General features: G+C 41.6%; 1 protein-coding gene across 3 annotated transcripts; it reads right to left on the bottom strand.

The window, feature by feature from the left end:
• Positions 1–165,393: 165,393 nt before the first annotated feature.
• On the bottom strand, positions 165,394–287,901 carry Chrna7 (cholinergic receptor nicotinic alpha 7 subunit). 3 transcript variants are annotated; one of them, XM_052714421.1, is made up of 10 exons: positions 287,728–287,901; positions 287,391–287,530; positions 236,334–236,378; positions 224,446–224,555; positions 181,198–181,277; positions 177,763–177,930; positions 176,354–176,548; positions 175,339–175,425; positions 174,263–174,372; positions 165,394–169,661 (listed from the first exon to the last, which is right to left on the bottom strand). In XM_052714421.1, the coding sequence occupies exons 1-10, from the start codon at positions 287,780–287,782 to the stop codon at positions 169,140–169,142; spliced, it is 1,512 nt and encodes a 503-aa protein (XP_052570381.1). In that variant the 5' UTR covers positions 287,783–287,901; the 3' UTR covers positions 165,394–169,139. The 3 variants fall into 3 exon arrangements, with proteins under 3 accessions (XP_052570381.1, XP_052570382.1, XP_052570383.1); XM_052714422.1 differs by lacking the exons at positions 287,391–287,530; positions 287,728–287,901 and adding an exon at positions 257,165–257,270; XM_052714423.1 differs by lacking the exons at positions 236,334–236,378; positions 287,391–287,530; positions 287,728–287,901 and adding an exon at positions 183,261–183,322 and having other exon boundaries at positions 224,446–224,462.
• Between the last annotated feature and the right edge of the window lie 457 nt (positions 287,902–288,358).

Genomic DNA, 288,358 nt, shown 5'->3' with positions numbered 1-288,358 from the left:
CCTCCCTCCCTCTCTCTCTTTCTCGCCTATTCCCTGACACACAGGGACACAAAAATTTTGAAGTTAGTCCATTTAATAGCCCTGAAATAGCTTCTAGATGTTCAAGTATTAGAAACAGTCACAAGTGTTTCACTTCTCGTCAGAGCCAGAAATGTATACGTGTAATGTAAAAGGCATGGTAAGAGAAAACAAGATGGAAGCAGACTTCTTATCGATCCAAATTAAAAGTTTGTTATGGGAATTAAAAACGTCAGTCTAGTTACTCTAGTAAACACGTAAGTGATAAGAAAGTGTAACGGCTCTGTTACTGTTAGTACTATGAATAAAGCCAGAAGTTCAAACCAACCATGGCATCCCGACACCAAAGGCCAATCCAGAGTGAGGCCCTAACTCGCACAGTTCAGTGAAGGCAGGAAAAGGCAAAGGAGGTGGAGAGGACAGAAGCCCCTCCCACTGCAAACTGAGTCAAAGCCACAGTGTCCGTGCGAAAGCTGCCAGTTGCCCGGGGCTCTCCAGCCTGCAATCCCCCTCTCCTCTTCTGCATCTCCTCGGTGGCTTCTCCCCTCACAAGGTCATGCCATACACACCGAACCCCGACTTTCAGTGTAATTGTCTGCACTCTCTACCTATGGTGGAAAAGTAAATGCCTGGCTTCGAAACATCAGAGGACAAGACTCTTGGGTGGGCTGATGCAATTGGCAGCACAACAGTGTTCATATACCATTAAGAGAATCCAAGGACCCTTAACAATTCTACTAAATCTACTCAGATAACAGTGCATCTGTTTACAAGATGATTTCATTTATTTCATAAACTTACCATAGCTATCATACCCACCAGAACCCCCTGCCATTGATACTGAAGCAAAACACTCTACTAGAAAAAAAAGATTTTATTTGTAATCCTTAGAAATAAAGTATTTGTTACAGCAAGGTGTGGTCTTGGTTACTTTTCCGAATGCTGTGATAAAATACCTCTAATAAAAGGAGTTTGTTTTTGCTCACAGTCCACGATACTTTCAACCAAGGAGGAGAAGCCCTGGTAGCAGCAGCTGGTCCTTCTGAATTGACAGTCAGGATGCAAAGAAGGATGAACACTGGCACTCAGCTTGTAGTCCCATTTTCATATGGTTAGGACCCAATCCCAGATAATGGTGCCACACTGATTTAGAGTGTCTGTTCCTAACTCAATCAACCTAATACTTACAGTCCTTCCCAGGTGTGCCCAAACCTGCCCCCTAGGTGACTCTAGATCCTGCCCAGTTGGTAATGAAGATTAACCATCATGGGCAGGTACGCTGTTGCTTAGGTACCATGCTCTTGTTCTTGTGATAGACTGTGCTAGACGTAGTATTACTATGACTTGGGAACCAAACGACTCATGCGGCAGCAAGACTTACTAATAGATTTGGTTCACTACAATGGGTCACAGTATCACTGAGGTATACCTAGACTGTCTTTTTGAAAGGTAATTTGTGACTGTTAATCTTCCTTGTTAACTAGACTAGATTTAGAATCCCTTAGGAGATTGATGCACACCCCTGGGTGTGTCTGCCAAAGTGTCTCCTGAGAAGATTTACTAAGAGGAAAGAGAGAGTCACTCTTGACTATTAATGAGATTGTCCCATGGGCTGGAGGTCCAGATGCAATAAAAGAGAGAAACGGCAAACGGCAGGCCAAGACCACCATTCAGTATGAATGGCATTGCCCGATAGGCTGGAGGCCCAGCTGTGATAGAAGAGAGAAGACACAAAAGGCACCCCAGGACTGTATTCTGGTCCACCATAATATGTAGGGGTCTGCTCCACTATGCCCTCCTCATCATGATGGACCAAACCTGAACCTGTGGGCTGAAATAAACTTGTCCTCTTTTCAATTGCTTCTATCAGGAATTGTGGCCACAGTAATAACATATATAACTAATAGGCAACTGTTAGCCTGCTATTTGGGGTCTGAATAGAAATTAAGTGCTTGACCATGGGTACCAAGATTTTATGAGATTCTTACTACAGCCTGTTATCTGATGAACTAAACTATAAAGTGTATCATGTATGAAATAAGATGGATGAAGGCTGACAAGCTTAAATTACAGGAAGCAGTGGACCAAAAGTTCATTACCCTTACCCTTCTACACTGCCTTCTGTCTCCCTTTATTTACTATAACATCGTGGGAAATTCCTTAAGATGTAGTAACAAAAGTCAGGAAATTACAAGCAATGCTTCCTTTTTTTTTGGAATAGATTTTTATTTTTGTTATTAAATTTCATTCCCTTTTTACAAAGATCTGACAAAATGACTGTCCATGAGTTTGTTTAACACGTTGTCTATGGTGACAGTACTACACTCAGCGTTTTTTTCTAACTAATAAACGTATTACATAACCAAGAATATGGCAAGAGGTCCACACACATAGTCTTACTATGTTCACTATTGTCCCGAAGATTTGGCTTCATAGACTCATCAGGCGGCCTTCTGAAAATGAAGTTACAGCTAAAGTCGAGTGGCAGTACCTTCCAGAGCCAGGACAAGGTTTTCCAGAAGTCTGCATTTGCCCTGAATCAGGATCAAATATACGGCTTTGTTCGTCCATAGCTAAGAATGAACTCAAGAATTGAGGAATGAAAATACAAGTGACACCACTCATCCTTACCCTAGTGACCGACTAGCAAAATCATTGCTGGATTAGTGGTATGAATGTTACAGGAGTAACCAATGACCTTCTGGTGGGGTTTAAACCTACTACATGGAGCTCATGCCTAGTACTGTTAACTGGGCCAAAGGCCCATGAATAGCTAGATTGTAGGTCCTAGGGCAGAATCTAATAATATTTTCTTAATGGATACAGAAATAAACTGACTCCTAACTTCCTGTCTTTATACCCATGTAGCAGTGCATCTCTTAACCCTCCTTAGGGAAGTTTCTTTTTGTACTAAATAGCAATACAGAGAGAAACCTACAACTAGTCAGTGTGCACAGAATAAGAGACTGTAGTGTTATCTATCTTTAAATTGGAGTACTATATCACACCACTTGGTCAATAACACGAAAGCACAGGGATCATCACAGAATGGGGAGACATTGTAAGAGTTAAAGACAATGGAGGTCCGCAGAAAAACAATATTTACTGAACATAATATTACCATTGAACACATGACTGCACAACAGCTGAGACGCCATATAGAAGATCTACAGAAGATTAAGCCAGCCAAAATGCCAACAGGGGTGTGGGAGGGGCTCATGAAATTCTATCCCTTGCTAAGGAGATATTGGCAACTGATAGCTGCTGGGAGAGGGAGAGCCAGTTTTCTTCAGAGATCCACGCTCCAGTACACCGATGCACATTGTAGGACTTAGTGAGCGTAACATGGGCAGTTGGGAAGGAATAGTGGTGGCAGGTTCAGGACAGGAAGTTGGCAACAGACAAAGGGCAGGTGGGTTTGGTTAAACTGCATCAATGTGTGCATGAAGCTCTAAAACAATAGATAAAATTCTGTCTTCTACCTATCACCTATCTCTCTACTTATCAACTTTCTGTCTCATTGGTTCCTGCTGTTTCACTTTACAATGATACTAATTAAAAAGACAATCTCAAATAGTTATATTCCAGAAGATTCTACTTATATGATACTACAGGACTAATAAAGCAAGCTCTAGAAAACATATTAGTGGGCATCAGGAATTGAGTGTGAATATAAATGGGTAACAAGATTGCTTTAGGAAGTTATGGAAATAGACTTTCTTTGTCCCAGTTACACAGGAGTTATCTAAATCTACACATACATTAAAACTCAAAATTGATAAAATGATACATAACATAATTGATTATAGTATAATAGTTCACAAAAATGTTTGAGACAGGGTTTTGATATCTTGTCAAGGTCCATCTTCAATCCCCATGCTAGGACAGCCCCCACCCACACTCTTCTGAAGTGGAATGCAGACATGCGCCACCATGCTTAGCGAGAATATTTCTAAAAGGGCACATTTGCACATTTGACAAGCCATAATTTCAAAGCTAAATTGAAATGTTGAAATAAAATGTTGATCTAGCAAGCTAAAATGAGTTATGCCTTAATCTAGATAATGTCACATGGGTTGTGCAGACATTTTTAATTGCAATTTTAAAATATATTTTTCTCTCTTTAGTTACTTTATGATTGGCATGCATTTAGGATATAGCTGTTCATGTACAGAGGAATACCAGATATTCTCTTTTATTTCATAGATGAAGATGAAATTGCAAATGATGAGTGGTGCTTTGAATGGCCTTTGCTGTGTTTACACAAGAGATGCCATTAAGTTATATTTCCTCTATGCACAGTGTACATCATGGAGATTCCTGAAAGCAATTGTGTAAAAGAGTACATTGCTTTGTACCATGATAAACGTTTATTGAAAATGAGACCCAGTCATTTGGAGTAGCACATGCTGGTCAGATATGCTGGAAAATGAGGCCCTGCTGATTGGGTTTGCACAAAGTGGGAGGAAATAATGAGCAGCAGAGTAAGAGCAGAGTGTGGATGCTGGCTGCTATACTCAAATCAGAGTGAACAGACTGAAATTTAGCTAATGTAGCAGAAGCTGTTTATCTATGTATGCATGCAAGTTTGTATCTATCTATCAACTGTCTAACATACATTCACCATCTCTCTTCTTCTACACAGATGGAGCAGTATGATGAATTTTACCAAATGTATAGATTTAAATCACTCCATATCATCAAGATAAAGCTGGCCTGGTTCCATCACCTCCTAAAGCCACCTCAAGTCACCTGCCAGAGTCACACTGTAGATTCCCAACTACTCCTGATCTATTGTACCTAGAAGCACTAAAATCTCTGTTTTGGGTAAATAATTGTAATGGTATTTAATATTAATATTAAAATATAATTTATTGGTGACTCATTCTACAAGCTACTTTTAGATCCTCTTTCAAAGAGAAAATTTCAACATGTTAAAAAAACTAATAAAGTGAAAATTGATATAGAATATCAAGATTAGGAGAAGTAAGAGTAGAGATTAAAAAGTAAGAAAAGAAGATATGGAATATCTGAATTCTGTAGATAAATTCCAATTTTGGTTCTGTGCATTTTTCTTTTATTTTTATGTTTATTTATTTTATCTTATGAGTATGAGTGTGTTGCCTATATGTATGTGTGTACACCATAATTGTGCCTAGTGCTCACATAGGTAAGAAGAGGGTGATGGATACCCTGTAACTGGAGCTACAGAGGTTTGTCAGGCACTGTGTGAGTATTAGGAGCAGAACCCAGGTCCTCTCCAAGAGCAACAAGTGCTCTTAATTGTTGAGCCAACTCCCTAGCCTTTGCTCTGAGTATTCTAACCAGAAAATTAAGATGGATGTTATCCAAATCACCAGGAAAATAAAAATTTTCTTGATTTAGATTATGAAAAGAATTGCATGAACACACACACACACATACACACATACACACACACACACACACACTTACTTTTCTCATTATATGTTATATAATGCTCTTAGATATAAAAAAGATAATGTATGTCTGTATTCATACTATGGAATGCCATAAAACACCCTTTTTAAAAATATACAATTCAGTAGGTTTTTTTCTTATTGTGGACAAAGAAGTAATGTTTATTAATCAACTATTTTGTGCCCAGCATAGGCTAAGTACCTACATCAAAATATTAATAGTTAGTCATAACTATTAAATATTTTTCTAAATTAAAAAAATGAGGAGAAATTAGAAAGTAGCTTAAACACTTGATTGGGGTCATTCAACTGCTAAATATACAATCATGGTTTCAATGTGAGTCTAACTTTACTGATACTATTTTATTGTTTGATAATTTAATACACTCATGCATTTTTATCGAATGCTGTGGGATATCGTTCTGAATGCTGTGAATATGTGTTGCTCTGATTGGTTGATAAGTAAAACACTGATTGGCCAGTAGCCAGGCAGGAAATATAGGTGGGGTAAGCAGATGAGGAGAATTCTGGGATGAGGAAGAGTTGAGTCAGGAGTCGCCAGTCAGACACAGAGGAAGCAAGATGACAAGGGAGAACTGAGAAAGGGTACCAAGCCATGTGGCTAAATAGGTAAGAATTATGTGTTAATTTAAGTGTAAGAGCTAGTCAGTAACAAGCCTGAGCTAATGACCAAGCAGTTATAATTAATACAAGTTTCTGAGTGGATTATTTATAAGCAGGCCAAGGGACTGTGGTGGCCATCAAACCCACATCCACTCCCTCCCTACTATTACTCTACTATCCCCACATCACTTTTCCCTATAAACTTCACATGCTCTTTTTTTTAAACTTTCCTGACTCCATTAAGTGTGCACAAAAGTAGGACAATCTATTGAAGCATGTATACCCTCTCAGGGACTGCATCATTGGAAAAAATTGTATCTCCATCCATCGATAGACAACTGCCAATATATTTCCTCAGATAGAGATAAACAGTAAAACGATATGAGTCTTTCCACCATCTCCGCTAGGGATTTGACTGGCTTAATTCTGCAGGTCTTGTGCATGCAGCCGCAGCTACTATGTGTTCTTGTACACAGTGGCCCTGTCATACCCAGTCTGTCATGTCCAGTCGATACTGTGTCACTTCAGACATTCACTACCTCTGGCTCTTCCAGTTCTTCCACATCTCTTCTGCAGTGGTCCCTGAGCCTTGGGAGAAAAGACATTAATGTAGGTGTTCCATTTAGAGCTGACTCTACAGTCTCATTCTGTGAACACTGACTAATTGTGGCACTCTTTATATATTAATAGTCATCTAGTGCAACAGAAGAATCTCCAATGAGGGTTGAGAGATGCATTAATATATGGGAATAAAGATAAGAACTCAAGGAGTACTTTATTACTATACCCATTAAATAGACCAATAGTTGTAGGCTCTTCAGACACCTCAGTCTGGGTGTAGTAAATGATCTGTTTAGTGTTTCCTTAATTCAGTTTGCAAGTATTTTATTGCAAGTTTTTGTGTCTATGTTTATCAAGGCAATTTCCAATAATTCTGTTTTTATTGGGTCTTTATCTTATATAGATATAAGTGTAATTCTTGTTGGTATAAAATAATTGAAAGTTGGCTTTCCTTCTCTGTTGTGTGGAGTAGTTTGATAAGCAATGGTTTTCATTTTTCTTTGAAGGTACAATAAAATTCTGCATGACAGTTTTTTGGTTTTGGTTTGGGATTGGGGGTTTGGTTTCTCTGTGTAGCCTTGGCTGTCCTGAAACTCACTCTGTAAACCAGGCTGGCTTCAAACTCAGAGATCTGCCTGCCTCTGCCTTAGAATTTTTATTTTATGTGCATTGGTGTTTTGCCTGCATGTATGTCTTGGTAAGGGTCCCAAGTTCCCTGGAACTGGAGTTAGAGACAGTTGTGAGTTGCCGTGCAGATGCTGGGAACCGAACCTGGGTCCTCTGGAGGAGTTGTCAGTGCTCTGAACCAGTGAGACATCTCTCCAGCCCCTTGGCATCACATTTTTAAGATTCATCCAGGGTGTAGCATATTTAAAAATATTATGTTGTGGGGGCAGTTGGGATGATAAGAGGACCAAGGGCATCAAGTATTTTGGGCAAGTGCTCTGCCACTGCAATTATATCCCTGCCCTTCTTTGTGCACTTTTAATGCTGAACAATATTCAGTTGTGTTTATACAGCATGTTTTTAGCTAGTTTTCTCTGAATCAACACAGATTTTTCTCTTCCATTGGCTCTTACAAGTAAAGCAGTTGTTATCATTGATATTCTAATACCTGTTTTTACTTCCTTTAGGTATAAATTCAGATATAGAATCACTGGTTCATATGACAATTATATGTTTAATGTCTTAAAGACCTACCATACCACATTCCAGGCATCATCTGCTTACTTTCCATTTCCACATGCAATTGCCACAAAAGTTCCAATCCCTCTACTTAGTTATTAACATGGCATTTATTTATTGACGTACTATTTTTCGTAATGGTCACTATACTTGGTAGGACATGATGTCTCATTGTGTAAAGGTCAGAGGACAGCTTGTGGGAAAGGTTTCTATCCTTCCACCATGTGGGTTCCAGGGACTGAAAGATCATCAAGCTTGCCAGCAAGCACCTTCCTCAGTAACTCTTCACTGGACCTTCATTGTGATTTCCATTGGCATTTCTTTAATAAGGTGAACATTTTGATGTTGTTTCCCACCTACCTTCCTCTCTCTCTCTCTCTCTCTCTCTCTCTCTCTCTCTCTCTCTCTCTCTCTCTCTCTCCTCTCTCTCTCTCTCTCTCTCTCTCTGTGCATGCATGTGTGCATGTGTGGTAGCTGAAAGTTGATGGCAGGACTCTTTCTTGATGGCTCTTCCATCTTACTAGGGCCAAGTCTCTCAATCGAAATAGAGCTACAGCTGATGCAGCTGGTCTCACCAGAGAGCTTGCTCCAGGAATCCCCCACCTCTGCCTTCTGAGCCTGGAACCATGGACAGACAGACATATCCGCCAGCCAATGTGTGGATTCTGTGAACATGAACATTAGTTCTCCTGCTTGTGCAGCAACAGTTAATGCTGAGACATCTGTCCATTTTTATTTTGTCATCTTTATTTGAACCATTGTCATGGATGTGCAAACTGTGATTGTGATTTGCATTATTCTATGACAAATTATGTTATGCTACTTTTTGTGTGTTTGTTGTCTATTTGCCCATCTCAACTTATTTTATTTTCTTATTTTTAACTTTCTTGATTTTTTTTCAAATTGCACACATGTGTACAATGTTGTTGCTACTTCCATTTCCCAGCCCCTGGCTCCCTATATCCCTCAAATATACCCATATTCCAATTCATGTCTTGCTTGGTTGTTATTTGATACCTAAATCCAGTAAGAGCTGCCCATATGTGAAAGAGCATGGGGTCACTGGAGCATGGGATGCCTACCCTGGCCATATCCTTAATAAAGAACGAGCCTCCTTCACATAGCTACTAACACAGCCAATAGCTTTTCATTATAAAGGGGGCCTGTAAATCATTAATTTTCTGTTTATTTTCACCTGTAAAAGCGCTTTCCTTCCCCCCAATTAATTCAATGAAGATATATCAGTGGTGTCTATGTATAATAAAATTCTGGTACCACCTTGTTTTGATTAGCAGATCTTTGTACTTAGTTTAAGGATTAGGAACTCTGAGTTCTCCAACTTGGTTATTTTTTGATATTTATCTATGAGGTTTATACTTGCCTACTTCCTACCTGTCTTTTGATTTTATAATTCTGTGGCCTACATGTTATTGCCTTGTCTTAAATAAATAGCATTATAAGTTCTTTATCATTTAAATTTATGAATTCTCATAGTTAATAAAGTTTTTTCTGTTCCTTGTAACTTCTTTTGAGATATTTTCATCGAACAAATTGTATCTTTCTATTGAACTCCCACTAGAAAGAACAGAATTGCATTGAAATCCACATTTTCTTCCCTCAGTCAACATGCCTGGCTCAAATTGGATCTTTATAGATTAATTTTGGGGATGAGGCAGGTGGTTCAAGAGGACCCTGAGGAGGAGTATTGGAGAATAAAGAGTTTGTTAGAAGAGTTTGTATTGCCATGAACAGATAGAGGGGCTTCATAAAAAAGCTCAGACCCCAGCACCAGAGACAGACAGACAGACAGATAGAAGGGAATAAGGGCCCACATGGAAGATGAGGTAGCCTTTTCTCATGCCTTTTGAATATGAAAGGAGGTTCCTAACAAGAACTTGCAACACTGCAGTGTCTCCCCTGCTCAACTTTCTGGAGAGGCTACAGTGTGCTCACATGGCCTACCACTACCATGCAGTCGCCTCTCCCCGCCTCTCTCCCCCATGTCAATGGCATTAATAATTCTTCTAATAAACCCCTTAGCCCCGGTAATCATTTCCACTCACTTCCCAAGTGAGATATAGCACCAGCAATTCTGTTAGCATAGAATTCACAGACAATGTCCCAGTAGGGGCCCTGTCAGCATCTGTGAGAGGAAGCCTCGGCAGACTTACAATTATATTTTATAAAAACATAGCTCTCTGCATCCAGATCCCTCAGTAGTTGGATGAGGTTTCTAGCACAACAATTAGGGTGTTTGGCCATCCCATCACCAGAGTAGGTCAGTTCGGGCTGTATCTCGACCACTGCCAGAGATCCATGACTAGGCCCCGGGTGGATCTCTGGGAGTCCAATTAGCGAGAATGAGGAGGGTTTATATGAGCGAGAATTGTTGAGACCAAGGTTGGATAAAGCACAGGGACAAATAGCCAAATGAACGGAAACACATGAACTATGAACCAATGGCTGAGGGGTCCCCACTGGATCAGGCCCTCTGAATGGATGAGACAGTTGATTGGCTTGATCTGTTTGGGAGGCATCCAGGCAGTGGGACCAGATCTTGTGCTCATTGCATGAGTTGGCTGTTTGAAACCTGGGGCCTATGCAGGATTGTTTGGCTCGGCCTGGGAGGAGGGGACTAGACCTACCTGAACTGAGTCTACCAGGTTGACCTCAGTCTGTGGGGAAGGCTTTGCCCTGGAGGAGATGGGAATGGGGGGGGCGTTGGGGGGAAGGTGAGGGGGATGGGAGGGGGGAGAACAAGGGAATCCGTGGCTGATATGTAGAACTGAATTGTATTGCAAAATAAATTAATAAAAAAAAAGAAAAAAAAAACATAGCTCTCTTTCTGTGTGTGTATATGCACGTATGTATCTTGTACATGTGTATACACATGCATATACTCCTATGTATACAGAGCTGTTCTTTATGTAATAGAAGATGAATGCTAGTAGGAAAAGGTAAAGTTAACACTGTCTTTTAAACACACCTGAATGTTTTTCTTGACCAGCTTCCTTTCCCCCTCCATACAGATCTTAGTTACTGCTGCATGTCTCCATTTCAGTGTATCTCATCCTCTTCTGCATGCATTACAGGACAGATCTGATATGAACAGGATCCCAGCTTCTGGCTATCCAATAACGTATGCATTTTCTCTCTACTTCAGAGAAAAACATTTTTGTGAATAAATTTTTAGTTACAGATCATGTTCTTTCCCCACATTGGATGTCTTATCCCACTGCCTGCAGAGCTACATGGTTCCTAACTAGAGATGAACCAATGAGAAGTCCACATATGTGCCAGGGCACTTTTCTCAAGCTGCTGGGCTTAGGCACAGCTTCAGTCCATTAATTTTTCCCTGTGTGTGAGTTACACTTTTTTTGTTTCTTAGCACGCCTCACATCTCTGTTAAAGATTGGAAAATGATGTACTTCCGCAGTCCTGGGAATTAGGCGCCTCTAGAGTTCTCCACTGTTGCTGGTTGGATTTTATTGTTGATGCTAGTGCTGTTTACTTAGTGGCTTTCCTCAACTAATTCTTTTTTCTAATGTGTTTTTGTCATTACTGAATCCTGGGTAATTTGCCTAGTACTTAGCTAATGACAATGAAGAGATTTTCCTAAGTGTCCTGTGGCTCTTTTGTAATCATCATTTTTTTTTTTTGAGATTATAATATATTTCTTCCTTCCCTTTCCTCCCTACAAATTCTCCCATAAGCCCCTCCCTGCTCTTCTTAAATTCATGGCTTCTTTTTTCACTAACTGCTATTGCATGCTTGTATGTATTTATGTATTCCTAAATGCAACCTGTTTGGTGTGTATAATGGTACTTGTATGAATATTTTCTGAACTGACCACTTGGCACTGGACAACCAATTGGTGTGCTCTTGCCTGGGGAAGACCACCTCTCCAGCTCCCAGATGTCTTCAGCTGCCTGTAGTTCTTTGTATAGGGCTGAAGCCTTGTGGGCTTTTCCCTGTCCAGTTTGGCATGTCCGTTGGTATCATCTCATTCTCCTTGTTCAGATCAAATTTGGGCAGACATGTTGGTGAGACTTCACGGGTGCAGCTTCTTCTGATGTTGCTAGGAGATACAATTTCACAGCAAACTCCTTGATCCTCTGGCCCAATCCTAACGCATACATCTACAAAACGTTCCCCTCCTGTCTAAGGCTCAGGGAACACTGCAGGAAGCAGAAATATTGTAAGTGCCTCGTGTTTTTAAGCTTTGGCCAGGGACCCCAACGCACCCGTTTTGTGTTCTGGCAAGCAGTTTACAACGCTGATCTGCCTGTAAGTACAACTTTAGACCTCCAAGCTCACTGATAGGGGAGAGACTTTGACCTTCTATGTCTTCTCTGATACATGCTCACTTACATGGGGTGCTTCTAGGTTCAGAGAAACGGGTCATAAAGCTTTAAAGACCCATAGAAGCATCATCATTTCACAATTTCCTTAATTTTTTTTATTTTTTGAAAAATCTCATTTGACTCAAATTGATATGTATGGAAGTTCCCAGAAAGAACTTGTACCCACAATCCAACCAAACCTTCTGGAAAGCTGATAAACTGATTACAACTTCAATGACTGTGGAATAATTAAAATGTTGCAGGTCCGGGGCCTAATTACAATTTATTTGGGGCTAGCTCCCAAAATAGCCGGTCCTTCTCTGCCTCGTGTTGAAACTAGCATTTTGTAATTAACAGAAAAAAACTTTTTGAAATACATTGACTTAACAACAGCCTAGTTTTCACCAGCAGAAAAGCAAAGAATACCACCAGACAGACATATAACAAAGGTTTCTTCTCTTCGATTCAACCCATCTACTTACTGTTTCCACCAATGTATTTGAAAAGTGCCTGGTTTATGATTTTATTTGTTCTGTTACATTAACAACATCATCAAACTGCTACCCTGTTATAGTATGGATCTATGGTAACCTAAATACGTGTTCCTGGGCCATGGTCATTCATGTTTGGCTTCAGAATAAACAATCTCTTATTCCCTTTTAAGTGGGAGTTGTGTTTTTCCATAGATACAGACAAGTGCCTTGAGTGACTGAAATAATTCTGCACTGATTATCATTCTTTCACAAAAGGTCCAAGGAAAAGGGTAGTCTCGGTGAGTGTGCTCTGAGCTAGGCAAAGTAAAACCAAAACTGTGTGTGGGGTTCACAGGCAGCTTCCAACCAGGTAAAATAATGGCATTTCTCTTAGAATAATGCTTTATGGAGTCTACAATGGTTACTGCGTTCTCTACTGGCTGTTCAGGTCTGACTCAGAACCACTGTAATTGTGGAGCTGGTTTTACTCATGGATTCTACAGAAGTAGCAAGAACTAAATGAAAAGAGGCAAATTAGAATGAACTAACTCACTGTTCTTCAAATTAACTCCTGTTCTTAAATATGCACTGTATACTCTACTCTATAGCTTAACTCGATGTTTTCAGTTCCAAAAGTCTAAGTGCCCTCACCATGTCACGTACCTTGAGTAAATTGTTACACGCTGACCGATCATGAAGCACCCGGTCCCCATGACATTTTCAACACAGATAAAGTGAAGTTTTTATGCCTAAGTTTATCTTATAGTGACATTTCCAGAGGCTACAGCCATTCACTGAAGGGAGAATCAAATCCTTTACCCTTTCCCATCTCTCCATGCTGTAATCTTCAAGAGGCAGCCAATTGTGAAGCCCAAATTTAAATTAGAGAGGATGACTTTCCCTTGAAGGGAGAATATCTACCTGTATTTTGAAAATTTTGTCTACTCAGAGAACACGTCTCCTCCTCCAATTTTTTTTATGTTCGCTTGTCTATTTATGTCATATTTATTCACCTTGTATATGGGATTATAGCTCAGTACCATGTGATCTTGCTACTTAGTCTTTGGCTGTAGTTCCAGTTTGAACAATGAGTACACTTTGGGTTGCAGTGACTCATTGCTGTCATAATGGCATTTTTTTAAAACTTAATGGCTTTCTAACAAAACAAAGTACTCCAGGTTCATCTTTTGCATTCACTATCTCAAATCCCTGCCTGACTCATCCACTTCTCCAACAACCTTTAATATTTTTTTTTTGAAAATGGCAGACCTGGTTTGTATCATTTAGCAATTTTTATTTTCAAAGAAGTGGGTACATAGCACAAGTCATCAGAAATCTCTGACCATTTCCTTGCATGTCCCTCATATTCACAGCTTCCTCCTCCTCCTTGAATACCCTGCTCTGACTGGTGTACTTGTTAATCTATAAATGTACATTGGTGAACTCTTACTGTTCAAAACACACAGCTAACATTAGCTCATGGGATTTTATCATGAGAAGGAATTTAGTTTTGTATGATGCTTTCACTATAGCTATGACATGATTATGTTTTCTTTATTCAATTTATTAATGTGATAAATTGTTTAAAATACTAAAATGGTAGTGTATTAACCACATTTCTTTGAGATGGAAGTTTTTTATAGTTATGGATTCAATTTGCTAAGACTTTTGTAAAAGAATTCTGTATCTAGGTTCATGAGAGGTACTGGTCTATAGATTTCCTTTGCTGCAGTCCTTATGGGTTTTTAGACTACATTAATGCCAGCATCCTAAAATGAGTTGGAAAGTTTCTTCTACTTCTGTTCTGAAAAAGATTATAAAGAATTATTTCATTGGTAGAATTCAGCGGTAAAAATTGGGATCATCTGAAGCTAAGCTTGATGTTACTCTGAAAGGTTTTTTTTGTTTGTTTGTTTGTTTTCTTTTTTGAGACAGGGTTTCTCTGTGCAGCTTTGGTGCCTGTCCTGGAACTCACTCTGTAGACCAGGCTGGCCTCAAACTCGCAGAGATCCGCCTGCCTCTGCCTCACAAGTGCTAAGATTAAAGGCATGTGCCACCACTGCCCGGCACTTTGAAAGGTTTTATTATTAACACAGTTAAACATGAATAAGGAGCTAAGAATTATGGAATATGCCTGTAGCCCTAGGATTTGGGAAGCTGAGGCAGGAGGATTGAGTTCCAAACGATCTTAAATGATTTAGAAAGTCTTTGTCTTGGTTTTCTCAATTATGCATGACATGTTTTCAAACTTAATTCATGCCTTGGAAGAACTAGCTTTTAGTTTTGCTAATTCCTCCATTTTTGTAATAAAATCTTTATGTTTTATTGCCACATAGTCTAATATGTATGATTTTCTTTCCTGTGACCACTTTAGATTTAATTTATATTTCTTTCTCACATTCCCTAAGGCATATCATATTGACGAGAGGAAGTTAATATAGACACTTCTTTCCAACCACTTTAGCTATCTCTGATACATTTTGATAAGTTTATTTATCAATTACTGTTAGGGCAAAATAACTTTTTCAAATATCTTCTGTAGACCCCAGATTTTTTGGAAGTTTCGTCTTTGTTTTGATACAATCTTTTCATGAACAGGACTTGTTTTTTTCTGTTGGGAACCTCATTAGTGATTAGATGTCACATGAGCTCCACAAGCTAATGTGCCCTGATCAATCAGAATGTGAAGCTATTGGGAAGTAGTGACATATTGAAGAAGGGGAGGTAACGTGGAAGGAGATCACTATGGCATGTCCCTTAAAGGGGTATTGAAACCCAGACCCTTTGCTTCCTGGAAAGAATGAAGGGAGCCACTGTGGTCTACTGTGTGCTCTCCACCATGAGACTCTTTCTTGCCACAAATCCAAACTTACCACAAAGTCAACTGACCACTAAGTGAAAGCTGCAAAACCATGAGCAAATATTAGTCTTTCCTCCTGATAAACAGATTATCTTGGCTATTTTGCCACCACAAAGCTAGTTAATACCCTCTGTTACTCTAAACTCTGGATTTAAGTTTCTGATGGCCAGCTTTCCATCACCATGACAAAATACATGAGAACATTACCCAGGGCAATAAGTTCCTCCCACGAGGCCCCAGCCCTTAAGGTTCTACTACTCCCTGTGATGCTGTAGCTACAGACAGACAAGCCCTTAGCAGTTCAGATCCAAACTAAAGCATTCTACATTGGATCCTAAGACCTCATACTTATCTCACAATGTAAAATACATTTAATTCTATCCCAAGAGTCCACAAAGCCTTGGCTGTTCCAGTATCATTAAAAAAATGCAAATCTAAAGTCAGTTATGAAGCCTTCTAGCAGTAACGAGGAAAGCCGTAAGTGTTCAAGAAGAAACAGCTCAGGGTACAGTGGCAGTTTTCTGCGTCCTTTCTGCTGTGGTTGGCACGGCTGCTCTCTTGTGCTAACTTCGCTGCAGCCACGCCGCCCTCCGTGGCCATTTCATATTTCTGATTTTTCTATATTTATTTTCATGGCCTCCCACTGTGCCTTGCAAATGTCTCTGATCCTGCCAACCAATTTGGTCTTCCAGGCTCTCCTTTGAAGTTTTACTTGAAGCCTCTGTAATTTTGTATTCTGTGTATCTGCAGATTCAGCACGTATACTAAAGATTGCAGAACAGGTACCTGATTGAACCATAGTTTCAACGGTCTCTGGGTCCCCTGATAGTTAAACATAAGGAAAGTTTTCCCAGTAGACAAGCTTGATGAGGGTACCCTAGGTCTCTCCTTTGGAACAAAAATCGCCAAAGTAATAAAATTCCTTTATAGCTGTGAACTGGGCTGGGTAAAGTCTCACCACCTGTTGTGATGTCTTCACAGCATCTGTCTCCTTATTCTACCACAGAGTACTTGACTCCTGTTGTTTTGTTTTGTTTTTTCTTTACTAGATACTTAATTCCAATCTTATCATTTTTCACATAGATTCTTGCAAGTGTCTTCTAACGATCCACTCACGTTAACGTGTTCGTTATGTGATATGGAAGTGTCACAAGAGAAGCCTGCTCCTGCTCATTTGTTATTCGCCGCATGGATTTCACTCCATGCACTAATTATTCACTATCTGGAGTATTATTCAGTACAGCACTTGGAACAATACTCATGAGACACTCAACAAATATTTGTTAAATAAATGAATGTTTCCCCAGACCAATATCAACCTCTAACAAATAGGGTAGAGTCTTATTTTGATTAAGCCACATTATCACAGCAGCACACTGTACCCTGATTTTCCTATAAAAGCCATGGTACTCCCCTTGGTCCTTCACATTACAAAGTCCCCAGAGATTGTAACAGGGATATCTTTTTCAGAAAGGCAACTGTCGCCCCTTTCTTTCAGTTCACATGATATAACAATGAAGGGACATAATTATTCCTTAATGTAGATGTACAGAAAAGATCATATTACTTTTCATGATAAAAATCAATAAACTGAAAAATGTGCTTCTTTCTGCATAACGTTCTCTACCAATGATACCTATAAGAAGACCTGGGGTGTTTACTTAAGGTGAGGGATCCCTGCTGTCTGACAGGACTTAAATGGAAGCGCACACAACCTTTCATGGTATGGCCAAGAGTCTTCTTATCCATGCTAGTTTCTGTAGCTGCTGGGGTACTCTGGAGACAACATGCTTGATGAACTTCCTGAATACCAGCTTCATATGAGTGCATGGTCCTAAGTTTATTTCTGTTGCTGAATTTTTCATACTGACAGGCCAGGTCCCATGGATCTGGGCTCTCAAAATTATAGTTCTTTAGAAACACAGATTCTCTAATTTCATGCAGCACATACTAGATATTTTCCTGAAATCCCAGAGTGGCTATATAAGCTTCAACTTGGTTGTGACCTTGAGCAGGAATGGAATCTGTTAATGGGAGAGCTTCCCCAGTTTTGATGCTATCAATATCTGAATCATTCCACAAAGGACTTGGAGGCTCAAGTGGATGCTTACTGATGGCATTTCCCCATCTTATTTTATAGCCTTTTGCAGCAATACCTTCCTGTATTCAAAGGGGCTTCTGCTAACATTGAGCCAGTAATGGTACCACCATCAAAGAAAGTGCCTAGCTCTGGGACATTTATCAGAGTTGTCTTTTTGTAACTTCCTCATGCAATAAAATTGTTCCTACACTGCAGGTAATTATGACCCATTTCCCTCCTCCATTGTCACTTGCTGGTTTAGGGTGATATAACTTCTTACATAGACACTTTCCAGGGATTTCTAACAGCTCTTGTCTCTTCAAATCTCCCATAGCTTCAATCTTTATGAAGTTCTTTCAGAACCACCTACAATGGTTTTTGTTTTTGTTTTTGTTTTTGAGAATGGCCTTCTATTGTGCAATGTCCCAAGATCTCTGAAAACTTCTGGCTTTGTAAGTTTGCTATCTTGTACCCACTGTCTTCCACATTGAGCTTGCAGCATAGGGGTAGGCTTCGAAGAAGCATTGGTCACTTGTAATGTCATCTTTCTCTGTCTCTATTTCCAATTTTTCTGGCAGTTTCATGGGGCTGCCACTTCATGTTGTTCTCAGTAGATTTTAGCAAAGCATTTCCCAATTAATGAAATAATGAAAGTGTGATTAAAGTCTCAATTTCTTATGCACGGCGTAAGTGAACTTGTGTGACTCCATTTAGCTGCTGATAAAATAAATATGAGAGTTATGAGATGAACTTTCTGAGAATCTGGATCTTTGCTACAAAGGATCTCCATTTACCACTGTGAATACAAGTCACTGCAGAAGGGATTAAAAATGGCAAGTAGGATATGTGTCTTCTGGACTAAACCATCATTCTTTAGAAAGATGTTGTGAGCTATGGTTGAATAACCATGAGGGATAATGCATTTTCTGTCTTCCTTCTCTTCTGGAATAAGCCATCATTTGTGGGAAAGGTATTGTGAGCTCTGGTTGAATAACCATGAGGGATAATTCGTTTACTATCTTTTTTCACCCCAAAAGAAGAGTCATACCACACCCCAGACTGACTGCAGAGAATAAGGGAGCATTTAAAACAATCAGTAAACATGACAAATATTCAGATTAGCAATGCTGACACCAAACAGGAACATGACCTTCTTGAAATAGAAAATATAAATAATGTTTATTTAAAGCATTCAACCCTGTAGACCAGAATACACATCATACATTTATTAATAAACATAAAAATGTCTCTTTCATTTGAGGAATTTGACAGCCAATTTTGTCCATCTGAAATTCTATATATCTTATAGATTGCTTCATATAATTTTAAGTCCATGCTCAGGCACATTAGGAGTAGAATAACACAGCAACAAAATTCAAAGCACTGTCATATTTAGGTAAAAAGATAGATATATGTATCAATGATAATAGCATCTAATAATAATATGTCTAATAACATGGCAAGTTTTTTGAAATTATGAAGAAAAGAAAAAATCAACTTTGGAAACAGTTGACAGTTGGTGAACAAAGTTCTTAGTTTTATAATGTAATTACATTGATATTAATCATCTTAGTTTTGTGGAACTTAAACTGACATCTAATGTTTACAGTGTATGTGGCCAAAAGCAAGTTATCCAAATTTCTGTCTTGCTCTGTGTAATCTGGAAATATTATAGTATCTATTCAAAGGAGGGAAAATGAAAAGCACTTAAAAAAAAAGCATTCCTAAACCTCATAGCATAACTTTAGCAAACCTCTAAAGGACCTTGACATGAAATGCTGAGACTTTAGTGAAACTTAAATCCTATTTCTTCTCAAGTCTATGAGGGAGGTCTGAACATACTACCTGTAAATAAGTCAGTATTTATGACCAGAAGAAAAAGAATGTGGACTCTGACTTTTATTTTTATACGGAAAAGTTATAAAGACTTGGGCCAATAAGTCTGCTCACAAAAAAAAAAAAAAAAAAATGAAATTTACCTTATCCCTTGTGGACAGCAATGTGGAAGGGGTGTTTGTCGGATCATAAAGTCTGACAATAAAAGCTATTAGATTTTTAAAAAGTCATCTGAGTCATATTAAACATGCAGCAAATGGCACTTTTACAGGGATACTTTTCAATGGAGAGTAATTTCTTCGTAGTTGTCAAATTTACATCCTGTGCTAAGGCAGAATTTCAAAGGCTATCTGAAAAAGAGCTGTGAATTATATATGAAGTGATCTGTGAAATTTATAAACTGAATCTTGTGTAAACTGGGCATTAACACTGAGTGTTGCCTACCCAGTTTGGAAGAGTGCATGTATCTTGTTATAACACTAACAAACCAAAAACAAAACAAAAGAAAATGACAGACTTATCCTTTTATTTCATTAATTGTATTCTGTACAACATGTAATAAATTAGATTCTGAAATATTTGATATTAGTAACAGTAAGTTAAAGTAATAGGTAGAATCTTTTTTTAAAAAATTTTTGGTTTTTTGAGACAGGGTTTCTCTGTGAAGCAGTCCTGGCTGTCCTGCAACTCAGTCTGTAGACCAGGTTGCCCTCGAACTCATAGAGATCTACCTGCCTCTACCTCTGAGTGCTGTGATTAAAGGTGTGCACCACCACTGTCCACAATAAGTAGGATCTTTATGCCAAATTGAAGAAGAAAATGGTGTAGATTCCAGTTTTAATTCTGTTCTCACTGTGGATGAAGAATGTCTGCTGACTCTTTTGCTGAGTTAAGGATAAATGGCTAATAAACACTTTAAGAAATGTCCAACATCCTTAGCCATTAGGGAAATGCAAACCACAATAACTCTGAGATTCCATCTTATACCTCTCAGAATGGCTAAGGTCAAAACCATAAACTACAACTCATGCTGGAGAGGATGTGGAGAGAGGGGAACACTCCTTCATTACTGGTAAGAGCGCAAACTTGTACAGCCACTTTGGAAATCAATATGGCAGTTTCTTAGAAAATTGGGAATCAATCTACCTCAAGACCCAGCTATACCACTCCTGGACATATACCCAAAGGACGCTCCATCCTATCATAACCACAATTGCTCAACTATGTTCATAACAGCCTAATTCATAGTAGCCAGAAACTGGAAACAATCTAGATGTCCCTCAATTGAAGAATGGATAAAGAAAATGAGGCACATTTACACAATGGAGTATTACTCAGCTGTTAAAAACAATGTCATCATGAAATTTGCAGGCAAATGGATGGAACTTGAAAAAAAAATCATCTTGAGTGAGGTAACCCAGACCCAGAAAGGCAAACATGGTATGTACTCACTTTTAAGTGGATATTAGCTGTAAAGGAAAAAATTATCATGCTACAGTCCACAGACCCAGAGAGGCTAAGTAACAAAGAAGGCTTTAGGGGGGATGCAAGGTTCTCCCTGGGAAGGGGAAATAGAATAGATTTTGCTGGTAGACTGGTGGGGTTGGGAACAGGAGGGATCAACTGGGAGCTGGAAGAAAATACTAGAAAAGATGACTGGAATCCGGGCTCATTTGCTTGCAGGGAGAAGTGGAAACCTAGTGTAATAGAAACTCCATGGAATCTACAAGAGTAACCTTAGCAAAGACCTCTAGTAATGGAAGATATGGAGCCTGAACTGGTCATCTTCTATAACGAGGCAAGGCCTCAAATGGAGGGATTCAGACATCAACCCAGTCACAAAACCTTTGACCTATAGTTTGTCCTGCCTGCAGAGTATTCTGGGACCAGAGACTAGCAGAACTGTCATCATCAAAGGGACCAGAGAGACTTCATCCAGCAACTGGTGGGAGCAGATACAGACTCCCACAGCCAAACATCAGGCAGAGCTTGGATAGTCCTGTGGAGGAGGGAGAGAAAGGATTGAGGGAACCAGAGGGGTCAAGGACACCAGGAGAACACTCTCCACAGAATCAATCGATGGAGCCTCACGGGGGCTCACAGAGATCAGGGAGACTGTAGGTCCCCTGTATGTGTCATGGCTGAGTAGTTTGGTGTTCTTGTGGGATTCTAACAGTGGGAGCGGGGGCAGTTACTGATTCTTTTATCTACTTGTGGGACCCTTTTTTTCCTACTGGGTCTCCTTGTCCAGCCTTGATGTGATGGTATGTGCCTGGTCTTATTGGAGCATACTATGCCGTGTTTGGTTGATGTCCCTGGGAGGCCTGCTCTTTTCTGAGGGGAGATGGAGAGGATGTGGATCTGGGGAGAGCAGAGGTAGGAGTGAGAGACGAGGGGAAATGGAAGGAGGGGAAACTGTGGTCAGGATGTAATATATGAGAACATAATAATAATAATAATAATAATAATAATAATAATAATAATAATAATAATTATTATTATTATTATTATGATAGATGGTAGATAGATAGATAGATAGATAGATAGATAGATAGATAGATAGATAGATAGACAGATAGATAGCCATATGTTGTGAGATGCCCTGGATCAGTAGAGACACTTCCTACAGTTGTGCAAGACCCAGTAAATGGCTCTCTGTCATGTTGCTTTGCCTGTTAGTGTTTATGAGCTAGCACTGTAACTTGCAAATGACTGCAAAGCTAAATGTAATGTTATCCTCATGATTTGCACATCCATAGTTTTTGGATTGCTAACTTTTCTATTAAAATATTTGTCTTTGGCACATAATATGCATATAAAATGTATTTGTAATTAAGCAAAATAAACCTTTTTAGTTCGTTTTAATGCTTTTTCTTTTCATATATTTAAGGTTAAATGATCACCGCATGTTGAAACTATACCAATAGAATATTTCATATCAGTTAAATGAATGCTAGGCTTTTTGTGGCCAATTGATTAAGACTGATGATATTATTTATTGTGACAGCCTATTATACAAACTATGTAGAGTTTAATATTATTTGCTTGTAAAGCATAAGCCAGTATCATCATGTTTTGATGTATTTCCATCATTATAACAAAAATAATTTTGCAATTGAAATCAGTGTTTACGTGTATTTAATTGTTTACCAGAAAACTGTCTCATCCTGTAATGAGAATGTTCAATGCCTATGCTAAATAGTAAAACTTAACATTATTAAAAACACATTTCTCTGAAGGCAATGGCATGTTCATGCTGTAAAATGTGTATATAAAAGAAAAATAGTATTTCTTAGAGTTGTATTTTATCTTGGCCCATTTAAGTAGGCTGGACTGGCATTCTTTGACACTTTTAAGAGTTCATTATAATGATTAACTGTGAAAGAAAAAAGTACCTGGTTCATACTAACTGTGCAATGAATGTTACTTTTAAAAGTATGCTTTTCAATACAGTGTAATTTGTTTTCAGGTGTCAAGTCTCATCTTGTATTATAAAATTAAAATTTCAAAGGATAGCTAAAGAAGAGATGTAAATTGTGTATGAAAATATTTTTAATATTCATTTTCACCTTTGTCAAAAGAATTTTCCAACAATTCCTTTGCCAGTGATATGCATGTGTGCATGAGGGTATGGCTACAGAGAGCAGGAGGGTGTCTTACTGGCAAAGAAGTAAGTCTAATGAGCTGCAAGCAGTCAGGCCTTAATGATAATCAATCAATGGGGAACTTTTTTTGTCCAAAATACCAAGTTTTCTCCTGTCTTAAGAAAGTTGACTTAGAGATATGAAAACAATGAGGCTCACTGTTCCTTCTCCATCTTCTCACTCTTATTTTTCCATCTTTACTGCCATATAGCTGACAAAGATTGAATGCATTCTATGTATATATTGTAACCAGTGGGCACATTTATAGGATGTGAAAAATGATTACCACAATCAAGCTAATCTGCATATATGTTAAATGTGTTGATAAGAAGACTTAAGAACTTCTTGATGAGCAATATTATTATTATTATTAACTATTGCTACCATAATATACTCAACAGCACTTGTATTACCTCAACTGCAGGACATTTGTGGTTTTGAAGTTGCTAAAAATCCCATTTTATATGAATATTATATGCATCTATACATTTCTTTCTATACACATACTTTCTATACATTTATCAGTTGATGGACACAGGTTGTTTCTAAACTTCAGCTATTGTGAATTAATAGTGTAATAAACATGGGCATGTTAATAGGTCCTTATAAAAGTTATTCTATTTCCTTGGAATACATTCTCTAAAAATGATAATTAAGGATTATATGCTAATTCTACCCAACTTCTTTGTAATTAAAATTAAAATAATATAATCATAGCTCAAAATCAGAAATATAAAAATTTAGTTCTATTTTTTCTGTTGCTTTATACAGTTGGAAGTTTTAAAAATACATCTTTATGAATTTTTGCATTTTGATAATATTTACTTGCAAACCTAATTCAAGAACACATAAAATAAGAGCCATGATTATGCTGGCTTTGTTCCAAGAGAAATAAGCTGGTTTTACATACAAAATTGGTCATGTAAATTACCACATAAACAAACTCAGGAAAAGAAATGGCATGATCATCTCAAGAAATGCAGAAAGCCCTTTTGGTAAAAACTAATATCCTTTTAGGATAAAAGTTCTGAAGAAACTAGAAATATAACCAACATTTCTCAACATAATAAAGACAGTATATGACAAACTTGTAATCAATGTCATACTGAATGGAGGAAAAATTAAAGAATTTTATTATAATCAGAATCAAGTTAATGATATCCATTTTATTTATTCTAATTCAATATAGTGCTTAAAGTGTTATGAAGATCTGTAAAATAAAAGGTTATATTGATAAAAGGGATACAAATGGGAAATAAAGAAATAAAGTATCTTTATTTGGATATGATATTTTCTGTATGATGCCTTAAAGACTCTACCAGAAACTCTGAGAAACATTTTCAGCAAAGTGATAGGATACAAAATAATAGCTTCTTATTTTTTTTAAAGATTTACTTATTTATTATTTATATAGTGTTCCGCCAGCATGTTTGCCTGCAGGCCATAAGAGAGCACCAGATCCCATAATAGATGACTAACTCTGAGCCATCATGGTTTTCTGGGAATTGAACTCAGGTCCTCTGGAAGAACAGCCAGTGCTCTCAACCTCTGAGCCATCTCATCAGCCCCAATAGCTTCCTCTTTTTTTTTTTTTTTTTTTTTTTTTTGGTTTTTTGAGACAGGGTTTCTCTGTGTAGCCCTGCCTATCCTGGATCTCATTCTGTAGACCAGGCTGGCCTCAAACTCACAGAGATCCACCTGGCTCTGCCTCCTGAGTGCTGGGATTAAAGGCATGTGCCACTGCCACCCAATAGCTTCTTATAAACAAATAACAAACACATTGTGAAATAAATTAGGAATATAGTCTCATGCAAAACCCTCCCCCTCAAAGAATACCTCAGAGTAAACCAAATCAAAGAACAGAAAGATCTCCGAAATGAAAACTGAAACTAAAAACAAAACAAAACACTGCAGAAGGAAATTTATCAAGAAATTAGACCATGGAATAACTTCCCATGCTCAGAGACTAAAGAACTAACATTGCAAAAATGGTTATGCCTTCCAAAGCAATCTACAAATTTAACTACAATCACCAATGGAAATCCCAATGTCATTCTTCACAGGTATTGAAAAAGTACTTTTAAGCTTCATATGGAAGTACTAAAGACCATAGATATCCAAAGCAAGCTTAAGCATAAGAACAATACTAAAGGGATTACCATATTTTATCTTAAGTTATACTACCAAACCAAAGTGAGTACAGTAGCAAAGTACTGTCACAAAACAGACATGTGAGTCAGTGCGACAGAATTGAGGACCCAGGTATAAATCACACAGGTACAGTCAACTGATTTGGGATGAATGTACTTAAAAACTATTTCTTGGATGAGTTAGTAACTTCACCAGATAGTTCTGGAAAATTTGGACATCCACATGTAGACAAATAAAAGTAGATTCATCTCTCATCCCCTATTCCAAAATAATCACCAATTTTAATCTAAGATCTGAAATTGTTGGAGAAAAAAGTATCAGCATAGTCAAAAGCTTTTGGAAAAGGATGTCAGTCACTCTGGAAATAATGTCAACAAGTATTGGAGTTATCACCATCAAATTATACTGCAGAGCTATAGTAATAAAAACAATCCAGCATGGCATCGACACAAAAACAGTTGTGTTGATCAACTGAATCTAATTGAAGACCCAGATATAAGTCTTCACAGTGATGGACACCTGATTTTTAACAAAGAAATCAAAATACACACCAGAGAAAAGACACTATCTTCAGCAAATATTGCCAATCAACCTGGATGGCTGCTGTAGAAGAATGCAAAGAGATCCATATTTATTACCCTGCACAAAAACTCCAACTAGATCAAGAATCTCAACATAAGAAGATATCTTGAAATTGGTAGAAGAAAATATGGAATAAGTTTGAACTCATTGGTTCAGGAAGGAACTTTCTGAACAGGACACCAATAGCATAGGCATTAAGACCAACAACCAATTACTGGGACTTCATGAAACAAAAAACTTCTGTATGACAAAGGCACCAACCATCATTCAGGTAAAGCAATGGTCTACAGGATAGGAAAAGATCTTGCCAACTATAAATGCGATAGAGGATTTATCTAAAATACACAGAGAACTAAAAATACTGAGTATCAAAATCCAATAACTCAATTTTAAAAATGGAGTACAGAACTAAGCAGGGGGCTCTCAAAAGATGAAAGACAAATGGTTGAGAAACACTTAAAGAAATATTCAACATCCTTAGGCATCAGAGAAATTCAAATTGAACTACTCTGAGATTCCATCCTATACCAACCAAAATGGTCAAGATCAATAAAACAAATGAAAACAGGCTGGTGAAGATGTGGGGAAAGAGGAACTTATTCAATGCTGGTAGGAGTAAAAACTTGTACAGCCACTATAAAAGTGAATCTTCAGGAAGCTGTGAGTCAGCTATGCCATTCTTGATCATGTACACAAAGGACTCTACATTCAACTACAGAGACACTTGCTCATCCTGGTCATTGCTGCTCAATTCACAATAATCAGAAATTGCAAACAGCCAAGATGTCCATTAACTGATGAATGAAAAGGTGGCACATGTAAAATGGAATATTATTTACCCGTTAAGAAAAATTAAATTGCTAGGTGAAGGAACAAATCACCCTTTTAGAGTATTGTCATTAGATGGCAGAAGGTGAGGGCAGGTGTAGATAATAAGGATAGGTGAAGATGGTCAAGGCAGGTGTAGATGGTGACGATGGGTGTTGATGAAGCCTCTCAGGTGTACCAAGGAACAATCGGAGAAGACCATTTTATGGCTAGTGATTACAGAATATTTATGGTAAATGTGCATTTCTCCACACTGGGTCTCTCTCAAAGCCAATAAATAGATGCAGATTATGTAACTTGCAAAGGATGATTATATGTGAAAATAAGGTCACAGACTGGAAAATGAAGCATTAAATTTACAAAAACCTTGTACACAGTAATTTTAAAAACAAAATAAATTTTGATTTTAGTGAAAACAAAATAAAAAGTTGTCTTAGCTCAGTAATGCGAGAAATGGATTTGAAAGAGGACTAGAAATTCACGGTAAGGATATATTGTAGAGCATTATTTTAAGATGCATTAGATTTGTTTGTGCTGTGGAATGTTTGTTTAGGGATACAAAGATGTGTTGCATTCTTTCATGTTGTATTTGTTTAACTCTGTGAAGCTGTGTTACTGTGCTTGTCTAAAACATGTGATGGTTGAATAAAGAGATGAATGGTCAAGAGCAAGGCAGAAGAAAGGAAGGTGGAGCTGGCAGGCAGAGAGAATAAATAGAAGGAGAAATCTGGGAGGAAAGGAAGAAGGAGTGAGAGAAGAAGGAGGATGCAAGGGGCTAGCCACCCAGCTATACAACCAGCAAGAGCTCTTGAGGGTATTGCATAAACTATTACATAGACCAATGCTCCTATTACTCCTTAAGTCATCTATGATCTAACTATACAGTTAGTTGTAATGTATCAGGTGCCTAGGTCACCCTCTAACTGATACTCCATAAAGATCTATAGAATTCTAAATGTCTACAGGATTCTTTCATGTATGAAAACTCTTTGTAATGAATAATGCTTGCCTCTAGAACTACTCCAAGAAAGAGAATCTGCATCTATGGCTAGGTTTATTGGCACAAACAATGGTACTTGGAGAATGCCTGCTTCCAGTAGCTTGTCATATAGAATCTACATAACTTTCTAAGTTGGTGTATGCTGTAAGGTAAACATGGGACAAACTATGGCCTGTAAAGTGCAGAATAGCAAAAGATGAGAAAAAACACCAAAGACTGTCTCTAAATAAATCTAGTCCTTTGCATTGCATATTGCTACACTAACAAGAAGGATTTGGGAATTATGAGACTGGGAAAGACACTGGCACTTGATAATTATTAAATTTCTTACCAGTGCTGTGCTCTCTGTCAGACTTGAAGTGTAGTGTATTCGAGTCAAAAGCACCCTGATATCACAGAGTCAATAAACTCTGTAGATCTTCTTTTCCTATTATCTCAAAGAGGAGCAATATGGGAACTCTAAGACAGTAGGAGAGATTTGGGGAGCAGTGTGAGTAATGACACTCTGGTTTGGAAAGTGTGAGTGAGATGAAATGGTGATTTAAGTTATATTGAAGGAAAGTAAGACATTACCATATTTTAGTGGGGTTGTGAAATGAATGGAAATGGGCCAAATATCAGGGGAAAATATGCTGCATATTACAGAATGGGAGAAAAAAAAAGAATGGGCATGAATTATTGAGTGGTCACTGCAATAGCTTGAACTGAGGAAAACAACCCCACTAAAACACTGCAATGTCTTATTTTCCTTCCATATAACATAAATCACCATCTCTACTCCAATCTACACTTTGCAAACCAGAGTGTCATTACTCACACTGCCCCCCAAATCTCTCCTAACGTCTTAGAGTTCACATATTGCTCCTCTTTGAGATGATCGGGAAAGAAGAGCCACAGAATTTATTGACTGTGATTCCCTAAGTCTAAAGAAGAGCCATGATCTCAAAGAGTACTCCACATATTGAGTCGGGAAGCTAGCAATAGACATTCCTGAACAATCAGTAAGTTATTTGAACTTTCAAATAAGCCAGTCTGATTCTACTACTCAGGTCTTACTGGGATTTGAAATAGAGACTGAAGTATTTCAAGCTTTTCCATGAGCAGTTCCACTTTTGAAAGGCTTTGAGGAGATGAGAATTCCAAGAGAGGTGTTAACCCTGCTGAGAATAAACTGAAAACCATTTGTAGAATTTCTGGCTTCTTTCTGAATATCTGTGGACTGGGTAGCCCAGCATGCTGCACTGAGATTCACAGAAGCCCAGGGAAAGCAGGAAGCAAGACACCAAGAAACTGGTGCAGCCTATGGGGATAAATGCAGATCTTCAGATCCTGGTGGACAAGCATTTGTCAACACATGTACTGCAGGCCCCTGGTGTTGGGGCTCTGGTTCCTGACAAGCTTCAGAGACTGTTGGATATGGGTGTGCCATGAAGACTTACAGCCACATTATTTATCTATGGACTTTTGGATTTTCTTTTTTTTCCATTGGACCAAATGGTTAGGCAAAGGTGTTAATAACCCTAGTCATTCATGCCTAAAATAGTTTGTTCAGATTATACCTTCCTCATTGGAACTGCCAGAGGACTATCAGATCTCGGCAGCTGCACATCTGTGGGACTTAAGAAGCTTTAAAACTGTATCAAAGATGCCCTTTCTCTTAACCATAACTATTAGGATAATCTGGATTTTAACTGTATTTAGCCCCAGCAGTGTCTGGGACCTGGAGAGATGTTATTAGTACCAGTGCATCTCTTTTTTATTTCCCCCTTTGTTTTAATTTTTCTGACACATCCCTGTAGTTGGTTGTTTTTACTCTGTGCTCTTTTAGGGGGTCCACCACTGAGATTCCAAATAAATCACATGGAGGCTTGTTTTTCATTATAAATGCCTGGCCTTAGCTTGGCTTGTTTGTAGCCAGCTTTTTTTAACTTAAATTAGCTGATCTACCTTTTACCTCTGGGCTTTCCCCTTTTTCTATTTCTGTATATCTTTCTTTCTTACTCCATTGCTGGTTGTATAGCTGGGTGGCTAGCCCCTTGCATCCTCCTTCTTCTCTCACTCCTTCTTCCTTTCCTCCCAGATTTCTCCTTCTATTTATTTTCTCTGCCTGCCAGCTCCACCTTCCTTTCTTCTGCCTTGCTCTTGACCATTCATCTCTTTATTCAACCATCACATGTTTTAGACAAGCACAGTAACACAGCTTCACAGAGTTAAACAAATACAACATGAAAGAATGCAACACATCTTTGTATCCCTAAACAAACATTCCACAGCACAAACAAATCTAATGCATCTTAAAATAATGCTCTACAATATATCCTTACCGTGAATTTCTAGTCCTCTTTCAAATCCATTTCTTGCATTACTGAGCTAAGACAACTTTTTATTTTGTTTTCACTAAAATCAAAATTTATTTTGTTTTTAAAATTACTGTGTACAAGGTTTTTGTAAATTTAATGCTTCATTTTCCAGTCTGTGACCTTATTTTCACATATAATCATCCTTTGCAAGTTACATAATCTGCATCTATTTATTGGCTTTGAGAGAGACCCAGTGTGGAGAAATGCACATTTACCATAAATATTCTGTAATCACTAGCCATAAAAATGGTCTTCTCCGATTGTTCCTTGGTACACCTGAGAGGCTTCATCAACACCCATCGTCACCATCTACACCTGCCTTGACCATCTTCACCTATCCTTATTATCTACACCTGCCCTCACCTTCTGCCATCTAATGACAATACTCTAAAAGGGTGATTTGTTCCTTCACCTAGCAATTTAATTTTTCTTAACGGGTAAATAATATTCCATTTTACATGTGCCACCTTTTCTTTCATTCATCAGTTAATGGACATCTTGGCTGTTTGCAATTTCTGATTATTGTGAATTGAGCAGCAATGACCAGGATGAGCAAGTGTCTCTGTAGTTGAATGTAGAGTCCTTTGTGTACATGACCAAGAATGGCATAGCTGACTCACAGCTTCCTGAAGATTCACTTTTATAGTGGCTGTACAAGTTTTTACTCCTACCAGCATTGAATAAGTTCCTCTTTCCCCACATCTTCACCAGCCTGTTTTCATTTGTTTTATTGATCTTGACCATTTTGATTGGTATAGGTAGAAGAAAAAATCAATGCTTCACTAGTACATTTCTCAGAGAAGTGGTAGCAAATCAGAATTGACAGCCTATTGACAATCAGTATTAAGCACAGCTTCATCTAATAAAAAAGAAGAAAATGACTTTTTTGTTGTTGCTTTTGTTTTGTTTGTTTTTCAAGACGGGATTTCTCTGTGTAGGCTTGGCTATGCTAGAACTCACTCTGTAGATCAGGCTGGCCTCGAACTCATTGAGATCTGCCTGGGCTCATCGGAGCTTACAGAGACTGAAAGGACAACCAAGGAGCCTGCATGGGACTGATTTAGGCTCTCTGCACCTATGTTACAGTTGTGTAGTTTGGTCTTTTTGTAGAACTCCGAACAGTAGGAGCAGGGGCTGTCTCTGACTCTGTTGCCTGCTTTGGGGACCCTTTCTGAAGAGAAATGGAGGAGAAGCAGATGAATGTGGGGTAGGGTAGAAGGGACTGAGAAGAGAGGACAGAGAGGAAACTGAGGTCAGGATATAAAGAAATTAAATAAAACAATAATAAGAAAATGCAACACAGGACAGGTGAGGTTTGTCTTGACTAGAAAAAAGGAAAGCCGTATGTGACAATAGAGGGCTAAGGACAGAGAAAGCTCTAGAAGCAGGATCCTGGTTTTAAGGAAACTATGTCTTCTCTCTCCACTCTACTAAGCCCATTCTTTTCCATTTATTATAAAATCTATATTCATATTAAGTAGGAGTTTCCTTTCAATGCTCCTTAAAGCTTCTTCTAGCCTATGAGTTGTATCTTTTGCCCTGCCAATCTTTTTCACTGATGGACGGCAGAGAGAACTCTGAACCAGACTTTAAGGAAAGTGGAAGCTACATTTTTCAAATATGAGCACTTTACCCTACTGTGAGCCCATGTCATTCTGGTCAGACATTTGCATGTGCTTCATTATAATTCCATAAGGCAACACAGTTTTTTAGAACAAAATAAAATTCTTCAGTGCCAAGAGACTCTTCAGCTGGCAGAGAAAGACATGCATTGTTCAGTGCTTTAATTAAAGAGATATTATTTCCAAGTCTTTTTTAAGCTGAAGAAAAGTGATTTGGGGCCAGTTTGAAAGTTATTCATTTATTATATGCCAGAGGTTCATTATTTGTGGGAAATGTTCTGGAAAATTTCTGACTAAGATGAGAAGGGCCACTTCTCTGCTGCTCAAAGTGTCAAACAAAAGGAGGTCTTTATCATAAAGGCTTTTGTCTGCAAAGATTAAAATTCCTCACTGCTGGCTATGATGGCATGGCTCTTCTATAATGTGGAAAAACAGGTCGCATATTCAATTTTATCTCAATGGACTTAGTAATGTCTATTTCCTCTTTATGTTTTGGGAGATTAGGGGGAGACAGAATGAGGAAAACAGCTTGTTAAATGTAGCCATCAAAATACAGATGATGAGTCCCCATGGTTTTCAGGCCCTAAACGAAGTTCTAGAGTTTAGGATCAGAAAAATGACGAAGATGTGCTATTTCACAGAGCTTAGTTAAATGAACCTGATTTTTTTCCCCACAGATAATTGTTTAGCTAAGTAGGTCTACTTGAAATGGGCTTTGTTATGTGAGTTGGTTACAAGCAAAGAAACATGTATTCACATCAGCTAGAGGGGGAGCTGACAGACCAATAGGAAAGCAAATCATGAATTCATTGGGGTTACTTGCTGGAACATAGAAATAAAAGGCAGCCAAATCACCAATAAATTCAGTGCATCACTTCCTAGCACTACTGAAGAGTCAGGCTCCCATTGTTTCCCTACAGCAGGAATAGCTGCACCACTGAAGAGTCCTACCTTCCACTCTGCTGTTGACATTTTATATAATATCATGGACAGGAAGGGCCTTGTGAGCACCTAGGGTGGCTTCCCCAAGAAATGCTAATACATCATCTGGTTTTCCATGAGGGTCTCTTGTGGGTAGTCATTGATCATAGTTGCTCTTCAAAAGGCAGTGGTGCCAACAAAGATGGCTGTATGTGTTTGAAAACATTTCCACAGGATGAGGCCTGAGATTCTGTGCCTTTGTGGTTTAGAAACTTCATTACACAAGTTCACACAAGGATGGGTCTCTGGAAAAAAAAAATGACTCTTGGAAATTGAAGTGATGAGAAACCAATGTTGGAAAAATGCTTACATCATGAGATGTCCATGTTCAGCATGAGAGTTGACCAGGTCATTTAACACTTACCTAGAAAAGAACCTTCATAAATGTCAGATGCTGTAGCAAAAATATTTTCAGATAGGTAGCTAAACTTTCAACTAAGTAAGTAAATTCCTAAGATCACTATTTTGGTGGGAAATATAAACTGGAACTGCAGCACAAGAATGTTCTCTGATGACTTCTTCACCTTTTGGCCAGAGTGAGGGCTTTGAATGTATCTCCCAGAAATTAGACGTGGGCCCATATTAAGCCTGCTGTATAGTTATGTGACACCTTCTATACTCAGTAAGAGGTGGAGGGCATAGATCCTCTGTTTATGCTCTCCTATAGCTTGAGGTCCGGAAGCTAAGACACTGGTAGAAAGCATTTACTGGTTGGTTGTACTACTAGGATATTGCCATGGAAAACAGGCTGTAGGACAGAGATTAGCATTCTTGAAGTTATTAAAGAATGTTCTTGGAATCTACACCCACAAGATAGGGGTGGAAAGGTAAGGCGTGGCAAAGAGAAGGGTCTTGATCTGAGGGTCTTTCAAGGTTGAATGCTCTAGGAGAGGGAAATGACTTTGGGTGTGGAATAATGGCAGAAAGGATCTGGCAGAAAAGCATTGTCTGTCTATAGCACTGCCAACCTCAGGACAAATGGTTTTAATTCTTGAAGAGAAACCATGGTAGATAATACTGTATCTATCCCCCACAAGTGTGTAGTGGTTGTGAGGGGCAGAGCCTCCTCTCACGGTTCCAATCTTAGCAGAGCAAAGATATAAAAAGAGAGTATAGTAGAAGAGGTGCTTACTAATTAATTAATGATTAATTAACAACCATAATAACAATGTAGAGAAGTAGATTCTCTTTACCTGGGCCTCTCCCTGGGAATGTTCAAATGTGCTTTCTGAGTCTGAGGTAGACTTAGCAATTCACATCAAAATTGTACAACATTGAAATGGGGAACAGAATATTCACAGGGAAGAAACTTAGCAAGCAAAACCTTAACCAAAGAACTAAGAATAACAACACCAGCAGAAAGTCATGTATGTGTTATGTAACATTGATACCATATACTATGGGAGGAAAATTACCTCTAGGAACCAATTTCCAGAACTCAGAACTCCAGCCTAATTATATACAAATAAATCACAGAACCACAAATTGGGTGTTTTCAGACAGCAAGAAAATATTGGTGATCCTTAAAACTGCCAAAGTTGCAATAAGAAAGAAGCATTTGAAAGTGTCGTGGAATAAAGAAGACTATAGAAACATTAGAATGAACTGCAATACGAGATCCTGTATCAAATACCAAACAGAAAAAGGACACTGTTATGAAAACGAATGGTGAGCTACAGGGATGGCTCGGCACTTAGGAGCACTTTTTTATTTCTTGCATAGGAGCTGAGTTCAAGTCCCAGTACATACAGAGTGACTCACAACTGTTTTTAACTCCTATTCCAGGGGATCTAATGCCCTCTTCTGACCTCTGTGGGCATCATATATGCATATGGTACACAGATATACATGCACATAAAATTTCCATACACATAAAGCAAAATAAATATAAAAGACACAAAAATGTTAGTACATACATACTTTCTGATTTTTATTTGACAGTAATATATTGGTTTCTTACTTTTTACTTAAAAGAAGCCAGATGTAAAATCTCAATATTATATTTGCAACTTTTCTATAAATCTAAAATTACTCTAAAAGTTAAAAGATTTGTTTTATAAGTAACAAGACTCTTATTTTAATTTATAAGTAAAATCATATGGCCATGATTAAACAAGCCATCTTTGTTTTTATCAATTAATTTATATTTTACTTGACAAATTTTATATGTTTCTGGTGTACCTAACACTGAAGTGTGCATTCATCATGAAGTGACTCAGTCAAGCTGACAAACACGTGGTAGTTTTAAGGAGAATGTCTTCCAAAGGCTCAGATGTTTGAATACTCGGTCCCCAGTTAATGAGACCTTGTTGGAGGAAATACGTCACTGGAGGTGGGCTTTGAGAGTTTAAAGACCCATGCCATTTCAAACTTGCTGTTTCTGCTTTGTACTTGTTTGTAGATGTGATCCCTCAGCTTCCTGCTGCAGCCACCATGCCTACACTCTACCATCCTGGATACTTACTCCTCTAGTAAGCTATTAACCCAAACAAATCCTTCCTTCCATGAGTCTCCTTGCTCATAGTGATTTATCACAGGAATAGAAAAGTAACTAATACAACATGCAATACCTCAAATGCTTCCACTTTGTGGGAGATGAGATCACTGGGGTGAGAACCCATTTAGCAGGAAGGGAGACTTGAGGCTGCGGGTGACAGTCATTCCGGGTACTTGATCTACTCCCATGGGCACATAATGTGCAGTAAATCCCTACCAGTGAGGTACCCATGGCTGCAGCGCAGAAGCTGGCCAGATCTTATGAAATAAGAAGTTTGGTTTAGGTCTCAGCAGACCATTTTTTAACAGTGGGAGACTAGCATTTCACAGGACAGAAATTTCTTCCATCTGAGCCCTAGAGCAAAAGAGATCACAGCCAAGCTGTAGCCAGCATATCATCCAAGTAAGAAAACACATTTCTTGTGAGTCACTGGGAGTTTGCAGCTGTGTGTTCCCACAGGCAATCCCACTAGCACAACACTGCAATCCTGAATGAGTGTACAGTGAATGAATAACTCAGGCTCCTTTACAGTCGGAAAGAACCTCATTCATCATCCCATAGAGCATCTCCCAAACAGTTTCCCAGAGAACCCAAGAAGGCCTATAGAGTACAAGTGAGGACAGGAGCCATATAGAGGATGGGCTGAGCTGTGTCTGACCCAGCAGGAAGTATCCTTGATGACTATTTCTCAGGAGTCACACAAATCTTGATAAGTACCTCTAATCCTAAGAAGCTTGTAGGACAAGACTGGACTCCTCTCTTTCTTACCTATCTCTCACCCAGAAATTACTGAATAAATATAAGTTTTACTCTCAATTCCTATCTTCATCAGTTATAAAATGCAATTTGACATGTCAGAGGTGACTTTTATATTAGTAAAGTTTTCCAAGGTGCCTTTGCTATTCATTAAAAACCATTCTAGTTTCATATAGCTTGGTACTTCATAGATTCTAGGAAAAAAGTAGTTTATCCCACCATTATTTTATTTTACAATATTTAATGTTTTCATCTTAGGTTTTTAACAGACAGTGATTAAACACAGCCACAGTATATACCATAATGCTTTGACATATATACACACTGAATGATTGCCACAATCAAATTACTTAACACACCCTCATGTTCCAAACACTACTTCTATTTTGAATTGTCTTAGGGGATATTCAATCGCACTGTGAAATTCCAGTTTGCATTTGAGTTAATTTAAATAGAATCAGCTTTGAGTCAGCAGGGCTAAGTTATCAGCTAGTTGATAGAAAATAATCATGGAGCATCAGAGGGCATCTGGGAGAGACAGAGAGACACACTGGATGTAGTAGGGAGAGATTTGGAGTGGCGTAGCTTTTTTTGTTTGGTGAAGCAGGACAGGCTCTTCTGGAGATGCCAGCGAGGAGGGAAGGTTAGTGAGGTACTACTCAACCTCTCTGAGGTAGCAGGTGAAAACCTGCTGTGGGTCTCGAGTATTACTTGTAAATAGAATGACAGGGATTTATTTACAGCTACTTTGAGAGGCAGTGGCAAGGTCAGCGCCTTGGGAACAGAATTCCCACCAGGCTGTGCCCTGAGTGGCCGGGCCACTGTCAGAGGAGCAGGCCAGTAACTTTGGAGTCATCATTGCTGGGTGAAATAGCAGTAGATTAAGATGCAGTCACTATGCTGAAGATAAAACAAAAGAGTTGTCCGTCTTAAAATAATCATGCTCCCAGGCAATGCTGATCATCATTTTACTTTCTTCTTCTATGAACAGAACTTTTCCCAACTCTACATAGAAAATCATTCAAGAAGCATCATCCTTTGTTTCAGGGGTTATATTTCACTAGGCAAATTGATCACAGGGTCCACCCATATTGTTGCAGATGGTAAGGATTCATTATTTTACAACTGAATAATAATTTTCCAGATTCATCTTCTGTCAACCAGAACCAGAACTAATATTATGTATTGAATAAAAACTTGGAGGAAGAGAGTGTAGAGAGAGAGACATCTGGAATTGGGAGGCATTTGGGGATGGTGTGGAAGCCTAGTGCAGTGGAAACTTCCTCGAATCTATGAGGGTGACCCTAGTGGAGACCCCTAACAATGGAGGCTACAGAGTCTGAACTGGCAATCTTTTGTAGCCAGGCACGGCTTCCAGTGGTGAGACTGGATTACATTTGGCTGAATTTTTCAAGAGGGTCCCATGGAGATCCCTAAACAACCCAGGATGATGCTTGGACAGAGAGTCACTCTTTGAGAACTGACAGCTGGACCCCTTGGCCGAGTGAACATTGAATGTAGAGAGGTCAAGCTGGAGCCAGCACGGAGCCTTTACCTCTATGTTCTAGTCTCTTTGCTCCAAGAAAGTATTCTGCAGGCTATGGAAAGAGAAACCTAGACAACAACCCAGCCACAAAACCCTGGACCTACAATCTGTCCTGCCGGCAAGATGTGCTGGGGCAATGGCAGCACAGAACTTGTGGGAGGGGCCAACCAAAATCCGGTTTAACTTGAAACCCACACCACAAGAGGGAGCCTATCCCATGCACTTCTTGGATGGTAAAGAATGGGAGGTTGGATAGCCAAGAGACCTAGGGTAACCAAAAACAAGTGGCAAAATTTAAAAAAAAATCAATGAAATGATATTCTGCTATATTCATAGATTGGTGCCTTGTCCAGTCATCATCAGAGTGGTTTCCTCTGCCCACAGATGGGAGCATCCTGATACCACTCATCTCTCTGTCCCTTCACTTCTGTCCTCTGCCCTTGCAACCTCCCCCCAAAACAAAAATTAAAAGTAAAACCCAAAAAACTAAAACCAAACAAACTAGCAAAAAAAATTTTTTAAATCTCAGCAAGAAGTTGTGGTGTGACCCAGTGAGTCACACAGTAAACCCTTTAGTCCATACATCTTTACTTGTAAGTGTTCATTGCAATGAGTCATGGTCTGGTTCAAGGCGTCTGGCTTCTCCTACACCCTTGATACTGGGCCTTCACTGGGACTCCTCTTGGATATCCTATTGTTGTCTTGTGTCATGGAGATCCTGGAGCTTTGGATCTGCAGGTCCAGCCATTTTACATGCTCCAGCAGTTCATAGATGAGATGGTGTTGGGGTGGGCTACCTCATAGTCCTGGTTCTGAGCCAGGATGGTAGCTGAGTTGGTCACCCTGCCAGCTTTCCCTCATCACACCACCCTGGCAAGCTCTCTAGCCTTGGCTAGCTCACCCAATGTAGCAGACAGCAGGGAACAGGGTTAGTTCTCTTGTTCTTACACCCTCGGGTCCAGCTCACCCTCACTCACAGCACCAAGGCCAGCTCTACTGTTTGCCCAGGCAAGATGTAGGGCCCACTCTCCAGATTGCTGCACTTGGTGAGGGGTAGGGCCAGCTCTTCCATTCTCATGCCTCTGAAATTGGCTCTCTCACCTGTTGCCAGTGGCAAGGGTTGGGGGCATATTTCCTTTACCCTTGCCATCCCATGGCATAAGAGAGAGGGGGCAAGGGCAGCTCTCCTGCTCTCACACCCACAGGCCTAGCTCATCTGCACCCCCTCCAACAAGGCCAGCTCTAGTGTGCTGCCCAGGTGAGGTGCTGTGCCATACTCCCATGTGCTATAGCATGACCCTGGGGCCAGCTCTCTCACCTGCCACTGGTGGCAAGGGGCGGGAGAGGGAGGGAATTTTTTCCTCACCCATGCCACCACATGGCAGATGGGGGGGGGGTCAGTCCTTCTGCTCTCATCCCCCCCCTCAACTCACTTGCGCCCAGCCAACAGGGTCAGCTCATCTACCAGGTTAGGTGCAGGGCTTGCTCTCCTGAGTGCGGCTGCCTGTGGGGGACAGTGACAATTCTTCCATTCTCATGACCTCAGGGCCAGCTCTTCCACCCACTACAGACTTTGAGGGGTGGGAGTGGGAGGTCATCTCTCCCTCATACACTCCACTATATGGCAAATGAAATGTGGAGCCAAATCTGCCACGCGCATTTGTGGCGCCAGATCACCTGTGCCTCCGCCAACAGGGTCATCTCTACTATAATGCCTTGGCTAGATTCAGGGTCCACTCTCCTGAGTGCTGCAGTCGATGAGGGGCAGAATCAAGTCTCCCACTGTCTTGACCCCAGAACCAGCTTTTCCCACCTACAGTAGATGACAAGCGATGAGGGCAAAGAGCAAGGTGAGTGTATCTCGCTCCCCATGCCACCATATGACAGACCATGGGGCTAGCTCTTCCACTCGCTAGTATTCAGGGCTGGCTCATTTACTGCTTTCGGTGGTAACAGGAGCCATAGTCACCAACACAGGCTGCAGCTGTCACAGGGCCATGAACCCAGACATGGGCCCTGCAAGCAGCCCAGGCCTGGATGACATCTTCATGGTCATTGTAGCACTATGGGCCGTGGACATCAATACAGATCCCATCTGTGCTTGGACCGTGGATCCAGACATGGTCCTTGGCAGCAGCCCACACTCAGATGTCACTATGGTCCCCGTTGACAGTGCAGGTCACTTAGATCGGCGTGGACCCAACAGCAGTGTGGTTCTTGAACCCCTACATGGCCCCAGGTGTGGGCCCAGATCCCGGGGCACCTGCACTGCCTTCAATGGCTACAGGAGCCTCTGATATAAACCTTTTTTTCATTAGTTCTGTGTACCATCATCTCAGTCTCCAGACTACTAACTTCTGTCCAAACTTACAACTTATTTCTGTGTATTGTTGTTGGAGTTGCTTGGTTTGGGTTGTTTATATTATTATTTGTTATTTTCTTTATTTCATGTTAGTGTTAGAACCTTAGTGGTTTACTCCATTGGATATGGTGGATTCTTTCATAATTCCCCTTTGTTCTTCTATTCTTTTCATGAAAGCTTATTTTCTGTGTTACTGTGATTGTCTTTCTTCCTCCTCTGTGTTTAGGATTCTTAAGTCTTTAGAACTGTGAGCTCAGTAGTCATTAATTGTTTTAGTTCATACTTGTCTTGAAATGTCCTCATTTTCCCAACAATTTTAAAAGACAGTTTTGCCAGATACAGCAATCTTGGTTGACAATTGTTTTAGTTTGGGACTTGAAATTTATCATGCCACGATTTCCTGAATTTTGTACTTGCTGGTGAGAAATCTGGTGTTCCTTTGATGTTTGTGTTTATAGGTGAGTTGGAATTCTTCTTTTATAATGTTTAATAGTTATTTTTGTTGTTGCTTTGATGTCTTGATTAAAAGGTGTCCTAGGGAGAGTCTTCTGTGGTAATTTCTGCTTCGGATTATAAATGCCTCTTACATTTGGATGTCCATTTATTTCTCTAGATTTGGAAATTCACATACACAATTACATTAACCAAATTTTCTATGCTTTAGGTTGTTTGTTTGTTTGTTCATCTCAGTTACATTACTTGGACCCCCACCTTATGGGCTCTTAGACTTTGTCTGTTAATATCTCAGAGTTCTTGAAAGTCTGGGCCATGCTTGTTTTCCTTACATATGTCTGAATGTATTATGACTTTAATCTTGTCCTTCATCTCTGATAGTCTCCCTTCTACTTAGTCTTGTCTTTTCTATTGATTGATTGGTTGATTATTTCATTTCCACAATTTTTGAATGTTACAAAGAATTTCTATTTCTTTGCTGAAATTTTAGCTCCATGTTTGAATGTTTCCCTCCTGTTGCTTATCTCTTCATTCACTTTCTAACATTCTTATCTAGATCTGAATTAATTTCCTTATTTCGTGTATTTGCTTGCTTATATCTGCTATGAGGATGTCATATTTTTAAAGTAGGGTTCTGACATGTTTTTCTAGCATTTTATGTATTTTATTGTCTTTTATTCCAGATATTTAGCAGTTCTGAGGTTTTGAATGTATCATAGTGACTTAATTTCTCATGGAAGAACTGTGCCAACTCACCTACAGTATAAACACATCTCATTTTGATATTTGGTTCTTTGTTGTATTGTTTATGTATCTTTGGGGATGGGTGTGTGCTGTGGGATGGTCTGTATGTCAAATGTGTTGCTGATTGGTCAATGAATAAATCACTGATTGGTCAGTGGCCAGGCAGGAAGTATAGGCGGGACTAACAGAGAGGAGAATTGAGAGAACAGGAAGCTGGGTGGGAGAGACACTGCCAGCCGCCATGATGAGAAACAGCATGTGAAGGTGCCGGTAAGCCACGAGCCATGTGGCAAGGTATAGATTAATGGAAATGGATTAATTTAAGCTGTAAGAACAGTTAGCAGGAAGCCTGCCACGGCCATACAGTTTGTAACTAATATAAGTCTCTGTGTTTACTTGGTCGGGTCTGAGTGGCTGGGGGACTGGCAGGTGAGAGAGATTTGTCCTGACTGTGGGCCAGGCAGGAAAACTCTAGCTACAGGTGTGTTCTACAGCTTCTCTCTCTTTTTCCCACTATTTTTGCTTATTTGATTTATTATATGAGTCTGCTTTCTGTATAGTCTTCACTTGACCTTACCATCTCCACACCAATTTAGAAAGGGAAACAGGCTGTAATAACAAAAACAATGATTTAATAATAAACATTGTATTAAATTACAGTAAAAAGCCCTTTTGTACTTCAATTATATCCCTGATAAATTTTAGGAACAGCAACTCTAAGATACTATTAAGATAAATGTAACTTAAAGACTTTTAAAGCCAAATTGTTAATAATTAAGGAGAGGAAATAGAGAAAAGGGGGAGGTAGAATTGAGTGAGAAAACACATGAATTAGAGTTGTGAAAATAGAAAAAAATATTTTGTGGAAGGAGTGTGGAAAAAGATAGAATAGCCATAAGGTAAATTCAAACAGTATAAAAGAGAAAACACAATAATAAAAATGTAAAAGTGAAAACTAAGAAAAAATAAAATAGGTAACAAATGTTTTAAGAAATATCTCATCAGTCGATGTTTCATGTTGTTAGGATGGGTGTGCTTCCCCTCCTGCAAGCTGTTTCTTACAGATATCTCTAGAGTTGGGAAGAATGCTGCTAGTTCTGATGTAAGATGGTTAACTCTGATGTCTTCCTTGTTTGATTAGTTCCTGGTACAAGCATCAGCTCTCTCCAGGGGGTTCTCAGGCTTCATTGTAGGCTGCAACCCTAAGGCCATCCAACATCCCCTCACACCCACACCTACACCTATATCTACTCAGCATCTTCAACCTCACTAACTTAAATTTTACAACTGTGATTTTCAAAATCTGAAGGGGACAAAACACCTCCACTTGTGTTTAATTCTTTTAGTGTGTGTACTTGTCCCACAAAAACCCTGAATATTCTGCAATGATCCACAGTTCTCACTTGAATATATTCATACCACGAATATGTGCCGGCATCATAGTATACTATCTGCATGCTTGTGGGATCATGTTTGCCTAGTCAATGGAGTGTGCAGGAGGCATGCTCCTCGGTTTTAGAGATTCGGTTGTGCTGATGTTTTCGGCTTTTACCAATAGAACAGTTTGGTAGTAGGGACTGTCTCCAAAATTAAATGACTTTAATATTTTTTTAATTTTTTGAGATTATAATATAATTAAATAATTTGTCCATCCCCTCCCCCCAAATTCTCTCATGTAAGCCATGTTCTCTTTCAAATTCATGACTTCTTTCTGTCTGTGTGTGTGTGTGTGTGTGTGTGTGTGTATGTTTGTGTGTGTGTATTCCTAAATACGTAACTACAACCTGTTCAGTCTGCATAATGTTACTTGTATGTATATATTTTCAGGGCTGACCATTTGCTATTTTGTAACCAATTAATTCTACTCTTCCCTGACAAAGAAAAAAAATAGATAATTTTTAATTTAAAAATTTTCACACAATGTATTTTGATAATGATTATTTCATCTTTCCAAATTCCTCCCAGACATTCTCCATTTCCCTTCCCATGCAACTTTACGTTCTCTCTAAAAAACAAAACATTTTAAAAATGATACTCTGCTTTTCCAAAACTATTGAGGAATTTATTATTTGCCAGTACATATATACCCTTATGGGTAATTTTGTGTAGGTATAAATCAGAATGCAAGAATGTCCTGGGAATGGACAAATACTCTAGCTGTATGAATATCCTACAGAGCAAGAGGCTATTGACACTTCCATTTGGTGCTAATTTTAGTTGTTCTGTGTTGACTGCTCTCTCAGGAGACTTGGTCATGTGAGCTCATCCTGTGTTCATGAGTCATTTTTAGCTTAAATCCCTTTGTATCTCTCAAGCTACCCTCTATAATACAAGCTATTTCATTCTTACCTAATACATTTTGTTCCATGAGTTCCTCATTCTAACCTGTCAATATCATTTGTTTTCAATCTTGTCTCTGTCGTCTTATAACAGGCCCCCAGATCTTAGTAGGCCCCCAGACCTTAGCACAACTGACTTCATGATGGAAGTACCATTCAGGCCATAAAACTTCTGCATATAGACATCACCATCAGCCAAAATGAAAACAAAGACCTAATTCATCAAATCATCTTTCTGGAAAAGTCTCTAAATGTACTAACCTTGTTTTTTGGCTCCTGTAGTTTCAGTTCTGGTTAATTGTTCTTGTTAACCAAAATATGTCGACCCAGGATGTGGAAAAGTAAGCCAACAATACACATTGAAGAAAAGATAGCATCATCAACAAACTGTGCTGTTTGAGTTGGATAGATACATGAAGAAAATTAAAATGAGACCAAGTGTTCAGTTCCCAGAGCCTATGGGTGACATTCTCATTCAGACGTCTGCATTCCATTTCCTGACCCCATAAGTTCATGGCCATATCATACAGCAACAACTCATCTTTAAAAGTCCCTGTAGTCTTCCACTGTATCACTACTGTTTAAAAGTCCAAAGTCCTCCCAAAAAAAAGAAAGAAAGAAAAAACAACAAACAACCACTCAAGGAAAAACAACAAAAAGGGAAAGAATATGATCAAAATATACTGCATGAAATTTTTCGAATAAAAAATTTTTAAACAGCCACAAAATCCAAAGTCTCATTTGTGACTCATGACAATCTCTTAATTGTAAGCCCATGTAAAATTTTTAAATATTACATACTTCCAATATATAATTACACAAATATATATTACCATTTTAAAAGGGAAGAATGGGTACAGCTCTATTTAAATCCATTTCATATATGTATGTATTTTAGGCAGCTTCTAAAGCTGTAAAGAAATACTGACCAGATCCCAGTAGGGTAAAATCTAAATCCCTTAGCTCCATGTCCATTGTCAATGGCTTAGAAGGCCCTGACCTTCCAACTTGGCTGCCTGCATCATACATTTCTCTCTTAGGATGATTTTCGTCCCTGTCTTCAGTTCTCCTTGGTAGATGTTTCACAACCTTGGCATTTCCAATATTCTAGGCTCTCCAATACAACACAGCTCCATTCTAAGGCCTTTCTGGACTTCCTGCCCTCTCAGGCCTTTCATGTATGTCTCCCCTGCTACACAACCATTTGGCCTCAACGGATCTTTGAAACCATGGTAGAAGAATCCATGGACTTTTTCCTCTTGCATCCTTTATGCCTCTAAAATTAGCACCAGAAGGACAACACTACCAGGTTCTGCTGCAGCTGGGGATGGGCCCCAGATAACTTCAAATCAAATTAGCAGCAGAGATTTTATTCAGTTGCTTTCTGGGAACAGGAAAAGCCTTATGCTTTCATTAACAAGTTAGCTGAGTGTGGATTTTCCATTAGGGCATCCTTCTGTTTGTTCCAGTACTCAATAGGAGGCTTCATCTCAATGGCAATAACCACCTTTTCCCTTTCAGCATAACCCTTACCTGCAACATGAAGTTTGGTGGTACTCTTTCTCTTTCATTTTTATATTTATTGGGAATTTTTCACCTAGTTTGGTCATAATCTTCCCCTACCCCAGCACCTCCCAGATACTCCCCATCTCCCTACTCTCATAACTTCATGTCATCAAATCAAAAGGGACAACCACAAAAATCCCAAAAAAACAAAACAAAAAAAATAGCAAACCAAAACAAACTAAAAACACACAAAACCATGGAGTCTGTGTTGAGTTGGCCAACTACCCCTGAGCATTGGGTCTGCCTTTGAGTGTGATTGATGGACCCAGCGTCACTCCATTGGAAGAAACGTATTTTCTCTCTCATAGCAGGTATCAGTTGCGTGCATATTTTTCACTAGGGGTGGAGCTTTGTGTCCATTTCCCCTTTTCAGTTCTGGGATTTTTGTCTGCTTTGAACCTCTGCAGGTCTTATGTGTGCTGCCACAATCTCTCTAAGTTCGTATGTGCATCAGCCCTGTTGTGTACTGAGGACTGTTTACTTGGAACCATCCGCCAACTCTCACACTTACAATCTTCTCATCCATCTCCTACTCACTATAGATCCTTGAGTCTTGAGGGGAAATTTTGAGTAAAGATATCTCTTTTAGTATTGTGCACATTAATGCCTGTCATTCTCATCACATTGTCCATCTATGAGTCTGTGTTAATTACTATCTACTGCAAGAAACTTCTCTGATGAGGGTTGATCAATGCATTGATCTGTGGGTATAACAATATGTCTTTAGGAGAAATTTCATTGCTATGTTTATTTAGCAAGATATTAGTATTAGGTTTTCCCCTAGGCCCATGATCTATCTTGTATTAAGTTCTTGGCCACTTTAGCATTGTCATGTACAGGTTTCATCTCATGAAAGTTCATCTTAAATCCATTTTTTAAAGTGTTTGGTTACTCTCATGCCACTTTTGCACCAGTATATTATGGTGATATTTTATTTGTATTAAAATGTTATTTGTAGGTTAATAAATAAAGTTGCCTGGGGGTCAGAGCTATTAGCAAGCCATAGGAAAGCAGGGCAGTGGTGGTGTACTCTTGTAATCTCAGCACTTGGTAGGCAGAGCTGGGTAAGTCTCTGTGTGTTCAGGGATACAGTCATTATTGGATACACATGCCTTTAATCAATACCAATCATGGAAAACCTGGAGGCCTATACAGACAGGCCGTGAGGAGGCAGTCATGTGGTTGGGTTTACAACCAATGAGAAGGCAGAACAGGAACTCTATATAAAGACTTTAACACAGGGGTAGCTCTGTTCGGAGAGGTAGGACCACCGCAGGGGGAAGGGTAAGGTTTTAGCTCTTAGCTCTGACCTCTTGGCTTTCTTCTTTGCATTGGTTCTGTGTTTCTTATTTAATAAGAAGGTTGGTTACATCTACAGTATATCTTGCAGGCTTGTCAATGTTATAGGTCTCAGAATTTATAGCTGGGTGATATTGATGATTACTTTTCTTCTCTAGTAGCATGCAAAGTACCTTCAAGCACCATGAACACTGGTCAGTTGGGACCTAGTTTCTTTTTGGGCACAAGATGATTTCTTTGTTCAATTGCATGTATAAATGTTGTCTTTGGCAATAGGACCTCACTGTCAGGTTGTGGAGGCAATAAATGTTATTGACAATAGTCTGTAATGTTTGAAGGGATTTATAGGACCCATTTGGCAAAAGGACTCAACAAGATGTAACTAGCCCATTCCTGGTACTGGGGGTTTTACTTAGAAGTATAAGATCACTAGTTTAGTCACTGTCTGTCACATTATATGGACACTCCACTTAAATCCCTTGTGCATGTATGTGCATGTGCATGCATTTGCGTGTGTGTGTGTGTGTGTGTGTGTGTGTGTGTGTGTGTGTGTGTGTGTGTGTATTAGGCTGCTTCTACAGTAGTAGGTTTCCATAGAGTTTCAGGAGGCCTTTAGTGCTAGTTGTCACATATACTTTAGGCATAGAAAATGGAGAAATCAAGCTGGTATTGACGTAGCATCCCCACTGGATAGCTTTCACAGTGCTGGAAGGTGCTAGGCATACTTTCTGTAGGGAAAAGTTGTTGTCAATCTTACCCAGCTGGGAACCTTGTAAACTACAATAACAATTGACCTGGTAAGATGTGTCCACCAAGGAGAGTAACCAACTACTTTGTGATAGGGTTTAAGGCCCACTCCAGAAGTTGAAACTCTTATCTGGAACCCATACCTAAGAATATAATTCATCTACCAAGACATAGACAGTCATTGTCAAACACTTATCCAAAGTCAAAATATAAAAAACACTGTGTCTAAAGGACAGTAACAATGTTTTCTATTTGTCTTGACTTACTCCTAGTGAACCTGAATCTATAAAATTGATATATAGGAAATTCTCAGCAAGTTTGGCCAGAGTATTCCTCTCAGATCACATTAATCTACACTATATGACCACAATGCTTTCAAACAAAGATAGATTGTACTGATAAATCTTTATTGCCTAAAACAAAGAGACATATATTATATTTTTAAAGAGAAACAGTGTATATTTATTCATGGACATATATACCATGTAGAAGAAACTTAGTTAATCTGGGAAGGGTCCCTAACCGGAACATTAGAGCTTTGGCCTCATCTTTTCTTTCTTCATATGTTCTAAGTGCTATGAGATGCAACATCACTCTTCCAAATGTTCCTTCCATAATGTTCTCTCACACTACCATCTACTAAACTACAGATTCAGCCAGATGTAAAAAGAATCCTTGAAACCACGAGGCAGACTAAGTCTTTCCTCCTTTTCTCTTTCAGCACAACCCTTACCTGCAACATACTTATATACTTTCTCTTCTATAAGATTCAGGATTTCAGGTCTTATGTTGAGCACCTTGATACATTGGAGTTTTGTGCAGGGGGAAAGATACAGATAGTTTAGTTCTTTTATTTGCAGCTACCCAGTTTGATCAGTGCTATATGTTGAAGATACCAAATTTTCTCCAGTGTGGGTTTTTTTTTTTTTGCTTCCTTCGCAAAAATCAGGCAGCTATAGGTATGTGGACCTATGTCCAGGTCCTCAATTCTATTTTATTGCTTAGTGTACATTTTTATGCCAGTACCATATTATTTTATTTTTATAGTTCTGTAGTATAATTCAAAATCAGAAATAGTGATACTTACAGCAGTTCTGTTATTGTTCAGATTTTTTTAGTGTGACTTATCCTTGGTAGTTTTGTATTTTTATATAAATTTTTGGGTTATACTTCCAATTTCTGTGGAAAATTTCTGCAAATTTTTAAATAATATTTAATTTTGAGATTATAATATAATTACACCATTTCCACCTTCCCTCTCCTCTCTCTATGCCCTCCCAAATATGCTCCCTTGCTCTCTTCCAAACTCATGACCCCCTGTTCTTTAATTTGTGTGTGTGTGTGTGTGTGTGTGTGTGTGTGTGTGTGTGTGTGTGTGTGTGTGTTGTATATAGTATTGAGTCTGTAGATTGCTTTTGGTAAGATGTACATTTTCAAAATACAAAATGCTAGCCATTCAGATTCAGAGAAGTTCAATTTGTGATTCCTTGATGACTAAAGATGGTGATCACTTATAAAATATTTCTTAGCCATTTATATTACTTCTTCTTCTGATTACTTTGTTCCTTTCAGTACTTCGCTTTTTGATTGGGTTGTTTCCTTGGTGTTGGTTTTAGACTTCCTTATATATTGTAGAGATGAGTCTTCTGTCATATGGTCCCCACTTTCAGTTGGCAAAGATTTTTCCTGTTCTGTGTGCTGTCTGCTCATTCAGTTACTCATTTACTTTGCACTACAGAAGATTTTTAATTTCATCAAGTACCACTAATTCATGGTTGATCTTACTTCTTAGAAAACCAGAGTCATACTTAAAAAGTTCTTACCTGCAGTATACTCTGTAGTCATTCTTCTAGAAGTTTTAGAACTAGCATTGAAATATTTGATGAACGTGAAATTGATCTGTGTGCAAGATGTAAGAGAAGAATTAAGTTTCATTTTTTACATGCAGTTGTCCAGATTTCTCTACAATATTTATTAAAGATGTTGTCTATTCTCCAATGTATGTTTTTGGCATATTTGTCAAAAATCAGGTGGCTTTAGGTTCATGGACTTACATCAGGGCCCTCCATGACCTTTCAAATTGTTATTCTACAGCACTTTAAAAGTTTTCTATTGTACAAGTATTTCTTTTCCTGGGCTACATTAATTCTGATACATTTCATTTTTGAGGTCATTGTGAAAGAGATGAATGAAATGAGGAAGTAAATCTATGATATAAAAATAGAGATAGAACTGTTGAAGAAAACAAAAGTTAAAATTATGTTGGAAATGAAAAACTCAATAAGCTTAATTTAAAAAAAAACTCAAAAAGAAGCCTCATCAATAAAGTAGATCATGTGGGAAACAGAGACTCCAGGGTAGAAGACAAGGAAGGTGAATAAGTTCATTTCATAATGTTCACAATAAATTTACACATAAATGTGAACAGAAAGATGGAAAGTTCTAGGACACCATGACAAGACCTTGCTTCTGGCACAGAAGGAGATGAACACCATAGGGAAGGTGTAGGGAAAGTTTTCAAAAAACTATCCCAAACATAAAAAAAGAGATGCCCATCCAGGAACAAGAGGCCTACAGAACTCCTCATAGACATGGCCAGAAAAGAAAGTTCCCACAAAATATTATAGTTAAAATGTGGAATAAATAAAGGAGATTAAAACTACTAGGGAGAAAAGTCAGGTCAATGATAAAGTCAGGCCCATTAGAATAACAGCTGATTAGTCAATAGAAATGTTTAAAGCCAGAGAGTCTAGAATGATGTATTCCAAGTTTTGAAAGACAGCTATTGACAACCCAGAGGATTACCCCAAAAAAAACTATTAAAATTGAAGAAGAAATAAAAACTCTTCATGACAAGAACAAATTAAAGCACTTTATTACCACTAAACCAGATCTATAAAGGATACTAGAAAGAATACTTCCATCTGAACAGAAGGATAAACGTACTTAAGAGGTCAGAGGGAGCAAATAAACAGTATGAGAATAGCTCATCAATGATGATCCAAGAAAATACTGGAGCAACAACATCAATAACCACTTTATAGTGATTAATACAGGTTGTTCAATAACAGCTATCATTACTAATGCTTTCAGTTCCCCCAAGAAACAGATACAGACTAGCAGATTGGATTAGAAAATAGGATCTATCTTCTTGTTGCTGCCAACAAACACACCTCACCATCAGAAGCAGACATCACCTTACAGTAAAAGGAAAGCAAAAGAGAGTCCAAGCAAATTGAACCAAGGAACAAACAGGTGTAGCTATTCTAATAGCCAACAAAATAGACTTTCAACCAAAACCAGTCAGAAGAGAACAAGGTCACTTCATACTCATTAAAGCAACAATGCACCAAAAATATATTACAGTTCTAACATAGATGCACCAAAAGTGTGAGCACACATTTCACAGAAATTGCTCTTGAATAAAACTAAAGATTAACCCCAACACAGGGATAGTGGGCGACTTCAATACTCCACTCTCATCAAAAGATAGATCATCTGGGCAAAAAACGAATAAGAAACATTGGAGTTAAATGACATCATAAACCAAATAGGCTTAACAGACATCTATAGACATTCCATGGAATGTTTTCTAAAGTTGGCCACATATTAGAACACAAAGCAAGTCTCAGCAAATATAGCACAATTACAATAAATTCATACTTCTATCTGACAACAGTAAAAATAAACTGGATATCAACAGCAATAGAAACTATATTACACAGAATATTACACAGAATCATACAACCTAAACAACACACTACCGAATGAAAATGGGGTAAGAGAAGAAATCAAAAAGGAAATTTAAATGTTTTAGAATTGAATGAAAATGAAAATACAGTTTAGTATACCAAAACCTATGTGACTCAATGAGAACAGTCCTCAGAGGAAAGTTTTCATCACTAAATACCTATTTAAAAATTGAGAGATCTATAATGAATAAAATGGTAATGCACTTGAAAGCTTTGAAAAACAAGAGCAAACAACAACCTAAGACAGGAGACAGGAAGAGATCATCAAAATAAGGGCTAAAATTAACTAAATAGAAATGAAAACAAAGAACAGATAAAAGTAAGAATTCATTCTTTGAAAATATTAACAAGCCAAACTGATCAAAAGACGTAAAAGTTCTCAATTAAAAAATTAGAGATGAAAAGGAGACATTACAACAGATACTGAAGAAATTCAGAGAATCATAAGGATACACACACTTAAATTTTTATTAAGCGTAAATTTCAAAGAAAAGGATGAATTTTTAGGTGTATATGGCCTACCAAAGTTAAATCAAGATGAAGTATATAATTTAAATTGACCCATAAAACCAATGAAATAAAAACAGTATTTAAAAACCTCCCAAGCAAACATACCCAGGGCTATATGAATTCAGCACAAAATTCTACGAGACCTTCAAAGAAAAACGAAGGCAAATAGTCTTCACGCTATTTGTTAATTAAAAATAAATGAATGAGCCGGGTGGTGGTGGCACACAGATCTCTGTGAGTTCGAGGCCAGCCTGGGCTACCAAGTGAGTTCCAGGAAAGGCTCAAAGCTACAAAGAGAAACCCTGTCTTGAAAAACCAAATAAATAAATAAATAAATAAATAAATAAATAAATAAATAAATAAATAAATAAATAATAAGAGTGCAGACTTTTGAGTCAAGTTACTGGGGTATAGGTCAAGCTGTGCTCTACTGGCTATAACTTACAACAGGTCCCTAAATCTCTCTGAGCCTCCTTTCTGGTACTGTGAAAGAGTTTGATGGAAGTAAAGGACATGAGACATGTGTGGAAAGTGTTCATGTAATGGCCTGCTGTTTCTGACTCTGCGTGGAAGGAATCGTTACTCCTCTAAAACCAGCCACAGCTTGATGACTGTTTATGCCCCATTGTGTCTGGCCCAGTGTTTGTAAGTGAGCAGTATGAGAGGCAATGTGTGATTTTATCTCTCTCCACATCTACCCAGCAGTGAAAGGTAACACAAAACCCAAAAGACTGACAGGGTGAATGACAAATGAACTCATTGCGGAAGCTAATGCCTTGCTCTGGCTGCTGAGTATGTGCCACCTTGTTGAACCAATGTACAAAGTGTTCAGATTAGCACCTGACAGTCAGTGTTCAGCAAACACATATTGTTATGATGCCACTCTATGGCCATCACTGATGTTGATACCTATATTTGAAATCTTGGTGCTGCCAACATATTTCTTGACTATTAGTGAATAATGCTTTTAAGGTTTACAGATTCTAGTAGAAGAATTTTGTATTTGGCAAAAGAAGAGCACAGAAAGTCCCACTTTGAACAGCTGGAATTGTATCCAGACACCTACAAGAGACTCATGAGCCAAGTGTTGTGGCACATGTCTGTAATTTCAGCATTCTGGGCTGAAGTAGGAGGATGACAAGCTCAAGGCTAGCCTAGAACACACAGCAAGACCCTGTTTCAAAAACGGAAGACCTACATGTGACTCAGCTCTTCTCTAAGCCCTGGTTTCTTTGCCTGTAAAATGAGGACAAAAAATAAAAACAACAACTGAAAAATTTGGTGAAGGATTAAAAGTTCTGCCTGCCTCTCTCTCCTGCTCTGCCCAGGATTTCTGTTTTTAGCACCCACCCCAGCTAACCCAGCCCTTCCACCTCCATACCCTAAGTCCCTCACCAGTTCTGAGACTCCTGACCATTGATTGTTCCCTGGCAAGAGAAGGTACTCTTACCTTGTTGATTCTGATACTAACAGTGTTAGGAAAAGGCATCCCAAGCAGGAGACTATCCAGAATGCCTGCAGATTTTACTTAGCTCCATTGCTTGGAGGCCACAGAGGTAGCTACAAGCAAACACATTGAGAATTAGTTATGATTTTAAAACAGCCAGTCTCCCCCAACCCATGCCCCTTCTCTGTGTAATTAAAATATCCTATGTTTTCATTCTTGACTGTACTGCATGATCATTTTTTCCATCATCTTGGTTTCTCTGGGTAGCCCTGAAGGGTGATGCTTTGGACCTACACGAGTGAATGTGTCACGGCCCAGGCATCAATGCTCACAGTCAAGTGCAATCATGTGCAACACCCTCATGAAAGTGGCCTTTCAAGTCACTGAAAGAAAAACTAATTAAACAAGTTTAGCATTAATCATTTCTGGAGGGGAACCAAGCCCGGGCAGTCACACCAGTTGGTCTTAATCACAAGCCCCTAATTTAATAACAATCTTCACAGGGAATTGTAACATCATGTGAGGTGGACCTGGCAAGCTTTTTTATCTGGTTCCAGACGGGAAACTTAATTGATTTGTTCAAATTTGCTCAAAGACTTTCAAGGCACAGAGCAAGACCCAGAATCCTGCTGCTTCATCCCTACCAGAGTCCTACCACTGAGCTGGCACCCAGGGACCAGGGAGGGAAAGAGACTACATTGTGTGTGGGAAGGCTCAATACCAGCTAAGAGTTTTTGCTAAAGATTTAAGTAATGTAAAGGATATGAAGCTTCCTTACTGAGTCCTCTGTTTCTCCTTCCTCTCCTTCATCTCGCTTTCTCTCTGGGTGCCAATACAGTTCCCAGGGGTGCCATATGCATTTCACAGTATGAGGGAAGTATTAAAAGCCTGATATCATTCTACTAAATGTCACCACTTTCCCATGCTACTCAGCACCAAAGCATCTTTTGTTTCATCTTTATGGATTTTATAATCCAGTGATATGGATCTATACCGCACGTGTGGGTTTGCTCAAGGGAGTCATTTGAAATCAGTGGTAACTCATGGGACTAGGCCTATGACGTGATGTGAAGAGATAACTCCAGTGCACCATAATGGTGTGCATTGTCTACAACACAAATTACCAAGACAACTTATCGATTTGGCAATCTGCGTAATGTGTATTATTCAGCATTGTAATTTCTAGGAATTATATCTAACTCAATAAGGGTATACACAAGATCTTAGATAATAAATGTAATAAGTACAGTTCAGAACATATACAGATGCTTTCCACAGGTCTTTAGGATAATCAAACTATGCTGCGTCTGAATTAAATTACTCTGTATCCAGGAAAGTGACAGCACAGAGACCTAGTTATGTGAATACGAAAAATTCATTAAAGTTCAGAGCAGATTGCCAAGCAGATTGAATGTCATTATTCTACCTTTGAGAAAACACAGGTGGAGAGAGAGAGGGCCATGGTCAGAAGGACAGATCTCAGTAACGTGATTTTCTTTTTTCTCTTATCCCTACTTTAAGATTATTCCAGGTTTAGTGTTTGTATAATTAAAATGTCACTTATAAAAGTAGAGAGAACACCCACCATTAGTTATTCTTCTCTGAATTTACTTGCTCACAGCTTTGCATAAGACTGAAGGAGACAAGTTGCCTGCAATACCACTTGTCCCTAATTTGCTGTGTGACAGTGTGGTCCAGTGAGTTCTCGGAGTGATATTGGCATCTTGCTGTAGCACTGTCCCACAAACAGAATGGTTTGTTACTGGCCTGGAATGGAGACTTTCATTAAAAACTAAAGTAGGGCAATGTTCTTCCTGACTGTGAGCTCTCTGACAAAGGGGCCATGCACTTCCTCATTTCTGGGCTCCTGTCCTCCTTCCCACCATCACAGGCTCATGGCTGCCTGGTAGAACCCACTCAACAGAAGTCTGTTCTACTAATCCAATCACATTACAGGAGACTGAGTCCTGACCATCTGTCCACTATCCTATAACATTTGCCCCCATTCCAATCAAAGATGGTAGTTCTGACTAACTGGGGGAGCTCCCAGAAAAGAAGGGGTCACCTAAAGTTATATCTAATGATAAATCTTCCCTCTGCCTTATCCATCTCCCCAGCACCACCACCAACTATAACAAATGCTGCTTGTGATTTCTCTTTGTGATTCAGAAAGACAAAACTTGCCAGCAGAAAGAACCAAGGTGCCTCAACAGAGACAAGAGACACTAAAATGGCCATGTCCCCTAACAAAGAGTGACCATTAGAATGTTTAACTTGAAGTTGGAATGGCAATCCATTGGAACAGAATTGTGACATATGAAGGAGAGAAACTCCAGCATTGACTTCTCTGGATATTTAATGCCAAACACTTTTGTGGGTGAGATGTTAGAAGCAGAATGGATTCTTTTCTCTGGAGTTGGCACCATAAAACCAATATAACACATGGCTACCATGAGGGCTTTGTGCATCGCTTTCAGGTGAGTGTAAGGCTGCCGATCAGTCCAAAGAGTGACCCTGACTTAATGCTCATGAGACATGACATTCAAATGTCCTTCACCTTCTTCTCTCAGACTACCAGGAAGTCTTTGATTCTATAAGTATCTATTCATATATTAAATTTCAAGCATGTGGTTGGCTTGGATCTAAAATCTTCACAAATGTATGAGGTTTGGGAGCATGGGAGTATTCATTCTCTTTTTTATTAAAAAAAATTCATGCAATATAATTATGATCATGTTTTCCCCCTCCCCAACTCTTCCCAGATTTTCCCAACCTCCTTACCCAATCACCCAATCAGTTCCATTCTCTTCCTCTTCTTCCCTCTCTCCCTCCTCTCTCTCTCTCTCTCTCTCTCTCTCTCTCTCTCTCTCTCTCTCTCTCTCTCTCTCTCTCTCTCTCTCTCTCTCTCTCCCCCCCCCCTCGAAAAAATAAAAACAGAAACAAAATGAAAATCAAAACACACTAACAAAAAAGGTAAGATTAAAAAATCAAAACAAAACAAAATAAAAAGCTCTCATAAACACACACAAAACATGGAGTCCATTTTGTATTGGGCAACTACTACTGGGCATTAGGTCTGCCCTGGAGTACGGTTGATATATCCAGTGACTCTTCCCAGTGGAGAAAACTGATTTCCCCTATTCAAGCATATGTCAATTGCAAATAATTTCCTGGTTAGGGGTGGGACTTTGTGTCCATTTCCCCTTCTCAGGACTAGGATATCATCTGTTTGCACCTGCACAGGTCTTAGGCTGTCATAGTCTCCAAGAGTTCACATGTGTGTCAATCTTACTGTGCCTGAAAGATGCTGTTTTCCTTGGAATCACCCATCACCTCTGGCTCGTACAGTCTTTCTACCTCCTCTTCTGAAAAGACCACTGAGCCTTGGCAGGGTGGGGGTGGGAGGGGGTGTTAGTGAAGACATCCTATTTAGAACTGAGTACTCCAAAGTCTTTCACTCTCTGTACATCATGCAGTAGTGGGTCTGTGGTACTGTTTTTCTGTTAAAAGAACATAGCAATAAAATGATTCCTAATGACATATTAATATACTCTAAAACCATTACATCACTCAACCCTTATGCAGTAGATGGTAGTTAATACAAATATTTTTTTTCATTCCAACCTATTGCCATGAATGTAGCCTCATGCCTGCCTTGGGAGACAATACCAATCTCATTTTCAGATATGTTTTGCTATTCAGTCACCTCCCATTCAGAATGCTTCAGTCTGCTTATTCCCAGCAGTTTCAAGTTCCAGACTCATGCCCTGTCTTGCACACAGGCCCCAAGCTGAATCACAGATTGAGGCTAGCAACAGCTGGAACAGTTCAAGTGAGAAGAAATTCAAGGATACAGTAATCCAAGTAGCGCATGTGCACACAGTCTGGAGCACTCAGTAGACTCCAGGCAAGTTCCAGGAGGGCTATGAAGCTATATGGCTAGAGCAGCTGTGACCTGGGCCTCAAAGAGGAATGCATTCACAACAGAGGAGCAAGATATTTCATGGAGAAAAATAATCAGGATTTTCACAAAAAGTAGTTTCCAATTGTCTGGGCATGCATAGTCATTGTGAAGGAGAAGTTGTTGGAGCACACCCTCCTGCGCCTGCTGAGGTGGCTCTGGCCTCCTGCCACATGGTCCAATGTGATGATGTTGTGAAGGGAACTGATTTGCAATGTGGAAGAGGAGGAGAAAGTTAAACTTGACTAAAGATAAGTCAAGGATAATTTTTACAGAAATCATCCTAAAATCAATGATAGGATCTAGTATGATCCAATGGGGAAAATGCAATGTAAAATATGGGATGGATAGATTCACCTTTACCATACACCAGAGCTTATATTGGTGGAAGAAGTACAGTATAGTGAGATGGGAAAAGACTGCCTTATCAAAATCTGCCTTTTACAGAGATAGAGACATGGACCCTTTTGTAGAAAAGGGAACTGTATAAAAGCATATTCTTGCAGACATGAAAGAATTGTTTGGGTTTGAATATTGTTGTCCTTAAAGCATTGTATCCATGTCTACTACTTTTTAACTTTGTAACCGCAGGTAGCTGCCAGCTGACATAAGTGCTGCGAGAGCAGGATGTGTCTGGCTCGATATTTAATTAAGCCTGAAAAATGCTGAACTCTATGTCCAGAATAAGGTTATGCAGGGGGTGGGAAGGTGTATTTGGGGAAGCATAAAAGGGAACAATGGGGGCTTTCATAATGATCACGATGTATTCCTTAAACTGCAATATATTTCTTAAAGTCAAAAATAGAAGTCAATAAATGGCTCGAGCTGTTGGGGGCCACTTGAGTGCAATCCACTTGGTGGTCACAAGTCTACCTTGTGCTGACTCCCCTTCCCCACTCAGGACTCGAACCCGAGCCAAGGCTGGACCTCGGCACTTTTGTTTGTGGAAATTCAGATTTCACAGCACCATTTATTGAACAGACCTTTCTTCAGTGCATCTTCCTGGTGCCTTGTTAGAATTTGGTTCACTGTGTTTGGAATTATATCTGGCCTCTTATTCAGTCCATGAGGCTGAGAGTCTGTATTGATGCCAGAATCACAATATTTCAATTCCTGTCACTTATGTGACAGCTCAGAGTTGAGAGATGTGAGTACTGCAACTTGGTTTCTCTTGCTCAGAATTACTTTGATCGTTGCATGTTTGTGGTTGTGTACTGGTTCTTTGAAGAATGCCACTGAAATTCTGATGTGCAAAGTTGGGACTTTGCTCTGGGGAGTATGATTTCTCTCAATCATGAAAGTGAGTCATTTCCCACTGATCAGAATATTAGCTGTGGCTTTTTCATAAGTGGTCTTTAATACATTAAAAACTTTACCTTCATACCCAAACTGTTGAATGTTTTCATCAAAAGGTATCCGACTAGATGTGGTGGCACACATCTGTAATCCCAGCATCCCAAAGGCTGAGCCTGGGTTACATAACAAAACTCAATCTCAAAATAAGAGGCTTTAAATGCTGGTGAATACCTGTTCTGTTCTACTTTTTTCAGTCTTTCAACTTGTTAATGCAACATGTTACATGCTGTATTTACATGTATTGCATGTCTTGCCTTCCAGTAGTAAATCGAGACTTTTGTGCTATTGGAACCAATTTGTTGACTCTTCATCAAGGTTGTGCTCATCAGAGGTGGCAGCCTATTTTCTTCCTTTGTGGTGTCCTTATCTTGGGTATCAAGGGAATGCTGGACCTGTAAAATGAATGAGGAAGTATTCTGTCCTGTGGCCTTTTGGGAAGAATTTAAGAAATATTAATGTTACTGATTTTTTGAGTGTTGATAGAATTTAGCCTTAAAGTGATCTTGTCCAGGGTTTTTCTTTTATGGGGAGATTTTTAATTACTCTTTCACTCTCTATTATTAGTCTGTGTAGTCTTGTGTTTATATGGGGGTGGGGTGGGGGGTTGTGCTTGTTTTCTGCTTTGTTTTGGTTTGGCTTTTGGTTTTTCAAGACAGGGCTTCTCTGTGTAGCCCTGGCTGTCCCAGAGACAGACTGCTCTGTAAACCAGGCTGGCCCCAAACTGAGAGATCCATATGTCTCTGCCTCCCAAGTACTGGGATTAAAGGTGTGTGCCACCACCACCTGGCTCTCAATCTTAGCAGACTGTATTTTCCTGGGATTTATCTGTCTCCTCTAAGTTACTTCATTTACTGGCATACAGTTGTTCAAAATATTCCTTTATGTTTCTTTGTATTTCTGAGATGGCTGCTGTAATCTCAGAAATTTTATTATGATTTCATGCTACCTCACTAGTTAATATAACCAAATTTTCACCAATTCTGCTTATTTCTTTTTTAAAAATCAACTCCAGATTTTGCTGATTCTTTCAATAATTTTTTTTCTATTTGATTTATGTCTCATTTTCCTTCCTTTATCTAATTTGAAGTTTGGATCATTCCTTTTTCAAAATTAGATATTTATTGATCACATACCAAGTATCCTTAACTTAGTGGTGAAAATGCACCACATTAACTTACATAAGTTGTAAATTTTTATTGAACTACATATACAAGTGACACATGAACAAGCACACAAATACTATCAGGCACACTAGGGAAGTTTGAATAGAATTGGTGTGTTCTATCAATGTCAAACTCTCAGCTGGGACATTGTCCTAGAGTTTTCAAAGCATTTATCACTGGGAAACATAAGATGGTCCTGTGTTGCTGCTTATAATTATAGATAAAGCTACACTTATCCCCAATAATAATTTAAATTTAAAGAACAGAATAACATCTAACCATCTATCTGTATAGCTACCTATCTATCTATCATCTATCTACCTATCTACCTATCTATCATCTATCTACCTACCTATCTATCACCTACTACTTATCTATATGCCATTCTTAAAGAAAGACTTGCAACTTTACCTTTGCAGAGGCATGGGAAGTAAATCCTACTTCTCTTAGAAGGATTTATAATTAATCAAAAAATCTCCATAATTTAGTATGCAGTACACATATCTCACCTTTCCACTGCTGGGTGGTAAATGACACACAGTTAACTTTTATATGTTTAACTCAAGACTTTTATAAGCAAGATCTCAATGAAGCTACTCAATAACATTTTGAGTCCAGCTCTTTAACTATTTTACAAGAAAGTAACAGTTAGGGTGGCAAAGTATTCTGTCTCCTTCCACACAGATTTTGAACAATGAAGCCAGACTGAATTGTATCTAGGTATATAGTATGGGGTGGGTGTATGCATGCCATAGCACAATTATAGAGGTCAGAGGACAACCCACAGGAGTTGGCACTCCACTTTGTGAATCCTGGAGATCAAACTCAGGTTTTCAGGCTTTATGAAAACACCTTTACTCACTGAGCCATCTCACTACCCATCCCATTACTAACCGCCTAGATAGGAAGTGTCTGTATTGACCTTTCTCATTTAAAAACAAAACAACATTTTACCACTTTGATAGCATCAGGGAAAGGCAGGATGTTCCTTTCCCTTCTGCACTCCCCACCTTAAAATTCATTCATGCCCTAAGTTTCATTGCTAATGATCCTGTAAATATTAGGCACAGGTCATGCAGTATGTGGACAGCCCCTCTAGAGATTGGGTTCAACGACTCCAATGACTTCTTTGGTCATATTTGGGAAGTTCCAAGGACCAAAAATTCACTTACGTGAAGGTGAGTTTTTCATACTTTCTACCCACAGGCCTTATACCTCTGGAGGGGGAAATTTCAGAACAAGCAGGACACATCCCTGAAAATAGCACTCTGCTTGTACTAAAATCTTCCTCTCCAGAGGTATAAAGCCCATGAGCAGAAACTGGGATGGCTCTCAGGATAGATGCAAAGGCTGGTGTTGCGAGGACAGCTGTGCCCATGGACCTTGGGGAGTCACTGGACTTGGTGCATTGAAAGAAGCTGGCCTCAATCTGAAGGACTTGTCTGGCTTCTCTTAGCAGCTATCACAAAGTGCTCCTTGACTTGACAAGAAGGCAAGAGTAATGTTTGAGGAGGGCTGGGGGAACCACAGACATGACATCCCAAGGAATCCATTGTTTCACATTTGGGGAAATTATTTTCATGGACAAAAATACGCTGAACCAAATCCTTATACTGATGTAGCACTTTGTCCCACAGTTGTCCCATAGGCTCCCACACGACCTGGTCCACAACCATCAACACAGGCAAGCAGACTCAGCATCTAGACAATGGCAAAGAAGCAAATGATTCCACACAGGGCTCCTTTTCAGATCTTAATGTGGCTCCCTGCCTTGATGTGTTTTGTCCAGGGCTGCTTCCTCAGACACAGAGGGGGTTAGGGCAGGACACGGATAGACTGTCTGGTGACTGAAGACATCATCATTCCAGCATTAAACCAGCCATCTCAGCTCGGCACACTCTCCTGCATGCCCTCCATACCTGTCCTGTCTATACCATTTTACTCCAATCTCCATTTTAAATTTGCTTCACTCACCTTATTTTTTTCCTTTGCCTCAATCTACTTTCTTCTTCCCCCATTGACCTTTCTTCTCAACTTTCCGTTTTTCCTGCCTTCCTGTCAGAGTACCCACCACCACCATGATCACAGACATTAACAGGTTTACCCAGCCTAGCCCAACAAAGGCCGGTCCCCACTCCTCCAGATGCATCTATGTCTACCTATGCAGCCCTGCTGTTCGGCAGCAACTTGCTATTGCCCCGGGGAATATTTGGAAATAAATGCATAATTTACTTTCCACATTGAAAAATGAGAGCCTTGTTGGTGCCAAATAATGTAGAGATCCTTAGGTAAACCCCTACTCTGTGGACTGTAACATAAAAAAGCAGATAGGTGGGTAAGTCCCCAGGCAGACATGTCTAGTGTGTCAAGGACAAAGTTGCTCCATTCTCCTCTGCTCTATGCAGCTACAAGCACAGGTTAGCTTCACAGAAAGGCATCAGGTTCCAAAGGACCCAAGTGGCAAGTATTTTTATTTCTGTTCCTCATCATTTGGGGATTACAAAAGTTCCCATCCTCTCCCCCTCCCCACCCGCTTCCTCTCCAAACTATCCTCCAAAACAACTGTCTCAAAGATTTATGTTCCAAGCCTTTAACCATTCCAGACAAGCATAAAACCGGCTGAGCCAATGACATCCCAAGGTCCAGAGTTTCAGGAAACTTCTTACCTGCAGGTATCATCAGTCATATACGCGATCAACAGTAATCATGGAGAAATGGCATTAACCGGGTCCTCCAGGAGCCCTCATTACCCAGACCGTGAGAACATGGGAGAGAGGTGGGCTCAAAGGAAAGCAGGGTGACTCGTGGGCCCTGGTGAAGCCCAGCCATTCTGGCAAGTGTGTAAGCACAGAAGTAGCTGCCAATGGCAGTTCTTGTAGCTGAAAATTTTCTCCTGCCCCCGCCCCCAGCCCTGTGGTCCCAAAGCCACTTATAAAATAAAATCATTCAGAGGTTTAATATTATTACAAACTGTGTGGCCTATGGCAGGCCTCTTGTTAGCTAGCTCTTATATCTTAAATTAACCCATTTCTAGTCATCTGTGTTTTGCCATGTGTTCCCTGGGCTTTATCTGTCTGCTGGCATGCTGCTCTTTGGGCGGCAGTCTAGCGTCACTCTCGCCTCTGCCTTTCTTCTTCCTGTCTCTCTCTTGGATTTCCTGCTGGCTATAACCTGACTGGCCACAGGCCAGAGCAGCTTCTTTATTAACCAATCATAACAACACATGTTCGCAATGTACAGAAAGACATCCCACAGCAGTTTTGTTTTCCTGGGCTCTCTCTTACCAAGCCTTCCCTTATTTCAGTGCAGAAAAAAGATGGTAAGAGTTTTTGAGATTCAATTTCCCTAGTCTTTCAACATCAGGACAGACTGTAGCTGACACCAGAAGGCACCTTCCCATCACAGCTCCCTGGAGCAGCCTCTTATTCCTGGGGACCACCCACTTTCTCTGGCTGGCAAAGTGAGTAGATAGAAGAGAGGCTCAGAACTGTGAAACATCACAACAGGAGTGTGTGGTTGATATATTGTGCACCCCAATAATCTTATCTTGGGGACAGAGAACAGAAGAGCCACTATATTAAATATAGAGGTTAGGCAGTGGTAACACACGCCTTTAATCCTAGCATTCTGGAGACAGAGCTCTGTCTGGCTCTCTGTGAGTTCAAGGCCACACTGGAAACCTCCAAGTATGGTGACACTCACCTTTAATCCCAGCACTTGAGATCTCATGTCTTGTTCAGAAAAGACACATGCCTTTAATCCCAGGAAGTGATGGCAGGAAGCAGAAAGGTATATAAGGCATGAGGACCAGGAACTAGAGGCTTTTTAGCAGCAGTTCAGCTGAGATCCATTCCGGATGAGGACTCAGAGGCTTACAGTTTGAGGAAACAGGATTGGCTGAGAAGTTGACAAGATGAGGTTAGCTGTGGCTTGTTCTGTTTCTCTGGTCTTTCAGAATTTACCCCAATAGCTGGCACTGAGTTTTTTTTTTTAACAAGACCTTTTAAGATTCATGCTACAGGAATGAATTTCATGGTGCTTTCATTCGGTCAGTTGATTATTCTACTTTAATTTTACCTTCTGTTGGAGAAGGTAACCTCAGTTCTGTTACACTCCACTGTTTGTTCTCAGGAAGGATTGCATGCGCTTATGGACTAACGTGAATGGACCCTTCTCCATCTGTAGTATGCTTCCCTGAATCCATCAGGACTCTAGTCTCCATGGAGCAGTGGTTTCTTTGTTCAACCATTAAGTTCTCCTTTTTGATGTATTTGGTAACCAAAATGTCCTCCACATGGCCTTCTTTAAAAACCCTGCCCCAAACTCTCAATCTCTCTATGTTTCCAAGAAAACCAAATGCATCAACAACCTTCAGCAGACACAAAACTTCCGGAAAATGTGATTGGGGTTACAAAAATGAAATTGAAATTTAGCTAATCGGTATTGAAAGATCAGTAACTAACAAAAAAGGAAAAAGAAGAAAAAAGAAAAAGAAGACATGCAATCTTAGTTTTTTAGAGAAAGGCTGAATTCTATGACTAACAGTAGTATTTTATGTCCCCTTTCCTCTTCCACCGCACCTAACTTGGTTAACTTGCCGTAGGCTAATCCAGAAAATTTAGGACCCGTTCACTAGCGCTCACCTGTTCACTGCTGTCCTTCCCCACTCAAATGAAAGATTCAGGGTTTACAAGGCTTACAAAAGTTGCTACTGGCTTCTTAAACTGAGCCACCAAGTGACAGGATGGAAAGCCCAGGAAGGTCCCTGCCTGGGATGACCAGCTCTCACTTTTTAAAGGGGGAGGGAGAGGTGTGTTCCTCTGTCTAACAAAAATATGCACCTCGGCTCTTTCATTTCCTCACTCATGGCTCTGTGCCCAGCAAGCTGGGAAGTTTGCTAGTCTGCCGTCAAGGTCACAGGTATATCTTTCAAGGATCCATATTCCCTCTCTTGCTGAGAGCTTATCCTCTGGCAGCTTAAACCTCACCTCTGTGCATATGACTCTCAAATCAAATTTTTCTTTTCTGCTTCATACTAATCTCTGCTGAGCCATTTCAGGGACTGTATTTTGGAGTCTCTGAAGTATATTCCAGGTGGCAGCAGTAACCAACTCAGCTTGTCATTTCAATTTCTGTTTCCATAGTCACCAGAAAGGTCTACCCAGCCACCCAGCCCATTCTGCCATTGTTAGGTTCCAACACTTGCCCAAAGTGGAGGGAATCATGTTTACTATGGCAGTCCAGAACCCAATCAGTACAGCAGGGGGCTGTGGCCAGTCCCGAGACTTCTACTTGACCCTAGGAATTCATCTGCTCGGTCACTGAACTGCTGGCACCTTGGTCACTACCATTTTTTGTCTAATGATCCTTCCAAATCAGAGTCGCATCTCTACAGCACTTTTCTACAAATTAGAAACAAATCTTGTGGCCTGTTCTGGAAATTACAGACCCTGTTACCCACATGGAGGGTGTGACAGGAGACCTAAGTAGATGCCAGTAAGAAGAGAAAGAGCTGCAGCCTTATGAGGCCAACACACAACCTCCTTCCCTATTTCCACAGGTATTGGCAATCCTGGGGAGTTCCTAGAGGTTCAAGATCCCCTTGACATAGCCACTTGAAGATCTCTTTCTCTGTATGCCTCTGTCTCTCTCTCTGTCTCCCCCCCCAACCCCAATGCCTCCTACGTGCTACACAAGCACTCTTCTACTGAGAAGTATCCCTGCCTTATAACAAAGAAGTGCTAAGCCCTTCGCTGAAACCTGCCAGCACACTGCACTCCTTTCTATTCAGTAGTGATCTGACAAAGCAATTCTGAGATATCTTATATTACACTCCTTCCTATTCAGTAGTGATCTGATAAAGCAATTCTGAGATATCTTACATTAGGTTGCTGGGTAGGGTGGAGAAAAGGAAATGACAAAAGAAACTTACATTGCCAAGAGCTATGGGATAAACTAACAAATATAAAAGAAACTGTTATATATTCCTTTTCCATAGGGAAAAAATGAGATGCTAGGAAAAGATCCCATCTATTTGCAAAATGACCCAATAAAGGAGCCTCAGGACCCTACCTTTAGTTTATTTTTCTAACCCAAGACTCTGGTTTGTGTTGTCAATGTATCAGGGCAGGGCCATTGAGGCTGATATGCACTTTCTTCTCCTCTAAGTTTCATTAACCAATTCTTAGATGCAGGGAATATTTGGTTGATGTCTATCCATGCTACTGGTGGCACAGGGATTTTTGTCCCAAGTTGGGTCTTGTGTTTTGGGCTAACCTTTGAAACAACTCATCAAAATACTTTTCCTTTTAAAATTATCTCTAAGTTTTGATACAGAAAAGCATTGGTTGGACATTTACTTTAGCACAGGTATCTGGCAGACACTGCAGGTACAGTGGTATGAGAGTCAAACATTGTTTCTCTGTCTTCTGAGTACTGAAAACAGTGATAAAATAATCACACAAATAGTTACACTTCTCAGTGGCTTTGAATTAAGGCATTAGGGAATGATGTCTTTCATGACAGTTAGGGTGTTTGGCCATCCAATCGCCAGAGTAGGTCAGCTCAGAGTAGGTCAGCTCAGGCTATAGTGGAGGTATCTTTGTGGATTTCTGGGGGCCTCTCTAGCACTCTGCTTCTTCCTATTCCCATGGGGTCTTCATTTATCATGGTATCTCTTTCCTTGTTCTCCCACTCTATTCCTGATACAGCTGGGACCTTCCGTTCCCCTAAGCTCTCTTTCCCCCGACCCTTGCCCTCCATTACCCCACCCCACCCCCAGTTTGCTCATGTAGATTTCATCCATTTCTCTGTTGTTGGGAGATCCCTGTGTCTTTCTTAGGGTTCTCTTTACTAGGTAGCCTCCCTGGAGTTGTGAGTTGCAGTCTGGTTATCCTTTGCTTTACATCTAGTATCCACTTAAGAGTGAGTACATACCATGTTTGTCTTTCTGAGTCAGGGTTACCTCACTCAGGATGATATTTTCTAGTTTCATCTATTTGCCTACAAACCTCATGATGTCATTGTTTTTCTCAGCTGAGTAGTACTCCATTGTGTATGTGTACCACATTTTATTTATCCATTCTTCAGTTGAGCTCCAGGAGTCCAATTGGCGAGAGAGAAGAGGGATTATATGAGCAAGAGATATTGAGACCATGATTGAACAAAGCACAGGGACAAATAGCCAAACAAGCAGAAACACATTAACTGTGAACCAACAGCTGAGGAGTAATTGGACCAGGCCCTCTGGATAAGTGAGACAGTTGATGAGCTTGAACTGTTTAGGAGGCCCCCAGGCAGTGGGACTGGGACCTGTCCTTGGTGCATGAGCTGGCTTTTTGGAATCTAGGGCCTATGCTGAGACACTTTGCTCAGTCTTGGTGCAGGGAGGAGGGGACTGGACCTGCCTTATCTGCATCTACCAGGCTGGGCTGACTCCCCAGGGGAGACCTTGTCTTGGAGGAGGTGGGAATTGGGGGTGGATTGGGGGGCAAGGCTGGGTGGTGGGAGGACAGGAGAATCCGTGGCTGATATGTAAAATTAAATTAATTATAAAATAAAAATATTTATTAAAAAAAGAAATGATATCTTAAAGAAATGACATTGTAGGAGCTGGGGAGGTGGCTCAACAGCTGAAGGACTTGCTACTAAAGCAATAAGTGTGAGTACTGGAGTTAGGGATCCCAGAACTGACGTAATGCCAGGTATATGTGATAGACCACCTATAATTCCAGTTCTCAGAAGACCGAGACAGGGGAGCTCCAAAGAAAACTATTCTCTAGACTAGTCATATTGGTGAGCTCTGGGTTCAGTTGAGAAAGTCTACCTCAACGAATAAGGTTGCGACTAAACAAGGAAGAGTCCCTGCATCACCCCCAAGCCTCCAAATTCATGCTCACATAGTTGAAACAAGCACCTGTGCCCACACCTATGTGTTCTCCTACACATGGGAACATGTGTACATACAGATATGCATATCACACTTACACACACACACACACACACACACATGCTAATTACCTTGCCAAAAATTCATACGGAAATGTACTACTGTAAAAATTTCCTAAAATACATCTATTCTGATACATTAAAATGGGTCAATGTAAAACTATCCTATAACAGGGCAACAATGCCCCAGTAGACACCAGAAGTTACCTCTCTGGTGATATTTTATTTGTGCTGAAATGTGATTTTATTTGTATGTTAATAAATAAAGTTGCCTAGAGATCAGAGGTCATTAGCGAGCCAGGAACAGAATTCAGGTGGTGGTAGCCCATGCCCTTAATCCAGTCACATGGCAGGCAGAGTCTCTGTGTGGTTAAGGACACAGCCAAGTGTGGTGACCTGAATCTTTAATCCCAGTACCAACCATAGAGACCAGGAGGTCTGTATAGACAGGCAGTGACGAGGAAGTCATGTGGCTGGGCTTAGAGCCAATGAAAAGGCAGAACAGGAAAGCAATAAAACACAAGAAACACAGGAAGAAGGGCTCTCTCTCAGGGGAAGGACGGCAGTGAGTGGTAAGCTAAAGGTAGTCTTGGCTCTTCACTAGTGCTCTGATCTCTTGGGCTTTTAACTCTGTATTTGGCTCTGTGTTTCTTATTTAATAAGACCATTTAGAATTTTATCTACATACCTCTTTTGGCATTAGTGGCCAGTGAGATCCCACAGTCCTCCAAACATTACAAGTTATTGCTAGTTTTTTGTTACCCTCTAGAATTTTTTTAGAAAAACTATTGCTGAAGACACCACATACTTGAGTCATAGAACATGAAGAAATCAACTGGTACTTACCTGGAAGATTTGTCCCTATTGGCTAGTTTTCATAGTTCTAGAAGGAGCTATGCATGCTACCAGAAGAGAAAAATAATCATATATCTTACCCAGCCATGAACTCTGGAGCTACAGTAACAACTCTGGAGCTACAGTAACAACAACCTGGAGTACAGTAAGACATACCTGTTGGTACAATAGTGGAAGAAATGTCAGGGTGATAACCAACCATTTTCTTATTTTATTTAATTCCTGCTCCACAAGCTGAAATCCATACCCGACACCATTACTGGGCCACAAACCTGTGACTAGACAGATTATAGACCATAGGAGAGAATACTGCTATTCTGTTAAACTGACTCATCCATAGTTTGAAGCATCTTTCAACCCTCATCAGACAAGTTTCTGTTTGCAGTAGATTATGATCAATACAGAGACCCACAACTGACTGAGATACAGAGAATTAACGTGCACACACACACACACACACACACACACACACACACACACACATACTCCTTCAGATGCTCAGGGATTTTTGCAGAAGAGGGGCAGAAAGGGTGTAAGAGCCGGAGATGGTGGGTTACTATAAAGAAACTGTAACTTCTGTATATAGAAGAGCAGCTGCACAAATGAACTCACTGTGGTTTGTGATGTCATGTGAAAGACCTGTGCAAGCCCAAGTCAGACCATATCCAAGTACAGAGAGGATAGTTTGGCACTGGGACAAATTTCTATCCCTGGCTGAGGAGCTATTGACAGTTCTTAGTTACTGTGGAGGAACGGTTGGTTTTCTCTAAATGGGTGCCCTCTGATAAGTTGATAATACTGTAGAAAACATCAGGCATCCAACATTCTTTGGGTAACATAAATTGGCCTTAATGGCAATAAAAAAGTACACAAAAAGTTGGGCTAGAAGGCATGGGGAGGTGGACATGGAAAGTTTGGGGAAAGGAGGTGAATACGATGAAAGCATGTGTGAAAATATTGAAGAGCTAATTTCTAAAAAGAAATGAAAAATAGCATTGTAGTTAAAAAAAATTAAAACATAAGTGATGATATAGGTGGCTTCTGGAACTGGGGGGGGGGGTGCTCTCTTCAGCCTGGGATATGCATACATCCTAATAGTGTCCCCAGAGAGGGTTATAAGGGCAGAGGCCCTAAGGAATGGGGAAGTAGCTGAAAATGTCATGAGAAAGACTTTGGAGCAGACATACTTTCTTATTTCCTTAACCTGGTAAAGTTAAGAAGAGCAGCTGATGGGAAGGGAATAGGAATCTCTTAGGTGAGTGATCAGAGTAAACATGGGCTGTATGGAAGTAATGGCAGCAGAGCTGCATAGAGAACAAGGCTCTGAGCCTGAGAACCCAGGGTTTGGGACTTCAGGACACCAGGAATTGAAAGACCCCACAGCACTGGTCAGAGAAAGAGAGGGGAAAACCCTGTGGGGCCAATGAGGAAGGATGGGGGGTAAGCTGAATTATGTTTTCCCTAGTTCCTAATTTCAATATTATGTTTCCCTAATTCCACATTCCAGCATCCAGTTGAATCTTTTGAACTATATATTATTATTGTAGTAAAAAGTTCATTTAGGCCATTGGTTCTCAACATGTGTATCCCAAACCCTTGGAGATAGAATAACGCATTCACAGGGGCCACCTAAGACCATCAGAAAACACAGATATTTACATTATAATTCATAATAGTAGAAAAATTACAAATATGAAGCAATGAAAAAAGTAATTTTATGGTTGGGGGGTCACCACAACATGAGGAACTATATTATAGGGTTGCAACATTAGGAAGATTGAGAACCACTGATTTAAACACAAAAATTAAAGCATAGCAAAAAGATATGAAGACCAAGATCAGCAGCTTTTCCACTGGGCTTCTGGGATGTCTGTGGGAAGACAGCCCTACCTGCTGATTCTCATGTTTCTCTCGATCTTTCTGTTCCTTGCTTCTTGATTTAGACAGGCTGTATTACACCTCACTTTTCTTTGCCAACCTCTCACAATTTTTCAAAATTTCAGTGAGTTTGACTTCTGTCTTATAGCTCTTTTTATGGGTTCTGTGAACCTGTGTTTCTGATTGCATCAATTGGACAGGCTCTCATTTCTCTTATCTGAGAAAAAGTAATTCTCACTACCCTTCTCTTCTACTTCTAGTTTCTGGAGCTAACACACAGCTTTTAGAGTTACCATGTTTGAACAATAGCTCTCCTGTGCCTTAAGCTGGAGTCTCTTGTGTTTGCTCTTGTTAAAGTAAACTAAAATAAAGGCCAAGGCTGAAGAATCCCTGAGCGGACAAAGCCAGTGTGTCTACAGAGGTGATTTTAATAAGATCACTGGGTTTGCAAATAAGTAAAACTTAACTAGAGTTATTTCTTATAAATTCCCACATGAAAGGAAAGAGAACAAAAGCTTAACCAATCAAAATCAGCCAGTGAACTTATATAACAGGGACTTCTCAACAAGATAGACCCAAAAACCACTGTATCACTGTACCCAATAGAATGCTGTCATTTCTCCAGATTCCTTCCTTATGGTCTCCTGCCAAAGCCTTCCTCAATGAAACTCTTCATCCTCTTCTGAGTTAAAGCCTAATGCATGAATTATTGTGCATTCAAGTAAATTATTTGAATCTTATTATGACTCAATTTAATTTCTTACTGTCTAGACCCTGGCTGAAATTTAAGATGTGATATTCACTGTACTAGGATGATATGAATGGCTATGTCTGTAAACACAAGTGTAGCAAACTTTCATGCATGGGGAAGGAACTAGGATTCTTAAATGAACAGATCTAAAGGTTAAATGTCAAAATTTAAATCAAATGAAGTATCAAAAATGGTGCAGACAATCCAGTATTTTCAAGCATGCATTAGCAAATATTTTCTCCAAAGGGTCAAGTAATTAATATTTAAGCTTTCAGGATATAGGGCCTCTGTTGAAGCTGTATCACACTAAAACTGGTCTATAAACAGATGGCCAACCTCTAATCTAAAGTACTGGTTCATCACTTTAGCAAGTATTAGAACCCCTTGAAGATCTTGCTGAATTTAGACTTCCTGGTGCCCTTCCATAACTATCACTTAGTTGGTCTGTTGTCCTAAGTGTTTGCATTTCTGTCCAGTTCCCTGGTGGTGCTGATGCTGTTGAGTGTATGGTACATGCATGTTGCTTAGAGTAAAGCATGACCCTCTACACACTTGTAATTTCCTGTCATTCCTGTTATTTTTAACTAGTCATCTGATTTCAATCTATCACTAACATATTCAACATCTTATCTCTATGATTCTTTCATATGTTTTCTTTCTTTTCCTAATTTCAGTTGAGGAGATGGACACTTGCTATATTGTCAAAGTTGGCTTTGAACTCTTAGGGTAAAGTGACATTACTTTAGCCTCTTGAGTAGCTGAGCCTAAGGGCACACACTATGGCCTTGATTCTTTTGTTGTTGTTGTTGTTTGTTTGTTTGTTTGTTTGTTTTTCAAGACAGGGCTTCTCTGTGTAGCCCCAACTGTTCTGGAACTTGCTTTGTAGACCAAACTGGTCTTAAACTCAGAGATCTACCTGACTCTGCCTCCTTAGTCCTGGGATTAAAGACATACAGCATCATTGTCCTGCACCACATTAGTTCTTGCTTCTTGGAGTCTGCAGGTAATCTACTCATCTTTCCATTATCTAAATTCAGGCAATGATTCCAAGATGTAGGATGGTCTGGTAACAAAGGAGTTCACTGGTCACTGCAGGTGTCAATTCCAGGAAGCTTTAGACAGATGGGATAAGGATGCTCCATATGCTGTGGCAGTACATATAACACAATAGTGGCAGAACCCACCAATTCAACAGTAACTTTGTGCTATACATTACAGACTCAAAGACTTACAAATTAGATAACCATATGTTCCTGTGACTAGCAGATTAATGAAGGTATTTATAAGGACTACCCAAAAAGGGAAGACAGAATCATAGCTTGTAGGCTGGGAAAGAAAATTACCAGTAATTCTCCTAACAGCCATGGCAAATAACCATTTAAAATACCATTGTTAAGAGTTTTTATTAAAGTTATGTGATGTAAATGATTAGACCATTGAGAATTATTCCTTTTCTACCACTTCTCCCCTCTCTGGATAAGGGGATAGGATCGAGAATTCAGCCAGTCTTCAATCATGAAGCTGTCTAGAGGCTGTGTCCTGCCAAGAGTCACCTCATTAAACTTGGGTCTCAAGTACAATTTGCTATAGCTTGGATCTTGGATTTTCCTCAAAGGCCACTACTTACAGTTAGTAGGACCTTTAAGAGATAGTCCAGTGGGAACTCTTTAGGTCATGGGGAGTGTGAACCTAGTCCTCTCAGTGGTCCTGTTTTGTTCTCCACACTCTGACCCTGAGTTTGGCCATGTGATCTGGCAACTTAGCTTGTCAATCATGGACTGAAATCTTTGAACTTATGAACTGAGTTGATTTTTGTCTCAGGCCTTAATATAATGATGGAGGTGACTAACACAGATTGAAAGGGGGTTTTATGTTAACACAGCTGAAGCACAAGAAAAAGACCCTAAAATCAACAACATGAAGATGATAGAGGTCCTCAAAGAAGATATGAATAAATTCCTTAACAAAATCCAGGAAAAACAAACAAAAAGGGAAGAAAATGAATAAATCCCTTAAAGAAGTCCAAGGAAACACAAACAAACAGTTGAAGGAAACTAATATAACTGTTCAAGACCTTAAAATGTAAATAGAGTCAACAAAGAACAAAACTGAGAGAATTGCGGAAATGAAAGTTTTGGAATTCTAATAGGAGCTACAGAGGAAAGTTTCACCAACAGAATAAAAGACATGGAAGAAGGACTCTCAGGCACTGAAGATATGATAGGAGAAGAGATACACTAGTCAAAAAATGTTAAAACTAAAGAACTCCTGACACGAAACATCCAGGAAATTTGGGACACAATAAAAGGACCAAATCTAAGAATAACAATAGAGGAAGGAGAAGAATTCCAGCTCAAAGACCCAGAGAATACTTTCAACAAAATCATAGAAGAAAATGTACCTAGCCTAAAGAAGGTGCCTATCAAGATACAAGAAACGTCCAGAACACCAGATATATTGGACCAGAAAAGAAAGTTCACCTACCACATAATAATCAAAACACTAAACATATATAACAAAGAAAGAACATTAAAAGCTGCAAAGGAAAAGGATCAAGAAAGATATAAAGGCAGACTTACAAGAATTACATCTGACTTCTCAATGGAGACTCTAAAATCCATAAGGGCCTACCTAGACAGATGTGCTGTAGACTCCAAAAGACCACAGATGCCAGCCCAGACTACTATACCCAGCAAAACTGTCAATCCATACATGGAGAAAATAAGATATTCCATGATAAAGTTAAATTTAAACAATATCTATCTACAAATCCAGCCCTAAAGAAGGTGCTAGGGGGAAAATTTCAACCTAAGGAGATTAAGTATACCCGTGAAAATAGGGGAAATAAATAATCTCACACCAGTAAAATCAAAAGAAGAGAACCATAGACACATTTACACACATACAAAGTCACACACACAACACCACCACTACCAACAACAACAAAATAACAAGAATCGACAATTATTGATCATTGATCTCTTTCAATATCAGCGGTCTCAATTCCCCAATAAAGAGCACAACTAACACAAGGGACATGAAAACAGGACCCCATCCTGTTTTGCTGCATCCCGGAAACACACCTCAAAATCAAAGACAGACGTTACCTCAGGGTAAAGGGTTTTAAAATAATATACCAAAAAATGGACAAAAAAAGCTGATGTAGCCATTTTAATATGTAACAAAATAGACTTCAAGCCAAAGCTGATAAGAAGAAGTAGGGAAGGACACTACATACTCATCAAAGGGAAAATCTACCAAGATGACATTTCAATTCTTAACATCCATGCCCCAAACATAGGAGCACTCAAGTCTGTAAAAGAAACACAACTACAGCTTAAATCACATGTTCACCCTCACAAATTGATAGTGGGAGAAATCAATACCCCACTCTCACCAACAGACAGGTCATCCAGACAAAACCTAAACAGATAAATACTGGAGCTAACAGACATTATAAACTAAAAGCACCTAACAGATACTTATAAAACATTCCACCCAAACACAAATGGATATATATTCTTCTCTCCACCATTCCACCTCGCTTTCCTCAAAATTGACCACATACTCAAACACAAAAGAAGTCTCAAGATACATGAAAATTTAAATATCTCCCTGTATCTTATCAGACCATCACAGATTAAAGCTGGTTATCAACCACAGTAGAAATAACAGAAAGCTTACAAATACATGGAAACTGAACAGCTCTCTATTGAATGAAAAATGGGTCAAGACAGAAATAAAGAAATTAAAGACTTTCTAGAATTCAATGAAACTGAAAACACAGCATTCCAAACTTATGGGACAAAATAAAAGCAATGTTAATAAGAAAGTTCATAGCACTAAGTGCCAACCTTAAAAAAAAAAAATTGGAGAGCTCTCACACCAGCACCTTAAGAGCACACCTGAAAGTTCTAGAACAAAAAGAAATAATCATACCCAAGAGGAGTAGATGGAAAGAAATAATCAAACTGAGGGCTGAAATCAATAAATAGAAACAAAGAAAACAATACAACACAGAATCAATGAAACAAAAAGTTGGTTCTTTGAGAAAATCAACAAGATAGACAAACCCTTATGCAAACTAACTAAAAGGTGGAGAAAGAATATCCAAATTAGCAAAATCAAAAATTAAATGGAAAACTTAACACTAGACAGAAAAAAAATTCAAGAGAATCATAGGACATGCTTTAAAAACCTTTCCAATAAATTAGAAAATGTAAAATAAAAATAATTTTCTCAATAGGTACCACTAACCAAAATTAAATCAAAAGTTCATAATAACAATTTAAATACACCTATAACTCCTAGTGAAATAGAAGCAGTCATTAAAAGTCTGCAAACCAAAAAACCCCAGGACCAAACAGTTTTAGCAACTTTCAAAAAAGAGTTAATACCAATGCTCACCAAATTAGTCCACAAAATAGAAACAGAAGAAACGTTACCCAGTTCATTTTATGAGGCCATGGTTACCCTGATACCCAAATCATATAAAGACTCAACAAAAAAAAAAGAGAATTATAGACCAATTTACCTTAGGAGCATAGATACAAAAATATTCAATAAAATACTTGCAAGCTGAGTCCAAGAACACATCAAAAAGATCACCCACCACAATTAAGAAGGCTGCATTCCAGAGATGCAGGGGTGCTTCAATATATGAAAATCAGTAAAGGTAGTCTACCAAATAAACAAACTGAAAGAAAAAAAACTGCATGATCATCTCATTAGATGCACAAAAGGTCATTGCAAAATCCAACACCCCTTGGTAGTAAAAGTCTTAGAGAGATAAGGATACAAGGGACAAAATAAACATAATAAAGACAATTTATAGCAAACTGACAGCCAACATCAAATTAAATGGAGAGAAACTCAAAGTGATTCCACTAAAATTGAGAACAAGACAAGGTTAACCACTCTCTCCATATCTATTCAACATAGAACTTGAAGTTCTAGCTAGAACAATAAGACAACTGAAGGAGATCAAGGGATACAAATTGGAAAGGAAGAAGTCAAAGTATCACTCTTTGCAGATGACCTGATAGAATATGTAAGTGTTCCTAAAAATCCCACCAGGGAACTCCTACACCCAATTATAGCTGGAGAGCTTCTCTCCAGGTCCTATCAAGCCCCTGCAGTCCCACAACCCACGTATAAAATAATCACTCAGATGCTTGTATTACTTATAAACTGTATGGCCGTGGCAGGCTTCTTGTTATCTACTTCTTCTATCTTAAATTAATCCATTTCTATTAATCTTTAAGTTGTCACGTGGCTCATGGCTCATCAGTACCTTACATCTCGCTTGTCATGGCGGCGGCTCCAGGCAGTCTCCCCTTTCCCTTCCTGTTTCCTCAATTCTCCTCTCTGTTAGTCCTGCCTATACTTCCTGTCTGGCTACTGGCCAATCAGTGTTTTATTTATTAACCAATCAGAGCAACACATTTGCCATACAGAACATCCCACAGCACCCAATAAACACTTTCTTTTTTTTTTTTTTTTTTTTTTTTGGTTTTTCGAGACAGGGTTTCTCTGTAGCTTTGCGCCTTTCCTGGAACTCGCTTTGGAGACCAGGCTGGCCTCGAACTCACAGAGATCCGCCTGGCTCTGCCTCCCGAGTGCTGGGATTAAAGGCGTGCGCCACCACCGCCCAGCAGCAATAAACACTTTCAACAAAGTAGCTAGACACAAGATTAACTCAAGAAAAAAATCAGTAGCCCTCCTATGTACAAATGACAAATAGACCGAGAAAGAAATTAGGGAAACACCACCTTCACAACAGCCTCAAACTATAGAAAATATAAGTGAAAGGGTGGTGTGATAAAAACTTCAAATCTTTGAAGAAAGAAAGTGAAGAATATATCAGAAGATGGAAAGGTCTTCCATGCTCACAGATCGGTAGGATTAACATAGTAAAAATGGCCATTTTACCAAAAGCAATGCAATTCAATGCAATCTCCAATGAAATTCCAACACAATTCCTCTTTTTATTTTTTTTCTCTCACACATTACATCTGAACCACAGCCTTCCCTCCCTCCTCTCCTCCACCACCACCACCACCACCACATCCCCTCTGCCCTAGATGTACTCCTCCTCCTTTCTCCCCTGAAAAGGGCAGGTCTTCTAGGGATAGCCAAACAAGGCATATCAAGTTATAATAAAACTAGGTATGTCCCCTCATACTAAAGCTGGATGAGGAAACCCAGCAGCAGGAGGAAAAGGGTCCCAAAAACAGGCACAAAAAAATAAAAAATAATTTTAAAAAAGTCAGAGATAGTTCCTGTTCTCACTGTTAGTAATACCACAGGATCCCCAAGCTACACCATCATAACATATATGTAGAGGACAAAGGTCAGATCCATACAGACTCCCTGATTGTGGGTACAGTATCTGTGAGCCCCTATGAGCCCTGGTTTGTTGCTCTTGTAGGTCATTTTCTTGTGGTGTCTTGACTGCTCTGCTCCTACAATCCCCTCCTCACTCTTTCTCCATCCAGTGATTTGCTGTAGTTCTCTACATCTGTTCCCATCAGTTGCTGGGCAAAGCCTCTCTGATGACAATTATGCTAGGCACCAATCTGGTTACAGAAGATAGCCAGATGGTCAGTTCAGGGTCCATATCCATCCATTAGCAGGAGTCTTTGCCAGGGTTGCCCTTGTGGATTCCTGGAAGTTTCCATTGCATTACGTTTCTACCTTGCCCCCCAAAATGATACCCAATTCCAGCTGTCTCTCCCAGTACTCTTTCCCTCCACCACTACCACCCCACCTAATCCCTCCTGCTCCCATCCTCATCTGGCCCCAGTCCACCAGTAAATTCTATTTCCTCTTCCCAGAGAGATCCATACATTCCCCCTTGAGCCATCCTTGTTACCTAGCCTCTCTGGGTCTGTGGATTGTAGCATGGTTATCCTTTACTTTACAGCTAGTTTCCACTTATAAGTGAGTATATACCATGTATGACTTTCTGTGTCTGTGTTACCTCACTCAGAATAATTTTTTCTAGTTCCATTCATTTGCCTGCAAATTTCATGATTTTTTTGTTTGTGAAAGTTGAGTAATACTCCATTTTGTAAATGTGCCTTGTGTTTTTTTTTTTTAATCCAATCTTCAATTAAGGGACATTTAGGTTATTTCCAGTTTCTGGCTTTTACAAATAAAGTTGATATGAACATAGTTGAGCAAGTGTCCTTTTGGTATGATGGAGCATTCTGTAGGAGCCAACACAGTTCTTTACAGACCTTGAAAGGACAATTCTCAACTTGATATGAAAAACAACAACAACAACAACAAGAATAGACAAGAAAAGAACTGCTGGAGGGTTCATCATCCCTGACTTCCATTTGTACTATTGAGCTATAGTAATAAAAACTGCATAGTATTGGCATTAAAAACAGGCATGTTGATCCATGGAATCAATTTGAAGACCCAGACATAAATCAACTCTTGATTTTTGATAAACAAGCCAGAAATATGTACTGGAAAAAAGAGATCACCTTCAACAAATGGTGCTAGTCAAACTAGATGCCTGCATGTAGAAGAATGCAGATAGATCCATGTTTATCACCCTGCACAAAACTCAAGTCAAGTGATTCAAAGACCTCAACGTAAAACCAAATACACTGAACCTGATAGAAGAGAAAGTGAGGAAAAGTCTTGAGCTCACTGGTGCAGGAGACTACTTCCTGAACAGAGTACTAAGATCAACAATTAATAAATGGTGCCTCATGAAACTGAAAAGCTCTGCAAGACAAGGGATATCATCAATAGAAAAAATCAGCAGCCTAAAGAATGGAAAAGATTTTTACCAACTCCACTTATGATAGAGGACTAATATCCAAAATACATTAAAAAAAACCTCAAGAAATTTGGTATCTAAAAACCTAATAACACAACCGAAAAATGGAGTACAGATCTAAACAGAAAATTTTCCATAGAGAAAACACAAATGGCTGAGAAACATCTAAAGAAATGTTCAATATCTTTAGCCATCAGGAAAATGCAGATCAAAACTACTTTGAGAGTCTATCTTATACCGGTCAGAATGGCTATGATCAATAACACAAGTGACAGCTCATGCTGGTGAGGATGTAGAGCAAGGAGAACACCCATCCATTTCTGGTGGGAGTGCAAAACTGTACAGCCTCTTTGGAAATCAGTGTAATAGTTCCTTGGAAAGATGGGAATGGATCTACCTCAAGATCCAGGTATACCATTTCTGGGCATATACAAAGGATGTTCCATCCTATCACAAGAATACTTGCTTAATTATGGCTTTATTCATAATAACCAGAAACTGGAAACACCCTAGATGCCCCTCAACAGAAGAATGGATAGAGAAAAGGTGGTACATTTACACAGTGGAGTATTGTTCAGCTGTTTAAAAAAAATTATATCATGAAAATTTCAGGCAAATGGATGAAATAATTAAAAAAAATCATTCTGAGTAAGATAACCCAAACCCAAAAAGATAAATATGGTATATGGTCACTTATAAGTGGATATTAGCTGTTAAGTAATGATAACAAAGCTGCAATCTGTAGACCCAGAGAGGTTAGTTAAAGAGGAGTGTGCTAGGGGAGACACATGGATCTCCCTGGGGTAGGGGGGATAGAATAGGTTTTAAGGGCAGATAAGGAGATCAGGTTAGGGGGAGATGAGTTGGAGGTAGAGAGTATGGGGAAAACTGGAATGGGGGGGGGCTTTGCCGGGAGGTGTGGACCCTAGTGCAGTAGAAACATCCCAGAATCTATGATGGTGATCCTAATGAGGACTCCTAGTAAGGGGGAACATGGAGTCCTAACTGGCCATCTCTCATTGCCAGGTGAGGCTTCCAGTGGTGGGACTGAGTTACATTCAATTCAGTTGTTGACCAAGGGGGGGCCCATGGAACTCCCCAAACCACCAAGGCTGTTGGTAAGATAGAGGGTAAACTGACAGAGGAGCCCCATTGCCTCGAGCAACACCCACAAACTCACTGAACATTGAGAGGTCTAGCTGGTGCCTAAATGGAGCCTTCACCCCTTTGTTCTAGTCTCTTTGGTGAGGGAAGGTATTCTGCAGGCTACCAAAAGAGAAACATGAAAACCAAACAAACCACAAAACCTTTGACTTACAATTTGTCCTGTGCAAAATATATTAGGGCAACGGTGCCACAGAACTTATGGGGTTATTCAACCAATGTCTGAGTTGACTGAAGGCTTACTCCACAAGAAGGAATGTATATCCAACATTGCTTGAGTAACCAAAAACCAGATACTGTATACCCCAGAGACATAGTTAAAAAAAATAAATAAATAAAATGACTCCTAATGATATTCTGCAAAGCTCATAGATCAGTGCATTATCCAGTCATCATCAAGGAAGCTTCCTCAAGCAGCAAACAGGAACAGAAGCAGAGTCCCACAACCAGACGTTATGCAGAGATACAGTCTAAATGGGATGTCTCCATCAAATCCCTCCCGTCAGAACTCAGGGAACTCTGTGTAAGAGGAGGCAGAAGGAGTGTAAGAGACAGAGGGGATGGAGGACACCAGGAGAACAATGCCCTCTGAATAAACTAAGTAAGGCGCATGTGAGCTTACAGAGACTGAAGCAGCAAGGACAGGGCCTAAGTCGGTTACACCAGGCCCTCTGTGTATATATTATAGCTATTAGCTTAGTGTATTATGGGACTTCAGAGTGTGTGAACAAGTGAACCTCTGATTCTTGTGCCTGCTCTTGGGATTCTTTTCCTCCTGTTGGGTTGATGTGTCCAACTGTTTTCTGCTGCATCTTATTATATTTTATTTGTCACATTTGCTTGTGTCTTGGATGTCTGTTGTTTTCTAATGAGACAGAAAGGGAGCAGATCTGGAGGGGAACAGAGATGGGGGAAACAGGGAGGAGAGGAGGAGAGGAAACTATAATCAGGATATATTTTATGAGAACAGAATCTATTTTCAATAAAAGGAAAAGAACAACAAACAAAGATCAAATATGTATTTTTCCTATATTATACAACATAGTAACCAATACACCTGTCTCTCAGTATGTGCAGTATCACAGGGATGGGGAGGCTGACGCACTATTACATGACTATAGTGATCAAGGCAGTATCATATTGGGAAAAAGATGCAAATATGGGTGGAATCAAATACAGAACCCCAAAATGAAGTCATCTGAGTAAGCTCAACAACTGTGACAATGTGACAAGGCAGTTGAAAGAACAATCTATTCATTAGAAGTCCTGAAACAATTTGGAAAGATAAAAGCAAAGGGAAACCAAAGAAAACTAAGAATGGCAGTAGCATAAGGACATTGACCTAAACCTTACAACTTATGTAAGAGCTGGCTCATAATCTCAAAGTGGATCATGGACATAAATACAAAGCTTTAAAAAAGAACAAAGATACAGGAGGAAATTTTCTGAATACACTAGTAGGCAAAGGGTTTTAAAGACTTAGTGCTAAAACCCATGATTCACAATGAGAGAAACTGACAAATTGGACCTCATCAAAATTTGTTTTCAGAGGAAAACCCATAGGAAACAAGTCAAGAGCTTAGAAGGAAACACTTGCAAACAACATACCAACAAATGAATTATATCCAGATTGTAAAAAGAACTTTCAAGACTCAAAAGTTATGACACCGTCCAATGAGAAAATGAGCAAGATCCGTTTGCTGAGCAACATCTGCAGACAGCAAGCAAACACATCAGAAGATGTTCTACACTATTAGTAGTTAGGAAGATGCAAATTAAAGTCACAAGAGAACATCAGTACACACCTATCAGAACAACTGCAATCAACAAGAACCATAATAAAAAACAGTGGTGACCCAAATTCTGGCAAGGTCACCTACACTGTGGTAGAAATGTGATTTGGCACAATGGGTGCAGGCACTCTGGAATAAACACACACAGAGATGAAGATTTTATTTATATATATATATATATATATATATATATATGTATGTATGTATATATGTGTGTGTGTGTGTGTGTATGTGTGTGTGTGTGTGTATACCATAAAATTGTATATAAAATCTGAATAAGATCTGTGAACTACATCTATACCAATCTCCTGCTTGTGATACACTGTCCTACTGTGCAGGGAATAGACTTGCTGGAGGTTTATGGAACCACTCCATATTATTTTTTAAGGTAATAATACCTAGAAATATGAATTTATTATTATATTGGAATAGCAATAAGAAATATGTAAAAATTCATCATATTCTGGTTCCAGTCCATTACTAAAATTAGAGACTCACTCAAAAGTTGTCTCTGGCCTCATTCTTGGAAATAGTGTGTGATAAACATCTATGTACAAGTGCTTTTGTGAGGTGTTAACTCAAAGCCCTTCAGGTTTATACCCAGAAGTGGTAACATGGCTCACATGGTAGACCTATTTTTTAATTTTTTTTCAGGAACCTCATACTGAATTCCCTAGTACTTGGACTAATTTACATTTGTCCAGCATTCCCCCTTGTCCACATCTTCACCAGCATTTACTTTTATATTTCTTAATGACTGCTATTCTACTGAGAAGATGTAGAGTCCCAATTTAGTTTTGATTTGCATTTCCCTGATGCCTAGTGAGGTTAAACATCCTTTTTATATGCTTATTGCCCATTTGTATTTTATCTTCTGAGAACTGCTTGTTCATTTATTTAGCCCATTTGTTGATAGAGTTGTTTAATTTCTTGTTCAATTTTATGAGTTCTTTGTGTATTCTATACATCAATCAGATAAGTAGCTAGCAAGGAGCTTCCATTCTGAAGGCTGTTTCTTTACTCAGACATTTCCTTTGGTATACAAAAGCTTTTTAATTTAATGAAGTTATGTTTAGTGTCTGTCACTCATTATATCCTGAGTGACTGGAGTCCCTTCAGAGAGACCTCACCTGTGACTGGTATCTTGAAGTGTTTTCCCTACCTTAAAGGGTATGTTTTTCTACTGTTTGAGAAATTTGTACACACATATATTGTTTTTGATCAGGGCCATCTCTCAATGGCGAATCTCCAAATCCACCTCAGGTCTTATATTGAGGTATTTTATTTGGACTTGATTTTTATGCAGAGTAGGAGATGGAGAATGAGTATCATTCCTCTATATATGGACATCATCTTTCCCAGCACCATTTGTTGACGAATGCTATCTTTTCTCCAATATGTATTTCTTAGGTATCTTTGTGAAAAATCAGGTGCTTGTAGCTATGCAGGTTTACATCTATGTCACAGTTATGGTTACTATTGTTGTAATGAAATACCATGACCATAGCAACTTGGGAAAGCGAGGATTATTTCAGTTTACACTTCCATATCACTGTTCTTCATTAAAGGAAGTCAGGATAGGAACTCAAACAGGGCAGGAACCTGGAGACAGGAGCTAATGCAAAGGCCATGGAGGAGTGATGCTTCCTGGCTTTCTCTTCATGGCTTTCTCAGCCTGCTTCCTTATAGAACCTAGGACCACCATCCCAGGGATGGGACCATCCACAATGGGCAGGACACTTCCTCATCAATCACTAATTATGAAAATGCTCTAAGAGGCATTTCCTCAATTGAGGTTACCTCCCCCTGATCTGATCTGGATCTACCTCTAGGTCTTGTGTTCTAGTGACTTTGTATATGTTTTTATGTCAACACCATTCTGCTTTCACCACTAGGCCTTTGTAGTATAAACTTGAAATCAGACATGCTGGTACTGCCAGCATTATTCTTTTGTACAGAATTGGTTTTGATTTAATCAAGGAATTTGATTTAATCAAACAGAGAAATGGGTAAAGAAATATATACACACTTAAATTTTTTGAGGTAACTGAATAAATTTGAATATAAATATATTGGATGATATTAAGGAATTACCATCATCTTTTATTTTCTTAGTTTTCATAATAGGACTGGCCTTTAGAAGAATGATATTTGAGGGCCACATATGGTGGACTTCTTAATGAGGAAGTTACATAGTATCTACCATACTCAAATCTATCATACTACCTTCTCAAAAAGAATGGAAAGGACAGAAATGGACCAGGAAGAACCCTACAGCCGTGCCTCTGCATGTCCCCAGCATATGTGAGGCTTTCTGAACAGAAGTGCAAAGGAACCACAGCAGGATGTGACCAAGTGCCTGTCCTCGTGCAAGGGCCCCTTTTCACGCAACTGTGACCACAACTCTAAGAACTGTAAGTGTGATGGAGCTTCCATTAGGATTATCCGAGGAAGAATCATCCCAGGGAACTGGCTTGGCTTCCTCTGAGAATCAAGAAAGTGCAGCAGAAGTTTAATTTTTAAAAAAAGTGTCTTTCTTGAGAAGAATGCAGAGACTCCACAATGAACTCATTTCTGGATTTGATATAGAATGCATTCAATAAATTGAACTCTTCTCCTAATGACTAAATACACTCATTTTTTGTCATAAAAAGAGGTTAGTGGTTTAAGTGACTCTGGTGAGATCCTTTAAATATTATGAATCTCAATCCTTCTATATAAAATATGGATTTAAAGAACAAATTATTGCCCCTTAGCTTCACATTGAATTTTTAATGAGCATCACCGGTCTATGTGCAACCTGCTTGTGATGCAGAAAGGGAAAAACCAGACCAGGCAGAAATGACAGCTTAACTATTAAAAGCCTGAATTTAATATACCTTATAAATAAGCCTAAGAGGAACTTAAAGATCCTAACAGAGCCTGCTAGGCCATGGAGGTACATTACCATCAGGGCATGCTAGGCCATGGAGGTACATTACCATCAGAGCATGCTAGGACATGGAGGTACATTACCATCAGAGCCTGCTAGGCCATGGAGGTACATTACCATCAGGGCATGCTAGGCCATGGAGGTGCATTACCATCAGAACATGCTAGGACATGGAGGTACACATTACCGTCAGTTGTTTGATATGTGTCATATACATGTATTGAATTATCAAGCCATACTGTGGTTATATTGTGTTTCCCAATATATTGTGCACCCTAATAAACTTATCTGGGGTCAGAGGACAGAACAGCCACTAGATATAGAGGCCAGAAAATGGTGGCACACACACACCTTTAATCCTAGCATTCCAGAGGAAGAGATCCATCTGGATCTCTGTGAGTTCAAGGCCACAATGGAAACAGCCAGGCATGGTGACAAATGCCTTTAATTCCGGGAAGTGATGGCAGGAAGCAGAAAGGTATATAAGGTGTGAGGACCAGGAACTAGAGCCCAGTGAAGGTTTTAGGCTTTTAGTAGCAGTTTAGCTGGGATCCATTTGGATGAGGACACAGCAGCTTCCAGTCTGAGGAAACAGGATCAGCTGAGGAATTGGCAAGGTGAGGTGGCTGTGGCTTGTTCTGCTTCTCTGATCTTCCAGCATTCACCCCAATACCTGGCTTCAGGCTTGATTTTATTAATAAGACCTTTTAAGATTCATGTTACACCATACCACATACATTCACACAAATATATGTTGGTCAGATCCTTTGACTATTTAAGGGTATGGAAATGTTAACCACCCTGATCTATACATCATTATATATATATATATATATATATATATATATATATATATACACACACACACACACACACACACCCATATATGTATGTATGTATCTAAAATTATGACACTGTACCCCATAAACTTTTTTATCATTAAATTTTAAATGTAAATTAATTAATAATTAAGTTTCCTGATGCTACTGTCATGCTTAAGAATGCTGATGAAACATTTTCAAAGAGTCAGAAATTGAGGACTGGGCGGCGTCAAGTCGGCTTCCGGAAACCTGAAAGCCACAGAGCCACACAGCAGGAACGGAATCGAAGGCGGGACAGATGCTATGTGAATATTATTCTTTGAGTTTGTCTGACAGCTTACACTCTGTACTGAAAACTTTGAATAGAGTGAGAATATTAATTTTACTTTCCTTTTTGAAATAGAGAAAAGTGAAAATCTTTCCGAAACTGATGGGTAACTTCAGTTCAGCGTGAAAGAATTTAAGGGCGGAGATGATGAGGGGATGCAGAAAATCCCAGTGGTGTGGGGTGCTCTGTCAGCCAGAAACAAACAAACAAAAAAACCAAGGCTTTCTTGGAGCATGGCCAAGTCACTCACACTACACAGTCTGGTGTTCCTGACGTGGTTTTCCTTGGTGAATCTGTTCCTGTTTGTACTGACTGGAGTCTCCACAGCTGAGGCTAGCCTGATCTCTTCAGATCTGCACCTGATCAACAGACCAATCACAAATTAAAAGAGTAGTTCAAACTTCTTTTTATAAATAATCCCCTTTGTGCTCCCCATGTCTCTAACTTTTTACAACATAACCAGCCATTGGTATAAGAGAACTCTACTGACATTTGATTTCCAGGGGAAAGTAATTCCCCAGTTAAGAATCCATGGATTCTGCTTTCTTTCCCTTTCCCAGGCTTTTAGATTAGTCCAGTTAGCCAAATTAGGTCAGTAGCGATGGAACTCATGTGATTAAATGGTTTTATATTGGAAGAAGTAAATACACTAAGTTATTTTATTTTTTCAATTAAAGACTGTAAGGCTGATTAAGTTTCAAAATGTTTCTTAATTATCATATTTTAAGTACACAAAATAATGAGTTTCATAATTTTGAATGTATGTGTATAATATTCTGTAATGGCATTCACAATGACTACAGATTTGTTTCAGAGCAGCAGGGGAAAAAAATCTGTAAGGAGAGAGATTGCACAACTGTAACCACACTACAACCATACTTACTGCTGGTGCAGCCTCATTGCATATGGTTCCATTTATCTGACTTTGTTCACTTGAGTTTGTGAAGAATGATTCCTCCACCATCACATGACAAGAAATAATTTCTAGAAAAGCAAATGTGTGTATGTGTGTGCATTTACAAGCACAGCCATCCTTTTAAAGCCTTTGTCCTGCATTTGTGTCTGGGTATTACAAAAACAAGAATAATCCTATAGTAAGTATAAGTGAAAAGGAGGCTGGTGAGCTTGATGGTCTTGATAAAACTAAACCCAAATTAACTCACAGAAAACAGAGAAAGAAACTACTGCATAATTTACCAGCACCTGGAATATCATTCTATCAAATCATTAGAAAAGTCAAGTGTCTCAAGCACTTTGCTTCTTCCTATTCTCATGTGGTCTTCATTTACCATGGTCTCCTATTCCTTGTTCTCCCTCTCTGTTGTTGATCCAGCTGGGATCTCCCGCTCCCCCAAGCTCTCTTTCCCTCGACCCTCGCCCTTCATTACCCCCACTCACGTCCAGGCTGTTCATGTAGATCTCATCCATTTCTCCGTCATTGGGCGATCCCTGTGTCTTTCTTGGGGTCCTGTTTACCAGGTAGCCTCCCAGGTGTTGTGAGTAACAGTCCAGTCATCCTTGATCCACATCTAGTATCCTCCTATGAGTGAGTACATACCATGTTTGTCTTTCTGAGTCTGGGTTACCTCACTCAGGATGATTTTTTCTAGATCCGTCCATTTGCCTGCAAACCTCATGATGTCATTGTTTTTCTCTGCTGAGTAGTATTCCATTGTGTATATGTACCACATTTTATTTATCCATTCTTCAGTTGAAGGACATCTAGGTTGTTTCCGTGTTCTGGCTATTACGAACAATGCTGATATGAACATAGCTGAGCAAGTACCCTTATGGTATTATTGAGCATTCCTTGGGTATATGCCCAAGAGTGGTATAGCTGGATCTTGGGGGAGATTGATTCCCAATTTTCTAAGAAAGCACCACAGAAGTCCACAAAGATGCCCCCACAATAGACTGCTGGCAATGGTCAAGAGACAGCCCAAACTGACCTACTCTGGTGATGGGATGGCCAAACACCGATTGTTGTGCTAGAAACCCCATCCAATGACTGAGGGAACTGGATGCAGAGATCCACGGCCAGGCCCCAGGTGGAGCTCCGGGAGTCCAATTGGCGAGAAAGAGGAGGGTTTATATGAGCGAGAATTGTTGAGACCAAGGTTGGATAAAGCACAGGGACAAATAGCCAAATGAATGGAAACACGTGAACTATGAACCAATGGCTGAGGGGCCCCCAAATGGATCAGGCCCTCTGAATAGGTGAGACAGTTGATTGGCTTGATCTGTTTGGGAGGCATCCAGGCAGTGGGACTGGGTCCTGTGCTCAGTGCATGAGTTAGCTGTTTGAAACCTGGGGCTTATGCAGGATCACTTGGCTCAGCCTGGGAGGAGGGGATTGGACCTGCCTGGACTGAGTCTACCAGGTTGATCTCAATCCTCGGGGGAGTCTTTGCCCTGGAGGAGGTGGGAATGGGGGTGGGCTGGGGGGAAGGTGAGGGGGGTGGGATGAGGGAGAACAAGGGAATCCGTGACTGATATGTAGAATTAAATGATATTGTAAAATAAAATTAAATTAAATTAAAAAAAAAAGAAAAGTCAAGTGTAAAAAGTGTCATGTACAGAAGCCATATCAAAACAAATTACCTCAGAGAGAGAGGGAGGAAAAACACACACCCTTTTGAAAAGGAAGTCACTAAGTTTATTTTTAAAACTGTGTCTCCAGTGAACCGCCAACCAGAGAATGTACATGAGACTGACCTGGGCCCTCTGCACACGTATTGCAGTTATGTAGCTTGGTCTTCTTGTGGGACTCCTGGCAAAGGGAGCTGGGGGTGCGGTGGGAGTGCTGTCTCTGACTCTGTTGTCTTTGGCCTGCTCTTAAGACCCTTTCCTCCTGTGGGCTGCCTCAGTCGGACTTAATAGGACAGGAGGTGCCAAGTCTCGCTGCTGATATACTTGGAAGGCCTGCACTTTTCTGAAGGCAAAGGACAGGGAGTGGATGTGGGGAGGGAGTTTGGAGGGAGGGACTGGAAGGAGAGGAGGGAGGGGAAACTGTAATTGGGCTGGGGAGAACTAATTAATTGATTAATTAAAAAAATTTTTAAAGTGTGTCTCCAAACTAAAGGAGAAATAGCTGTCAACGTTAGTCTCGGATATGGACACTTCCAAAGATTACAGCTACTATGATTCCCTTATCACAGGGGTGCATTCCAAGGTCTATGTGCAGGCGTGCGTGCGTGCGTGCGTGCGTGCGTGCGTGCGTGCGTGCATGTGTGCTTTCAATTATAAATCATGTACAGTAAGAAAAAAACAATGATAATGAAATGAGGGAGTTGTAACAATATCCTATAATAATAAAAGTTTCAGAATTTTGGGATGTTTATGTCTGGAATTCTCTATTTAAGAGTTTTGAACTGTGGTCTTCTGTAACCGAAACTGAAAGCAAAGCTACTGAGAACGGGGGGGGGGGGGGGGGGGGGGGGGGGGGGGGGGGGGGCAAGTGACCCTATAAAAATAATTGCATCATAAGAGCTTTTCATCAAAATGCAGGCATCATTCCTACTACATAAAAACCTAAAGAGAACAAAAAAGGGAAAAATTTTAAATGCCTCATGAGGACAATTTCCCCCAACCAGGACAGCTTTCCTGTTCCCATAGAGGAGGGTTCTATGCTCACCTGAGTTATCCCCACGAGCTGATGGCTGAAGTGAGCCACTTGTCCTTGTTCCAGACCTCCATGGGATGCATGTGGACAAAGCTAAAGAATGTTTGATGACCATACTAGAGCAAAACACTGAAAATTTTAAGTAAAGCACATTTTATCTGGTAATTGATAGATGGTAGAATACCCATGCGATCTTGATAACATCCAACAATCCACCAATAACCAATAACTATCATACTTCACAACTTCTTAGCCTGAATCTTTTTTAAAAGAACAGCCATATAATCCTTGTAACATTAAGTCTTAATACCAAACCAAAGCTTAAGCCAGCTCTGCTCTTGCCTTATTTTTTAAATAAATAAATAAATAAATTTGTTTGTTTGTTTGTTTTACATCCTGGCTGAAGTTTCCCCTTCCTCTTCTCCTCCCAGTCCCTCCCTCCCACCCATCCCTCTGTTCCCACCCCCCAATACACTCTCCCTCCTTTTCTGTTTAGGAAAGGGCAAGTGTCCCAAGAGTATCTACAAAACATGGCATATCAAGCTGCAGTAAGACTATAAGCACCTCCTCATATATTGAGGCTGGGCAAGGCTACCCAGCATGAGGACCAGGGTCCCAAAAGCCAGGAAAAGAGTTGGAGACAGGCCCTGTTCCCACTGTTAGGAGTCCTGCAAGAGGACCAAGCTACACAACTGTAACATACATGCAGAGTGCCTAGGTCAGTCCCTACCAGGCAGGTTCCCTGGTTGTCAGTTCAGTTTCTGTCAGTTCCTATGAGCCTGAGTTAGTTGATTCTGTGGGTTTTCTTGTGGAGTCCTTGACCCCTCTGTCATCTACAATCCTTTCTCCCCCTCTTCTGCAGGATTCCCCAAACTCCTCCTAATGTTTGACTGTGGGTCTGCATCTGTTTCCATCATTTGTTGGATGGAGCCTCTCTGATGACAATTGGGTTAGACACCAATCTGGTCAAACAGAAGATGGCCAGTTCAGGCTATGTATCTGCTATTGCTAGGAGTCTTAGGGGCCATCCTTGTAGATTCCTGGATGATTGCCTCACACCAGGTTTCTACCTGACCCCAAAATGTGCCTCTCCCTTTCCAGTAGTCTCTTTCAGTACTCTCCTCCTCTACTCTTCCCAACCTGATCACTCATGTTCTTATCCCCACCCTCCCTCAGTTCACTCACGAAATCCCTTCTATTTCCCCTACCCAGGGTGATCCGGTCATCCCTGCATAAACCCTCCTTGTTACCTAGCCTCTCTGGGTCTGCAGATTTTAACATGTAACATGGTTATCTTTTATTTTACAGCTAATATCCAATTATGAGTGAGTAAATACCATGTTTGTCTTTCTCTATCTGGGTTACCTAAATGATTTTTTTCTAGTTTCATCCATTTGCCTTCACATTTCCTGGTGCCCTTGTTTTTAACAGCCAAGTAATATTCTATTGTGTGAATATACCACATTTTCTTTATCCATTCCTCAGTTGAGGGGCATCTAGGTATTTTTAGGTTCTGGCTATTACAAATAAAGTTGGTATGAACATACTTGAGCAAGTATCCTTGTGATATGTTTGGGCATCCTTTGGGTATATGCCCAAGAGTGATATAGCTGGGTCTTGTGGTAGATTGATTCCCAGTTTTCTAAGAAACTGCCATGCTGATTTCCAAAGTGGCTGTACAAGTTTGCACTACCACCAGCAATGGAGGAGTGTTCATCTTGCTCCACATCCTCTCCAGCATGAGCTATTGCTTGTGTTTTTGATCTTAGCCATTCTGACAGCTGTAAGATGGAATCTCAGAGTCATTTTGACTTGCATTTCCCTCATGGCTAAGGATGTTGAACATCTCCTTAAGTGTTTCTCGGCCATTTGAGATTCTTCTGTTGAGAATTCCCTGTTTAGATCTGTACCCCATTTTTTAATTGAATTACCTGGTTTGTTGATATCTAGTTTCCTGACTTCTTTATATATTTTGGAAGTCAGCTTTCTGTTGGATGTGGGGTTAGTGAAGATCTTTATCCATCCTGTATAAGCCTACAAATTTAAGCCAAGCCATAGAAAGCCATGCTAAAGCGCTTTCTCTCTCTCTCTCTCTCTCTCTCTCTCTCTCTCTCTCTCTCTCTCTCTCTGTGTGTGTGTGTGTGTGTGTGTGTGTGTGTGTGTGTGTGTGTGTGTTGTGTGTGTGTGTGTGTGTGTGTGTGTGTGTATCTATGCATGTGTAGACTCCTGACAGGATGAAGATTTTAATAAAGAACAAGGCTAGAATGCATGACATTATGGGGAGCTTTTTATGACCTCATGTTATATATGACAAATTTGATTAACATTCTCCTTCAAGCTGAGCAATTGATTCTCATGGTCCAAATGGTGAATCTGTTTTTAACAAATGATTGAATTTAACTGTGAGTCTACTCATTAAAATGTAATATTGCAGCTATCAATGAAAGAATATATTATAAAAATTTCAGTTAGTATATGAGAAATAACATGTTTTTATTTGTGCTGTAAAGAAAAAAATAACTTTGCTGTCAATTCTGGACTTTCTATTAAAACCTTTTTACAACTTTGCTTTTAAAGTGTCTTATGAGAGCTGAGGGTACAGCTGAGTTATACAGTGTTTGCATAGCATGCAAAAGGCCCTGGATGAATCCCCATTACCACCAAATTACTGAACATCTTATAAAAATGTTTACAAATTATATAATTAGCTTAATAATCTTTTCACAAAAGAAGAATACTTGCTCAGAGGCCAAACGGAACTCTGTAAGTGGAGAGGTGATAAGTAGTATTGCGTAACTATGAGGATAGATGTGGAGAGATGTGTGCTTAGGAAATTTTGTCATTGTCTGATCATCACGGAGTATACAGACACAAACTTAATGGTATAGCCTGTGATGTTCCCAGAGCATGTGGTATATACTATCACATAAATATCCCCTGGTTGACCAAAACTTTGTTCTATGTCCATGTTCTAGAATTTTATTCAGAAGGACCACAGTTTACTGGGCTCTGCCTTGCTAAGTTCTGCCAATCTGGAGGTTTCTTCAACTGGGGCTTTCTGTCAGTCATCACAACAAAATAGACTCAAGCATAGCATCCAGGGTGAGCCCATTAAAAGCCACAGCCTTAGTGCTTACTCACCTGAAATGTACTGACTCCAGGTCCTGGAGCCTGGAGCTCCACAATCAATGCCAACATGATTGTTTTTTTCTGTCGTGGTGAGGGGGGCCCTGTAACAGGCCTGTGTGTCTTGTGGTGGCTCTCCCCTCTCTGACAATCATCAGCTGTGTCTCCTCCACACAGTGCACCTCTGCTTCAAACTTTTCTTTGGTAAGGAAGCAATAATTTTCAAATCTATCCATTTTCATGCAAGTCTCATGATTTCCTTTTTCTTTAGAGATGAATAAAATTCCATTCTGCCTATGTATCAGGTTTTCCTTATCTTTTTATCTGTTGATAGTCATCAAGCCTGATTCCATTTTTCTTGCCGTTGTGAATTGAGAATTACAAAAACAAATTATGTCTGAAAACCCCATACTGAAACATAATATTCTGTATGTTAATTAAACCATGAAAAGATACCATCGGGGCTTGCCTTACTTATCTCATTTTAATGTCTACTGAAGATGAGGGATGTAATGTATGAATGAGAAGACATGATTTAGTTCATAGTGCCTCAGCTTCCCATTCAGGGTGAGAAGTATGAATGAACTACCCACACAGACTATGAAGAACCAGTGTCAAGAGGTGCCCGTCCAGTCATGGACTTGGTTTTCCATGTTTGTAGTTTCTTATGCAGTATTGTATGCCTGAACATTACACTATCAGCAATAAAATTCATGGGGGACTTCTACTACCCAGGAGCTATGGCTAGAAATCTCAGGAATGAGCCTTCAAGTGTGCAGCTGTTCTCAGTGTCTCTTACTCTGAAAATAAGTCCCTAACCATCCTCCTTGGTCAAGATGAGTGAGCTCTGCCTTTCTCTCTGCCTTGTAACCACAGGCAATAAGGGGCCAAGCTCTGCTTTCTGGGCAATTAGTATATAAGAGACTGGGTTCTGAGTTCTTCCTCATAAGGAAATTGGTTCTTTCCTGTTCACAATCCAATGGTGTTTCCACATTGTAGATGAGAAGTCTAAGTTGTAGAGAAATAAAATGGTTTGTCCAGTATTTGTGTGTAGGCATCACATCTAGTACACCTTTTCCCTTATTATAAATGTAATGCTACTTGCGACAAAAACAGACAAGTTGAAACACAAAGTCTTAAGCCTTCAGGTTGAGGGCCAAGAGAAGTAATTTAAAAGGTGCTGAGTTGCACAGTAGCATTTATCCGTAAGACCCAAGAGGTGGGAACCACCAAAGGGCCCATCAGTGGATAAATGGATGAGCAAAATGTGGACATACAGGCAACAGGATAATAATCCGTCTCACAGATGAAGAAACTTCTGACACAGCCTGCAGTATGCATGAACATTGAAGACACTGTGCTCTGTGAAATAAGCCAGTCACAGAAGGACACATACTGTATGTTTTCACTCTGTGAGGCCCCTAAAGTAGTTAAGTTCATTGATATAGACAGGGAAATAATGGTGGCTAGGGCCTGAGGTTGGAGGAGATGGGAAAACACAGAATGTTATTATTTAGTCAGTATAGTGTTTCAACTTAAAAGTGTTTTGTAGATAGGCTATGCAACAATATGAATTTATTTTATAACTCCAAATGTTGGGCATAGAAACTGTTAAAAGTTATAAAATTTTATTATATACATTTAACAAAATGAGAAAGCACTGGAAAGAAAAAAAAGGTGAAAGAAAAGAAAAAAAGAAAGAGGAGGCATTGACCTCAATCCACATAGTCAACAATTTTGAAACACGGTTTATTCGCAATGATAGAAAACAAAATGTTCCAGTCACTCAGAAAGCAAAAGAGGGAAGTCTGAACTTTCAGGGGAAGAAATGACCTTGTAAAAGCATAACATTTAGCTGTTTATATTGTCAGGGGAACAAAAGTGGTAATAAATTCATTTCCTTAAAAGGAATATTCCAGGCCTTGTTAGTGGATTTCAGCTTCCCCGATGAAAAATTTGTTTAACCAGCAGTGCAAGGTGTTGGCTCTGGAACTCCTCAATAAAGGCAAGTTTGTCTTTGTATCAGCTTTGAATAGTGAGTCTAGGGGTGTAGTGGGTAGCCATTCCAGCTTTGATCTGGAAGTTCCAACCCCCATTGAGGCTTCGATAACTGTCACGCCTACAAGGCGGGGCCAAGAGAGGATCCTGAAGACCTGAGATCCAGATGCACTGCCTCTCTTGGTTCCTGGACCCTGGACACTGGAGGAAGACGGAGCAGAGTTCTCCAGAGAACACCACCGGACTGCGCTACATCTTTCCCAGACCTTACAACCTACCTATCCCTTCATTTGTAAGTTACGCCACTAAATAAACCTCCCTTTTAACTATGTGAAGTGGCCTTAATAATTTCACCAATATCTGGTGCCCAACATGGAGCACGAACCCATGACCCTGAGATTAAGAGTCTCATGCTCTACCGACCAAGCTAGCCGGGCTGGGCTGGGCAGCCACCAGGAATATGAATATGCAAATAAGCAAGGAAGCATCCTCCAAGTCTGCTGGCACAGTGAAGAAAGCACAGTAAGTATGTAGCAAGTCCTCAATAGGCTGCCTGTCCCTGGCCAAATCAGGAGGCCCTGGGTGTTCACCTCCTGTTTGCTCCCTGCCTGTTGCTGCTTTCCCCCCACCCCTGCATCTCTCATCCACATCATCACAGGTGTTTTTTCCCCCTGCATCTTTCATGCACATCATCACAGGTGTTTTTCCTCCCTGAATCTCTCATGCATATCATCACAGGTGCCCCCCCCCCATCTCTCATGCACATCATCACAGGTGCTTTTCCTCGCTGCATCTCTCATCTCTCATGCACATCATCACATCGCCAAGTTTTTTCTGGCTGATTGCTCCCGCTTTTAGTTCTGCAACTTTTCATTCTTGTTTACTCTCTCTCTTTAATATGCTTTTAATTAAACTATAATTACATCACTTTCCCCCTTCCCTTTCTTCCTTCCAGCCATCTCAAATCCCCTCCCTCCAATTCCATCCATGTCATCCCCACTCTCAAATCAATAGCCCCATTTTCTTTAATATTGTTATGTGCATGTATGGGCATAGATATATAAATACAGCCTGCCGAGTCCTTTTATTGCTTGTGTGTATATAGTTTTCAGACTAACCACATTGTATTGTTGCTGATTGAGAATTCCATACATGCATATAATATATTTTGAGCAAATTGGTCCACACTCCCTCCCCTACAACTCCTCTCATACCACCACTACTTTCTCTCCTGCCTCATGTGCTCTCTCTTCAATCCACTTAGGCAACTTAGCACTGCCAGCGACTTTTCAACCCTTCTGCCATTTGCAATCAGAGTGATTGTTATTTTTAAGTCATTCAAATGACACTATGCATCTGTTTAAACTCTTTCAGCTGTCCTCATTCCCTGAAGAAAACAACTGAAACCCAAAGAAGCATGAAGGAGTCTGTTCCCTGCCCATTCATCTGGTTGCCACCCTGGCACAATCTCAACAGCATGCATAGACTGTAAGCTCCTCCCCCAATTCTTGGCAAACATTGCTGTAGCAGCCCAAATCTCACCGCTCCAGGCTTCTCTACCTGGTCACTTCCAGCTTAGGTTCAAGTCTCCCTTCAGCACAGGGTTTCCTTAGAAGGGTTTCAGGAGCTCCATAAGAAGTGTTCCTGCCCTTAGTAGCAGTAAGTTCCTCTAATGACCTTAGTTCTGGAAGTTGGTTTATTGGTTGTGTTGTGATTTACAGTGTCTTGCTATGAAAGGAAAGCCCCAGGAGGATTAGCCAATGCCTTTATCTTTGTCTTTGTACCAACTTTTCCATGAGATTCAGTAACCATTGAGGATTAGCCAATGCCTTTATCTTTGTCTTTGTACCAACTTTTCCATGAGATTCAGTAACCATTGAACCTGAAATACATTGTGCCAAGGGTGTTTACCTCTCAGGGTTCACAATGTGCCTTTGCTTCTTCAGTGTCTAAGAGGATCAAATCTGACTCATCCTTCCAGGTATGTTCGAGAAAGCTACCATGGTTACACAGGCTGTATGTGGTCATGTGGATTTGGCTCTAGGCTACAGTTTCTTTTGTGCTAAAATGAGGAATTCACTGCAAGAACAAATACTAACTTGCTTATTTGCTTTAAGAATGGCTCTTAAAACATTAAAAACATTGAAATTTCTGGGGATAGTTATTTTGGCACTCATTTCTCTAAAATAACTGAATTATTAAAAATCAAGTGATGCATAGGAGACAGAAGCAAATTTAGATTCAATATATGGAAGAGACACAATGCAGAGATTAGCTGGTGGCTAGCACGGGAGGATAATCCAAGACCTCCCAGTTTCCTTGTTGCAGGAGACCTTGAAAGCCTGTGGTAAATGTGTGAGTTCACGCTATTAAATTTTTTTATTAGACTTTCAGCCTTGTGTATCTCCTGCAAAAAACATGTATCCCATAAAAATGATCTCTGGTTCTTTTCAGCTGGTTTGATACAATCTTCCTCAATGTTGCTTATATTTAATCCCTTTGTCATACTTATGCCCAAGAAGCAAGCAAAATAATGCAAAGCAAGCCATATTCTAAATGAAAGGCTGTAAAGGGTAAAATGATTGAGATTCTGGGTCTTCTTTTAAAAACAAGCAAAGCAGAGTGGACTTCACATTACATGGCATGCATTTGAAGCCTTTTATTTCTAAACTTTACAAAGCAATAGGAAATTCATTAAATTTTATAGCTAGACAAAAAGGTAACAGCGTTTGTGGATGTAATTAGGCTTTAATTTAAATGTGGAAGGGAGTTTGTGCTCATTATAGGAAACAAATGAACAACAACAAATCACCCAGTGGATGCATCATCCATGTGACATTAGAGATGGTGGACATGAGAATATGCCCAACACTTTGTCTATATACTGCAATAAGTACGGGCTTAGTGCAAATTCTTATGAAAAAAATCTTATAAAAGTTTGGATAGCAATGTTCATTCTATTAATAATATTCAGAAATATTCCCTGTCCCCATCGTGTCTATATAAAAAATGGAAAGAAACATTGTGGTTCATCAGTTAAATTATTCACTTTTGATGGGAAAACACCAAATTTGATTGTCCTCTTGACTCTGCTCTGACTAAGCTGCTTTCTAGGCTCTAATTCTTGTTTCTCTCCCACCATGGCACTTTCCTCTCATCTCTGTCATCTTCCTGCCTAGTTAGGCAGGCTCAGCAGAGCATTTGAAAGACTGGGGTGGTCTCCCAGTGAAGGCTCTCAGAATCTGCATAGATAAGGACTGTTGAACCAGGCTCTTCAACATAGCCTAGAGTTTCCCAAGGGAGATGATATTAAAATAGAAAGGTTGGCTTAGTATTTGTGATTCTAATCTTATTCTATCTCCATTCCTTATAAAGAAAACTCAAAGGTGAGAGAAGAAACAAAATGCACACAGTCTCACACATAGATGTACAAATAGATAGTGGTTCCTATCTTACACTTTGACGTAATGACTTTTAAATCTGTACATGTACCCATACATACATACATACATACACACACACACACACACACACACACACACACACACACACACACACACACGCATACACACACTCACCACCAGTAATGATAACCACATCCAAAGCATAAAACAAGAGACATCTGCACTGAATATAAAACAGGAAAATAGCAATAAAATCAAATGTTTATTTATTTATTTACTTACTTACTTGCTTGGATACTTACTTTTATGCAAGGCTTATGCTATCCTTGAACTCCTGGGCTCAAGTGATCTTCTTACTTCAGTCTCCAAAGTAAAGGAGAAGCGTGTGACAAGTGGTTCTGGTGTTGCAGGGCAGCTCAGCTGGTATCTCTGGGCAGCAAGAGCTTCTCCTCTAAAGGAGGATCCATGGTTTGCTCATCTGCTCCAGACACAGCTGCTTCCATGACAAGAGAAGGCCACATGTCCACAGAAGCCACATGGAGAGACACAGAAGATCTTGAGGAGTCCTTAGAACACAAATAGTGGAGATCATTGGAAGACTTTTAGAAACAACCCAAATTAAAGCATTAGACTGTCTTCCCTGATCTACTTGCTATCACACTACACCTTCCCTTCCCTGATATTGGCTCAGTGGCTGCTTACTATCTCTCTTCAAAGAGAAGTCACACAATATCAACAGCCTGGGCTTACAGAGAAAGACAGCCATCCACCAATCATCTGACTACGTCCACACACAGCTGACATACACATATGCATAAATCTTTACAATAAATAAGTATATAAATGATGTTGGAGAAAAGAACAAGATGGCATTTCCCAGGGGAGCCCAGAATCTTCAGCTCTGATAGTTCTGCGCAGTATCTTCATGTACTTTGCTCATGTTCACCCACATTACCTTCTGTTGCTCTTCATCCAACTCTCCTTCCTTTCCCCCTTATATGTTCATATAAGATAGGTCAGATAGGAAGATAGACAGACAAAGAGACAGACATACAGATACCACATATAAAAGACATATTTATACCCTGGTTTTAAAATAAGAAATTGATTAGACTTTTTTATGTGAGAAATCATAAAATGTACTAAGTGATTTTAAAGAAGATTTAAGTAAATATATAACCATATACAATTTTCTTAGATTAAAAAAGGAAGTAGTTATATACCAATTGCTCCCTGATTAATCTGTAATAGAGATCTAGTTAAAATGTCAATAAAGTTTTTCTTTTCATTTCCTTTGAAACCAGACAGTTCTGTCCTAGATTTTAAAGAGAAAAAAAACATAAAAGAAAGGAAATGATGGATATGAAGGCTAATAAGAGTAGAAAGCACATTCAGTCATTAAAATATAACATTTAAGTGTTTGCTGATTAAAAGACTGTGGGACAAGCATATAAATTAAAAAATCAACAAAATAGAAAGAAAAATCCATAAATAGTCCACATTGTATGTAAGCACTCAGACAATGATGATGGCATTTCAAAGCATTGAAATAAATGGGTTTTTCAATATTTGTCATTGACAATTTTTATATATCTAGAAAAAAATAATTTGGACCCTTAGTTTACATGGCACACAAAATAAATCCTAAATAATCTGTCTCTAATCTTTTAAGACAACACAAAAATAATAGAAAAGCAAGGATATTTTTCATCAGGAAATAGAATGAGAAAAGAATTTTATATTGTTATACTATATGAAGGAATAAAATCATCGATTAAATCATCTGCATGAATATGATGGATTCTATCTGCAAATATAATAAAATTGAAAAGACATGAAAAACATGTACAAATATTTGCTCCTTATAAAAAAAATAAGTGGCTAACTACTTAAATGCATGAGACCAAAAAATAAATGTTCAATAAAAATGAGCAAAAGAAAAGCACTGTGGTACAAAAGGAAACAACAAGTGAGCCTTGTCACTATTAAAGATGTTGATTATAAGCAATGATAAGATTGTACTTACTGAGTATGACAAGCAGTTGAAGGCACAGAACCTGGCTCTTGGCTCTTGGTTCCTGGCTCCTTGCAGTACAGTTTGTTAAAACCCAACAAGGAACAAAAAGACTCTATCTATCGAGGACTATGGGGGTCCAGCCCCTCGATAGTCCCAGGGTCTGGGAAAAATCTACAATCAGCTGATAATTGATCTTTGATGAAAAGAAATGATTTTCTTTTATGTACACAAAACTCCTTAGTCCATACACTTTATTATTCTGTGTCAGTTTTTCCTCTACACAGCTTCTATTCTGCTCTCATGCCTAGCTCCTTTCTTGCTTGATTTCTCCCTACATTAATCTGCTGTCCCCTCTACGTTCTATTTTCATTCTCTCATCTTAGTTCTGCCCCATCTAGGTTCTCATCCATCTAGTTCTTTCCCATCTTAGCTCCTCTCTCATCTCCTTCTTTCTATCTTGTTCTTCCCCATTTTGTTCTTCCCCACCTGGCTCTTCCTCATCTTCCATCTTGTTCCTCTAGTACTCTCTGTTCGCCCTTCAATCTAGCTCTTCCCCATCTCAGCTTGTACCTCTCAAGTTCTTACCCATCTAGTTTTCCCATCCTTTTTTCTCTTCTCTGTCTCCTTATTCTCTCAGTTCTCTCTAAGTCTCTCTGGAATCCAGTTATAAACCCAAGCAATAGCAATCCTCTGGCCTAGTAAAGTCACCAGGCTTGAGTTCTATAGGGTCATAAAGGTAGGTAAGAATTTTCCTCAGGCAGTGATTGTCAGGCTTCCAAGGTCAAATGGAGGGGTAATAAGAATCACATAGAGGGGCAGTAATTGTTAATTATCATTTGCAACCCAAAAGGGAAGTGACTAATGAATTAACTAATGGCTAAATTTGGGTAATATCTAAGAAGAGGGATCCTATGTGCTCAGCTATAATCTTAAACGTGATTGGTAGAAAATGTTTAAAATCTATAAGTTGCTAGGTCAATGGGAGAAAATAAAACTGTCTTATTTTTTCCTGTGGCTCCTATCTGTCCAAGCTATCTGCCGCTTTTCTGCAGGGTGGGGGAAAGTGTGCTCGGTCCCTAGGCAACCTGTGTACAGCTAGATGCCTCTGGTGATACTTAAAGGGAGATCTGGAACTAGAGGTAAGATTTGGGAAAGGAGGAAGTTAAGCTTAATTGGCACATCCATCAGGCCTTCTCAAACAGGTAGCCTGGATGCTTAAGTCTGTTCTTAGAGAGTACAGAGGTGTCTCTGATAAGGTACTTTCCTCCATCTGGGGATAGACCTGGCCGGATGCTGCCAATGATGATAATTACAGGGAGGCTTAAACTGGGGTTCTGGCTGAGCAGTGCTGTCAGCGCAGAAGGTTATCTAAATATTCCTAGAAGTGGTTAGGTAAGGAGTTAGAGGTCTATAAAGTTAGTAAGGCTGTAAGAAAGGAGGATCTGACCTAGGCGATGTCTCCTTGTGGAATTTACCTTAAATCAGGAGACTAGCATGTGGACTGTTATTACTGTTAGTCCTTGAAAGTGGCTAAGGGAGATATTTGATTTTAGAGGAAGCCTTTCCTGAGGCTGTTCTCCAAATACCTTGAATGTGTATGTCCAGAGAGTGATCAGTCCACACTGTTAGCCCTTCTTAGGGAAAAATCAATTGGGAAAACTATGAAGGCACACATGATTTTCATAACAGAATACAGCTGATATGTGACAAACCAAATAACACCAAACATTCCTTGGAATTTAGCTTCCTCTGAAAGAATTCCTTGATCCCTTCAGGTAGTGACTTGGCCATAACCAGATGAGTTCTTATGATATATTCCTGCAACCCTCAGCATCTATCTAAGCAAGCATTAATGTTCACAAACTCTGCCCAAAATATGTATGTTTGATAAACTCACATCTGAATCAGTCAATTGCGACAATGACTGTTCGTTACAGCCTTGTTTATAACAGCAGTGCAGGCAGTCCCTGACTTACAAATGCATGACTTAATGATTTTCTTCCTTATCATGATGCAAAAACAGCATATATTTAGTGTATATGTGTGTGTGTGTGTGTGTGTGTGTGTGTGTGTGTGTGTGTGTGTGTATAGTTTTAATGAACTTTTCTCATCTGTGCTGATGGTGAGCCCTTCAAGAGTTGAAGACCACCTAACAAAAAACCCAGTACCACTCAGGAGTAACCCTCTTTTGAGCTGTTGGCCAGAGCTGTCCAAGAGACTCACCAAACATACAGCCTATTGAAGTTGCCCTTGGTTGCCCTCCAAGAGGTAGAAAGTAAATCATTATTTTACTAAAGACACCATACACTTCAGAAACAAGGCCCAGAGACCCCTGAGCTGACTCTGATTGAATGCCTCTTCCCTGAGAACTAGTTTTCATGGTACCAGAACATGTCATGCAAGCTTCCAAAGGTGGGAGACAACCAACAGCTCTACCCAGCTATGATACCTGTGAACCACATCAATGACCAGCACAGCACAATGACCCTAAGGGTGCAACAGTGGCATGCATACATTGGTGGTATCAGTGGCATGCATACATTGGTGGTATCAGTGGCATGCATAATTGGACTTAGGATCTGCTCAACAAGAGGGTGGCCATGCCTGGTACTAGAAACCTAGCTACTTACTCAGGGCTAGTATGGTGATATTGTGCACCCTATTAAACTTATCTGGGGTCAGAGAACAGAACAGCCACTAGATATAGAGGCCAGAAAATGGTGGCACACACACCTTTAATCCTAGCATTCCAAAGGCAGAGATTCGTCCAGATCTCTGTGAGTTTAAAGCTACACTGGAAACAGCCAGGCATGGTGGCAAGAAGCAGAAAGGTATATAAGGCTATTAGGCGTGAGGACCAGGAACTAGAGCCTGGTTAAGCTTTTAGGCTTTTAGCAGCAGTTCAGCTGAGATTCATTCGGATGAGGACACAGAGGCTTCCAATTTGAGGAAACAGGATCGGCTGAGAAGTTGGCCAGCTGAGGTTAGCTGTGACCTGTTCTGTGTCTCTGATCTGTCAGCGTTCACCCCAATACCTGGCTCTGAGTATGTTTTTATTAATAAGACCACCTTCTAACAATTCGTGCTACAGGGTAGTAAAGTCATGTTATTCGATGAGACTCTGCAACCACTAACTTACTAAAGCAGAATAATGCCTAACAACTATCTATAAACACTTGTCCTTATATCTACAGATAAGTGTAGTCTTCATTCCTTATCAAGGAAACTTCTCTTTGCAACAGATGAAGATCACTGCATAAAACCACATCCAATCAAAATTCAGAGTTGTGGAGCCCAGTCTCCATAGGTACATCAACAAACACTCCCACACCTAACTTTCAAGGAACATTGCAGGAGAGTAAGTAGAAAGATTGTAAAAGCCATAGCTGGGTAGGAGTTTGCTGTGAGATTGTGTCTTCTAGGAATGTTGGAGCTACACCCATGCAGTGTCACTTGACTGTCCAAATGTGAGTGATCAAGGATTACCTCAACAAACATGCTAAACTGGACAAGGGAAAGCCCACAAGGCCTCAACCTTACACAAAGAATTATAGGCAACTGAGGAAAGCTGGGAATGCACATAATTTAAAATAAAATGAAAATCTAAAAATTAAAAAATATATACTTGAAATTTTGAATTTTGGTTCTTTGAAAGTTGATGCTGTACTTCAATGTCAAGACAAACTACAGCTCCCAATCAGCCAAAAGATCCAGAGCTACAGTGTACTATGTGATTAGCATTTTTTAGATACTATACTTTCTGTTTTTGTATTCCATAACATCTTCAAAACTTCTATGTGTGATATGTATGAACTAAAGTTCCCTGAAAATAAGCCACACCCCTCACCAAGCTTTCTACAAAGACAGTGGAGAAATTGCAATGTTACCGATCCAAAGCCAAATTTCATTGGGCTACCTTAGCCCTCTAAATACCTATTCATTTTCACCACTGTGTGTGATCCAGCAACCTTGTGACTATCAGGTGAAACCTTTCGGGATGGATTAATTTAATAGACCACTACTTTCCCCAAACCCAAAGCTCAGACTGTCCTCATCTTCACAGTGATTTCCTGCTTTGCTCTAACTTGCCTACCTGATGTTTTCACCAATGCAGTTAGTTGAAAGTGTTTTGATTAATAATGTTCTTCTGTTGCTGCAAAAATTTCATAAAATTGTTACCTTGTTGGAACATGGAGCTGTGGTAACCTCTATTTTCCCAGGCCATGGTTACATGTCTCCTTTGAAATGAGAGCTGTGTTCTTTACATTAACATGTGTGCAAAAAGATAGGCAATAGTTTATTATACAACAGGTTTTATGTTAGAAGATTTTGCCTGACTATAGGCTAGTGTGGGTGATCATGTATAATGTGGGCAAGGTTGATGATGCTCTAAACAAATATTTGACATAATATTTTTTAATTGTGATAGGTTTCTTAGGATATAACCCCATTTTCAACTGGGAAAACACTTTATATCACCGTTAGAGAGCTAGGACTTAAATTGTAGTGGATTCATGCAATTTAATGCTGTTAGGAAATATTCTGTGTATGCTGAAGTCTCATCATTCCTGATCTCAAGTTATACTACAAAGCTATAGTAATAAAAATGGCATGTTATTGACATAAAAACAGACACATTGATCAATGAAATCGAATAGAAGACCCAGACATAAACCTACATATCTATAGACACCTGATTTTTTATAAAGAAGCCAGAAATACACACCAGAAAAAAAGAGCTTCTTCAAAAAAAATGGTGCTGGTTAAACTGTATGGCTGCACATGGAAGAGTAAATAGATCCATACCTATCACCCTGCACAAAACTCAACTCCAAATGGATCAGTGAGCTCAACCTATAACCAAGTACACTGAACCTGACAGAAGAGAAAGTAGGGAACAGCCTTGAACACATTGGCACAGGAGACAACTTTTTAACAGAACACTGATAGCATGGGCACTAAGATCAACAGTTAAGAAATGGAACCTCATGAAGCTGAAAAGCTTCTGTAAGGCAAAGGACACCATCATTTGAACAAAGCAGCAGCCTACAGACTGGGAATAGATTTTTACCAATTTCATATCTGATAGAGGGCTAACATCCAAAATATATAAAGAACTCTAAAATTTTATATCAAAAATGAAATAACCCAATTTAAAAAATGGGGTACAGATCTAAACAGAAAATTTTCCATTAGGGTGACTCAAATTGCTGAGAAACATCTAAAGAAATGTTCAACATCCTTAGCCATGAGGGAAATGCAAATCAAACTGCTGCAGGCCGAAGGAATATATCATAAGAATTCAGCCGGTTATGGCCAAGTCACTACCTGGAGGAATCAGGGAATTCCTCCAGAGGAAGCCAAATCCCAAGGAGTTTTTGGTGTTACTTGACTTGTTATATATCAGCTGTCTTCTGTAATGAAAATCATGTGTGCCTTCATAGTTTTACCAATTGACTTTTCCCTAAGAAGGGCTAACAGTGTGGACTGATCACTCTCTGGACATACACATTCCAGGTATTTGGAGAACAGCCTCAGGAAAGGCTTTCTCTGGAATCAGATATCTCCCTTGGCCAGTTTCAAGGACTAGCAGTAATAACAGTCCACATGCAAGTCTCCTGATTTAAGGTAAATTCCACAAGGAGACACCACCTAGGTCAGGTGGACATTAAGTAATAGCTTTACACAATTCAACTCGGACCCCCCTTTCTTACAGCCTTACTAACTTTATAGACCTCTAACTCCTTACCTAACCACTTCTAGGAATATTTAGATAACCTTCTGCGCTGACAGCACTGCTCAGCCAGAACCCCAGTTTAAGCCTCCCTGTAATTATCATCATTAACAGCATCCAGCCAGGTCCATCCCCAGTTGGAGGAAAGCAACTTATCAGAGATACCTCTGTACTCTCTAAGAACAGACATAAGCATCCAGGCTACCTGTTTGAGAAGGCCTGGTGGATGTGCCAATTAAGCCTTATTTCCTCTTTTCCCAAACCTTACCTCCAGTTCCAGATCTCCCTTTAACTATCACCAGAGGCATCTAGCTGTACACAGGTTGCCTAGCGACTGAGCACACTTTCCCCCACCCTGCAGAAAAACGGCAGATAGCTTGGACAGATAGGAGCCACAGGGAAAAAAAAGACAGTTTTATTTTCTCCTATTGACCTAGCAACTTATAGATTCTTAACATTTTCTACCAATCACGTTTAAGATTATAGTTGAGCACATAAGAGCCCTCTTCTTAGATATTACCTGAATTCAGCCTTTAGTTAATTCATTTCCCTATTCGTCACTTCCCTTTGGGGTTGCAAATGATAATTAACGGTTGTTGCCTCTCAATGTGATTCTTATCACCCCTCCGTTTGACCCTGGAAGCCTGGCTTTATATACTAGGACTTCCAGGACATGGAGAGACAGAGAAGAGAAAAGAGAATGAAAGAACTAGATGGGTAAGAACTTGAGAGGAACAAACTGAGATGGGGAAGAACTAGATTGAAGGGCTAAAAGAGAGGACTAGAGGAATGAGATGGAAGATGAGGAAGAGCCAGATGGGGAAGAACAAGATGAGGAAGAGCCAGATGAGAGAGAAGGAGACGGGAGAGGAGCTGATAGGGGAAAGAACTAGATAGATGAGAACCTAGAAGGGACAGAACTAGATAAAGGAATTAAGATAGAACCTAGAGGGGACAGTAGATAAATATAGAGAAATCAGGCAAGAGAGGAGCTAGATATGAGAGCAGAATAGAAGCTGTGTAGAGAGAGAACTATCACAGAATAATAAAGTGTATGAACTAAGGAGTTTCGTGAACATAGATTCATTTCTTCTCATCAAACATTAATTATCAGCTGGTTGTAGATTCTTCCCGGACCCTGGGAGGAGACTATTGAGGGGCTGGACCCCCGTAGTCCCCGATATAAAACTACTTTAAGATTCCATCTTAGACCTGTCATAATGACTAAGTTCAATAACACAAATGATAGCTCATGCTGGTTAGGATGTGGAGCAAAAGGATCATTCCTCTACTGCTGATGGGAGTGCAAACTTGAACAGCCACTATGGAAATCAGTACGGTGGTTCCTCAGAAAACTGGGAATGAATCTACCTCAACATCCACTCTTGGAATTATTTCCAAAGGACACTTCATCCTACCCAGGGACACTTGCTCAATCATGTTCAATAATGCTCTATCCATAAAAGCTAGAAATTAAAAACAACCTAGATGTCCCTCAATAGAAGAATAGATAAAGAAATGTGGTACATTTACACAATGGAGTACTACTTGGCTCTTTTAAAAAATGGCAACATAAAATTTTCAGACAAATGGATGGGACTAGAAAAAAAAATCATCCTGAGTGAGGTAACTCAGATCCAGAAAGATAAACATGGTTTGTGTTCATTTGTATCTGAATATTAGCCATTAAAATAAATGATAGCCAAGCTACAATTCATAGACTCAAAGAGGTTAGACATAGAGGAAGGGACTGAGGAGGGAGGGGCCCATGGATATCTCTAGGAGACAGAAATAGAATAGATTTTATGGTTGGACTGGAGGGGGTGTACAAGAATGGGAAGCTTAGGTGGGAAGGGGCAGAGAAGATAGGATTGAGGGAGGGAGTGAGGGGAGAGACTGCTAGAAGAGCATTTGAAGAAAATTTGAGGGGCAGTATGGAACCCTAGTGCAATGGAAACTTGCTATAACATACAAAGTTGATCCTAGTGAAGTCTCCAAAAATGAGGAAGACAGAACTCTTACAGGTCACCTCTTGTCACCAAATGAATCTTCCAGTACCAGGAGTGGGTTTCATCCAATTGAGTTGTTGGCTAAAGAGATCCCATGAAAATCCCTAAACAACCTAAGCTGTTGCCAAGACAATAGTTTGTTCTCCACAAACTAACAGCAAGACCCCGTTGCTGAAGACAATACACCCATACAACTCATTGAACATGGAGAGGTCAAGCTGGTACCTACATAGAACCTGCAACCCCATGTTCTACTGTCTATGACATGGAAAGGTACTTTGCAGACTACTAAAAGAGAAAAGTAAACACCAACCCTACCACAAAACCTTTGATCTACATTCTGTCCTGCCTGCAAAATACATTAGGGCAATAGCAGCATGAATCTTGGGGGAGTAACCAACTGATATCCAATGTAACTTAAGGCCCACTACAAGTGTTAGAATCCATACCAGACACTGTTTGGGTGACCAAGAACTGGAGTCTAAATAGTCTAGGGACCTAGTGTAAAACCAAATACTACTGGTCTGAAAAAAAAATGTAACAATAAAATGAGTCCTAATGATAATCTGCTATACATATAAATCAGTGCCTTATTTAGCCATCATCAGAGAAGTTTCCTCCTGCAGCAGATGGGAACAAATGCAGACATTCACATCAAGAAAATACACACAGAGAGAGACTCTGGAACCCATACTTCTAAATGGGATGTCTCCATCAAATCTCTCCCCTCACAGCTCAGGGAACCCCACAGAAGAGGAGGCAGAAGGAGTGGGAGAGACAGAGGAGACTGAGGACACCAGGAAAACAGGGACCTCTAAAACAACTGAGCAAAGCTCATATGAACTCACAGAGACTGAAGCAGCAAGCACAGGGCTTACACAGGTCTGCACCAGGTCCTTGGCATATATACTATCCCTAAAAGTGCAATGCTGACACTGACATCTTGGCAGAAACCAACAACTAATTGGATGTAGGACCTGGTCAAGAGGAAGGCAATAATGCCTAGGAATGGAACCAAGCCAAGTATTCAGGGCTAGTGTGATTGTGGATTTTAGAGAGGAACCTATTATATTACTAAACCAGTAAAATTCCTAACTCCATTATAAATATTTATTCTTAAGTTCACAGATAGTGTAGCTCTCATCCTTCATCAAAAAAGCTTTTCTTTGCAACAGACAGACTATTACAGAGAGCCACAGCTGGTTAAAATGCAAAGAGACTCTGACCATAGTATTCCCAATCCTAACTGGTTTATCTACAACACTAGCCACACCTAGGGCTCAGGGCAGAAGGCAGAAGAGGGGTGCAAAGATTATAAGAATCAGAGGACCAGGAAGTTTGCTGCAAAATTATGACTTCTGGAAATTCCAGGGAAGCTACACTCATGATACATCCACAGTGTAGCTGCCAAATAAGACCTGAGCAGTGGCAACACCAATGGATATGCTACTGTATAAAGAGGAAATCTCAGAGCTGCTCCCTTAGACAAAGAACTATAGACAACTAATGACTGCTGAGAGAGGAAAAAATAGTTTTCCTTAGAGAAGTACCCCTGATTAGTTATCCAATACTAAGCAGTCAGCCCTGAAATCAATTATATGTGTACATATATATGCATAAATATATATGCAACACTAAGCACACTCAGCAGGTTATATTGATATATTTATGCATGTGTGTATAACAATAAAAATTAAGGAAAAATAATATGAATTTGAGGAGTGTGGGGGTGTAATATAGGAGTTTGAGGAAGACAAGGGAGGTGAGAAATGGTTTAATTATTGTGAAGTACGTGGGTTCTATAAGTTGGATGTCAAATGTTTCTCACATATCTGAAAGGTAGCACTATTGGGGAATATTGGAGCCTTCAGAAGATGGAACCTGGTGGGAGGTCTTTATGCTATTAATTGTGGAACCAAAAAAAAAAACCAATAGTTTTCTAGTCCTTTCTCTCTTTCTCTCTCTCTCTCTCTCTCTCTCTCTCTCTCTCTCTCTCTCTCTCTCTCTCTCTCTCTCTCTCTGGCTTTCTTTTTTTTTAGTTTTATAATTAATTTAATTTTACATATCAGCCATGGATTCCCCTGTCCTCCCTCCTCCCATCCCCCCTCACTCCCCCTAATCCACCCCCCATTCCCATATCCTCCAGGGCAAGGACTCCCCTGGGGATTCAGCTCAGCCTGGTAGATTCAGGCAGGTCCAGTCCCCTCCTCCCTTCACCCAGGCTGAGCAAAGTGTCCCAGCATAGGCTTTCTTGATATAAGGTGAACAGTTTCTACCATGCACTCCTGATTTTTTTAACTGCAAAAACAAAAGGTTTTGATTAGGAGAAAACACAAATAAAATTTCTTAGAATATGCAAGCATGCAAATCATGGAAAAGTTGATACAATTAACTGATAACTGTGTGGTATATGGTCCATGTTGAAGGATGCTTCCTCACAGTGGCCTTATTTGGAGGTGGTAGAGACTTTAGGAGTTGGGTACTGGTGGAAGGTCTTCAGCTCATTGAAGGCCTATCTTCAAAGGGGACATAGGGAACACTAGTCCCTTTCTCCTCTTTTATCCCTGATGTGAGGTGAGTGACTTTGCTTTATAATGTGCTTCTACTATAGTGTCTTGCCTTGCCATAGACCCCAAATGGGGCTAGTTGATCACGGATTGAAACTTCTGAAGCCATGAAACCAAATAAATCTCTTATCCTTATGAGTTAATTTATATTGGGTATTGATGACAGTTGAGTTAATTTATATTGAGTACTTATGACAGTAATCGGAAGTTAATAACAGTTTGAAATGATGGCTACTGGACTGGAAGGCATAAAGCTTTACGAGCAACCATACATCAGTGAGCACCATGTGGCCTTAAGTTCTAACCATGAGTTATCCTGTCCATGCTAGAGATGCTTCCCAGGCTGTGGGAAGGTGTTGCCTCGCCCATAACTCCTTATCAGCTAGACCAGCTGTTCCTCACCCAGTTCACTCTAATGAATTTTACTTTTCTGCCATTCATGAGGTTATTCAAAAAAAGCAAATCATACCTTTTCATAGTAACAAGAGAGCTTCAATCCTTGTTAATTAAACCCTGTTTGCTTGTGGTAGTGTATTCTGTCCCCAAGTGCAAACCTTGGTAGTCCTTTGTGAAACAAAGTGCCCTCCTCCCCTGGACTGTAAGCATATGCGGCTTAAACACTGTCTGGACCCTGTATTCATCTCTTAACCTTTTTACAGGAGGGAGCTCTGTTCCTCAGTGATGAGTGAATCAGGTGGCCAGATTGGTTACTTCATTTCTAAACAGACAATTATTAAGAGATGTGATCTATGGCCAAAAAATGTGTCTGGTTTAATGACTACTTCTGAGTCCATTTGAGAAAAGTATAAATTCTAAAGTGGTTCAATGATATAGTCTATAAATGTTAAGTAAGTTTAGTTGATTGATGGATTGCATATATATCTTCTTGGCCCTTTTTAATCTTTAAACCGTTCCATACCCATGATCCTTTTCCTTATTATGAAATCTGCCTTTTAAAATTATTTTTACGTAGCCCAGAATGGCCTTAAATTTTCTAGATAGCCAAAGATGGGGCCCTGATGTTCTTCCTGCCTCAGCTTCTCAAATGCTAGGATTGCAGGTCTTCACCACCTACTGTACCCAGCCTGCTTTGTATTAAAAAAGCAACCCAGGGAGTATTGTGAAGTATGTGGGTTCTGTAAGTTGGATATCAAATGCCTTCTCACATATCTGAAAGGTAGCACTATTGGGGAATATTGGAATCCAGAATGTGGAACCTGGTGGGAGGCCTTTATGTTATTAATCCTGGTATCAAAGAAGACTTTGGTTTCTAGCCACATCCTTCTCTTTCTTTGGCTTCCTAAATATGAGGAGAACACTTGTGTTCTACCATGTACTCCTGTCATATTGTGCTACTTTGCCACAGGCCCAAAGCAATAACACCAATGGATCATGAACCAAAATGTCTAAAAGTATGAGCTAAAACATACTTTTCTCTTTAATAAATTGATTATTACAGATGTTTGCTATAGTGTCAGAAGAATGCCTAACACAGTGAGGCAAGCTGCTTGGAAGCAAGCGAGGGTCACTGAGACTCTACGTTCTAATGGGTCTTCTTTGACAATAGATTCAGTCTTTTAGCCCTCAGTAGAAATGGCCTCTTGATCCTCATCTCAGGTGATTCATGAGACAGGAGTCACAGAAGAAATACTTGGTTTTCCTCAGAATCCACTTCCCACTATCCCTGTAGTAGATGTTTAACTTTGAGAAAGTTCCAAAAGTCCTCAAAAGATGAAGTGATTCAAGAAAATCTGGCAGAACTAGTCGGGGTTTCTAATTTATAGAAGATCTAGGTAATGTGCTAGAGAATTGTCATTCGGGTGTCAACCTATGGGCAAAGTCATATAACACTCCATCAGGCTATATTGATTTAAATAGGCCCACTAACCAGTGATTTTTATGTTTGATGTGATGCTGGGGATTAGAGAGAGCCCTAACAACCTGGTGAATTTGATGTAACAAAACCCCAAACCTGCGCTTGGTTTAACATTGGTATTTGAAGGCTTACAGAGACTTGGATATCTTTTTATTTTATTTTAGAGATTTTAATATAATTACATTTCTCCCTTCCCTCCCTCCAAAACCTCCAATATATGCCTCCCCACTCATCTTCAAATTCATGACCTCTTTTTTCACTAATTTATATTGTATGCATATGTGTATATATGTATGTACATTCCTAATTATAATCTGTCCAGTCCATATAATGTTACTTGGATGTATGTTTCCAGGGGTAACCATTTACAGAAGAGGAGGTAAAAAGATTGTGAAAGCCAGAGGATCAGGGAATTTGCTGTGGGTTTATGTCTCCTAGTAAAATCAGAAACTACACACATAAAGTCTCACTACCACGACTGTTCAAATGTGAGCTGAACAAAGGTAACACCAATGAACAAGCCAAAGTGGATAGGAAAAGTCCCACAGGCCTCAACACTACACAAAGAACTACAGCCAGCTGAGGAAAGTTAGGGATTGGAGACTTCTCCAGGGAAGAAAACATGGATTGGTTGCTAAGAGACTGGGAAACTGGAATGAGTTCATTTTTCAGCACTTGCATGCTCTGGGCTCATCCAGAAGACACTCCTTTCATTATGATTATAAAACATAAATTTGCAAGGGGAGCTCCAGTCCCACAGAAATGCTTTGTGTTTGCATGTTTTTAATTTTTAATGTGATTTTAATTTAAATATTATTATATATTATATATTATTATATTATTAAATATTATTAATATTACATCACATTCCCTCTTCCCTTTCCTCTCTCCAACCTCTACCATGTCCCCCACCCACTTTCAAGTTGGTAGTATCTTTTTCTTTGATTATTTGTGTGTGTGTGTGTGTGTGTGTGTGTGTGTGTGTGTGTGTGCACGTGTGTGCACAAATACAACCTACTGAGTCCATTTTTGTTGATGGTATCTATATGGTTTCATGACTTACCATTTTTCATTGATCAATCAATAAGGTTAGTCATCCCTGGGGAAGACTAATTTTCTTTCTCTCAGAAGTCATTAGTTGTCTGTAATTCTTTGTCTAGGGGTAAGATCCTGTGAAATTACCACCCTTTCATGTTGACAAGTCCATTGATATTATCATTGTTCCAGTCTTATTTATGCTACCATTTCTAGGAAAGGTTGTTTAACAGAAGTCTTCCTGGTGTTCTGGCTCTAACAATATTCCGAGGTGCTCTTTCACAATATTCCCTAAGCTATAGGTACAGGAGCTGTGATGAAGTGTTATCCCCTGAAGCATGTTCCCCACAATCTGTTCATTGCTGCATGTGCCTCATATGACAAAGCCTCAAGGAATCATAATATTCTATACTTACCTAAAATCATACACCATATATACTTATTGTTATTCCATATATATAATACACATATGTGAAAGCTATGTCACTTGAGCTGACAATGCTCCCTACAAGAACCATAGACTAACAAAAATCCTATTACCAGTCACAGGAAGCCTTATTTTGAATGGTTAATTAGGGTAGTCCAAGTGATTCCCAAAACAATATAGATTATTAATGCGACCCTTTGATGTCTTTCAGGGGTTGAGGGTGGGCCTCTATTGCTGGAGACAGTACATGCTCAGGACACAGAACTCTGATGATTTGAGCTAGATCTGACCTGGAATCCTCTTTCCTCTAGCTTAGCCCCCATTGCTCCAGAAAACACTATGAAAGCTGCTAAGTGGGTGTGCTGTCTAGCTCTATGTCAACTTGACACAACCTAGAATTATCTGAAAGAACTTCCTTCGATAATATATTATGATGTGGAAATGTAAGCCAGAAAAACCTTTTCCTTTCTGACTTGCCATTAGTAGTGGCATTTCATCACAGCAACAGAAGCCCTAACTCTGACAGTGGGGGGAAGCAATTAACAATCCTACCCAGCTACAAGACCTATGAACTAAACAATTACCAGCATAGTAAAAACTGCATAAAAGTGCAATAAGTGACACAATTTGGTGGTACTCAACAGCTGTTTCATTGGCCCACTCAACTAAAGAGAAATAGTACTGAAGACCTAGCCAGCTTGTGAGGTCATGGGCCTTAGAAAAGACTCTACTGCTGCCATTCTTCTAGACCAGTGGAATTCCCAATTGCATTCTAAATATTATCTTCATACCCAAAGACAAGCATGACCATCAGCCCTCATTAAGGGCTCTTTACAGTGTTCCACTGTAGCTGGAGTTTTCTCCAGTCTTGCCCAGGCCCGTAGCTACTCAGACCCAAATAGACACACAGATGCTTATATTATTTAAACTGTTTGGCCTAATGGCTCAGGCTTCTTGCTATCTAGTTCTTATATCTTAAATTAACCCATTTCTATAAATCTATACCTTGCCACATGGCTCATGGCTTACCAGTATCTTACATCATGCTTCTCATGGTGGCTGCTGGCAGCATCTCCTCCTCAGCCCTCCTGTTCCCAGCATTCTCCTCTCTCTTTGTCCCACCTATACTTCCTGCCTGGCTACTGGCCAATCAGCACTGTATTTATTAACCAATCAGAGCAACACATTCACAGCATACAGAACAACCTTCAGCATTCCACTTTTTATGAGCCAATTTTTATGGAAATTATAGCCACTGAATGCAAAGCTAAGTGTGTTGGGAGTGGTGGGATCCCATGGTGCAGGAGCCAAGTGGCACAAATGAACCACCGAAAACAAGGTGAGCATGTAGGTGCCATACTGGACATTAGTAACAATAAGAGTAGTCTAACTCGAAGATCTGCACCAGTGACTAGTTGTTCACAGGTGTTTAGAACTGAAAGTCGGGAAGCCTACCAAAGTCTTACTTCAAATGTATAAGCAAAGGAATTCTAGGTCTGGTGAATAAAAACCTAACAAGTCTAAGACTTGAATCATTGATTAACAATCTCTTAAAGGGGAGGCTAGGTCTCCTTTGTGAAGGACCTGAAGATAAGGCTAAAATTTTTCAGTTAATCTTTCTCCCATCCTTCACCAAAATCATCTATGGACTTTTATAGGGTGAGTGTGCACTGAAAAAACAACTGAGCATTTTAAGGCTAGTGGGCATTGACTTTTGACACTATGACACAATAAATATCACTGGACTTCTGAGGGTGAATGGATGACTGGAGTTTTAACTCAACTCGCAGTGGATCCTGAGAATCTCATAAGCCATCCTATGTTCTATCCTGTACTAGAATGCATCAGTGTTGAGTAAATTACTGGCAGGATCCTAACATTGGTCCCATGGTCTGTGGAGTGAGGGTTCCTATTGAGAAAAGGGCCAAGAAGAAGGCAACATAATTGTGGTGATTCCCCTGCAGGCTTCACAGCAGGCAGAGAACAAACAATCAGGATGAGGTAAAAAGGAAACTCACTCAGCCTGATTTTATTGTAACTGGTGCTGAACCAGAACTCCTAGAGTCTGGCCTAGATCGTTTTCTTTAGCCATATTTAAGCACAGCACAATTTTGGATACAAAAGTAGTCAGGTAAGAATTAACTCAGTCCCGTGAGTACACAGCTTAAGACATATTTACATTGCAGGTCTTTACAAAGTACATACAGCTTCATCTGTAAAAAGCGCTTTCTTGCTGACTTAGAAACAAAGCTCAAGATAAGGAAGGGTCTAGGGAGAATAATGACCATGGGAGTCAGGATTGGCCTGGCCATAAGATTACATAGAAGTCACTTAGGCTGTTGTAAAGTACAAGTAGCATCACTTACAAGAATGGGTTTTATGGCCTAAAAGCAATGCTCAAGATTTAGGAGGAGCCAGGTGGCGGTGGCACATGCCTTTAATCCCAGCACTCGGGAGGCAGAACCAGGGGGATCTCTGTGAGTTCGAGGCTAGCCTGGTCTACAAAGCGAGATCCAGGACAGGCACCAAAAATCTACACAGAGAAAACCTGTCTCAAAACATCCCCCCCGCCCAAAAAAAAGTAAGATTTAGGAGGAAAGGGTCTGAGATAAGTAGATAGAAAAATTTTGTAAGATATGGGCAGCCCATATCTCATCAGAGAGCATAGGATCACCAGGCTGTAAGCTATATCATCCCTGGCATTCCAGGAAGAGCAGCTGTGTACCTCATTCCACTGAAGAGGTAAGCTGTGTGTTTAAAATGTCTTGACTTCCTCAGTGCTTATCTTTGTGCATAAGGCCTTTTTGCCCTCTATACATAATTTTTTGTGCACCCCAAAAGTAAAACTAAAACATAAATCATTCATTCCTGGAGGGATTTCAGAGGTCTATGCCAAAAAAGAACTTGAAGGTAAGGAGAAGATGAACATCCTCATTTAATGATGCTGTTTATTTGGCCTGTGCAGAAGACTGGAAGATTTGAAGGATAGGAGCAGATTATCATAAGCTTAATCAAGTGTTAATTGTAATTTTAGCTACTTTGCCAGATGTGGTTTCATTGCTTAATCAAATTAACATAGTCCCTGTAGTTGAAATGGTGCTAATAGCCTGGCAAATGCCTTTTTTCCCTCCTCTGTTAGAGACACGCAAAGGAAGTTATTTTCTTCCACTAATGCAACATGAATACCTACCTCTAGGGCATGTTGACTCTCTGGCTCTGTCATAATTCAGTTCCAAAGAACTTACCATGTTTCCTTCCACAGGGACATTACGTTGATGATACTCTGTTATCTAAGGATTGAGAAACAGGCAACACTCTAGACTTATTCTAGACAATTAACTGCTAGGGAGTGAAATATGAATCTGATTAAAGTTTACAGGTATCTTGGAAGCAAGAGTGCCAGCATGTTGAGATATTCCAAGATAACCAATAACTGGTTGCACCTGGATTCTATATAACCAACTCCTGTTGGGCCTCGTTGGAGTTTGGAAGCAACACATTCTTTGTTTAGGTGTATTACTCTGTTCCAGCTCCTGATGGGCTGGTTTTAATAGGACCCAAGAGAGGAAGATACAATGGATTCAAGGTGCTCTGCTAGTGGGACTTCTGATCCAATAAATTCAGTGATATTTGGGATCCTGGAGCCAGACAGGATGCTGTTTAGAGCCTTTGATGTCCACTACAGGTGAACCTCAGGTGTTTCCTTAGCATTTTGAGCAAAGTCCTCCAATCATCTCTGGATAAATATTACCCATTTAAGAACTAGCTTTTAGCAAGCCAGTGGGCTCTTGTAAAAGCTGAATATTTAACCATAGGCACCAAGGATCTACACAGCCTGAGCTAGCCACTACAAATGTCATGTTCTCCTATATTCTAAGCAGCGTTACATGCACACAGCAATACTCCATTACTCAGTGGAAGTGCTAAATGCAGGAGCAGACTCTGGAGGCAGAGCTGAGGTCCACTAAGAAGTGGACGAAGAACTCATGCTCCCTCTCTTATGTGCTATCTTCTTTCCCCCAGATAGCACGTCAGCCACATAGAGAATTCTTATAACTAATCAAAGAAGAAGGGACACCTCACACCTGGTTCAGAGTTGGTCCTGGGCAATGTGTTGACAGCATCCCAAAGATGGTGGGTGCAGAACTACAAGCCACTCACTCAGAAAACTCAAGCTCAGTCATAAAGGGAAATCTTCCCAGTTTGCAGAAATTCCAACAGGACAGTGGCTTATATGCTTGACCTGCAAGGAGAAATGGCCACAACTTGTGATTATATAAAAATTTGTGTGCTTTAGCCAATGATTGGGCTGCATGGTAAGAAAGTAAGAAATATGGCTACAAGATCTGTAGCATGGAAAAGGTGTGGTGAATAGACTTCTTGGAGGGGGAAAAGAATGATGAGGGTATTTGTGCCCCCATGCCAGTATCCACCAAAATGTGACCTTGATGGAGGAGTTCTTTAGTAATCTAGTAGATAGGATATTTATTTTCTGGGGATATAATCAGTACTTCCAGTTGCTCCTGTGATTCCCAGAAGACAGAGGTGGACGTTGCATATGGACTCAGCAACAAGTATTTCTGGCCACCAACCTACCTGATTGTGGTTGCATGCTGGTGACTGAGACTGACACTGAAGTCTCAAGACAGCATCATTACTCAGAATAACTGGTCTGCTACCCGATGCAAGTTAGTTACATTATACTGTTCCCATCATGAAAATGGCGGCAATCTGTTCTTACAGGTTGGTACAGGTACTCACTCTGCATATGAATTTGCCTTTGCTGCATGCAATGCTTCAGCCAAAACGCCAATCCATGAACGTTCGAACAACAGGGCTTATCTACCGCCACAGTGTCTCACACAACATTGGTTCTGAACAAGGAACCCACTTCACAGCAAATGAAGTGCATCTACGGGCTTAGGCTAATAGAATTCGCTGATCTTGCCATGATTCCTGCCGTCACGAAGTTGCTGGTAGAGAGAACAATAGCATGGATTTCTGAGAGTGCAGTTACAGTATGAATGATGACAATGCCTACAGGGCTAGGGCAAAGCTCTAAGCAGGGGTTGCATACTCTTGAGTCAGCTCTAGTACACAGTATTGCTTCTCCCATAACTGGGATTCACAGGTCCAGACATGAAGGAGTAGAAATGGCAGCTGCATGGTTTACTATGACACCAAGTGGCCTGTCTATTCCCTCAGCCTGTGTTCTGTTTGTCTATTGCCTTCAGCCAGGAGGCTCTCCAGTCATGCTTGGAACTGAAAAGTAAGACTACCACCTTGCCATCTGGAACTTATCATGCCTCAGAATCAACCAGCATGGTAGTCACTATACTGCCTGATTCTGAATTCTAAGGAAAATTAGACTTCTGCTCCGTAATGGAGATAAGGGAGAGCATATCTAGAACATATGAGACTCTTATCTTAGTTTCTTTTTCTGTTGTTGTTATGAATTGTTCTAACAAAAAGAACTTAAGAGAGAAAGGGGTTATTCTTGGTTACTTCATATTTAATTCCTTTTTCTTGGGGCTGTCTGTGGATCTCTTTCCTGAAATGGGTGGAGCCTTTTCGGAAGCCACCCTTCCTTGGACTTTACTTTGTGACAATGAGCTGCATTAGAAGCATGAGTATGTGAAAAGGCAATAATGCTTTGCATATGTTTGGGGGAGGGGTGCTCAGGGAACCCGCCAACCAACCCGATGCCACTGACCTTGCCTCTCAGAGCTGCCATCAGGGTAGCTTGACTACCTCACACCTACTTCTTTACCTTGCTCTGTGTGCCCAGCTTTGTTCCTTTAACCCTAAGCTTTCTTTCCGTCCCAGCACCTGTTTTCACGGTAACGTGTGTGACGAAGATGTAATGTCCACCACGTTTGCTTTTCTCTTATTGCCTAGGCTAAGCTAACTACTGCCTCACTCGGTATTTGGTCTTAGGGTACTCTGGGTATTTCTGAGGAGATGCTTGGGGAAGAGATAAAGATTTTAATCAGTAGAGTAAAACACATCACCCTCTGGAATGTAGGTGGGCCTCGTCCATTGATCTAAATGCTGAAATGGAAGAAAAGGCTTGGCATTCTCTACAAGACCGTTTTTTGGACGTCTGTCTTTACCATCCCTTCTCTTGGGTCTATTTTGTGATCCATATTGCAGATTATAACTCAGTAGTCTTCATAACTACATGTACCAATTTCTTTTGATCACATACACATACACACACACACACACACATACACACACACACACACACACACACACACACACACACACACACCACACCACACAATATAGTGTGATGTCAATATTGTCAAACTTGAGAGGATCTAGAGTCACCTAGGTGACAAGCCTCTGGGCATGCCTGTGAGGGATTGTCTGGATTACATAAACTGAGGTGAAAAGATCTATCATTACCTCGGGCAGAACCATTCCATAGGCTGGGTCCTGGACCAAATTAAAAGAGAAAGAACACACATTCATCACTCTCTGCTTCCTGACAGAAGGTGTAATGTGACAGATGCTCCATGCTCCTACCACCATGCCTTCCCCACCATGATGGACTTGTAACATCAAATTGTGATCCAAAAATTAACCTTTTCTCCCTTAAATTGATTTTGTCAAGGTATTTTAGCACAGTAACAAGAAAAAAATACAGGTGACAGAAGATGATTGATAGAAAGAAGATAGATAGATAGATAGATAGATAGATAGATAGATAGATAGATAGATAGACAGATAGGCAGATAGACAGAAAGATAGATTAGATAGATAGATAGATAGATAGATAGATAGATAGATAGATAGATAGATGATAGATAGATAGACAGAAAGATAGATAGATAGATAGATAGATAGATAGATAGATAGATAGATGATAGATAAATAAATAGAAAGAAATGATAGGGATGGATGGATAGATAGATAGATAGATAGATAGATAGATAGATAGATAGATATAGATAGATAGATAGATGGATAGATGATATGCAGAAAGACAGGCAGATCTGTTCTAGGGAGAACCTCAATTATCTCAGTACAATCTCAATATTGCAATATAACACTAAATTTAAAAAAGCAGTTCCCTTAGACTTCTGGTAGTATCTTTGGGTATCATTCCTAGAAATTGAGTCCAAGTGTGTTCAAACATCAAACACTTCAATACTTGATGCAAAGTCCTTCTGTCTTTAAATTAGTTAGTTGTGACTAATTTATCAATAAACAAGCCTGTGCTGACATGAAGAAGGGTTATTAAAGAAGGTTGAGATTAGTTCATATTCTCCAATATACAATATGTGAAAGGAATTGTATTTCACATGTAATAATTTTTAAAAAGTAAGAAAATAAGACTAAAACCACATGTGTGAATATGTATGTTGTGTGCACAGGATGTATGTGTATGTGTGTGCATGCATGCATGTTTCTAATTGTTCATTCTTTCCTGTGTACTGTTTTATACATTATAATTATATATTTTAATAGCATTCATTGTTACTATTTTTTCTTGAAGAAGTCATATTCTAGAGAAATTACAAATGAGTGAGTCAATGAATTTTATTTTTCCTCTATTCATTCCTATTGCTCTTTGTTTGAAAAGATTAAGAGTGTGGTAATGTGGTGAGTCTAACAATGAGCACCACCATTAGTCATGCCATGGATACAGACACTGATCTGAGAAATACAGAGAAAAACTTTATTTTTAAGTGCACATTGTTAATCAAGCACAGAAACCAGAATATTTAATGAAAAAGTAAAGATCCATTTCAATGAGGAAAAGGTGTGGTTTTATACGTGCAGCCAATAATCTTCTACTCCCTAGCTCTTCAGGGGCCCTGCAGACTACACATGCCTCCATGATATGACTTGCTAAAGGTATTCAAGTAGCTGTGTAGAAAACATGGATTTTATTTTCAAAAATTGTGTTTGTAGATTTTTCAGTTGTCTGGAAACTTCTTGAGAGATAGATGCCATAGAAACTGACAGCTGCCTTTTCCCCTCAGCTAAAGTGACACTGATGTAACTAAAGAGATAAGCAGGCAAACCAGAGGCCCAAGGAGGAGATGGGTAAGGAGGCATACTCTTGAAGAAATAAAGCCTTTGAGGGGTCCCAAATATAAAGCAAAACCAAGGGTAATTCCAACCCAGGAATGGACCTATTCATAGAAAGGACTGGGAGGACTCTATGTGTGCACCTCTGGCATTCTTTAAGCATAGAGCTAGATCCATGCGAGCTAAGACTAAATTCCAGGTAGCTTCTCCCGGAAATGACTGGTATCCCTGTTTGGTGATGACTTGAGAAGCAGCTTGAAGAAATGAATGGACAAAGACATAAAAGATAGATAGGAATTAAATGGATAAATGGCTGGAGTGTTCTTATCAGTAATCACTTTAAATGTAAGTAGATTAAACTCACCAATTAAATGATAGAGACTGGCAAAAAAAATTTTTTAATAGCCCAAAGAGGTTCTGTATAAAACCCTCACTTTTGATATAGATATAAAATAGTAGAAATTGTTTACTCAATGCAAATAGCTCTTTCAAATGTAACCAGTGAAGCGAGGGTGACTCTGTGATCATCAGGAAGATAGCCTTTCAGTGAAAATTCATTATAGGAGCCAAAGTTTATATCAAACACTGATAAGTGGATCAATATATCAAGGAAATATGATGGTTACAAACACATACATAGCAAATGAAAGAACCCTAAAATCCTAAAATGTTACAAAACTCAAGAAAGAAATCATTCTACAAAAGCAGGGTCTGAACCGGTTTTCTAGAACAACAGAAACATCCTATCATGAGTCTGAACTCTAGAAGCCAAAAATCAAGATGCCAACAGGACAGGCCCTGCCCTAATGTGGGGGATTTAACAAGGCAACTCCACGTAGTTAAAAGGAGGTTTATTTTGGGGTAACTTACAGCCAGTAAAGGGGTTGGTTACAGGATCTGGGAGAGGTGAGGTGCAGTCCAGTGGGATTCTCTGGAGAACTCTGACTGGGTCTGCCATCCAGCCTCCAGGATCACGAAGAGCCAAGAGGGCCGACACATCTGGGTCTTGGGTCTTAAGGGCTCCTGTCTTGGCCACGTCCCAGGGGCAGGTCCTAGGTGGGCATGGCAGTTACCTGCTGCCTCACTGGGGCGGTGCTTCAAGGTCAAAGCTTGAACAGCTACCCACTACACTGCCCACAGCTCTAGAATGCATTTTCCCCTGCCTCTTTGCTGTAGTTAAAGGGCTGGCCTCTGGTAACACTATTAGGAAGTGGTAAAACATTTGAAAGGTGCAGCCCAGGAGAGGTCTTTGGGGCCATTCCCTTCAAGAGGAAGACTGTGATGACAATGACCTGCCCCTGCCCTTTTCTATGTCCTGACTTTGATCTAGGCAGTTCTACTCAGTCATACTCTCCTGTCATGGTGTTCTGCCTGAGAACAGGCTCCAAAGCTACAAGGCCAGGCAATCATGGGTTGGAACATCTAAAATGTGAGTAAAAAAATAAGTTCTTTCTCTTGACAAGTCGAGACTATCTTGGATATTTTTATGGTGATGAAAAGCTAAGCCACTATTCCACATTTGAAGTTTTCCCAGCAATTCCTCCCTTGCTTGGTTTGTGGCATCATGACTCCAACACTACTCCCATCTTTACATCCTTCTCTCTCTTGTGTGTTTATGTTTAGAAACACAGTCTAGGAATGGAATTATGTGAGACCTCCGAGTGCTTGTGAGAACACTCCAAGAGAACAAGAGTCTTGTGGCCTCAGTTTCTTCAAAGCGTGGAAATGTTCTTGGAGTGTGTTTTCTTGCTTCTTCCCAGGGATAGCAGATAGGAGTGAGTTTACTGCCAATGACTTACTCGTTATTTCTTTCTGGTGTTATTCAATTAAATGTTTAAACAGTCCTTTATATGCCTCTATGGAAAAACATGATTTGCCATGTGTGGTTTATCCATGCGGTTGTATACAGCTCGAACTCATGACGACTTTATTCATGGGACCTTTCTGAACCCTCAGAGTATAAATTGTCTGAGGTGCTGAACAAAGTTGGCTGTTGCATGAGACTTTAGCCTGTCTCATTTATCAGCTCCATTCCCCCAGGTCCTCCTGCCTCTAGAGTTGTGACAGGTATGTCTTCACATCTCTTGCTCCTTTCAAAGATACCGGTCTTTGGATCATGTATAACCTCATCTCAGTTTGGTCGCGTCTGCAGAATCTCTACTCTCAAACAAAGCCACACTCAGAGGTACTGAATTAGGACTTTGGTATATCATTTTTTTATACTATAATAGTTTTGAGATTATAATACAATTACATCATGCTTCCCTTCCTTCCTCCAAACCATCCCATCTGCTGCTCCTTGCTCTCTTTCGAATTCATGGCCTGTTTTTCATTAATTGCTATTAAATGCATATATATGTATATATACAGATAGTACATTCCTAAATATAACCTGCTTAGTCTGTATAATATTACTCATATGCATGTTTTCAGGGCAGACCATTTGGTATTGAATAAGTGACTGGTGTATTATTCCCTGGGGAAGACTATTTCTCCCACTCTCAGAATTCCTTAGTTGCCTGTAGTTCTTTGTGTAGGGTTAAGGCCTCATGGGCTTCCCCCTGTCCACTTTAGCATGTCTATTGGAGTCATCCTTATTCAGCTCGTGTTTAGGCCGTCATGTTGGCAAGATATTATGGGTGCAGCTTCTGATATTACTCAGAGACACAATCTCACAATGAACTCCCTGATCCTCTTGGCTCTTACAATCTGTCTGCCCCCTCTTCTGAAATATTCCCTGAGACTTAGGTGTGAGGGTTTTTTTGGGGGGGATATTTTGTAAATGCATCCATTGGGACTAGCTCTGCAACTCTGCGTTTTGATCAGTTGTGGTTTTCTTGTCTGTAGCAAAAAGAAGCTTCTTGGATGAAGGCAAGGATTATATTTATCTGTGGATATAAGAACAAATGTCTAGATTGTTGTTAGGAATATATCTTTTGGCACACAATTCAACTAATAATTGAGGCACCAAGCATATAAAATACAGTAGAAACCTGCTACAGACAAGATGTATACATACTTAGGGTGTGTTTTAAAGCACATACACAAGAGATAAATTAAAAAGTAGAGTGGGGAGAGAGGTGGAGAGATGGCTTAGTGGCTCAGAGCACTGACTGCTCTTCCAGAGGTTCTGAGTTCAATTCCCAGCAACTGCATGGTGACTTACAACCATCTATAATGGTATCCAATGCTGTCTCCTGGTATACAGGTGTACATGCAGACAAAGCATTCACACATAAAATGCATAAAACAAAAAAAACCTTTAAAAAGTAGAGTGGGATATATAGTAAAAACACATTTATCTAATTGCAGGTACAAATGCAGAGAAACCTACATATTTTTACTCTGATATATGTCTTAATGAATCCCTACTTCATTAAATTGGGACCTGGGCTAGGAGGATAGCATGGAGTTGGGAATGTGGATAAAGTGTGTGAAAAGAAAGAAGCGGGGATCAGATTAATGAGAGGCTTTGATCTAATGCATAATAAATGTCCTTTGCCTCTATAGTGCCAATAATAACAAAACATACGAGCATGCTAGCAAATAAATTTAGCATTTGTTATGTGTCAAGTACTGAGCCAGCATAGACAGGCATATTAAGTAGGGATTTAGCAATGCTTAGTAGCATTCCAGCTTCAAAGTAAGGAAACTTAGGCTAAAGAGGGGAAAGTAAGTTAGCCTATGCTGGAGCACACAGCTGTGTGAGCAAGGATTGGACCAGATGGTGTAGGACTAGAACCCCTGATCTCAGCCATTGCACTGAACTGAGAAAGCCATCTCTGTGTGTGTGTGTGTGTGTGTGTGTGTGTGTGTGTGTGTGTGTGTGTGTGTGTGTGAGCAATGTCTAACTACTCGAACAAAGCCATTATTAGCAATTTTACTTTTGTTTAATCTGCCACATGATATGCTAGAATACTGACATATGATCCAACACAAATTCATAGAAATACTGAAAATTTAAATTAAAGCCATCTCTAATGGAAATCTCTGGAAAACAGTTCAAGGAAAAACAACTGATAGCAGGAGATTTTTGTTTTGCTTTTTATTTTTGTGTTTGTCAGTTTCTTAAAATTGTGTGAAAATTCTAAATATCAAGCTTTTCTTTGGTTTTGAAAGTAGCTAAGTTATAGCTTGTTGATACCCTGTACTATATATAGACTTACTGTCATCCCAAGTCCCTTTGGATATGGATCATGTTTTTCTTGATTCTATATTCTCATATGTAAATCTTTATTTGTTGCTTGTCACTTAATAATTACAGAAAGGATCCAGTTAGGGGCCCCAGTTTACCTTATAGAAAATACCGGTTTCCTCCTACATGGACTTGCAAGCATAGAATGAGGAGCCTGGATATCTTCACAGAAAGAAGGGACATTTGGATTGTTTCACTCCCTGGAGCACAGGCTTGTACAAGACACAGCATTTTCTTTGTCCCCAGATACATAGACTGCTGAGTCATCAAAGCACACTGTGGATAATACCAAAATTGCTTCAGGGGGCTTTCTCCGTGGGTGCAAGTTTCTCTGGTGACCCAGTACCATATTAATAAAATGTTAAACCCCAAGTCGTCCAGTCAATAAATAATGCAGGCCAAAACCACTAAATATTATGCCTCTGGGGGCTCTTTCATTGAAATTCAATGATTCGACACTATTCCAAGGAAGTTCTGCCACATTCAGCATTCTTTCCGAGGAATTTGCCAGCCTGAATACCAAGGTCCTTAAAGGCTGTCACCCTTCTTCAGCTCCTAAGTGATGGGGCTACAAGGCTGGTTCTCAGGGAACTGCAATTGTGCCCTGGCTCCAAACGCTGGCTGGTTCTTTTCCACTCTGCTTCCAAGTCCCGGGAGGGAGGGACTCAGATAAGCCCTTTTGCCCTTATTCACCTCCACCACAAAGCTCAAAGGCAGAACTGGGGGACCTCTGAACAGGCTGAGCCAAGCTGGTTTCTGCTGCTGGCAGACTCTGCAGAGGATTAGTTTGGAAGGTGCCATTTTCAAAATTGAATCCGGTTCCCGTTCTGGAATTCCTGCTTCTCAAACAAACACATAAAAATCGTCCATCAGGAAGAAGAGTTTTGCTTTCATCGGCAGCTCTTCTTGTCCTCCCTTCCAAAAAGGGTAAGACACATCTGGAGAGATCATTTTAAAAAGCAAGATAGATCACACAGCCAACAGCACCCTTGGAGCAACGCTCATGGAATCGAAAGGATGTTTTAGGGAAAGCAGTCGGGCGTGCAGAGGGGCCTGTTGGCATCTTGGCAACTCTCTACATCTTGGGAGCAAGGAAGGGATTCCAGAGCAGTTCACACACTGCAGGCAGGTTGAGTTCCTAAAAATCTGTATGTTGGTCTGTGTGCTGCCTTCTCTGCTCCAGCAGCCATCAGAGATTTATCAAAATTCTACTACATGCACTAAGGACTGGTAGCACTGGGTTTTACAAACAAGTCTATGTTAGATCCTGAGCCTTCCTGTTTTAGTTCAGAACTTTAGAATACTTTGGCTTCTAACTGGTGACTTGCTTACCTGTGAAAGAAGGCCAGGGTACTCTCTGCACCTGGATGTTGTTAAGGGATTCGAACAAAAGATTGAGTAATTGCACATAATTGTAAACATCAGGGAAATTTTATCTACCAGTACTACCTTCTCGGCCTTTATTATGTTAGGTATTCCATACTTTTAGTTTTTCATGCTACTAGGGGCATGGTCTCAGAGAAGCCAATTCAAAGACTCATTGTGGGTAGAAACGTTATAGAAAATGATAGCTAAAGGTGAATAAAAGATAAATAAATAAAAAGGAAAAGAAATATAACTAGCCCTAGGTATCCTGAAGGAGAAGGTCTATTGTAGATAAAAGGAAGACACAGAGGCAGGAACATCTGGGAGAGTCCAGAGTGGACATGACCAGACTGAGCTGTGCCATGTTGAGGAGGGGGCTGTGGAGAGGGAGCGAGTGGAACCAAGTGCAGCAGCTAAGAGGCCCAAAGCTACAGAGATAGAAAGGAGCCAAAATGGAATACATGGGCAAGAGCCTATGCGGGAAGGGCAGCCCAGCCCCTGGGTTGGAGAGTTCAGAGTAGCGGGTGGGTTATGCCAGCCAGGAGGGACTTGTAACTGGTAGAGACTGTGAGCTGCTGGGAGACAGTGGAGGCCAGGTTCACTTTGAAACTCCTTGAGATTGTCGGAAGGGAGCAAAGTCAGTGTGCGTGTGGTGTTTAAAAGAGTTACTGGTCTATTAATTTATAAAAACAGTAAAGCATTTTAGTATAGTGTTTTTCCTGAGATAGAGGTTGAGCATACATCACACAAAAGTCCTTCTCAGACACGGAGGGGAACAAAATGTCCTTTAGACGTGTTTGTAAAGTGTGTGAGACTCTGCTAGTTATCAGCCAAAAAGAAAAGGAGATTAAGTTTCTTTGTTCCTTGAGACTGGAGGAAGTCGCATCTGCCCACCTGCTGTTCTTCACAGCAGGTAGAACGGGTTACAGTCAGTTGATGGTACCACCTGACAGGTGACAATCAAGGGGAGGCCCACGTGACTCCAGGAGCTCAAGGTGTTTATTTTGCAAAATCACAAACAGGCTCCCATCGCCCTAGACTGAGAGATGGAATGGTCAGCAGGCTTGAAAGTCTCATCTACCTCCAGCTGCCTCAAGAGGTTCCCTGCCTTTCCTATGAGCAGTTCAACTTCACTGAGGTTTGCATATTTTATCTTTTCTTATTTTCTCTTAGGGATTTTGAGAAGCATGTTGCAGTGAAAGAAAAATAAGTCTGAACATTCAATGATGTCTGTGTCTCCCCATTAGCCAGGCTTTACATTTGTCGTTGGGGTGTATACTTGATGCTTATAATCCTAATTAGGCATCTAAAGGCTGTAATAGGTGATAGGGTGGCACTTAAGGGCTATCTATATACACCATCCTGGAAGGGCACTCCCCGTGTGAACTTACTGAAAGGTCTTCAGACACGGTAGGTGGGCTGACTTTAATAGGAAAGTCTCAGAAAAAAAAAATTGTGGTTCACAATTTCCCAGTTTCCCATCAGCATCTAACAGTAAGTGTTAGGATGTCATTCAAAGCACAGCTACGGCTTAACTCACTCTAGATTGCCTGGCAATTCTGAGAGTCTAACTTACACTGGAATCATGCGAGATACTCAAGCAAATTCCAGGGTTGGCTTACAGCAGCCCAACCTCCTTTGCTGCTGCATGAAAACAACTGTGTTTAGTGGCACCCACTGCAGAGGCTGAGTCTCCTCTGGTCATGTCCTGCGGCTGCTCTTCTAGAGAGTGCACAAGACTACCACATCCCTCATCCCTTCAGCCTTGGAGTCACTACCGAGAATGTCAGAGCGACACCAGAGGCCCTATTCCTATCAATGCTGGTATTTCTTCCCCAGAACCACAGCTGATAATTGAATCATAATGCCACTCCTGTGGGTTTTTGAAATCCCATTTTTCACTCAGCATTGCATTCAGAGTGAAGGGCATACCAAATCAAGCCTAAATCCTCACATCAGATGTAATAACAGTCACATGCTCTGCCTTTTATGCATATTTTTCACTCTTAAGAGAGGCAGGAGGGCACAGCTCTGAGGAATGAGTTCAAATGCTATTACGGTTCATGCTCATTTTTCAACTTTAAAAGGACAGGTGTCTAAACACTACTTTCTGGATAGAAATAAGGGTCTGTTTTAATCTTCATAGATTTCTTGACAGTAACTAGAAAGTCTGCAGGCATGCATACTCATTATTAGGCATTTACTGGTGCCTTTTGGCTTCAGCTCCACCTGGGTATGTTTGGATTAGCAAAGGCTGTTTGGTAGGACAAGGCACATCTGTCCAGGAACTATCTCAGAGGGCCTGAAGTTTCATCAGTCCCTGACTTATGGCTGTGTTGGGAACCTGTCTGCAGCTGAAACACCAGTGAGTTGATTGAAAAGCATTGGCTGAATGGGACGGGGTCTTTGTGAGGGCTGAAAGGGCAAAGCTGGTGAACTTACTTGTCCACTCTGAAGAACCACACTTAATGTTTTCCGGAAGGCTCGAGGCATCGAGCTATTAAAGTCCAATGATTTAATAGGTTTTCCCACCTGCAGCATCAATGGTAATTACAGGAATTAGCTCAAATGCACTACTGCTTAAGTTCAGTGCGGAAATACTTTGTCTTCCAGGAGGACACCTCTCTCCTCACATCGCTGTACTTCTGTGATAATTAAAAACAGGAAAAATATAACCAGGAGTGGTGGTACATTCCTGCAATCCCAGCAGTCAGGGACCCAGACAGAAGGGTTTCTAGCTTAATGCTTACCAGAGCTACATAGCAATACCTTTCTGGAAAACAAACAAACAAACAAAAACAACCTGATTAAAATGTGTTATATCTGAGCCATTTTAAGCGGAAATATGTTAACACATATATAGATATTTATGGATTCTTATCTCAGATGTCTACAACTGACCCTGTGTATTGGTGGGTTCCAAATCTGGATCCACCAACTGCAGATGAAAACTATTAGAAAAGAAGGAAATGGAAAGTCTCGGGTCTCTTCCAAAAGCACTAATAAGGACTCCTCCCTGACCATCTGGTCTGTTCTCCGAATTCCCACATCCTCAGGCTATCACGTTAGAGACTTAGATTCAGCATATGAAGCCTGGCCACTGGGTACATACAGATAGTCACCACTCAGCAAGTCCCCAGATCTTTGTTTAGCCAGCTGCACAGATTTACCAAATAAAAAAACAGAGATCACTTTGATTTAAGTATCAGTTGAAGTGAAAATTGGAATATGGCTTATGACATGTGAAATTGTTAAAAAATTGTATTTGATGCAAATCAAAACAACTCTGAGATATCACCTTACGCCTGACAGAATGGCTAAGATCAAAAACACTGAAGACACCTTATGCTGGAGAGGATGTGGAGCTAGGGGAACTCTCCTCCACTGCTGGTGGGAATGCAAGCTTGTACAACCACTTTGGAAATCAATATGGTGCTTTCTTAGAAAATTGGGAATCCATCTCCCCCAAGATCCAGCTATACCACTCTTGGGCATATACCCAAGGAATGCTCAACCACACCACAAGAGCACTTTTTCAGCTATGTTCATATCAGCATTGTTTGTAATAGCCAGAACATGGAAACAACCTAGATGCCCTTCAACTGAAGAATGGATAAACAAAATGTGGTACATATACACAATGGAATACTACTCAGCAGAGAAAAACAATGACATGATGAGGTTTGCAGACAAATGGATGGATCTAGAAAAAATCATCCTGAGTGAGGTAACCCAGACTCAGAAAGACAAACATGGTATGTACTCACTCATAGGAGGATACTAGATGTGGAAGAAGGATGACTGGACTGCTACTCACATCACCAGGGAGGCTACCTGGAAAACAGGACCCCAAGAAAGACACGGGGATCGCCCAATGACGGAGAAATGGATGAGATCTACATGAACAACCTGGATGTGAGTGGGGGTAATGAAGGGCGAGGGTCGAGGGAAAGAGAGCTTGGGGGAGCGGGAGATCCCAGCTGGATCAAGAACAGAGAGGGAGAACAAGGAATAGGAGACCATGGTAAATGAAGACCACATGAGAATAGGAAGAAGCAAAGTGCTAGAGAGGCCCACAGAAATCCACAAAGATACCCCCACAACAGACTGCTGGCAATGGTCGAGAGACAGCCCAAACTGACCTACTCTGGTGATGGGATGGCCAAACACCCTAATTGTTGTGCTAGAAACCCCATCCAACTACTGAGGGATCTGGATGCAGAGATCCATGACTAGGCCCCGGGTGGATCTCTGGGAGTCCAATTAGCAAAAATGAGGAGGGTTTATATGAGCGAGAATTGTTGAGACCAAGGTTGGATAAAGCACAGACAAATAGTCAAACAAATGGAAACACATGAACTATGAACCAATGGCTGAGGGGTCACCAACTGGATCAGGCCCTCTGAATAGGTGAGACAGTTGATTGGCTTCATCTGTTTGGGAGGCATCCAGGCAGTGGGACCAGGTCCTGTGCTCATTGCATGAGTCAGGTGTTTGAAACCTGGGGCCTATGCAGGATTGCTTGGCTCGGCCTGGGAGGAGAGGACTGGACCTACCAGGTTGATCTCAGTCCGCAGGGGAGGCTTTGCCCTGGAGGAGGTGGGAATGGGGGGTGGGCTGGGGGGAAGGTGAGGGGGGCCGGAGGGGGGAGAACAAGGGAATCCGTGGCTGATATGTAGAACTGAATTGTATTGCAAAATAAAAATAAAAATTTAAAAAAAAATTGTATTTGAATCGTACAAGGTTTGGGGAGAAATTATATTACCAAAGAAACCTTACACATAAGAAAACCCAAAACTGTGCAATAAATCCCAGATTGGTACCACCTGGATAATTGGTATGAAAACTCTAGGCAAAATCAGTTTGCACCAATGGAGTGACACTAGGTGTTTCAATCACACTCAGGTCTCATGCTCAGGAGTAGTTGGCCAGCACAAAATGGACTCCATGTTTTTGTATGTGTAAGCTTTCTGGTTTGGTATTTTTTCATCTTTTTGTTTTGTTTTGTTTGACTTTGGGTTGTTTTTGTTTGTTAGAGAGAGAGAGAAGGTAAAGTTGGGTTGGTATGGAGGTAGGGAGAATTTGGGAGGAGTTGAGGGGAGTGATCAAAATACATTGTATGAAATATTTAAAAAATAATTTTAAAAAGTCGTAAAACTTTTGTACATTTACCACCCCCAAATGATAATTTTTAATACCCTCTTCATCTTTAGCCATGAAAGGAAATGGAGGGCGGAAAAGAGGGAGATTTCACACAGCTCTGACCACTTTTCAGACCACCTTGTAGGAGAGACTGGAACAGAGACAATGATGTGACAGGGATGGACAGGACCTCACCTGGACCAAGACTGCTCAGTTAGGATTACCTCTTGCCATAGAATTTAAACCAGAACAGGCAACTGGGGTGATGACTCAGTGAACACGGTACCTGCTGTGCAAACGTGAGGAGCAGAGTTGGCATTCCCAGCAGTGCGCATGGAAGCCTGCCTCTGATTCGGACTCTTGGACGCAGAGTAAAAGGACCCATTAGATTAGCCATGCTGGTGAGCTCTGAGCTCAGCAAGAGACCAGGATGCAATGTATAGGGTTGAGATCAATAGAGGAAGACTCCCATTGTCAAACTTGGGCCCACATGCACACAAGCATATATATATATATATATATATATATATATATATATATATATATATATATATATGAACACATATACATACTTGTATACTACATACACATACAGATGCAAAACATTCTCAACTAAATTTTCTGTCAAGACCCTGAAGATAGACTTGGGGTCCCTGGACTTCTCTGTTATTCTTCCCAGTAGTCACATTGAGTAAACCTCCTTTCCCTACTTTCCTCTGCTACTTGATTCTTTCATTGGCCTACTGAGGATGAGCGGCCAGTCCCACCATGTTTGTAAAGTCCAGGCATGAGCCTAATGATGTGGGTATCAAAAGAGAGCCAAGGGCCACTCAGAAATGAGTATAAAGAAGGAAATTCTCCGGAGCGCAGATCTGATGAATATTCAATGTCCTGTCCAATTGAACCCACCAACAGCTATGAACGGAGTGCTTGCGGGGCTCCCTGGCACAGCCTGCTGCTCAGCTTCTTCTGAAGAGGGCTTCTAACTGGGATCATTCTGCCATGGCATGGAGTTCAAGCTTAATGATGGGGGTCCAGGTTCAGTCAATGCAGAAGAAAGGGTACCTTGTTATAATGTGAAATAGTGCACTAAGAGTGATAGGGCATTTGGAAATCAGCAGGAGGGTCTGGGACTGTCACCCCTGCATACCCCTACCACATGCCTGACCATTTGGCATCACATAAATCACTGGTGACAGGAACATTCCCAAGAAATCATCATCTTTGCTTGGAGATTTGCAGAAAATCCCATCATGACTGGATGATAAGGATCAAATATACATCATCTGGACTACCAGCTGTGGGAAGATGTGAGCCAGCCTAGGAACACCATCAGATATCACATTAAGAAAAATATAAATAAAACCTAAATCAGAGGCTGGGGAAATGGATCCGCAGTAAAATGCTTGTCATGCAAGCATGGGGATCTGATCCCCAGCCTCTTCCCCCGCACACACACCAAAAAAAGAAAAAAAAAGCAGACCTAGTACCTCTAACCTCTAACCCTAGTATTTGGGAGGCAGAGGCAGGGTGATAGATCACTGAGGCTTGCTGGCCAGCCAAGCTAGCTGAATTGGTGAGCTCAAGGTTCAGTGAGAGACTCTGTATAAAAAAATGAGATAGAAAATGATTGAGGGAGAGAATTGGCATCTGCCTTGGACTTCTACCTGTACATGCACACATATGTGTATACCTGTACAAACACACACACATATGCACACACATGCATACGCACGTGCACACGCACACTTACACAATATGCACACACACACACACACACACACACACACACACACACACACACACGCTCACACACCCTTTGCTTCTAGGTCCTTGGGCTTTGCAACAAGAGTGCCTTATTTTCTTGACCAGTTGGATTTTTGAAGTTAAGATCCTTGCCTCAATGCCTACCCCTTAGCTGGAAATGAGGCAAGCAGCAGGACCTTGTCCCAGAACAATTTGGGCTTATCCTTTGGGAAATAGTTTGAATGAAGGCCACATGCAAGGGAAAGGCTGCAGGGACATTTTTATGTCAAGAAAGGTCAATTTTGACAACATCTCTAACTGCTTAAAAATCATAGCTCCTTCAGAAAATGGAGCTTCAGGATTTTCTGTATTTGTTTCTCCCCATTATGCTTTCTAAATGGTTATCTGGGGTAAGCATTTCCTAAATGTTCATAGTAAACAAGATCACCGTATGGTCAACTATTTCTCTGGAACTTACGCAGAGATGATGCTGCATTACTTTTGAAAATAACAGCTTTGTCTCTTTCCACTATTTATACTTGTAGTCTTTTATTGTTAGCAATATTTCCAGTGCTAACAATCCAACCCCACCCAAGGAAATGTGCCCTCAATAGAACCTGTTCCCACAAAAGCCCAGACTCTAGATTTCATAAACTATAAATCAGTTATGTTCATAAAACTAAAAGAAATCACCTGTAAAGAATAAGAAGGAGCTATGAGAAGCCTACCCAAACAAATAGAGAGTATTATTTCAAAATAACAAAATAATCTATGAAATAAAAATGGGATGAAAAATTCAATAAGTGACAGCAAATATCATGGGGCAGGAGACAGAATCCATTAACTGAAGATAGGCAAGCTGAAATTATTCAGTCTGAGGCACAGAAAGATGAAGCTTCAGTAAAGATAAAAACAGCTAGACCAAAAAAAAGCAGCAAGGAAACAGACGATGTGCAATATCTACCACCCAAGCTGACCTCCCACTCATTTGCTATATCCTAGTATTACAAGGAAATGAAGCAGAAATTTGGTAACAGTAAAACCTGTGGAACTCACAGCTACATTGTAGAAGTCAACGTAATCACAAATAATGGCTGAAACACTTCGTTACAGGAAAATTAAGAAATACTTTAGGTTCTGAAGCACTCTTAATGAAGTCTAAGTCTGAATCCCAAGAATGCCTGTGAAATCTGGACATGCAGCAAGAGTGTCAGTAATACCAGTGGTCCTACAGAGATGGGCACTGGAGACAGCAGAATCCCTGAAGCTTCCAGTGCTAGCTACGCTGGCTGGTGTGTGCACAGAGAAGCAAAAAAGAGAAACCCATCACTAACAAGGCAGGAGCAAAGAAATACACCTGAACTTCTTCCCTGACTTCATAAGCATGCCATGACAGGCATGTGCCTGCATCCACATATACACATTCAAACGTTTATTTTAAGAAATATTTTAAAATTAATGGCCACAGAGGAAGAGAAACCTATTTTCTTCAGTGGTGTAACTGTTGGTAAGGCACCCCTATGCTCTGGCAAATACCCCTTCACCCAGGATACTAAAAGAAACCCTGAAAATGCAACGGGGTCACTCATAAAGAAAGGAAGAAAAATCATGAAAATAGTAAAGAGAATGGCTGGGAAGAAGGGAGTGATGGGAATGGGAAGGGAGAAGGGGAGGGTAATGGGCATGGATATGATAAAATAACATATTGCACACAAAAATATCATAATGAAACCCATTATGTAAGTAACATATGTCAATAACAGAAGAGATAACTTAAAAACAAAAACATAGTAAAACAGAATCTAAGTGTAGCTAGAGTTTTCCTGCCTGGCCCACAGTCAGGACAAATCTCTATCACCCGCCAGTCCCGCAGCCGCTCAGACCCAACCAAGTAAACACAGAGACTTATATTGCTTACAAACTGAATGGCTGTGGCAGGCTTCTTGCTAACTGTTCTTATAGCCTAAATTAATCCATTTCCATAAATCTATACCTTGCCACGTGGCTCGTGGCTTACCGGCATCTTCACATGATGCTTGTCATGGCAGCAACTGGCAGTGACTCCTTCTGCCTTCCTGTTCTTTCTTTTCTCCTCTCTGTTAGTCCCGCCTATACTTCCTGCCTAGCCACTGGCCAATCAGTGTTTTATTTATTGACCAATCAGAGCAATTTGACATACAGACCATCCCACAGCATCTAAGTGATGATATAACTGAAGAAGTGCTTGTGAGGAAACCTAAAATGTAAGTGAATACATTTTTTAAAAAATTGATAGTGATCAATAATGAACACATCAAACATTTTTCCTTATCACCCCCAAAATTTGCTGTCAGTCCTTGGTGTTTTCAGGTGTCCCACAGAGAACATGGGTTTATGATTACATGTCCCTTCTACTTAACACTGAATAAAAAATTTTAGCACCACCATAGTGTTATATAAATATACATTTTCCATATACTACTTTGAATAGCTAGGAAATCAAAGATAAAGGGTATTGCCAACAAGCCTGCCTTCGCAGGGGCTGCCGGGACAATGAACAACTGTACAGGGATCTTTAGGAATCTGTCACACAGGTGGATACCAGTGTAGCTACATATTCTGGGTTGTCTACTGATTCACAAACTGCTAGTATTTGTAGGGCCCTAGGCATTCTGCATTTTTAAAATCTAAAATAAAGCCAGTGATTAGAAAAATCTATGATCTTCGCCTGTAGGGAATATAGCACCGTGGTAGAGCATTTGTCTAACATGTGCGAGGCCTTGTGTTAGTTTCCCAGCCTGAAAAAGAAAGAAAACTTAAGAGGCGGTGTCTCCTCAGTTCCTTCTCCCTGGAAGCAGTGGGTGTTGCAGTAAGTGATTAGCATTCAAAAGGTCTCCTTTTCGGGAGCAGAGGAAAACAGCAAAACTCCACTTTCCCTCAGAGGACTTGGGAAATTCAGCTTTCCTCACAGAAGGCAGGGTACTGTAGAGCAGTTTTGAGCCCTCTGATGGCTGAGGTCAGCATGTCATCTATAGCAAAGCTCATGGGACCAGCACTGCCCAGCTGTGTGACAAGTGAAGTTAGAGGATTTCTTTGGTTTACTTCAGTCACAGTAATGACAGGGGTCTTTTCTTTTAAATAGATTTAGTACGAACAATTCTGATGTTTCATCAGAAAGTATTGCCTTGGCTTCTGTTTTTCAGAATTCTATTATGAAGTTGAGAAAGTTTAACTTCTAGCTTTTACTATTTTGGTTGTGCTTTTTAAAAATCATTGAATTTTATATTAATTCATTGAGTTTTTATTTATCTTAAATAGAGCCTTCACCTCTATGTTCCATTCTAAAGGATACTTTGCAGCCTACTAAGAGAAATGAAACACTAACCTAGTCACAAACCCTTTGATCTACAGTCGTGTCCTGTCTGCAAGATATGCTAGGGCAAAGATGGCACAAAGCTTGTGGGAGAAATCAACCAATGTCTGACTTGACTGAAGGCCTGCTCCATGAGATGGAACCCATATCCTACACTGCTTGGGTGACTAAGAACCTGAGACCAGATCGCCCAGGGGCCCAGGGACCTAGGATAAAACGAAATACTATATATATATTTAATAAAATGACTTCTAATGACATTCTGCTATATTTATAGATCAGTGCCTTGCTTAGCCATCATCAAAGACACTTCTTCCTGCAGCAGATGGGAACAAATACATAGCCCCACAAGCAGACATTATACAGAGACTGAGAGACCTTGGAACACTCAGCTCTAAACGGCATGTCTACACCAAATCCTTCCCCTCAGAGATCAGGGAACCCTGCAGAAGAGGAGGCAAAAGAATATAAGAGCCAGAAGGGATGGAGGACACTGAGGAAACAAGGCCCTCCAAATCAACTGGATCAAAGCTCGCTCATATGAACTCACAGAGACTGAAGCAGTAGGCACAGGGCCTGCATAGGTCTGCCCCAGTTCTGAATATTTATTATGGCTTCCAGTTTAGTGTTTTTGGGACTCCTGAGTAAGTAAATGAATGGATCTCTGATTCTCGGGCCTTCTCTTGGGCTCTTTTCCTTCTGTTTCTTTGTCTTGTCCAACTTCAATGATAGTTTTTGTTTTATTGTTTTTTATTTTATCATTATCTCTTAGAAGTCTGTTTCCTAATGAGAGACAGAAAGGGCGTGGATCTGGATGGGAGGGTGAGGAGAAATTGGGAGGAGTGAGGGAGGAGAAACCATAATCATATCATGTCATTAAAAATACATTTTTAATAAAAGTTTTTTTTTTTAAAAAAGACAAGGCTTTGCAATATACATAAAGGCTAAGAACCATAGCTATGAAAACTTTCCTAGGGGTGGGAATGTGGTATTTAATTTTTGAGCCTCCATGCATCAGGGAGATTGGTCAATGTCTTTAGTTTCCTGTCAGTCTTGCCAAGTTTGAGAGAGTTTTACAACAGTTCTGGTGGGACAATGTAAGTTGTTTCCCAGCTGCTACAACTGGTACTACACAAGGACAATCCAGTCCTCAAGGTAAGGCCACTGAAACATATTTGAGTGACTCCGGACCTGGTGTCATTCTTAGGGATTTTTATCCCTTTTAATATCTTTTCAACTTTGAAAAACTCATAACTCAACAATTTGGACTCTACCTCATGTTGAAACTGGTAATTTATATTTTCCTTGAATTTTTTCTATTTTTATCTATATTTCAAACATGTTGGTATACTTTTAAATTGCTTGTTACATTTTAAATATGCTCCAGAAGCAATTAGACTAGCCTTCTTTTTGTAACTATGTTCACAGTGATGTTACATAATAACATTTTTACTTAATAGATGCTCTTTTTAGCACATGGAACTGAATGTTGACTAGCTAATCATTTTCTATTAAAGTTTTTCTCAGCCGGGCGGTGGTGGTGCACACCTTTATTCCCGGCACTCAGGAGGCAGAGGCAGGCAGATCTTTGCGAGTTTGAGGCCAGCCTGAGCTGCAGAGTGAGTTTTAGGAAAGGTGCAAAGCTCTACAGAGAAACTCTGTCTAGAAAAAAGAAAAAAAAAATTATCTCATTTTTTTTCTCCTTAGGTTCCTTTCATTTTCTCTCAGTAAGCTTTTCAGTTATGCAAAATTTTCAATTGTCCCCTCCACATTTCCTTCTCCCCATCATCTTCCTCTCCAAACTCCGAGATGACTACATTCTCCCTCCATATCACTGTTGCCATTCTTACTCCCCATCTCTCTATCCTCTGTGACCTGTGTGACTTTCTCACGGCTGCTCTCTAATTCACTGACTCTGTTACTGTCCCTCCAATCTCCTATCGCTGCAGCCACTGGGCGCACTGATCATTACTTTCTTCCTTAGTCAGCTTTTCATAATATTGCTCTGTACTCGCCTTTGAGTACCTCTCTCTGCTTCTGAGTTTGTGCTCTAGAAGTTCAGAATGTTCTTTCCCTGCTTCGTAAGATAAGCTTTGGTCTCCTTCCAGTCAATCTTTTTCGGATGTTCTCACTTGGCTTCATGTGTTTTTACTTTGACACATTGAACTTGTTTACTGTGCTGTCGAGTTTTGTGTCAACTTGACACACTCTATAGTCATCTGAGAGGAGGGAATTTTTTTAATTATTCATTTTTTTCATTTATTTTACATACTGACCACAGTTTCCCCTCCCGCCTCTTCTCCCGTTCCCCCCCCCCCCCCCCCCCCCCCCCGCCCCGGACTCCATCCACTCCTGAGAGAAGGAAAACTTGATTGAGAAAATACTTCTAAATTATCAGATGTAGGCAAACCTCTGGGGCATTTTCTTAATTAGTGATTGACGGGGGAAAGGCCCAGCCCATTGGGGGTGATGCCATGTCTGGCTGGTGGTCCTGGGTTCTATAAGAAAGCAGGCTGAACAAGCCATGGGGAGCAAACCAGTAAGCAGCACTCCTCCATGGCAAACAAAGGTTTCCTAGTAAGATCTGAGCTTGCTTTACCCAGCAGGGCTGCATTAGAGGATTGCTTGACCATGTGTGTGGTTACCAGGTGATTGGAAAGGTCTGCACTTGGCTGTGCTAGGGGAAGGTCTTTTGCTTCACTCCTTGGCATTCCTATAAAAGGCCCTTTAGAAGAAACAGGAGGGGCGGGTAGGTATTGATCCAGGCCCTCCTGAGCCTATCATGTGTTTTTATCTGTTTCTCTCCCTCTATCTTTCTATCTAAATATTTCTCCCTCCTCCCTCCTCAAGAGCACCCTGGGGAAAATGTGGGAGCAGGCCTCCCACAGAGAAATGGGTAGACACGCCCTCCCCCCAGCTTCTGCATTAGTTCCTCCCTCCTGGTTCCTGCCTGTCTGGGTTCCTGCCCTGACTTCTTTCAAAGATGGACTATGAAGTGTAAGTGTAAGCCAAATAAACTGTTTCCCGTTTCCTCCTCAACTTGCTTTCGGTTGTGGTGTTTCATCACAACAATGATAACCCTAACTAAGGCATTTACTAAAATTTTTGAAAAAATGTGTACTGATTCCTGCCCTCTGTAGAAAATCCCAGCCTTGGTTTTGACAGACAGGTTAAAGTATATAAACCAAAATGTGTGATGGTTTAATTTAGAACATCAATATTTGATATGGAAACCAACCTCACTGACATCAGTGCCAACTCATTTCACCCACCATAATTTTTGGAAAGCTTTTTTTGTTTTGTTTTGTTTTTTACTGTGCATGTAATTAGCAAACATGCTGTCGATAATTTTAATCCTTTTGGATATATGTCCTGAAGACAATAGACTTCATCTATCTGATGTCTCTGTCCTTGTCCCATGGGTTGAATACTAATGAATGCTCTTATGTGTGTATGTTTCTGAATCACTTGGAAATTTAGTTGTGATTTCCTCTTTAACTTTATAGTTATTACGAAGGCTATACTTGTTAAGGGAGATAAAACATTTTGTTTTTTGTCACTTTTTGTTTTGAATTGCTAATGCAATAGTTTTAGCAAAGGAAATATAGGTAGCATTATATTTGTTTTGAGGGGTGTACAGAAATTTTCTCTCTGCCAGACACATAACTAATTTTGGAGAGTATGTGGAAAAAAGTAGTTTCAAAACTATGTGGACTCAGGAAAAGAAGTCTTTAAATGCTTTAAACCAGGGTCTTTCCTGGCTCCCTAGAGGCTCAGCTTCCTAGATCTAGACAGTGAGGTCTGTCCTAACCAACTAACTTAAATAGCAGGACTTCTTTCCAGGGACGTCCTGTGCTGTCCCACTGGAACACTGTGAGACCTAAAGGAACCTCACCTCTTCCTCTTCTCTGTACATTCATTTCAAGACTGTCTTGACGTCCATTGCGGTGGCACTGGTGGCGGAGCTGGTCCTTGCTTGGCTGGATCACTGATGAGGCTACCTTTCACGAGGGTGGCGGGGCAGGGGGGTACCAAGTGAGGGGAAGGAGCAAGAGAGAAGGTGTACTTTCAGGAAAGGAAGTTTTTGTTTAAGGATAGTGTGAAGCATTGGTCCCACACCCAGGAGGCTCAGGGAGGAGGATCACTTGCGGACAAGGTGAGCATCCAAGACTCCTGTTTCAAAATGCATTATTTTTTACCATCTAAAGGATGATGGACTAGTCAGCTTCCCATCACCATATGAGATACTCCATTTATGAAGAGCTCAGATTTGGGATGGGGTAGGGGCTCATAGTTTTGAAGGGGTTTTTATAATTCTATAGTCCATTGCTTGCTTTCATGCCCATGGCAGGACAATGTTTCATGGCCAGATGTGTGGTGGTGCAAAACTGCTCACTGGAAGGTCAAATAATGGAAGACAAAAAGCCAGGATACCATTATCCTCTTCAAGAGCATACCCTAGAAAGCTAAAACCTTCCCACTAGTCCCTACCTCTTAAAGGGCCTGCCACACTTCAACAGTGCCACTCTGGGCATGAAGTCTTTAGCACTTGAGACTTTGAGGGCATCTAAGCTCTAAATTATGGCTGATAGAATGGGTGTGTCACAATTCTCAGGCTGAGCAGCTACATCATCACACCAAAGGAAACCTAATTTTTACCCATTCTCTAAATCTGTCCATAGCCCATTTAGTTTCCTAAACACTGAGAAATAATTCACTCTGCATAGTTTTGTATGCTTTTCCACATAACTTTTCTATTCCCTGGAATTAGCCAGTTGTGATCACTTCACCACAAAACCAAGGGCTCTCTGGCCTGTCAGCCGGCACAGTGTGGCACTGCATGCCGAGAATACTCAAATACCAATTTTATTCATACTTGTGAGGGAATTGAGAATAAGGGGCTATGGCCAGCAAGTGAGGCAGTGTCAGGCTGGACACAAAGTTTTAGAGTGGTACTGGACGATGATTCCCAAGTTTTTTTTTAAATATATTTTGTATTTTATTTATATTTTTATTAATATATAATATATATTTGAAGTTAAAATATAATTATATATCTACCCCTTTCCCATTCTTCCCTCCAAACCCTCTCATGTACACCCTTGCTTTCTCTCAAATTCATGGCTTCTTTTTCTTTAATTGCTGATGTATATATACTTTGAAGTTTAGAAATACAACCTTCCTGCTCAGTCCACACCACTCACTTGTATGTATAGGATTTCAGGCCTGACCACCTGGGATTGGACAACCAGCTGAGGGGTTCTACCCTGGGGAAGACTTCTCCCGCTCAACAACATGGCTGCTTCACAACTTTTAATTATAAATTCTCTATAAGGAAGCCTGGAGACTCTTAATGTTTCTTTTCAACTTTAAGTTGTGCTTTGTCTTAGATCATTTTCTAAAATTGGGTAGCCCACAGATTAATTTATTTTCTTGTCACTTTCCCATTAGAAGGTTCAATTCATTTCTGTTCTCATTACCAACACACAGTGGCTTGTCCAAAATTACCTTCACCCAAATTCCACATGGATGAACTTACAGCATTTTAATAAGATGGCTATTTGCTTTGGGAAGAATTTATAATAGATGGAATAAATCTCCTTGCTTTTGAAGTAATACTCCACTATACCGGCAGGCATGTGCACACAGTCATGATGATGGTGAGGCTGGTTTAAATGGAAAATGCCAGTATGTCCTTTGTGCATGGCCAAAAGAAAAAAAAAAAAAACACCACAATTCCTTCTTTAAAAGTTTAGTGCTAAAGTTATTATGTAGCATTTTATGAGAAGATAAAGTGTTCCTTTTCTTCATATATCCTCCATAAACTGCTGAGTTATCAAAGTGCTCCATAAAAAATGCAAGCCACTTGCCCATCATTAACAGACACAACTGCTAAGTGGACAGAAAATTCAATGAAGCCCTTTTATGAAGATCACAAGGCACACACTTAGCACAACTTGCTGACCCTGCCATGAAAAATTACTATCTCCTGAAACCCCAGCTAGGTCCTTTAACTTTGGAAAATGAAGAGTTGAGTTTTTAATGGGAGGCCCTGCACACTGGATAAAACTCTGACTCTACTTGAGAACTGATCTGTAGAGAAACATTTGTCTCTAACATTCAGAGCACAGTCTTCCAATAACGACATCCTGGGCAAGGATTCTGAGCTCTTTTATGAAATCTGCTTGTAATGATGCCAAATTAAATGCTAAGCCAGATCCAATAACGGTCATATCGTTATTCATGCTATGTCATGAATCATTGTTCATGCATCTTGTCTCTACAATGAGGAAGAGGTCACTCAGGCATATTCACCTTGCATTGGTGCCACAGTGTTGAGTTAGGGAATGCAGCCTAGGGTATCACCTTGCTGACTTTATAAATCTAATCAAGGCAACTGCCTACAGAACAGGTGTGGTGAAGTCCATCAAACGTTCAGGTATCCTGTCTGATGTTTTCTCCGAGAGCCCAAACTGAGGTCCAATTTTTTGTTCCTAATTTTCTAAGCAATAACAACTGCATGCCTACACTAATATCTGTAGTGAATGTATGGCTCTGGGTAGTGCCCACGAATCCCCCTCTTAGGATACTCTTCAGCAGTCAGGTGGTGCTGTGTTCTGGAATGTGGAGTCCCTTTCATTAGGTTCTCCGGAATACTTGCTGGTTCTTCCCAAATGGTGCACAAGTTGGACTCTAGCAACTCCAAATGTTTCACTCCTTCCACAATGTGTGGTCGAACTTTGACTTTTTCTTTCACTCCATCATAGCTCAAACTGTCAAAACGTTTGTGCCTGACCAATTTGCCAGAAGATGTTAAGCATTATGTGCCATTTTCTAATGATATGACTCACCTTTATCAGCCTCCACAGGACTCAAATATGCTCCCCTGGGGGAGGGGAATAAAAAGTAATGTACTTTCTAGGGAAATTTTATTATCCCTTTCATCCAGATGCCCTTCTTTTCTGACCAACTATATCAGAATAAGCTTTGGGGCATGTTAAAAAGCTGGATGGTGTGCCTCATTCCCAGATCTACCCAATTACAATTTTGGAGAATGAGGCTTAGGGATTTTTACTTTTATAAGCTTCCAGATGGTCCTGTGCACAGTCCAGCCTGAGAATCACCCAGGGTAGATTTTATCTAATGCTCCTTTCTGCCCTGATGTTGTGAGAATATTACTGGTGCACATCACAGAGGAACATCCAGAAGGCCACTCGCAGCTGCTGCCACCTCACAAACCACGGCAAAACTGTGCACAGAGAATGCTGGACATGATGGAACTCCTGAGGACTGGAAATAACAGATATGGATTCAAATTCAGTTTCACCTCTGGATCTGCAGTCTTATATCAATGGGCTAATTGCTAGAGTATCTGTTTTATTTTTATCTTCAAAGTCAGAATAAAACTGTTGCTTCCAAGATTACAGGGAGATCAAGAAAATTGATGATTCTATAGGAGTTTGTGCCTAGTCATATCCCCCTAACATTGAAATAATTTAATCAAGGCCAACTGCTTTCCCATTTTTCTATTTGTAAAATGATGTGAAGGTTACTTCTGGGTTGTGAGTTGTTGTGACGATCATGCCGGATTGGGGAGAGAGACTATGTATAGACACATTGTGAGGAGCATGGACTCCAAATCCCTGTACCTGCCTTGGAAGAGGCACAGATTCAATCTGAGAACAGGGTCTTGAGGCTTCTTGCAAATGCTATTAAGCTATTCACTTCAAGTTGAGGTGATTATCCTGGATTATGTAGAAGGACCCTTGTTGTGTGACTGTATTGTTTCCTGGAGAAGTGTGAATAAATGTTTACTCACTTCAGTAGGACATTGACAATAGGCCACACAATGACTCCATTACAGGGGCATGAGTGAGGGGTTACACCTAAGAGTGTGAGTGACCTGAAGACAGCTACAGAAGAGCCCACTCCAACATGAGTGACAACTCATGAGATGTATCCCTGGAGCTTTTTGCACAATGTGCATACAACTCTACCAAAGAGTCTCTATTCTCCAGCAATTGTTCAGTGCTTTATGGGGAGAGGCCTTGTAATTTTTTGGAACTTTATGAGCTTCTGTGGGTCATGACCCATCTGGAGGTCATATATCAGATAGCCTGCATATCAGACATGTACGTTACAATTCAAAACTGTAGCAAAATTACCGTTATGAAGTAGCAACAAAATAATTTTACGGTTGGGGGTCACCACAACATGAGGAGCAATATTAAAGGGTTACAGCTTTAGGAAGGAACCACTGCTCTAGCACTGTAAGAGCCAGCCAGCAGGGAGGGAGTTCCCAGGTCAGTCCCAGCCTGATTTTTCATGTCCCTTAGTGTGCAGAGTCTTCAACAAGAGTATCTTCATCTGCTATCAAACAAGCACTAGTGCTGGCAGCGTGCCACTGGTTTGTAGGGCCTTAGGGGCCTCTCTAGCCAAAGTTCCATAAGGAAGTAACTCACCCCTCAGCACTGGGATTTTTATTCAATAACCTTACAGCTTCTTGGAATGCCCTTTTCAATCCAAGATGTCTTTAAAACAAAATAAAACTCTTCAGCTGCTGTTCTTACTGTTCTTCCAGCTGCTTTTCAAAACTAGTAAGTTGCGCAAGGGCTGACATTACATAATAAGACATATGTAATATATAATAAATACATGCATTACATAATAAAACCTGTAGTTTTATTTTATATCTCTTTGCTCTTTTGGGGGGCCTGCCATGCAGCTCCCAAGTAAACACACACACCACAGAGGCTTATTCTTACTTATGAATGCCCAGCCTTAGCTTGTTTCTAGTCAGCTTTTCTTAAATTATCCCATCTATCTTTTGCCTCTGGGCTTTTACCATTCTCTGTTTCTGGATACCTTTCTTCTTACTCTGCGTCTTGCTCTGTGGTTGGGTGGCTGAGTGGGTGGCCCCTGAAGCCCTTTCCTCCTCCTCCTCCTCTTCTCGCTCTTCGATCTTTTCCTTCCCAGATTTCTCCTCCTATTTATTCTCTCTGCCTGCCAGCCCTGCCTATCCTTTCTCCTGCCTTGCTATTGGCCATTCAGCTCTTTATTAGATCAATCAGATGTTTTAGACAGGCAACATAACACAGCTTCACAGAGTTAAACAAATGCATCACAGAAGAATGCAACACATCTTTGTATCATTAAAACAAATGTTCCACAGCATAAACAAATGTAACGTATCTTAAAATAATATTGTATAACAAAAACCTTTTTTTTCCAAAGGCAGGATCTCTGAATGCCTACTACCATTTTTTTTCCAAGTAGGTGACAATCCATCTTGGGAGTTAGCAGCTAAATCCATTTTAAAAATAGTAAGATACAATATAACGTGAAAATAACCTCTTCTATCAATGGTTTCTTCAAAATAATAAAGCTAGTGTAATGGTGGGGATGGATGGTACACCTTATTTAACTTCTCATACTCTATAATATTCTGCATGAACCATCCTACTTCTTTTCACTGGGACTCCATAGTTGGATCACCATACAGCTCCTTGACTCCAACTGGCTTTGTGGTATGAGTTAAGGGTGATATGAGAGCAGGGCTGGAGCTAACTTCTGGGTCTGTTAGGATCCAGGGTCACATCACAACTTCCACCTCTCTGTTGGTCATGCCTAGCTGCTGAAAGAATCTTGAGCTGTGTGAATAGTCTCCATCTACAATATATTTTCTTACAAGGTAGAAATGCACACATAATCTGAGGGGAAGAGCTGGTCACTCCTAGGACAAAACATTTTTGCATGCCCTGTTTTATCATTTATGTCTTTTGTGAATAGTTACTCAAGCTTTAAAGCCTTCTAAAAGCTCACTAGCACAGGATTTGACTTTCTGTCAATTTTACCTTAGGAACTTCAGTATTGCACAAATCTTTTCATTTGTTTTGGAGTGACCTGAATAGACCTCTTTGACCAATTTCCCCTCTTCTAATCCCCTCTTGAGTGCTTTAGCTGCTTACAAAACTGATTTATGTGTAAGTCTAAATCATTCAGATCTGCCAGAGCCTCTCCTACCCTGTAAAGGTGGCATGCCAACATGAAGTTCTGCAAAGTCACTCAAGCCCCATATCAGGTTCCAGGTCACTATTAAATTGGTTTTGTTGTTGTTCTGTTTTTTGTTTTTTGACCTGTGTATTTAGTCTTATTGGGCCAAGTAAGATGGGCAACAAACACCATCTCTCCTATGTCCAATTATTTCAGTAATGCCTTTCCTTTCTCTGTTGTCTTCCAGGCCCTGCTAACCAAGGGAATCTCAATTAGCAATAACAATGTATTGCTGTGGGATATCTTTCTGTATGCTGTGAATATGTGTTGCTCTGATTGGTTGATAAATAAAGCTGCATTGGCCTATGGTAGGGCAGGATGAATCCAGGTGGAAAAATCCAAGAGAGATAATGAAAGGAGAGGAGAGGGAGATGCCAGCCCACTGCCTAAGGGACAACATGTCGGCAGACTGGTAACACCACAGCCATGTGGCAACATATAGATTAATAGGAATATGTTAATTTAAGATGAAAGAGTTAGCTAACAAGAAACCTGACCCATAGGCCATACAGTTTGTAAATAATATAAGCCTTTGTGTGTTTACTTGGGACCAAGTGGCCATGGGAAATGGGTGAGAGAGATTGGTCCTGACCGCAGGGCCAGGCAGGACCAGAGAAACTTCCAGCTACCTACTGGATTGTGTGAGCCAGCCAGTCAGGGGTTGGTTTCCCTCATGTTGATTCAGATTATACAACCTTTGTCTCAAGCAGGGATGAGTAGTTACATTATTCAGATTCTCTGTTTCCATGGCTCCCAAACAGACCACATCTTCTCCCATGTCCCCACAACCTCACAAACCAGATTGTCAAGAGCTTTCCCAATACTTGTTTTGAAAAATCTTTCCCTATTCAAGCAATGATTTCCTTATTAAGGCTCCCATCTGCATGGTGAACATGGATTTTCCCCCCTTCCTCTATATTAGAGGTCAAGCCTATCACTTCTATCTTGCTGTATCCATCTTCTACTGTCCAATTCTCCCCATGAGTTCCAAGTTTTGTATACAATTTGTATTTCCACCCCCCTTTATCCTTCCATCTATTAAAAAAGGACAAGCCAACATCTCCATCTCTTCTTTGTATACATTTCCTGACAAATCAAAGACTGATGAGGGTAACATCTGCATATTTTCTTCTTGGTCTAATTCCTCCCTTACAAGGGTAAGTTGTTTTTGGACATATAGCTCACCCCTATTACACACCTCCAGCTAAAGCCACACAACTGCTTACAATTCTGTCCCATATGTGCTATTTTCAGAGACTGTGATATATTCTCTAGTCCATCAGCCATTTTGAGGGAATCCTTATGTACACATGACAGATTCTATTTATCAATGAGATGTACCACCTCATGCCATATAAAGGCAAATGGCCACTTTAGCTATCTTCCTCAAATGCACTCCACCTTCAGACAGTTCAGCCTTCATTGCGTATCTATCAGTCATACCACGGTGTTGGAAATCTCTGCTCTGGCCCCACTCCTCCCTCTCCAGACCCTGCACCTCCGAAAGCCCACCAAGGGTCAGCTCCTCCCCTGGAGCTTCTCAAAGACCATACCTATGGGGTATTTAAGACCTCCTCCTTGGGAGCAGTCTCGTGGTTTCCCCTCTTCCCCTGAGACCACTCAGGAATGTTTTGCTCAGATAAAACCTAGTCTTATTAATTCGGCCAGATCTGACTTACTGCATTGGTGGAGTTATACACTACCGGAGGATATTTTAAACACAACCCTTTATCACATGGGGGAGAGTAGCTACCCCACTGAAGCTCCACTCTGAGCTGGATCAGCTCTGGTCACATTTCTCATCACTCGTTACAATGGCTGTGCAACTGCTCCTCTTCAAAGACCCTTGCTTCAGTTGGTCCCTGTCCAGGCACCAATTGGATTGCACGCATTTTCATTGGAAGATGTAAAGAAACATCTAGTCACTCAAGACAGGGCACCAAAGGAAAGACCAAAGAAAGACTTCCACCCAAGTGTAGTTTGGTAAATGGTGCTACTTAGAGAAGTGTAAGTGAAGGCTTACTTAGAGAGGCAGATGTGGCTTGAAGGCAGTTACATCACTGAAAAGCTTACCCCACCACAGGTGACTCAGGAAAGCTGCACCCATGGAATTCCCTCCCCAATTTACAGCCATCTTCACCAAACAATTTCTTTCCCCCCATCAATTATTCATGGCATTATCTAGAGGGGACTCCTGAGTCTTGTAAGTTTCATAAACTTCATGGGACTCTTAAGTTTAATTAACTTACTCAGGCTTATGAACTTCTCTTCCCCCTAGGGAGGGAATGTTTTAATTTGGAGGAAATAGCTACACAACACTCTAGAGGAAAGCATGATTAGATTTCTGAGAGACGGAGAGGGACTATACACCAGTCCCCCACTGGCCTCAGTTTTGCCTTCCAAGATTGTAGTTACCCGCAGTGAACTACCATCTATAAATATTAAGTAAGGAAAGATCCCTTACTCATATTTTAAAAATCATATGCCAGCTGGGTATCATGGTGAGCTCTAACATCACCCTGCTCCATCACACCTGGGACCTATGAGATTCTTATCCAGCACATCTACGCCATGGATGCTGTCTGCTGGCTGGTCATTCAGCAGTTGTCACACCATTATAGCATTTGTATACAGGGTTACATACTACCTGCACTCACTAGCTATCTTGGAACACACCCACCCCTAGCATCTAAGGTAGGAGCTACATCCAGATAGGAAACAAGCTGGGGAGGATAAGGTGATGGGATGTCAGAGGAGGCCACGAACCAAGTAATGCAGATGGCGTCCAGAAGATGAAACGGGATCCACAACAGATCCTCCCTTAGAGGCTCCAGAAGGAACCAGAACTTTCAATATGGTTTTTCTTCTCTTAAGACTCATTTCATATACTGACCACCATAGCTATCAGGGAATACATTTCTATTACAGAATACATCTCTATTAAATTTACGGGAGGTGGAGGAAGGAGAAAGGAAGAGAAGGAGTTCAAAGCCAGACCCACCTACACAGTGAATCCAAGGCCAGCCTGGCCTACATGAGATCCTGTCTTAAAAAGCACACCAAGCTCTCCTCACCCCTGGCCAAATAAAAGAGGAAAGAAATAAAAGGGAAGCTTGTATGGCTTGACTGATGGTACTTAACTGAAATTCAAATGATCATTTGAACTAATACATGTTCACTCCACCAGTATTTACTAGGTTAAGTACTCACTTGGCCAGCCTCAATACCAGACTACACACCTGCAGTTGTAGGTAGAAGCAACTTGGTTCAACTGACCAGTATACAGCCAAGCCTACAGACCTACCATTCCAGGCAATTGCCTGGAACTACACTTAAGAAATTAGTAAGTTCTTGGGGTCTATCATAAAGGAATTCCATGTCACATATAGTGTTCTTAAGTTCTCTTTCAGCCATTCCTAAAATTCCTATTTCACAAGCAGGATGCCTAACCTCTCCTACCTCCACCCACTTGTATAGCATCCAGGAACGGCATGCAGAAAGGAAACTAAGGCTTCTTCAGCTTAGAACATCACTTCCACCTGCCTAGTTTTTAATTGTTTTTCTCTATGATCATCCCACTATGAGCAAATGACACAAGCTACCCACAGAAATGCAAATTTCACATGCACAACCCTTTATTCTCTCTAGCACTAATATGGCATACTCAATATTTGTTCTATCTTATAGCTCAGGACCCCATAGTTCCCTTCTCACCATCTACGAAAACTAGAAAAGATTGTACTCCAATGCATAAAGTCAAATGAAGTGGAGATTGTTTGAGGATTGTTTGCTCAGTTGTGGAATCTTTGAGAGCAAAATGGTCCAGTGAAACTGTTACAGAGTTAATGTCCCCTGGGAAAAGTCCATAGACTCAGTCCAATTATAATTAAAATATTTATTGATTACCGCTAGCAGGACAATAATCTCTGGGCTAAACTTGAGATCCCTGTGAGAAGGCAGGATGAGGAAAGGATTTTTAAAGGTGAAAACCACAAGAAGACCTTGAGCATCTGCACAAGCAAGTCAAGAGCTGTTTTGCTATTGCCAAGATTAGGTAGTCAAGGCAACCTGAATGTCTGAATAAACAGGTTACAGAAGCCAAAAAAAAAAAAAAAGCTGTTAGTCATAACATAACGAGTAGATGACCATGGCAGTACATTTCTGGATAGGGGGTCACTGAGTCAGGGTTACTTGGAGCTTATCTCCCAGAGACTGGAGTCAAAGACAAATGGCTAGTGGGTACCAAGATGGATGCCTAGCATAAAATGGAGTTTTGTTAGCTATCACAATACAAAGAATAAGTGTTCCATGTTTGGCTATGTCTTCTTTATGCTCACACTCAGGGAAGTGGAGGAGGGCTTTGCAGACCAGAGCATGTCTCCTGAAGCTTCCTTAACTCCACCATCAACTGTAGATACAGTAGCACATAGACTATAGCTTACAGGCTCCAACAGATCCACAAATGTTCCCTGATTTTGAATTCCCTCTTAGCATCATTTTAATGTTTCAGTAACCAGAGACTTCAAATCAGTTTTATTTACTGTTTGTTCTTTATGTCAATATGTGAGTTCACAATTTTTATGGAATTCTATAAATAGACTGGTGGTGAACATTATACTTCTTTTGTTTTCTAAAAAAAAAAATGTTCTTTGGTAAGAATAATTGAAAGTCAGAGGGTGCCTGTCTGAGGACTTTAAATAACTGGGTAGCTCTCACTTATCACTGGTAGAATCGTATGATGAATGAATAAAAGAAGTGTATTAACTCTCGTAAGATTGGTCCTTTGTCAACGGTTAGATAGACATTACAAAAAGATGCAAGTATCGTCTTAGCTTAGAAGTTAAAATCCCGAGTGTCCCAGAATCCTAGGGTTCAAATGCCAAGGTTCTGTCCTCAGGTTATGCTATCAGAGAGTTTGTGGGTAGATGAAGATGGACTATGCAAACAATTTTACACAGTCCTCAAGAACTCACGGATATTAGCCTATTGTAACACATGAAGATGTTGTAACTGAAGATGCCTATGTTAAACAAATTGAGACACAAAAAACTTTACTCAGTGCACACAAGGGGAAACCATGTGGTGTTTCAGTAAGAGTGGTAAAGTTCACTATGGGTCTTGGGATTGTGCCTGGTGACGTGTGGGAAGGTGTAATGCGGACAGCATATTAAAGATTGCTTCACACCTGGAAAGCTCGAGCCAATGTCTGGAGGTAAGAGTCTAGACACATATTTCCAGACTAATACAGCAGGTTTCCTTCTTGACTGCAATATTATCTAAAGGTTCATTCAGGTCTTTGACCATGAACTTAAAGTTATTAGTCTATTTACATACCGATATAATTTATCAGTGTATCTGTGCCCCCTACCCCAACTCTTCACTCATGCCTCAAGTGACCTAAGGACTGAGGACTGCTCTCTTGGAACATGGCAACTTCCCTGCCTAGGATCTGTAGGTGTAAATCTTGAACTTGTTTCCTACAGTGGTTGGCTGGATTTTCTCAGAACTCTAGGCAGAATGACAGGTAGGGTTCCCAATACCAGAGCAATGGTCAGGCACGATAAACCAAGCAAAGTTCTGGTAAAAGCTACCAAATGCCTGGCCGGCAAATTATTTCCTGCTAGAGGACTCCAGTGTGTCAGTCATTTAGGCATCTGACTGTCCATTATGAATCCCGTGAAAGATGGCATATGCCTCCATCTGGCTCCCCTTGTGGCCTGTTATAGTGGTGTTTCAGCTCTCATAGAAGAACCCCAATTCAGTTGTGAGCTCTAAGGACTGGGAGGTACTGGGAAGTAAAGCTTTGCCCTGGGTTAGATGCTTTCAGAAACAGGGAATGCCATGCTAAACTACCTCAATTCCTCTCTTCTGAAGGAGGGCAGAGCAGATAGAGACAGCAGGATCTCAGTAATGAAGAAGAAGCCCTGATACATGTGAGAAGGGTGGGAAGGGATGGGTCAGTTTGTGATTGGGATAATATTCTGCTCTCTCTGACTTTAGGCTAATAACAGAGATCTTGTTTTGATCCATCCTAGGCATCCAATGGCCCTTCTGACGTTTATGTTCTGTGAAATTGTTTATGTCCATCAGGAAAGAAACGAAGGCCAGCTGGGAGCAGGAACTGGCTTCTGCATGTCAAAGGATGCTTTTTTTCTTTTCTTAACAAAGTTCAAGGCTGTGGTTATTATTTAACAAGGACGCTTGTTGAATCGTGCTTTACCATGGTCTTTTCTTTAGAAACACAGGGAAAGAATTAACTTGGAAGGTGATGTTTCAAATCACAGGATGCATAAAGAAAATGTAACAGGCAGGGTCTGTGTTAAAGGCATCAAATCTTGTGGTATTCAAATGTGCACTGGACGTGCTGAAACCATGATGCCGAATTCCATGAGACCAGAGGATGAAAGTCAGCTGAACTCAGCGTTTGCATCCCTAGGCTTCCTGGCCCGGAAACTATGTGAGCAGCCAACTCACATTCCCACCATCATCATTTCACTACCATGGTGAACTCTACCCACTGTGAACTCAAATAAGGAATTCCTCCCTTAAGTGGATCAGAGTAAGCAGAAGAGCAACTAGTATAGGAACCCCATGATGATACCAGGGCAGTCTGGGCCACCTGTAAGTGGGTATATCTAGAGCCCCACACATTCCTTCCTCAAGGGCAGGGGCTTTCCTGCTCAAACCAAGAGACCCCCATTGACTAGGGTTCCTTCACCTTTTATACAGTCAGAGAAACCTCTTCAACAGGCTGCCTGAGCACCACCACCACCACCCAACCCCAAGAAGAGACTCTCTGGGCCAGGCTAGTCTAGGAACACAATGGAAGAGACTGTAGAATCCTCTGGGACACAAGATAAATTGAACAGGAGAAAACAGCCGCTCAAAGACTGGGGATCAGACTCTTATTGGAACAGGACTGTAAGTAGCAGCCTGGACCAAAGCTAAGTCATTGGCTGCTGCTAAAATAAAAGACTTAAGTGGGGTCCAGAGTCTCCCGACGTGTCAGACAGAATGTCTAAACCATAACTGAAATTCCCTCACTGTGCCAGAAAACAGGAAAACCACAGCTTGAATGAAAAAGGTAATCAGTTGTTGTCAACACAGATGAATCAGATGTTGGAATTATCTTAAGAAGACTTTAAAGTAGCTTAAAAAAAAAGCTTCAGCAACTAAGATTCTCAAGCTAAATGCATTGTAGAGACTCAGGCTTCACTTTGCCTTCCAAGGCCAGCAGCTCTTTCCTGTTGCTGGTGGTGCCTCTGTCATGGCTGGGAGAGGACTTTCTCACATGGCTGCTTTCGGCCTGTTCAAATGTTCTTTGTAGGAAAGCCTCAATGTTCACATTACTGGAGTGCTCCTGATGCCTGTCCATACTCACTACGAGGGGGTCAGGATTCACAGCATATTTTGGGGGGAAGAAGAAGGAAGTTTTCTTTATAATGGTTCCCTGTAAAAATCATCTTGACATTTTTCTTCAGGGGTCTTCCTGTCTTGAGCTTTGAGTGTAAGTTGTTTATTTACCACCCAAGTCTTCCTGGTTGCAATTCTCTATCCCATACCTGACCTCCAAGTCTCATGCCTATGTGATCTCTAAAATTAAGGAGAATTGGGGCTGGAGAGATGGTTCAGTGGGCAAGAATATTTGCTGTGCAAGCTTGAGGACCTTAGTTCAAACCCCCAGCACCCGTATAAAGGCCAGTAATGGCTGTGTACACTTGTAAGCCCAACATTTGAGAGTCTAAGACAGGCAGATCCTGGGAGATTGCTTGCCAGCCAGGCTAGCCAAAATAGTGAGCTTGGAGTTCAGTAAGACTTGGTCTCAAGAGAATAAGGCAGAAAAGTATAGAGGAAGACACTTGGTAGATTGTCTCATCTGCCCTCTGCATGTACACAGACAGGTACAGGTACTTACACATTCAGGTTCATGCATCACACACACACACACACACACACACACACACACACACACACACACATACACTGAGAGAGAGAGAGAGAGAGAGAGAGAGAGAGAGACAGACAGACAGACAGACAGACAGAGACAGAGACAGAGAGAGACAGAGAGAGACAGAGACAGAGAGACACAGAGACAGAGAAACAGAGAGACAGAGAAAGACAGAGAGACAGAGAGAGAGGGAGAATTAAGGAGGAGCTCTTCTGATACCATACTCATTCAGCTTCCCAGCATGGTGCTTAGCAAATCCCTTCTATGAAAAGAGAGGAAATAACTGAATTCCATTTTTTTTGGTCAATACTCTAAAGACAAATTTAGTTCCACTTCTGCACTGCTTAGAGCCTTCAGAGGCTCCCTGCTGCTTTCAGGGAGGCAGCAGGAAATTGCAACAACACCCCAGCTCTTTCTCCACAAGGCAGCCCCACTCCTTCCCTCTGGGTAACTGGTAAGACTGTGTGGTAGCTGGTGGCTGCCTCCAGGGGACTTGTCTGACAGCATCACCTCTGCTCCTCTGTTCCAGGCCACCTACCACCTTGTCACACTCATCTCTTCTCACTTGTCAGCATGTCCTGTTGCTAGTTCACTGAACTTTCCACCCAACTTCCAGCTCCACCTGGTATATCTCTCCCTCTTCTTTTATCACAGGCATTCAGACATATTTCATTCTGTGAATCGTCTCGGCTGCTATTCATGTGTGATAGCTAATGACCCTGCCAGCTTCCTCAAAGGCATTGCCAAAAGTCCTGTATTTTTTAATGCATGCTTCCCGGCATTAGCATTCTGAAAAACTATCTCCAAGGAAAAGGCAGCTGACAACATCTCTCTAAACTCTCCCCCTTTCACTCAAGATTGCATTGCTGGATGTCATCGTCATAGCAAGAGGAGTTGGTTACACTGGAGAAAGGAAGTCTGTGTTTGGGGAAGGCTTTAAAAACAAGACATTCATGTCTGCAACGTAGGGGTGCTAAGGTTGGCTCATGTGCCACACTGGCTGCTTACCTTTCTTGTGCACTCTGTTCCATTCTAGGCTGTCCTCTAGAATCTCACGGTTACTATCCATCATTTGCTTTTTTAAAGGTGGGGAAATTGAGGTTTGGATAAAGTGATCTCGTACTGGTGGTCAGTTAGCTGGAGCAGAACTGGGTGGGGTGAAGCCAACTCCCCAGGGCGGTCATTTGTAACCACTGCAGTCCAGGTACTACAGTGTGCAAGGAACAAAGATCGCAAGCCAGAGAAGTCTCTTAAACAAGCTTTCTTTATCGCGGTCCACCCATGTTGTAAAGCCTTAATACAGCCCTAAAACATTCCCCAGGAGTTATGACTGTAAAGCCTTCATGCCATCCATCTCAGAAGATCCCTTTGTCTGTGCCTCCAATGAAAAGCTGTTTTAGAGACCAACAGTATCCCCAAAACCATGGCATCTAAGAGCTAACTGTTAGAGAAAAATGATTTTAGACAAAAAAAAATTTCGGTTTCAGCTCCTCCAGATTTTACCAATTAGTGACTAGAATGGTACGAAGAGCAAAGCTAAGGCAGACAAATTATCTCTACAGTTCGTTCCTTCGGTCCCGCAGAGCCAAAGTCGAGATACCTCTCACCGGTCCCCGCTATTTCCAAAGAAATGGAGAGAAATATCTGCGGAGTAAACAGAAGCAGCACTCGGACACTTGTAGTCCAGCTCCAACACAACTGCGGTGTGAAACCACAATGGCACCAAGTGCTGACCTGTCTGGTTTGGGGTGAGCCACTGATAAGCACTGTGACTGCCCAGTGCTGGCTCCCATGCTGCGGAGTTCTGCCCCAGAAAGAGCTCATTCTAACTGTTCTAGCTAAAGTGTTCCCATGACTGTGTCTGACAGAGGAGACAGCAGATGCTTTAGTTCTAGCTGTCAATGAATTTTATAAGGAAGTCTACCAAGACTGGGTGGTTTCAACCACAGTGACTTATTTTTCCATAGGTCTGACCGTAGTCTAAGATCAGCATGCTAACAGAGTATGGCCTCTTCTGAGACCTTGCTCCTGCTCCTTGGTGGCCTGTGACCTCATGTGTGGTCTTTTCTCTGAGTGTATATGTCCGTCCTCATCTCTTCTTTTAAGGAGACCAGTCAGATTGGATTAGACCTACGACTATTGCCCAAGTTCAACTTGATTAATTCTTATAAGTTCCTATCTTCAAATAAGATTACCTGGAGTAGTAGGGTTTGGAACCTCAGCCTATGGATTTCTAGGAAAGTGATTCAGCTCATCACAGTAGCCAACATGATTTAAGCGAGCATTTGGGAACTCAGTCTGTGCGGGGTTTTTTTGTAGTTGTTGTTTCTGTTTTGTTTGTTTGTTTTGGCTTTTAAAATGTGTATTCGTGTTTTGCCTGCATGTGTGTCTGTGTGAGAGTCAGATCTTGGAGTTACAGTTGTTAGCTGCCATGTAGGTGCTAGGAATTGAACACAGGTCCCCTGGAGGAGCAGGCAGTGCTCTCAACCACTGAGCCATCTCCCCAGCCCAGTCTTGTGTTTTCAATAATGTCTAACTCTATGGTCTCTACATTTTGAGCTATGGGTTGATCTCAGCCCATGGATCATGACTTTCCCTGTCCATGTATTTCTAGACACAGAAAAATCTTAAGGAGTTCAGGAAACATCCTGCTTCCCACTACCACATCAGCAGCAACCCCTGACTATAACATATCCCCCGCTTTTCCCCCAAACAGACAAGGGAGAAAACCTCTGCCTCCTTGCTCAACAGTCCATTGCCTCATGGGTGCAAATACTTGTGACAGATGCCTGAATATTTCCAGTTTTTGAGATGGTTCTTTCACTAATTCTCTTTAAGGCCAAACCCTAAGAACCCAAATGTGGTAGATATTTTGAGCTTTTCTGTTCATCAAAACATTTCTTAAAGTCTGGAAACAGACGCCATCAATGAGCTCTAATGGCTTCTGTGTAACTTGCAAATTCTGAATCTACTTCAAAAGATAGAACTGCCTCTTTCTATGAAAGGGTAAGAAAGTGTGGGAGTCTGTGGGAGAGCAGCTCCAAACTGCTCCCACCTTTCGAAGGGTTCTTGGATGGAGGAGAGAGGAATGAGGAAATATTAGGTAGAAAGATAGACCTAGATGACGAGGAGAAAGACAGAGACACAGGATAGCTTTGGGAGGGCCTGGGTCAATACCCACTTGCCCAGAGGTTTACTCAAAAGGGGTTTTTATAATATGCCAAAGGGAGAGGCAAAAGACCTCCCCCTTGCAAGATCAAAGCACACCGTACAGTCAAGTATAGACCCTTCCAAACACCTGGTAAACACACCCCTAGCCAAATCATCTCTTTATACAGCCCTGCTGGGTTAAAGCAAGCCCAGATTCTCTGACCTTGAGTAAGGCCTTAATAGGTAACCTCTGTGGGCTCCCACATGAAAGAGAGACAAATGAAAGGAAAAAAGAAAAGGTGAGCACAAATCTTGACTGTTGCATTTATCAGAAAGTACTTACTATTGCTAAGTACTTTATTGAATATATAATCAAGGGCTTTATGGAGGCGTGAGTAGAGGAGAGGGACATGGCTGTAATGTGGGAAAGGATAAAACCTCAAGTTGCACAATCAAAATGCTGCAGCCAAGAAAGACAGGTGAATGGTGTGGGCTGAAACTCACAGCCTCTTCCTTAGTGTGACCTTACCCCACCCTACATATGCCTTCAAACCAAATGCAGAAGGCCCCCACCTCTTGAAAACTCTGTGATAGTACAACGGTAAATATAAATTCAGAAAAACAACAACAATAACAACAACAAACTACTTTGAATTTTAAATTTTGTTTGTTTCCCAGGCTGGTAATTCTCCCTGCAATGCATTCTCTTTGTGCTGGGTAGTCATGGGCAACTTTTAGGGCATGTGCTGCTTAACTGTGGTGTTGCTAGGTTAAGTATATTCAAGGTTCTAGACACTAAGGATATTTTCAGCCTACAGTTGGCTGATGGAGATGTCACATGTCATCCATCACAACTTGAGAAACAGCTATACTCAAATCCTATTCCCCGATCCACACTGCCAATTTGAAGTCAGGCTGATTAAAAAGTTGTGACTTAGGGCAAAAGAGTCAAGAAAGCCAATGAGTTAAAATGCCTTCATGACTCCAGAGAACCCATCAGACAACAGAAAGCTTCTAGAGCTCTGTGTCTCATGGGCATCACTTCTGAGTACAACCAACACACATATGAGTTACCTACCACCACCAGCTGCCAGTCCCCACAGCCAAATGAAATGGACATTCTTTGCCCCGACTGGAGATGAACGAAAGGATAAGAGTTGGAAAACTGTTTGTGAAAGAAAGCTTAAACTGAGAGAGCTGAAAAACCAGCCTTGCCCGATGAAAGACAGCAGAGTTCAATGCTGAAATGGGAGGAAGGACCAACAATGCAAGTCTCTTCACAAGGCGATGATTAAGACATCATGGGCACTTAACAGACCACCAACTGCTGCAGCCTTGGGCAGAAAATCCCAGGACCTAAGAACTGCAGGCTGACTTTCCTCTCAAAACCTCACAAAGGGGCAAAAATAAAACAAGGCGATTACAAGCCAATTGGGGCCTCAGTGCAAGAATAATTAAGAGAATTCAGAAAGAAGGCGCAGAGCTGCCTTTTCAGAAGAAATAGATGGATCCCTGCAGAGCTTTCTAGGTCAAACAAAAGCAAGATGAAACTAAGCAACAAGGCAGCCTGCCCCGGCCAGCAGGGTGTCAACGGGGGCGACCCACCTGCAGGAGAGAATGAAAGGGACAGGGAGACATGAAGGAAGACAGCAAGACAGGGTTCTGATCAAGCTGCAAATTTTATTCTCCTCAGCAAGGCTTATAAAGCATGGGAGGGGGAGGGGGCAGGAAGGAGGGAAGGGATGCAGGACGTGCAGCTGAGGGGAGATGTGAAGGTCGTGAGGCTGCAGGATGTTGTGCTAGGTGATAAGGTCACTGGTCAGGGCCCATTGTTCTGTTGCTATGCTACCTGACCTACCTGACCGAGGAATGTTCTTTATCTTTGAGGGCATCTGGTTTAGGGCCTGTGGCTTGTTCTCTGGCCTAGCTAGTACTTTTCCATGGTTCATGTTTGGTCCCTGACAGCAGCCATGTTAAGGAAGACTCGGAGACATGAGTAAAAACAGTGAGTGCAGCCCGGGGAAAGCAAAGACTCCATTTGCAAATATGGCTGAGCAAGCAGATGGAAAAATGTCCAATATGGCACCTGAGAATCTAATGAGAAACTGAGTTGGAGAAAGAAAAAACAAAAGCAGGGATGCAATGGAAGGTGAACTGCAGAACTTTGAACAAATGAAGAGCATCAGCGACCACCATTTCACCACAGACTTGATAAATGAAAGCATGAAAACCTGAAACTGAGGGGAACGGAGTTGACAGTGCCAAGAAAACAAGTTAGCAGCAGAGGGAAAGTTCCAGATTTCCAAGGCGATAGACATGAATAAGACCTAATTATACATAGGACCCAAAATGAGAAAAGAGAGGGAAATACATTTTGCATATATTTACATAGTTTATGCGATGAAAGGAAATGAACTTTCAGAAGGTAAATATAACTTGTGAAATTGTAAAAGCAACAAAGATAATTACATCATCACAATTGATGAAAAGAGATTACATGCAAAATGAATTAATTTCCACATTCTCATCTACATCTCTCAATTTGCCCTAAAATGGCAGGCATGTGATTCTGTTGTGAATTGAGAATATCCAAGTATATAATGTAAATTATGCAAGAAAACTACAGAAGGATGAGAAGCAATGAAACAGCTAATAATACGCTAGGGTTTGAGATTAAAAAGTAAAAAGTAACAGAGATTATAATTGTGATACATTATGGATAGATTCAATTTTATGGAAAACTATCTCGGCAACCTCTGTAACACACACAAAAAAACCAAATATTCCATTTTTACCAAAAGGATGACACGTGTGCCAAAAGAACAAAAACAGAAATTCCAAAACAGGATCCAAAAGACAATCATTTCAGAAACTAAAAAAGATATTAACGTATATATCATTTCTATTAAAAGGTAAACATAGATTCTATATATTCCAGATAAACATAAAATATTCTTCTAATGCCTTAGAAGAATAAAAATAAAATCTGCTGCAAAGTTGTAACAAATATAATAACTATGACCCCAGCTCCTCACACTGGGCTACCGAAGGGAAGGTTTTGACTTCGTCATTACCTGGCAGGTGAGTGAGGAGCAGCATTTGTTCTAATTTGGTCATTAGCCACGCTCCTGGCAGAGCCCCTAATCCTGTGATGCTCTAGGGGAGAGGTGTGAACACAGTGGCTCTTGATGGGCTCCTGGGTAAGGACAAGTTGCCAGAATGACCAAGCCATGATCAGACACTACAGACTCTCACCTCATCTGTCTGGGAAGAAGAGGAGCTGGAGGTGGGCCATTCCTAGGTAGCAAAACTTCCCATCAATTTTCCTGAATGGTAGACCCTCAGAGTTCTGGGTTGCTGACCACAGGGATGTGATAAGGGGATGGTACTCAGAGCTGCATGCAACCCCTATCACTGTATCCCAGCAGCCCACATCTTACCTGTGTATTTGGCTCATCTGGACTTGGGTACCTTTTAATCACATGGAAAGGCAGCTAAAATATGCCCTTGAGTTTTCCTAAATAATGATCAGACTTTAAAAAGGCCTTACAGAACCTCTATTTTGTCGTTAAATCTGACAAAGTTGTGGGTAAGTTGGAGTTACCACTTTTTTTTCCCCAAGGGATAGGATATATCTATAAGTTTGAGCCCTATGAAGTCTGCCCTACTTTGGCAGTGAGTGTCAGGAATAAGTTAAATTAATAGAACACCCAGCAGATGTTGGAAAATCAGTTGTTGTGGAAAAGCTCTGAGAAATATCATGTGAGTACACAGAAGAAACTGTTTGCTGCTTCCACAAGCAGGTAAGGACTTGCCAGGCAGCCACTAAGAAAAGGCAGCTGTGGGCTTGCTTTTAAAAATAATCTCATAAGAATTTAAGATAAAGATTTTAAATACAACCAAGGTAAAAGTACTATATATCAAAACATACAGCTGGCTGTTACAATTTTGATTATGACAAAGCTCAGGTCATCATATAATGAACAAGAATATAGAGAACCAAGAAACCTGGTGGTGTAAACTCATAACACCAGCATTCGGAAGGCTGAGATGGGAGGAACATGCATTCAAGGCTAGCACAGACAGTGTAGCAAAGCCCCATCTCAACATAATTAAAACAGCAACAACAAAACAAACAAACAAAAAACCCCAAGGAAATAAAGACCCACAGGCATCCACTGACTGACTTAAACACCCACCACAGTTTCCAAGAAACTATGACATGAATGAGTCCCAAAGACAGGATGCAAAAAAAGCAGTTGGTCTCCAGGAGATGAACTCTGTAATGACATTCACACAACGTTCATGAAATAGCCAATTCATGCAGACAGAAGGCAGAGTTGTGGCTTTCAGGAAATGAGGCAGATGAAATGGGACCTAGTGTGGATGGTGAGAAGTTCCAGGCTTGCAAGATGAAAAGTGATGGGACTAGAGGGTCATGATGGCTTCACATGACATGAATGAGCTGACACCAGTGAACTGTGCACTTAGAAATGGTTATGATGGTCATTTTCAAGTTATATGTTATTTTACCAAGGTATAAGCACATCTAAATGTTTTTGAAAGAAAAGGAAACCAAAATATTAAAAAAAACAAGAACAGCAGACAAAGTAGCCACAAACTTATGAGGAGCAAAAAAGTAAAATTAGGAGGGTCAGAAAAGATGGCTTGGTCAGTAAAAAGCTGGTCACACAAGCATGGGGACCTAGCCTTTATCTCCAGAGCTGGCTGCACCTGAAGTTTCAGAGCAGGCAGGTGGACACACATCCCTGGGGCAGTCTAGGTTAACTGGTAAACCTCAGCTTCCATGATAGATATCTCAAAAAGTAAAGCTAAGAGTGACTGAGGAAATTACCCACCACCAATCTTGGACTCCACATTCTTGATCATACACATGGACACACACACACACACACACACACACACACACACACACACACATCAAACGAAATTCAAGAAAGACACATGATCTTAAATGATAAAGAAGAGAGGCAAGAAATGGTGACGACCTGGGCAGAACTGTACTGTTTCATATTCTTATGACTCCCAAAGTGGACTATACTGACAAGGTGGGGTAGGCACAGTCTCGTAGAGTCTGAACTTGCAGACAGCCAGGACTTTGGGGCTCCTTTTCCAACTCATGAGATACTATATCAGAAGGCCAAAAAGTTGAAAAAGGTAATTAACAATGGGGCCACAGTGGTACGTCAGGAGAGGACTGGGAAGCAGGGAAGCATTTGAATATGAAAGAACAAGAGAATGTAAGATCCTCAAGGAAGGATTACATCTTGAGACTTGTAGAACCCCACCCTAGACATGCTGTGGTGGAAGTGTCTGAAGATCTTCCTTCCTGCTGTTCTTGGGATGGGATGGGCACCTGGTACATTCCCACTGTCTTGCTGGTTTGCCTCAGTGGCTCCCAGCATTCAGTGATGACTGGAATTCACATGTTGGACCCTTGAATAGGGAACAGGGATGGAGAAGACTGCACCTCCAGCAATTGGGTGACTCACACAGCCCTGTTGTACCGATGGTTGTTTTGTTGTTGTTTTGGCCAACTTGACAAAAGCTAGCTTCATCTGTGAGGAGGGAACTCCATTGCGAGAGTGCCTCCATCAAATCAAATTGGCCTCCAGATAATTCTGTGGGGCATTGTCTTGACAAATGACTGATGTGGGATGGCCCCATCCACTGTTGGTGATACCACCGCTGGGCAGGAGGTCCTGAGTGGTATAAAAAGCAGGCTGGACCAGCCATCGCAGCAAGCCATTAAGCTGCATTCCGCCCTTCTGCTTCAGATCCCAGTTCCTGCACTGACCTCTCTGATGGACTAGGGTGTGGAAGTGCAAACCAAATAAACCCTTTCCTCCCAGATAAACGCCAGGATAAAAAGCAAACTAGGATACCTGTCTTCTGCTGCGACTAGCAAGCACTGGCTCATCCCAGGGGCACATAGGACCCAGCAGCCAGGTCCCCAAAGTGATGTCTAAGGATCTGTGTCCAAATGTGTGTGTGTGTGTGTGTGTGTGTGTGTGTGTGTGTGTGTGTGTGCATGCATGTGTGTCCATTAAGCACAAGAGAAGAAATACGCACAATTAAAAGTGAAAAAAGTCACCACAAATACCAAGAAAGTCAGAAACCCTAAAGCTTATGTTGAAAACGATGCAACTACATTTAAAAATTGATGTGATTAATTTTAAAATAAAATATGCAATTAAAATCTTCTGTGGTGATATATGCCTATGATCTAGCACACAGAAGCTGAAACAGGAGAATTCTGAGTTCCAGACTAGCTTGGGAGTTAGCTCTTCTCTAGAAAAGATACAGAAAGAGCTCTTGTCTAGAAAACCCAGAAATAGACACAGACAGACACACAGACACACAGTGGGATACGGAAAAAGCTCCTTTATATAGAAAACACACACACATACACACACACACACACACACACACACACAGATACAGAAAGAACTGTCTAGAAGACGAAGACACACACACACAGACACACACACACACACACACACACACACACACACACACACACACACACACACACTGGGTTACAGAAAGAACTCCTGTCTAGAAAACAAAGACACAGACATACAGACACACACACAAAAGAAAACCCACATATACAGCTAAAATGGACACCAAATGTTCCAGAAGAGCTAATCTGTTTGATGTGAGAAATCGGAAACATGGGCAGCTCTCAGGCAGTTCTAAAACCAATTAGAATCTCCCCCAGTGACTTCAGGACTATTTTCAGGACCTTCCATGCATATGAAAGCACGAGAATGCTCAAGTCCTCCCGTGAAGTGGTGTGATATTTGGATATGACCCACACACGCCCTCTCATTTATATTGTAACATCTATAGGTTATTTATAATATAAATGATATGTACTTGCTATATTGCATTAACAAAGGAAAAACAAGAAGGCTGCATATGTTCAGTAAAGATGTGACTTTTGAATACTTTTCATCCACAGTTGATTGAATCCAAATGGTACACAAAAACAAACTATAAATGAATTAATCTTAATTATGAACATTGACAGCCAAAATCATTAGACAATGTAGCCATCACCTCAGGAATATATTATAATATCACCTTAATTATTTTGTTAATGAAACCTTCTGCTGGATAGATTGAAATTTCTGGTCCTTTCTATGGATACTGGGAGGGCTTTGACAGAAAGATACTATCCCAATTTTTTCCAGAGAGCAGTAATAGTTGAGAGAATACACAGATAATTTTTATTATGATGAAGAAAATACAATGTCTTCATACAAGTAAAACTGTGAGTCATTAAAATATCCATCAACATTAAGAACAAGATAAGTATGCAAACAAGCCAATTATTGTTCTCAAGTGCAACTGGATAGAAAAGAAAACAAAGATATTGGGAAGGATGAGTTAAAAGAAAACCTTAGAAACAAAATGGCACAATTATGGTGACAATTAACATTAACATACAAACTCAAACTACTTTCCTACACATTCAGCTAGAAAACAAAATTAATGCCACCAAACTGAAGATGGTAACCAATTGGTAAGTTATGAAGAAATAAACAGCAAGAAATTGGTAGGAATTTTCTCAACAGTCCTACTGACTACACAAAATTAGATCTGAATACAAGCTGACATTGTGGAGTTTCCAAACAGGAAGACCTGCTATGTGAATCCGTTGTGACCCCAGTTAGATGTTTAAGACACAGAGAATAAAAGGAAGGGAGCAGAAGAGAGAATCCACATGAAAATATTAATACTAATAGGAATAAAGCTTTGGAAATCAACAGCATCGAGGCAGATTAATCAACAAAACAGAACAGCACTTCAAGAAAGTCAATTTACACGGAAGGCGACAATCTGAACAGAGTGAAGAGTCCCATTATATTACAGAAATGCTTTATTATACGCCTGGTGTATCAGTGACCACCCTCAGAGAAGAGCAACTAGGTTTAGTTATAAAGGTGAACAAATGAACATATTGTTTAGAAAGAAAATATGAGTCAATTTATTTGTAAACTCAACATGGGGAAGACCACCTAGAGGGCAGTCTTATGTTCTACAGAAGAAAACATGAATAAACTAGCAACATAGAGTTTTAAACTTTCTATATGTCAATAAATATGCAATCAATAAACAGCATCAGAAACAAATGCCAAATAAAAATTAAAAGAATAAAAAACTGAAATTTGTATAAAAGATAGAAATATAAAATTGAAATTACCAAAATATATTTGAAAAATTCAACCTTTCTCATGGTAAAATGAACTAAAATCAGAATATTGTTGCCTTATCATTTTTACCAGTCAGATTGGGAAAGGAAAAACTAAATATGAAAATATTTAACACCAGAAAGCTGACAGTCTGGCCCTTGAACTGTCCTATGGGTGGGGCTATCCAGTTCACAGAGGACCATCTGGAAATATTTATCAAAAGTCTAAATGCACATAGTCTTACATCCAGTTTTTCCATTCCTAAACTGGCATTTATACCAAGATACAGTCACAAAAATATGGCAAAGTATGCACCAAAATGCTAACTACACACTTGTGTATAAAAATAAAACCTGGAAATAGTGTAGCTACGTGCTCACCAGTAAAAGGCTAAGCCAACAAATTGTAAGCCACCAAATGGAGTGGAACGCTAAGCAGCTAGTAAGAGGAATGAGGTAGACCTTTAGATGTCATTACGGAAAACTCTCTAGGACAAAACACTAGATGCAAAGCACCTTTCAAGCATGAGTTCAAGGAAAGCAACAACAACGTCCCTCCAAGCTCTCCTCCCTCTCTCCGTCCCCATCTTTCCTTTCTTCTTCTCTAAAACTGTTCCTAGGAGGAAATGGGAGCAAGGGGGAGACAATTTTGAACCATATACATCTTCTAACTATTAGCACAGCTAGACTTTACCATTATTTTTATAATGGCAATAATTACTCAGATAGTCAAAGCAAAGGCTAGGATTCAATTTTTAACTAACAGTAGGACACAAAGCCTGGTCTTTAGGTATCAAAGCACACCTATTTGTTTCCAGTTACTTTAATAAAAAAAAATAACACCAGCAAAAAAAAAATATTGTGCATGATTTGTTGATACTGGATGTAAAAGATGCATGCTGGGAATGACCCTGCTCTAGATGGTGAGTGCCAAAATCAACGAAGTCTCCAGATTTGTCCAAATCACTTTATACTATGTCCTTTCTTCAGACACTCACACACATACACACACACACACACACACACACACACACACACACACACACACACACACAGAGGCTACCACCAAGCCTTCATCTTCCTGCAGTAAAATTAGTAGCTAGGAAAAAGTGGGTTTTGTTGTTGTTGTTGTTGTTCGAGTTCTGAGAAATCTAATCTTCCCTCATGATTCCATCTCTGGAGTCAGAAGATTAAATTTTTTGGGGACCTCAGACACTTGGTATAGTTTTAAGCTTCAAGAAAATGGACAACATAATTGAACAGGGTTTTTCTTAGTGAAGAATCCTCAGACCCCATTAACAAATAAGACGTGAAATGGAAACAGACCACTATGAGTTACACAGCTAGACCTTAACTCAGAAGAGAAAAACATACAAACAACACCCCCTCATCTATCTCCAGTGAATCCATGCACTGACCCTGAGTCAGCTTTGCACCTGAAGCCATGGGAAGGTAGCTCCCCGGAGGCCAAATCCTGATGCCAGCAACATCACCTTGCTCCAGCTCCTGCCACACAGTAGCCCAGAGGGAAAGCCACGGGATATATTCATTTGGTGATGTGCAGTTATACAGATGCACAAACTTCTAAGACCAGTGAAGTCTGACTTGCAGAACAACTAAGAAACACTGTAGTGGGTAGCTCTCCCAGTTTTGACCTTGAAACACTGCCCCTAGAGTGATAGCAGGTAACTGCCATATCTGCCTGTGAACTGCCCCTGGGGCGTGGCTGAGAGGGAGCCCCTTAAGACTCAAGGTGTATATGCTTGCCCCTTCTGGATACCTCGTAGTCCTGGAAGCTGGATGGGAAACCAAGACAAAGTCCTCCACTGGATGGTACCTCATCTCTCCCGGATCCTGTAACCAACCCCTGTTGGCTTTAAGTTACCCCAGAAATAAACCTCTCTTGATTACCAGATAAATTATGTGGAACTGCCTCATTAATTACAGTTATAACTCTTATCTAAAAAACACACATCAAATGGTTTAGCGAAGCATCATCTACTCCCTTGTTAACACTCAGAACTCTATTTGCCCTTCAGCTTTTGCACAGTAAAACAGAATCAGGTAATCCCTCAGGACATGGGCACAGCATGAAGCTTGATATGTACAGGGACCACAGCTTCCAAAAGCTTTTGGCAAAGGCTAGTCCTAGTTTAGAACTGACACAACCAGTGTGCTAATTTCAGTACAGAGCTACAGGAACCAGCTTGCTGAAAACATCATTTAGAAGGCCAACTTTCTCTGTAGTAAAAAGTTGGTCATTAATAAAGAAAAAGAGGTAAGTTAAATCACAAAAAAACTCTGCAGAGAATTGAATTTGTGTTGCCTTCCTTTCACAAGGAAGTTGTCGAAATGGACCCAGTGAGTGCTGCTCAGCATTGGTTTCAGCCTGGGTCTGTGCATGGCACAGGCAGATAGTAAACTCTTATTTGAGCCCGTAACAAGGGGCATGCAGGCATGCAACACCAACTGGACAGGCCTCTACCGGCCAACAACAGCCACTGAGATATACCCTGCAGGGCTGTCCAGAGGGGGCAAATGACCACTTAGTAACCCTGCTGAAGGCAAGAATATGCCAATGGTAATTGTGAGAAGAAAAAACAGAAGGGTGCTGATATCTTTTTAGTTAAAGTAACCAGGAAACTAAGTCTCAAGACTGACAGCTACACGGATACTTCAGAGTTGTTATATGGGGTTAGGACCCCAAGTCTCACCCTCCAGATACTTTCCCTATCAGTACATTTCCTAGGTGGTGATATCACGCAAAGTCTTTGGAGACAGCCTCCACAAAGTTTGGGGCTGACATGAGGATGCCAATGGTGCAGATGATGGTAAAGACCGAAAAGGCCATGAGGCACAAGCGGTCCACCACGCAGGCTGCAAACTTCCACTCACTGCAGACCACTTCACTCTCATCCTGGCAGCGGAAGCGGTTGGCGATGTAGCGGACCTCCTCCAGGATCTTGGCCAGGTCGGGGTCCCCATCAGAAGGGTGTGCACCATGCAGGAGATGCTCATCGTGTGTTGGGGAGCAGGCCAAACGACCACACACGACCCCAGAGTCCGGAGTTGGGGCACAGTGCATGCCCTCCAGGCCTCGGAAGCCGATGTAGAGCAGGTTACCATTGCTGGTGGGTGGCCCGGCACCTGCGCTCAGCTCCACACTGGCCAGGCTGCAGCGGCGGCGAGCCTTGTGCTGACAGGCTGGCCGCACCTTGTCCTCCCCAGGCCTCTTCATGCGCAGGAACCATGCACACCAGTTCAGAAGAATGATCCTGGTCTGCAAAGACAGCAACAGGATGTCAAGAGCTGCCCAGAGTTGTATAGTAGCTGAGCCTCACAGCAAGGCGACCACACAATGGGAGCCTGCTTTACAGATCTTGGGGAGATTGGGCTTCTCTGTCTTCTCAGCGAATGTATACAGCAAATCAGTGAGGAAACCTTGCAAGAATGAAGTCAAATGTGAGGTGAGAATATGACCTATGTACGTTTAGCACTGTGGGAACAAACTGAAGGTCCCCTGGGATGGACATATTACACCCTCTATGAGAGGAAAAAGGCAGTTAGCTCGGTAAGAATGCCTGAGATGTGTGTAGCAGGGAAAATCATTTTCTTTTCCGAACTTTCCTTTTTGACTCCCAGGGACTCTAATTCCCTGGCTCCAATCCAGACTAGGAGATGCCAGGAAGGTCACTACAAGCTAAGCGAGGCTCTGTAATACGTCTGTAGACACAGCGTGGACTCCCAGCTTGGAGTACCTTCAGGTTGTTACTTCAAATATCCACATCTTTTGTGAGACTCCATATCTTTGCAAAGTGGGTTTGAAAAACTGTGTCAAAATTATCAAGAGAATCAACAAGAAACAGACATGAGGGTGATAGTCTCTAATCTGTTCCCAGGAGTTGAGAGGATGTGCCTGTGCTTCCATGGATGCCAAACTGTGAAGGCAAAGGCATGTGATAATTTGTTTTAAGCTCTGTAAATGGGCTGCTGGGCCTGAAAGTCCTATGAAAAAAAAAAAAACAGCTAAGCTATTAATATGGAAGAAAGCATAGGCCCTTCTAAGCCAGCTCATTAGGCTCTGATGATGAGCAAATAAGACCAGGTTTGGGGCAGTATATGGAAAGGCAGAGACAGGTGTTAGCACACTTCTATGACCAGTCCAGGCCATGGAGGCCCTCTGACAGCAACACCCTCTGCTGGTGTGCACATGTGAGTGCACAAGTGGGTGGGTATGAGGGATGCCTTAAAAAAAAAACTTTTTATAAATTGTTTTTAAAAGGCTGAGGTCATAGTTGGGTATTAGAGTTTATCAACCTGGCCCTTCGAGTTTTATAAATGGGCAGTGTTAGAGGTTCCGTGTTTTGGGACAGCTGGACAAAGAAGAAGATTCTTGAAGACAGTTCCAGCATGTAAACAGTGGGCCTTTTTCTAAAACACCTAGATGCACACCTCATGTTCATCTTGACTTCTGATCACAGGAGAACCTCCCACCTATAGAGGAGGTTGTAAGTCGTGACGTGCACGTCTGCAGTGCTTGCTTTCTTGAGAGTCATTTTCATGGCATCTTATCAAAAATGCAAACATGAGGTCTGTAGACAGTGAGAAGTGCAAGAAATGTCGAGCTTAGGTTCCCCACAGCTGGGAAGCCTTTCCCAGCCTTATCTTCCAGTGTGGCAGACTGCATCAGGGAAAATCTTGGCTGTAAGGACTTTTCAAAATTAGGGAAAAGCAGAGGACCGCAGCTACCTTCTCATGAGGCTGAACATGGAGCTCAGTCATCTGGAGTCATGAAATGAGAAGAAATCCCCTATTTTACAGATCAACTGAGACTCAGAGAAGATACTGAATTGGCTCAAGGCCACCTCCTTTACTGTGCTTAGACTGATGCAAGGCTCACCTAACATCCAGGCTTCTCTTCAGAACTCCTATGACTTAGCCCACCCCTCTTCCAGAAGACCCCTGAAGGCCTGTGCTAGATCTCAAAGGAGGGACAAACTCTAAGTGGATCTGAACTCCGAGGCAGCTGTGCACACAAGAGCTGAGCAGGGCTGGTCACCTTTCCTGCCACAAGGGGGTCCATACGTTCTCTGAGATGCATCTGCAACTAGTATGATCTATGTCGCCAAGTCTATTTTGAGTTCCATGGCCTGAATCATTAGCTTTCAAGGATATCACATCTCCAAAGCTGGAATTAGCCTCTCGGTACTTATCAAACCGTGCCCATGACCTCTTCTGTTAGCCTACGGTTTTGTTGTGACTTGTGCAAATGTCACATAATACCACTGCACCCGGGAGTTATCCTCTTCACAACAGCAACAGATCATAATAAGAGTCCCTCGGAGACTGTTTATGTTTCAAAGACACAAGGAATGAATGAAAAATGTTGCATGCTTTATAAAATGAGAGAAAATACACACTTATGTTTTACTTGCAGTCATTTGGTTTTAACAACCTTTTATTCTGAGAGGCCTGTGATAGACAAATGCTCTTAATTAAGATTCTGGGAGAATAAAGTGGTACCAGTTTACTAAAAATGGTTTTGTGTCTCTGTGTGTCAGTTCCTTTATCTTCACACCAGCCAAAATACTCAAAGAAATAAGAATGAGTGTATTTTTCTTTGTGTTAGCATAAACACTAGAGGAAATACAAGGAATTTATTAAAATGGTTGTTGTGGAATATTATTTTGACTGGGCAAAGATGCATTACATTTGTTTATGCTGCGGGACATTAACTGTGTAAAGGTGTGTTACATTTGTTTCACACATACATTTATGCTGTATTTGTTTAATTATGTAAAGATGTGTTGCATTTGTTTCACCTCGCCTGCCTAAGCCACCTGATTGGTCTAATAAAAAGCTGAATGGCCAATAGGTAGGTAGGAGAGGGATAGGTAGGGCTGGCGGGCAGACAGAATAAATAAGAGGAGAAATCTAGGCTCCAAATGAATGAGAGACAAGAGGAGAGAATGAGGGAGAAAGAGAGAAATATCCAGGGCCAGGCAGCCAGGCAGCTGCCAGACAGACAGACACAGAAGCAGCAGGAAAAGCAGGACATACAGAAAGAAAAGTAAAAAGCCCCAAGGCAAGAGGTAGAAAAAGAGAAACAGGTCAATTTAAGTTAAAAAGAGCTAGCCAGAAATGAGCCTAAGCTAGGCTGAGCATTCAAAACTAATATAAGTCTGTGTGTCATGATTTGGGAGCTGGTTGGTGGCCTAAAAGAAAAAGCCTGATACAATGGTTGTCAGTATTGGTGGTGACAAAGGACTGGAGTGAAATGGGAGGCAAACTTTCTTTTGTATGATGTTGCTTTTACTCTTGCTTTTGAAACAGGTAATGTGAAATGTGTTTCAAATGGATGGATAGGCAGAAAGACATATAAGTCAAACCAAACTTAGTTTGCCCTGTAGTGTATCAGGATGCTAACAAAGAAGAGAATACAGGTGAATGTGTCTCAGCTTTATAACAGAAGCGATGACTTCTAAAACAAGCTTCATGGACTGCAGTCAAGGCATTTGAGACATAACCATTGAGGCTAAGTACATACTCCAGCTGCTACTGTGAACTTTATCTGGGATTTATTATATGTTTAAGGGCAAGTAGAGTCTGAGAGGAACTAATACTTTTACAAGGCCACTGGAAAATAAAAGTACCCTTTCCTAAGGTAGGCCACTATAAGGCATTGCACAATGGCTGTCTTCAGAAGGCTCGATGCCATCTGTTGTGCTGGGGATGCATTTTGACATGTGGGTGATTCCCAGGTTTCCTTCTGGACTTGAGCAGTACTGAATGGGTCTCCAGATAGGCTCCTTTTGGGATGGAGAGGGCTGCTCTGCTTATCCTCAGACAGGAAGACAAGGGTATCTGCAAGGTTCACTAGTGATGTTGGGTCAGGGCAGCTCTCCTCTACCTTGGGTTTCATTCGGGAAAGGTGTAAGACAGTCTAGGCTCAGAGTGAGCCTAGTCAAGGTCTCTGTACCAGCCAAGAGCAGAGCTTCAGATACTGGTCCTGAAATGCTATGCAAGGTGAGAATCAGCAGACAATAGTGCCAGTCTGATGTTTGCAGGCACAGGGAAGTGATGATGTGACCTGGGCTGAGACCTCATCCATTGCCTTTTGCTCTCTGTCCATTACCCACTGGGAACCATTCATCTTATGTCATAGGTTTGGGGTTAGACTGTAAACCTCTAGGTATTGATTGGATAGAAACTTGGCCCTTTGCGACGCTGGTTTCTGGCCCTATTAATTCTAGTAAGCACACATTGAAAAACCTTTAGGAAAACAAAACCTGAATGTGCATTGAACAAGTACAGATATCTCTCTTTTATCATTCTCTAAACCATGCTGCATAAGAACTACAGCTATGGCATTTACATATCAGTAGGTCTGTAAGTCATCTGGAGATGACTTACATCTGCAGTACACTGGAAGGTGTGTACAGGTTCTGTGCAAGTGCAACACCATTTCTACAAGGGGCTTGGGCACTTTCAGATGTCCCTGTTGTCAAGGGTTCTAGAACCAGGTGCCCTGCAGATACCGAGAAACACTCATGCCGGTTCTCATTCTTTTCACTGCTCAGTCTGCTGGGAAGCTCCAGCCATGTTGCTTCATGGCCACTCTCCTAGTTCTTCCAACTGCTACCCAGTACCCCTCTGTGGACATATGGGAGGGGAGCTTTTAAAGCACAATGCTAGCAGGACCCACAAGCAGCCAATGTGGAGTCCCGATCTGGGATGTCAGTACAAAACACTGCCACCTCCACTGCACCATCCTCAAAGATACAGAGGGGTGAAATCTCTTTGGGGGCGCCAGACAATAGGAAACCGAGAGAGGATCCCCTTTCAGGGAGAGCTGTGACTCTACAGGGGCACAGGACGTACCCACTTGGGCATTTTGCCGCCATCAGGGTCATGATGGTGATATCGCAGCACGATCACTGTCACCACCACAGACAGGCCCACGATGATCATGGTGCTGGCGAAGTACTGTGCTGTAGAGAGAACAGAGGCAGCGTGAAACCTGGGGCCCCAGCAGCACCTACTGGGGTGATGCTCTCCTATCAGGGCCTCCTGAGTGGTCATACTGAAAAACAGGCTGTAGCCTAATATCCACACTTCTGGTGGAAAAGGGACAGTTGAGACCTCAAAGACTTCACTCTCTACCACAAAACAGAAGTGACTCTCCCAATGAAGCTAAACAGTCTCTGATGGCGTACAGTTCCCATCCCCATGACACACTGGACTAGGAACAGAGCCCCGGCTGCAGCAGTGAGAATCGGAAACTAACCTGGTCACAGCATTCTTCACACAACCTCATTTGTTTCCATCTTGGAAACTATGAAAATATGGGGTCTTCCTACTTCTGTCACTTATCCCTGCTCAGAAACACCTAACCTAGACAAAACAGCTGTTCCACTTCCATTTCTCTAAACACTTATTCAATAAATAGACACTGAATGATCTCAGTATATTCATGAGGAGCTAAGAATTAAAATATGTGCTTTAGTCAAAAACAAAATAATCCAGGTAAAATAATGAATGTCAGATTGTAAAGTCTTGGGCTCTAGAGCAGAAAGTATGAGTGGTTGGAACACAGGAGGAAGGGACATTCCAGCCCACACATGCCACCCACTCCCACCCCAGATGGGTCATGCTATGTTCCTCTGGCTAGTCTTGAACTCCTGAACTTTGTAATCCTTCTGCCTTAGCATCACAAATACTGAGACTACAGGTACGTATCACCACACATGGCCTTTCTTCAGTTTAAAGGCAAGCCACAAATTTGGACATTTTTTTCCTCCTGCTTGGGCCTAGGTATTGGCCATGGTGTTTTCCAATAGTTACAGCAAGTCATGTCTCCACAGCAGAGGACGGGGGAGGGGGGGCAGAATAAATCTCTAGGACCTCCTCCATGCACCTGCTGGGAAGTCCGAGGCACACTTGAGTCCTTGCCTTACCTATCAAGGGCACAGAATCAGATGTTGCAGGCATGATCTCAGCCACAAGCAGCATGAAGACAGTCAGGGAAAGCAAGACTGTTATTCCTGAAACAGAAACAGGAGGAGTTCCTTAAGCAGAACAGACAACATGGCTGAAACTACACCCCACAGGAGCTCAAGACGGTAGTGTCAAACCGTAGGCTGCTGGGGCTACACCCTGAGTCCCGTGCTTTCTGTACATACAGCCATATGCATTTTCCTGGGTACAGTTCCCGTCACCTGCCAGAGCCCAAAGGACCCTCTAACGGAGACAAGTTTAGGAACCACAATTTGAGAGAGTCAACCAGCATGATTACTTCTCAGGGTCTTTACTGCATTAGAACTAAGAAGCAGTTTCACACAGCAGGATCAGGAAACCATGTGGCCAGAAGATTCGGTTTCATTCAGGTCTTGACTTTGCAGCTTAATTGGCTGTGTGACCTTGGGTAAGCTATTTAATATTCTAAGCCTTATGCTAAGAAGATAGAAGGCTTGTGAAAGCTTTCTTCAACACACTAGATATGTGTTTATTTAGCAATTTTGTGGTATAAGCAGCTCATTTTACCCCCACTTTTTATGTCTTCACAGGGGAAGCAATTACGAGGAATTCCATCCCTATTGTAATGTGTACGATAATGTACAAATGCAAGCTGATATTAAGCTAATGTGTCTCCCATCTATAGTGGAGGCTGGCCACTGAGGAGCAAAGTGGGTGGCAGTGAGCAAGAAAAGAAACATAGCCCATCAGGATAGAACTGATCTGGTTCCAAGCTGTATTCTGTCTTCTTCACAATATCATGGAATCCCTGGACCCTGCCAATGCTCAAGAAGACTCTGTCTCCCGAAGAGACCGAAGAAGAGAAGAAACCAGGAGTTTCTGATGTGGTGAGTCTGATCCTGGCACAGGGGTCCATGTATGGTAGGTCACAAGGAACTCCTGCAAGGTCGACAGTGTCCTGCAGAGCTTGCCTCAGGGAAGGACTTGGACACTTACCAAGGGAGATTTTCTCCCCAGAGTCTGCAGGGAGCAAGAATACCAGCAGAGCTAGGGCCGAGATGAGCACACAGGGGATGAGCAGATTGAGACCATAGTAGAGCGTCCTGCGGCGCATGGTTACTGTGTAGGTGACATCTGGGTATGGCTCTTTGCAGCATTCGTAGAACTTCTCATTCCTCTTGCCAGGGATTCCTACATGGGGGGAGGGGGCAGAAGGAGGAGGAGGTCATCAGAAGACACAATTGACTTTTGTTGCTAAGTGTGTATGACACAGGAGCACAGCCCTAAAAGTGGGTGATGGGTGTTTGAACAAAGCTTTACAGGTATGCTATAGCTATTTAAAGGTATCTCAGTGATATTCAAGAAAACTGGTAGATATTCTTTTGATGCATTAGAAGTACTTATACCTGGTCAATTTTACAGCATTACAAACGTAATTACAAACAAGTGCCACGTAATGGTGTTTCTGTCAAAGATGGAAGAAATGTATAACGGTGAGTCAATAACATTGTATCACTTACGGATTCTGTAGCTGGCTTACTTTGTATAGTATAAGTGCATTCTATGATGTTCACATAATAAAAATGCATAATAACACTTTTCCAAATGTATAGTAAGTGACTCATAATTGGTTTGGATTTAAAATGATATAATATAGGTTAAAAAAAATAAGTCAAAATGGCTAGCTACAGAAAGAAAAAAAATCAAACTATTTTTCTAAGACTTAGAGGTTTGCTGACAGGGCATAAAATTGCTATGCAGGTATCATGTCAGGAAGTGTGTGTGCCAGAAGGAACAGTTTCTCAGAATCTCACATTACCTTTAGAAGATTAAGAATGCAAGAGTGACCAGTTTGCTCCCTGACAGTCCAATAGACTTAGGAATTTACAATCACCCTGGTTTACACCTTTTTCAAACTACCTGAATCGCATTGTGTATCCTTGCACCCCATTCAAAACTGTCATATGCACTTTTTGATTTAAAATCCAAAGTCCACCCCCTCTCAGCAGAGTACTGACTTGACGTCTAGATGAACTGTGTCTCCCAAAGTAAAATATTGTTCTGTGCTCAAACACTGCTGTTGTACTTCTGGCTGAACCCCACTTGTGATTTTCTTCATTTACACCATCAACTGCAATGTGCAGTTCAAACATGCTATAGGGTTCGAATGGATCCCACAAACTCTCCACTAGCACTGCTGGTTTAACGGGCCCTGCCACAGCTGTTTGCTGCACCCACTAATTGATTTCTGCTTCTCATTCTGAGCTCTCAGGACATGATGGAAAAGGCTGTCAAGTGCAGTCAATGAAAGGAACAGTAGAAAAATCCCCACGTTTTTCAGCTCACACAGGTAGACGGCACCTCTTTTCTGGGATACAAGGTCTGTGGTCTTTTGCTGGCCTTACCCATGAGATCCCATTCTCCATTGGGGATGTAGCTGCTGATATCTGCCTCCTGCATCTGCAAGTCCAGGGACCACCCTCCATAGGACCAGGACCCAAACTTCAGCTTGCACTGCTGCACATCAAAAGGGAACCAGCGCACATCAATGTAGCAGGAGCTCTTGAATATGCCTAGGGGAGCATGGGGAATGATCAGAGGATTGAAGTGGAGCTACTGCACCAGGCCCAGAACACACAGCAGTTCCCACAGGCTGCTCCCCTCCACACACACACCCTGAAATCTTGCTAGACCTATTCGGAACAAACCGAGGTGCTTCCCCCCGACCCCCCACCATTTTTCCTTTTGCAAAAACTCCTAGAGAAGCACAACCAAAGCATCACTGCCTTTTCAAGTTAAAACATAACTATAGCCTCTGTTATGGAAGGCTTTTCCCAGGAAACTTTGTGCAAATAATTAATTATATACTTTATTTGCCGGGAATACATTCAGGCTCTAAGCAATATGAGAAAAAGAAAGGATGTAGGAAATCTCAGAGAAGCTGATAAAAATGATGAAGGAGTTAGAGAATTGGAAATGGGCAGGGAGAGGCCGGTTTTGTTTGTTTGTTTGTAACAAATTAAGAAAACTTCTAGTTATATGAAAATATATGTTGAGTGTAATTCTAACCTGTTCAGTTTCCACAGCAAGAATGGAATAACATGCAAAATTAAAAAGACAGAGTTTGGATACAAAGGAACATTCCACTGAACGATGGTGGAATTCCCAGAAATGGATTTCCCAGAAGGCCATGGTGAGGAGACACATACATCCACTCCAGACTTCTGTGGCCTGTGCTCTTGCCTGCCCACAGGAGCCTGGAGTGTCCTGGAAGGCAATAATGGCTGAAGTGCTCCAGTGCTAGCGGAGCAAGGGCAACACATCTCACATTTCTTCTGCTGAATTAAAGACTGAATGGAGGAAGGAATTGAAGCGCTTTCCACAGGTACACTCCACTGCACATCCATGCTGAGAAAACATAATAAACCGACCCTTACAAGTCCTTTAAATGTGACTTACAATCCCAGATACTTGGGGAGATGAAGATGACAAGTTCAAGGCTATCCCAGGCAACTTAGTGATATCCTATCTCAAAATAAAAAGGTAGAAAGGCAGCCAGGGATACAGCTCAGCAGTAGAGTGCCTACTTAGCATGTATGAGGCTCGAAATCCAACAACAATACTGTACTGTGTATGTGTGCATGTATATATAGTCATACACACACACACACACACACACACACACACACACACACACACACACATGCACAAACACACACAGGACTTACAGAATTACTTCAGCTGCCCACAGGAGCCTGAAAGTCACCACTGGCATCCCCTTACCATTAGTGGACTAAATTTCCCCTGCTGGAGACCGACTCTGGACAGCTGTGTCTTGAATTTTGTGTGACCTTCCTTACTTTATCAAACCTTGCAAAAAACAGGTTCCTGGCCTAACCTCGGGCTGTACAACTTCCTGGAGTACATGCTAATCAGCCAGCTGCAGGGGCCTGGGACCAAAGCGACCTCACCCTTCCTTAGGAATTTTCCATTCTTCTCTCCTTTTGCTTCCCCTGCTCCCCCTCCCTGCCTGAAGCCCTGCTTATAAGCCTCAATACCCAGTCAATAAACGAGACCTTGACATGACTCAGACTGACTCTGTCTTCCCTTATGCGCCTGGTCTCCTTTCTCTCTCGCCCCCATTGATCTTTCAGGAGGTGCCTCCTCGGGTCTCCCCAATAACCTGGCCCGCGGGACGGGTCATACCCCTAATCCAACTACAGTGTATTTGATTCCATTTCTATGACAAGACCCAAGAAAGAGACAGAAAGGATTCAAAGGTTGTCTGAGGCTTGCAGCAAGATCAGTTAACTGCCAACAGGCAAGGGATGATGGGGACATTCTAAAACTCAATTGTAGTGATCTTCTGAGAATTTACTGAAACTCAAGGAGTCAGACACTATAAATGTATAATATGCAAATTCTACCTCGGTCTGCCTGTTAAAAATAAATACATGAAGCTGGTGGAGAGATGGTTCAGTGGCTAAGAACACAGGTTGCTTTTCCAAAGGACCCAGGTTTGATTCCCAGCACTCACATGGTGGCTCACAACTACCCATTACTTCACTGAGAGTGTGCTGGAAGGCATCACCCAGCCCCCTCTGCAAGGGGCCTGTAGTGTGGAGGAAGGGCTGGAGTCTGCAAGCAGATGATTTAAGACAGAAAGTCTGAGAAGCAACACTTCTTTAATCAATATAAACATCAGTGAGAGGGATATGTCTCTGCTAGATTCAATCACTTATTCATTCATGTATTGACACACAGCCACCTGCAGTTGAGGAGTGATGGATTGCAAGGTGAGCAAACAGAGATTCTGTCTACAGAATTGTTATCATCTGCTAACAGGAAGAGTGTTGTAAACAATAGGCAAAGCCAGCATCGCCATGTGCTGTGAGATAAGGGCGGGCTGAACGCTAGAGAAGGGTGTGGTGTGTGTGTGTGTGTGTGTGTGTGTGTGTGTGTGTGTGTGTGTGTGTTATGAGAAGTTGGATATTCAAGGGCTGCATATGTTGGGAGTGTGTTAGTGTGTTCTAAGTGTAGTGGCAACAGTGTGGCAGTGGCAGTGAGGAAGGTATGATTCTTGAAAATATGTTAACAAATCTTCTGAATGATAAAGTGAAAAGAATTAATACCCATATCCTAAAACACACCTTGAATGTGTCTCAAGGGCATAAAGCTGTAGTTTCCCAGGCTGTGTGGATTGCTCAATGAGCTGCCTGGGATCCTGTGAGTCCCACAGTAATGACAGGCAGGGAAACAGATCAACCCCCATGAAGCCATTTACCACCAGGAGGTTAAGAAGAAGAAAAGTTGGGGAACAAGCCACCAGAAGGTGCTCCCTTGAAGCTGGGTCTTGCATCTACCTTGTGAGCAATCTTGAGTTCCTGAACACAGAATGTCCACTACCTTCCCAGCACCGCAGTACCTGCCAACTTACTGTGCCAACTGGGAAGAGATGAAGAGAAAAGGCCTGCCCATCGTGCTGATGGGCAGAAAGAAGAGCTGAAAATTACTCCACAAAGGAGACTAGACTGTGAGTTAATATTAATAAGAACATAAGACAGACCCTGGCAAAGACCCTCTGAATGTGATCTCAACATCAGAGATGACACCAGAGTGAGTTGAAGAGACGTGTGAGAGTTCTGATGGGAAGGGCAGGATGGGAAGAGACAACATGGATTCAGTCCTCCCTCAGGAGGGCAATCCTTGAGACACTAATCCTCCCTCAGGAGGGCAGTCCTTGGGATACCTGTCCCTCCTCAGGAGGGCAGTCCTTGGGACTGATACATATACTTGCTTAAATTTTCTCACTGGATGAAGACCAAGGAAGAAGATCTTACCTGGAGGAAGATACTGGCAATGCCCAGATGCGTTCACCAAGACGTTGGTGTGGAATGTGGCATCAAACCGTTCATCAGCACTAGAAACAGGAAAAGGATTCATGAGCCAGAACCTCCAGGCAGTGGGTTTCTTACTATCCTTAGATTTGTTGTGCTTATGAGTCACAGAGTGGCAGCTTCTTGAAGGGTTCCTCTTATAACTGGACAATCTCACACTTGCCTGGGAGAGCCATTTCCTACAAATTGTGATGTCCTGGTTTTCTTTCTGTTGTTGTGATTAAGCAACTTAGAAAACACAGACTCACAATTCTAGGTTACAGGAAAGTTAAGGCAATAACTTGAAGCATCGCCTGCAGAGTCAAGGGCAGGGGTAATAAACAAATAGACCCCCCATTTTCTTTCTCTCCCAGCTACCGTTTTCTCTGTCACCCTGCTCAGGACTCCCTGCCATTCCTGAGGAGACATAAACTAATACCTACTCATCCCAGATAAGGGACCAAGGGCAGACCAAAGTAAGGATACCACCAAAGTCCAACTTTATTGGGGGCTAATTACAGGAATATAAGTCAGGGGTTACTTACAAGGGCAGAAATGACTCAAAATATTGCATCATCAAAGTCTACCCCAGAGTGGGTGAGAACTCAGAAAAGCTGGAAACATGGCATATACTACATCATCTGCAGTGAGCTGAAGAGTTTAAATAGTGTCCTTTCCCACTAGCTCAGTGAGTCTGAGACTCTTCCAGGCTTCCTTGCTAGTCTTTGCTCTTCCAGGCAGCCCAGATTATCTCTGCTTCTTCCAGGTAGCTTGGCCGGTCTCTGTTTCTTCCAGGCAGTTCAGCTGGTCTAAGCCTCTTCCAGGCAGCCCAGGTTGTCTGGGAGTGCCTCTCAGCAGTCCTTACTGCTTATATATGCTTGGAAGAGAAAGGATCTAGTATACTTAGTCAGTTTTAGGGACTTCCTAAAGCCCTTGAATCTCTTTCCTGAGCTCACCAGATTCCATGCAGGATGGAATGTTGTGTATTAGAACATCTCGTGTCTCAGTGAGTGTCCCTCTAAGACACAGGGTTTTACTTCTGAGGAGACTGCTATACAACACCTGCCTAGGGAATGGTACTGCCTGCGGTGGGCTGAGTCTTCCTAAATCAATTAGCAATCAAGACACCCCTCCTCCATGCACACCAACATGGCCATGGGCCAACATGATCTACACAATTCCTTGAAAGGTGAGTCTAGGTTGTGTCAAGTTGACAAGTGACTAACGAGTACAGATGTTTTCTATCATGTGTCCAATACAAAGCTCCTATCCAACATGAAACCTAAAGGCAAGAGATGAGAAGTGTGACATACCCACAGGAGACCTCATGAAGCAGGGAATTTACCTGTGACCAAAACTCTAGTTCCAATCTCTAGAATGGGGCTCACACTTGATTAGTGTTAACAGATGCTGTTTGAATGACTAAAAGCATAGGTGCGGGGTCTGGGTACCAGCAGGGCCCCAGAGATTCTAGACAACAATGATGATAAGGTGGTAGATGGCAAATTAAGTGTTTTACATGAATGCACCCCAGCTTTATCCCCTATGTTTAAACTTCCTACAGAAAGAAGTTATGACTGAAATAAAGGAAACACAAGCACACCAGAAAGATAAAGCAACTGTTAAAACTAACAGCTTGTGCTAACCATCTCTTACATTTTCTACATTCTGATGTTCTGAGATCTCAGACCTCGAGGGCCCTGCTGGGGCTTCCCTCTTGGGATCAGGCAGTTCCTAGAGAGATGCCAAGTGTACCAGTTTCTTTACTGTTGCTATGATAAACACTACAACTAGCAGTAACACAGGGAGGAAAGGGTTTCTTTGGTTTGTAGGATACAGTCTATCAACAAGGGAAGCCAAAGCAGGAATCTAGAGGCAGAGATTGTAGGAGAGGCTTACTCCCTTGACCTTCTCTGCTTGCTTTCTTATACAAATACCTGCCCAAGAGTAGTGTATTTATTACTATTGCTGTGATGAAACACCATGACCAAAAGCAACTTGAGGAAGAAAGTGTTAATTTCACTCACAGTTCCATGTAACAGCTCATCATCAGAAGTAGTGAGGGAAGGAACTCATGCAGGGCAGGAACCTGGAGGCAAGAACTGATTTAGATGCCATCAAGGAGTGCTGCTTACTGGCTTGCTTCCCCTGGCATGCTCAGCCTGCTTTCATATGGATCCCTCAACCACCAGCACAATAATGGCTCCACCCACAATGGGCTGGGTCCTCCCCCATCAGTCACTAATTAAGAAAATGCCCTATAGGCTTGCCTACAACCTGTTCTTATGGAGGCATTTGCTAAATCAAGGCTTCCTCCTCTCTGATGACTATCTGTGTCTTGTTGACATAAGACTAGCCAGTACAGGTAGTGTAGTCCACAGTGGGCTGGGCCCTCACACATCAATCAATATCCAAGAAAATATCACATAGATACATCTATAGGCCAACCTGATGGGGTTAATTTCTCAACTGAGGTTCTTTCCTTCTTCCAGGCGATTCTGCGTGCGCGCACACACACGCGTGCGCGCGCGCGCGCGCGCGCGCACACACACACACACACACACACACACACACACACACACACACACACACCTCTAAATAAATAGAAAACCCAGGCATCCAGTCACCTCGCTAGCCAGAGTTCCTCTCACTTTGACAACCAAGGGCCCACCTAGGGCTGCCCATGTGGACAGCTCCTCAGGCAGTCTGTTCTGCATCCAGGGTCCCTCAGATGAAACCTCAAGAGTCACAAGGCACCAATGATCCATCTTCCCTGGGAACCACACAATCATGGGTCAATATTTTAAAACAAAAACAAATGTAAACGATGGAAAATTACTTCCTAAAAAGAGGAGTATCCTCCCCAAATTCAAGAATATATTACAATTAGGAAAACAAAAAGCGACATAGAGACTAGAGCTGTGCTTGATGAAATAAGTTCCAATAAACAGTGGGCGGTTCCACTGGTAAGCGTCAGGGAGGACGGCAGAACAGAAATGATGCACGCCCCAAAGGACAAGCCAGCGGAGCCCACATCACTGACAGGAGCTCCACTGGAAGACAGCAGCCAGAGTGGGAGGGAGGGGACCGCCAAGAAGAAAGGACACAAAGGAATTCTCTAAGCAGAAGGAAACCGTTCAAGTGTGAAGGCAGAGAGACGTATTTACAAGAACATGAAGGCCGCAGAGAGCTAGAGTCCCACACACCTGTCCTCGGGCAGCGTTAGAAAAATATTAGAAAAAGAGAGAGGGGGGAGAGAAAGACAGAGAAAGAGATAGAGAGAGGGGAAGAGGGAGGGAAGGAGGGAGAGAGAGAGGGAGAGAGACAGAGAAAAAGAGACAGAGAGAGGGAGATAGAAAGAGAGAGGAAGGGAGAGAGAAGAAGGGGGAGAGGAGAGACAGGAGAGAGGGTAGAGGAGAGGGGAGGGGTGGGGAGGGGAGGGGAGAGGAGAGAGAGGAGAGAGAAAAGGGAGGGGAGAGGGGAGGGGGGAGGGGGAGAGGGGAGAGAGGGAGGGAGGGAGGGAGGGAGGGAGAGAGAGAGAGAGTTATACACTCAACTGGGAAGGGAGAACAGGGCCACTATGATGTGTGATGCAGATTGCTAGAACCTGGTGCTAAACTGGAGAGGGCCTCTCTTGGATTGGCATGAGATGGGAATCAGACAGAAGAAAGTGTGTTTTGGAACACAGACTTTTGATTTTGTTTCATTTTGTTTGACGGCAGTGTTTTGCTGTGTAGTCTAGCCTAGCCACAAACTCGGAATCCTCCTGCCTCAGTCGTCTTGCAAGTGCAGAGACTGCAGCTGTGCACCACACCTGGCCAACATCATGGATCTCATTAGAGGCATATTTTTAAAAACCTCCTAAGAGGCAGTTCTGTTACTGCCACGCCCACTCTTCTCTGTGCAGTGTGCTCAGAGAACCTCTTATTCTTCTTTCATTTTTCAATCTTACAGCAAGCAGGAAATAAAGGACAGAAACTCAAAGGGGAAAATGTTCAAGGATGTCAAGATACAGATACAAAACAAAACTATGATGAAGTTTAAAGGGAGGGAGGGAAGCAATTCATCGTGGATGGGTAGGACAGTTACAAACACATCTACTGCCTCACACCCAACTCCACAGGGAGAGAAAGTGGGGAAACACTTGGCTACATCTTCACATGACTGTCACTGAGCCATATTATAGTGACTGGAGGGGACTCACTGACGTCACGGCTTCCACTCCAACCCAGGACAGTACTGTGACTTTCCAACTGGTTCTCTGGAACCCTGAGATGCTGGGGAGATAATCCAGAATCTCAGGAAAGGGCTTATTTTCTTTTTATTGTCTATGAAAATGGATATAAAAATCAGCCCACACTCAAATGACAAGATCTGAAGTCTCAGCGCTTCAAAGCGTTCACGTGGTTCCTTTTCCTCCTTTCCAAGTGAAAAATGTACGAGGATTTTTTCCTCCCCTGAACGCACACACGTCTGAACCTCTTACACAAGTTATCACATAAGACTTCAGCTCGGCATTGCCCTTTTAAGAAGTACACGTTTGTACTTACAATTTCTCACAGGGAACCCGTGTTCCCACCAATGCTGGTGATCCACAACCTCCACAGAAAGTGTCAGATGAGTACTGAAGCCGAGTATTTTTATATTAAGTTTGGCGTTTTTCTTCTGATTTTTATATTTATAATAAATACCACCATGGGCATCTGTAATATCCATGATTCAATTATGGAAAAAAAAAACAGTCCCTAAAAGCTTTTCCTTCAAGTATTTTGATCAATCTGACTGAAGAGCTCTCAAGACCACAAGAGAAATGGGCTACACACAAGATAAAACGCTGTTGCCATTAGCAACAGCAAACCTGGATGACTAGGTGACTTGTGAATGTGGTTCATCCAAACAGGCATCGAGATGGACTGGACTGTAACACTGCAGCTGCTATCCAAACAGACCCTTGTGTTCAGAGTAGCCGTTTCACGGTTCTGTTCCACAGACAAATTGATTTCATCAATATATAATACAAAAGTAAACCTGTGCAATAGATTTGTGCTAATACCACTTATCTGTTCTGACCATTAAGGCTAGATAAAAGACAGATTTGGAAAGAAAAAGGGCCTGTTGCAACGCACTGAGTTTAAAAAATAGCTCTCCCTCAGAAAGTCGAGTATCCAAAGCCCGTCACAGACCTCTGTGGCTCTGAATCTGTACAGGTGACCACGTGGCCCAGCCCTGTGCCAGCAGAGCTGCCCTACAGACACCAGAACATAGCAACTGCTGTGCAGGAATCTTCAGCCTCAAAGCTATGAATACTGTCAATACTGGGGCCAGGGCAGGACAGTCTCCAGAGTTCCACTTCACTCTTTCCTCTGCTTTTGTGTGTATCTGAGGTTTGTGTATAGTTTGAAAATGGTATAATCTACCTTTTCTTCCTCAATGACTGGAAGACACAATGCATGTGCATAGTTCTTGAGGATATCAGATTTGGCCCTCTAGTCCCATCAAGAGCCGTTTTTCCAGGCTGCCTCAACTCTCCACCAGCCAAAGAGGACATGGTCTGCACATGGTATGAGGAGAACACTGAACTCCATCCCCACCTCTACCAAATAAAGGACAATGAGGGGACTTGAACTCAGATATTTAGATTAGGGTTCTCTGTCTTGGTCAGGTGAATTGGGCAGAGCTCTGCAGGTGAAAATGAGGTATCCATGTCCCCGGAAGCGGACATCATTGCATTACATACCCAGGGTAAATGGAACATCGAAGCTTGGGAAACTGGACCATACAGTGTGTTTAAGTCTAGCACCCAAGCAGTTAAAGGGTCTTGGAAGCAAACTGGGGGTGACCATGAGATTCTACACTTTGCTTTCACAAATTCATAGAAATATAAGAAAGGAGATCTGCAGAACTCGGCTAGACAATATAGGACTTATGGATCTTATAGGACTTATCTCCCTTCTGCACACCCCTGAGATCTGACAGAGTGCCTGGTTCTGCACCCAAAGAGAATCTTGTCCCAGCCACTTCAGCTCTCCCTATAGCATGGACATCTACTGCAGAGCATGAGAGACCATTGCTATGCCAGGAAGGTGAAAAGTGACCATGCCATCCATACAGGAGGAATCACTGGCCTGAGAAAAACAATGAGGTAGCTAATCTCTAGGAAGATCAGCCAGACCAACACCATGCAGGCAAGTATTCACCAAATTGAAACTGTATCTAAGAACTAATGAAGAATTTTAAAAGGCATCCAGCGGTACTGTCCTGCTGCATAGAGGGTATATAGACACAGATACTGATGTGTAAAATTCATCACACGAGTTAGGGGAGACTCCTCATAAATGAAGTCTCATGAGAAATCAGCCCATTCCCTCTGAGCTCTGAGTACCAAAAAAAAAAAAAAAAAAAAAAAGAGATGGAAGTATGATTTATCTAAAAACAACCACCACCACAACAAAAACATCACAAAAGGAGGCAATCCATCTGTCTCAGAACACAGCAGGTTTAAGGCACTATTTATTTCAAATTTCTTAAGAAAGACAAAAAGTAGTTGCCAATAACAAGGTAAGATATAAAGTTGAGCTTTCATGATATAAAACAGGTCCAGATTCAGAGCAAAACAGATAAACTGTATTCAATGACTTTTACACAGTCTATACCTAAATATCTTGCATAGATATTCTGTTTTAGTTCTATTTTTTTCTAAATGTGAAGGGTCTTCAATCAGCTATTCATGCAGTCTATCATATCCCATGACCAGAAATATTTGCAAGTCACCAAATTTTCATGGTCATTTCTACCTACCAGAGATCTCAGGAGATATAACTGAAATACAGGGAGGAAACTTCCAGAATAGAGCACTCAAGAAAGATAATAAAACTGTGGCTACAATGTGCAGAGGGGTTTCAGAAGGAAAGGAAATGGGGGTTGGTGTAGATCAGAGGCTACAAAGTAACAGCTAGGCAGGGTGAATAACTAAATAGACAACATGAAGTTTAAAAATAATAAAAGTTTCTCTGTTTGGGAATTCCTATTAGATGAGTGGAGTTGGCTGTCCCCAAACTCCCCCATACAAACAGGATGAAGTAGCTATAGAAGATGATGGGCATATCATTTATTTCATTCCAGTGATCTTTTTACATTTATATCTCAGCTGATATTGTTTTATACCTTAAATACAAAGAATGCAACTTATTTTAGAGTATCCCTTCTTTTCCAATCACATATTAAATTCAATATGATACCATGCATGTTTCTGTAATAATTACAACTGGATTTAACATTGGATAGTTCTAAAAGTGCTCTAAATAACACAGGATGATGCTATCCAGCATCAACAATGCTTCTGCATTTCTGACTGAGTTCAGGTGAATATCATCAGCTTGAGGAAAGTGTTTACACATAGCAGGGCATGCCCCTCAAATTGGTTCTTTGTGTTTAGAATTCTCTTACCTATTTAGGCTTTTGATCCACATTGTAAATTGCAGGATCTATCTGTCCAGTCACATAAAGATCCTGTTGGAACTTTAGTTGTAATAACATTAAATTTTGTTTGAGAATATTTTATTTCTTCATGGCATTGTATTTTCTAGGCACACATTGATGCAACTAGACATTTAGGAAGGTCTTTTTCAGTGTACATTGATAATGTTTAACACCTACAGACGCTGGCCATGGAAACTGTCATGCTACATTTTCTAACTGTCTGTTGTAAGAGAATGGAAATGTATTCCATATTGTTCATTGTTTTTCCCCTTGTTGTGGAATATTAGTTTAAGATGTGTTACATTCATTTATGCTGTGGAACATTTGTTTAATGATGCAAAGATGTGTTGCATTCTTTTATGTTGTATTTGTTTAACTCTGTAAAGCTGTGTTACTTTGCCTGCCTAAAATACCTGACTGGTTTAATAAAGAGCTGAATGGCCAATAGCCAGGCAGGAGAGAGAAATAGGCAGGGCTAGCAGGCAGAGAGAATAGGAGGAGAAATCTAGGGAAAGGAGGAGGCGCAAGAAAAGGAGAAGAAGAGAAGGATGCCAGGGGCTAGCCACCCAACAACACAGCCAGACATGCAGTAACAAGGGAAGAAAGATATACAGAATAAAGAAAAGTAAAAAGCCCAGAGGCAAAACATAGTTAAAGAGAAACAGCATAATTTAATTTAGAAAAGCTGGCTACAAACAAGCCAAGCTAAGGCCGGGCACTCATAAGTAAGAATAAGTCTGCATGTATTTATTTGGCAGCTGAGTGGCAGGCCCCCAAAGAGTAAAAAGAGCCATCTACACCCCTGATGTAATATATTTTGTGTAGATAGATTCTCTGGGAAAAGTACAGTCAATGTACTTTATCCTTTTTGAGTCTTTTATGCTTTCTTATTATTTAAAATTATGTGATTTCTAAGAATTTTTTTTACATGGCACTAAGTAACAGTTTTATTCTGTTCCACATACCATAGTTACTGACAATTACGGAGTATTTTCATAGTCCTCCAGTGGACACCAGAAACAGCTGATGGCACTAACTATGTGTGTTTTTTACACATATACATACCTTTACTGAAGTTTGATTTATAAATTAGGCATAGTGAGATTACTAATAGTTAAGAGATTTAGGCATTATACATGCCTGTAACCCCAGGACTTCGGGACCTGAAGAAGTAGTATCATGAATTTAAAGAAAGCTTGGACGATCAGCAAGATCTTACCTCCAAAACAATGATTGGATTTAGTGGGGAAACATTTTAATTAAAATTTAAGTATTTATGTTTGTAAGTATTATTTTATACTAGAGGGAACTTTATTGTAATTTTTTAAAAAGCGGATTGATTAAAAGGATGAAAAGGTAAATCAGTCTGAAGACAATATCTGCGAAAGAGCTAACCGGATAAAACAAGTTACCATGCCATAGAAAGAACACCTAAAATTCAACAATGTGGAAACAACTCCACTGAACAGATGAGGTCAGACAGTTTAACAGACATATCATCAAAGAGAAAAATAGCAATGAGCATATGAAAGAGGTTCGCTACAGTAGAGTCTGGGAAGTGCAAACTGACCCACACACCACTACACACCTTTCAGAAGGGCCGCGATCCAGAAGGATGACAACGGCAAATGTCTAAGGATGTGGAAGAGCAAAGACCTCCCTCCCGTCATTCTCTGCTGCTGGGAACACAGAACAGTAAGTTGCTTGGGAAGAGTCTGGCAGTTTCTTACCCAACTAAACATACCTTTATCAATAAATCTAACAATTGGCTTCTGGAGTTTACCCAAAGGAGTGGAAAACTGTATCTACAAAATTATGCAACTGTTGAGATCGGCTTTACTCACAGCTGCCAAAGTTTGGAAGGGATGGCTATGCTTCATTAGGCGAGTGGGTAAACTGTGGTATATCCAGACTATGGAAGTTTATTCAGTGGCAAAATGAAATAAGATACCAAGAAATGAGAAGATTGGGATATATCAAATATGCATGTTACTAAGGGAAAGAAGCCAATCAGAAAGGTTACATACTGTATGGGTCCAATTCTGACTTTCTGGAAAGGGCCAGGGGTTGGAGGCAGAAGATGAACAGGTTAGACACAGAAGGCATTCATGGGCAATGAATATGCTGCCAGTCAGTGGGCTTAGGGTTCAAATATTAGAGTCTCTCTACAGGGCTTGTATATCAGGGCCTTAGAATTTAGTCAGTGTTGGGGTTCTCAGCCTGAGTTCTGAGACCATGGCACTGAAGATGTGGTGATGTCCTGCAACTCCTGACTACCAGTGTCTATAGGTTCTCTTCTCTGGTTCTTTACAGCCGTTTCTCGATAGTTCAACTCATGCAACCCTCTTTTTGTTCCCTTCTTCTTCCTGTATGGGACATTCTTGAACTGCTCTGTTTCTTCCAATATCAGAAACCTTTCACACCCCAATGGCCACTAAGAAAACTTGGCTGTCTTCCTCCTCTGAGAACATACTTGGAAGCTAGGGTGAGAGTTGAGGGACGTGGCAATGCTCGGGAGTGAGTGTACCGTGAGGCACAGTCTGGATGACTAAGGCATGGGACACCCAGGCAGGACAGATGGTTGACAACCCACTGCCGTGTTTCAGTGTGGGTCAGCTGCAGCCAGGCCACCACTGTTCCACTGCGGCTTCTGCTACCGTGCTGCCCCAGCCACACTCTGCTGCTCCTTTCTTCGACTTGCCAGCTCAGCCTGTACCCTTGGAAGTATACAGAAGGCAATTCAAATGAAGCCTTTTAGTGGACATAAAGCTACATCACCACTGGAGCCAGGACAGATGAGTGTCTAGAGTCAACTCCCTGAGCCCAAGAAGCCTGCTTAGGTAGCAGAGGTATTTGAACAAATCACAGACACTTGTTTGGGCTAATCATGGTCTTGCCACAGTCACAGACACTTCGTGCTTTGAGACAATCACAGCCTTACTTAGTACTAATCATACCTCTCTATCTCGGGGGATGTGCTCTCCTTTTGTCCTCCCTGGGCAAGGTGGAATGGTTGTAGAGTTCTCTAGAGCTCATCAAAGTTTATGACAGTAAAAAGTCTGGGTCAAACCATTTCAAATAGCCCTGACTGCACCTGAACCTGAAGAACCAGGGTAATCAGCCACAACCTTCACAGTTATCTCATGGAGTCCACTGAGACAGCTGATGATGGCATGTCCCGAGTCTAGCAGACTGTTAAATGAACATTTCAGTATTTTTACTCAAGACAGCTGGTAAAGCCAGACAGGTGCTACTTAGGGTGTCAAATTACCTTTGTTCTCAACATCTTTGATTAATTACAGGAAAATGAACATCAGGAATGATTACAATATAAACACAAAGAACACATGAACACTAGCACTGATTTTAACAGAGTCCAACAGTGCTTTACAACACTTACACTTAGCCAGTACCCCAGTGAAAGGTCCCCCACCTTCTTCTTCTGTCTGAAATGTTCTCTGTAGAATAATGGTAGAAACGTGACATTGGCTATTTATTTGAATGCACAGTATGTACAACTCCAAGAGTGAACAGTAATGTACACTATGGACTCTGGGTGATAATGAAATGTCAACGTCAGTCCATCAATTAAAACAAAGGGATTACATTGATGGACAAATGATATGAGGTGGGTGCTGTACATGTGGCTGTGGGGGCAGGCAAGGGAGCCACAATTGTTAAATTCCCCTAAAAATAAAATACAGGGCTGGGGATATGGCTAACATGTAAATTCTGCAGGCCATGGATTCAATCCAAGGCAGCATAAAATAAATTCTTTATATATATTTAAAAGTCAATGTGATTTTTTTATCCATATTTCTACTTTTGTAAGTTCATATTCTTTAAATGCTAAATCTATTGGCACAAATGTATCTACAACGTTGTCAGTGGGTTTTAAATATCTGTCTACAGCCACAAACTCCGACGCTAGTGACCACATGCAACACCTTCTTTACTTTTGAAACTATTCCCCAAGGTGTGTCTATTAGTCCTTGTCAAAAACCAGTATTAGAGATGTGTATTCTATTTTTCTTATTTAACGAATTTCTAGTCTTTATTATTCCTTCCTTTTCTCTTAAAACTATCAATATCTTCTTGAGATTGGTATTTAAGTCACGAATTTTCCCTTTAAACCATTTCTAAGTATTGGAAGATACCTGCTTCTACGTATTTTCATGGGAAACAAACTTATGAACGATTTTTACAGTGTCTGCTGGGGTAGGAACTTCTTTGGATACTTGCTTTTTGTAGCACATCTTTTCTGCTTTGGCTTCCACCTCCTGCATGTGCATGCTTTGGTTCTTCCTCTTAGCTTACAGATTTTTCTTCTTTAGTTATTGCTGAGAGATTTCTGTCGAGTTCTTATTGCTGTTATTATTACTTTTTTAACACACTGACTAACCCATGTAGTTTTCACTGATTAGCTGTGATGGACTGTTTCTACTATCCAATGTTATGACTGACTTCTCCACTCACTGGATTTCCTCCTTTCTCTAGCCTCTTGCATTTTCCTTGTCCCTTCCCCTCTTACTACCTGTATGGTGGATAAATATACAACTCTTACGTTTCTGCCCGAAGTATTCAATCATCTTTAAATTGTGTATTTAACTAAAACTGGTGTCTTTTTTTTTTAAATCTATCTTACTAAATCCTATGGTCTTCCTGGGCAGCTGGATGAGCATTTTACTCCATGCACTGTATGGACACTGCCCATTACACCACTCTTCTCCAATATTTTAATTCCACTTCTGCGTTTTTGGCTGCTGGTGGTCTCTAACCCCCAGCCTTGTATATACTAAGCAGATATTCTATCTCTGAGCTATTCTTCCACCCTTTGTTTTTAATATAAACTTACCTTTATTATCTTATACATTCAGAGTTGTTAATATTAAGATAACCGCTCACCCATAGACCTGAATTTTGAAACTACTTACTTTGCTCACTCTTCTCATACCTCACTCCTAAATCTACCTTCTGGTCACTTCTTTGATGTCAGTGTGCATCCCGCATGGTCAATTTCTTCAGTCTTTGTTTCCCTGGAAATATCTAATTTCACCTTCAGTGTGGAGCATGGTTTAGCTTGGGACAGAATTCTAGGTTGACAATTATTTTCTTTTAATGTTTGAAAGGATTATGATAGTTTGGGGCACCTAATGTTGCCTTTTAAAAGCTCTGCCATTTAGCTAGCTTTTGGGAACCTGTTCCCCATGATGGATTACCTTGCCCAGCCTTTATGCAAGGGGGGGAGCTCGGTCCTACCTCGATGTGCCCTGCCATGCTTTGTTCAAGCCCATGGGAGGCCTGCCCCTTTCTGAATGGAGACTGAAGAGGAGTGGATGGGGAGGGAGGGAAAACTGTGGTCAGTATGTAAAATAAATGAAAAAAAAATGTTCGTTTAAAAAAAAAAGGCTCTGAGTTCTTTTTTCTCTATCTTTTTCCAGAGCCTCCTTTGGCTTCAGCATTCTGCAGCTTTGTTTGCTCGGCATCTCCTTGGCTCCTTTCTTATTACACATCTCTCCTCAGACTCACATCTCCTGAACCTGAGGATTTATGTTTTAGACTGATGTTATTAAATTCTCAGCAATTCTTTTGGATCATGTCTTCTGGACAGAAAGCACGGTTTCAGTGGGAAACTCCCCTCCCCCCACAGCACACACCATGTTGACGGCCTGAGCTATTCTGCAGCTGTTTGTAGACTGCAAGCAATTGACAGATGTAGAAAACGAGCTTTCTGGAAACGGCTTAATTGGTAGAGCTTTGACTCCCTGCCCATTGTAGATAAACAATTTTAGTGTTCATTTCCAAATCCTTTATGCCATGTAAGTCTGTACTGGTTTGGCTTTTCCATTGAACTGTCCAAAACATCTGCCTTTCCCCATGTGACTTAATACATTCTGAAACATGTTCACTTTTCTATCTGTATGAAAGTTGGACCTTCACCAGTTTTCTAAAGACAATTTTTAATGCCTTCCCTTCATTCTTTCTTTACTGCTCCCCACAATGCTAAGCCAGGCTATATGGAAACATCTGCTGATTAGGCAAAGTTAGGAGCCCTGTCTCTCTTGGTAAGAACTCAGTCTTCCAGACCTATTTTATTGTGACCTTGGACATACTGTGCACATTTTAAATCCACAGTTCACCTAATCTAAAATTAATGGTGCCTTACTCTCAAGGGCTACTTAGGCATAGGCAGCATCTGTGAGAACCTCCACAGAGATACCAGGAGTGCTGATGCCACATCATTGCCAATTACTGTTTACCGTTCTTCCTGCTTCCCTCTGACTCATGCAGGAAATTGCTTCTGCTCCATCAAGTGCATCTCACCTGGCATCCCAGGCCAACGCTGAGTTTTCTAATTTGACTACTTCTCATTTCTACTCATTCTACTTGATTCTTGCTTTTCAAATGCTATGTAGCTCTTTTCTTGTGTTTCCAACTCTTAATTGTGTTTAATTACGTCCCTTTTACTGTGTTTGTAAATGCTTACTCAAAGTGATCTGATTCTTTATTTTGTAATTATAACTTAACGAGTTCATTTTCAGCAGTTTTTAAAACTGTCTTAATCCCCAATGTCTTTCTGTATAACTTTTTTTTCAGTAACATACAAGCCATCAAGCTGGCTCAGAGAGTAAAGTTAACTTTGCACCAAATGTGAAAACCTGAGTTGATCTTGGACACCCACACGGTAGCAGGAGGGAACATCAAGTTGTTTTAATGTCGCCATGTGCTGTGGTGTATGTTTGCACATGAATGCCCACATGTGCACCCCACACACACAAACACACACCAATTAAAATTGTAATAAAAATAAGAAGATTAAGCTTAAGAGACACAGACCCAGTACTGGCGGAGGTAAGCAAGGAAGGAGAGAAATGAGTGGCGTCTGTGGCTCCCTCACAGCTTCTCCGCACAGGCACCTGAGCATCGCACAGAGCACCACACTGACCATTACAGCAGCCTGAGCCATTCATTAGTCAGAAAAGTTCATGACTCAAATGCTGTCTCACTACCTCCATGCTGACACGGGGCACAAAAGCTTACTGGTTGGCACAGGGGGTCTAATACTGAATTTCTGTAATTACTGCCATTCTGTGGGGATCCCATGTGACTGGCCCAAAGGACTGCTCTCCAAGTTCTTCAGAGCCCCTCAGATCCTACTTGTCACGCTGTTGAAGGTAGACTTAGGCTTTCCTGTGTGATGTTAATACAAAACAAAACTCGACATGCACCAAAGAGCACCTCATTTCCATTACAAACTCATGGGAAACAGACCACTTCCAGCACAGCCTAAAACAATCAAGCTTTCTTTCCGTCTTCCTTTGCTATAGATTGGACTTCCCTCATCCTCACTTCCTAGTGAGCAGTCTTTGGATCTCAGCCTCCTGGGTTCCACACACCTCATTAGGTGTGAGAGAGCATGCATAGGCTAGCCTCCTGCCTTGGTGGGTAATTTAGCTTTGTGACCTGCAACTGTTGACTGAATAATTCAGGACAGAGTATTGGAGGAAGAGCTGAGCTTAACCTCACTAGCCTGTTCTTAGCTTTCACATTCCTTGTAACACAGAGTTCCACTTATCCCACAGAATTCTATGTGAAGGAGTTCATGAGATAATAAAAATAATTTTCAATTCCTAAATCATGTGATCCAGTGTGGTCTATCAGGCCTTGGGAAAAGAGGAGAAAAGAAAAGTTGGCCAGTTCAAAAGAAAATATTATGATTAATGTTATTATTTATGCATGCTAAGACTCATTGCTGTGAAATTCACCTGCATGCATTGCTGCTGCCCTAGGCCAGCCTGCTCCCCAGCAATGGGGCTGAAAGGGTACCTATGCAAACTAAGATCTTCCTAAACAATTTGGGGCACAAAGTTCATGCTGAGGTTTGCTAGTGACTGACTGGAAAGTAACTGGTCTAATTCACTGTTGTTTAGAGATAGGATCTTGTTAAATAGCCTACACATAGCCTACACTGGCCTATCACTGCTCTATCACTTAGGTGTATGGATTAGAGATGTGAGCCACCACATCTGGCCCAGTATAATTTTTTTTAAGAATCTTTTTTTTTTTTAGTAAAGAAACTGACCAATATTAATCTGAATAAATTCCAAATAAACTAAGTATATGCTTTGAGAAAAATAGGAGCACTATGACAACACAAAAGAAAACCTAAGGGATTTATAAGGTTCCAATGGTGATGGGCTGTTTAGGTTAGATGAAGTCGCCTAACTGGTAGGACTGACAGCCATATGAAACAGGGACAGAACAAAGGTGGTTCCAGCCTAAGTGCCTACCTGCTCTTTTGTGGGTGCGCAGGCATGTGCAAGCATCCCCACCGCTCTCTTACCCTCTCCTCTTTGATGGATACTGAGAGGAAGGGGCTGCCTGTACAGCAGAGAAGGCTCTCATTTTGTAGCCAAACAAACTTGATCTTGGACTTCCCAGAGTCCTTCAGGACTCTAAAGGAAAATAAAAAAAAAATCCGTTGTTTAAAGACAGAAAGGCTATGGTGTCTTCTTGTGGCAGCCCCGATTGCCTATACATCATTAGTCCTTCTAAGCTGGACAAATAACTGCACATAACACATAAAGCAGGAGGACAGTGAAAGATGTGGAGAAAAAGAGTGACAGACAACCATCTGTGCCGGGAAGAATGGCACCAGGCTAATGTCCCAGGCTTTTCTATTTGTCTCACATACTCTAAAGTATGTTCCACAGAGGCCTGTATCACAGATATAGGAGAAGTCAAAAACAACTCCCAAGAATTCTCATTCTTTCTAGGAAAAGGACACATAGACAGTAGTCTGCCCCTGAAAAATGCAGAAACCAAGTCCCTTCATCACAGGTCCAGTGAAGGTCTTCTGCCCTTTGATTTTCTCAGGTGAAAAGGAGACATCTTTCCTATATGTGGTTAAGATGATGCTAGAAAAGGCCAAGTCAGGGTACAGGGCTTAGTTTTCACCCAGCAGTAATAAGCTTCCCTCTGCAGTGGCAGTGGAGGACACAGGGAACTGGGACTTCTCTGCCCCTCCTTCAGTAACAAGAGCCCTTGTCTTTCTGGTATTAGTGGGAGCTGCCTAAGAAGCCAGGACACGACCTCTGCCTGGCAACAAGAGTGGATACCTCCTTCCTCTACTTAGGGTATCACCAATTCATGCCCAAAGTGTCCAGTGTCCCTTTTGTCTATTGGGTAAAACCTTTGGAACAAGTTAAATTCTATAAATGTCTACAATCTTGACTATTAAGAATGTCACCACAGAGGATCTGGGACCTACAGCGAGAATTCTCTACTACACTGTAACCCATCTACCTGATGTCACTGCCAATGCATAAATGCCTTGACTTACGACTTTCATTTTCTGACTATAAAAGTTCATGTAACTAATTCTACAGTGGAACATGTCATTCAGGGAAACATCCATCCAGAATTCTTCTGGCCATGGTAGCTCATGTTTGAATAAACTTTCTCTTCTTCCATTAAAAAAAAAAAATCATCAGCCATACCAAAAACCTAAGACATTCTTAACTCCAAGAAGAAAAGTGGTATATGCTGAGACTGAGATGGCACATCCTAGAATTCTGGACTTCTCTCATATGGCTTTTAAAAATCACTCCCATAATAATGTGCCAGAGAGCAATGAGGAATGTCCCTGAAACAAAGCAGAAAGGAGAAGTTCTCAGGAGGAAATAGTAGATAAAAGAGAAGCTAAGTGTAAAATTGGGAGTGAAAAATACAATAACTGGGGTTAGAAACACACAGTGGGGGGCTCAGGAGCAGAGCAGGGAGAGCCACAGAACAAATGGGTGTCCTGAAGGTGGATGGACATAAGGTCAAGGAGAAGAGTATCTGAGAAAATGAGAATAAAGCTTTCGGTGCATGAAAGATGGTAACAGAAGATCTAGTAGTATCTGTGTCCAGAGAGTCTCAGAAACAAAAAGATGGGAAAGAAAATGAGAGTGAAAATTGTTTGAAAAGGCGATGGCTAAAAACGTTCTCAAATTAAGCAAAAGACATAAATCTACAGAGTTAAGAGGCTGAGTAAAACCTAAGTTGAACCCAAAGAAAACCAGGCCAACACTCATCATGATCAAACACCTGAAAACGGGATGAAAAGGGGAATCTTAGAGCAGCGGCAGGTAAAGCATAGAAGGAGAACACCAAACAAAATGCTAGACTTTATCAGAGATGAGAGAGCAGGTGCATGAATGTGCCTCAAGTGCTTAGAGCAAACGACTGTCAGCGCAGGACTCTGTCCCTGGAGACACTGTTCTGTAATAATGAAAAAACTCAGAGACTAAGTGAGCTGATAACCAGGGAAACCACTTTGGGGGAAAATGCCCCAAGGAAGTTCTTGAAAACAGAAAATAAAGAAGGTAACATTTTTATATCTGAACCAGTAAAAACATATAAATACCATCATACCACAAAACTCAATCTATATGTAGCAGTTAATACCCCAAACCACCTTAGGACAGGTAAACAGATATTCTCAAAACATTATACAAACAAATTCTCATTTTTTTTTCTAAAAAGTGTTTAGGCTAACCCATAGGAAGGCAGGGAAGATGAAACGGTGGAATAAAATACATACAAAGCAAAAATGACTACAGGACCATCAGGCAGAGTAGACCTTAGAGCAAAGAAAAGTGAGAGAGAGAGAGAGAGATGTAAATCTACCTAGTGATAAAAGCTCAATCCGTCAAGAAGACACAGCAATCAAAACTGTGTTTCCCAAGAAGGAAGCTGTGAAACCTAAACTGTGTTTGCAGGCTTCAACACTTCTCCTAGTGAGAGAGGTCAAGACAACTAAGCCGGGCACCAGTGGAGGATGCACAGGGACATTGCCCACCAACAGGATTTAATTTGAATTTTCAAAACTGACTACCACAACAGGGAAAATTACATTTTTTTTTCTGCCAGAACCTTTAAGCACTGAACAGGACAGACATATCCTGAGCCACAAGAGAGACCTCAGTAAATTTCAAAGAAGTGAAGCATCAAAGTGTGGTACTTGTTCATAGCGGACTCAAACCAAATGTGAGTTATAGGAAGACAACATGAAAGTTTTCACACCTGTGGAAATGAAACACCAATTTCTAATCCATGACCCAAAGAGAAAGCAGCAAGGAAACTCAAAAAACCCCACAAAGAACTGAAAGAAACTAAAATGGCGTCACAACAGGAACTAGGGAGAGCGCTCAGTTGGTGAAGAGCTTGCTACTCAAGCATGAGGACTCAGTTTTGATCAACAGTACTTGTGTTAAAAAAAAAAGTTAGACATGGTGTCACAGGCTTAGAATCCCAGTGCTGGGGAGACAGGGGCCAGCAAGATCCCTGGGGTGTGTTGGCCGGGAGCACCTAAATAATGACACCGAAGTTTGTTCTCTAGCTTCCACGGGCATGAACACGCACTTGTGAACACACACAGAAAAAAATATGACCTTCTGGGAAAGTGGCAAGAAGACTATTACTAAAGTCCATGTTCCCATTGAGAGAGAGAGGTTGCAAGCCACACCCTCTGCTCACACATTGAGACTCCAGGAGCAAAGAGAGGAGCCTGGTAACAAGAAGGAAGGAGAAGTGAAGAGCGCAGATCCCTACAACTGGGAAGAGCAGGAATGATAGTGAAAACCAACTCAACAGAAATCAGCTTCCTGGGAAGATCAATGAAGTTGACAAACCAAAAAAAAAAAAAATGATTCTGGGTGTACCCTACACACCTACAGACTAGATATCAAAAGGAGGTCACGGGGTGGGGGGCCTGCAAACCTCCCCACACATTAACCACATACATGAAACACGTTTATTCCTTCAAATCCATATATCTCTCAAACTCTCTTAAACTTAGCCAATGGATATGGGTAACCCGAAGAGCTCTGAAACAATCAAACAGTTGATCCTTTAAAAAAATTCCTAAAACCAAATATCTAGATTCTGGTAGTTGCCCAGGAGAATTCTTTCAAATATTTAAAGAAAAGTTGGTAGAAATTCTACTCTCTTCCAGAAAACAAAAGAGGGAAGAATTACCAATTCAATACATCTTAAGATGCCAGTATTACTCTGACATCCAAACCACACAAAGACTGTACAGAAAGAAGAAAATAAAACAAAAGCCCCAAACTAAAGCATCTACCCTACCTCATGCAATCAGATAAAAATCCTAACAGAAGATCAGCACATACAGCTCAGTAGCAGCCATGAAGAAGCACACACAATAGGTATAGTTTGTTCAATGAGTAAAAACTGGCTCAATGGTTGTAATTTTATCAATAAAATCTGCCATATTAGCAAGCTAACAAAGGGAAAGTATATGATCATATCAATTCATACAGGATATACAAGTGATGGTTTTTAATAATCCATATGTAATAAAAATGTTCAGAAAACTAAAATATAGGGAGCTGTCTCTGCTTAATGAAAAACAAAATGCTACAGCTAGCAGCCTACTTAATTGTGAAAGACTGAACGTATGTTCCTATGATCTAGAACAAGAGGGTGTTGACACCTTTTGGACATAATACTGAAGGTACTAGCCAGGGAAGTAAAGAAAATAAAAGGCATGGATATGAGATAGAAACAGAACTGTTTCTGTTACCGGAATCCCTGTCCAAAAATAAAACCCTCTTAGAACTGGTGAAAGCATTAAGATCATTAGACACAATGCCAGCATGCAAAAATGTGTGCCTATGTGCAAGCAATACACTTAAGAAACAGAAAACATGGAGCCTGGGTGGCTGTGCCCAAAGAAGCTTTAATAAACAAACCTAACACAATGTAGAAAGCCTGGGGCACAAGATGCTGGTGAAAGAAATCATGTAAGACTTAAATAACCACCTTGATCACAGATGGGAAGACAACACAGTGAAAATGTGGATGCCCTTCAAAATGATATGTAAATTTTTCCAAGTTTTCTATCAAAATCCCAGCAGGGTTTATTTTTAGACACTTTTGGGAATTTATATATAGAGAGAGATTAAAGAACTAAAATATCTGAAGAAATTCTAGAATGAAATGGAGAGAGACATTATACTGGTATGTATTAGTCAGGGTTCTCAAGGAACAGAACTTACAGAATGACTGTCTCTCTCTGTATATATGCATATGTATGTATGTATGTATGTATGTGCACACAGACACATACATAGTTTATTAGAATGGAATACTGGCTGTGGTGCAGCTAGTCCAACAATGGCTGCCTATAAACGGAAGGTCCAAGAATCTAGGAGTTGTTTAGTCCATGAGGCTGGATGTCTCAGCTGGTCTTCTGTATATGCTGGGATCCCTAAGAAGTGGGCTCTAATGCCAGTGAAGGAATGGACTTTGTGAGCAAGAGTGAAGGTTAGCAAGAAAAGAAGGAGAGAGAGAGAACTTCCTTCTTCCATGTCTTTTTTTTTTTTTTTTTTTTGAGACAGGGTTTCTCTGTGTAGCTTTGTGCCTTTCCTGGATCTCGCTCTGTAGACCAGGCTGGCCTCGAACTCACAAAGATCCGCCTGCCTCTGCCTCCCGAGTGCTGGGATTAAAGGCGTGCGCCGCCACCACCCGGCTCTTCCATGTCTTTTATACAGGCTCCCAGCAGAAGGTTTTGTCCAGATTGAAGGTGGATCTTCCCACCTCAAATATGTGGATTAAAGATTTATCCTCTCACCTCAAAGATCCAGATTAGAAGTGGGTCTTCCCACTTCAATTGATATTATGAAGAAAGTATCCCTCACAAGTGTGTCCAGTCATTTGGGTTTTAGTTAATTCCAGGCACAGTCAAGTTGACAACCGAGACCAGCCATCACAGGGTACTAAGTTTTACTGAGGAACTAAAGAAAATACGACACTGTAGCATCAGCAGCAGGAAAGACATATTGACAGATAGCGCGGAACTGAAAATCCAGGAATAGAGCCAGCAAACATGCTCAGCTGTTCCTGCCAAAGTGTGAAGCCCTTTAGAGAGGAAGTGCAGACTGTTGTGTTACGGAACTAGCACAAACTCATAGGTGAGAAGATAAACACTGCTCGATGCCACGCTCATTCTGTGATAACATTATGGACAACAGACTTACATGTCCAACTTCTAAGTATAAAGGGTTTGGGAGGTGAAATAAACCTAGGTGTGAATCTTTGGGGCTTAAAGTTAGGGGAACAGTCTTAAAGCATGACACTAAAAACACAGTCCAGCAAAGTCTGATATACTAGACTTTATTAAAATCAAACAAAACACATTTTTACTCCATGAAAGAACCTGCTAAGAATGAAAAGATAAGCCATCAGAGGACAACATCACATACACAACAAAAGCCTCACATCTGGAATATGTAAAAATTAACTTTAATACAAAACCCTCAGTAATCTAATTAGAGAACAAACCATAGACAAGACCGAGATTTGATCAGGCTGATATATGGACAACACACACCACCCTTAGCCTCCAGAGGAAAGCAAATTAGAACACAGTGAGACATACAATCACTCCACACCCATCACAATGGCTAATATGGAAAACAAAGAGAACAAGTCCTGGTCAGGAGGCAGAGAAACCCCCAACGCCCGCCCCCCCCCTGTTTCCTGTGGAAAGGTACAGGAAATAGCTGCTTTAGAAAGAAAGAAGCCATCTAGCTACTACACAGCCTACCAAGTGCTTATGTGTCCAAAGACATGGAAATTTATGTTCACATACACACACACACACACACACACACACACACACACACACACACACACACACACAAAGTCTGTGTAAGAATGTTCACAGTAGCTATATCTGTAATAGAAACTGTAAATCTCCCAAGTAAATGTTTGAGCAAACTGTGATCCACCCACACTGAGAATCTCCACTCAGCCAATCTGAGAAGATGGGAGAGCCACCTAAGTCCATGAACACGATATCCCTGAAAAGTCACAGACATGGGGGGGGGGAGCTGATGAGTGCTTTACAGGGTTAGGGCAGGGTCTTGGGGATGTAATTATAAGAGAAGGATGACAGACCTCTGCAGGGATGGGAGAATTCTTAACTGCAGTGACAGTTACATGGGCTCACATATGCAACAGCAATGCCTAGAATTAAACAAATGTATATAACACAGGTAAGGTGGCACACACATGCAATCCCAGCACAGAGGCAGGAGAATTGATGTCAGTTTGAGGACAGAGGAGTATATATAACAAGTTCCAGACTCGCTGAGGTTATATAGCAAGACTCTGTTTCAAATCAACAAAAAGAAAAATGAAAGAAATCCATGTATACAAACCCAGGAAATCTGAATAGCCCTGTGAGTTGTAACGCTATCTGGATTTGATACAGTATTTGGGTTAAATAAATGTTATTATTGAGGGGCTGGAAAGACAACTCTGAGGTTAAGAGTGCATACTGTTCTCGCAGAGGACCAGTTTCACTTCTGGATGACTCACAACCACCTATAACTCCAGTTCTAGGGGATCCAACACACTCTTCTGACTTCCATGGGCATATGCATAAACCCACATGAACACTCATGCATATGCACAATTAAAAGGAAAAAAAAGAAATCTTTAAAATAACATTATTATTGAGGAAAATTAGATGTGATTCCTTGTACCTTTCCCTCAATTTCTTATGATCTGTAATTATTTCAAAATTTTTAAAGGTTTTACAGCTACCAAGCACCCAACAATGGAGACTTAGCATACAACTCAATAGAATATTAATGTTTATGTTTAATGTTACCATTAAAACAATAGTGTATGAAAGCATGAAAAGCATTTCTGAGGACTGAGGAATGCTTTTATCATAACCACATGGAATGGACTAAGTAGATGGACTGAAGGAAGATATATAAAATAGAAAGAAGCTCAGAAAGTAAACAATTTATATTTCCCATGACCCTAATGATAGATCTACAACACACCTTCACGGTTGTGCATGTCCAGCAGACCTAGACACTTCCACCTAGCCAGTTCCAGGTCAAAATAGCCATTTCTGGGCCAAGGCGTCTCAAAAGCGTGACCAGGACCCCGTGGCGTTGCATGGTTGTGTAAGAGCGCGCAACGCAACCATGTGATCTGTACGCATGTGTGGAGTAGCCACATGGACCTTTGTATGCATGCGCCACCCAGCCTTTATAAGCCGGCGCCATATTCCCGGCTTCCTTCTTCTTTCTTCTCCACACACGTGTCTCTTCTGAAGGCCTGAGCACTTGTCTATCTCTTGTATCTTAATAAAACTCTTGTTAGTGGATTCTGTCATGTTTCGTGACATTTCCTCACAGGGTAAGAGTGCCGCTAAATAACTAACACCTAAGCCCTCATGTTCTGAAATCTAACATTCTCTTTGTTTTACTCTAAATCTGAAGATCATTGACATATGAGGTCAACAAAGCCACCATACAGGGAACAACAACATCCAATGGCAGGGCAGAAAGCACAACCTTCAAAGCCAGATGGCACAGGTGTAAGGATTCTGTCCTTAATTACGTCATCAGCCTGTGACAGCGTCCCAGCCTAAAAAGCGGGTGGGCCCTCTGTGTGGCCCCCTTTTCTTTCCACTCTCTCCTTCCGTCTGTCTCCTCTCTCTCTCTCTCTCTCTCTCTCTCTCTCTCTCTCTCTCTCTCTCTCTCTCTCTCTCTCTCTTTCCCTCCCCCTCTCCCAATAAAGCTCTAAAAGGTAACCATGGCTTGTGCTTCTTCTGATCAGCACTCTCCTCCACTGGCATGGCCGCTGTGGGCAGCAGCCAGCCACAAGCAGCGCCGATTTAACCAACAACAGGTGTCCAGTAGGTCAACAGACAGTGGACAGAGAGCATAGGGTTGGTTCTTAATCTCGTAAGAAGTGTCAGCTTCAAGGAGAATCCACACCATGTTCTGCCTCCTAAGAACATCAGAAGAACTGCCAGAGGCACAACACACCTCTCCTATTAACTAAAGATGTGCGTGGAATCCTGCAATGGCTCATTAGAGTCAAGTATTGATACATCCATGGGAGAAATGAGTAGCACAGCCAGTGTAAGACAAAAGCATCAAGATGGTTAAATTCAAGGTCCTGCTCCTTCTTCTCCACAAGCCCTGTGGTGAGAGCACTATTCATCATTCAGCTGGTTTCCCAGGGACAGCAGGAGGGAGACAAGATTGTAAATGAGGTTAGTGCATGGGCTGAAATTCACAGCTTTCAGCCACCCAATTCCTCCTAACTTCCACCTAATTAAAGGAATGCAAGCTGATATTCATGCTCAGCAGGGCAGTCTCTCTCACAATTGGATCCAGGAGGACCACTTTCAGGTGGCAGATTACTGAACTTCACATTTCACACCTGTAATATCAGACCCCATATGACACAGAGCAATCTCTGGTTGTTAAACATTCAGGAGCTTCTTAGAGATATGAGAACATGAGGCAGAAGTCAAAGAGTTGCAGGCTCCTTAAAACAAGGTAATGTGAGGATCAAAAACAAGAATTCTGGAGCACACTAGGATTTTCAAAGCCAGTCTGAGATCTCCTCTTAATTCACTCGGTGTACAAAGACCGCAGAGGGGCCTTGGTGAGTGTGTCCTACCTGGTACCACAGTAATGTAGTGGTTTCTAGAACCTTGATCCTCAAACCCTCACGCAGCAATCCTGCTGCAACATCCAGCTGTTTCCCAGCACACACTGGACTCAGGAGCGGAGTGTGGGAAAGAGCACACATCTGCTCCGGCACTGTTTCACTCCGCTGAGTCCCCAGTTTGTAGCCTCCTAAAATGATCTGCAGAATGGACACCAGATTCTCCCCCTCCACATTTTATGGTTATCAGCACTAATGTAAGCGAGGCACATTCTATCTCAACTCACCGAGCATTCCTTGACAGCTAACTCAGCTGTTAACTCACCCACACTTGAATCTTGTATCAGTCCAAGTTCATCAACTGAGTAATTACCTGGAAGTAATAACATCATTGGCTCAGACTCATAATATTGAAATCTCTTAACTTTCTCCCTCGGTGCTCTGGCTTGGGTCTCCATCACAGAGGTAAGCGTGGGAATGTAGCTATTACCTACGCTATTCGGAGACCTCCAGCGGACACAACCAAAAGAATATATCATGAATACAGGGACTTAAAGGTCTGTTTACAGGATCAGAGGGTGGATGTTCCTGTGAGCTGGGGGAAACCAAAAGAGGCTCAAACAAAGCAGAGATGGCAGAATAACAGGTACAAGGATGCTTCCTCAGTCTGAGGCTGAGGCCCAGAAGCTCCCTTGAGGGCCTCTGGTGAGCCTACATTCAAAGGCTGGTGGATCTGCAGTCTGATTGGTGCTCCAGAGAATGGTGGCGATTATCACTCACCCTATGCAACTGTGGGAGCTTCTGTTCTTCTGTCCTTCTTTCCATCCAGTCACAGCCTATCAAGTGCCACTCACATGCAGAGCAAACCTTCCCCTCCGTTCTCCAATCCACTTCCCCACTATCTCTGGAAACCAGCACATCAAGGCATTTCTCAATCCAGTCAAGCATACAGGTGAACTGACCAGCACACTGCTGAAGTTGGTTTGGAGTTGCTGTGCAGAAAACCAAACTCTGGTTGGCTCAAACCACAGTTTCTTAAACATTTTCCATTTGTGACTCTTTCCCATCAGTTTTACACAACTCTGGGTAGAGAGGCATATAAAATATGTATATGAATCACATATCTACTGACTTAAAAATCATAGTTTTGTTTTATGCTTTGTGACAGGGTCTCACGTAGCCCAAGCTTGTAGCCCAATCCTTGGACTCACTATCTAGCTGAGCATGGCCTTGAACTCCTGAAACCCCTACCTCTTTAGCCCGGGTGCTGGGATTACAGGGTGTGTCCATCATGCCCGGCAACTAAAAATGTATTGTAAAATAATTATTTAGAGTTTAAACATTTATTACAGATGAAAATATATTGGCATACTAATGAAACAAATACATTGGCTTATTTTTAATTATTTAACTAAAATATTTAATTATTAAATCTTGGCAGAACATTCAGTACTACAGGTCATGGAGAATTTTCAGTTGATTGATATTTCGATTTTATAATCATAAATGTTGAGAATGCCACCTCACAAAAATGGTACAACTCTAGCAGAAGTATGTTTAGGGTCACTTCAGAAATTTCTTGGACATTCCATCCTAATCCCTAGCCAAAATTCATTTAACAATTTTTTTATGAACCCAAGTCAGCAACTCAAACAGCAATTTTAAAAATCAACCATTCTAACACAATATAATTCAAGTTATACAAATTTGATACATGTTATGAAATGACAATAGGAAAATATCTGTTTTATATAATTAAGTTGCTGTTTCTGTAAGAGTAGAAAAGTTGTGTGGTTTTAAAAATCCACAGGTGACAGTACACAATGGTCTTGAATCTGAGCTGAGGTGTTTCAGGCATGATTTCATCAGCACCAGGTGATGTGACAGCATGTATAGTGTCTGTGTGTGCTGTGTTCTGGGCCAGGCTGCAGTGAAGCTGTGCAGTGTGTGCTGTGTGTTCTGGGCCAGGCTGCAGTGAAGCTGTGCAGTGTGTGCAGTGTGTTCTGAACCAGGCTGCAGGTGAAGCTGTGCAGTGTGTTCTGAATTAGGCTGCAGTGAAGCTGTGCAGTGTGTTCTGAACCAGGCTGCAATGAAGCTGTGCAGTGTGTGCACTGTGTTCTGAATCAGGCTGCAGTGAAGCTGTGCAGTGTGTGCTGTGTGTTCTGAACCAGGCTGCAGTGAAGCTGTGCAGTGTGTACAGTGTGTTCTGAACCAGGCTGCAGGTGAAGCTGTGCAGTGTGTGCTGTGTGTTCTGAACCAGGCTGCAGTGAAGCTGTGCAGTGTATGCAGTGTGTTCTGAACCAGGCTGCAGGTGGAGCTGTGCAGTGTGTACAGTGTGTTCTGAACCAGGCTGCAGGTGGAGCTGTGCAGTGTGTGTTGTGTGTTCTGAACCAGGCTGCAGTGAAGCTGTGCAGTGTGTGCAGTGTGTTCTGAACCAGGCTGCAATGAAGCTGTGCAGTGTGTGCAGTGTGTTCTGAACCAGGCTGCAGTGAAGCAGTGATGGAACACAGGCTAGCACTGAGAAACACCACAGACTCACTGTGCAATTTACATTTCAATTAATTTTTAGTTGTTCAGAAGCTCTTTAACTGTTGCCAGTTTTTCAAAATGTCTATCTACATCAGTTATGTAACCCAATCAGGTTCATGACATGCAGTTTAAGGAGCTGAAACTTAAAAATAAAGGTTTATCTCCAGCAGTTCTGAAGGCTGAGAATAAAAGATGAAGAAACCAGCAGACCCAGTACCAGAAGTACCCACTCCAAGGTTTGCAGAGGCATGTCTTCTCACTGTATCTGCCAGAGAGGAGAGGAAGCACAGCCCTGCATATCTCTTCTCATACAGGCCCCAAGGCCATTTATGAGGGCCCCACCCAATGACCTCATTGCCTCCCAAACCCCAAACCCTGACACCACTATCTTGGGGGTTGGGATTTCAATACAAGACTGGGTCAGAAGCACAAACATACAGTTCAGACATGTCACCCCTGTCTAAGACGTGGATCCATCTGACATTTCAAGTGTAGGCTGTATTTGCTATGTCCCTGTATACAGCACTTAGCCAGTGGTGAGTACTGCCGTTTAGTCTTAGTGGGACTTGAAGGTAAATACTGCTTTCTTAAGTGTTTCAAGTGTGCTTAAAATAACTTTCAGCATTTGGGTACAGATCCCTCTTTATATATTTTAATTCTGTCTTATCTGACAACTCACCTTTCCTGAGACTGGTTTTCACCAGTTTCACCTTGGTGATGAATTAGTATGGACTGCTTGGCCTTTGAAGACACATGACTAGGTCACTGTGTTTTCTCAACAGAATTTCTCTTAAGCAGCATGAAATATCTATCATGTCTTCTCATGCACTTTGTCTTTAACCCCTATTTGTCAAATAAGAATATTAAATTCAGCTTTCTTTTATTTTACACATGACTTTCAAATGCCTCTATTTTCAATCATAGGATCACCTTGATTAAAATCCACCTTTGGTTGATATCTGATAGTTTGATTTTGATTGGTGTTACGGCCCAATTTTGTCTAAGGGAAAATTATTCAAGGCTACTTGTAGTTAGCGGCTTTTTACTAATGGCTGCTTTCCTATTATTTGTCCTTTTGCCATACTCCCTTGAATGTTGGGAGAAAGAAACTTTCCATTGCCCCTGGAGGTTCAGTATCGGAGGCCTGTGGGCTGAAGTAACGAAGACAGATTAGCAGGAGCAAACAGATTCTTATTCATAGATGCATGAGCACACAGGAAAATGTGACTTTCCAAATAACCCAAGCTGAGCGGCGATTCAGCAAGCTGCAAGGGGAAGAAAAGGCTTCCATGGAAGAACACGTGAGTTTACAGATGAGAGGAGCAAACAGAGTTGGTGATGTCTGTTTATGCAGCTCCAAGTGACCTTCCCTGACTTCTTCATAGACACCAAAACTTCACTGGAAAGGGATCTAGGAAGCTTGCTCCCAAAGGCTTGCGCCTTCAGCCACAGAGGAGGTTCACAAAGGCTTTCTGTACCAGTTGAATGTCAGGTAGATTTAGCTTAAAATCATCTTTAGGGCCAGGGCAAAGCTCAGGGGTACAGCACGTGCCCAGACTAAGGAAGGCCCTGAGATCCATCACCAGCACCACCCAAAACAAAAACAACAATAATAACAACAAAATCAGTCGCCTTCAATTACTTCTGTGGTCCAAGTAGATTGAGGTATTTAGACTTCATTTTGCTCTTCCTGCATTTTTTGCTGTTCTTTAACATCCAATGGTCTGAAAAGCACAACACTGCCTCTGCTCCTCACACAGCTACTCCAGCACTAAACACAGATATCAACCTGTACATTTCTCACTTGCACATCTAACTAGGACCTGTCTATCATACAAAAATCAGAGAAGCTCATCTGTAAACTTCCACTGTTACCTGTTATTTCCTAATCTCTTGCTGACCTAAAGCTCTAAGTCAATATTTGCACTTAAATATATGTCAGGCATTTAGATTTCATTATGACTCAGTGTTCTCTTTGCTAACATCTGCTCATAGTATATGTAGTATGGTTTTGTGAATGAAAGTTTCCCAAAAGACCACCACACCTTTCAGTGAATCTTCAGCAAGGCTGGTTAACCAACTGGAATTTCCATGACTGTGTAGAGTTTGAAATGCTCCAGATTCAGAGCCAAATTCTACTGGGCTATCTTCAGTCCTTTTAATGGCCATTTATTGCCCTCCTCTATAACTGAGCTAACATCTTATTAAACTAACATCACTAATCTAACATTACATCCATTGGAATGCATGAACAGACTCCTAGCTTCCAATCAACCAAGAAACTAAGAATGCTGTCAGGCTGGGCGGTGGTGGTGCACGCCTTTAATCCCAGCACTCGGGAGGCAGAGGCAGGCGGATCTCTGTGAGTTCGAGGCCAGCCTGGGCTACAGAGTGAGTTCCAGGAAAGGCGCCAAAGCTACAGAGAAACCCTGTCTTGAAAAACAAAAACAAACAAAAAAAGAATGCTGTCAGATAATGTCGGAGGCCTATGACAGAGTTTCCCTGGTCTGTGTTAACCCACCCATCTAGTATTCCACTAATGTATGTAAAAGATGCCTTGATTTATAACTTGGCTCTGTCCTATGACTATAAAAACCTTATGAAACTGTTACTACCTTGGAACATGAACTTTGGGGTAATCTAAACTTGTGTTCCCAGGCTACGGTCATTCATATTTGGCTCCAGGGCAAATGATCTTATGATCTTTGAAGCAAAAGTTGTCTTTAGATATTTATCTTCTTCGAAACTCACATCAAAATTTAATTTAGTTACCATTATAGCAATATTAGCAACAGAAAAAGGTGGGACTGTGTGTGTTCATGTGTGCGTGTGTGTGTGTGTGTGCGTGTGCGTGTGCGTGTGTGTGTGTGTGTGTGTGTACACGTGTGTATCCATATACATGGAGAGACCAGAGAACAACTTAAGTGTTGTTCCTTAGGTACCACCCACTATTTTGGAGAGACTAAGTCTCTCACTGACATAGAACTTGGAAAGTAGCTAGGCTGGCTTGCCAGAGCACTCCAGGGATCTGCCTGTCTCTGCTCCCCAGTGCTGAGATTACAACCACACGCAACTACACACAGACTTTCTTGTGGGTTGTGGGAATTGAACTCAGGTCCTCACGTTTGTAAAGCAACAACTGTATCTACTGAGCTATCTCCTCAGCCTCCAGACTGGACTTCTAAGAGTTTAGGTTAAGAGACCTCAATCCCCATGAAAGCATAAGTGCCACTCTTACCAGAAGAGTGGACTCAACACTGGGAGCATCTCACTGCCCCTTGAATGCCCACTCTCCTCCTCCTCCTCCTCCTCCTCCTCCTCCTCCTCCTCCTCCTCCTCCTCCTCTTCCTCCTCCTCCTCCTCCTCCTCCTTCTCCTCCTCCTCTTCCTCTTCCTCCTCCTCCTCCTCCTCCTCCTCTTCCTCCTCCTTCTCCTCCTCCTCTTCCTCCTCCTCTTCCTCCTCCTCCTCCTCTTCCTCCTCCTCCTCCTCCTCCTCCTCCTCCTCCTCCTCCTCCTCTTTCTCCTCATCCTGATTCCCTCTTCCTTCTCTCCCTCTTGTACTCAGGAGTTTATTCCTATTCTCTGTAAGTTCTTTGAGGTATTTGTTCATGCAGTCTTTAAATTCCTTGAATTAGTTGGTCATTTTATGATTATTCTTTTAAATTCGGTGTCCTGAGGTTCTTCCAAGTCATTCTCATTGGAGAACATTTCTATGGGGCTAGCGGGTTTAGGGGCCCATATTGTCTTGGCCTTACACAGTGTTTGTGTTTTTGCAATGGAATGTAGGCATTTTGTTGGTTAAGTGTTTAATGCAAGATTCTATCCTGCCTCTGTTGAATAAAGTGTGATTTTGTTTGTGTTTCTGCCCAAGTTTGATTAATTTCAAAGCAGGTACCAAGAGTTGGTAGGACAGTCTTTCAGCTACTCAGGGTTGATTTATGACTGGAGGGATGAAGTAACATGATTCCAATTCAACGATAACCAAGACAGCACATAGGTCTTCTTGGTGTGTAAACTGTGCTACTTGTACTATGTCTGAGAATGTGAGGCTACTGAGAGATAGCAGCACCTGGGGCACTCACAAGGCTGCACAACTACCCAAGCTGTTATCTAGAGCTAGGCCCAGAGATTGAGGGCAGCACAGAAGGCCGGCATCTAGAAAATTCACCAGGCTGGCCCAGTGAACAGGAAGGGCAACTCCACTTGAACCAGGCTTGGAGACTAGGGACAAAAAAGGACATACATTCTACTTAGTAGCTTATGAAAATTTCTCCAAAACAGACCACACCCTGGACACAACCTCAACAATAAAATTGAAAAGAAGTAACTCTGTGCACCCTATCTCACAACAATGCAGAAGACCATTAAAAATCAACAGCAGAAGACTCTCCAGGAACAACATGAACTCATGAAAATTATTACTGAATGATGAATGAGTCAAAAAAAATGAGAAAGAAATTTTAAAAGATCCTGGAACTAAATGAAAATGGAAACAATACAACAAAACCTTTGGGACGCATTAAAAGCAGTCCCAATAGGGGAAGTTCTAGATTTAAGCACACACATTAAAAACCAGAGAGAACAAATAAAGACTTAGTGATATGACACAAGAATTTGGAAAAACAGAAACAAAACAATCCCAAATCAGGTCAACAGGAAGAAGTAAAAATCAGAGCAGAAATGAATGAAGTAGAAACAACAACAACAACAAAATACAGAGTATTAACAAATCTAAAAGCCAGTTTACGATAAACAAGATCAATAGATCTTTAGCGCAGTTAACGAAACAAACAAACAAAAACAAAACAAGAACAAAAACAAAAAAGACTCATTAACAGAATCAGGGAAACACACAACAGACACCACATACATTCAGAACACTATAAGGTAATAATTTAAAAACCTATATCCCTTTAAAAAACCTAAATAAATGGATAAATTTATAAATTCATCTCAACTACCAAAATTAATGAAGAAGAGATTAACAACCTATAGAGACCCATAACAGATAAGGGACTGAAACAGTAATGGAGTTTTCTGACAACCCCCCCCCCAAAAAAAAAAAAAAAACAAAAACCACCGCCAACAACAAAAAAAAACACCCAGGCCCAGATGGATTCACAGCAGAATCCTACCAGAATTCCAAAGAAAGTCTACAACAAATAATTTTTAAATTACTCCAAAAAAAATGGAAACTGAAGGAAAACTTCCAAACCTCTTTTATGAAGCCAGTATTTGATATATATTTGGTATCTAATTAGGTAACAACACAACAAAAAAAGGAAATGACAGCCTAATATCTATGATGAATACAGATGTAAAAATTACTGATAAAATACTTGCAAATCAAGTATTTATTAAGAAGATCATCCACCATGATCAAGTTGGCTTTATCCTAGGGATTGCAAGTATGGTTTAACATATATAGGTCAATAAATTTAATACGTCATATAAATAGACTTAAAGCAAAAATTACATGATCATCTCAATAGATAAAGAAAAAAACCTTTGATATAATCTAGTATGGCTTCATGATAAAGTCCAAGACTGGGAGGAACATATCTCAATGTAATAAAAGGTACATTTGAAAAACCCACAGCCAACATCATTCTAACAGAAAAAAATAAAGCAATCCCACTGAAATTCGGAATGAGACAGGGCTGTGTCCACTACCCTGACTCCCATCCAATATAGTGACTGAAGTCCTACCTAGACTACTAAGACCATAGAATAAAATTAAAGAGATAAAGATAGGAAAAGAGAAAGTTAAATTATCCCTACTGGGATATTAAATTATATCCATAGGTGATATTAAAATCTTCTAGAAAATCATAATCAGGATATATTATGTGAGAAAAACTCCATTTTCAATAAAAATTTAAAAAAAACTTCTAGAAATGATCAACACTTTAAGCAAAGTATAAAATACAAAACCAATATTTGTTCTAAATATGAATAACAAGCATACTGAGAAAATGGAAACACTCCCACTCATGACAGACACACAGACACACACACACAGACACACACAGACACACACACACACACACACACACACACACACACACACACACACAGGAAAAAGCCTAACCAAGAAGGGAAAAGACGTTTATAATACTCTGAGGAAAGAGCATGAGGAAGAAAGAAGATGGAAGCCCCCCCCCCTTATTTATGCATGAGGAGAATTCACATTGTGAAAACAATCATCCTATCAAAAGACGTTTATAGATTAAGTGCAATGCCAATCAGAACCCCATCACAGAGATAGAAAAAAAGCCTAAAATACATATTTTCATAGAAAGCGTTTATTACATTGAGGCATATTCCCTTCAGTCCTACATGCTCTGGGACTTTTATGATGAGACATCCTAAAATTCATAATGAAACACAAGGGACCTGCGATAGCCAAAGCAATCCCAGGCAGAAAGAATCACTAGAAGGATTACCCTATCAGATTTCAAGTTATATTTCAGAGCTATGGAAATACAAACAGTATGGTACTGACACAAAAACAGATTTATAGTCCAATGGAACATAACAGAAGACCCAAACGTGAGTACATTTAGCTACAGCCAGCTGGTATTTGACAGAGATGAAAAAAACGCATCTTGAACAAGCTGAATGTCTACACACAGAAGAATGAAATTAGACACATACCTACCACCCTACACAAACCAACTCCAAATACATCAAAGACCTCAGTGTGAAACCTGAAATGGCGGAAAGTGAAAGAAGAAAACAGGCAGTACACTACATGATAGAGGTGTAGGAAAGGACTTCTAAATAGGACTCCATTTGCCTATAAATTCTGGCCAACAATTATCAAATAGAACCTCATAAAACTAAAAACAAAGTTCTTTACAGGTAAGGAAACAATTGATGGAGTAAAGAAGCCTGCACATTGTGAGAGAATATTTGTTGGTCATACATGGAATGCAATAATATCCAGAATATACAAAGAACTCAAAAATCAAAGCATCAAGGAAATAATTAACACATTCAAAAAATGGGTTATGGAGCTGAACAGAGAGTTCTCAGTAGAAAAAAATTAAAAAATGACTAAGAAATAACTTTGAAAGTGCTTAACATTGCTAGCAATCAGAGAATTGCAAATAAAACTACTCTGAGATTTCATCTTCCCCAGTCAGAATGGCTAATGTTAAGAATTGTTTTCTTAACATTAACAGCAAATGCGGCCAAGGGTATAGGAAGGAGGGAACCCTCGTTTATTGTTGGTAGGACTGCAAATTGGTCCATACTACTGAAATCAGTGTGGCTAATTCTGAAAAGACCTAAAAGGAGATCGACCATATGACACAGCTATATGACTCCTTGGCATATGCCCAAAGGACTCAATATCCTACTCTAGAGATACCTGCTCAGCTACATCTGTTGTCTCTCTGGTCACAATAGCTAGGAAATATAAAATATCTAAATGTGTGAAACACCCCATGGGACATATCAGCTTGGACCCCTTCTGATTATGTAGCTAAGGTCCCAAGGTGGGGTAAGCCTGTCCCTCTGAAGCCGCAACCCTGTGGTCCAAAGCTCTCTATATTCTCCTTCCATGTGGGCAACTGATGCACAGATAGCTTACTGAGAGGCAGTGGGAATGTGCACAAACTCCCACAGCAGGGAATTCTGCTCAGACTCTCACAGGGTAATCGGAGCTTGTCACTCCAAGTTCCATCACAGGAAGGCTCCTCGTTCACCAGAGATTGGGTCAAAAATAAGGTAGGCATCAGATACTGTGCAAGACTCATTACGAAGTGACAGTTGTGGAAATCCCACAGCAGCTCAGGAACAGACTAGAGCCCCTTCTCCAGACAGAGAAGAACGCTGAACACAGTGCAGGCAGTGGCAGTGTGGAAATGTCACAGCAGCTCAGGAAGAGAGAAACAGTCGGCTCCTAGAATGAGAGGAAGGCTGAGGCAGGCAGGACTGCCCAGGGAAGGTGTCAGACAGCTCGGAGGGAGGAAAGAGCACACATTACTCTTTTTACTTCCAATTTTGACTTGATACATCATAACCATACACATCTATTATATAATATGCATTATATAATGTTTAAAGCAAAGTATGCATTATTATCATCTCAATTTTTTTTTTTACATTGTGGTTAGAACATCTGTAATCCTTTCTTCCAAGTTTCTTGAAATGCACACCCCTCTGCTATAGTTTTGATATCACTATCACCCCCAAATTCTTCATGATATTAATGGGAAGAGGCAGACATTTTTAAGAGGTGGGTCCTACAGGAAGGTTTTAGATACAATGACCTGCCCTTAAGGAGGACTGTGGGACCCCAGTGTATCTGTGCTGTTCTTTATGTTCTCACCATGATGTATGCCACCATAGGTTCAATGCAGTGAGGTCAACTGATCACGGATTAAAACCTCCAATCTCACGAGCCACAATAAACCTGTCCTCTTTTTATGTTGTGTGGATATGTGTAGCGGTGTGAATGAGAATGACTCCCATACATATATTTGAATGCTTGGTCCCCAGCTGGTAGAACTATTTGGGAAGGATTAGGAGGTATGGCCCTGTTGGAGGAGGAAGTATGTTACTGGTGGCTGACCACCAGTGGTTCATAAAAGCAAACATTCCCAGTTAGCTTTCTCTTTCTACTTTGTGGTTGTGTCTCAAGATGTGAACTCTCAGCTACCGCTCCAGTGCCAGGCCTGCCTGTCTGCTGTCATGCTCCCTGCCATGATGGTCATGGAGGCAAACCCCCAAATAAACGTTTTCTTCTATAAGCTGCCTTGGTCATAGTATCTTATCACAGTAATAGAAAAGCAACTAAGACAGTTTGTTACAATGACAAAAATATAAGGAAACATATATTATTATAACCAATACTCATCCTACTATGCAACTTCATTCATACAAATTTGAAACCTAGGAGTTCTAAAAATACATGCACTTTACAGGCAGGACCAGGGATACAAACAGTAGTAAACTAGATGGTACACTATCAAAGAGCTAGCTGTGTGACTCTAGAAAAGGCACCAAGCATCTCTGCACACCAGTGACCTCCCTTGAGGAGTAAGGATGAGCATGCCAACTTCATAGTCTAGGAAGAAAAAACTCCCTGGCATCAAGCAAGTGCCCAGTAGACTGGACTCGGCTCCAGTGTGTTAAAGTAGCAAGTCAAGACAGTAACCTGAGCTCAGCTGACACCACAGAAACTTTTGCAGAGGGTGCGAAATAGGGCAGGCAGTGCTAAAAGTCTGCTACTCTGGCGTACACAGCAGCTTCCAGGCAGTCTACATTAGCTGGGGTCACAGGGGCAAGCGACAATGCCACTGACACACCTTTTTCTCCAAGTTATTGAGAGGCCAGAGAAGCCACACGGGCTCACTGCCATGAGCAAGGTACGTTCAGTCTGGACAAGGTCACCTGATGGCTACCAGTTGGGAGCAAGATAGAAGGAAACTATGAAAAAGTCCTTGTAAATTATTCAGAGCAAAGGAGAAATGAAACAGAAATTCTATGAAAAAGATTAGCCTCTCCCATTCCACTCACAGAGTCAGGACCCTGACCCACATCCACCTACCAGACAGAATCCATCAGCTTTCCCACGGACTACACTCATTTACTTTGCTATCAGTTTTCCTCCTTCTCCATCCTGTCCCTAACTCTCTCTCCAGTTGCTGACCTTATCTTACCACCCAATTCTGTTGGCCACATGGGTCCCTTCTATTCCTAGAATGGATCCAGAGGACATGTTCTTGTCTCAGGGCCATAAAAATAGATAAAAACTTTAAGTGACAATTCTTGCACAAATATAAATGGGACATTTGTCAAGGATGACATTTAAGTCATTCACTGACAAGGGAACAGCAAGGTATTAAAAACAATTCTGATGCGCATCCAGAAAGGAGACTCATGCACAGTCATCCAGGAAAGTTCACTTGACCTCTGAAAAGAGGAATTCACCCAGGAGACAGAATCCATTTGCTTTCCCATGGACTATACTCATTGACTTTGCTATTGGTTTTTCAGAACTTCCAGAGTTAATAGTATTCAGACAGCAACATGCATAGCCTACTACAGAAGCAGACAGCCAGCTGGTGCAGGGAACACACTAAGCCAAGCTGTCAGTGGACCCTGGGTGTCTCGGCCTCCGTTATGTATCTCTCACAAACACTCCGGACAGCCCTTTGCCCTCCTTGACACCATAGGACCTGCTGCTCTGTGAAACTCTCTACCCTGCCTCTGACTCCAGTCCCACTGTCTCTGTCCCTGCTCTTTTTCTGGGAGTACCTACAATCTGTCACATGCTCTCCACCATTCTCTAAGGGACAGGGACATGATCTGGTCTGACAAGGCTGCATCTTTGGTTCATCACACAATGTATAGTGGTAGTGTGGGGCCTTCACTCAGGATTGGTTGAATGTGTCAACAAATGAAAAACAGACATTATCAGCAGCCAGGGGAAGCTGTGGTGGGCCTTTTGGAAGATGAGTCTGGAGATGCTAACATAGATGGCTAGCTCCCTTCACTTCTGTAAAACATACCATCGCTTCCCACTCACACGGTTTAGAAAGAGCATCCCCATGAGATGGGAACATTTGAAAATGCAGATACTCCAGCAACATAATGTTAACTCCTCCTTCTCAAAAGTCACAGTGGCAAAACTGCTCTTCAGGAGATGTCTGCTGCATCCTAGAACTGTCCTGGTAACTTCTGAGACATGCCCTCGGCCCACGAGCGTCAGCCCTGACTGGAGGAGGGCTTTGTGCACTAATGGGCCAACCTCAGTTCTATTTCCAAATACCATGAGTAGAAGTGTTGATTCGCATAACACTAAGTGGTCACTCCCTGAGATCCCATTTCACTTATGAACCTGTGTGGAACCTCTGTGAACACACTCCAGCCCATGGTGGAACAGGAACCACCTACTAAGATGTGGACCTAGGCTTTCAGTTCTTCCTCTACCTCCCTTCCTTTTGCCTGCCTGAGAACACCCAGCCCATCGCACATCCTAAGAAGCCTCCTTACCACACACACAATGCTTCCCTCCGCTGCTGTCGTCCCCACTGGAGGCCGAATTTGGGTCTATAGCCATGTTGGACCTTGAGGGTGGAGTTGGGAAAACAACATTGACAAGGTCCTGGCAGCTGCCTCTCTGTCTTCGAGAGGCTTTCGAGTCCGTGTACAGGGCAAGCTAGCCAGAGGTTCCAGGGAGCGAGTAGCTTCGTACAAACCTCAGCCCCAGCTTCCCCAGAACCATGTGAGATGGCCACACAGCACTTCCTAGTGAGCATGGCCCAGCTGCCCCAGTGCTGTCTGCTTTCCCCATCCTTTCCCATCACACTCCCCCTCCGGCCCAGCACTTCTTGGTATCACTCCCCAAATAAACCACACGCACTGACATTCCAATCTTGAGTTCATTTTAGAAGAACCTCAGACTCTCCACAGGGGAAAACATTTTGTTCCAACGGTGTGTCGCTCGTTATCTCCATCAGGAGCCTTAACAGGCTGGAGCACACAGACACGTCTCCACAGGTTTGCCATCAACCAAGGGGTCACAGGGACATGGAAAGAAAGATAACTTGCCTACAGATGTGCAAACAGAGCTCCACACAATCAATGAAAGAGATGTCTGACCACCAGTGCTGTCCTCAAAATCAGAGCTGACAAACACATCTTTAAATACATTCATCAAATGTTTCTCATTACCACAAACATGTTCTCTTACTAGGCAATTAAAAAAATTAAAAAAGATTCCCAGGGAGGCTAAGGCGGTTGTTTGCTGTTGCATGGGGCAGGGGCCACCTCTATGTCACCATACAGAATTCTCTTTTGTAAGATGACTTACTGACACCAGAAAGGCATTTCACTCTATCCAAAAAGGGGGAACTGTGACAAGCCACCTATAATTGCCACTCATTTTGAGCTAGATTGTGTTCAGAAAAATCCTTGAACGGACGGCTCCAAACGAAGCAGAATAAAGCAGAATAAAGTGACGGAGAAACGACTGGAACCAGCACCAGGCAGGGCTCTTATTAACGCCCATCCTCTCCTCACAGCAGTCCCACTGGCTGGCAGCACAGCACTGGTTCCCATCCATCAAGAAAACGCGCATCAGTCCATTCTAGCAATGGTGCAGAGGTATCTGCTTTGCAGCGACCCAGCCTCTTAAAGCACAGACACATGATCTCAAAACCATAGTGTTATACACCTGGACTCTTGACACCAAACTGGAACCAAAAATCAGCCATGGTTGTGAGGCATCTCCAGATGTCCCCATGTTAGCTCAAAGAATGGTGGCATTTTAACCTCTTTCTTTGGGAAGCCGTTACACCTTCATCCATACATGAACGGACCACAGTATATCTATGGGCCCAACATAATATTCTTAGTGCCTGAAACAGACAGAAAGTATTAAGCTTACCGCTTTCAAAATCTCCCATCATAAAATACCAAAAGGTCAAGGTTTTACTGAAGACAAGCCTGTGCTTGCTATCTCTGCTGTTGATTTTTTGACTCTCTCATGATTTTTTTTGGGGGGGGTTGATAATGTGATTTCTTTCCTTTGTTTCTCCTTTGCTCTTCTTTTTTATAGTGTATATATCTATGTATGATGACGCACATGCCACATTACACACGTGAAGACAAAAGGCGATTTCTGAAGAACAGTCAAGGGAAGTGAAGTCAGTCCACTTCTCTTGGGCATGCAGGAAAGGCAGGCAGATGGCAGACTCGGGAGAAGAGCTATCATACACCAAAAAACGAAAATGGGTAAAACTCGGAAAGTTTTACTGAAGATCTGGTGTCAAAAGGATAAGAAGAGGCTGAGCCAGTTTGCTCGGGGCAGTAGAATGGAGTGGGTGACTGTTCCGGAACTTCTCTGTCCAGTCCCCACTTCTTAGAGTACCCCCACCATCAAGCTGAGACACCTAGACTCGTGAAAAAGGACAGAGGAATAAAGCCAAGGTGGCATGGTCTTCAGCCCAGCCTCCGTCCAGAGCCATGGCTGTCATCCCTGCCAGCTGCCCAGGCTAAGTGTGTGTCCTTCATCCCCAGTGACCACAGTCTGCCAATGTCACATGGAGCAGACACCCAAGCAGATGGGTCTGGTCAGGCCCAAGTATCACAAAGAATAATAGAGTAAAATTCTGAGATTTTTCAAGCCATTCGGTTTGGGGTAGTTTGTTTTGTGGCGCTAGGTAAATGACACAAGTCTATGGCTGGCTTAAACAAAAGCCTCTGTAATCTGTGCATCTTACATTCTGCTTGTGTGGGTAAAAAAGCCAGAGAGCTAGCAGCTGACTCATCATGGAACTTGTACATCCCACTGCGTGAGTTACTTTTGTGTTGCAGTGACCAAAAGACCTGACAGAAACATCTTAAGGGAGGAGCTATTTCTTTCAGCTCACAGTCTCAGAAGGTTCAGTTCCTGGCTGTTTGGGGCTATGAGACTGAACAGAACATCACGAGTTCAGGGTCCTCTGGTAGAGGGCAGTTGTTCATGTTACAGGGGACCAGTAAGCAAAGACAGTAGGCAGGAAGTGACAAGAGATACTATACCCTGAAGGACCCCCTCCCAGAGACATATTTCTTCCAGTTAGGCTCACTTCTCCAAGTCTCCAGAATTTCCCATAACAGTACCACCAGCTGTAGAGCAAGCTTTCAACATATGAGTCTGTGTTAGACATTTCAGATTCAAACAATAATATTAACTGCTTAGAAAAAATGAAAGCAGAAATTGTGGTGGCCCCTCTGAACTCCACGAGGGACACTGATGATATGATCAACAGTCATATGGAAAAAAGAACAGGGAAGCTTCTAAAGTGTGTCATCCAAGCAGAATTCTAGACTATGGTTTGTGTTCTGAAGGGAAGCCTGGTGCCATATGTCAGGTGGAAGCTGCTCTATCTGTGCTCCTTGAAATTAATTCTATAGACTAATTAGTAACTCTCCATTAGCCAGAAGATTGGGATCACCAAACATGTCATGATTTAGAGTTAACAGTCTTATACACAGCCATAAAACCATCTCTCATTGCCCCATTATTGAAATTCTACTACATTAAAAAACATACTCATACTTTTCAGATAAAACTCATCAGAACTACGAAACAGTTTTAATTGATAGATAACATCATCATCCTCCCACTTATAAACACACAACTGCCACTGAATGTTGGTACTGAATATCCTCCCTTTGCAGAGGGCCCCACTAGGGATGCCGCATGCATTACAGAAATTTCCTTACAAACTCTCAATTGTTTTTCCACACATTTTTACCTTGAAATTCTAAACTCTAGTACCTGGAAATGTGACTGTATTTAGAGGCAGACCCAGAAAAACATCAACTAAAAAGTAAGATGGGGTGTTGCATGCTTGTAATCCCAGCATTTAAAAAGTAGAAGCAGAAGGTTACAGGTTCTAGGACAGTCTTCACATACAGCAAGAACCCAACACACACACACACACACACACACACAAAAGAAGTCAAGCCTGGCTACACTTTCTGCTCAGTCATTTATCCTTTAGAACCATTAGCACACAAATGTCTGCTGATTAAGCAGTGGCCTTAAAAAATGGTGCCGTTCCACAGCAGACCTGGAATATCAGTGCAGTCTCCAGGAAATGGATGACCTCAGCTGCTTCACCCACTCAATAAAGGACCACTCAGTCTGACCTCGGACATCCCACAAGGTCAGTTATCTGAACCTTAAGAAGCAGACAGTGGCACAAATGAGGAGGTGGTTTTCTTCTAGAGGCACATTCAGTCATTCAAGGGAAAGCCAGAAACAATGAAATTTGTGAATACAAGAAACTGAACCTGGATGTCCAGGCTCCTGGAAGTAGCAAATACAAGTAGAATATATCAGCTGCCCAGGCAATTCTCTGAGGGATCACTGATCAGTGGTGGACGATCAGTGTCCTGAGTCAGGATTACCTGGGGTCCTCTCTTTACCCGGACAGAAGCAAAGGTGCAAGATCTTTAGGATCCTCCCCCCTCCCCTTTGCATGACATCATACTGGCCATCCTGTTTAGAACAGAGATGTTCAAAGTTCTCTTACTGAGCCACACAGCTGTGACAAGGAATTTCACTGCTTCTAGAACTTACGCCTGCCTAGAAACTTGCTTTTGGGTCATCTGGGCTGCAAATCACATTGCCTTGAATTACAAATGAATCCTTTAAATTTTTGCCCGCAAGATAAAAACATGACTGCCATCAACATCATCCTGCTCTTACGGATCTTCCTCAGCCTGTGCACATGCTTCTGTGAGAAGCATGCTCTGCAGGAACTCAGTCAAAGTGCAGCAGATAGCTAGTGCACAATGGGGAACAAGTCAGACAGGTCTAAACTGTAGTCTGCAGTGCGCATGCTGTTTGGCACCTTCCGCTGTGGATTGTAATGGCTGTCATTCAGATACAAAGGTACTGCTTTAAGAATGCTTTACATTCCTGTAAATAAGAGAACAATCTTACGCATCTATAGTACAGTCCCTTGGACCGGCACCTCTGGCAGCAGGTGGGACAACCTGAATTTACATGCAAATACAGCAAAAACCAGCAGAGGGACAGAGCAGCCTCCCAGAGACCTGCCCACTTGGAAAGTCTCACAAGGAGCAATGGCTCCAAATTAAAGATAACACAGCCAGCTTTTCTGTAAAATGCTCAAATATGCTTTATTGCTCCATGCATGCAAGGGAAGATCATTTCCCATCTGTCAGATGCGCTTACCTGTTATAGAGGAGAATGTCTGGTTTCCAAATCTGGCCATCTGGGAAACGAACATTCTTCACTCCCGGGTACTCGGACATGTTCCACTGCAAATAGTGATCTGTCCAAGACTGACAAAGATGGAGCATTAGCAGTATGCTGTCCCCGGCTTACTTCTACTTCTCGTGAGAAATTACTAGGAAAGTTCAAAGCCAAGAGTTCAGACATTATTCTACAACTGAGCTGGTATCTATAAAGTGTAAGGAAACCGAGAATTAAATAATCCCTTCTAAAATGATCTAGAATAGCATAAAAATCACATTTGGGGACCTGCTGTCACCATGACCACATTCAGATGGTGGCATTAAAGCTAATTCCGACTCACTGCACACCCCTAGGCTTAGGCTTCTCCTCCTTCGGTAGACGGGTTGCTTCTAGCCAAATGAACAATGGTTCTGCTTTCAAAGTTTTCCCGAAAGGGCATTTTGAAAAAAAATAAATTCACTTATTCCAACTGGAAACAAAACCAAGCTATAGAAAAGTCAACCATTTGTTTCCATAAAAGCAGAACCTCTCAGAACTTCTGAGGGCACACTTAAACATGATTTCTGACTTTGTCTTATGGACAGTTCTTTATTAATTAAATTATTTATATTACATCTCAACTGCATCCTCTCCTCCAACTCCCACCCCCCTCCTCCCCTCCACTCTCCCCAAGCCACCCCTCCCCTGTAATCGCTCAGAAAGGGGCAGGCCTCCTATGGGCTTCAGCAAAGCATGGCATATCAAGCTGCCATAAGACCAAGCACCCTCCCCTGTATTGAGGCTGGGCAAGGCACTCCAGTATGAAGAATAGATTCCCAAGTGCCAGCCAAAGCATCAGGGACAGCCCCTGTTCCCACATATAGACCAAGCAACACAACTGTCACATATATGCAGAGGGCCTAGGTCAGTCCCACGCAGGTTCCTTTGTTGTCAGTTTAGACTCTGAGTTCCCATGAGCCAGGCTAGTGGTTTCTGTGGGTTTTCCTGCAATGTTCCCGACCCCCCTGTTTCCTACAATCCCTGCCCAAGTGCAGCCTAATGTTTGGCCGTGGGTCTCTGAATCTGCCTTCATCAGTCACTGGATGAAGGCTCTCTGATGACAACCAAGATAGTCACCAATCTGATCACAAGGGATGGCCAGTTCAGGCTATATGCATCCATTCCTGCCAGGAGTCTTAGCTGGGGTCATCCTTGTAGACTCCTGGAAGTTTCCCTTGGGCTTCTACTGGACTGCATAAAATCCTTCTAGTCATCTCTCTCAGCATGGACAGTGCTTTTGATACTACAAGCTGATACCTCAAACTCTGGGCCTCAGCAGTAGAACACAGACACAGGGATGAGAACCCAGGAACGTTCATAAGTACAGCAACTTGGGGCCAGGCCCTACGGAGTCATCTCTACCCCCAGGAAGGCCCACAATCCTTGCTCCAATAACCAGGTACCTCCAGCCATTCCCAGGGCCAAGACTGCAGAGATACCACAGCAGAGTCTCCTACTACTGACAGGCTGCCAGCCTTGCCCCATTAGGTCTCAGGGCTGGCAGTAAAGGACCCACCAACTCTGTATGTGTCTCTGCTGACATTCGTGTGGCAAGATCCAGACTTTCCAGGATTTAGGAAGGTGTTATACCTCCACTGAGAACCAGAGTGCCCCCCATAATCAAACACATTCTCATTTGTGCCCTGAAACTTAGCCAAATTATTTATGCTAAGACACATATAAATGCTTCGGTTGTATAGCAATCTCCATTTGATTTCTGACCACGTGTTCTGTATAACATTATAAAACAATATTTAAGCCAAAGGAACCAGATTGTCAGAGCTACTAGACTTGGAATACACAGATGAGCATTGTGGGTCTAGAGCTATTTATTATGGCCATGAAGATCCATGGACAGGTCTCAAAGGTCTAACCATCCTCTGGAGGACAGGCAGTGTTCTACAGTCTACTTCAGAACTGGAATAATTTGATGTCAGAGAATAGGGGCTTTAACAACTAGGGACACCTCAGCAAACAAGGATGTTACATTAACTCAGCATGCAGCAGCATCACTGGGACATTAACACCTCTCCTGCAGGGGCCCACAGTTGATGAGATTTATGGGGAGTGGAACACCGAGGAAGTTCTGGCCTGGTTCAAGTGGTCTGCTGGGAGCTCCTGGAGAGCAGCCAAACCATGTTTGTAACAGCCTGCTCCATCTGGATGTGCTTGGCTCTATGTTCCCCTTCATTTCTCTCTGCTGCTTTGGTATCAACACACTTCCATCTTCTACTTCACCCTGGGATGCTGCTCTGAGTTAATCATAGTGACCATTATTGTGACCACGGGGGCAAGAGTTCCAAGAACTTCCCTTAAAGGCATGCTGCCATGACAGACAAGGACCCATCTCCTAAGCCTGATGGCATGATGACTGGAGGAGTTGGGAAGTGAGGGGATGGGATCACCTAGTTGTTCAAACTTAAGACCACTTACAGGGACCAGGTCAGAGTTGCCTCACACCTCCCATCTTGCCCCACATCCCTTGGCTTCTGAGCATACCCAGCTGCAGGTACTCCCCAGTCTTGTGGCAGGTGATATCACTGCTATTTTGTTTGCTCAGCACTGTTTGTGTGCCTCCTAGCTCACCACAATCCAAGCATGTCAATGTGATGATAGAAAAAAGCTCTGACAGCTCTGTATTTAAGTTGGTCACTGAGTCAAGACTCAATTGTATCATCAGACCTCAAGTAAATGAATCTTTGGGCTGTCTCGGGGCTGGTTCTGCAAAAGTTCTCTCTGTACTACAAGCCTTCCACCATAGCAACACAGAACAGATGCAGTCTCTGAAGGTGATGATCTGTGCATGCTACTCTCCCTGATGTCAAAACCAACCTGACCTACCGGCCAGTGAGGGGGAATGGCTGCAAGAACAGATCTGGGCTGTGAGAGACTTGCTGGGAGAACGTAGGGGCTGAATTATCTTCTAGGGTAAAATGAGACCACTCCTGCAGCATCAGGGCAAAATCATGGGGTCCTCATAGACAAGCAACAAATGATGGCTTTAGAAAATGAGGCTTTCATTTTACAGAATACTACAGGACACAGGGCTACAGTATCTCCAATGTCTGAGATACAAACAGTGGTATAAGAAGCATGGGAGATGTGGGAGGCATGCTAGCACAACATAGGAGTTGAAAAATGAACCTTAAGCTGCCTATTGGGGGCTTCCTAGGGAAAAAATGTGGAATGAGGTCCTTGCAGTCTGGTTCTAGCAGGAATGGATGTGTGTTCCCAAAGCATTTTCTGCCACTCAGGTTTTGGGCCTGTGGGGATAGGAGGAGCCCAAGGCGTATTTCTCTATGGATAGCACCTGGCAACCTTTCAACATGGCAGCTCCTGAGAAACCACATGAATGAACCAAAGACAGCAAGCCCCAGAATGAAAAGTGTGTGGGTTGTACAGTGGCAGAGGGAAGGGGAGGTGGGAATGCAGGATGCACCTCTGTGGCAACAACTCCTTACCCGACTCTGACGCCTCAGCCCTCTATGGGCCTGTCTTGAGTTTGCAGGGAACTTTTATTTAAATGTGTGTCTAAAGATGGCATGAAAACAGGGCTGGACAGAGCCAGGCAGGTGAAATATCCTCACTTGCAGTTCTTGGTCAAGGGAGACCAAGACATGCCCAAATCAATATAGATTATTGACGGTGCTCTTGATTGCTTCCCAGAACTTGAAGGTAAAATGCAGTTCTGAAGATACCACCCACTTTAGTTGGATATAGGACTTAGAGGAATCAAGCTAGAGCCAACCTGGAAGCCTCCTCTTTGAGGACTAGCTCTCATAGTATATGAAGGTGCTATGCTAGCAGCCAAGGAAGAAAAGCAATCAGTAGTCCCGCCCCGCTATAAAGGCTGGGAACCACAATAATAACCAGCAAGGCAAGATAGCCCCCACTGGTAAAACAGTGACACTTAAGATATAAGAGTAACCAAGAGCTCTACAATTAGACTAAAGGCCCATTCAAGAGGAGGAAGTCCATGCCTGGTACTGTAAATCCAGCCAGCAACGCATGGCTAGTGAGGTCACGGACCCTCAAGAAGAGGGTCCTACCCTCTTGTCTAAACTGCTATACTTTCTAACTGCATTCTAAATACTTCTTCTCATACTCACAGATAAGTATAGATCTCATCCCTCATCAAAGAAGCTTCTTTGTGAAGCACACAGAGACCATCACGGAAACCCACAACTAGCCCAAATGCAGAAAACAACTGGTGCTGGTATTTCTAACCGCAACTGATAACACCTACGGCACCATCCCTAAGGCTCAGGGAACATCACAGAACATGGGGCAGGAATATTTACACCACTCACTGTCATGCCAACACAGATGGGGGAAATTCCAGGGAAGTGTTTATCTAATTACTCTTTATCAATAAAAGTCAGGAGTCAGATATTGGGGTAAGAACCCGAGTAAACAGAGAAATGGCAGCCCAATCCTGCTTGAGAGAGAGACAGCCAGTCTTCTCCAGGGACCAGCCCCCTGACAGGCTCTCCTTTTTTTTTTTTGGTTTTTCGAGACAGGGTTTCTCTCTGTGTAGCTTTGCGCCTTTCCTGGAAATCACTTGGTAGTCCAGGCTGGCCTCGAACTCACAGAGATCCGCCTGGCTCTGCCTCCCGAGTGCTGGGATTAAAGGCGTGCGCCACCACCGCCAGGCCAGGTTCTCTAACCACCAGTGTCTGCCCTAAACACACATATACAGATGAGCAACAATAAAGGGACCCACCAAGTTTCCTTTGTTCTCTCTCTTCCTCCCTCTCTCAACCTCCCTGGGTCTGTGTGTGTGTGTGTGTGTGTGTGTGTGTGTGTGTGTGTGTGTGTGTGTGTGTGTATGTGTGTAATAACTAAAATATAAGAAAAAGATCAATAATTTCAAGAAGAGTGGGAGAGGACACAGGAGATGTTAGAGAAGGAAGGACTGGAAATGATATAAATATATAATACCAATGCATGAAATTCTCAAAAAATATATTTTTTTAGAAATAAAATAGTTTTGTTTCCTTTAAAAATACATTGCAATAAAATGAGAAATACATTTGGTTTTCTTTGCATAGAGCACCTCAAACTCTTGTAACTGAGTGACAGAAATATCTTTTGCTAAAGGGGTCCATCTGAGCTTATGCTAAAATAGCAGCTTTGGGGTCCCCACAGTCTCAGGAAGGAAGCTGGACTCCATGAAGGCAAACTGCCTGATCAGTGAGTGGGAATGTTCAACCCCATCCCCTCCTCCAGTCCGGAATTAGGAGGTGGGGTTAGGGATGGAGGGAGACAAACTTCCAAACAAAGAGCAGTGAAGTTTCAGGTGAGTGTGCTCACCAGGGGCACAGAAGTGTGGCATGTCCAGAGAGGCAGGGGAATACCAAACTCAACACCGGCCCTAGTGCCTCTTGCATGCCAGCTTCTGAGTTTCATCCTTAGGAACAAACATAAGTAAATGTGTACCTCAAAGAGCTGGCCATCTTAGGAAGGTACTGAATCCACGGCTGTAGAAACCCTGAAGTCAGAGTCAGTGCAATGAGTACAGGGCACCACGTCTGCAGGGTACCACATTTGCAATGTGTTTCTGAAGTAGGAACAGCCTTGTGGGACACAGTCCTTGAGCTTGAGGATTCAGATATTACCTCAAGGTGGACAATGTCAGAACTGAATTAAATGGATATCCAGCTGAGTTAGAGAATTGCTGTTGGTATTAAAAATTACATCACATAATTGGTGTCAGAAAACATCACCCAATTTGGGGGAAAATTCTTCTGATGAAGTATTTTGATCTCAAAGGAAGAACATGAGTCCCTTCTACCCTTTCCTGATAACATTTTTTTTTTGTCTCTGTGATGCTCAATGTCACCCACTCTGTCCCAGCTGCAGTCCAGCGCTGAGCAGCCCACTGGTGGCTAATGTGTAAACACAATGTGTGGTATTTCTGCTCCACAGATAATAAATGCAGAAAATTAAAAGGGAAGCAGTTTAGAACTAATTATGGTTTACAATCTAATATTCTGTGATGTGAAGGCTATTATTACTATAATTAGAATTAGGAGTCTAAAAATAGAGAGTAAGTACAGAAAGATGGGGAAATCTGAAGGCAAAATGGTTGATATTCCAGAGAAGAGGGGGAGGATTATAAAAAGCAAATGCAGGAATCTGGAAGGTTCCAGCATTTCTACAGAAGCTGAAATGCCCTCTGTCATATCTCCTCACGAATTAGATCCAAGCTGTCTAACAGTCTCCCAAAAGCGAAATCTCTGCAGGAGGAATCTACAAGCAGCTTCCTCCCAGGCTAGGAAGAGACTCAGATCAGCGACTCTGGATTCTTTAGGCTGTTGGAATAATCGCAATCATGTGAAATGAAAGATGCCTGGGGACCGGGATAACAAAATCTGCAAGGGGTAGGTCAAGAAGAATTCCATTTTTAAAAAAACTTTAGTGACTCTGCCATTTTGACTGGATTGAAAAATCTATAATTTGCAGAAAATTAACTTCAGAGTTGAAACACCCTGGAGAGAAGATTATGTGGATCAGATTTCAGAACAGAACTTAGTGAAATGAAGCTTCAGGAACTAAAACCCAATGCTGAAAACCATTTCCTGACTATCCGTCTTCTGTCTCACTAAGGCAGCCCTCACTCCTGCCCTGCCAGCTCTCCTGGGAACTCTGGGCCTGCTACCTTCAGGATCAAGCTTCATTCTTGAACATGTCCAAGTAGGTCAGGCCAAGCGGGTGAGTGGCCAGGGAACACAGAAATAAGAATCAATGGATGGCTGTTATCAATTGTCCCAAAGAAGCTCCCATGCCTGCCCTTGGTGACACGCAAGGCCCCAGTGTCCATCCTGCAACTAGGACTTAATCAAAGCAATGCCAGGTTGAGGCAAGGGTACACAGACATGGGTTTTCGTTTCTTAACTGTTTATATTTGTTTTACACCCGAGATTCTTGGGGAGCCTTGAAAACGCTGTGGAGAGGCACTGTCATAGCCCTCTACCGTCTGTGGTGCCACTTTCCAGATCACTGTCATCACCCAGTCTCCTAAGGGCACAAGCTGCCTAGGAAGAGGTTTACCTGGGTAGGCTTCACTGATACAGGGACACACAGTAGTGCCAGCATTGCCCATCTTCCCTTTAGAAGAGTTGGGCCTCTCTGCCTTCCATTTTGATAAAGCAGGACTGTTCCCATCTGTGACCTCCACTGTATACCTACCCATTCTTACAATATTCTGGGGAAACATTTGGACTTGCTATGATGACCATTAAATAAACATCAATCGACACACAACTGCACTTATTTATATGTACAGTGTGCTAACACACTACATGTATATAATGTACAATGATCAAATCAGGGTAATTAGCATCCCATCTCTTCAAACATTTATCATCTCTCAGTGCTAAACCTTTTCTTTAAATGAGTTAATTACACAGCCTGATTATAAATGGCTGAAAGAGGAAATGTGGCTAATACATTTCTAAGTGCTCTCCCGTGGCTGTGGTCAATGCCTTCCACAGAGTAGGCTCTCCCAGTGGTGAGTTCAATAGATAAATGGGATTTTAAAAGTGAAACTCTATACATTTCTGCAAATGCAGCTCTTAATTAGAACTAAGCTGTGCTTCAAAGAGAAATCTGAAGGTCTCTAGTGATAGCCTTCAGAGAGCAGGTGTTTATTTATGGAATATCTGAACTCAGTACCGTAATAGTCCTGCTGTAATTTCCCTGGAAACCAGCTCGCTTTAAAATCACATGCCATGTGTGAGACATTACTGGAAAGCAATGAAGTTTTGAGGGCCAGGGAGGTGGGCATAGGTACAGATAACTGTCCATCTGTCCATGGCACATCTTTCTCTCTGTAGACTGGCATGGTGGGGTATAATTCCAGCACTTGGGGAACTAAAACAGGAGAATCACCTCAAGTTCAATGCCACCCTTAGCTACACAGCAAGCACCTAGCCAACCATGGCCACAGAGAAAGATATGTTGAAAGATATGTAGAGGGGGGGAGGATGGGGAGGATGGGTTAGGGAGGGAGGGAGGGAGGGAGGGAGGGAGGGAGAGAGAGGAAGGGAGGGAGGGAGGAAAGAAGGCAGGAAGGAAGGAAGGAAGGAAGGAAGGAAGGAAGGAAGGAAGGAAGGAAGGAAGGAAGGAAGGAAGGTAGGTAGATAGGAAGGAAGGAAGGAAGGAAGGAAGGAAGGAAGGAAGGAAGGAAGGTAGGAAGGAAGGAAGGAAGGAAGGTGTCAACAGCTATTTTGTTCCTCACAGGTCCCAGGGAAACAGCCATCATCTCCAAGAGTTGCCAGAACTTAACTAACACACAGCATCCCATTGTGATATAGGAGGAGTTGACTTTATTTTGGATCAACTTAGTCCCCCTGCCCCGGGTTAATGTAGAATTTTGGGTTTGTTCATTCCTTCAACAAAGGTTATTCAGTGACTACTGCCAGTCAAGGCAGTGAGCTAGGATCTGGAGGAACATACAGTGGGGCTCAACCCCAGCACATGAGAGCTGCTAGTCAGCGGCAAAGGAGAGACCTGAATGCAAGGAGCAAGTGGACAAGTGGGCACCAGATACGTCAGAGGGTGAGAAGTTTATTAGAGGAAAGGAGCAGCAAAGAGAATAAACTGGGGGCTGGAGCACAGCTCAGCAGCAGGACATGTGTCCACCACGCTCTTCTGTTCACAACAGTGAAAAGTGGTGGGGGAGGGTCGATAAACATCGTAGACTGAATACAGCCTGGGAAGAAGCAGCATCTCAGGAGGTGGTGTTTGGGAAGACAACAGAAGAGAGCAAGGGAACCCAGCAAGTGGCTTTCTAGGTAGGGAGAGCCGTGCATGCAAAATCCCAGAAGGTCATCAGTGAGCAACAGGTGTGGATGCCATCAAGGCAGTGGGAGCAGATGAAGGAAGAAGAGCTCAGAAGGAATGTAAGAGAAGACACAAGCCGGGAAGGTAACCTCACCAGCTTCAGCTCTTAGCTCATCCAAACAGCCCAGAGCCCCGGAAGGGGCGGGATCTGGGTCTGGAGGTATTCATTTCCATTTAGGTCACTCGGCTTCTGTGCTGAGAATAGGCACAACTAGGGGAGAAAGGGAGATGAATAGGCTGGCTGGCTGTAAGACTACACTGATGGAGGTGAGAAAGGCAGCCACAACAGGGGAAGCCATGAGCTGGTGGACGACGGTTAGATGCAGGATCGGTTTTGAAAGCTGAGCTACCAGAAGTTTTTCAACACGAAAGGCTCAGGGTGATACTGGGATCTCTGGCCTGAGAGGATGTGCTGCCATTTGGCCAGAGTAAGATGACTGTGAAGAGGGGAGGGATGAGTGTCCTGGAGGATGCAGCTGGCATTCCTAGACATCACGAATCCCGGCCTACACAGAGGAGGCCAGGAGAGGGGCACCCCTGGGCATGTGGTTGTTTTAACGCCTGCAGGGGACTGTCTCCAAAGCTCCACACTATTACTAGATAGGGAGAGCCCTCAGTGAGAGGGCTCTTCTGTAGCTGAGTGCACCTCCAGCACCCGTTTTAACCTCTCAACTACACATGGATTCCTTAGAAACCTCACCTGCCAAGGGCCAGCTCTGCTCCACTGCTACTTCTCCTGCCGCTACACTACAAGAAAGACAGGCTCAAGCACTGGGCCGAGCTCAGGGAGTCTTGCTGAAGAGAGGAGGAGGGATCATATGACCAAGGGGGGCGGGGAGGGTCAAGCTCATGACAGGGAAACCCACAGAGACAGCTGACCCAGGTCATGGGAGATCAAGGTCTCTAGACCGACAGCTAGGGAGCCTGGATGGGACCGACCTAAACCCTCTGTATGTGGGTGATAGTTGTGTAGCTTGGTTTGTTTGTGGCCCCTAGTAGTGGGACCAAGATCTGTCCCTGGCGCATGAGCCGGCTTTTTGGGACCTATTCCCTATGAAGGGATGCCTTGTTCAGGCTTGATGCAGCGGGAGGAGCTTGGTCCTGCCTCAACTTCATATGCCATGCTTTGTTGACTCCCATGGGAGGCCTTACCCTTTCTGAGGAGTGGATGGGAGGTGGGGGTAGCAAGGAGGTTGGGGGAAGGAATCGGATGAGAGGAGGGAGGGGAAACTGTGGTTGGTATATAAAATAAATTAAAAAAAAATTTTTTTTAAAAGGAAAGACAGGCTTCCTTCAAATTACCCAATTCCTACTTTTATACAACTGACTCAAGAACCATGCATGGGGCCAACCCACAGCATTGGTGCATATTAATTATCAGTAGAATACAACATTATTCTTGGCAAATAACCCGGCAAGTTCAAGGAACTAAGAAACATGGCTACACAAAGCCTGATCATTTCCAACTCTGTAGGTTCCTTCATCTGTAATAAAGCAGTGACAGAACCAAGGGCCACAACTTCATTGGTTGCCCATTTCTAAAAATAAAAGTCACCTGTGGATGCATAAGTCAATTTAAAACCAAGTGTCATGTTTGACAAACAAGAATTTCCAATTAGAACTTTGTAATCCATCTCACTCTGGTGAATTATATACCAATAGTAGCATCCTTAAATCAATTCAGAAGAATTTTTTTTAATGTATTATGGCCTACAGGAATGATGCTACAGAAATATTTACATGTGAGAGAAATCCAAGTAGAGTACTTAATGAAGGAGTTTCAAATACAAAACTGTGCAATCGGACAAAATCCTAATTAAAAAGAAGTACTAGAAATGCAAGTGTACAAATAGGCATGGTGATGCTTGCCTGTATTCCCAGAGCCTGAGATGGTAAAGCAGGAGAACTGGGAGTTCAAAGCCAGCCTGAACCACACAGCAAGGCCATGTCTTAAAAAGAAAGAAAAGAGAAAAAAAACAAAGTGAAAAGAAAGAAGCTAAAAGAGAAGGAGGAAGATAAGAAAAGAAAGAGGGAGAAGAGAAGCAAGAAATGAAGATACAAAGAGGAAAGGAGACCGTGTAAAATATACGAGAGACAGGGATCTGTGTTTATAAGAATTACATGTGCATAGAATCACAGTGGCATGAAGATTCCACCTAAAATAGAGGCCAACACTCTTAAACTCAGATTCTAATATTTACAATTTGATGGAACTTATATTTTACAGTTAAATAATTTAGATTAGAAATATGCATGTCAAATTAAAAATTCAAGGATAAAATAAAAGTTGAATATCCTTTTTCTAAAATGCTAGCACCAAGGTGTTTGGGGGCTCAGGAGATTGGGGATTTTGGAGCAGTTTGCATAGATTTTGCTAGATGAGCATATCCAATCTGAAAATCCCAAAGATTCAGAATCTGAAACATTCTGAGTGTCACTTTGGCAATCAAAATGTTTTGTGCTTCAGAGTATTTTCTGACTGTGGACTTCCGAATCACTGTATTCGATTCTCAGTATCCTTTCAAGACCGTCTTGGGACTCTAGAGTATGGACTGTGAACACCCTGGCTAAGGATCCCTCAGCCTCCTTCAAACACGCAGTTCTGGAGAATTCAGACAATGGGAGAGGTACTTATGAGCTAGGGAGCAGCTACAACACAGGCCATGGGTCTCTAGGCGTGGCCCTGCATCTGTTTATCTCTGGCATGGAATGTTTTGGAATGCCCTAGAATCATGCAGCAGTAGAATACAAGCAAGCACAGAGTCCTGCTGCTGCCAGTCTTACATCCTTGGTCCCATCCCATCAGACAGGACAATCTGCATGCAGTCCTCCAGCATTCTCAGTTGGCTGGAGGGTGGGGGTGGGGTCAAGCACCAGCCTCAACTCTCTTCAGAACTTCTTTCCATGCAATTAGAGCACATGCACATGGGGCAGGAACAGGTAGGCCCATGGCAAGGGCTGCCTCTGCCTGAACTTACCATTTGCAGCCAAATGTTGGTGGTTAAAACTTGGTTCTTCTCATCCTTAAAAAATAAAAAGAAAAGGGTGACATAAATATGGCTTATGTGCTTCACAAAAGGAGCCATGAACAATGATTCATATACAAATCTGACATTGGGGATCAGTGCTGTGTGTGGAAATTAGAATGCACCAGGCACTTCCAAATCTATGCCAGCAGCCTTTCCCCAGAGTCAAGCTTTTCTATTTATTCTGAAGTAATACACATTTATTACAGAGCACTTACAAAGGACAGCAAAATATAAAGAAGAAAATTAAAATCAGGCCATCCCACCATCAGAAATGATGCCAGCTAAGTCCTTGGCAATTTATCTTTTTACACTCCCCCAGGAAGAGGTGTGATCGCAGGGAGCTCCCGCCTCATATTAAGGATCTGAATGGGCCATCAGTCTGCTTTGTCTCTGCATGGGTCTGGGCTTTCCTCTTTGTCTATCTAGCAGGCAACATGTCAGACCCTTGAAGCTTCTAATGTAAATATAAGCAAGGTGAGTAAACAAAGGACCAGGAAGGTAGGGCAACCTTATAAGTAGGCTCAATAATGCTTCTATCTTTCTGATTTCAAAGTCCATTTCTCCATTTCCAAAATAGAATCCAGATGAGAATCAAGTCCACATACCAGCCCCCCTCCCCCCCCCCCCCCCGCACCCCACCCCCACCCCCCGAGTTTGGGAGAGTACAACTACCATGGTTTGGTTCAGACACCGAGCACCTCCTAGATTTGGGTCTTGGGTCTTAAGTCTCCCCCGAAATGCTAAAGGCACCATCTCTATCTTGGCATCACTGGGAGATGGTAGAGCCTTTAGAAGATGGGTCAAATGGGAGGTTCTCAAGTGAAGAGGAGCATGTACTTTCCAGATGCACTAAGATGCCAGCCCTTCTTCCTCTTCCCTTTGCCTTGCTGGCCATGAGTGAGCAGTTTTCCTCTACCACAGGCTTCCACCATGATGTGCTGCCTCACTACAAGCCAAAAGCAATGGGACCAACTTCTTACCGACTGGGACCTTAAAAACTGGGAGCCAACCCTTCTTATTTTTGTAAGTTCACTATTTCAGGTATTTATTCTGGTGCCAGAAAGCTGACTGGCACATCATCTACAGGAGTCTCACAGAATCCTTCCAACGGGCTTGCCAACAGCCCTTTTTCAAAGCTGGCCACGCCCAGCTGTGTCAGCAAAATACAAGTGCAAGGGGGATGCTCCATGAGAGCCACCTGGCACACAAGTGATGCATATACACACATGCAAACAGAGCATCCTTAACATAAGGAAAAAATTCCCATTAAAAATGTGCAAGGAGACCAGTTATGCCGAGAATGCTGTCAGTCAGTTTGGAATCCTCAATTCTAGCCTAAAGGACTTTGAAAGTTAGCAATCAATACCCTCCAGGGAAAGTATTCATGAAGACCTGCCAAGTAGTAGACCCTTTAACTCTTGTATCAGTAGCTGCCTGGCTTAGTTCACTGACAAAGACTCACCAAGAACTGACCCCTGGCAAAAAGCACAGGCCACATCCCAGTCAGCGGCCAGGAGTGCACATGAGAACTGGATGCTGCCCCTAGTGGAAACGTAGCCCACATATAAAGAATTAGCAAGACTTCGATACATAGATGTTCCTGTGCTTAGATGTTCGTCCACTGGGCACCTATGAAGGTGTGATGAGCAACTATGAGAGAGAAGACTGGGTTGTCGGTGGAGGGGCATGGGGTGAAGCACCAGAGGATCCCAAGCCAGGATGAGTCCAAAAGAAATGCAGTTTGATCAAAGCAAGAAATACTTTTCTAAACTAAAATGTGCTGCAGTGTTTGGTGGTGAACATTTGCAAGTTAACATGTCCCATGTTCTATGGGGAGCAAATGTTTCCCCGGTAGAGTTACATACACTTTAATTGTGGTAGTACTCCCATTCCTGATCAAATCCCAACATCACCGGGAAGCACTGCTAAGTTCTTCCGGATGTGTATCTGTTGCCTCAAGTTATTAGGCAGCTGTTGTTACTAATGGACTTAGAGTTAGCAAGAGTTCCATTCAGGTCCCTTTTCTTCCTTTAATTGCGTTTGTGCCTGCCTCTCCTGAGAGAGGCTTCTGCGGTTTGGGAGCTCAATTACTACCAATCTAATTAAAAGCCTTTCTTCTTTCCAAAGTCTGGACAGAAACCTCATTAGAGTGACACTAGATTTCCTTGCCGCGTAGCAGCATGGGACCAAAGCACAGCGCTTCAAACTGTAATCAACAAGCAGCAGCCAGCCACCACCTGGCAGCACAGCGATGCCAGACAGAAAGGCCCACGCCAGACTGCAAAGGAAGTCCGGGACCAGGCAGGCTGCTGCCACTCTCCATTTGGATCTCCTCTTCTCCTGTCACCATTGGTCAGGTGAGAAGGTCTCCCTTTCCTTCCCAACACAGTATGCAGCTCCTGCCCATACAGGCACGCGTGTGCACACCCACACGTATATCATCTGTCAGTTTGCTTCCACGGGGGGTTTCTGACTCCACAGAGGGTCAAAACACAAGTCCATAGTGCATCACTCAAGGCTTTTCTATAAGTTATGGTCCAGCCGAGTTTGTACTCTTTCAGCAAATACTGGTGGAGTACTCCCACTATAATCGGCACACTGGACTGAAGTGCACAGTGGTCAGTTATCATTGCTCCTGAGGTGGGACTAGGGTCCCATGTGTAAGAATGGCACACTTGTGCACATGGTTACGACTCACTGCCTCTGCTTTGACATGCTAGGATCTCTCAACACCACAGTAGCTGGGTTCCCTCATGTCTACCATGTAGACCCCAGCCATGACCCTTTGTTCTTTGACCCCTGCTGACAGCCCTGCCTGCCAAGGTACCGGACGATCCGGTGTCCACGCTTTCCTCACCTGATAGTACACGATGGACAACATCAGCAGACCTCAGACTCCTGGAAAGTGGGGTTCTGAGCTAACCGAACCCCAGCCTCACAGAGGTCTTGTGGGAAGGTACCATAAGTGAGGCTGTAGAACTCTGCAAGACCATGAGCTGCTTATAGGCAAACCCATCTCCTCTCCCTGAAAAGCTGCTCGGAAATTAGGACTGAAGTACTGTCTCTATCCCTCCGCCCAGGCCACTGTTCCCCAGTTCCACTCAAGGCTAGCCTTCCTACCCTGCTTCCTGACACAGCCTTGTGCACAGCGGGCCCCAGGTACACCACCAGTCCTGAATTTGCTTCCTTGCCTCATGGCTGCACATTTCCATGTTTACCAGAGGGAAGAGGAGACTGAGCTTCAGTGTTTTGAGACTCTGCATATGGCACTCCATGTCCCTCTGGTCTCCAGCAGAAGGATGCTCAGGCAGGACAATGCCCACATGGATGTCATTCCCATTGCCAAGACCTACACTGGGATGACAGCCAGTTCCGCATGCCTTCTCTTCCACATAAGTATCCTCCACAGACACCAACCCACCAGCCTACCATGCGCATATGAACTCATTTAAACACCCATCATCAGTGGGTGCAGCAGCCAATTTACTTCCCTCACAGCTTGGACACCACCTTGTCCACACACTGCGATTCCTTCAGGGGAGAAGAATGCTACTTCCCTGGTTAAGGGAGGGTGTAGTACTCTGAAAAGAGCATGCCACGGGTACCCCACAAGCAACACAGTCTCCGGGTCTAGGTCTGTTATAACATACACTATACACCAGCTGGCTGTGGTAGCACTTAATTTGTTCTGGGATTACAATTGTGGAAGCAGATTTCAGGAGCTCAAGATGATATTCAGCTATGTAGCAAGTTCGAGGCCAGCCTGATTTACTTAAGACTCTGCCTCAAAAATAAATAAAGCAAAACATAACAAAAACAAAATAAAAGTTCAGAAGCAACAACACTGCTGAACACTGAAATATGGACTTTGAAAAAATCATAAGCCTAGATGAGTGGTGGTGGCTCACGCCTTTAATCCCAGCACTCGGGAGGCAGAGGCAGGCAGATCTCTGTGAGTTCGAGGCCAGCCTAGTCTACAAAAGTAAGTTCCAGGACACCAGGACTGTTACACAAAGAAAGAAACCTTGTCTCAAAAACCAAAAAGAAAGAAATCAAGGAAAGAAAGAAAGAAAGGAAAGAAAAGAAAGAAGAAAAGAAAAGAAAACATCACAAGCCATGAGGCTGACAAACAGCAAGTATTGTTTCTCAGTTTGGAGTTTGGATGTGTGAGGTCAATATACTGGAGTGGTAGATGTGGTGTAGCTGGTGAGGGCTTCAGATTCATGGATGGGTTTCTTCAAGCTGCCATCTGGCTCTTACCGCCATGAGAGGCTCAGCAACACAGTGGCACACAGTCTATCTCAGCTCCCACCTGTAACAGTAACAGCTACCATGAAGGCCTCCTGAAGCTAGTGAGGAGCAGTGCCACCTAGTCTGAGAGACTGCAAAGCTGCCACCTGACCGAGCTCTCCTGTGAGACACAAGATGAAGGGTCCCAGCCCAGCATGAGCTCCCCACTGTCAGCCGACTTGCCCCCCATAATTCTATTTTAACCTGAGCACATCAGTGAAGAGCATCCTTTGATTTGTGTGACACATTTTTTAAAAAATCAATCTTAAATGATGGTGCCCCTAATGTAGATTGTAACTGTTCTGATGATGATGCCGACTGTGCAGTCTCCCATTTCTGCAGCCATCATTCTTCTGGAAGTTATGGGGAGACGATACTCAACAGTATTTTACAAAACTCGGAGAAAAGCCATGTATCAACCCTGTCTAAATCCTTGTTTCAGAAAAGATATAAATTCACATTTGGTTAGCACTCTTATAGTCTATAACAAACATGACTTACTTTATCTATTTTCAACCATGTTTTAGCTGTGACGATCCAACAAAGCTAGCTATTATTTTAAGTAACTTATAATGCATAGGTGGGCTCCCAAATTTCATTTTCTATAACTGTTTGTTTTGAATGCTTTTCTATGAGCACATACTACCCTATGATCAAGCGAAGAGAATGCACACACGTGTCAACTGTGGAACTATCAGCAAACCTCTGGCCTCGGATCACACAGTTAAAGGCAGAGGATGAGCTGCACACACTACTAATCCCATCACGGTGTAGGCTGACACAAAGGATCAAGAGTTGGAGAGCAGCTTAGCCTACAGATTTAAGACCCTGTCTGTTAGCATTTAGACATGACCTGGTTCACCCCTTGGAGACCTGACAGGATGCACTTGCTAACACTCAGGCAAATACCTAGATAGCCCAGGTCCTACGGCCACAGTCTGTGCACATGCACTGCGTGGATGTGTAGTCTCTATATGCATGCACTAAATCCCCTTATTAAAGGCAAACTCCCTCTCCCCTTCTTCTTTCTCTTCCCAGGAGGCTGCATCTGCATCTCCTCTCTTCCCCGGTTCCGTTTCCATCTCCTCATCCTTTCTCTTCCTCTCTTATTCCTCCTCTTCTCAGCTCTTATCTCCAGGAGTGCACTCTGTGTCTCCCCCCCAATAAATTCTCGTGTGGCATGTCTTTCCAGGGCCCCTTGGCTCCAACACGCCAAAGTTGCCTTCCACTGTTTTGATAACATCTGGTGCTTTGATAACACTGTCTAAAGAAACTTAAGCTGAGATGCAACTCATCTCTCTCTTTGACAAGATCTAGGTGTTCTGAACTAAAATATCTTCCTGACCCCACGTAGTCACAGTGAACACATTGATTATGATACCAACAAAAAAAAAAAAAAAAAAAAGCTTTCTCTTGACACTTGACACCTGTTGCCGACAGAAGATCTCAGAGAGCAATCTGGGATGCCTTTAGAGCAATAGTTCTCAACCTGTGGGTCGTGACCCCCTTTGCCAAACTTCTATCTACAACAATATTTACATTAAGATTCATAACTGTAGCAAAACTGCAGTTACAAAGTAGCAACAAAAATATATTTCTGCCTGGAGGTCACCACAACATGAGGAACTGTATTAGGGTGGCAGCATTGGGAAGGTCGAGAACTACTGCTCTAGAGGCTCAGTGAGGTTAATCATGATGTTACTTCCTTCTTTCCCCTTTGCTTATGAGCAATGGACGGAGTTCTACTGAGGCTACATGTTACAGGTAGGTGATTGGCCTGAGGCTGAATGCAGACATACATAAGAGTCACCTACTAAACCAACTGCTAGGGAAAGGTTTGCAAAACTATAAAACAGTAGTAACTCATCTCACTCAAAGTGTTACATTTTGGAAAAGAACAGTAGTTTTTTTTTCTGGAAATAATATTTAACCTAAAAGGGTTATCATTATAAATGAATAGACTTTACATAGTTTTTGCATATATATATTTAAAATTTTTCAACCTTGTAAATACTGAAAGCTTTAACACATACACATAAAACCTGGGATCCTCAAAGCCTTTAAGAGAGTAAAGGGGTCCTTAAGCATCAAAGATTGATGTCCACTGCAACAGGTTTGGCATTCTCAACACCCTCTGGTTCCCACCTCAGAGGCCCAGCCTCTTCTGGGCACAGAGACAGCTCCTTCTTTAGTCTCAGTCTAGACTGTTCAAGGCTTGCCCTGGAATGATGGGAAAAGTCTGACTATCACAGGCCAACCTGGTCTCTTCCACTCACTGCCTATGCAGGCGCCAGAGGCTGCCGAACTCTGTCATGACTGTTTCCTTATCTGCAACCCCAGCAGTGACAATGTAAGAATTCAGTAAGTCACCCAAAGTGTCTAGAACACAAAGCCACAAAGCGGTTCACCACAGTTCAGTGACCAGTGGGACCATGGCTAGCACAATGGAGCTCAAAACCTTAGAAGTGGCCAAATCGGTAGCACTTCCTCTACCTGCAGAGGCCCGTGTTTGGGGTTGTTTTACTCTTGCTAAAGACAAGGCCTAGAAACTAAGTGCCTAGTGGTCCCATTTCATTCTCAGAACTGGTTGACAGTTACTCTGTGACACATGAATCCACAGATGTCTTTTTTTTTCCCCCAAGGAGTGTAGTGGAATGTCTTGAGTCTTGCCTACTAGCTCTTTATTCAGGGGGAGAGCTTCACGAAAGATCTTCCCCAGTGGAAACAGCACATGCGTGTACAAATTTCTGACAGTGTGGTTACATCCTGAGAAGTAAAAAGGCCTCATTATCCTGCAGTCTTTAACTCAGAACACAGTCCCCACTGAGGCAGACTACAGCCCTTGAGAAACTACTGCAACAACAGCTTCTTGAGTGATTCTGAATTCTTTGATTCTATTTTTAACTACCAGAGCCAACTGTGCATTGCTCGAGAGCACTGTTTTTAGGAGTGATGCAGAAGAAAAGGCTTAAGGGATTTTTAAAAATCAAAGCAGAATATAACAGAGATTTTTTTTTTTTAACCATTCCCTGCTGGTCAGTGTTCAATTCCTTGCTGACATCATCCACCCCAGAAAAACAGAAAAGCAAACTGGAGACCTAGTCAATCAGGCTGACTCCTTCAAGCCGGATAACTGCAAATATGCAGAGGCAGGTGTCTCCTGAGCTTAGGTCCTTGAGCCAGGCAATGACAGTGGACTGTCATTTCCCCCACCGTGAATCTCACTCACAATACTGAAAGGGGACAAGACACACAGCCAAGAAAGTGCTCCCACTCACTGCCTGCATGCCCAAAGATGCCCTTGAGTCCAATGAATTCAAGGGTACACTTCCAAATGCATGCACCGGCTCCCTTCATTAAGAGAAGGCATTTCCATTCTCCCACAAGAAATAAACCCTGGCAGGTAGACTGTGGAAGCAGAACCCAACAGAAAGAAGAGAAGCCTTAGAGTTATCAAAGCAGGGGCAGTGGGGATGAACAGGAGGGAGAAGTTAGAAAGAGAAATTCAGCTCAGACATTCTGAAGAGGGAGCAAGGGTTTGTATACCTCTATGCTTAAAACATCCACCCTCCTTAACCAGCACTGGGCATCTCTGCACTGTTCCCAACAAACACGTGTCCCAAGTGGAAAGCAAAGACCTGCCAGTGAGTCGGAGGACCCTTGCGCCTGCACCGGAAGCCTCAGATAACAGAGATTCAGACAGCATCAGTGTGAGGCCTGTGGCTTTTCCCAGCTCACTCTCATGTAATCCATCAAAGATCTGACATTGCAGAGGCAGGAATCCCAACAGACAAAAAAATAAATGGGAAAAGAATGAAGTGTGTGAACAGAAGTTAGGAGCAGAATTTCCTTATCCATTTGCTCAGTATCTTTCGAACATTATACTTACTTACTAAGCAGTACTGGGGTCGAACCCAGGGCTCCCTCACATTAACAGATGTTCTAATACCAAGTGTTAGAAAAGCCCTCTGATTTAAATTTTGTTTTGAGCTCAAGTCTGTTGTTGTTTCTTTTTGTTCTTTCGTGGGGCCTGCCACCCAGCTCCCAAATAAATCACAGAGGCTTATTCTCAATTATAAATGTCCGGCCTTAGCTTGGCTTAGTTTCTTACCAGCTTTCCTTAAATTATCCGTCTACCTTTTGCCTCTGGGCTTTTCCCATTCTCTTACTTGTGTAAATCTTACTCTTACTCTGTGGCTGGCTGTGTAGCTGGGTGGCTGACCCCTGATGTCCTCCTCCTTTTCTTGTTCCTTCCTTTCACCCCTCCATCTCTTTCCTCTCGTCCCTTGATTTTCCTTCTATATATTCTCTCTGCCTGCCAGGCCCGCCTATCCTTTCTCCTGCCTCATCATCGGCAGTTCAGTTCTTTATTAGACCATCCAATGTTTTACACAGGCACAGTAACACAGCTTCACAGAGTTAAGCAAATGCAATAGGAAAAGGAAAAAAAGGAAAGTAACACACCTGAAAATAATATTCTACAACACAAGTCTTCCTAAGCCACTGGTTACACCCTCACTCCTTAGCCTAGGCAGGTCTTGAACTTATGGTCCTACCGCCTGTTTCCTTGAGTAGCTGGGATTACACGGGACACTATGAGATGAGGCTTAAATTAATTGATACATTAAAAAACATCATAAAATCACACATAAAGTATGAAGCGCCTGCGATGTTTCTCTACATTATATATGTATACATCATGTAATGTTTAAGCCACATTGAACATGCCCAGCACCTCAAGCTTTTATGAGTTCTTAGTGAAACCATGCAAATGCTTTACTTGTGGCTTTCTGCAATGCACAGTGCAATATCTAGAGCCAGCCGGATGCACAATGCCACATCAGATCATCTGATTCCACCTCAGTGGCCACTGCCCAACCTCTTCCCTTGTCCCTTCCTCCAGAAGCAAGACTGAGAAGGAGCAACTTCACCTGCTTTTTATTATTTGATGTTTAATATTTCTACAAATAATATATATTCATTAGTTTAATAAACCAAGAAAAAATGAACCAAGGCACAAATAAGAAAAAGAATGACCAAAAAAAAAAAAGAATTCATAGCTATTATAGCATTAAAAATAAATTTATGAACAAGGATAAGACATAAGAAAATGAAAATCAAAACAAGTGGCAAACTATGTTCACATTCATAAACATAGTATGATTATGATTGAAGAAGTGAAGAACTAAATAAACAATCCTTGGAAAGGGTTTAACCTCAAAATGAAAAGGAAGGCTAACAGTCAGCTACACACAGCTAATAAACGAAGTCAGGAAAAAAAACAGTCTAGAAAAGGTCCAAGCAAGAGGCCCAAGCACACTTCTCAGTTCTTATTATAAAATTCAATAAAGTCTTGGGTTAAATATGATTTAAAAATCGAGATAACAAGATAATGGAAAGAAAAGAGAAGGAAATCTGCAGACCTAAATAAATAATCTGAGAGCCCAAATAACACTACCACATCGGTAATAAGTTAGAAACAGAAAGGGACAAAACAGACAGCTAAAAAACTGAGTTACCAGCATGAGGTAATCACAATTTGTGTAGATGCAAAATGGAGATTAAGTCAATTAGGCAAGAAGCCTGAGACAGAGATGAAACCAAGAAGACACTCTGGGTTGGCTCAGAGAGGACAGCACCTGGAGGGGAGTGGAATGTTCCAAGATGGTAAATAGAGCATCTGCTCAGAGTCCAGCTAAACAGCAGGCTCCAGAAGCTAAGTACCAGCAGGCCTGCTACACAGGATCTACCAAGGAGATAAAAGAAAATGACTATCTGAAAGCAAATCTAAGCTCACCAGAAAGAAAAAGCAATCTCAACAACAAACTTAAAGAGAATATTTTTTTCAACGTAATATTTTTATTGATTATTTGGGAATTTCATACAATGTACCTCAGTCACACTTGCTTCTCATTCCTCCTAGGTCCACCCTCCCACCCTTATGCTCTCTCCCCCAAAGAAAAAATACACCCAGTCCAATTCGTGCTGCCCATATACTCGCTGGAGCATGGCCAAACTCCCAGTGGCCAGCCCCTTATAGAGAACTGAGTCCTTCCCCACCCCATGCCACAAGCCATCAGCTGTGAAGAACTGCAACTGTTTCTTTAAAAGAGTTTGACAAGTGTGTGAACTGATATTATAGTGGGTTACAGAGGCAGGAGAGCCATGCAACCCCAGGGTGAACTTGGAGGTGCCTATGTGAAAAAAAGAACAAGACTCTTCTACCAAACCTCCACTCCACATGCATCCTCTTTACCAAACCTCCACTCCACATGCATCTCTTTCCCAAACCTCCCCTCCACATGCATCCTCCTCAGGGTTCTAGAAGAACCCACTGGGAGAACAAAAATGAATTTTGTCATTTTCAGCCTGGACACAAAGCAACAAACAGGATGGACTATCATCCTCCTAAAAATATGGTCTCCCTTCGGTCACAGAGTTCAAACTTAAACAGTCCTTAGTGCTGAGAACTCTATCAGCCATGGAAGGAGCATGCAGGTAGCTCTAAACTACTAAAGCTATGAAGAATCAACAGAATAAACAAATGACCAAACAGAAGAAACAAAAATTAATGATGCTTAGAAACATAAATAAAATATCCTTGAGTTCGAAATAAAAAATATACTAGGTGAAAAATTATATTTGATTAAGTGATTAAAATGATTCAAAAAAAATTAAGATAAGCATATCATAATGACAGTAAATGTCCTTTATAAGTAAGGGAAAGAATGTCAAATCAGTGGAATACACCTCCACAAATTCAGACCAGAGAAGTAGGAGAGGGTACCGCTGAATAAGTACAATTAATACAATTAAATGCTTTGTGATATAAAAATATAAAAGAATAAAATGTGTGAAGGAAAGGGCATACTTGAAAAAAAAACATTTTCCAACATGAGAAATTTAGTAATTAAAATAAAAACTCAGTGCATGTGCTGGTCAGTTTTGTCAACTTGAACCAAGCTATACTCATCTGAGAAATCGCAATTGAGAAATTTCCTCCACAGGCTATGCCTGTGGGCAAGTCTTTCGTACATTTGCTTGATTAATGATTGACGTGGGAGTGCCCAGGTCACTGTGCCACCACTGGGCAGGTGGTCCTGGGTGCTACAAGAAAGTGGCTGAGCAAGACAGTAAGCAGCATTCCCCCATGGCCTCTGCTTCAGTTCCTGCCTCGAGCACCCGCCCTGACTTCCATCAATGACGGAGTATGACCTGAGAACTATACACTGAATTAAACCCTCTCCTCCCCAAGTTGCTTTTGGTCATAGTGTTTTATCACACCAACAGAAACCCTAATAACAGATAGACTGGAAAACAGATTAGAAAAGACAGAAAAGATAATCAGTACGTAGAAGACAACTGGGATAGAATGACTTGCTGAGAATGAGATAGAAAACATGCTTTAAAAGACAGACTGAAAAGATTCAATACACATCCACAAAAACAAAAACAAAAAACAAAAGAAAAGCGGAAGAAACGTCAAAGAAGGAGAGCTGAGAGATTTCCAAAACTGGACAATGAATCCTCAGATTAAGAAAGCACAATATCCTCAAAAGGAAATGAATGAATTAAAGCCTAATAAAGTGCATTTCTTTTCTGTTCCAGCATGCAACGACTTTACCATCAATCACTCCCATACTTCAAAGAAAAACACCAAGCAGACTGAAAAATCAATGCCTTTTGTCAAGACACAGGAGGCACTAAGGTTACACGGTAAAGGGTGACACAAAAATCTGGATGTCAGCAAATACTAAAGCATAGCCTAGAGTCCTGAACTTGTATCAGTGCTTAAACGGGAATTTGAAAATCACTGTAAACTGAGTGTGAACTTGAACAAGAGTAAGGGTTCTGTAGACCACAGACACCAGATGCCCTACAGTTTCACTGCTTTTATCTCTAGGAACTGGGCCATGCTGTCTTGGTAAATGTGCAAGATTCCTCTATGACTCCTCAAAGCAAATGAAAAGAAACTTTGGGAACAGATGCAAGAGCGTTCCCATAAGAAAAGCCTCTGCTCCTGACAGAGCCTTGTCAGTCATTCCTGCCCTCTCTAACATTGTAGCAGTTCTGCCTCTCTGGATGACGAGAAAGGCTACAGACCAATGGAGACACCTGTGAAGGTCACAACTCATAGGGGAGCCCAGGAAAAGACTGACATTAAACCTAGGACATCTGCCCTAGCCTCTACAATGTCACCATACTCTAGCTCCAGCATAAACAGTAACCATGGTAGGCTACAGCAAGAAGTTTCAGTTCTCTCAGAAAGGCTTAAGTGTGTGTGTGTGGGTGGAGAGGAGTTAGGACTGTAGCTAGGTTGGTAGAGAGCCATCCTGGCACACACCAAGTCCAGAGGTGGAGCTCCAGCATGGTACAGTCCAGGTGTGGCAGCACATGCTTGTGATCCTGGAGCAGTTGGGAGGTAGAGACAAGAAAATCAGATAGGAATCATTCATCATCTACTATACGGTCAAGTTTGAGCTCAAGCCAGCCTGGGCTACCTGACACTCTGCAAAAACAAACAACAACAAATGGGAGAGGACAGTGGTGAGAAACAGGAAAAGCTGAGAGGACCAATAGCAACAGAAACCCTCTATGATTTCATGGGGGAATTCTTACGGCCACTTGGAAAAGCAGTTGAGCACTTGTTAGGAATCTAACCTAATGTCCCACCATTTGAATTCTTAGGCACTTACTCAAAAACATTTACCTACAAAAAAACCCCCGCATATGGTAGATGGGGGTGGGGCTGGGAGGAGAGGAAGGAAGGGAAATTGTGATGAGTCTGTAAAAACAAAAAAAAACCCACAAAAATGAAAAACAACTGTGTTGTATGATATTCTGTTTGTGTTCTGACAAATAAAACTTGCCTGGAGATCAGAGGGTCGAGCTAGCCACTAGTTAACCATAGAGGTCAAGCAGTGGTGGCATACACCTTTAATCCCAGCACTTGGGAGGAGGAAGAAGGAAGATCAGGAGTTCTAGGCCACCCTTGGCTACAGGCGATTGAACCAGTCTAAAAGAGAAACAGAGCTGGGTGGTGGTGGTGTATGCCTTTAATGCCAGCACTTGGGAGGTGGAGACAAGAATATAAGGTGGGTGGAGACAGGATTTGTCCCCCATTTGGTCTGAGGATTCACAGAGGTAAGAAGTTTCTAGTGGCTGCTGCTCTGCTTCTCTTTCAGCTTTCACCCTGATATCTAACTCCCCGTTTTTATTAATAAGACAATTAGGATAGCGCTTCACACCTGCATATGAATGTCTATGGCAGTTTTATAATTAGGAAAATCAGTATGTAACCAAGGAGTCCTTTAACAGATGAATAGATAGATGGAAGCAAACTATGTCATACAGTGGGTTATTGAGGGTTAAAATGAATGAGCCATCAAGCTACGAAGGTTATAAAAGAAACAACTCCATCTTGATAAGGGAAAGAAGCCAGTTGAGAAAGCTAGAGTGCTTGGTTCCAATTACAAGACAGTGTGCAAAAGGCAAAAGGCGTAGGTTGTAAACAGTTGGGTCAGTATGGGGGTGGGTAGGGATGAACAGGTAGAGTATGGGGATTCCATATGAAACTGTAATGGTGAGTACAAGACAAATAGCATTGGTCAACATTCATAGACCTTTATAGCACAAAATAACCCCAAATGTACACAGAGCGTGTAGAAAGCACTGAGAAATGAGGAGGTCCAGTACCGAATGCAAACTATGACCAAAGGTTCCAAACACATGGCAAAAATAAAGGATTTTGACCCTTAAACTTCATGGGGTCTCAAAAATTCCAAAAACACTGTGCTCTGGCTGATGAAACTGTTCCCAGACAGAGGAGATGGTCTGAAAATTATTTCTGAACCCACCCTACAGTTATGGGCGACATGATGGGAGCCTGATATCTTAATGCTGGAGTAAGAAGAAATTAGGACAATGTATGTTATAATGAATCAGAAGGGAAATGTGAATACACATTTAGTGTAATGAAGGCACAGATGTTAGCTATAGAATCACTCAGTTATGTGCATATATAAATATACGTGAGCTATACATACAGGTACTCACAAGTGTGTACAAATATAAATATACAGGAGTTATGCACATTGGTGTCTTTTCTCTGTCAGCTTAGAAAGTCTAGAAATGAAATCTCAGTAGCATCCTATCACCTGGATTTAATTGTTTTTTAATCATTATCCAATAGAAAGAGATAGCCAATTTGAGTAATTGACAAGCATTACCTATAATGAACCTGGAGCATTGTGCAAAGCCAGAAAGTGAGAAAAATAAGCAGAAAGTATAAGTGATATGACACTAATGGTAGTGTGTGGAAGGGACACAAAGCACCTATAACCATAAGCTACAATTTGAACAAAATAAATATGGATTACAATCAAGCATACAAAAGCAGTATCATTGTCTACATTGACTTAAATGGATGATTTAATAAATGAATACCTGAGATGATACAACAGATAAATCTCCTGTGCAGCCAAAGTCCGAATGATTATATAACTATTCTGCCTCTAAGGTGGTGGAACATATTCCTTAATTGAGGGCTTTGAGGGCTTTCTCAATTGAGAAAAACCAGGCTTTTTCTTTTGGGTCATCAACCAGCTCCCAAATCATGACACAGAGACTTCTTATTAGTTTTGAATGCTTGGCCTTAGCTTAGCTCTATTTCTGGCTAGCTCTTTTAACTTAAATACCGGTTTCTCTTCATCTACCTTTTGCCTTGGGGCATTTTATCTTTTCTTACTTTTTTGCTGTCTCTGTGTCTGTCTGACTGACAGCTTCTTGGATTCTTGCCCCAGGCATGTCTCTCATTCTCTCCTCCTTCTTCTCTTCTTCTCTTCCTTTTTTTGAGCCTAGATTTCTCCTATTTATTCTCTCTGCCTGGCAGCCCTGCCTATCCTTCTCCTGCCTAGCTATCGACCACTCAGCTTCTTCTTAGACCAATCAGGTCCCTTAGGTAGGCAAGGTGAAACAGATGCAACATATCTTTACATAATTAAAAAAAATGCAGCACAAACAAATGTAACACATCTTTGCCTAGTTAAGATAATAGTCTACAGCAGAGGGGGGTTTTGCATGTGACTTTGTTCCAAAGAATACGGTATGAAAAGTAGGGGAAAGAGTAAGTTTAGAGTGGAAACATGAAAATGCAATGCTTGCCACATGATAACAGGTATCTATCAGTGGGCTCTATGGATAGCATGTGTCCTTTTTCCTACTTATCTTTTAAATTATTTCTTTAATTTTATATTATAATTCCATCATTTCCTTAGTCCTTTTCCTCCTTCCAAACCCTCCCATATGCACTTCCTTACTTTATTTCAAACTCAGTGTGTCTTTTTTCACTATGTTTTGTTACCTATACATAATATACATATATACATATATTCCTAAATACATAAATGCAACCTGCTCAGTGTATATAATGTTACTTGTATGTGTTTTCAGGGCTGACCATTTGGTATTGGATAACCGATTAATGTGTACTTCCCCAAGGAAGGCTATTTCTCCTGCTCACAACATTGCCTAGCTGTCTTAGTTCTTTGTTTAGGGTTGAGGCCTCTGGGCTCCCCTCCATTCCTCCCACCCACAACCCCATCCACATTAACATGTCTACTGTTGTCTTTGTTTATATCACAAATGTGTCCTTTAAGGACATGACAATAACACTTTTTCTCTATGGCTTGTCTCACTCGGTCACAGGATTCCAGTCTCACCTTGATCAAAATGTCCAACAATTCCCAATGGAGACACACTTCAAAATGCCTTCCCAGCACTCCTCAAACATGTCAAGTTCACTGAAAACAAAGCCTGAGAAAGTGTAAAAATGAAAAGGAGCCTATAAAGCTCTGATGACTGAGAATAAGGGGGGGGGGGGCCCTAGATCGGTGCTGGGAAGTAAAGTAAATTCAACTTATTAAATGCAAATAAAAACCTAAGAAAACAAAACAAAGGATGGAAGTTAGACTAAAATAACCTATCTAAAAATAAATTAAATAACCTATCTATTCATATTCATTAATTGTAATAAAATGTATCATACTAATGTAAGATAATAATAGGAAACAATTAGGGCTATAAGAGGCATCTTTGAAAGTTTTCTATAAATATAATCCTGACCATATTTAACAACAACCACAACACACACACACACACACACACACACACACACACACACACACACACACACAACAGGGTTAGTGACATGCACTCTCAGAATTGACAAGGTGGAGACAGGTAGATAAAGGGAGTTCAATGGTTGGACAGACTACCAGACTTAGAGAGTTCCAGACCGCTGAGAGACTCGGTCTTCAAAATAAAGGGGGCAGTGTGGAAGGCAATCCTGAGAATCAAATAACAGTCAAGCCATCCTCTGGCCTTCACATGTGCGTACATGAGCGCACACACACACACACACACACACACACACACACACACACACCTCTCCCTCCCCATCCCCTGGCCACTGTGATAGTTTAAATGAGAAATGTCCCCCTTAGGCTCATGTATTTGAACATCAGATCCCCAGGTGGTGACACTATGCAGGAGATGGAGCCTTGCTTGCTTAAGGAAGCATATCACTGGGGCAGGCTTTAGATCTATAGCCTCACCCTACTTCCTATTCTCTTGCTCTGCTTCCTGTATGGATTAAGGATGTGACCAGCTAGCTTTCTGCTTCTGTTGTTATTATCCCTTCCCCACCATGATGGACTATCTCTCTGGAACCATAAGCCAAAATAAACCCTTTCTTCAAAAGAAGAAAGGAAAGACAGCAACAAAAATAAATAAATCACACTGTAGTAAAGCTGTAACATAAAAAGACACTATCCGCCGGGCAGTGGTGGCGCACGCCTTTAATCCCAGCACTCGGGAGGCAGAGGCACGCGGATCTCTGTGAGTTCGAGGCCAGCCTGGGCTACCAAGTGAGTCCCAGGAAAGGCGCAAAGCTACACAGAGAAACCCTGTCTCGAAAAACCAAAAAAAAAAAAAAAAAAAAAAGACACTATCCTAAAAGCACAAAGTCATGGTTATCCCCAAGGGAATGCAGTATAATAACTGACCAGAGAGCAGATGGGAACTCAACAGCTTCCCCAGTCAAGGAAAGGACACTTACAAACTATGGAAAGTAACCATAGAACTCAACTGTGAAATTTTTGTCCACACAAATGGTTAACCAAGAGTCAAATCAAAATAAAGGCCATTTCAGAGAAACAAGGAATTCTTTTAAAACTGACACCACCTCACCAAAGGGATGAATTTCTGGAAGAAGCAGAGTTTTAAAATAATGGGTTATAAAATCCTCATTCTATATAATAGAAACTCTGAATAGGATTTGTAAACTTTTTTCTGTTGATTTTTATGTATGTTTATGGATAATCTCAGTTGTACTGATTAGCCTCTAAATAAATATCCCAACAAAATTAAGAAGCTTGGGCAGGCATGTTGGTGAGATTTTGTGTCCAGGGAAGAGTACCAATACCAAATGGTCAGAAACACTACACAGACTGAGCAGGTTGTATGTATGTATTTGGGAATACACACACATATAAAACAACAATTAATGAAAGAGGGCACGAATTTGAAAGAGAGTGAAGAGGAGTATACAGGAAGGTTTGGAGGGAGGAGAGGGGAGTGAGAAATAATATAATCTCAAAAAACTTGAAAAATTAAAATGCCATTCAACTTCAAGAAATATACTAATGAAAAAGTAATTTTCCCAAGTTCTTACTCTGAGAAAATTCCTCCCAGAGTCCTGGGAAAGACACTACTTAGGGCATGGGGTATCTGAGGGAAAGGAATCTATGTGCACTATGCTCTCTTGTTCATTAACTTTATTCCTCTATGACAAAATTCTATCTATATGGCTTCAGCTCTGTCCTCATATTCAGCTCCTCTCTGTGCCCAGTTTTCCTGTCCTCATAGTTTTAGTAAGCTCCTATGCTTTTGACCTGATCTTCATCCTCTGTTCCTTCGTCCTCCATCTATCCTTCCTGGCTCCTTACTCCTGGCCCTGATAAACTCTACAAGAGATCTGCTTTACCTTTTACAGAATCTCTGTCTTCCTCTCTTCTCTCTGGCCACTCAGTTCTGTGTCTGCCTCTGGAATTCCGCTCCAGTCCTTACTGCACCTGGTTATGCAAAAAACCCTATGGTCCTCAGTCAATTGCTCTGGAATGCCACTAGGTTTGAAGGCAAAGGATGGTCTGAGCTTCATTTGCACAAGAAGCAAAGCTATGCATCTACAGCCTGCTTGTCTCCTAGGCTGGGGGGGGGGGGATTTAGTTACCCAGAAGTTCAGCAGGTCTGAAAAGTTTAGCTGTTTGTGAATATGATCTGGGAGTATTTGAGCATGCAAGAATTTCATAGCAGAAGACAGCTGAAATATTAAGGCTGTATAACACCAAATATTCCGTGATAAATGGATTCCCATTTGATGGACCCTTGGCCGGTCAAAGTATAGCTTTTATACACAGCTGAATCTTTATAATATATTCTTGTGGACTGCAAGAATTCCTGTTTTTTTGTATAGTAAAAAAGGGATGTTTAATTCTCTCTAGGGTAATGGATGATGTGGATAAATATTAAGTTTGGAGATGACTAGAAAAAATGAAAAATAACTATTGATATATGATCAATATTTGTATCAATAATATATTTATAATCTTTAAAATGTATTTACAATCAATAATCTATATAGATGGCAAGCTGAGAATTAGTTTAACCATCTAATAGGTGTATTAGAATATAATTAGAATATCTCTGTCCCAAGAAGGCGGCAGAGGAATAACATAAAAATCTATCATTAGCTAGTATATCATAATATGGTCAAATGTGTTTAAATACTATGATTCTGACTTATCAAAGAGAAATGATTAGTTTGGAACATTGACTCTATTTATTAATCTCTGGTAGTAGTATAAATTTGGCTAAACTGTATTTTAAGGAGGTATAGTTAGAAAAATTACCTGAATTAGTCATGCACATCTGTGGGAACAAGGCTGCAGCTGAAGCTTACCTAATATAAATTTGTAATCAATGCAATATTAAACTATAACGATGAAAAGACAGTAATAACCTCAGGGTATATATAATAAGACTTACATATAGAACAATTGTGAAAACTACATGAGGGAATATCTAATAGTACATACATTTCAGGACCATGAGCAAAATTTATACAATTAATAACAGAACATTTTTTAAGGGCAGTCCAGCCCCTGGGCTGGAGAGTTCAGTTCAAAAAGAAGGGTAAGTAACAAAGGGGTTGTAGAAATCTCTCATGGTTACTTACTGCTGAGATGGGGGCGAAGCTGAGGGTCTGAAAGCCGGAATGTAGTGGAAACCCAGGAAGCACAGGCTTTGTCAGAAACACTATACAGACTGAGCAGGTTGTATTTATATATTTAGGAAGACACATACATGTATGAAACAACAATTAATGAAAGAAGGGGCCATGAATTTGAAAGAGAGGGAAGAGGAGAAGGTTTGGAGGGAGAAAAGGGGAGGGAAAAATAATATAATAATAATATAATCTCAAAAAACTTGAAAAATTAAAATGTCATTCAACTTCAAGATATATACGATTAGTTTTCAAGTGGAAATGTGAAAAACGTACTTTTTGAATGGATCAATTATGGTGAATAAGCCTCTTTGTATAGCAATGAAACATAAAGAAAATACATGAAATCTCAGGACTTCTAATAATCCATCTCAGAGTATGAACAATAGAGTCTGAAGAACATTACGTGGGATAAAGAGCACAAATGGGGGCTTTGTACCAGAACCAACATTGATGTTTCGACAAAACTTAAAGGTAGAAAACTATGTTTTCAGATGCCTCTAACAGCTACACAGAGATAGCACTAACACACAGGCATGTTTTAACAACTAGACAGAAAAGTAAGGTTCATTTTGGTAATATAAGGGTCTATCACCTGTCAGTGACCCGACTCTATGTTATTCTGGACTTTTCAATCAATATGAAGAGCAAAATAGAAATACTACCCTCTCCTAAGTATTTCAGAAAAGAAAAAAAAAAGGATAAAGATAAATATTGAAAAGAATCAAAACCATAGGGGCTGGGCTACATGGCAGCTCAGTGCAAAACTGCTTGCTTAGCATACTCCTGGATCTCAGTTTGATCCCCAACACTACCAAAATATGGCAAAGGAGGGCTGGACAGCAGGGCTACTGTAGAGGGACTGGAACAAATTGGCTGCTCAGAGGAGAGAGAGGCCTGGCTACAGGCCTGGCAGTTGGCATGGGAGTAGACCAGGCAACTGTTGTCATCAATGGCACTGAATTCAAAGTAGCCAATGGAGTTCCCCCAGAGCAGTTGGCCCAACACATCTCTATTTCAGGCTGCTATGGAACAGAGTGCTCACACAGTTGACCCAGGTCTCTTGCTCCAGAAAGTAAGACACCTGGCAGAGAGGCAGGAGTACAGACCAACCTTGGATCCACAAAGAGACAGATCCGGTCCTTACCCAGCAGAGCTCTGCTCGTGGCCTCAAGGGCATGCTCCAAAGGATTACGTTCTCGTGCATTTGAAGTTCAGACAGCCATCAGTCCTGATCTCCAAAGCAGCACAGCAGAAGAGACTGCCTGCCAGGCTGGAGTCACTGTGACAGAGGTACAACCCCTGTGATGGGCACTGTTAGCTGTGAGAAAGCAACAGAAGTCCTTCTTAACAGCTCTTCATTGGCACTGTTAGCATGAGGAGCAGTCACCTAAATCCCAGAAAACCTAATTAAACTTGCAGCTTCCTTATGTATTTATAATTCCTTTTCCCCCTGAATATCAATAAATAATGCCTTCTCCACAGACATTTGGGCTCCAGTATTTCTTACAGACTTGCAGAAAGCTACTAAATGACTGTGCCCAGAAATACCCTAGTGATTCATTTTAACTAATCACTGCAGAGTTTTGTCTCTAGGAGAAACCACACCCATCTCTGTGCTGCAGACCCAAATTCTACTTCCCTTCCAGCCTGGAGCACACCCAGGTGTCCTCAGAAGCAGGCACTAAGAAAACCAAATTCCACTTATTCACAGCGTCTTTTCTTCTGAGTCTTTCTTACAATGAAGTGTCAGGCCAGGAAGCACATGCACCAATTACCAGGGAAAATGTTCCCATTACACGGTCAGGGACAGAATGACTTTGGCACTTCTCATAACTTAGGTGATTAAGCAATTTGCATACATTTCCAAAAGGAAGAAAAACCTTTCCAAATGACCTTTGGGGATATATTAGCTTCCTGATACGTCAGGAAAGTATGTTTCCAGTCAGTCTAAATCTTGAAGTAGTCAGGGAGAAGGTGCTGAGCAGAGAGGAGGCCACATTTAAATCTATACAAGAGTCCCTGCTCAGTTTCTAGCCTCCGTCTCTGCATATGCATCCCATCCTGCCACGTGGGGGCTAAAATAGATTTACATCTATTTCTATATTCGTTGTAACCTAGAAAAATAACCTGTTTTCTTTCAGTTTGACTAAGCACTGCCTCTGTCCTATTAGAGTCTATATTTGGGTTATTACAGATGATCAAGATAGGAAGTAGGAGATTCCCAGGGAAGGGAGAGTCCCTGGCATTTAATGATCTAGCCCAGGAAGTCTCATCCAACTACAATTACCACATTATTCTCCAACCTTTCACGACCTACCAAAGAACATGAACGTTCCAACCTTCCTGCCTTCCATCCTGTGCCACAGCACTCACTGGTCTCTAGAGGGACTTCCTAAGCCACTGACTAAGTCTGTTCTGTCCCAAGTTTGAGTCACTGTGGACCCCCAAAGACCCCAACACCGAAGCTCCATCTGAAAGGCAGATGAAACAGGAAAGGATAATAAGACACCAGGAAACCAACTGTCTCCTTATATGCTTCCAAACCAAACACAACAGGAACAGAACAGAAAACTGCAACCAAGGAAGACACCAATGAAAAGAAACAGTGATTCCAAGGCTGTGCGAGCCTGTGGCTGCTTCAGGGAGGAGAGAAGGTACAGTAAGACCTCCTGAAACACTCAAATGAGGCAAAAGTAACTGTCACTCAGTGCCTTGCCCTCTCTCCTTTCACTGGGTCAATCCTGGTATCAAATATATAAATAATGGCTACAACTGTCAAGTGTGTTTCCACATACCGGGTCTCCTCCCTCTGTTGGGTACCAGCTCACAGTTGCCCCTACAGCTGCTGCTGTTCCTATGCATAATAGGAAATAACACTGAGAAAATAGAAGAATGATTGGCTTGCCTAATTGTGGGTCATTTCTTTACATCTGTAGTTATACATAGATGAGAATATGCAAATAATCAACTTACATTCAAAACAGTATTTATAATAAGACTCAGGCTGATGAGGGTGAAACTGCATTCCCCACACTGAGTCAATGTGTAAAAACTAGCACATATTTCCCTCAGTGCAATCTAAGGTTAGATATCTTCATGTAAAGAGTTTAAAAACAAACAACAACAAACCATTAACTTTGAGACCATCAATTCTACATCTAAAAAAACTACACTAACTTTTAAGTCACTAAAACACAGAAACCAAAAATCCTAACTACGACGCTATAATGCTAGCAGTATTATCAACAAGCTACATTCCCATTAAAAAAATGTTCTAGACCCACAAGATGAAATGTTATATAACTGTTAGCTTATTTTCAGGAGGAGCCCATAACATTAAAAATAAAATGAAGAATGGTGTTAGGCATCACAGAAAATTATGTCTGTAGTGCCTCACTGCTTAAACCTGTTAGAACCCATTCTGCGGTTTCTGTATTCCATCCCCATCCTCCGCAATCACGGAGAATAAGATCTGAGCTTTCTTGTAACATCTTCCCTCACATCTAACCTGAATTTCTAAACATTACAGGAGTGGTCTTTTTTTGTGGTGTTTTGTTGTTGTTGTTGTTTTAGCAATAAGCAACCTAAATAGATGGGCCTATCAGAAGAATAGAAGAGCGGAGTAAAGCATGAGTGAATTTGCACACAGAAGAAATGCAAGAGATGAAATATACTGAAAAAAGACCAACAACAAAACAAAAATCCTCAAGGGTCATATGATACCCTAGCCACAAGGAGAAGATGGTGGAACTGACAAGGGCCAGGGTCCCAACATTCTCAGCCCAAGAGCTGTATGTAGCACCAGCTGCTACAGGCAGTGAGCCCCCTACCCAAGCCCTTCAGGATCTGTGACACTAGCAGGCACTTCCAACAGCTGATACTCTCAGAAGCTAGAAGCTGAGGATTACCAAGTGCTTAGGCTGCTGCTGGTTAAAATCTAGGATCCTATGCCTCCAACCAAACCACAGGCTCTGGTTTCCAAAGCCTAGAACAATGAGACTCCTACACTCTAGGCTTGAGGCTAGCTATAAGCCACTAAAAGTCTGCCAGTGTAGTCCCATAGCCTTGAACGCTTCAATGACCTGAGACTGGTGGTCTGTATTTGGGTGCAAACAGCCCCAGCTAGTTGCTCCTTAGCATGGTCATGAATGACAGCTCCAGCAGTATAACAAAATACAAACAATCCCAAAGAAGACAATGCACTTATTGTTCTCATTTACCTAGCTATCTCAATTAAAGTACTTATCACTTCAATGTGGGTTAATAGTTGCCTATTTAAAATAATTACTTTTAAAAACAGCTTTAGTGAACTGTAATTTTATAAAGCAGTAAGGTTTAAACGTATAAGTTAAGTATAGTATAGACTCATGAAACTATTACTATGTAGTGGGTAGCCATTCCAGCTTTGACCTGGAAGTTTCAACCCCCATTGAGGCTTCGGTAATGGTCACGCCGGACGCTGAAGACTCGGATGTGTGGGCTCTCTTGGTTCCTGGACCCTGGATGCTGGAGCTAGACCAAGCAGAGTTCTCCAGAGAACACCGCCAGACTGCGCTATACCTTTCCCAGACCCTGTAGCCTATTCCTTCACTTGTAAGTTACCCCACAAAATAAACCTCCCTTTTAACTACGTGGAGTGGCCTTAATAATTTCACCAATAATTACTATGCTCTAGAATGTAGATTTCCATCAGGGTAGATATTTCCTTCAGGCTGGACCAGACCATAATTGTCATGATGCAGCACAGATGTGATGACTCAGTGATCACCCTCACAGGATGGGGACCATTAATATTCCCTCCTGGAGGAAGACAAGGGTCACATGACACTTAAGAGACTTCCAGAGTTCCTCAGGAGGCCCTCGCTTCTCACAGATAATGCAAAGTGAACGAATGACCTGTATGTCATCTTCTGAAAAGAACCCCAATAAACTCAGAGGATTTAAGAGTGATCCTTTCATTCGTCTGTCTGTATCTTGAGAGCACAGACATTTCCATGTATCTCCCAAGAAAAGGCAAGGGTCATCGACAATAGACATTCTTTGATCTGATTTATTCCTATTGATACATTTCATCATTGGCTAACTGGATTTTCAGTGTTGGCTTTTTAAGAGTTCTCCATATATTCTAGACACGAGTCCTTTGTCAGATAAGTTAACTGCAAATAGTTTTTCCTTATTTGTAGGATTGCTTTTATGCCTCTGAAGAGAGTCTTCCTCCCAAAAATACTTACATAAGGTCTTATAAGGTCTAGCTTATCAAGGTTTTTTTTCTTGTTTGGGGACTTTTAATCTAGCAAAAGCCCTGAAGATTGCCCACAATTTTCTTCAAAGGGTTTATAGTTTCACATGTTACATTGAAGTTTATAATCCAGTTTGAGTTAATATTTGTATAAAATATGAGGCTTATGTTAAAATTCATTTTTTTTATTTTAAGCCTGCGATCCAATAGCAGAAGTCTGTCTGAAACACGATCCTTTCTTCATGAGCTCCACTTTGTAACTCTGTCAAATGAGCTGGCTCTCCTTTCACGGGTCTTCTTCCAGATCCTAAATGCTGCTCATTAACCCACACACTGACCCCATCTCAAGTACCACACACCCCAGATCTATTGAAATCTGCCCTCACATTCTTTTTCAAAACTGTCTTAGTTCTTCTCTCTCATTTTCAATACAGATTTTGAATACTCACATCTATAAGTATCTTACAAGGATTTTGATATAAATTACACTAATTGAAGGACTATCAACATACTTAGTATGTATAAGGAGAATAAACTCTAGCAGATATTTGGCAAACTTTGGGGGAATCCTTATACAAACCATCATGTCTTCTGCAAACAGTCACGGCTTTACTTCCTCCTTTCCTCTTTATGGGCTCCACCTCCCCTCCTCCTGCCCCCTCCTCCCCCACCCCCACCCCCGCTGTGCAGCCCAGAACTGTAACATCCAGTAGAAGGCTGAAGAGCAGTCATGAGAAGAGCTAACCACCTCATTTCTTAGTTTAGGAGGAAATCATCTAACTACTAAATGTGACACTGCATTAAGCTCTTTATAGCTGTTCTTCATTAACTGAGGAAGTATATTCTGTTTGCATTTTTTAAGGTTTTTTTTTTTAACGGAGAGTTAAACTTTGTCAATTTTTAGCAGCAATTATAACTGTGTGATTAGTACATATTGATTAGTTCTCAAACGTTAAAGTACCTCAAATCTCTAGGATAAATCCTGCCTGGCTGTGGCAGGTAATTCTTTTTATGTAATCCTGAATTCTCTTTGCTACCGTTTCTTAAGGATACTGTAGTCAATATTCATGAGAGATATTCATCTCTCCTTCGTTAGGTCACACGGAATGCTCTCGTTACAGACTCCATCTTTCGGTTTCTGTATGTAAAGAGTTTACTCCACCACTATGTGCCACCCCTGTCCCAAGCAAATGGGACAATTGGTCTTGCATCTCCAGAACCATGAGCCAAAACACACCTCTGCTTACTTCATAAGTAGGCTACATTAGGTATTCTGTTATAGTAGCACTAAGCTGCCTAAATTACATTAAATTAAATTATCCTTTTTCACTTGTTTTTAGTTTGCGTCTACCATGGCTGGAGAGGAAACTTTGCAAAATTTCAGTTACTTTAAATGTGCTGAGTTTATAACTCAAGTCATGGTATCTCTTGGTGCATTTTCCATTTATTTTAAATATATGTACTGTTGTTCTTGAGTGGAGCCTTATGTACGTGTTGATTACATCCTGTTGACTGACAGTGATTACTCTGTCTCCTTGCTGACTTTCTGTGAGAAAGAAGCATCGGCATTTGCCGCGATCACTACAGATGTTTCATTTTGTCCATTTTCCCCCATGTGCTTTAAGTTCTATTGTTTGGTTCATACAAGTTTAGGATTGCTGGGTGTTCTCTGTGGTCTGACACATTTACAATTTCACACCAGCCCCTTTGACTCTGGCAATGTAATCTGTTATGGAGGATACTTCATATCTATATTCCCATATCGGATGTTTGCTTAAAGTTTTCATGCTGTACTTTTTTCTATCATTTTAATTTTATCTTGCCTATATTGCTACATTTTATATAAGTACCCAATGGCTCATAATTGGGTCATTGTTTCCTTTTTAGGAGACTTTATTTTCAGAGTATTTTTTTCTTTCAGAGCAAACTTAAGTGAAAGGTACAGAGAGTTCCTATACACCTTTTTCTTTACCCACAGATAGGCGATGTAATACTAACACTACCCAGAGTGCTGTAATTTTCACAGAAACTGAAGAGGACATGGAACTTTTACCCAGAGTCCATAGGTGGCATTAGCATTCTTTCCTAGTTGTCTAGGTATTCGGGAATATACGTGACAACACGTATCCACTCTCAGTGTTTAAAGAGTTGCTTTATTGCCCTGAAAGTTCTCTGGAATCCCTTGGCTCATCTCTGCCTCCCCCACAGCTGGCCACCACAGATCTATAAGATTGATACACACACCTCTAAAGAGGTCCAGGGCAGGGGTTGGTGGTTTAAAAAAAAAATGGTCCAAATGATTAGAGGGCTGGAGCTCTCATTACAGCTCTGGGGAGAAGTTAGGCGCTGGAAACTGTGTTCAATCAATTTAATTAACCATGACTGCAGAATGAAACTCCAATAAATTTTCTAGATGAAGCCTGGGGAGCCCCCTGGGTGGGAAGCCCAGAGTTCCAGGCTCCAGAGACAGAAGCTTCTGAAGAGGATTTAGTAGGCTTTCTCTAGCTCTTTTTCATCTGGATGCCCACCAGCTTCCTTTATAGTAAAATGATGATCTTACAAATGAGACACTTCTGAATCTCAGGAGCTTTTAAGTGAATTATCAAAACTGAGGAGTCATGGGAAGGCCCAAATTAAATATGATGTCAGCTGGGCAGAGGTGTGTGTGACGAGACCCCACTGTGGCTCATGTCTAAACTCAGGTCGGTCCAGGTGCGGGCTCTGTCCCTTGGCTCTGACGCTAACTCTGGGTAGTGTCAGAGCTGAACGACTGAAGCGCACCCACTTGGCGTCGGAACCGCTGACAGAGCAAGAGCAAGAGAGTCTTGGGGTGACAGCTGTGGGGCAGGCTCAGGAATCAATACCATTTGCCTTTAAGTAGAGGACAAAAAGCATCACAAGATGGCTCTAACAATACAGGATATGGAACTCCACATGCCTCTAGATGTGAGGGGAGAAAACCCCACTTCTACTGGAGTTTGGGCAGGAAATGGTGATTACAAGAAAAATCCATAATCAGGAACAAACAGTGAAATTCTAAGGAAAAAATGTAATTATTGTCTATTCCATGGGTCAGAGGTGAATAGGGACTTCATAGATTTTAACATACATACATATACATACACACACACACACACACACACACACACACACACACACACACACACACATTTATATATATATATATATAATGTTGTAGACTGTCCAAAACGCTTCTTTGAGGAACTATGGGAAGAGACAAACAAGTTTGATTATTATGTGTTCCAAGAAGAGGAGCGTATGGAGAATTGAATCCTCTCATCTCATCTAGGTCTTCTGGCTAACATCTAGCACCAAATTAAATCTTCATCTTCATTACTGGGAAGGCCTCACTCAGATGCTGAACATAAGTCTAAAGCAATCAGTGGTGACGCAAGCACATTGTTTTCTTTATGGATGTAAATCTCAGAGAAACCGCTAAATAGGTTGGAGCCAGCTACCTAAGAGAAATGTAATGGAGGCAGAGATACAGAAAACCTCAGGTTTGCCTTCCAGTTTTTAAAATGTGAACAAGAATTATTTAATAAAAACAAGGTCCCCCCAAAGAAGTGTCACCAACCATGTGGTGTTATTATCAGCATTTTACAGAATAGGACACAGGGCTTTGTTGGCATTTCAGAGCCCACAGAATCACAAAGGTCTCCGTCTATTTTTAATTTAAAAAATATGAGATAAGATCTCACCATGTAGCCCTACCTGGCCTGAAACACCTTGCATGGACCAAGCTAGCCTCAACTTCAGACATTTTCCTTGCTCTACCTCCCAATTGCTGAGATTAAAGGAGTGTGTCCCTATACCTGGCTTACTCTCACCTCATTTTTAAATGATATTCTGAGTATTTCAGATCTTTGGTTTCTCTCTGAATCATCCCTGTAGATGCTTATAAATTAATATTTTAATATCACAGTTGATTCTGACAAGAAAACATCTTTTGAACAAGACCTTGAGCAATCCCAACAGTCCTCCCCAAGCAAGGCAGGAACCTGGACTTGCTCCCTCCCTCTTTTTGGCTGCCACTGCTGGCTTCCTCCCAGGTCCTGGTTAGATGGACAGTCCCAGCTGGATGTACTAGTGGAGGCTGTCTTTCACCTCTCCATGTATGGTGACTCCACCATGATGAGCATATGCATGTGGGCTTTAGTATCCAATCAGCAATCAAAGGAGACACAGGACTGCTCATCCAACTGGTTGTACAGAGATGTGCAGAATGAAAATTGGAGCTTTGGCTTTCTGGCCCCGCCTCCCTCTACTTCTGCACTTCCTTGATGATGTGGATTCTATTCTGCCTGTGTCCTTCTGGAGAAAGCTCCTCCTCTACTCTCCCGGATGAGTCTGAGGTTGTGTTTTTTTTTTTCTCCTGCCTGGTATACTGGAAGTGAAGGATTCATGGAATCTTTTACCTCTAAGTATCCATGTCTTCAACTCCAGGAAAAAACAAAACAAACAACAACAAAACAAACAAACAAAACCCTTCATATTCATTCATACTTTCAATCAACAGAATCTCCAGATGTACTTAATCACTGTTTCCCAATATAACTTCCCACCCAGGAGCCCCTCCAGGAAGGTAAGCCTGGATACAAGGTGAAATAGTGAGCCTGGAGATAATTCATTGAATATTTTATGTCCAAAATGCAGATGCTGGCAGGGGTCCTGTAGACCGCCATGACAGACTCAGAAGCCAACTCCATGGCAGTGTGAGCACCAGAAAGAACAGCAGAGGCAGTGGAATCATCATGACAAAGGAACAGAGAAAAGATCCCTAGGACAGAAGGAAGACAATGAGATTTGGATTCAAGTCCCCAAATGTCCCCAAATGTAAAGCAGGCAGGACAGCCAAACTAGTGTGATGACATCTCACATGATCCTCCAAGGGACACAAACGAGCGAAAGTGCATTGCAAATTCCAGGTTAGATTCAGAGATGATGTCACTGTACGGCTGTTTTCAAATGTGGACAGTGAAAATACACTCAGAGTCATACAACCAAAGCCAGCCATATGTCAGGCACAGGAATCAAACCCTTTCCAAGTTTTCCAGAAGAATCAGTGATAATACCAAAGGCATTTCTCATTTCCTCCCCGAGTGGCATTTCTGAAAAGCCATTTTCTGAGACCAGCCAAAGCTACACAATGCTTCCCACCTTGCGCTTCATTCCCTCTCTGGGTATAAGTTCCAGGCACTTTGAGGGACTTCTTCCCAAACCAGTATCTTTAATGATATCTGTGAAAATCCAAGAAGCCAGCAGAGCCTGTGTGCTGCTACGACCATGGCCAGCTGCTTCTCGCCTATGCAAAACACTACTGGATGGGAAGGCTTCCCATCATGAATATTCCTTCCCATTTTATACTTTAATCTACTGCCCATAATTTTCCCTGTCAGAAACAATGAAGGTGCCATCTGCACACTGCTGTTTTAATGTATGCCTGATGGTTGTTGTCAAAGGACTGTCCTGGGTCACTGTCACTGCATCAATTGTTCAATGCACAAAACAAGCTGGAGAGTCCAAATCATCCTGTCATGCTCAGGGGGGGGAGGAGAAGAGGGGAGGGGGAGGAGAGGAGGAGGGGAGGAGAGGGGGAGGGGAGGAGGAGAGGAGGAGAGGGGGAGGGGAGGAGGAGGGGAGGAGGGGGGAGGGGAGGAGGAGAGGTGAGGAGAAGGGAAGGAGGGGAGGAGAGGAAGGGAAGAGAGGAGGGGAGGAGAGGAGGGAAGGGGAGGAGGGGAGGAGGGAAGGAGAGGAGAAGGAGATGAGGGGAGGGGAGGAGGAGAGGGGAGGAGGGGAGGGGAGGAGGGAAGGGGAGGAGGGGAGGGGAGGAGGGAAGGGGAGGAGGGGAGGGGAGGAGGGAAGGGGAGGAGGGGAGGGGAGGAGGGGAGGAGGGAAGGAGAGGAGAAGGAGATGAGGGGAGGGGAGGAGGAGGGGAGGAGGAGGGGAGGAGGAGGGGAGGGATTGCCCACAGCCTGTGTCATCTTCCACTGTGAGATGTTCAGCCTATGAGGGAAGGGCCTGGGACTGGCTCTACTCAGCTGGAATTCTAAACACCCAGTCCATAATAATACCATGCCTTTTACCAAAGTCCGTAAAAATCTTTCAACAGATAAGTTATGAATATCAAGTCAAAGCTTTTCAAGTTAACCACACCAAACCTTATTTCCTATCAAAGACTTGCCTTATAATCTTTGAAATTAATTAGAGATTAAAAGTTTTGATGGCCAAGAGACTATGAAAATTTGTTTTGATTTCCTTCTGAGTCAGTTCATAAACGCACATATACACACACACACAAAAAAAAAACAGAAAACAAAAAAACCAAGAAAATCCATTTCAATCTTATTCATGAGCCACCAACCTTCATTATGGATACTACTTATAGGTCACTTTACTGCTCTAAATAGCACCAGCACACACACACAACAAATAAACAAACAAACAAATAAATAAATAAATAATAAATGCAGTTAAATATATGTGTATGTGCATATATATACACATATACATACACATATACATATACATATATATGTGTGTGTATATATATGAGCCAAACAGTGAAACAGATATAACAATGGGAAATAGATGATGTTTCCCAGTAGCTGTCTGTTGGGAATGGACAGCAAGTGAACCTCTTAGGACAGGAGCCAAGCTCTCTCTCATAAGCCCCTCTTTCCTGTTAGCTCTCAAAATAATGGGTGCCATTTCAATGCCTTTGAATATTAAAAGGTGCCAGAGCCAAAGATTTTTCTCCATATCATACACTCCTCAATAATTGGAATGTCCATTTGAGTACAGTCATCATGAAATGTGATGCCCAAGTGTGACCTCAAATAATCACCCGACACTTTACCTTTAATTACTCTTGAAAATACAAACTATTCATGAGCCAAGGTTTCCATACAACTATTTAAAAGTGATATAAACTATACAGAAAACCATTTTAAGGTAGATTACAAAGATAAGAAAGGTTTTAAAAACATCTTGTAAGGGAAAATATCAAATTGGCTCTAGGGGAGAACCTGTGCTTTGCGGTCTCAATCCCTGGCATGAATTCCCTGTGACAAAAGAAAATGTCCCCACGAACTTGAGTAAGAAAGCGGCTAAAAGCAAGACGCAACGTGCCTAAGCAGACGAGAAGGACTTATGAACCATAGTACATTTAGGAATTTCTGTTTACCAAAAGATACTGCTATTCAGTGTACCGAAAGAACATTTTAGAAAGTAAGACCACATCCAGCATTTGAAGTGGTACTAAAGCATACCGAGTGGCTTCTGTTTGAATGTCCTCTCCAAACATCACGCTGAAATTGCCTTTGGAGGCTGAGAAATGGCTCAGTCAGTAAAGTGTTGCATAACTCAAACAAAAAGATGGGGAGGGAGGAGGGGAGGAGGGGGGAAGTAGAGAAAGCAAGAGAGAGAGAGAGAGAGAGAGAGAGAGAGAGAGAGAGAGAGAGAGAGAGAGAGAAAGGTATATGTGTAGAGATACAGATTTGTAATCCCAGTGCTAGGGAGGCAGGGCCACACAGCCTTGTCAACTTGGTGAGTTCTAGGCTAACGAGATATTCAGCCTCCAGGAAATAAAAAATGTGATCAGGTTCTAAGGAAGACACCTGAAGTTACCATCTGGCCTCCACAAGCACGTGTGTGTGCACGGATGCACACGAACACGCGTACATGAGGGCTCCACCTCAGTAATGGACTCATGTCTTAACTGAAGGAGTTCATCTTCATCCCATTCTCTTCCTCTTTCTCTCCTTGTTCGAGGCCATGCGAGGCCTTCCGTGTCACAGACACAAAACGGGACAGGACACTGTCTAGCCTCTAGAAGTCAATTTCTACTCTAATGAACCAGCTACATTCACGTATTCTCTTCCGGCAGCACAAAATAAAGACAGTAAAGTTACAAATTCGTAGTATAAAAATTCATACATGTGAGCTTTAAACAAAGCAACAGAAGAAAACATCAAAATATGAATAGATGCCTTGCAAAAAAAAATAGATCTGAACAAAAATTTTTCAAAAATTAAATGGTCTCATGTTATTAGTAGTCAAGGTACTGCTAATTAAAACCCCAGGAAATATTATTCCACACTCACCAGAATGACAAATTTATTTACTTTTAGTACTGAGGCATGGACTCAGGGCCTTAAGCATGCCTTAAGCATGCCAGGCAGGGGCTTTACCATCGGCCTACATTCCAAATCCCAGGATGTTACACTGAAAAGACTGAAGACACCAAGTGTTTGAGCACGTCCAGCCACTATAACTCTCCTAAAATGTCAGGCAACGTCTGAAACAGCTAGAGACTTGCTACTCTCCAGCAGAGCAAGCCGACCTCCATGAATGGACCATACAGAAATGCAAGCCTTGTGCACAACAGTCACTGTGGAGATCAGCCCTTTTAGGCTGTGGGATCTGATAGTAACCTAGCAGTCGTTAGTGCCAAAGCTGAAGTGACTGTCACACAATCATCTGACAATCATCTGGTGACGGAGGCAAGACCGAAGATTCCGATGAGACAGCTGCAGGACAGGCCCAGGAAACAATCAATTTGCTTTCAAGTGAGAGGACAGGAATCATCAAAAGATGGTTCTAAGAACACCAAAGAGAGAGTTCCACGTGCATCTCAACATGAGAGGGGAAACTGTACTTCTACTGGGGAGACGGAGATGAAGGAGCAACTGTACCACAGGAAGGACCACAGCACTAACTCTAGGGAAAATAAATACAACCACTGCCTACTCCATGACTCAGAAGTGGACAGGACACCATAGACTTTAAAATAAATACCGCATATCAAATTCAAGCAAAACTGATTATGTAATTTCTTGGGGACATGTGGGAGGGTAAAGGAAGTGTGGTAGCTGTGTGGCAGAGAGCTGGGGAGAAATTTGAGAATTAAATCTTCTTTAAATCTTGAGCATCACTCTAACCGAGAGTGACAATATAAGCATTGTGCAGATGATGCAGATGTAAATCTCGAAGAAACAGCTGAAAGAATATTCATGGCAGTATTCTTTATAACAGAAAATCTACTGACACTCTAGGTATCTATCAATATAATATGAAATCTTGTTATGGCTGTACAATAAAAATGAGTGAAGTGAAGTTACAGGCAACAGCTTTGGTGACTCACAAAAGTAAATTGAACAAAAGCAGCCATATATGAGGAAACAGATACTGTTAAAGCTCCACAGAGAGGGATTAGGTGGTAGACAGGAGCACACTGGCTTTAAGCCCTGGTACTGAGGAGAATAAAAATAAAAGAAGTCCCAGAGGCAGGAAAGATTAAAACCTGGTATCTGAAATTAGGTTAGCAGGTTTTTTTGTCCTGGAGGATGGGATGACTGGGCTGGGAGGCAGGACCTTAGGTGAGTCCCTTTGTGGCAATTCACTGGCTGGATTCTGGTATTGCCACACACTTGTGCATACCAACTGCAATACAATGCAAAGTGTTCAAACAGGATTAAGGGCTAACTTCCAAAATGAAATCTAAGCCTCCATGAGCTAGCTGGTTGATGAAGTTACTCCAAATATCAACAAAATGCCTTTATGGAATAGCAAACTGTGTTTTCTGACTAGTGATTGAAATTGCAGATTTTATCAAGCCAACATTAATCAAATACACTCTGACGATCAGTGAGCAGTCTTGGCTTAATCTGTTGAATTAAAATCACCAAACATTATTTATTTAAAATGATATTAGAGTAGATATGCTACACTAGAAACTCTTTATATAATCTAAAACCTGAAACCAACTGGAAAGCTACCCTGTGTTTACCTTCTCTCTAAAAACAAAGTGAGTTCTTCCTTCACACGCCCTCCCTGTGGAATGGAGATACCATTTCTTCTGCTCAAGGAAGAATCTTTACAGTTTGCTTTCAGTGATCCAAAAGTCAATGCCCACGCCTAGCATCTCTCACAGGTGGCTTTCTTTAGCCATGACAAGTGCAATTCCCTCCTGCCTGCCCCCTGCAGCTGAGACAGGTCAGCAGCCATACCTACAGACTGACAGACCTGTGCTCAGCCCCACTCAGAGCCTTGTCCCTCGCCCAGTCTCCCCTGTTCATTTTTAACCCACTCTCTTGGATTTTATATAACCTTGTATTTAATTTCTGATAGTTTTAATTAACTATTTTTGCCTGCCAGGTGCTATGATCCCAGGTTTCTGTTCTAACTTCAATGTATCAATGCATGCCGAGGGCAAAAGTAAGGGAAATATGTCACTGTCACATACACACACACACACACACACACACACACACACACACACACACACACCCCACATATGCACACATCACTTTACAATACTTTGAGTGTTACGTTTGCTAAAATAGCTGATGCTGACTGTGACGAATGAAATCACTGACACGCACAGCATGACAATGGCTATTGAAAAACACCAAATGGGAGCTAGGGTAATCCCCAACACCAACTGCATGGAACAAAATGACTTTTGTCTTATCTGTAAACACTACCTAATCCTGATGTTTAAGTTAAATACACAGTAGAGAAGAGATTTTATCACTGTTTGGCCATGACAGGACCATTTCTCTTTCTTTAACAGCATGTCAGGAATGAAACAGAGAGCCAAAGCTCTGGGAAACGTACTGAGTGGCCTTGAGAGTTATCATTTGTAAGAAAGACTCCTGCAAGATAACCGCCCATAATACCCAGCAACAATGATGAGACAATTTTGGAAGTTTTTATTCCTAGACCCATAAACAGGTTTGAGAGGGGGGAAAAATTCTACCATAATAAATTTGGGTTGATTATAAAGGAGCATTGTAAATAGGACTTAACGGTGGACAATGGTCAGCTAGATGGACACCAGCTACTGAGTAAAAACAACTGGAAAAGCTGGAAGAAAAGCAATCACATGCTTGAAGGCACCAGGGAACTGTCAGGGCAGTGAGGGGTCACAGACACGCTGAAACAGGGCGGGGGACCCCAGGGAACAACAGCCTGCTTTTCTAGGATCACATGGTGTGTCCTTCAAAGAATGCCTATGAGACTACACATTTGAGGGCACCCGGAAGGAGGAACTGGGACAAAACAGGAGCTCCAGCTCAGGGAAGCAAAGGAAGATCCTTGTCAACTCTTGGGAATTCCAGCCCAGACTGTATGAGCAAGAAGCACTTCCAGGGGTTAGAGAGGGGCCGTTGCTTTCCACAGCTTCTGAATGGATGGGGAGAAGGTTGGCTGCTGATGTCCGTGTGCTGGCAGCTGAGCAGAGGAAAGTGGAAGCCAGAACTGAGAATGTGTTCACATGCCCTTCAGATAATACCTATAATTTCTACATACATTTTCTAGAACAAACAAGAAAACCACCTGGCTTAGAAGACTGTACACCGTGTTACTGAAAAGAAAAAACCCAAGAAAACCAGCAGTAGAAACAGTGTGCCTCAAACACCAGAGCCTTTGACTGGAGGCTGCAAATGATTCTCTGGTTTTAGTTTTATTTTTTTATGTGTATGGGTGTTTTGCATGTTTGTTTGTCTGTGCACCACATATGTGCCTGATGCCCATGGAGGTCAAAAGAGGGTATTAGATTCCGTGAAACTGGAGTTATAATTTTGAGGCACTGCTGGGAATTGAACTCTGGTCCTCCAGAAGACTCTTAACTACTGAGCCCCTCGACTATTCTAGCCCCCATGAATGACTCTTACTAACATAGGATTTTAAGAGAAACATGCAATGGACAAACTGTAAGAAAAACCAAAAGAAATTTTCTTGAAAGTGAAATCAATAGATGAGAAAAACAACCAGACAGAAAGGATCTGTGACTGAACATGAGTCACCAGCGGGCAGCTGTAAGGAAGCCTGGAGAGACAGAGTCATGCAAAATACAGGAAAAACCAGAGTTGGGAGCACAGTACAGTCGCTCAGTCTCAGCATTCCTGACACCTTGGTCCAGGTACATCCTGGCTGCACCCAGTAAATTTTCCACACTTGAAGACATTTAGTAGCTTCCTTGGTCCGGTCCCAGTAAATGTCAGTAGCACCATATGGCAACCAAAAATGCTTCAAGATGTGACTGGTCATCCCCTAGGTGATACAATTGTTCCTAGAAAGGATGCACTCGTAATACATAGGGTAACAGTGTTTCAAACACACAATTGCAATCCCAAAAGGAGTAAGGGGAAAACAGAGCAGAAACCACACTTGGCATGTGTGGCATTTCAACATTTATGAAAGAAACCATGTAACAGAAGCATAGCCCTATTTTGAGCTCAGGGTTGTCCAGGAGACCCCCAAAACATACAGGCTTTTGCTATTGCCCTTGGTTGTCTCTTAGAGTGGAAGGGTTTCCTATTGCTGAAGACACCAGTGCCCAGAGACCCCCCACCACCACCCTGAGCTGGAACAAACCTGAATACTTCATCCCTGAAGACAAGCTTTCATGGTACCAGAGTGCACCATGCAAGCTTCCAAAGGAAGGAAGCAACTAATGATCCCACCCAGCAATGACCCACAACATAAAACAACATGGCATGATAACCCTAAGGGTGCAGTGGTGGCACATTCACCTTGGACGTGACCAACAGCTCTTTAATTGGACTTTAGATCCACTCAACAAGAGGGAAATCATGCCCGATACCGGAAGCCTAGCCAACTACCCAGGGCCAGTGAAGTCATGGATCTTAGAGAAGCACCTACAATCACCACTTTACTAAAACCAGCATAATCACTAACTACACTCTAAACATTTGTCCTTACACCCACAGATAAATGTAGTTCTCCCCACTCATCAAGGAAACTTCTCTTTTAACAGATGGAGACCACTACAGAAAACCACAGCCAATCAAAATGTAGAGTGTTGATTCTGGCGCCAACGGATACATCATCAAACAACTCCTGCACCTACGGCTAAGGGTACACTGTAGAAGGGAGGGAGAAAAGACTGTAAGAGCCAGAGGATCAGGAAGACTGTTGTGAGCCTGTGTCTCGTAGAAATGTCAGAAGCTACACCTGTAAAGTCTCACCAACATCACCGCCCAAAGGTAAGCTGAGCAAAGACAATACCCAGAGACATGCCAAAGTGGATGTGGGGAAGCCTAGGAGACCTCAACCTACACAAAGAACTGCAGGTAACTAAGGAATACTGAGGGTGGGAGAAATGGTCTTCCCCAGGGAAGAGCACGGCAATTGGTTATACAATACCAAATGGTCAGCCCCGAAAACATGCACACAAGTATCATTATTCAGACTGAGCGGTGTATATTTAGAGGGGTGTGTGTGTGTGTGTGTGTGTGTGTGTGTGTGTGTGTGTGTGTGTTCAGGAAAAAGAAGACAAGACAAGCACAAATCTAGAAATGGCATAAAATCGCTTACAACAAACAACAACAAAGCCTTTAAGAGTGCCCAGAGGAAAATAAGAACAAAGCACCTCAAAGGGTGAACATGACACTTAGGAAAAGCAGTGGCAAGCAGAAACAATGGGGTAAGAGTTTTAAAATGAGAAATGGGCTGGTAGGACGGTTCAGTGGATAAAGGCACTTGCCACCATGCCTAACAACCTGAGCTCAATCCCTGGGACCCACCTGGCAGAAGGAGAAACCCAACTCTTGCAACTTGTCCCCTGACTTCAACACGTTTGCAGCCACACACATAAACCTACACGTGTGGACATGCACGTACACAATAAATAATTGTAACAAAAATTTTCTAACAAAAAAAAAATGTGGCACATACATTACTAACCCAGATTTTGAACCATTATTTGAAGATGAAATCATTATGAATATATGTGGAGACAGAGAAATCATAGATTTTTGCCACTTCTAGAGCTTTTTGGTACACAAAGGAGTACCAAAGAGGAGAAGGTAATGGGAAGTCAAGGATACGGGGAGGAACAAAAGCAGCAGAAATGTAAATGGATGAGCAGATTCAAAAGACTATGTCAGAGGAGACTGGACACAATCAGTGGTAAGACGGGAAGGGTTCAAGGGAGAGTAACAGGGAGAGGCGGAAGGGAGGAAGGGGGAGGGGAAATCATTAACTCAATTTCAATTAAAAACATTTTTTTTTTTTTTTTTTTGGTTTTTCGAGACAGGGTTTCTCTGTGTAGCTTTGCGCCTTTCCTGGAACTCGCTTTGGAGACCAGGCTGGCCTCGAACTCACAGAGATCCACCTGGCTCTGCCTCCCGAGTGCTGGGATTAAAGGCGTGCGCCACCACCACCCGGCAATTAAAAACATTTTTAAAGGATATGTCAGCGCAGACAATTATAATCTTAAGTTTCAAAATACAGTGAGAAACAAAATGCATGGCATTCAAAGCACGTACGTACATTGAGAACGTGAGATTGAAGTCCACGTGGAAAAGTGTGCTAACATCTGCACACTGCACGGAAAGAGCTATGACCTTCATTAGGATGTCATTAGTCAAGGATTCCTGCTGCAGTCTGTAGGTCACGGGAAGAAAGAGATGTCTGACTAACAAACTGGGGGGAAAATGAGAAAGGAGAGAGAAGCGAACAGAGGAGCCCCAGCAAACACTGAAAAACTGACTTCAAGCCAGCTGCTGAGGAACCAAAGACAAGGGTGGTAAATAAACACCACAGAACCAGCCCCACTGCGCATTTCATAAAAGAGACGCCACAATCATTCCAGTAAAACTATTTTAAATTCTTTCTGAACTTACCAAAGGGAAGAGGGCTAGATATGCAGTGACTCAAGAGTTACATAACAGTGGCCAAACAACAGTCTCTACTACTTGGCCTACGGGCATCCCTTTAAAATTAATGCTGCTTAATATTGATCAAGGCACCATAAATGGTGTCTTAGTACTTTAATTTTTAAGTATTTCTCTCCAGACCTATAAAAATGAAGAGAAGACGAAATAAACCACGCCAGAATGTCTTAAGCAATGGTGATTTGGATAATTTCTCCCCCTCAACTCGGTCTTTGTTAAAATTTGATTTGGCTTGCTCTACAAAGCATATCTTTCTTTTGTAATTTTAAGAAATGTCACTTATAGAAACATTATTAGGTCAGCTTTCCAGTTCTGCATGTAATGAGCTTGGAATTCAGCACTGTGTCCTAACAAGAAGTAAAGAGCTGAACAGACTGAAAATGAACCATTTCTTGCCTACTTTGTAGGAGAGGGGAGAACCTAGGACACATAGCTGCCCTCAAGGTCGGGGAGACAAGGAGTCACAGCTACCCAGAGCAGACCCAGAGCAAAGAACAGAACAGGAGAACCTGGCTGTCACTGAAGTGCTGAAGACTCAGTGCAGATAATTCTGACAGTTACAAACTCCAGAGGAACTTGGTCATAGGAACCCCACAACATTGGGAGGGTTACCACCAGAAGCCTGACCAGGATCCCTAATAAACAGAGACACTCTTCCACCAGTTTCCCTAAGCAGCGGCACTTTGCAATACACCAGAAAGCCTTCTACTTAACAATGTCCACCCTACAGCAGAATGATACAAATTCCAGCCAGTCTTAGCCAGTCTGTGCCACCTAATGAGAAAGAAAATGACTGAACTGGTTGGTCCATAGTCCAGGGGCTCAGCAAAGCCTGCCACTTGATCACAGTACAAAGGAGCACTCCCTCTCTTCCCACACGGATCCATATGAGCAATGGCTAATTTACTGGAACTCCTCCATCCAGTCCATCATATCTGGCTGTAAGAAAACATCAGAAAACACACTGAAAGGCAAAAAAAAAAATGCAACTTGAAGAGTCAGAAAGGGCAGGCATGACAGGGATGCTGGAGCTGAAGCTTTCAAGACCAGAAACTGACAGAGGCTGCTAATATGGAAGCCCTGGCAGAGGAAGCAGACGCCACGCAAGAAGAGATGGTGACAAACAGAAAGGAAAATTCTAAGGAAGAACCCAAAGAAATGCTAAAGACCAAAGCCTGATAAGAAAAATGGGGTGCTTTCCACAGAGGTGCCACAGAAGAGCCTCTGAGGGTCAGACTACGTCCTTGGAAACGTTGAAAACAACAATGAAAGAATAAAAAAAGGACAGAATAAGTACTATAAGAACACTAGAAGTGTAACATGGGGGCTGGAGAGATGGGTCAGCAGTTAAGAGCACCGACTGCTCTTCCAGAGGTCCTGAGTTCAATTCCCAGCAACCACATGGTGGCTCACAACCATCTGTAATGAGATCTGGTGCCCTCTTCTGGCCTGCTGTCATATATGCTGTATACATAATAAAAAAAATAAAATCTTAAAAAAAAAAAAAAAGTATCCTGACTAGAAATGTAGATTAAAAAAAAAAAAAAAGAATCCTTAAAAAAAAAAAAAGAAGTGTAACATGGGACCAACAGAAGTTCAATTGTATATATTGATCCAAATCTGTCAATCACCACTTTGGTTTGATGCTCTAAATGTACCAACTAAAAGAAATGAAGTGGATGAAAAAGCAAAGTCCAACTCTGTATTGTCTACAAGAAACTTTATTAAATATGAAAACAGAAAGACATTAAAAGTAGAAAGAGAAAAATACACTGTGCTACTGGTAAATATAAGAAAAGTACATCGACACAAGAACTCAAAACGAGCAATGTTGTCAGGGATAGAGGCTATGGCTGTATAATGAAAATGGGGTCAATTCTCCAGGTCATACGATCCTTCGTATGTGCCTAACAATGGAGCATCAGATTATAGCGGACGTAAAGTCAGAAAACTGCAAACAGCTTAACCCACCCTCACAGCTAAATGGCCTTTGTTAGAACACACACTGGTGTGCTTGCCGCTCACAGTGGAATACGCTTGTAATGTTAGCACCTGAGAAGCTGAGGCCAGACTGGGCTACACAGCAAGACCCTGTCTCTGTCTGTCTGTCGCTCTCCGTCACTGCCTCTGAGTGTGCGTGTGTGTGTGTGTGTGTGTGTGTGTGTGTGTGTGTGTGTGTGTGTGTGTTTCCATCTGTCTGTCTGTATCTATCTATCTATCTATCTATCTATCTATCTATCTATCTATCTGCCTGCCTGCTTGCCTACATACCTACTTATCTACCTACCTACCTATAAACAAAATGAATAAATGTACTTGTGCTGCAGGTAGAAAATCAGTTAAGGACACAGCTGGATTTGAGATCTCCAATCACTCGGATACAATCAATCTCTCTATATAAAAGAATTCTTCATCAGATGAATGCATATTCTTAAAATGACATGGAACATTCTGCGAGGTCAAGGCATTCTAACTGCAGCACACTGTAGCATTCTGTTACATAGTTAAAAGAACAGCAATATCACATCCTGTGTTGTGTCCACAGCGGAATTAACTAGAACCCAGTAACAGTCACATCCTGTGCTGTGTCCACAGCAGAATTAACTAGAACCCAGTAACAGTCACATCCTGTGCTGAGTCTACAATGAAATTTAACTAGAACCCAGTAACAGTCACACCCTGTGCTGGGTCCACAGTATAATTTAACTAGAACCCAGTAACAGAAGCATACCTGGAAACACCCCTCCCCAGACACACACAGATTTAAAGACCATGCTTCCAGACACGTGCCTGAAAAAAAAAATCTCAAAACCATATTTTACCTAAATGAAAATAAACATAACTTTTCAAAACTTGTAAGACAAAGCCAAATCAGTGCTTAGAAGGAAATGTATAGCACCAAGCGGCATTTAAAAAGAAGAAATACCTATAATCAATCATGTCTCTACCTTATGGGAAAACACAAATTAATAAATCTAAATAATAATTACAACAGAAATAAATTAATTTGACAATAGGAAATCAATAGGCAAAATGAACATTAAAAACCGGCTTTTTGAAAAGATCAATAGAATTGACAAGCCTCTAGTTCAAGGAGGAAAACAAAGACAATGTAAATTACTAATACCAGAAATGAAGAGGAGGCCACTATCCCAACCCTATGACATTAAAATGATGTAAACTAATACATGAGCAAGCATGTACTCACAAATTTGATAGCCTAAGTAAAATGGACCGTTTCTTTTAAATAAATAATTTGTCAAATTACACACACACACACACACACACACACACACACACACACCCCGAGGAGAGGGTGGTGGCTGAATAGGTTGATATTTATTAAAGAAATTGAAATCAATCACTAATTTTTTTCAAGAAGAAAAAAAAAGAACACCAGGCTCAGACATTACCAATTCTCTATTATGTCTTTGAAAGGGCAAAGGAATTATTTCCTGCATAATTCTATGAAGCCACATAACTCCAGAACACAAACATAAAAATCTTCAACAAAAAGCCTTCAACAAAGGCTCCGAGAGTGAAAGAGCTTGACCCCATGTCTGCTGACCTGTGTTGTACCCCAGGACCCACAGAGTGGGAGGAGAATGCTAATCCCTACAAGCTGTCCTCTGACCACCATATGAGCACTGTGGTGTATGCATACACACACACATGTGCACGCACACCTAAGAGAAAAACTAAATAAATGTAAAATCAACAACAAAACGTGAGCAGCCTGAATCTAAGCAATATACAAAGAGAATTGTTTCCCATTACCAGATGGGATTTATTCCAAATGTGTGAGGATGGTTCAACACTGAGATATCAATTAGCATAATCTATCATATCAACCAGCTAAAGAACAGTAATTCCACTACCATATCAATAGACACAAATAAGCCTTTGAAAAACGATCTATATTCATTCATGATATGAAAACTCAATAAATTAGAAATAGGGGAGAACTTCCTCAGTTAGATGAAGAAGGCCAACAAAAAAATTACAGCTAAATTCGTAACTAATGGTGACAAACTCAAGCTTCGCTGTCAAGGATACGAGCAAGGCCAGAATGTTCCTCTCATTACTCTTTCTCGATCGCATGAGGCACAGAAAGAGAACAAAGATATACACACTGGGAAAGGAAAACTGTGGCAGCCTGTGTCTGCAGATGACACTATCGTCCGTCAATAAAACCCAAAAGAATCACCAAATAAAGTCACAAGAAAACTTTCTGTGGATATGGGAAACCTACCTCAGAAGTGCATACATAAATGTTCTAGAAGAGTTGACACAATATCATAGACAACAAGGCTTGGGAGTGATGCTTCCCAACTTAAAGACTATTACATCGTGATCACAGGAATGGGGTACTGATGGGGGGAACACATGAGTCAGTCGAACAGAAGAGTGAGCCCCCAAAATACAACAGTGTGAACAGCGGTGACAGATACTTTAAAAAGAATGATACCAAAAATATTATCTGTGTAGCAAAAAGCACACAGGCCTTATACCCTTCACAAAAATAACTCAAAATGGATCAGATCTAAACCAATGTGAAACTCTATACATCCTAGTCTAACAGAGGAAAAAAACCACAAAAGGCAAAATTCATTAAAGACACAATTTGCATGATAGATTTCACCAAAATTAAAACTTTCTGCTGTGTAAAAGACATTGTTGGAACAAAATGACAAACCAACCACTCTACACATTCTAAACGACACATCTGACAAATGACTATTTTTCAAATACATGCAATAATGAGAAAAAGATCTCACTACAAAAGAGGGTCAAGGAGCCGGGCGGTGGTGGCGCACGCCTTTAATCCCAGCACTCGGGAGACAGAGCCAGGTGGATCTCTTTGAGTTCGAGGCCAGCCTGGGCTACCAAGTGAGTTCCAGGAGAGGCGCAAAGCTACACAGAGAAACCCTGTCTCAAAAAACCAAAAAAAAAAAAAAAAAAAAAAAAAAAGAGGGTCAAGGATTTTAATAGACACTAAAGAAAAACAGACGGTGAAGAATCCCATGAAAAGATGCTCCACATCATCTATCAGGCAAACACACATGCGACAGTAAGGTACTACAACACAAGGGTTGGAATCAACAAAATCTAAGACTCTACCAATATCAAACGCTGCTATGGATGGAGAGTAACAGAATGCTCACTGCTAACCTGAAGACTTGCCTGAGTGCTCCTTACAAAGTGGAACAAGCGCCGGGCGGTGGTGGCGCACGCCTTTAATCCCAGCACTCGGGAGGCAGAGCCAGGCGGATCTCTGTGAGTTCGAGGCCAGCCTGGTCTCCAAAGCGAGTTCCAGGAAAGGCGCAAAGCTACACAGAGAAACCCTGTCTCGAAACAAAACAAAACAAAACAAAACAAAAAAAAAAAAAAAAAAAAAAAAAAAAAAAAAAAAAAAACAAAGTGGAACAAGCCCTGACCATTGAGTCTTGCAAATGCTCCTACTGGTAATTTCCAAAAGACTGCAGTCTGCATAAGAACATCAACACAGATATCACAGCTGTTTATTCAGTTGCCGAAACTTAGGTGCAAATAAGACATGCCTCCATAGATGAAATGATAAATAAGCTAATACAATCACAACGCCCTATTAGTCAACACAGAAAAGACATGAGCTAGCAAGTCATCAAAAAAATATGGAGGGTTTCAAATGTCTGTTACTAAGAGAGAGGAGAAAATCCGAAAAGGCTACAAAGAGATGAGGGTAACCCTATCACATTCTGGAAAAGATTTTTTTTTGAGGGGTGTAGTGTGTGGTGTGTGGCATAGTATGTACAGTGTACATATTTGTTACTGTAGGTGTGTGCACGTGTGTGAGGAGGCTACAGGTCAGCCTTGGGTATCTTTCCTTTAGTGGGCTCTTCCTTTGTGTTCGGAGGCAGGGTTCCTTGCTGAACCCAAATCTAATAGATTCTGCTAAGCCGGTCAGTTAACAAGCTTCAGAGATCTGCCTGTCTCCCTCCCTATACCCCAAGTACTAGGATTACCAGTGCCAACTGCAGCTGTTTATGTATGTGCTCTGGGGGATCAGAACTCAGGTCCCCATGATTACATGGTCAGCACTTTACCAGCTGAACTAACTCCCCAGGCCCTGGAAAGGAAAATTACACAATGAGTAAAAATACCAGTGGATGCAAGGGTTTGAGGGAAAGATAGGGAGGAAAGGGAGCATCAATAAAAAATTGTTAAAGCAATGCCTCAACTCTGTATGTACTCCAATGGTGGACACAAGTGTAGTAAGATTCATTTGTCCAAGTCCACATCACTGCCAGTAAAAATATGAAGTACAGCCTGAGAGTGATGCTGGCATGTTGGTGCAGACTCACCAGGCTTACATATAAACCATGGTACAGGAAATGATGGTGAGAGGAGGCTGGGGGGTGGGGAGAGCCAGATGGGAAATCTCTGCACTTGTTGTAAACTTAGAACTGCTCTAAAAAAAAGAAAGGTATTAAATTATGGTAACTATCTGATTTTTCACCTTGGCCATTTCTGCTTAGACATGCCATATGAGTATGATTTTTATTGAGAGGTGCAGCATTTTAAATGCAGCTACTAAATAAAAAGCACAAAAATCTGCTGAGTGTTATCAGGAGGACACTAAAGGGACTTCAAATAAATCCCAGGTTCTTAGGGAACTGGGCTCCACCCCATGCCTGCCTCTATAGGAGCAAACTCAAAATATACTACCAGTTTCACTGTCCTGTGAGTAAAGCTTCCAGAAAGCACTGTAATCCAAAACCTTTAAAATTCTAAAATTCATTCATGCATAACTATGTGTCTTGTATTTGTGCATAACTACATATTGATTTGTATTACTCATTTAAAACATATTACCTTCTGGAGATGTTTTTGTAACTGCGTATTTATTTTATGCAAATGGATATTAAGGATGGCCTTTAGATGCATGGGTCCAGGTAAATGACCAAATAGCAGCAGCAGAGAAGAAACACTATAACAACCAGTGTCAACTCAGAACCCCCATCTGAAAGTCTTCAGAATGATTTCCTATGCATGACCTCATTCTCAGCCCAGTGAAAAGCCCATGAAGTAAATTAAGAATCACTATAAACCCAAGTATGCATTAGGAATAAGGGACCACTTTCCCTTAACTGATCTGTGCATGCACATGGTGCTTTTGTACAATTATGTATCATGGATAGTATACCTCCAAAGTCTCTTGAATCTTACTCCTTCTCCACATTGCCACAAAGGTCATGCTGTGTTTGACCCTGTTCTGGTTTAAATGTATTCCCAAAAGTCCATGTATTGGAATTTTAATTCTTTAATACAGTCATGTTGGGGTGATCCTTAGTGACTGGTGTATGGGCTCTGGGGACAGAGCCCTCAAAAATGCCTTTCTCAGAAGACTTGGTTAATTCTCAAGAGACTGGATCAACTACCTCGAGAAGCAGTTATAACCCAAGGCTGCCCCTGTGTCCAGCCTCTTCTGCATGGGCACACTTGCTCTTTTGCTTTCTGCTCTGAGTTCAAGCAACATGAAAGCCCTCACTAGAATCTGAGAGGATGCTATGACCACGATCCTGGACTTTGCGGCTCCTACACCCAGGAGCCAAAATAAACCTCTTTCTTTATAAATTATGATCTCAGCTATTTTGTTAGAGCAACAGAAAATAAACCAAGAAAGATCTCCGTGTCCTTGCCCAAACTTTCCTCTCTAGCCTGCCCCACATTCGAGGCTTTTGTATCTTCTAAATATAGATCCTGAACTTCCCGCTCCTGCTCAGAAATTCACCATGCCTTCCCACTCTCTACTGAGTGCTTTACCAAGGGGATAGCCAAATAACTAGAACAGACCACAGTGGATATGGCAAGCCCTCTCAAGACCCATGTTTTATCTTTAAAACATATGCACATTTTTTCTTCATTCTAATCTATAATTCATACTTATTGGATTTAATAAAAACCCTTATGGTTAGAATGCTTCCATTTCTAGGAAACCAGGTTCTGGCAAGCTAGTCTTGTAGTTTTACAAGACTCTGGCTTGCTACCTTCTCATGCACAGTCTGCGACACACAGGTAGAGCACAGGTCTGCATGTGAACTCTATAGCATATTCAAGATACCTTACACACTAGCACTTTCTATCAGAGAAAATCACTTTAAAAAAAAAAGAATACAGACTAGAAAAGGGGTTGATAAAACTACCAATGGTTTGATCAATATTTTTGAACTTTTAATAAGCATAAGCATATAAGTCCTGAGAAGTCTTGCCACCAAACCTGAAGCAAACATCAACAGAGACAGGATTCCATGCAAATACCTAGTTGGAGGCAGAGAGCCAGGATCTTATGGAAACATCTCGCTAAAGGCAAGATCCAGGATTTCATGGAAACACCCTGCTGAAGGTGTCTCCTCCCTCACATTTACAATGCTCTGCTTCCATTACCTGGGAAACAAACTCCTATCGGAAATCCAACCTCTTGCTTTTGAAACCACTCCAGCCACTGTCACTGGGAATAAACGTTTCCCACCGAACATGTGCAGGTTTTGTCTACAAACTATGCTAAATTCCATCACATAAGGAAATCTGAGATTTACTCCTTGGTCTTAGAGCTAGCCAGATCGTGTCGCCTCTAAAGGTGGAAGTCCTCTCTTATTCATTTATAAATTCTCCGAAACTAACACTGGGGGCCCCACAAACACAGGTAGAATAAGCTGATGGTGAAAACAACCCTGCATGAAATGTGTGTGTGTGTGTGTGTGTGTGTGTGTGTGTGTGTGTGTGTGTGTGTGTGTCTGTGTGTGTGTGACACTATATGCCATCTCCACATCCCTGGAGGCAGGACATCTATGCTTAAAACAGGAGGGGTAACGACAATAATAAATCAGGGGACAATCAACCCTGGTCTATGGAACAACAGATCAAAATGAGCAAAATGACCCCCTAGCACTGAATTTGTAAAGAGATTACACTAGCCAAGACTGCAACTCACAACCCTCTTGAGAGCTGGTGTCTCTGTCCAGAGTGCTGAGATTTCAGCAAGAAAGACCTGGCTCTTTTCCAAAAGCGGGCAGAGCCAAGCAGGATTGGAATACAAATGTTTGCATATTTCCTTATGCCTGATGTAGAAACCTCCTTCTCACCCAGAAGCTTAGGACTGCCACATTCAATCAGCTACAGTTCATCCAGTTGACTCTGTTCTGAAAAAAATAAGTTACCAAGTCAAAAAAACCCAGCAGCTTATGATGGGGCAAGGGCATGTAAACTCACACCAGGTGAGTTTTCCTGAGCAGACTGCCTGTAGTCTTTGGGCGTCCTTGGGCAGGTGACCACACCTCTCTAGGAATGGCCTTCATGACCTCTGAGGAATGACTGCATAATTAAGATGGAGCAAGGCTTCAGCAAACCACCAGCTTGTGGCAGGAACCTCTCTTTGTTAATCCTCTCAAAACCCATGAAGTGGATATGATTGTTCTCCTTCTACACATGAGAAAGCAGAGCCGAGAAAAGCTAAGTAGCTCTCTCAAGGCCACTCCACAAAGATGTAGCACTGCCTAGTAGAAAGTTCAGTATGTGCACAGCTAGATCTGAGGCCAAGGTGAGGCCATGACTTTGCCAAACCTTACCCTCCCCTTGACCTCTGCTCATGACTCTCTTCACATGCATTTTTCTAACACTGATATGGTAACGACATAAAGGTGTATGATTTGTTGTTGTTTTTTTCTAATTTCCTAACATAACTAATTTTTTCCACATCATGAATCCTATTTTACACCATAACTTTTCCTAAGAGTCAGCAAGCCTTACTAACAGGTTAGCCAGATTTGCTAAAAGTTTTTCAATGGCCTTAGAAAGCCTGCTCCGCCTCACACAAGCCCCACAGCTGAGTGCCCCAGCCCCCATACCATAAAGCTTACTACCACCCAGCCAGAGGCTGCTATGGAGCATACAATGAGGTCGGCTGGCCAAAGCAGAGCCTGGGCAAGTAGAAGCTGAGGAGAGCATCTTACTGTGTGACTCCTATGGAACATGTTAACCTAGCTACCTGACCCTTCCTTCTGTAGTTTTTGCATGAAAAATAACGGTAATTGTGTATCTGGTCTTGGGGAATCTGTAAGTTACTCATACATAGTCTTTAGCTCCTCACAATGGCCAGTGAAGTACTTCGGTGTCCATTCTGTTAACAGAGGCGTCAAGGCGCAAGTGTTCACGAAACTTCTCAGTCAACCATCCCGAGACCAGCAAAGTCAGAAGCAACAAAAACAACTTCTCCACCACTTAACTGCTCTGCAGTGCCACCCCACCCCAACTGCCCAGGAGCCTCTGCGCCTCCTCCACTTCACAGCTTTCTACCTCCACTTCTCTCTGATCTACACTCTGCTCCAGGACAGAATCTCCCTCTCACTGGCCGTCACTCTGACCCACAACCAACAAGATCTCTTTGTCTTCCTTTCCTGAAGCCTGTGCTCTGTAAACTTAGAAAACAATTGTCCATGTGACAGCAGCTGTCTTTACATCTCTCATGATAAATCCCCTACATTGCCCACAACTACTTAATAAAGCAGGATCCTGCCACAAGAGGAAATGCAGGTGTAACGGGTATAGTATGGGGACAGAAGCCACTCATCATGACAGCTAGATTAAGAGGAACAGCATAGGAGCCATGCCACTTTACCTAAGCCCCTTTAGTGGTTTTCTGCACTTCCTACTTGGAGTTGTGGTTATTTTGGTACCTCTCTCCTCCCACAGTAGTTCCTCCTGATGAACATAAATACCCCTTTGCTCCACCCTTACCCACTACAAGCCTTGTATAGAACAGATACCGGAACACTTTCTAAGTATTGGCACTGTCTGAAAAAAATCCACCTATGAAAAATCATACAAGTAGCCTAGTGAGCAGAAAGAGAGAGAAAGAGAGGGGGGGGAAAAAAGCTGACACAGATACTGCAGGGGCGTGTCGCCTAAATCTAGTTGCTTTGCTGCATGGGGTCCAGGCGACTGCTATCAGCTGCCTGCCTGGAATCCTCCAAGAAGGATCGCCAGCACCCGTTCTGTGCACAAAATAAAAACAATGTCCATCACCGTAATGGGAAGGGTTCTAAACACCCACAGCTAACCTTCTATCCAGACAGATGGGCAACGGAAAGACCAGGCCCCCGCCAAAGCACTACGCAGTCACTAATGAGAGAGAAAAGCCTTTAAGAGACTAAACTATACCGGGCGGGCGTAGGACTGCACTAGTTTTCTCTCTAAGGAAGACCGAAAGTGACCAAGGCAGCTTGTTCCTGCTACTGACTCCCAACTCGGGACACTTTGGCCCGGAGTTTCTAGAGCCCACGCACAGGTGGCTGGGGGCTCCTGCCCGGCGCGCCGCCCGGTCCGGGACAGGAGGGTGTGCGGCCCGAGCGCCACGCCACACTCACCACATCCATGATCTGCAGGAGGCTCAGGGAGAAGTACACGGTGAGCGGCTGCGAGTCGTTGGCCACCGGCCTCTCCAGCGGGTTGTAGTTCTTGACCAGCTCCTTGTACAGCCTCCTCTGGAACTCGCCTTGCAGGGACACTTGGGAAGCAGAGCGCCCAGCGGGCCTCAGCGCGCGGCCGCCGGCCACCCCGCCCCGGAGCAGCCCAACCCCCGAGCCCGGCCGCAACCCGGGACCACCCGCCCGCCGGCTCGCCGGCTCGCCCGCCCGCCCGCCCGCCCGCGCCTGCTCCGGGGAGTCCGCCGGGGGAGTGCGGTCGGAGCCGCGCCGCGGTTACCGTGCAGCAGCGCCGCGGCCAGAACCAGCCAAATGCTTCCCCGTCCGCCGCACATGTCGCCGGAGCTGCCGCCGGGTCCCGCCGTCCGCTCCGGGCCCGAGCAGCCGCTCCTGCCGCCTCCGCGCCTTTAAAGCGCTGCGCGCGCCCGCCGCCGCCGCGCGCCCCCACACGTGACAGCGCGCCCCCGGCTCTCGGGCGCTCGCAGGGCCGAGCGGCTCCGCGGCCTCCCGGGGAGCTGCATCCCTGCGCAGCTAGTCGCTGGCCTCTGACCCCGCGCTGCTGGCTCCTGCTCTCAGCTGCGCGCTGTACTCGCTCCCTGAACAGTCCCCCACGCCACCCATCCACCCAGTCCTCCAGGACGCTCTCTGGTGCCAGCATCTGCGTCACAGGCTTCGGAAGTTTCTCCGGCCAGACAAGGTAGACGAGGGAGGAGTAACCCTGGACGTTCCCGGCAAGACCTGGTTGTTTTCAGGGACCAGCTCTATTTGGGCTTCTTTCTGAGGCTTTCTATGGGAGAGGGGAGCAGGACAAATATATGGCGTGATGTTCCCAGCTGAGAGCCTGATCTAGTCTCATTTTCTTTTAAAATAGGATCGGAAGATTGAAACCTTAACTCCAAGCCATTGCTGGA

The sequence above is a fragment of the Peromyscus californicus genome, unplaced genomic scaffold (assembly GCF_007827085.1).
Source record: "Peromyscus californicus insignis strain IS unplaced genomic scaffold, ASM782708v3 Scaffold_4__1_contigs__length_199733344, whole genome shotgun sequence".
NCBI classification, from domain to species: Eukaryota; Metazoa; Chordata; class Mammalia; order Rodentia; family Cricetidae; genus Peromyscus; species Peromyscus californicus.
This window is presented reverse-complemented; position numbering and strand designations above follow the sequence as displayed.

What these genes read in the sequence shown, in the direction of transcription:
- Chrna7 (XM_052714421.1), bottom strand. Translation starts at nt 287,782, where the DNA reads ATGTGCGGCGGACGGGGAAGCATTTGGCTGGTTCTGGCCGCGGCGCTG. An exon ending in CCAACATTTGGCTGCAAATG is followed by an intron (nt 224,556 to 236,333) that starts GTAAGTTCAGGC and finishes CATCTTTGTCAG; the next exon opens with TCTTGGACAGATCACTATTT. An exon ending in TGGGGAGAAAATCTCCCTTG is followed by an intron (nt 175,426 to 176,353) that starts GTAAGTGTCCAA and finishes TTTCTGTTTCAG; the next exon opens with GAATAACAGTCTTGCTTTCC.